At 44.2% G+C, this 285805-nt stretch overlaps 8 protein-coding genes, 1 long non-coding RNA gene and 2 other non-coding genes across 48 annotated transcripts; 6 read left to right on the top strand and 5 right to left on the bottom strand.

Annotated features, from left to right (window-relative positions):
- The first annotated feature begins 4990 nt into the window (after positions 1-4990).
- On the top strand, positions 4991-5361 carry LOC122687987 (cytochrome c oxidase subunit NDUFA4-like). Its single transcript, XM_043893753.1, has one exon. It carries the CDS (start codon positions 5084-5086, stop codon positions 5330-5332), a length of 249 nt encoding a protein of 82 aa, XP_043749688.1. The 5' UTR covers positions 4991-5083; the 3' UTR covers positions 5333-5361.
- A 7712-nt stretch (positions 5362-13073) lies between these two features.
- Positions 13074-63555, top strand: FGFR1 (fibroblast growth factor receptor 1). 10 transcript variants are annotated; one of them, XM_043893280.1, is made up of 18 exons: positions 13074-13371; positions 21862-22040; positions 46742-47008; positions 48371-48454; positions 48704-48876; positions 50569-50692; positions 51624-51814; positions 55872-56016; positions 57954-58156; positions 58978-59123; positions 59324-59445; positions 59979-60089; positions 60619-60809; positions 61413-61535; positions 61689-61759; positions 61966-62103; positions 62267-62372; positions 62530-63555. In XM_043893280.1, the coding sequence occupies exons 2-18, from the start codon at positions 21950-21952 to the stop codon at positions 62704-62706; spliced, it is 2463 nt and encodes an 820-aa protein (XP_043749215.1). In that variant the 5' UTR covers positions 13074-13371; positions 21862-21949; the 3' UTR covers positions 62707-63555. The 10 variants fall into 10 exon arrangements, with proteins under 10 accessions (XP_043749215.1, XP_043749214.1, XP_043749211.1 ...); XM_043893279.1 differs by having other exon boundaries at positions 48371-48460; XM_043893276.1 differs by lacking the exon at positions 13074-13371 and adding an exon at positions 13518-13674 and having other exon boundaries at positions 48371-48460; positions 57954-58150.
- Positions 63556-67113: 3558 nt separating this feature from the next.
- LETM2 (leucine zipper and EF-hand containing transmembrane protein 2) lies at positions 67114-83545 on the bottom strand. Of its 8 annotated transcripts, XM_043893293.1 has the most exons (12): positions 82899-83545; positions 82433-82656; positions 82121-82261; positions 81204-81284; positions 79551-80004; positions 78830-78973; positions 76120-76257; positions 75511-75711; positions 74199-74318; positions 70775-70888; positions 68672-68764; positions 67114-67683 (listed from the first exon to the last, which is right to left on the bottom strand). In XM_043893293.1, the coding sequence occupies exons 4-12, from the start codon at positions 81248-81250 to the stop codon at positions 67630-67632; spliced, it is 1365 nt and encodes a 454-aa protein (XP_043749228.1). In that variant the 5' UTR covers positions 81251-81284; positions 82121-82261; positions 82433-82656; positions 82899-83545; the 3' UTR covers positions 67114-67629. The 8 variants fall into 8 exon arrangements, with proteins under 8 accessions (XP_043749228.1, XP_043749226.1, XP_043749230.1 ...); XM_043893291.1 differs by having other exon boundaries at positions 82433-83545; XM_043893295.1 differs by lacking the exon at positions 82433-82656.
- TRNAW-CCA lies at positions 72962-73034 on the bottom strand. The gene has a single exon. It is a non-coding gene; the product is annotated as a tRNA-Trp (tRNA).
- Positions 83546-86958: 3413 nt separating the features above from the next.
- Positions 86959-186092, top strand: NSD3 (nuclear receptor binding SET domain protein 3). 6 transcript variants are annotated; one of them, XM_043893268.1, is made up of 25 exons: positions 86959-87094; positions 105883-105988; positions 122626-123347; positions 131422-131493; positions 131962-132124; positions 138144-138298; positions 140029-140544; positions 142493-142619; positions 147098-147198; positions 149335-149380; positions 152397-152527; positions 153120-153248; positions 154275-154401; positions 161239-161436; positions 162146-162319; positions 166174-166320; positions 169550-169706; positions 174356-174558; positions 175563-175675; positions 176209-176478; positions 181667-181783; positions 183301-183442; positions 184474-184580; positions 185275-185479; positions 185827-186092. In XM_043893268.1, the coding sequence occupies exons 3-25, from the start codon at positions 122670-122672 to the stop codon at positions 186066-186068; spliced, it is 4320 nt and encodes a 1439-aa protein (XP_043749203.1). In that variant the 5' UTR covers positions 86959-87094; positions 105883-105988; positions 122626-122669; the 3' UTR covers positions 186069-186092. The 6 variants fall into 6 exon arrangements, with proteins under 6 accessions (XP_043749203.1, XP_043749204.1, XP_043749206.1 ...); XM_043893269.1 differs by having other exon boundaries at positions 105883-105996; XM_043893271.1 differs by lacking the exon at positions 105883-105988 and having other exon boundaries at positions 86981-87094; positions 181667-181750.
- Positions 186078-192248, bottom strand: LOC122687710. The gene is made up of 2 exons (XR_006339229.1): positions 190580-192248; positions 186078-186367 (listed from the first exon to the last, which is right to left on the bottom strand). It is a non-coding gene; the product is annotated as an uncharacterized LOC122687710 (long non-coding RNA).
- Positions 192249-192406: 158 nt separating this feature from the next.
- PLPP5 (phospholipid phosphatase 5) lies at positions 192407-197421 on the top strand. 13 transcript variants are annotated; one of them, XM_043893302.1, is made up of 7 exons: positions 192407-192557; positions 192697-192884; positions 193159-193269; positions 193646-193709; positions 194196-194320; positions 194952-195122; positions 196424-197421. In XM_043893302.1, the coding sequence occupies exons 1-7, from the start codon at positions 192481-192483 to the stop codon at positions 196510-196512; spliced, it is 825 nt and encodes a 274-aa protein (XP_043749237.1). In that variant the 5' UTR covers positions 192407-192480; the 3' UTR covers positions 196513-197421. The 13 variants fall into 13 exon arrangements, with proteins under 13 accessions (XP_043749237.1, XP_043749248.1, XP_043749242.1 ...); XM_043893307.1 differs by having other exon boundaries at positions 192408-192557; positions 192697-192775; positions 193179-193269; positions 196260-197421; XM_043893306.1 differs by having other exon boundaries at positions 192408-192557; positions 192697-192805; positions 193179-193269; positions 194196-194290; positions 196260-197421.
- A 283-nt stretch (positions 197422-197704) lies between these two features.
- DDHD2 (DDHD domain containing 2) lies at positions 197705-227689 on the bottom strand. Of its 5 annotated transcripts, none has more exons than XM_043893287.1 (18): positions 227142-227689; positions 225695-225922; positions 224839-225026; positions 223944-224033; positions 222876-222996; positions 220239-220328; positions 219197-219332; positions 218640-218848; positions 218294-218361; positions 217541-217663; positions 216361-216456; positions 215188-215298; positions 214924-215079; positions 214570-214672; positions 214259-214429; positions 213396-213558; positions 200382-200489; positions 197705-199994 (listed from the first exon to the last, which is right to left on the bottom strand). In XM_043893287.1, exons 2-17 carry the CDS (start codon positions 225912-225914, stop codon positions 200408-200410), a joined length of 2127 nt encoding a protein of 708 aa, XP_043749222.1. In that variant the 5' UTR covers positions 225915-225922; positions 227142-227689; the 3' UTR covers positions 197705-199994; positions 200382-200407. The 5 variants fall into 5 exon arrangements, with proteins under 5 accessions (XP_043749222.1, XP_043749223.1, XP_043749221.1 ...); XM_043893288.1 differs by having other exon boundaries at positions 197705-198202; XM_043893286.1 differs by having other exon boundaries at positions 197705-199617; positions 227142-227688.
- A 5734-nt stretch (positions 227690-233423) lies between these two features.
- BAG4 (BAG cochaperone 4) lies at positions 233424-262655 on the bottom strand. The gene is made up of 5 exons (XM_043893740.1): positions 262106-262655; positions 248234-248341; positions 241833-242087; positions 241110-241364; positions 233424-240380 (listed from the first exon to the last, which is right to left on the bottom strand). The coding sequence occupies exons 1-5, from the start codon at positions 262373-262375 to the stop codon at positions 239895-239897; spliced, it is 1374 nt and encodes a 457-aa protein (XP_043749675.1). The 5' UTR covers positions 262376-262655; the 3' UTR covers positions 233424-239894.
- On the top strand, positions 253890-253995 carry LOC122688151. Its single transcript, XR_006339369.1, has one exon. It is a non-coding gene; the product is annotated as a U6 spliceosomal RNA (small nuclear RNA).
- A 68-nt stretch (positions 262656-262723) lies between the features above and the next one.
- Positions 262724-272793, top strand: LSM1 (LSM1 homolog, mRNA degradation associated). Its single transcript, XM_043893742.1, has 4 exons — positions 262724-262968; positions 267834-267902; positions 269299-269414; positions 272316-272793. The coding sequence occupies exons 1-4, from the start codon at positions 262923-262925 to the stop codon at positions 272484-272486; spliced, it is 402 nt and encodes a 133-aa protein (XP_043749677.1). The 5' UTR covers positions 262724-262922; the 3' UTR covers positions 272487-272793.
- Positions 272794-285805: the final 13012 nt, after the last annotated feature.

Raw genomic sequence — 285805 nt, 5'->3', positions numbered from 1 at the left:
GATTCTCTACCATCTGAGCCACAAGGGAAGCCCTGAAAGATAAATAATTTTTAAAAGATTTTTAAATTAAAATTAAATAGAAATGGTTATGAGAGTAAATTTAAAAATAATAATAATAATTTCATTGTAAGCATCGCCATTCCCCCTCCAAGTTAGAGTTCCCCCAAGCAGGAGCCAAACAACTTCTTTTTCTTTGCCAGGAAGAAGCATCAGAAAGGTCTCATCCAGGAGGCGTCTGCCTGCTCTCACTTCTTTCATCTGCAATGCAAGGGGCCACGTGCAGCTGGGGCTGACCCCATCCTGGGCTCAAGGGCCCATTAGGGCATCCCCTGGATGCCCTCCCTACAGCCTGGCTCAGGAGCTTGGGGCCAGTAAGAAGCCCCACCATTGGGAAGGGTCAGCCTCTGTCACTGCCGGCTTCTCTTCACCATTCACCCCTCCCCCTGCACCCCTTACTCCCACACACCCCCATAGGAACCAGAGTCGTGGAAAAATCAGCATTGATGAATGGGGATTCCGGGCTCTGTATTTTTACAAGCCATGGTCTGGAAGTGCCGAGGGGCTGCCTTAGTTTGCTAGCGGATTGATTCCCTAGAGAAGGATAATGCGATTGACAAGAGATTGAAAGGGACCTCTGAAAGAAGAAGGTCAGCAAGTTCTGTCCAGGAGGAGAGAGAAGTGAAGCAGAGGGCAGAAGCCAGAGCCAGGAACATTGTGGACACTCCATAAATCTTCAGCGTTACATCATTCATTTGAAACCTGGCTGAGAGGCGCAGAGAGAAAGAGAATCCGAGGCCAGAGAGACATGGCCAAGGACGCTATTGAGAAAAAGGATCTTGAGAATCACCAGTCTGTTTCACTAGCCTTGATTGCTCACCTTCAGCTTTTCTTAGCCTCAATCACTTCTTCTTTGATGTCAGTCGTTATGGAACCTGGGCACTGCGGGTACATTTCAGGATGAAGTGTGGAGTGGGGATGTGGGCAGATGAAGCTCACTGGTGGTGACGAGAAGAAGGAAGGGAAGGACTTCCTGGTGGTCCAGTTGGCTAAGGCCTCTGCGCTGCCAATGCAAGGGCCAGGGGTTCGATCCCTAGTTGGGGAAAACCAAGACTCCGCATGCCGTGTGGTGTGGCCAAAAAAAAAAAAGTGGGGAGTGGAGTGGGGCAAAGGACTCAGGAAGTCTCTTGCCTCTTTAGACCCAAACTGGAATCAATCTGGGTGAAGCTTTAGCATCGCCAAGTGGGGTGGCCAGCCTGATCCCCCTCCTACCACCAATGAATGGATTTTAAGCTAGAGCTTTGCCCCTTGGTGCTCCCGGTAACTCGGGTAAAGCCAGGCCACATTTAATGAGCAACTACTGCAGTGTCAGGCACCATCTGCGGGGCTTTAGATGGACTGTTTTGGCTTTTTTTTTTTTAACATCTTCGCGACCCTATTTATCCATTTTACAATTGAGGCCCAGAAAGGCTGCTAACCTTGTCAAGGTGACACACACACAAAAATATTCGTATGCCAGACCCACCAATACTTATCTTGCCCCAGGGGAATATTGGAAACTCACTGAAGCAAAAGGCTAGGAGGTCCCTCCCTGGTTTTCCTGTATTTTTGATTAAGGCTAGAGAAAGTCTCATTTAGATCCTCCAACGCACTTTAGAGTTTCAATAAAAGGCCACCTGAAGCAGAAACAGGAAAAAGAGGGCAGGAGGGGGGCCCGACCGCTCACCAGTCCTAGGACAAAGCACCTTCACCCCCGGGCAGGGGCGACATGACCTACCCTGCTGTCTGGACCAAGCCAGGTGTGCGTTCCCTGTCCCAGTGTGTTCCCAGCAATTCTCTACCTGTCATCAATACTCTGGTGGCTTTTTTTTTGTTTTACTGCCACCAGCACACGATAATCTGATCTGTAAGGGAAAAAAAGGGAGTGGAGGATCTGTAGAAACAAACATCATCAAATGTCCTGGCTCTGTTCCCGGCGCTTCAATAAAAATGCAGGAAGGAAGAAATTGCAGAGATGAGCCCCGGCGGCCAGGCTCCCTGAGTCTCCATTAAGTCATTAAGAGAGGACTTTGCAGCGTCAGAGCCAATCGCCACGATGCTGCCGCCAAGGGCGGCCCTCGCATTGGAGGGTCCAGCCCGGTGACACAGCGGGATGAGCCGTCTGAGTTGGGTACTTGTCTTCCTCACGGTTCTCTTCCTTCACCCCTACATTCCACTTTTTGCCGTAACAAACTTTCTCCCCTGTTTTCATAAGGTTTACTGCACTGAAGACCTGGGCTTGGAATCGTTCTACCCACCACAGCTCTCATTTGGGCAACTATGGACCCGAATCATACATACTCTTGGGAAGGTGGGCTGTGGGGCCAGGGGACCTGCTTCTGGGATCTTCTACAGAAGTGACAAAACACCAGAGCTAGACAAGAATTCGTGGTGAGCATTTCTACGGGCAACCAAGCCAAAGACCAAGCCATCTCTCTAATCAAAATACCACCCCTTGTTCTTCTTCTGAAAACTTTGAAAGGCAGAAGGAGATGGAATTATAAGCGGGTAAGGGTATGGAAAAAGATTAAAATGAAAAATAAACTTGAAACATACCTAGCAGAAAGCACATTTGGTTTGAAAGATTCTTTCCATTTCAATTCTCTGTGGGCCTATTCATAACAGAGATATGGTTACTTAAAATACAGTTTCTGCGCTGGCTGGTTGAGTCTCTTGAAAAATGCCTTCCATGTTTTCCCAAGCCCTCGCTTCAACTTCACCACAAAATTCCTGAACAACATCTCCAACAGGACCAGCTGAACTCAAGCAGAGTAATTCTGAAACCTAGTGACACCCCTAAGAGATGCTGACACGTAGGCTCACAGATGCCAGATTTCAGTTCTTTTTTCTCCCTGCCACCCAACTCCCTACCCCCGACACACACACACACGCACAAAATCCCAGAAGGCGGAACTGTTATGGGGAAAAAAATGACTCTGGTATTGATTGATTCAAGCAGACTAGTAACAAGTTCTCTTTAAAATACATACTCAAACTGTGACAATTCTGTTTGGTGTGGTTTAAACTTTTTTAAAAAAAAATAATTGAATCTTTAAAGCAAGAACGGTTTTAAATTCCCTTCTGTAGACATTGCTAAATCAAAAGCAGCTTCTTTTCCCCGAGGTGAAAGGCTGGCAGTGAAGGCTCTGGAGTCCGACTGTCTGGATCTGCAGAATCACTTCCTTATCTCACCACTTGTGGGTCGAGTTAGCCTTGCCAAGCCTCAGTTTTCTCATCCGTGAAATGGGAGCTAACAGTCATCCCTTTCTCATTGTTGTGAGATTTAAAAGTAATGACCTCACTTAGCAAATGTAAAAGCATTTAGCAAGGTGCCTGCCTGGCAAGCGTTCATTAACTATTAGCTCTTGGGGATGCCAAGCAAAACATTTTTTTTTTAAAGAAGGCTTAAGCAGAGAGATCAACCCTAAAGCAGCTATTTGCATTTCCTATACACTTCTTAGAAAATAAGCTCATGTGCTTAGAAACCTATGAGAGTCAAACAAGTGACTTTGGGAATAACAGTGAATTATTAGCCTTTGCCTAGCTTTGGCGAGAAACTTCCCGTAAGACTGAACACTCATCCGGACGGTTTCCTAGTAAGGTCTCAGAAGTCCACCCCAATTCACTCAGCTGGCTCCCCCCGCCTTGGACTGCTGACCGAAGTCACTCATGGGCTACAGAGCACAGCAGGAGAGGACCCTGCTTCTGATTCTGGAAGAGCCTCCCCACCCCACACCCCAGCACCCCGCACCCCAGCACCCCGCCCTGGGGCCCTGTGCTGGCTGTGGAGAGGAGAGCTGGTTTCAGGAACGACTCATGATGGGAGGGGTCTGCAGCCCTCCCTGATTCCAGTGCACTGTTAATAATCCTCTGCCGTTTCAGAAATCAACTCTCACGTTCTCCCTCTCTTCCGATCAGGAGCCACTTTGCAGAGTGGTTGGGGTTGCGGTCACTGTGAAAGAAAGAATGGGTGCGTCTGCGAAGGCCTGAGAGTGGCCACTTAAATGCTGTCCCCGTGGACGTGCTTTGGTGGGAAGTGTCTCCATGATTACTGAAGATAAAGTCATAGCACTCAATGTACCTTTGCTTTTTCCACACATGCCATCATCATATCATCATTACTTTATTATCTTGCTGATCATAAAAGTAGTACATGGTCAGGGGCAAAAGAAGGTGCCACCTCCCTTTGACAGAGGTAAGGGGAGAAGCGCATAGAAACACACACCCAGCACTCAGCCTGATCAACTGCAGAAACCACTCTATAGACAAGCTCCGCTCCCAAACGTCAAATGATAGAAAGGTATGTAAACAAACAACATAAGCGTCCTATAACCACATCGCAAAGGAACCCGCCAATAACAGTTTAGTTCACAGAACTTTGCTTTGTTTTAAATAATGACATTCAACTAAGAGGGAAAAAATATAGGCACAGGATGAAATTTTTATAGTGTCCAAAAGGGTAGTCTGAAGGGCCCCTTCCCACCCCTACACGCTAGACATTCAATTCACCTGTTGTGTGTGTGAGAGTTTCTTTCCAGGTAATCTACACTTAGATAAACACATACATATACAGGTATGTGCATATGGGCTTCCCTGGTGGCTCAGCGGTAAAGAATCTGTCTGCAATGCAGGAGACGGTGGTTTCATCCCTGGGTCAGGAAGATTCCCTGGAGGAGGGTATGGCAGCTGACTCCAGTATTCTTGTCTGGAGAATCCCATGGAGAGAGGACCCTGATGGGCTACAGTCCATGGGGTCGCAAAGAGTCGGACATGACTGAAGCAACTTAGCAAGAGGCAGGCAGGCAGGTATCTGCTTGTGTAATGGTGTGTGTGCCCCCGTTGTTTTCTTACACAGGCGATCTGTTACATATACAGTCCAAAGCTTCTTGCTCTTTCCCTTCCATATAGATCTATCATATTCCTTTTAATAAAGGCACAATTTTGGTGACTTTGGACGTCCGCTCCTCACCGGTGCGGTGAGTGCTTAATCTCAGGCCTCACGGCTTAGTTTTTCTCTCGGTTTGGGCTCGAGGCCTCTGTCGCAACCATGCTCTGCCAGATCATCGGTCAGGCCAAGAAGCATCCTAGCTTGATCCCCCTCTTCATATTTATTGGAGCAGGAGGGACTGGAGCAGCACTGTATGTCACATGCCTGGCATTGTTCAATCCCGATGTCAGTTGGGACAGAAAGAATAACCCAGAACCCTGGAACAAACTAGGTCCTAATGATCAGTACAAGTTCTACTCTGTGAACGTAGATTACAGCAAACTGAAGAAAGAAGGTTCAGACTTCTAAATATTTCACTTAAAGCTGCTTAGAATGAAGGTCTTCCAGAAGCCATCCGCACAATTTTCCACTTAACTAGGAAATATTTCCCCTCTAAATGCACGGAATCATGTTGGTGTATTGTGTTGGGGTTTACACTGATGAATAAATAGTCTGAAACTTAAAAAAATAAATAAACGTACAATTTTGCATTTATAGACCACGATTTATTTCACCAGTTGCCCTATGGATGAGTCTGTATGGTGTTTTGGAGCCACAGTGTTGCAGTGATTATCATATACATTATATAAACATATCTACATCCATGTATTATATACATACTCTTTTTATATAAACATATCTATATATTAGTATATATTATATACACCGTCTTTCTACACATATATGAGGACATCTGTATCTTGAATTCCTAAAAGAAGAATTTTTGGGTCAAAGAGTATGTGAGGTATGTACCTTTTAAACATTGATAAATATTATGACATGGTCCCCAAGGAGGCTATACCCTCAGCACTCTCACCAACAAGCATGTGGGGTGTCCGTTTTCCCACACCCTCACTGACACCTTCATCTCTCCGTCTTTTAAAATGCATGTCTATCTCTCCTAACCTAACACTGTCTATTTTTAAATTCTTTTCCTCTCTGACCCCGCTTGTCCGATATCACCAAAAGTTCTTAACAACCCAGGAGAAGTCATCTGCAACTCTGTTAGCATATCCTTGGATGGAATCCACTTCAAAGGTGTATCCCAGTCTAACCCTTCATCTTTGATCTTTGTCCCTGGGCAGAGCAGAAGCCTCAGGAACTGGGTTCTCTACTCCTGGGGAGTCCTCAGAAATGCAAATGTCCACTTTTCGGCCACTGCCACCTCTGTCACCTCTCAGTTCCCCAGCACAGAGGTTTGGATGGGCAGCTTTTACTGGGAAAGGGTTTGTAATTTGGGGTCAGAAAGAGGGGATAGTTCAGGGAGCTCTGAAGGAAAGCAGAGGACAAAAGGCCAGCTGGTTTGCCATGAGCATCCTGGAGGGGGTCTGAAACCTAGACCGGGGACCATGACTGTTAGGATTGTGGAGGTTTTATAAGCCTTGTTAGCTTCTCCATATGTGTTCTTGTTATTTTCTTCTTGTTTCACGGTTAAATCTGTAACAAAAGGGGCTGCTTATCTTGATGGGGTCAGCAAGGAAGGAGGAGATTAGTGGGAAAAAAATATATCCTTTACTGCAGATCTTGGACATAGGATCTGAGGGTGGTGGTGATTGGATAGTGCCACCACAAAGATACCTGAAAAAAGGCACCCAAAGAGGTGATCCCGGGTTAAAATGGAAGGGTAAGGGTAGCATTTATGGAGCACTTGTTCTGTGCCCAGCACTGAGTTCATCCCTCCAGAGCAAGCCAATTCAGAAGCTTTAGCATCCCGACATGCATGCACTCTCCCTCCACACACACCTTCCTCCAGCATCCCACATGGGCTTGTGAGTTTCACATGCTTTCGGCTTTCAAGATTCAGGCATTATTACCTCCCCTGAGCCACTTCCTCCCCAAATACTCAGCAGGTGCCCCTGACTCCCCGACAAGACTGTCAGCTCCCAGAGGCTCATCTCTGGGGGTGAGCTCACCCCCAATCTCGTTCATTCTTCAGACCCATTGTGCCCAGCACAGTGCCTGACACAGGCGATGTCCCCCTTGCCCCCACCCCGCCCCAGTGCTCTGGGGATAAATGTTGCACTCGGGCCAGAGAATCTGAGACCTCCCTTTCCCACTGTCAGTTGGTCGGGAGAGAGTGAAATGTTATTTACAGAAACACCAAGCCAAACAAGACCCTCCCTTCCCCGATATGCTGAAGCTGTGCTGAGAACAGCCAGGGGTCACCAAATGGCAGCCAGATGGTAACTGACTGCTGCTCCCTAACTCCAGGAGCCTGGGGCAAAAGGCTGGGCGGCCCACCTGCTCCCGGGGACCTGTGAACCTCCACCGTGGAGGGAGAAATCCAGACGGTTCCCTCTTCCCGAGGCTGCTCCCCTGCAACCAGTCCAGCCTCTGCCGGTACCACCCCCCAAGTCTGAGGAACCCCCAGAGCTGGCTAGAGCTGCTCTCCAGCCCCTCCTGCCCTGCTGGTGGTAGACTTTGCTAGCATCCCCCTCCACACTCTTCCATAAGAGGGAGGTGTCAGCTCTGCAGGGCCACGCCAGCAGAGCAAGGGTCCTCATCGCTGGCGGGAACAGCTGAGCCCTAAAATAACTAGACTCAGATGGAGCAGGAGCCCTGGGGAGGGGAGGGCCTGCCTTCTCGCGGAAGAGGTCTGAGGACACTGCAGGAGGAGAGAAGGGCTTTTCTGCAGTGTTCCCAAAGACACCCGATCGGGCTTTGGGGAGAGCTCCATTTCGCTGGGTTTCATTCAGCACCGCTCACCTCCTCCCATAGACACAGGAGGCAACAGGTCCCCAGCCGGTTATCAGGTCCTCGAGCCCGTGTGGGCCTTTGTCCCCCTCCCCACTCCCCCAGACATCTAGCTGGCAGGGCGAGGGACCTACAGATCCTCCCCGACCCTCCCAGCTCTTTGTCATCTCGGAGGGACGATTATATTTCTGTGCGGAGGGGCAAGGTGCCAGGAGTCCCCAGAGCAGGATGGAGAAGCAGAGTAGCGGTCTGACCCCCTCTCTGCCTGGAGATGCTGGGGCCGCCCTGGGGAGGCACTCCCGTCACTGGCTTGGGGCCCGATCCTCCAGTGGAGGGTCCCCCTTTCAGGAAGAGGAAGGGGAGCAGCAGCGCCCAAGGGGAGCTGGGCTGGGAGGAAAGAAGCCCCGGCCTCGCAATGACTCAGGAGCCCCGTCCAAGGTCTGTGGACGGCCTGTTCATTCATTCCTTCTCCGGGTTTCTCACCTTTCCCGTGCTGTCTTTGGCTGTTTCCCTGAGAACTCAGGGAGTGAGAACTACCAAATTGACCACTTGCTTTCGTTTTGGTTTCTTGCTAAACCTGCAGAGACGTTTCCTAACCCCAGGCTGATGCCACTCAACAACAAACAGACAAGCATCAGAACATCAAAACAACATTTGAACATTTTCTGTTGAAATCAAGGACACATTCTTCCACATCATCTGTGGGGTTCAAGATACCTGTAAAATGCTTCCAAATCAGAAGGCAAAAGGGCTGGATTAAATAAATAAATAAATAAAAACCCTGTTGGAACCTCCCCGGTGGCCCAGTGGTTAAGACTTCGCTTTCCAAAGCATCGGGTGCGGGTTCAATCCCTGGTCAGGGAGATAAGACCACATGCCTTAGGGTCAGAAAATAAATAAGACTAGAAAACTCCCTGTTTTAGAAGAATTAGAAAGAAGTGTGATCTCTTCTCTTGCAATAACAAAGTGTGAAAACAGTAGTTGGATGTTAAATGCTGGATTGTCTTGGCTTGTATTTCCTATCCAACTATATTGCCTTGTCTGGTCATCCAGGTTTGTAATCAAGTTCATCAACAATATAATGAAACACCTCCTGAGAGGAATCTGGAGCTAGATCAGATATGAGATGGGAACCAGGCCCTAAGACAGTTTGGGAGCTGGTTAGAAGAAAGAGTAAAAAAGACAACTAACAAAGTAATGTGTGTTTAGTCACTCAGTTGTGTCTGACTCTTGTGACCCCACAGATTGTAGCCTGCCAGGCTCCTCTGTCCATGGCATTCTCCAGGCAAGAATACTGGAGTGGGTTGCCATGTCCTCCTCCAGGAGATCTTCCCCACCCAGGAATTGAACCCGGGTCTCCTGCGTTGCAGGCAGACTCATTACCAAGTGAGCTACCAGTTTTGCTAAGTATCAAATCAGTGGGATATACCAGAAGGTCAGTAGGGGTCCCAGGGACTCATAGAGCCGAGATTGGCTGGGAAGGCCCCTCCTAGGGGGAGGAGTGTGAGTCTGGCCTTCTTACAGGGCTGGAATGAGCAGGACTTAAAATAAAGGTGGTGGAGGTCTCTGGTGGCACAGTGGATAATAATCAGTCTGCCAGTGCAAGGGACATGGGTTTGATCCCTGCTCTGGGAAGATTCCACACTCCATGGAGCAGCAAAGCCCATGTGCTACAACTACGAAGCCAGCATGCCTAGAGCCTGTGCTACCTAACAAGGGAAACCACAGCAATGAGAAGGCCCCACCGCACAAGGAAGAGTAGCCCCCCACTCTCCGCAACTAGAGAAAGTATGCGCAAAGCAATGAAGATCCAGGGAAGCCAAAAATAAATAAATAAAAATTTATAAAGAAAGAAAATGAAAGAGGCATAATGTATGGGTAACTTTTTTTGTTGTTGTTCAGTCGACAAGTCGTGTCCAACTCTTTGCGACCTCATGGACTGTAGCACGCCAGGCTTCCCTGTCCTTCACCATCTCCCAGAGCTTGCTCAAACTCATGTCCATTGAGTCGGTGATGCCATCCAACCATTTCATCCTCTGTTGCCCCCTTCTTCTTTTGCCCTCAATCTTTCCCAACATCAAAGTCTTTTCCAATGAGTCAGTTCTTTGCATCAGGTGCTCAAAGTATGGGAGCTTCAGCTTCAGTATCAGTCCTTCCAGTGAATAGAACCTAATCAGGAGCAAAAGGGTTGAAGGGTGGAGAGATAAGCTTGCAGGGGGGATAACTCCATAAACAATAACTGGGACGTCCCTGTGGTCCAGTGGTGAAGACTCCACCTTCCAACGCAGGACCTGCTGGTTCCATTCTGGGTTGGAGCACTATGATCCCACAATCTACTTGGTACAGAACAACACACGGTGCTAGAAAACTTGACTACCTCTATACAAAAAACACAGCAACAACTGACCATGCCTTGCACAATTTACAAAAATCAATTCAAAATGGTCCATGGACCTAAATGTAAAACTTAAGAAGAATAATTTAAAAATTGACCACTGAAGTTCATTTATTCCACAAATATGTGAGCTCTTTCTTTGTATTTAACGTTTTTTCATTCATTTGTAAATATTTATTTATTTGTCAGTCAGTCCGTAAACATGTACTGAGCTCCTACTATGTGAACAAAACTATGGTAGTCACTATTCTTTTACCTGCTGGTCCAATAAAAAACTAACTTGGAGGGATTCCTGGCAGTCCAGTGGTAAGGACCTGATGCTTTCACTTCTAGGACCTGGGTTCCGTCCCTGGTGGGGGAACTCAGGTCCTACAAGCCACACAGCACAGCCATAAAAGAAAAGAAATAACTTGGAGATACTTTCCTTAAATGTCGGGGCGGGAGGGCGTTGTCTTGTTCAGTTTTTGAGCTTCCACAACCTTGTGGGTTTCAATGAGATGAGGATGAGGGAACAGGCCCTACCAGTAACTAACACAGCAACTTTATTTATATCAAAAGTAACACTTTTGAGTGCACTGACATCCATTATTTTATTTGATTCTGGTGACAACCTTGTGAGTGGGCCCCAGCCAACTGAGGGAAAACATGTAAACAGGTCTTGATTTCTTTCAAATGCATAACTTGTCCAAAATCAAACAGTTCTTAAGTAGTGGGTCAGAAAGAAGGTATCTATCATATCTAGGGTGGCACACTTCTCACCTGCCGGTGGTCCCCTACCTGACACCGTGGGAGTGACAGAAAAATATAAACTCTTTGCTCCTTCCTGGGACAGCCTGATCTCTCAAGTCTGAGCAGGTCCAAGAATTTATATTTTTCAGAAGTTTTTGGGAGGACTGATGTCCATTTGGAGCAGGGAACCACTAGATTATACCAGCCTGCAGAAGGACCCACGGGAAAGGGCATTTTAGCCACTTTCCCTCGAGTTCCATAGAGTACTGGAGTGTGTGCTGGGTGGGCTTTGATCAATTCCCAAATCAACACCTTTCAGCTCCTCTCACTCTTTGCTTCTGAAACATTCGCTCCAGGCTGAAGACTTCCGGAGGCCGAGAATGGTGCTGCAGAACTGACAAGACGCAGCACCCCTGGACCACAAAACCTAGGCCACGTGTTTGGGAAAGTGAGATGGAAGAGAAGTGTCTGAGGAGCCAGCAAACTTCTCATAAATAAAAGCAGTTTGACTTTGCTCAGTAACTCTGTGGCAGGCCCTCATTTAATCCTCAGCTCTCTATGGAAAGTGTTATTGTTCCCCTTTTTGTTGTTCAGTGGCTAAGTCGTCTCTGACTCCTTGCGACCCTAAGCACAAGGGGCTTCCCGCTCCTTCACTATCTTCCAGAGTTAGCTCAAACTCATGTCCACTGACTCAGTGATGCCATCCAACCATCTCATCCTCTGTCACCCCTTTCTCCTCCTGCCCTCAATCTTTCCCAGCATCAGGGTCTTTTACAGTGAGTCAGCTCTTTGCCTCAGGTGGCCAAAGTATTGGAGCTTCAGCATCAGTCCTTCCAATGAATGTTTAGAGTTGGTCTCTTGGGCTCCAAAATTGCTGCAGATGGTGACTGCAGCCATGAAATCAAAAGATGCTTGCTCCTTGGAAGAAAAGTTAAGTTATGACCAACCCAGACAGCATATTAAAAAGCAGAGACATTACTTTGCCAACAAAGGCCCATCTAATCAAAGCTATGGTTTTTCCAGTAGTCATGTATGGATGTGAGAATTGGATCATAAAGGAAGCTGAGCAGGGAAGAATTGATGCTTTTGAACTGTGGTGTTGGAGAAGACTCTTGAGAGTCCCTTGGACTGCAAGGAGATCCAACCAATAATCCTAAAGGAGATCAGTCCTGAATATTCACTGGAAGGACTGATGCTGAAGCTGAAGCTCCAATACTTTGGCCACCTAATGTGAAGAACCTACTCATTTGAAAAGACCCTGATGCTGGGAAAGATTGAAGGCCGGAGGAGAAGGGGACGACAGAGGATGAGATGGTTGGATGGCATCACTGACTCGATAGACTTGAGTTTGAGCAAGCTCGGGGAGTTGATGATGGACAGGGAAGCCTGGCGTGCTGCAGTCCATGGGGTCGCAAAGAGTTCGACACGGCTGAGCGACTGAACTGAACTGACCTTTAGGATTGACTGGTTTGATCTCTTTGCCATCCCCTTTTACAGATGTGAAAACTGAGATACAGAGCAAGAATATCGTTTCCCCAAGGCACACGGTCAGAGACCAAAGTGCTACCATGTGCAACCTGAGGGCTACAGGGTCTCATCTCCACCCCTCCAACTGCTCATCCGTCCACGGCCCGAAATTCGTGCGCCCTCCTGGAAGGGCTCAGATGGACCTCAGGCCGGCACGCACGCCTGAGGAGGCCAGACAGACCGAGGCAAAGGAGCAGCGGAAAGCCAGGCGGCTCTGCCCGCTCCCCACTTCTCGGGGGCCCTCGGCTCAGAACTACAAGGCCCAGCAGGCAGCGGCAGGGGGAGGAGGAGGAGGTGGGACCAGCGCGGGGTGGGAGTGAGAGGGAGCCCTCGCGCCTTACCGGCGCATAGCGCTCGGAGCGCTCCTGCGGGCACTGGCGCGGCGGCCTCGGCTGCGGCGGCGGCGCGGCGCGGGAGCCCGAAGTCTGGTCCAGCCGCAGCGCGCGGAGGAGCCCGGGCTGTGCTCAGAGCTGGGCGGCGACGTCCGGACAGCCCCGAGACTCCGCTTAGCGCATTGCGGCGACCTCGCCTTCCCCGGCCGAGAGCGCGCGCCGCAGCTGGAAGAGCGGCGGAGCCCGAGGACTTTTCTCCTGTCCGAGGGGCGCCCCGCGGGGCGCAGGGGACCAGGGCGGCAGTCGGGCACGCCGCGGCGCCGGGGCCCCCGCCGGGCGATGGAGCCCGGGCTGCCAGAAGCCTGAGGGCCGCCGCCCGGTGCTGGAGAGGGGGGGGCCACAGGGTCTGGAGACCCCGGGCGGCGGACGGGAGCCCTCCCCCCGCCCCGCCTCCGGGGCACCAGCTTCGGCTCCATTGTTCCCGCCCGGGCTGGAGGCGCCGAGCCCCGAGCGCCACCGGGAGTCGAGCGCCGGCCGCGGGGGCTCTCGCGGCCCCGCCAGGACCCGAGCGGAGCCCGGGGGCGGCGGGCCGGAGCCAGGGACACGGGCGCCCGCCCGCCCGCACGAGCCACGGCGGACTCTCCAGAGGCGGAACCGCAGCGCCGAGTGAGGTAAGAGCCGCGGCGCCCCCGGATTCGGGGCGGGCTCGGCGTCCCGGGCGGCCCCCCGGCGCCGGAGCCTCCCGGCCGCGCGCTCTCCCCGCCGCAGCGCAGTCGGGTCCGGCGCCTCCCTCCGCTCGTTACCCGCCCCTCTCCACCCCCGGCTCCCTGCCCAGCGCCCGGCGCCCCCCTTTTGTCTCCCCTCCCTTCCCTCCGCTCGCGTCGCCTTCTGCGCCCCCTCCCCGCGCCCGTCCCGCCGCCCAACTTTTCCGCCAACTCGCGCTGGGGAGCTGGAGAGGCGGCGGCGGCTCCGCGGTGAGTCCGGGGAGGGACAGGGCCCGGGGCCGAGGCGGCGGCGGCCCTGGGTTTCCTGGGCCTGGGGAGGCGGGCGGGGGTGGGCAGCGAGGTGGTGTGTGTGTGTGTGTGTGTGTGTGAGAGAGAGAGAGAGAGAGAGAGTTGCATTCCACACCATCTCCTTTTAGTCCATCCGTGGGGAGTCTCCCCGATCCAGCAGGTAGCTTTGGGTGGAACGCTAAAAAAAAAGAAAAGAAAAAAATCCGGGGTCTTCCTAAGTCCTTTTCCATCTCCGGGAAAGTCTGGGGTCACGGCCGCGGGCTGGTGGGCGGCTGGGGGCCTGAAGGGGGAAGGAAGTGGAGGGGTCTGTTCGCTTCTCTTCCAGTCGGTTTTAAAGGGGGGTGTCGTCACCAAATGGCTGAAGCTGCTTCAGCGAAGAGCGAGAAAGGAATTCCCTTTTTCCAGAGGCGCTGATCTCCGACTCAGTCTCTGAAAGGGTCGGGAGTTTGGGGAAGGGGAGGGCGCCCAGCGGGTGAGGTTAAGCCCCATTACGGGGTCGGGGGGAGGGGATTGGTCAGTTCCTATCTGGCTCGAGGAGGTGGGGGAAGGGATGAGGGTTTAGTCCGGTGCGGTTCGCTCGGCTCGGATGCTTGTTGCTTCGCGGGCCCAGAACCCTCTGCCCCCTTCCCGCTCCCCTTTCCCGCTATGTTTGGGGTTGGAACCTTCGTTTGCAGAGGAATTTATTGACGTTGTAGATGGAATCATTTAACCCAGATCCTATGAAAGCAGTCAGATGCCTCTGGTTGGGGAGCGGGGGGCTTGAGGAGCGGTGAAACCTGCATCTCTTTTCTGGACCCAGAGGCTTTGGCCCTGTTCAAAGTTTCCGCGGTGTCTCCCCCCACCTCACCACCACCACCACTCCCGCCCCCCGCCCCCATTTTCCAGATGTAGCCGCCGCATCTGGTTCCGTTTCACGCCACCCGGGTACACCGCAGCCGCTTGAACGTCCCTGTTCCTCCCTGCCCCCTCCCCCGGATCGAAACGGGGATTCTAGAACTTGTCCTCACCACCTCGCTCTTTAAGATTTTTTCTTAAGACTCGGGGACGAAGCGCTGGGACTGGGGGAGAAAAGAAGTTACCCTGGTTGCCAGGGTACTTAGGCTGTGCTGGCGCTTTCTGGCTCGTGCGGGAAAGAGGCGTCGCCGGCGAGGGGGCCGAGGTTTAGGGGGGTGACAACATCTCATCTGATAAGTGGTGGCCTGTTTGGCCATCGGTCTGATCCAGAACTGGCCCTGACAGAAGTTTCTGGAAGCGGAGCATTGCAGTCTCCTCCCTTTTCAGTTAGAGCCGGAGCGGCGGGAGCGTCTGACCCTGTCCGGAGCCCGCCGCCGGGTGTCGGGCCGCCCGGCGGTGGCGTCACGCGTCCCCTTTCCCTGGAGCGAGCCCGGGACGCAGCGGCTTGGGCGTGGGAGGGGGGCCCGGGCTGTGGCTCCCTCGGTGTTTTTGAAGGAGTTCTTTCTTTGGGCGGCCGCTCCCGGAGGCTAACGTGGGGCGTTTTACCAAGTACGCGCCGGCCGCAGGTTTGAAAGGGGTTGGCCTGTTGAGGGTTTTTTGGTTCTGCCCTTTGAGGCAGGAAAGCGCTTTCTGGTTCCAAAGTTGCGAGAGGGTGGAGAGAGTTGGTCTCTCACCCTCTCCTCTCCAGCCTCTTTCAAATTGAAAACACTTCTCTGGTTTCCTCCTTTGGGCGGTCGTTCGGAGGCTGTAATGAAATCGCACTTTCTCTAGACATGGTAATTAAGGTGACTGTTTCCTCCGCAGATGGCGCTCTATCCTCTGCACCTCCGGCCCTGCGCTTTTTTTGGAAAACCGTCTAAATTGTAGAACCTTAGCCTTGAGACTGGGGCAGAAAGTGGCCATTCCCCATTCCCCATTCCTCTCCCCACCCACCGCCTCAACTATTGGCCCGGGCTCCCGGTTTCCTCTCTGAGGCTTGTTTAAAAGCTAAGTAGCAGGGCCCCTTGGGACGTGCCTCTGTCTGGTTAATTACCCCCCGCCCCAAGCCTGGGTCATCAGCCTTCCTTCCAGTGACCCAGGGGGAGCCCTTGGTGTTGGGGCGGGGGGGAGACCCAGCGACATTAGAGAGGATGGCCTGCCTCCCTAATGACCTGTTTACGTATATCACCCCCCCCCCCACCCCGTTGGCTGGGAAGACCTCCAGGGCTGCTCCCGTGGACCACCCCCCCCCCAACCCCGAGGAGTACAGGGTGTTTGGGGACTGGGAGGCTGCCGGGGGGCTCGGCTCCAGCCGGCGATGGTTACACACTGCAGCGGGTGACAAGCTCGTTGAAATATCTGCTGCATTTATTCTTAGTCATAGCGGAATGTCAGCTTTTTAATGAGGGTCATCCGGGTGAAGAGCCACTTGGACAGTGTGCGCGCTGCGCGCTGTCTGCTCTGACGGTGCCCGAAGAAACGCGCGTTGGGGAGGCATTTTCACGAATGGGATTTGGGCCAGAGTGGGCACTGTTTTCTTTGGCTCCCAAGTAGAGCCTTGGGTACTTCTTTTTCTTGGCTCCTGGCCATGGAGGATGTGAGAAAGTTCCGTTAGGCACCCTTAGAATAGCAAGTGAAGCCAAAAGCAGGAGAAGACACAGACAAGGAGCCTGGAAGGTGCTATGGCCCCACCCCTCCTGGGGGAGAGGATCCGAACATCTCCAGACTTAGGTCCTGTCCAGCTTTGTTCCTGTAACCTCCAGCCACCGAGACCAGGCTGGACTGCTTTGGCTTAGTTGTCTGCTTTTTGTTTGTTTGGGGAGTGCTTTTTGTTTTGGCCTGAAAAAAAAAAAAAAAGAGTCCTAAAATAAGAGATTTGCTCCTGTGAGCTTGGGACTTTAGCGGCCTCTGAACACTTTCTTCAGGCCTCCATTTTTTAATCTCTATCATCAAAATGGCCGTGGTTAAGAGCTTCCTAGGAAGGTTTCAGCCTGTTGCTGCTGGAGGAAAAGGAGCTACAGAATAAGTGATTCGAACATCTTACTCTGAAAAGGCCTCACCTCACTGGAGAGGAGTTTTAATTTCCTCTTGGGAAACAGGTCTACATTTGGCTTCCCCAGAGCTTTGTAAAAGGTCTGAGTCAACCCCCGGACTTGTTGGGAGTCCAGATGCAGAGCTTCAGAGAAGATTGTGGGGTTTCCAGAGAGAATTAAAAACCAGACCTGGGCTATTGCTTGCTCCCCCAGACCTGGGGGAATTGCTTGTCCCCCTAAGGTTGCATCTTCCTGAGACAGAAATTCCCTGCTCATCACCATTCTGCTTGCAATTGCAAGGAGCCACGTTTGGGCTCCAAGAAAACAGCCCTCACCTGGGTGAACACCTCCAAGCGTATGGTGGTCCACAAGCCATCCTGTCTTCAGTGGCAAGGCTTCCTAGATTATGGTGGGACAGTTAGAGTTTCTCTTCTTATTACTCATTTCTTACATACCTCACTTCCAAGGACATCTGGGCACTTTTTTTTACAAGGACTCAAAACTTTTAAATGAGCATTTCTGTTGGACCCACTCACATTTCGCATGCCGAGCTGTGTATGTGTTGTCGGATATCTGTGGAATATTTGCCCTGCCACTCTCCGCCGGGAGTAGGGAATGCTCACTTTGGTGAAAAGCAACCATTTCTGTTAAGAAGTCTTATTCCCATCTAAAGGGATTAAAGTTTTGGCATTACTTCCTCAAGTCTGAGGAATCGAGATGTTTAGAAAATGTCCAGGTTGGTATGCTTTGAAATCGAGTTTGGCTGGCTAACAGGGAGCGCCTGATGACTTTCTCTGGCGTTGTCAACCTCTTCTCTGCAAGCGCAGCTCTGTCACTTTCTTTCCAATCTGCCCTTCTTTGTTTCATTCATTTATTCATCCAGTTACCAAATGCAGCAGCATCCTCTGTGTAGGTGTTAGGTGCTAAGGGTATTAGCAAAGAGTAAACCAATGTAGATCCTCCTGTATAGGAGCTTGCCAACCTATGGTGGACGTTTTTGGAAATTCAGAGGAACCTCAAAAGGCCCAAGAAAGACTTGTGGAAGACGTGGCAGTTTGAGGCGGGGCTCGGAGAATGAGACAGGAATGAGAGAGCTTGGCCTGCCAAGGATAGAGGAAGGGCAAAGAAGAAGCGCTTGGCAGGCCGTGGAGGTTACCCAGGGCTGTCCCGTCCCCTACAATGTAACACAGGCCATGTGGGATCTCAGAGTTTTCTAGTGGCCACGTTTGAAAAGGGAACAGGTGAAATGCATTTTCATTAATTCACCTGGATCTCAATAATATATCTGATTTTGCCCAGTATATGTGAAACATTATCATTTCAACATGTAATCAGTATTTTAAAAAATCATTGAGAGACTGTACATTCTAGTATGTACTTTTCATTTCCAGCACATTCCGACTGGCACTGGCCACATTTCAAGGGTTCCATAGCCACGAGGGGCCACACGAAACGGGACCCCAAGGTCTAGAGTGTGGGGTTTGGAAAGACTGGAGAGGGAGAAACGGTTTTGCAAAGGCAGGAAGTTCATGTCCTCCGGTTGCCAATTACCAAAGTCCCCCGAGAGTGACTTAAAGCACAATGTTTATAGATAATTCCTTACATTTGATTAGTGTTTTCAAGAGGAGAGAGCAAGTCCTTTCACCCACGCTGTGGGTTTAAGGCTCGTCACCCCCTGTGGTGTAGGCAAGGCAACTATAATATTTCAGCTCCCTCTGACGACAAGTGGGAAAACCGAGATGTCACGTGTCCTCTCCCTGCCCCTCCTCCTTCTTTTTCCCCCTCCTCGCCCCCCCAGTGAGGACCTCTGCACCCAGAGCCAGAGCTGGGCTGCCAGTCCTAGGAGACCAGTCTGCTGGAGAGAGGCTGAAGGGGCCAAGCTGCTGTGTGCACCTGCGGGGCTACAGGTCACATCTGTCAAGCAGTGGAGGAAGGAGACTGTCCCTAAGGGACTTAAAGAATTCCTTAATTAGTAGAATGGGAAGAAGGTGAGGTAAAGGGGGAGGGGGCAGTCCCTAGGGTTCCAGACAGCGTGTGGACTAGTGGTTTGTGTCACTGTGTTTTCCGCAACGGGATGTGTACCCAATTTACCTTCTGGTTCCAGAAGGGGCTGCCTGGGGAGCTGAGTTTTCTGAACATCCTTTGTTTTACAGACGTGGGGACTCAGTGCCCAGAGAGGGAGGAACGGAAGAGACTTGCAGGGAAGCTGCCAGATTAGTTTGAAATGTGTTGATCGCAGAGCCGAAAGAGGGTGGCCAGCAGCCAGACCCCACCTGCGAGGAGGTGGGCAGGCTCTTGGAGGTTGGGGGGGGAAGGGCAGGCAGAGTGATCCAGTAGTGGTGGGACCTGCCTCCCCGCTACCTTTGAAAACCAGCTTTGTCATCTCAAGATGATACCACGCTTTCTCCTTGAATACTAAAAATTCGTTCCTGACTCTGGCCATTCCTAGGGGACTTACTTAGGTTCTTAGGCGTACCTTTCTTGGTGACTGTCCTGCATGCATTTGGTGTATCGATGTAACGAGATGTGGAAGGTGGTTTCGGCGTATTCTCTGGCCAGCATCACTTCTGTCCCTGGCTGGGGATCAGGGCTGTCCTGTGTCCTAGATGGTACACCCAGGAGCTGCTTCCAAGGGTCTTCCTCTTGAGCCAAGAAATTGAGAATCAAAGTTCCGCGTGTCGCGGAGCAGCTGAGCCCGTGAGTCGCTACCGAGCCCGCGTGCTGCAGCTACTGAAGCCTGTGCACCTAGAGCCACTGTAATGAGAAGCTCCCGTACCGCACCTAGGGAGTGGTCTCCACTCGCCGCAACTAGAGAAAGCCGGCGGGCAGCAACAGAGATCCAGCACAGCCAAATATAAAGTAAATCAATTAATAAGTTACTGGGGAAAAAAAGAAAAACCTTTCCCATTGCCAGAGTCACCTGGGATCTGTCCTTATCTACATGGTGTCTGTAAGACACGGGGAATTACCCTCTGGAGAAAATGAGCTTGCATCCGGTAGAGCCAGTTTTGATCATTCCATTTATATATATATTATATATATATATATATATATATATATATATATTTATTTGTATTTATTTATTTGGCTGTTCCAGGTCTTAGTTGCAGCATGCAGTTCTTTTTTTTTTTTTTTTTTTAATCTGTGTCGGATCTTAGCTGTGGCTCGTTGCAGCTCGAAGGCTTATTTGCTCTGCAGCATGTGGGACCCCTGACCAGGGATTGAACCTAGGTCCCTTGCATTGGAAGGCAGATTCTTAACCACTGCACCACCAGGGAAGTCCCCATGCAAATTCTTAATTGCAGCATGTGGGATCTAGTTCCCTGACCTGGGATTGAACCCAGGTCCCCTGCATTGGGAGTGTGGAGTCTTAGCCACTGGACCACCAGGGAAGTCCCTGATCATCCCCTCTGGCATCTGAAAGCCCAGGTGACGGAGACTCCATGCTCTTGCCTCCCCACTGCACCCTGGGTAAAGCACTTAACCTCTTTGAGTCTCAGTTTTCCCATTGCTTAAAGGGCAATAATAATTCCCACCCTCCCCAAAGATCATAGTGAAGAAGAGCTGAAGTTTTATAGTTTAAAATCATACCTAGTCCACACTTGGCAGGGGTTTTAGGTATTCAGTAAATACTTACTCGATTCTGTCTCGTCTAGTCCTTTTCCTAAATTCAGAAAACCAGAAATGTTTACTTCTCATTTGATTTGAAATCATTAAAACATTTCAGGAAAGCCTTGGGAGGGACGCAGGCAATGCCTGCATCTTCCGCGCTGGCAGGCACTTGAGAATGAGGCCAGGAATCCAGGGGTTTTTCTGCCAGCCGGGACTGACTCACTCACCAGGGGCCCTGTCTGGCTCCGGGGAGGCCGGGCTGAAGCACCACATGAGGACATGTTCCGGGGAAGTGGATTCTCTGAATAACTCAGGTGGTTCCCTGGAGTATTTAGGACAAAAGCCACCTGGAAGACTGAGAGGGTCACCCCCTTGCAGCCCAAATGGGGCCCAGAAGTGTTATCACTTAGGGAAGGTTGAGCAGCAAAGACCATTATCCTGAAGACCCTGGAGGACTGTTTTACACGTTGCTGCTCTGGACATGAGAAGGACTTGCTTGGTGGCTCACTCAGTAAAGAATCTGCCTGCAATGTGGGAGACCTGGGTTCGATCCCTGGGTCAGGAAGATTCCCCTGGAGGAGGAAAGGGCAACCCACTCCAGTATTCTTGCCTGGAGAATCCCATGGACCGAAGAGCCTGGCAGGCCACAGTCCATGGGGTTGCAGAGAGTCAGACACGACTGGGCGACTAACACTTTCAGACAGGAGAAGGATGAAGGGCTACAGTCCGTGCCTTTCACCGGGGTTAGCATGAGCCATCTTTGAGTCAGGCCTTGCAAGAAACCTTCTTCTTCTGCATGACCTTTCCCCACGTCTGGATCCATTACTGCTGGTCGATTGCTGTCGCCTCTCGGTCTCGGGGAGAACTGGGCTCCCCACCTCACGACTCCCCACTCGGAGGCCCTGTTTAAGTAGCTGGTGAGAGTTGTATTGTCTCCATGAGGGAAAGCTGCTGGAACCAGAGGTCCCCGTGATGGATCCAGTTTTAGAGACAAAAAGAAAGCACCCTGGAGATGGCTTATTTCAGCTTCCTCTCCGTGTAGGTTCAGAAAGGGTCAGCATCTCTCCTGGCTCTCAGTCCGGGGACTTAGTCCATGATTCCTCATCTCTCTTCACCCCCCACCGAAGGGTTGGTGTGCCCTAGAGGGAGTGAAGACTTATCCTGGGAGAGGTCATGTTCGTACCCCTGGGCCCCCTCTGGGACACTTTCCTAGGCTGTTTGCTTTCCCAGCACAATTGATCGTGGGGCTCATGCCTTGGGGAACTTGATGACAATCTTCCCAATATGGGAAACAGTCCACACTCAGTAAATAGTTGTTGGAGTGAATTAAAGCCCTCCTTGGTCTAATTAAGGCCTCTAACCTTCAATTCAGCGTTGGGGCAGGACAACAATTCCCTTCTTTGTGTCTGAAGGAGTCAGAGATTGCTTCGGGCACCTTCTGGGCAGGGTGGCCGTGTGACAGGTTTCCCTGTTGTTTTTTTTCTCCTTGCGGTGTGGGAGACCACCCCCCACCCCCGCCGCCATTCAGACCCTCCTAACCTCGGGTTTTGTTTTTTTTCCTTCTCCCCAGAGTCAGCGTGCAAAGGAGGACCAAGCCCACGGCGGAGTCTCCATGGAGGTGTGGAGCCTGGTCACCAACCTCTAACCGCAGAACTGGGATGTGGAGCCGGAAGTGCCTCCTCTTCTGGGCCGTGCTGGTCACAGCCACGCTCTGCACTGCCAGGCCGGCCCCGACCTTGCCGGAGCAAGGTAAGGCGCAGGCGGAGGGCCAGCGCGGGCACATGGCCCTCGGCAGCAGGGTGGGCCAGGCTGGACGTGATGTGCTCAGCCGGGCAGGCGCCATCCCAGGTGAAGCAAACGGCTCCTGGCCTGCAGGAGAAACGCCTGAGCTGGCTGGGGCCTGCCAGTAAACGCAGCCAGCTTCATCAGAGGTTGGGTTGTGAAGGCCGATGACATCCATCTGCCAGAGGTGACAAGCTCAGGGTGGGTTTACGCTTTTCTCCTCCTGAAAAAAGAGCTTCTGGTTGGAACCCAAGAGCCAGCTCCCTAAGCTGGATGGTGTCTAAAGTGGGGGCTGGGCAGTGCAGCGGGGTGTAAGTGACCTGTGAATTTGGATTTAGAACTTGGATGGTCTACAGAGGATATGGAGGGACGTGGGAGCTTCGTGCAGACCTCTGGCTTCTAGAAATCGTTCCCAAGACACGTCTCTTATGAGGGTTGGCCCTCATGGCCACAGGCTTGCTATTCTGTCTTTGACCATGTCTCACAGCCCTGTTGGGAGGCTGGGTAAGAGGTTTGCTTCGGATAAACTGCTGGAGGGATTTCAAAGAGATTTTGAATGGCACTGTGGGGTGAAGGTGCTGGTAGAGACCTGTAGTTTACTGGGAGTTCAGAGGGATTTTTAGTAACAGGAAAGACTTGCCCCCACTGCTGATGGCATTTTTCCGGACTTGTGAAAATACCTCATGGAGATTACAGGTACAGCACACCTGGCAGCTTTTGAAGGTCTTTGAGAACTAATATTTGGGCATTTCTGCTGCCAAGAGGTAATGTGGCTTATGACTCAGCAGCTGATGACAGAAACAGAGAAGGTTGGCAGGCAGTGGGTGAAGGGCTCAGTCGTGCGTGTGACATGGTGACTGCGTGTCAAGGGCCACCAGTCTCACTCCCAGGACCTGTGTGAGTGACAGAAGAGGAGTGAGCATATTTATCCCCTTGCAGGCTGATGGAGAAGGAGGGAGAAGGGTGAAAGGGGCTTTCTAGAAGCTGGAGCAAGCAGGTACCTGTTGCATTCCATGATAGAACTGAAGGCAGGGCCTGGACTGGAACATATTGGAGACCCTGAGTGGGGCAGGGGGGGCCATCCTACCCACAGGGAGTCCACCATCAGGTAGAGGGTGACAAGTAAAAAGGCAACTAAATTCAGGGTGGACCATGTTTAGACCACACAGCGGAGTTATAACAAAGTGCAGTGGGAATGCCAGGGACGCGGGGCAGCAGAAAGCCTCTGAGACGGTCCAGAGGGATGGGCAGGGGGTGGCAAGGAAATGAGAGGTGTTCCAGGTGGAACATTATGAGGGGGTGCTGGGGCAGGATGTATAAGACGTTCAGAGAATGACTCACCTGGTGCATAGGTGGTTGGAGGACATCATGCCTGGAAAAACTGGACTGAGTTAGCGAATGGAAGCCTTAATGCCCTGCAGAGGAAACTATACTTACATGGGGGTAGATACTGGGAGTCTTGAAAAAATCTTGAGCAGAAAGTGACATGATCCAGCTTTCAGATTTTCAAGCATTTGAGTTTGGACGGATGGGAGGAAGAAATCAGACAGACCTAGGTTCCAGTTGTGCTCTGCCACCTAATAGCAGCGTTACGTGCTTTGACAAAATGACTCAAACACACTAAGCCTTAGTTTGCTTATCTTTAAAATGGGGAGAATGACACAGGATGCAGTGAGATAATCCACATAAAGCATTTGCTGGTGAAGCACGGATTAGTTATGACTGCTGCCAGAGAGATGAGTTACTTTTTTTTTTGGCTGCATCGGGTTTTAGTTGCAGCACGTGGGCTCCTTTCTAGTTGTAGCCAGCTTAGTTCCCCCATGGCTTGTGGGATCTTAGTTCTTCCACCGGGGACTGAACCCATGTCCCCTGCATTGGAAGGTGAATTCTTAACCAGTGAACCACCAGGAAATCGCAGAGGCAAGTTACTTAAATGGTGGTTTTGATTGTCTAGCTGGAGAAAGGGCATGAACTAGGGTGAGGATTGTAAAAGAAGGAAAAACAGCAGAGATACTATAGAAATAAAACCTATAAGCTTAAGTAGGTTGGATGTCAACTCTGGGTGACTAGAGACACAGACAGAGAGAGAAAGAGAAGTCGTGTCCGACTCTTTGCGACCCCATAGACTGTAGCCCACCAGGCTCCTCCGTCCCAGGGATTTTCCAGGCGAGAGTACTGGAGTGGGTTGCTATTCCCTTCTCCAGGGGATCTTCCCAACCCAGGGATTGAACCCAGATCTCCCGCATTGCAGGCAGACACTTTACCGTCTGAGCCACAGGGAAGCCACAGATATAGACAAGGCGAGTGTAAAGGCGATGAGTCAGGATGGGAGGTTTGTGAGGAGCAGGTAGAAATTGGGGTCAGCCATAGCAACGGGCGGCCACAAGGAGCGGTGGGTGAGGTTTGAGGATATGAGTTTACGGTCAACCCCAAAGTATTTTTTTTTTCCACTTTCTCTAACAAACCCTTTTGCAGCCCGGGAATGAAGGGTAGAGAAACTGAATAGTAAGCATCTCTAGCCTGGGCTCCTGTAAACAGAAAAGGAATGTCCAAGGGTCCAAGCATAAGGAGTGGGGGGCAGGGGAAAAGAGTCCTGAAGCTTCTGGCTGCATCCAGACTGGGAGAGGAAGCTGGGGAGGGCGGAGCTGGGGAGGGGTGGCTGGAAGTCTTGGTCAGGACAAAGTCCCCGCTCCCCTGAACAGGAGGGAGCGGGTGGGAGAGGGGGCTGTTAGGAGGCGATGTGATGGTGAAGAAGGAAGGAACAGTGCCATGTTTTAAAAAAATCAGCATAACTGAGCTATCACTTACATTCTGTAAAATGCACTGATCATAAGTGTAGAGTTCGGTGTATTTTGATAAATAGAGTATTATTCCACGTAACTACCCCCTCAGTTAAAAAGACATGAAACATTTTCATCGTCTCCAAACCTTGCCTCGTGTGCCCTTTGCAGTCCACTGGACTCGGGCAACGGCGGATCTGCTAGGTGTCACTGTAGGTTAGTTTTGCCTACTCTAGAATTTCTCGTAATGGAATTGTCTGGTGAATGTGTATCCCTTCACTTGGTGGTGGCCATTTGGGTTGTTCACACTTTGGGCTGTTATTACTAAAACTGCTGTGAACGTTCGTGTATGTTATGTTCATGTACTATGGGCTTGAAGCTTTCCCTGGACTGTTCATGTTCACGTACTAGGTACTATGGGCATTACGTTTCCCCTGGACTGCCCCGGTTTTGATTTTGGCTCCATTTCTTACCAACTGTTGCCTGCCGGCTGTCCCTCTCCGCTACTCTGTCATATTTATTGGTAATGAACATCTACTCCAGAGGTCCTTGTGAATATCAGATGTTAATGTCTGCAAAGCTCCCAGAACCCTGGCTGGACATAGTCAATGAACCGTACATGGGAGCTGTGGGTACTTTTTCTGGGGAAGCACCACGTGGTAAGGGGCTTGCTTCATGGCCACGCTTGGAATGCCTTAGGATGCAGGTGTAGGAAATCCACTCGTCTTGATGGGCATCGGGTCCCTGCATGGTTGAGTCAGCCCCTCCCCATGATTATCCATCCTGAGCTTGGTGATGGCAGACCACGGCCCCCCCACTGTCTGAAACCCTAAGGGAAAAATCTTTCTCCATGCTTTGTAAACTACGAGGTATCTCATAAATGTAAAGTATTACTGTTGGTTATTGAATGACAATGCCACTCTTGTCCTCAGAAAAGACTGGACTGTATATAAAAGGTTTGCCCAAAAGTTTAAAACAAACTACCCCAAACCCTGCTCCCGCTGACTGAGAGCTTTTCCCCTTTAGAAAGGCTTTGCTGTGAGTGAATGTGGTGAGTGTGTGTGCGTGTGTGTGTGTGTGTGTCTTGAGAGCCCCTCCCCCAGTCTGCAAATGCTCCTCGGGGAGTGGGGAGGGCCTGGAGTTTCTGGCTGTCCTTGGAAAGTTGATTTAATAAGGGTTCCAGGAAAACCAGCCTCCCTCCTTCTCCCCCTCTCCTTTCCCTTCTCTGGTTTGGGATCTTAAAGAGGCTGAGCTGGTTTCAGACCAGGCTTTGTCAAGGAGTGGTAGGGGGAGACCGAAGCGGGGTCATGGACCGAGGAGTAAGAATGCCCCTTTAAAAAGATAAGCACTGGCTTGAAAGACACTTTGAGCTTGAAGAGGCTTGTTTCTGTGTATTTTTCTCTCTTTTAGAATAAGACTTGGAGAAAAGCTAGTGGACGAATCCAAAACTGCTTGCAAGACCACTTATCATGGAGCTTGGGGTGGGGGTCCTGCCCCCTTTTCAAAGCAATAACCTGGGCTAAAACCCCCAGACCCCATGGTGGAGGGTACAACATGAGACTCTCAAAATACTTGCCTACATGCTCAGAAACCTGCAACTAATAAACGATTTAATGGCTGGGGTTTTACAGCTCCTCCCACCTACCCAGATTTGAAGGAGTCTGGTGGCCGGTTGAAGGGGGAGAGGTTACCCTTAATGGAAAAGCCGCACGTTTCCATTTCTGGCTGCAAGCCCCCTGGAAGCTGGGCGCCACAAAGCGAGGCTTTGTCTATGTGTGCTGCAGAAACCTGGGCCCGTGGGGGAGGCAGCGAGTGGCGCGGGAGACATCGCCCCAGCTTCAAGTCCAGTCCCGGGCCCTGGCTGCCCCAGGCAACTCCCCAGGGGCTCCCCCAGCTCTCCTGGGCCCAAAGCAGTATGCATTTCAACCTGGCTGCAGGGGGCAGCCCCAGATCGGTACCAGAGGGCATCTCACCGCCGGCCTCCTACAGGCCGTGGCCCCACTGGCTGCAGCTGATGGGCGCAGCCAGAGGACCGGTGTCTGCTGGGCCAGTGTGTCCAGTGGCTATCCCATCCCATCCCCCATATCAGATCATTTTGCAAAAAGAACCTGTTTGCTTCGGATTCACATGGGGTGGGGGGCGTTGAAGGGAAGCTGCTTCTCCCCAGTGCCGGAAGGCGGGCGGCATTCTGTGGAGCAGAGGGTGATGTGGGGTGAGCCACTGGTGAACAAGGCTGGAGGATCTCAGGACCCGGGAATCTGCAGGGCGCCAGGCTACCCCCACTTCCCCAGACCATCTGCCCTGTCCCCCGCCCAGGAGGGGTGGCTCTTGTACCCTGAGAAGGGTGGAGTGGGCAAGTGTTCTGGAGCGGGGCTTTGCAGAGGGTGGGGGTCGAGAGAGGCTGTGAGGGAGGCGGGGAGGGCTCACGTGTCCGCCTGACCACGCCGGGCAGAGCCACCCCAGGGCCGTGCTCTTGGCTCTGGCTCCCGCATTGCTGCACCATTAGCTTCACTGATTTTCCACTCCGGCTCTGCCGGCCAGCCCCCCCCTCCGAAGCCAGGGAGGAGGAATTTCTCAGGGAAGAACAAATGGCTGTCCAGAGCCCTGGCCCGGGTGGGGGGAAGGGAGGGAGCCCATACCAAGAAGCAGGCCGGACTGCTGTCCCGCCCCGCTGGAGTCCAGGGGGGTGGGCAGGGCCCGGAGGGAGAGAGAGGGCCAGGGATGCCCCGGGGGAGGTGGGCCAGCAGGGCTCAGCCCGTGAGCGATGGCTCGTGTCTGGGGTGGTGATGGACGACCTTGGGAGAAGTGGGTTCCGGGGAGTCGTGCTCCGGGAGGGTGAGGTCCGGGGTCAGAGAGCCTGACCGCCTGACCGGCAGCTGCGCCCTGTTTTCGCAGGGCCTCGGTCCTCGGGGGCCGCTGGGGGCTCCAGCTCACCCTGTGGACGCCACCTTTGCCTCTTGCCTCCCGAAAGCCTGGCAGCGGGACAGCTGTTTCCCTGCTGACCGGGAAAGTCCAGCTGCTTCTGGCACTGCCGATCTCCCGGATTCAGCTGCCCGGGCCTCCCTGTTTGTCCTGGAGAGAAGGCGCCTCCACGCACTTCCTTTCACTCTGCCCACCCTCTCCCCCACCTGCACCCCCCAAGTGATTCAGCTGCAAGCCAACTGCTCAACCTGGGCTCTTAAGGCCGGGAGGAAGTCCCAGACTATTTCCTCTTAGGAGAAATTGCCTGGACCTTGGGCTGCTCCTGAACTTGAGGACTTGCTCCGACTCACAGCGGGTGATGGCCAAGTGCGGGGGAGGGGCAATGGCCCGATGCCCGCAGGGCGGGCTGGTCATGGCTCCTGCCCTGAACCCCCGTCCTGTTCTGGGTTCACACTGACCCTCGTTGCCCCTCTTGCCAAACGAGGTGCCCCCTGCCTTCATTTAAGGCTTTCTCTCTACAAATGGGAAAGCTCAGGATGGGGCTGTATCCAGTCAGTTCCACGCACTGAGAACCACTGGTGGGTGGAGATGGAAACTCAGTGCTTCCTTCCCGAGCCCACATGTTGTGTCATGGCCAAGCCTCCTGGGACAGGTTGTGTAAAAAAAGGAGGTGAGTGTTGGCGTGAATGCAGTTGTGTTTCCCGGGCCCTGATGTGTAGGCGTGTTGAGCCTCAAGTGGGTGAGAGGGTCAAGGAGTTCGGTGAAGACTGGACATTAGTGGTCATGAGTTTGGGCAGGGAAAGAGATTAAAAACCATCAGTGGTAAAGTTTCACATACTTGATCAACAGCGAAAGTTGAACTTAAGCCCTTATCCCTTCCTCTGTGTTCTCCAGGGTTAAAAACTAGCCTCTGGCTAACGGTCTCTTCGCCATTTGTTTACTGATTGCATTTTCTTCCTTTCTCCTTCCCTTCTCTCCATCCCTCCTTCCTTCCCACCCACCCACCTTCCTTCCTTCCCTCTCTCCCATCCATCCATCCATCTGGCCAAACAAGGCTTCCCTCTTCCTTGTTTAATACAGCATGCACATGCGTATATAACCATTGTTTATCCTGGTCCCGTAGCTGGAAATGTTCATCCCTAGCCTTTCCTGATTTCACTCTGTCATTTCTACTCTTAGCTTAAGGTGTAGCTTAAGGGTCATCTCCCTACTGAAGCCCTCCTCTGTTTCCAAATAAATCACTTTTTTTTTCTCTCCTTTTTGTGTAGCTTTCAATCTCGCACTGACTTTCCTCTGCCTTACGTTATTTAATATATGGCTGTTTCCTCCACCAGAGCAAAGTTCTGTGCAATCAGAAATGTTTTTATTGCTCTTTTAAACCAGGAATATTTGGGGGACTTCCTTGGTGGTCCAGTGGTTAAGATTTTGCCTTCCAATGCAGGGGGTGGGTGTTTGATCCCTGGTCGGGGAGCTAAGATCCTGTATGCCACGCAGCCAAAACACCAAAACATAAAACAGACTCAGTATTGTAACAGATTCAAAAAAAGACTTTAAAAATGGTACACATCAAAAAAAAAAAAAAGGAGTATTTCATTATAGAAAATTTAGAAAATATAGGCTTGTAAAGAGAAAAACTTACATGGCCACCATCCAAAAATAATCACTGTTAACAATGAATCTATTTCTTTAGTTTTTTCTACATTTATACAACATGACTTTTCAAACAGGTAATTTATACATTATATACTAGTTTGTAACATAAGCAGGTACTTATTGCCTTGCAGAGATGTTTTCATCCTGCTCAAGTAACTACAGAGAAGTATAGATGTACAAGATTTATTTATGCAGTCCTCACTATTGGGCATTTAAGTTATTTTCACTAGTTTGCACTTACGTGAATATACTTTCACAAATAAAATTTGTCCATGTATCCAAAGATTTTTAGATACATTCTAAAATCTTTTAGACACATTCTAAAAGTTGTGATTACATAGTACTGCTCCAGAAAGATGATACCAGTTAAGATCTTTAAAAATTGTAATTAATAAATACTGTTTATTACATTTTCACATTCTGCATCCTTTACATATTTTTACCTCTACACCAGTCCCATGGCCATAGGTTTTATTTCCATAATCAGATGAGGAAACTGAGGTTCAGAGAGTTAAGTTCTTTATCTAAAGTCAGGTAGTTGATGGGCCTAGAGAAGGGAATAGCAGCCCACTCCAGTCTTCTTGCATGGAGAACCCCATGGACGGAAGAGCCTGGCGGGGCTACAGTCCACAGTCTCAAAGAGTCAGACACTACTGAGCTACTAAAACACACAGCTGATGGGAGGTGAAAGTGGAATTCAGGCTCAGGTAGGTCTGACTCCAGTAAATTTTTTTCCAGTGTCTTGTACTATGTCTTGCTATCAAATTGGGTTTCTCCCCAAAATTCAGGCAGACCATCATTACAATTTAAATGTTGCTAGGTCGTTCCCTTTTATCTCACAGGAAGTAGGCGTCACCTCCCTTTCTGGGGTGACACATACATGTGCGCAATTGGGATAAGGCTGCAGATGCTTGCCTTGTGCCATTTCTTGTGGGACATTCTTCTGCTCTTGGCTGTGAGGCTGTGCATTGCTCATAGGTCTGTGAGCCATCCCAGTCAAAGTGGTTCCCTAGCCTAGAATAATCAATAGAACAAAAACAGCCTTTCCCAGTGTAGCTGAGACCTCCTACTTGGCAAAGGTCTGGGATTAGAGGTCTGAAAAATGGATGCTTTTGAACTATGGTGTTGGAGAAGACTCTTGAGAGTCCCTTGGACTGCAGGGAGATCCAACCAGTCCATCCTAAAGGAGATCAGTCCTGGGTGTTCATTGGAAGGACTGATGCTGAAGCTGAAACTCCAATACTTTGGCCACCTCATGTGAAGAGTTGACTCATTGGAAAAGACCCTGATGCTAGGAGAGACTGGGGGCAAGAGGAGAAGGGGACGGCAGAGGATGAGATGGCTGGATGGCATCACTGACTCGATGGGCATGAGTTTGAGTAAACTCCGGGAGCTGGTGATGGACAGGGAGGCCTGGCGTGCTGCGATTCATGGGGTCACAAAGAGTCTGACATGACTGAGCGACTGAACTGAACTGAACTAAAAGCGTCAGAGTCCACACCTGAGTTTTCCTTGTTGGTCACACTTGTTCTAGAATATAGTGTATTGTCTGGACACGTAAACCACCTGCATTGCTTCTAAAATGGTCCAACAATGTCTGATAGATGAAAATAAACATGGCTAGAAGGCTCAGCAGGCCTGAGCACTAGAATCCTTTTGAGGCTACAGTATTTGTGTGTGTGTGTGCTAAGTTGCTCAGTCATGTCCAGCTCTTTGCAACCCCATGGACTGTAGCCCGCCAGGCTCCTCTGTCCATGGGGATTCTCCAGGCCAGAATACTGGAGTGGGTTGCCATGCCTTCCTCCAGGGGCTCTTTCTGACTCAAGGATCGAACCCATGTCTCTTATGTCTCTTGCATTGGTATGCAGGGTTTTTTACCACCAGTACTACGTGGGAAGCCCCCACCAGTATATATACATACATGTATGTATATAGTAATATATATTTTCTATATTTAAAACATGAAGAAATGCAAAAAAAAAATCCACAAGGTGATAGGGTCTTGAAATTTTGTTTTTCTTAGTGTTTATATTTAGCAAAGTAATATTTTTAAATACATATTATAGTGCACTTGGACTAGTCACAAAATACTTAAATTGAAAGGATACTCAGCATATATATTAATTTGTAGTATTCTGTCTGAAGTGTGCCCCAAGAATAGAACACAGATTTACTGTAAGTTATTTGGTAAATATTTTCTTCCAGTTCTTTTTTTTCTTAAGGGTTCTATTTTTCATTAGTCCAAACATAGGAAATACACATCCATGTTAAGTACTTCATTTTTTTTTTAACTTTATTTGTGTATTTATTTTTGGCTGCACTGGGTCTTCCTGCTACCCTCGGGCTTTCTCTAGTTGCAGTGAGCAGGGGCTGCTCTCTAGTTGCGATGCGAGGGCTTCTCATGCCAGTGGCTTATCTTGTGCAGACACGGGCTCTAGAGCTCAAGGGCTTCAATAGTTACAGCACACGGGCTTAGTTGCTCCTTAGCGTGCAGGACCGTCCTGGACCAGGGATCGAACCCATGTCCCCTGCATTGGCAGGTGGATTCTTAACCACTACACCACCGGGGAAGCCCCTCTTTCAGTTCTGTCGGTAATTGTCTGTATGACCTTTGGGGGAAAAGCATGAAAGTCTTGGAGGCCCAGGACAAAGGGCATCCCCGCCCCAGCCTCGCCCTGGGTCAGGCCCAGCCCCAGCCAGTATCACTCTGACTTCACGTAGGAAAATACAGTAAGTGACTCATTGAAGAAGAGTCATCCAAAGACAACCTCAAATAAGGACATAAAACCCAGGTTATGAGGACATCTGAAGCCACAGGAGAAGGCTTCTTCCCTAAAGTGAAAGCACATGCTGACCACCGTTGGTGGGCAGTGATATGTATGCACACATATATCAGGAAGGCAGAGGTTTTGCTCTATTTTTTAGTCACTCCAGCACCTTAATGTCTGATACGCATTAGGCACTCAGTTAATACTTTTTGAATAAATGAATGCACGCATGAATGCGTGCATGAATGCACAGGGAAGTAACCATCCATTTTCTTTTTTAAAAAAGATACTTGCAACTGATAAGAACCTTCTGTAAAGTACAGGGAACTCTACTCAATACTCTGTAATGACCTATGCGGGAAAACAATCTAAAAAAGAGTGGATGTGTGTGAGGGGGTGTGTGTGTGTGGGGGGGTGCTCCCTGACCAGACGGTAAAGAATCTGCCTGCAATGTGGGAGACCCGGGTTCGATCCCTGGGTCGAAAAGATCCTCTAGAGAAGGGAATGGCTACCCACTCCAGTATTCTTGCCTGGAGAATCCCATGGACAGAGGAGCCTGCCCAGCTATAGTCCATGGGATCGCAAAGAGTAGGACACAACTGAGCGATTAACACTGCTACCACTACATGTGTATATATATAACTGATTCACTTTTCTGTACATCAGAAACTAACACAAGATTGTAAATCAACTATACTCCACTAGGACTTCCCTGGTGGTCCAGTGGCTAAGACTCCAAGCTCCCCTCAATGCAGGGGGCCTAGGTTCGATCCTTAGTCAAGGAACTAGATCCCACATGCTGCAAGGAAGACCAAAGATCTTGAGTACAACAACTAAGACCTGGCACAGTCAAATAAATTAATTAATACTGAAAAACAAAATCTAGGGGCCCCCCCATTTAAAAAAATCCATACTCCCAATTTTTTTTAAAAAGGAATTAGAGGGGAAAATACCAACTATTTCCAGTTTTAAAAATGGGGAGGTTAGGAATGAAATCCTGTTCAATGAAAAGGTACAGCAAATAGGTGAGAAATAGTAACTGCTACCCCATATTGAGCCCTTGATGTCACCTAATGCAGTGGTTCTCAGATTTTCCCTGCAGGGACATCACGCAGTGGACTTGTTAAAAACCCCTGCCTCAGTTCACCCCTGGAGCTCTGGAGCCTGCAACAGGGCCCCTGCCAGGTGGTTCTAACAAGTTCCCCAAAGAACGTGGGTGCTGCTGGTCTGGGGACCACACTATGAGAATCTCTGATATCTCTTGATTCTCACTCACTTCAAAAAGTCTACAAGGTAGATGTTTAGGAAACATTTAGGAAACTGACTCAGAGAGGTCAAATGAACACTCCCCAAGGTTAAACAGCTAAAATAAATGGAGGATCTGGAGTTGACTTGGGTCTGTTTAATATAGGCACCTATGACTCTAACCTCTATACTGGGAGGCGAGGAGGGTAAAGAGGGCTGAGTCTGAGTACTGGGGAGTATTGGAGGGAGGAAGACCAGGAGTAGAGAGTTGTCTTCGGGGAAGGAAACTCTTTTCCAGGAACGCCCTCCTGCTTTGCTTAGGGCTTGAAGTCAGTTATCATTGCCGTTGGAATGTCATCAGCTCTCCCATCATTGGACCTTTTGCATTCGGAAATGTCTACCCCTTGATTACCCAGCTTCAGGGTTTACTTTGGGGATTAAGGTTTGTTTCCCTTCGGTTTTAGGAATTAGCTTTTAAACCTTAAAGAGTCAGGTTCCTTGACTAACCTACTGAACGAAATTCTCCCTTTGGCATCCAGAACTTTAGTCCATGTTATTTGCTCTCTCAAGCCTCTCTTAATGCCGGAAAGGTACACTAGGAAGAAGCATTTATTTTATAATGTTAGTCTTTCACCACTACCCGCTGACTACCAGTCCATTTTTTAAATTTATTTGCCTAGCTAGTGAGCATTAAAAAGAAAAAAAAAAAGATAAATTCTTCCAGAATACCTGGGTTCCTAGCTTATTCAGTCATAGTCTCTGGGCTACCCCACACCCTCAGTTCTGAGATTTCTTCTGGAACATCTCAGGCCAGAGGGAAAAGATGAAGAGGGACATGTATTGAAGGTGCTGGTGGCCATAACTCTGTGGCCAAAATGGAATCCCTTTTTCTTTCTTTCTTTTTTTTTAAATATTGACTCTATTTTCTATGCTTTACGTTACATGCTTATGGTGCCTAGTTACTCGTGACCAACTCTTTGCCACCCCATGGACTGTAGCCCACCCAGCTCCTCTGTCCATGGGATTCTCCAGACAAGAATACTGAAGTGGGTTGTCATTTCCTTCTCCAGGGGATCTTCCCGACTGAGGGATTGAGCCCGTATCTCCTGTGTCTCCTGAACTGCAAGCAGATTCTTTACATGCTGAGCCAACCAAGGGGCGGAGGGAGGGGGGGCGGGGGTGGGAAGCTCTGTACATTACATTCTTGTGTCTTATCTGTTTCATTTTGGCCACATGCTGCTTCTTTTTTTTTAATATTGACTGTATTTTCTGTACTGTATATTGCATTCTTGTGTCTTATTTTGGCTGCATGATTTGGCATGTGGGATCTTAGTTCCCTGGCCAGAGATTGAACCTGAGCCCCGTACAGTGGAAGCACAGAGTCTTAACCAGTGGCCCACTAGGGAAGTCCCCTCCCCTCTTTTAAGGAAAAGTAACTTGCACTCTTGTCTTCCTTCACCAAAGAGGGAGCACTGTGCTGTAGGGGCCAAGGGGGCACAGTAATTGGCACTCAATTCCCAAGGCCTGGTTGAAGCTTAGAATGTTGGTTAGAGCTGCAGGGGGAGGGCAGTAGGGGGTGATGAGAGCTTGTCCAGTCGGCCTTGCTATCTCAGAGTTGAGGACACAGAGGCCGAGAGAGGGATGACTTGGCCTAGGTCACGCAGTCACCCCAGTGACTTCCACGCCGGTACTCTTTTGGCAACCACCTGGGGCTCAAGCAGAGTTTGGGACTGAGTGGTTTTGACAAGGATTTCAAAGGGGGTTCTCATTTCTTAGGACACCCGGAATGTGAATCTTGCCCACAGTAGGTGGTCTCTCCTGAGGGGCTCATTGTTCTAGATCCCCCAGCTCATCTGAGCACAGGAGTCCCCAGTGTGAACACTGACTGTCCAGGCAGCCTCTGGTCCTGGTTCTTCTACCTGCTCTGAGAGCCATTTCATCCCAGGGAGAAAAATCCCCAAACCACGCTCTTTCAGTTTCTGAAAACAGTTTTTGTTTGTTGTTGGTCAGTCATGTCCGACTCTTCTCGACCCCATGGACTGCAGCACGCCAGGCTTCCCTGTCCTTCACTATCTCCCGGGGCTTGCTCAAACTCATGTCCATCAAGTCAGTGATACAGTCCAACTGCTGCTCTCGTCTCGGTCACCCCCATCTCCTGCTGCCCTCAATCTTTCCCAGCATCAGGGTCTTTTCCAATGAGTTAGCTTTTCACATCAGGCGGGCAAAGTATTGGAGCTTCCAAACTTCTGAAAACAGTACTAAATGGTCAACTTTCGTGGTGAATGTGAAGGAGAGAGAGGATGAATGCATGGTACGTCCATGGGCCCTCTAGCCCCTCGCTTACCTCCCAGTCTGTGGAGATGCCATTAGTCCCAGATTTTTAGATTTCACAAGCCAGATCCCCACCTCCCAATATTTGGGTTGACAACTTATTTTGCCATATAAGAACATCTTAAAAAAACAAAAAAACAAAAAAAACCACTTAACATTCTCCACTACCGATAGTGTTCATTATGGTAAAATATACCTCCTATAAAATTCACCTTTCTTAAGTGTACAGTTCTGTGGCATTAAATACGTTCACATTGTTGTACAGCCATCACCACCATCCAGCTCCAGAACTTTTCACTTTCCCAGCTGACACTCCACCTGTTAAACCAGCTTTTACACACGCTTTGCTGGTGGTCCAGTGGTTAAGACTCCCGGAATCCGAGTTCCCAATGCAGCAAGCCGTAGGTTCGATTCCTGGCTGGGGAACTAAGATCCCCACACAGTTCTGCCAATAAATAAATAAAGGATGTCCATCACCTTTATTCTCAAATAAGGGGCATTTCTTTAACAAGGAAAAAAAGAAATATGTGACTTTATGAAGAGTCCCTTTCCCCACTGCAGTGATCCTCGTCCTGCAGTGGGTCCGATGACCCAGGCCCACCATCGCAGCCACAGGACTGGCCGGGGAAGGAAGGTGGCCAACCCGAAGGATACTGATAGCCCTGGTGCGTGTACTCTGAAGCACCCATCGAGGTCTGGTGGGGAGGGCAAAAGGCAGATGCTGAAGCAGCTGTGGCCTCAGCTAATTCATCAGCAACTTTAGGAAGCCACAGTGTTTTCCTAGCCAGCTGCTGGGGTTTCCTTCCCCAAACCAGAGTTGGGCGGGGGGAGGCCCTGGGAGGGGGTGGGGCGGGGGGAGGTGCCTACATTCTTTTCTTCGAGGAACCTGACCGGACTTCTAAGGTCAGAGCCCGGCGGAGTGGGAGCTGCCCGGTTACCTCTTCGCTGTCGTCCCTCCCCCACTCTTAATGATCTTTCCATTACAGAACCCAGACCAGGAAGTGCCTGACAGGTCACAGCTGCAGACACATGGTTGGGGAGGCCTGGGCTCCGGGCCAGTGGTGGGAGGGTCTGAGCTTCCCTCGGAGCAGCAGGACCCCTGCACACTCACACACACACACATACACACACACACCCCTCTTCAGCTAGTCCAGCTTTCCCTGACTACTTGGGGGGGAAGGTGTTCTGTGTTGTCACAGTTGGTGACTGATGGTACTTTGGCTTTGAGTTTAGGACGTGGGAGAAGTTCCCCACCCGAGTGTCCCGATCCCTACACAAGTGTCCTTCCCGGGCGTGTGGTTCTTTAGGGGAAGTTTTCCATGAATGAACAAGGCTCTCCAGCTTCTTTTCCCAAGATGGGACCCACTGAACATGGCTCTAGAAGCTTCCAGGGCTGTGATGAGGCACAGTCTTAATGCTGCCCCAACAATCGATTTAACAACCGATCTAGCACGTGTTGTGTTAATTGCTCAAGTGAGTGAGTGAGTGAAGTCGCTCAGTCGTGTCCGACTCTTTGCGACTCCATGGATTGTAGCCTACCAGGCTTCTCTGTCCGTGGGATTTTCCAGGCAAGAGTACCAGAGTGGGTTGCCATTCCCTTCTCCAGGGTATCTTCCTAACCCAGGGATCGAACTCCGGTCTACTGCAGTGCCCCTTCAAAATGCCAGATTCAAAAGATTTTGCAGGGGAGGGTTTAGAAGCAAGAGCATGAACTCTGCAAACCCACAAGCCTGGCTGGGCCAGCCCCCTTCATTTGTTATCTTCGCGGAGGCCGGCTCCTTCCACATACAAGTTTGCTCAGGAAATGTTAATTTACCCTAAACTGTGTCCAAGGGGGGCAGTTGTCACACAGGAGTTTCTGTCTCCACCGCCAGCTGTGTTGTTGGCTTTCTTCCCTGAATCTGCCAAGGCTGATTCCTCTGGTGCCAAGTGTGAGCCGGTGACAAACTTCTAGGAACTGGGAGCTGAGAGACCTTCCTTCCCAGTAGCTGCAGACCGACCTTTGCTCCTGACGCTTCTTCCCGCATGACTTAGGTGAGCTTGCCCAGGCCCAGGGCAGCTCTTTCTTCATGGTAAGACAGGCAGGAGGGCAGCCAAGGGTACCGGGCATCCTTTGGAGGAAGCATTTCTGCCCGAAGTGCTTCTGTAAACACTAGGGCGATAGGAAGAAGGGAGATTTCTCTTAAAAACTACTCCTGGCACATTCCTTTGTTAATCACGTAATTACAGCCCTCTCCCCAGCCTGGAAGTGTCCTCCTCCTCGTGGTGGGAGGTATGGGGGTGGGGGGGGGAAGGTGGGGAACCCAGTCCCTAGGAGGGAAGAAAATGCATCAGCTAGAATGCCAGACTCTGATGCTGGGTTACCCATCGCTGCGTCTTTGGGGAAGGTCTGCACAAAATACAGGGATTCGCCTGCCTGCCCTGCAGCTTAACCGGGGAGCCGGTTTTGGGGGGTCTTGGAGTGGGTGCCGGGTCCTGGCTGCGGCTTCGGCCAGCGCGGGCGGCTCGGCGCTAAATTACAGTGACGAGATGGGACGACACAAAAGCCCCGAGATCTTTTTTTTTTTTTTTTTTTAATAAAAACAAAACACAACTCCCGGCCCCAAGCCCCTGGGCTGCTGAATGGCAATGGCTTCCTGTCAGGATTAGCCGGGCCGCCTGGGCGTGTGTGCTCTGCCTTTCTCCTCAGGAAATACCTTTGGTAAGCCCGGGTGGGGTCCCCATGGCAACGCGATTGGGGACCCGCTGACTGAGACCATTCAGCTCCCATTGTGGCCAGGCCCCTTTGTCGGGAGCTGTATTGCTGCCCCTCTGGCCCACGCAGCAGTTTGCACCGTTTTGTCAGGCTGAATGTGGAGTTTTTACATTTTAATGGGCTCTTCTGGCAGCGGCCCATTTGCATGCAAAATGCTCCTTCTTACTTCTTTGCCTTTTTCTATTTCAAAAAAAAAAAAAAAACCCTACACTCCAAATCCCCCGGGTCGGGGGCCCAGTGAATGCGGCTGGATCAGGGTGTCAGGCCCCACTAATTGACTGGTGTCCCCGTGTCCCCTCCCTCACACATCTGTGTGCACCCTGTCTCGGGGACGCCGCACGCCCAGGGGATCACGCATCCGGAGGGCTTCCTCCCTGGACCCCCCACCCTTGCAGGATGACCGTTGTCCCCCAGGATTTTGATGAGAACCCCCTCTGGCCTGGCCTTGCCAGACTAAAGTAAGTTTTCAGTTCCATTTCAAAGCCAAAATAACGTAATAAAAACCTCGACAGAGGGCTCCCGGGGCCCCGCTGGGCTGTTCTGTCTTCCTTTTAAGTTGCTTTCAAAGCCACCCCCAGTTCCTCCCCCACCCACAATTGCCCCCTCATTTATCTCTGGGGAGTTTGTGCCAAGACTGTAAACATTCCTGGACCACCAGTTCCCCACGTTACCGAAGAGCATGGCCCTCTCTTCTAATTTTCTCAACCCAGAAACGCAGAATCCAAAGGATTTCCTAGGAATGGAGAAGCTCCAATCCTTTGGCCACCTGATGCAAAGAGCCAACTCATTGGAAAAGGCTCTGATGCTGGGAAAGATTGAGGGCAAGAGAAGGGGGAAACAGAGGATGAGATGGTTGGATGGCATCACCGACTCAGTGGACCTGAATTTGATTATACTCCAGGAGATAGTGAAGGACTGGCGATCTGCAGTCCATGGGGTCTTGAAGAGTCGGACAGGACTGAGCGACTGAACAACAAAAAGGGATTACAGCTGTGGAGAGCCGTCACACCTGGATTTGTTGGGGGGGCTAGCTATTCAAGCCCTACACCCTTCCCCTCTGGAGTGGGCATAGAGGTGATGCCACACTCACCTCCTGAGGTAGATGAGACATACTTAAGGATCAGCCCTCAGCTGATAAAGCCGTGAAAATCTGCAAGTCACATTACAAATGAGTTGTACAACAGAGCTGCAGAAATCTCCAGGGAATGAGTTTTCCCGTCTGGGGAAGTGATAGAGAGACAGGAAACAATAGTATTTTAGGAGAAAGCAAAATAAAGGGCAGTGAGGGTATTGGCTTGGCGAGGGGGCGGGAGAGGGGTGCAGGAGAGCTGGGGGGAGGCCAGGACTTGAGAGGCCCCAGGTCCTGGAGGAGGGCATGCAAACGGGGCTACCAGGGGCGTGAGGGGACAGGATACAGAGTGCCTGGGCCAGGGCTGGGACAGCCAGGATGTGTGATGGGGAGGAGGAGGAGCTGGCCCAGGGGAGCGGTGGCCAACCTCTTTGCCTGACATTCTTGATCTTTTCAGTGGATCGGGCAGGGGTCATCTGAGGTCATCAGCTCAGCTATAAGCTACACTCAAGAGGGACTTGGGGGACTTCCCTGGTGGTTCAGTGGTTAAGACTCGTGACTGTTTTGTGACTTTGGGAGAAGTCTCGAGACCTCCACTGTCTTGTGTTTAACAGAAATAAATGCAGATGAGCACAGAGGTGAATAAGTTCGCCCTGTAAAGCATCAGGTGCCGCCCCGAGATGGGGCGCTACTGTTAGCCCCGGGTCTGCCATGGTCACGGTGCCGCCCCCCCCCCCACCTCCCAATTTCCTCGTCTGCCAAATGTGCTCAGTCACACCTGCTCAACTCTAAAGCGTGGATGAGCACGGCCAGGAAAGTGCATTGTAAGTAATAAAACACCGAGTTATCAAGTAGTGGTTGTGGAGGTGAAGAAGTGAGAAGAGGAGGAGGAGGCTAAAGCAGCCCCTGCAGAGTCCCATGGGAGGAAGGTAGGTGCCATTAGGCGGGACCCAGGGGCTGACCAGAAAGGGTTTCTGTCGCCTTCCGGAGGCAAGGATTGCAAAGACAGTGCACATAGAGACGCTTCGCGCTGGTCGCTTTCAAAGGTTCTGGATGCATGTGGATTCTGAAGAGCCAGGCCACCTGGGGGCAAATCCCTGCTCAGCCACTTACTGACTAGGTGGGCTGTCTTGGACACATCCTGAACTTCCCGGGTCTCCATGTCCCCTCTGTCAAATGAGGGTGATGGTCCTCACTTCATGGGGTTGTTGTGAAGCACTTGCACTTGGCATACTATCAGCTTCTGCGTTCCCAGGGTAGAGGTAACAATGGTATCAACCTCCTATGGGCTTCCTGGGTGGCTCAGTTGGTACAGAATCTGCCTGCAATGCAGGAGACCCAACTTCGATTGCTGGGTGGGGAAGATCCCCTGGAGGAGGGAATGGCAACCCACTCCAGTATTCTCGCCTAGAGAATCCCCATGGACAGAGGAGCCTGGCGGGCTCGAGTCCATGGGGTCACAGAGTCAGGCACGACCGAGCTAACTTTTCATGGTTGCTCTGAGGATTCAGGGACACTCTGTAGTAAAAGCATTCACAGGATATGGGATGTAGATAGTAAGCCTGCTGCCGGTATTGGCCAATATTGGCGTTACTGTTTTCAGAGTTGTTTAAGGATCCCAAGATAATATATGGGGAGGCGCGTGGTCAGTCATAAAGTGCTATGCAAATAGGGTGCTGTTCCTCGCTGGGTTCATGCAAAGTTGTGGGGCTCCGGGATGGATAGCTTCCAGACCAAATTGGTTCTCATGGGACCAAGGCTGGTGAAGTGATATTTTTAAAATACATTTTCAGGTATGTTTGTCTATGTGGCATGAAAGGCCTGCATTCACAGTGACTGCAGAGGAGCGTGTTCCCTGGGACTTCTTGAGTGGTTCTGTTCTATCCACCGACCTTTAAGTTGAAATCATTCGGAGGGGGCTGTTTTCTGCTGTGTCTTCTTTTGTTCCAGGCAGGCCATATGGCCTAGTCTCATCTCCCATCCCCTTCATCCCGAGGCACTGCCTTGCTCGTAAGCACCCTATCTTTTTCTGCTTCCCACAAAGTTTCACTGCTTTCCCCTACCATCATGTTCCCTAGTGTTGCGAACATCACTATCCGCCTTGACCACCAATACTTAAGTTCTGAAACCTCGGAGCCTGTGCTGGGTCACCTGTCCTGGGCTCTCATAGTCTTCTCCCGTTACCTCGTGTTGTATGATAAAGTACTCCATACAAACCAGGTATTGTGTAAATCTTATCACCCTGGCTAGCCCAAGGCTGACCAGCTCTTTTGCTCCTTATTTTAACCCATGACATCTCTTTGCACAACAACAAGGGCTCACGGAGACACCTGCTTATACCCATTCTGGAGAAAGTCCCTGTCTTCTTAGATTTGGGGGAAACTGGGGTCTCATCTTCTAATGACCACGTTTGTGTGGATTTGAGCCTCCTTGTGGTCATTACCTTTCCTACACCATGCCCAGGGCTGGCAGAAGACTTGGAGTTTAGAATCAAGAACTTGGATCTGAACAGATGAACCCAGGACAGAGCTGCCTGCTGGATGGCAGTGGCAGATTTCTGGCCCAGTCCTGCCATGAGCCAACTGCTATATCCTGTTGGCTCGTTGGCAATTACAGAGCCCTGGTGTTTTGGAGGAAAGTAGGGAGGGAGAGGGATTCTGTAGGGCCTCGCTAACATTGATCACATTCCTAGGCTTGAGAAGTACCGCCTCTCACCACTGTTTTTCTAGCTGCTTCCTTGAGGATTACTAAAACGTGTGGGTCCCTGATCTGTTCCTAGTTCCCCTTGGAGGGTGGAGAGTTTCCATTAGAGAAGCAGATGGGACTGGTGATTGCTGTCTGAACCCCCGTCCCTCCCACTAAGAGAGTCCTGGGTCCAGCCAGCACGGCCTTCCATGGTCCACCTGCTGTCCGCACTGTCCTAGAAGCTGCCCCGGGACCAGAGTCCTCCTCAGCCCCAGATTCAGGCAGCTAAGCAGGAGCCTTCGTTCCCTCCTGTCTTCTGGAGAGATAGCCGGGGCACCCTTGATCTTCTAAGGGTGTGCAAGTCAGGTCCAACCCTAACCCTAACCTTGCTCCCGGTGACGATCGTAGTGACTCTGATGTGGGCGTGGAAGCAGGATGCACCATTTTTCTCCGGGGCACCCCAAGCACCCTGCACCCAGGGCTTGTCGGAGTGAAACTCATGCCAAGTGCTCTCAGCCTCAGTCCAGGTCCCCACAGAATACAGATACCCAATGTCCCCCAGCCTCCGTTGCCCACCTCATCTCTCAGGAAACAGGACATACAAAGTGAGTGTGTGGGTTTGCAGCTTCCCCTGCAGCCTCCCCACTCCAATTCATCAAGCGTTGGAATGTCCTTTCAAGTTGCTGCCCAATAAACTGCTTTCTCTTCTTCATCAGTCATGGCCAGCCCAATAAAGGTGTCAGCTCCTTTCTTGCTCCCTGATGCCTAACGGCACGTAGAGCCCTGGTCCATGGGTCCTGGTCAGAGAAAGGCCGTCTCAGTGGAGATGGAGCCACAGATGCAAGGGCCTTCCCAACGGGGACATAAATGGGGGACCCTGCAAAGACCGCAGGAGAATGGAGAGTAATGACTTGGTTGTTGCAGGCGGCCAGTGAGCAGGGATGCCCGCATCAGTTGCCTTACGGACGATGCTCCAAGGTCAGGGCTGCTACTCCAGGCAGTGACACAGAGGGGTAGGGCCCAGTAAGCCAGCAGGTGGTCAGTTACCTTTCCATTACCTCCTCGAAGAAAGTGGCATTTACCTGCTTTGTAAATGGAGGCTTTGACACACATCCAAGAGCACTATTAGCCATGAAAAAAATCCACCGTAAACCAAGAGCCGTAGGTTTTGGTTTAAATTGAGAAGAATGTTTTCAGTTCCTCTAAAATTTAGTCTTTGCCAGATGCTAACTTCAAGACCTACTGAATATTTTTCTGTGTTTCTGACATTGTTAGGCACTGTGGGAAAACTATAATAGACCATTCTGTTGGTCTGAGTTGCTTTCTGTTTCTTAGGCAAGACATGGATACTTTTGACAATTAGGAAAAAATACACCCAAATGTACATCAGCCAACAACTAGATTAATAAAATGTGGTATACACACACAATGGAATATTATTTGGCTACTAAAAGGAATAAAGTACATAAGACAACATGAAAAAACCTTGAAAACATACTAAAAGAAAGGAGGACACAAAAAAACTATATTGCACAAGTCCACTGATATGAACTATCTAATATAGACAGATCTATAGAGACAAAGTAGATGGGTGGTTGCCTCGGCTGGTGGAGGGGGAGGGGATAGTCAGTGACTGCTGATGGGTATGGGGTTTCTTTTGGGGGTGATGCAAATGTTCTAAAGGTACATCATGGTGATATTTGCATTCTGTGACTATACTAAAAAGTATTGAATGATACACTCTAAATGGGTGAAATTTATGATACGTGAGTTATATCTCAGTAAAGATGTTTGAAAAAGCAACAGTGCAAGATGGCATGGAATTAAATGCAAATTTGTGCTCTCCAGATGGTAACTGTTTTTACAGAAAAAGGAGGGTGGGTGTCTTGAATGGTGCACTTTGAGCAGGTAGGTAGGAGGGTTCTAGAGAGATGCCCAACAGCCTTGAGCAGAAGTCAGTTTTGTTGTGGCTGCAGAATACGGTTAGTGCAGAAAACAGCCAGACTTGGCGTGGAAGGTGGGGAGAAGACAGTCACATGGGGAGGAGGGAACAGACTGAGAGGAGCCTTGAAGGCAAAGCATGGGGTTAGAGTTCACCCTCTGCACAGCCTTCGATATTGATCAGGAGAATGAACGGGACTAGCACACTGTGGCCTGGCGCATCGGGGTGAGCTTGACCTCCAGGGACAGGGACAAGTAAGCTGGCTCTTGAGGCTTTGTATAGATCACGCAGAAGAGTTCCGTTTGCACATCCTGGCCAGGAAGAGCGGGGAGTTTCAGATCCAAGTGGAATCAGCCTGAGCTGGTCCCAGCAGAGCCGAGTCTCCCTTTGTTGCTTTCTCTTAGGGCAACACCCCTGTTCTTCCCGCTACCTATTTGTTTCTGAGACCTGTCAAAATAAGCTGTGATGCCAGAGGCTGAGAATTTGAGTTTACCGGAGTTTACTGTTTGACCAACGGCTGGTACAGATCATGAGCTGCAAAATATTTAATCAGTGAGGTCATTGCAGGAAAATGAGATTTGATCCATAGGAGCGTCTTCTGTTTCCCTAAGGGTCAAGTCTGAATGGCTTTTCTTCTGCCTCCTCTTGGCAAAACCACAAACCATTAAAAATGGAAAGAATAACTTTTTTTTCCCAAGACCCACAAAAGCTTATTTTTAATCAATGTGTGGTCTGCTCACCTTTGTGGTGTCCCTCTTGACCTGATTCACAAAAATAAATGAGTGCAGGCCTGGTGGTTTGTTTCCAAACCCTTTTAAACCAGCACCTCCTTTTTGATGACTCAGTATTTACATAGGATTTAAGACAGAGCCCTTGGGTCAAGGGGCACCCGGCCTGCAGCCATGGCCTCGGAGCCTCATCCGAGGCCCCTCCAAAAAGCTACTGTTCGTCCCTGGTGCCCGGGACACATTTCATCAGTGAGGTTTTTTAGCAGAAACCTGGTGGGGACTTCAGAAAGAATGGGTTAAAATGAGGTGGTGAAGGAGAAGCGGAGTTTGGAAGGGAAGACGACAGAGAGACAGTGCATCATTGTCAGATTATTCAGCAAGCTTTTGTTGGCAGCTCTCGTGGGCCAGGGCCCTCCTGGGTGATGGGGTAAATGTGACATGTCCCCACTCTGGCAACCTTATTGAGAAAGGGGACTTTCCTCCAGAGCGACAATTGCGAGGGGAGGGCCCCTGACCCAGACTGGGGTCAGAAAGGCCTTTGGGGCAGTTTCTAGCCAGGCTGAGAACCAGAGGGTGGGTGGAGAGCCAAGCAGAAACACCAGGGCGGCGGGGCCAGGTGCCTTTCAGAGCCTCCCGAATCCGGGACCTGAAGAGGGCTGCCGGCGAGCCTCTGGTGGCAAACCGGGGGTAAGAAAGAAAGAAGGCTGCAGAAGGCAGAGAAACCAGGCCGGTGGTGGGTGTGAGCTATCGCAGGTGTGGAGGCCGGACAGAGGGCGGAAGATGCCAGGAGCAGGCATGCAAGTCCTGAGATGGGTGTGGGGTGCCTGGGAGAAGACGGGTCCGCCCCGAAGGTGTCCTTATCCTGTGTCCAGCCTCAGGCCTTCCTGTTGGTGTGAGTTCAGCATTGCTGGTCGAGAGGGGTGGGTGTGTTGACCCCCGGACTCAGGGTGGGGTGGGGGAGCAGTGGGGGGGAGTGGGTGTGTGTGCCTGTGTGTCGGGGGAGCGCAGTGGAGAGGAGGTGGGGGGCTCGAGAGGGGGAGCCCTGCAGTGGGGCGAGGAGAAAGGAGCTTTGTGTGGAGCGGCTTTTGCTGCCAGGGCAAGTGTGGGTTTTGTGGCAGCTGCCGGCCTCCGTTCCTAATATAGTCAAAAGCTCCGAATCCTCTGGCCCAACACCTGTTAGCCGGAGGCTCCCCTGAGCTGACCTCTCCTCGGGCCGTCTCTCCCGCCTATACACCCTGTGCATCTGACTTCTTGCAGGGCTCAGAGCCCCCCCCAGTACTGATCACTTGAATCTACAGCCCCGCCCATGACACGCTGCCCCCCACATGGGGGGCTGCTGCGTTTTGGTGGGGGCTTGTTCCTGGGGAGAGGGGTGAGGCTGCCCCACCCGAAAGCGAACAGAGTGTTCCCCTGGGAAGCGGCCGCTCTTGGTAAAGAGCTGCGTGTGTGGGGAAGGGGTGCTCTTAGACGCTCAGGGGTCCCGGGGAGGGCCAGCTGCCCCCCCCCACCAAGAGATGGAGAGAAACCCACTCTGAACTGCTTAATGCTGCTGCAGCTGCTTCCTAACTTCGCCTCTGTCTTCTTTGCCCTCTGGAGGAGTTGGGGTGGACAGGAAGCGTTGGGTGCCCAGAGAGCCAGCCGTCCCCCTGACTGACCTGCCTCCCCAGCTCCGTACCCCGCCCCCGGGGATGCTGCGGCTCCGTGCGGCCGGCATAATGCCTTTGTCTTTCCCTATCCTTCCTGCCCCCTCGCTCCCTCTGCCCTCTTCCTGGTCCCTGCGGCGGCTGCAGCCCAGCCCTGGGGAGCCCCCGTGGAAGTGGAGTCCCTCCTGGTCCACCCCGGTGACCTGCTGCAGCTCCGCTGCCGGCTGCGGGACGATGTTCAGAGCATCAACTGGCTGCGGGACGGGGTGCAGCTGGCGGACAGCAACCGCACGCGCATCACCGGGGAGGAGGTGGAGGTTCGGGGCTCCGTGCCCGCCGACTCAGGCCTCTACGCCTGCGTGACCAGCAGCCCCTCCGGCAGCGACACCACCTACTTCTCCGTCAACGTCTCAGGTGGGTAGCCAAGTCCGCCCTCCGCCTCTCCCTGCCCCTGCCTCCCTCTCTGCTGGTCTCAGGGGGAGGCCGGCCTCTTCCTCTGCCGTCATCCCCCCCCCCTTCTGCTGCAGAAGCTGCCACCCACTAACATCGCTCCCGCCCGCTGCGTGGCTTAGCTCTCAGGGGGTGATTCGGGTTGCCGGCCTCGGGTCGGGTCGGAGAGCAGGGGGCTGCCTGGACCCACCTCGGGGGTGCTCGCTGACACCCCGGGGGGCAGTGAGGCACAGTGGTTTCTCTAGCACAGCCTGCCCAGGTCATTGGGGGTGCCCAAGGGCTCAGGCAGCTTACAAACTCTTGTTCCCTGGCCATTTGGACTTGGTGCTGGGCTTGGTCATCAGCGCCCCAGATTCGTGGTGAGGTCCCCGTGGGATGGGGGATGACCCAGTTGCTCCGCCGTAGTAACGGCTTGATGGGAGACACGTGTTCTTTAGCTTCCAGAGCTGTGTCAGGGCAGCCAGGGAACCCTAGAGCTCTGTGACTCTGGGGACCTGCCACTTGTAGGGTGTGACTTTTACAAAACCTTAGGACTGAACTGAGTAGAGCTGGAGTTCTCTTTACACCGCTTATACATCTCAGGCTGTGAGCCTGGCCTCCCCTCCGTCCGCCAAACATCGTCTAGAACGCCCCCCTCCCCAGCAGAGGGATGTGCCTCCTTCACTTTCCTCCAGATGCCCCCAAAACAACTAGAAAGGACTGGGGAAAGATCTGGCATGAACCCTGATGGGTGACCACATGCTCAAAGGGGTGGATACTTGTTGGGGGCAGGCGTTGGCAGCTGCCCACTGTTTTGCGGGTTCCTGTCCACTCTGGTTGAGAAGCGCAGTTCCCCGACCTCAGTGGACACGTGCTAGAAATGTTGCGACTTCACAGCATTCGGCCCAGGGCTTCAGAAATGGCTTCTGGCCACAGTGCCTCGATCTGTCTGGGTTTCCAAAGGAGGGTTTCGGTGCCCTGACTGCTGGTTCTGAGACACGGCGTGAGCCTCTGAGTGTAGGGTGGAGTTAGGTTAAAGAGAACCCCACCTGTCCTCTGTGATGGAGCTGCCCGGGGTAAAGGCTTCGGGGCAGGGAAGGGGTGCGTTGGGGTCGGCGGAGGAGGGGGACAGGTACAGGGCATGCAGTTCTTACATAAACCGTGTCTGTCCTGTGGAGGGATGGGCACTGAGGGAGGCGTGAGCCCAGGAGGCAGTGTGGGGAGCGATCACTGCGTTTGGCTGTTACTGGACTGGCCCTCGTGTTCCCGGGGTGGCTGTGGACTCGATGCAAGCTGCAGCGTCTTTTCCCGGGGAGGGACCTCAGCGCCCCCTCCCTCTTGCCCTAGATGCGCTCCCCTCGTCGGAGGACGACGATGACGACGATGACTCCTCTTCGGAGGAGAAGGAAACAGATAACACCAAACCAAACCGTATGCGTGAGACACTGTTTCCTTCCTTTCTGGCCTCCAGGCCCGGGCGTTGGGTTGGAACGGAAAGGGGGAAGCTTGGGCAAACAACTGGAGAAGGAAGGGGTGGCGGGGCACGACGCTTGGCCCGGGGGACCACCGCTCCGGGGTCCGGACCTGTGCAGGCATCGTTCACAGGTGGCGAGCAGGTGGGTGGGGCCTCCCCCGAGCCTGACCAAGCCCTGTCTGTCTCTCTCCGCTCTCCCTGGGCAGCCGTGGCTCCGTACTGGACGTCGCCAGAAAAGATGGAAAAGAAACTGCATGCGGTGCCAGCTGCCAAGACAGTGAAGTTCAAATGCCCTTCCAGTGGGACCCCGAACCCCACGCTGCGCTGGCTGAAAAACGGCAAAGAATTCAAGCCCGACCACAGGATTGGAGGCTACAAGGTACCTGGGTTTTTACTTACTCCAGAAAGCTGGAATAAGGCGAGCAAGAGATGCTGCTTAGAAAATCCTTACTTATATGCCTTTAATTGTTTTAAACAACACTCTCGAAAGTTTTCAAATACTAAAAAAGCAAATAAACTTAAATCTTTTTAGTCTTTTTTTCTACATATGTGGTTTTTACATGGTCAATCACGTTGTCTAATTTCTTGCCAGTTGTTAACGTTATGAGTCTTTTGCCATGTATTTGAAAGACAATTTTTCATGGCTTTCTAATATCCCAGTATTAATTGCCCCAATGAACTATTTTGTGATACCAGTTATTTTCCAGTTTTTCACTGCTGTAAATAATGTTATGGTGAATATCTTTGTAGTTAAGTCTATGTCAATATTTTAAAATATTCTTCTTTAGGGACAGATTGCTGGAAGTTACTAGAGCAAAGTATAAGCATTTTAAAGCTCTTGATGCATGTTACCCAAATCCTTTTTTTTTTTTCCCCTAATAAAGTTAGGTAACTTTATTCATTTGTTCACTTATTCATTTTTTACACCAACATTTCGTGGATACATGTCTTTCTAGAAAATATATTAGGCAATAGAGTTCAAAGTACAATGGGAAGACATAAAATTTTACTGTGACATTTGCTCTAATGGAAGATGATGTAATGAGTAGGGGTGTGATTTTTTATTTTATTTTATTGTGGTAACAGTTACTTTCTTAAAAGGGAAAATGAATTCACCTTCCTATAGCAGAGTATGAGAATGATAAACTGGCTATACTTTTGCCCACAAATTTGACAGGTGAGAATATCAAATTGTTCTCTGTGGGCTATTTTGCTGAGGAACAAACTTAGAATTTTCATGTGTTCATAAGTGGTTTCCATTTCTTGTTGTGGAAATTGTTCAAGTCTTTGCCCATTTATAATTCTAGGAAGAATGTCTTCATCTAACCCTCCTTTAAACCCTGTGATCATTCTCACCATTCCTGTTTCTCTCCCATCTCACCTAATCTTGCTTAAGAAAAGTAGAGGAGGGGCTTCCCTAGCGGTCCAGTGCCCAAGACTCCTTGCTCCCAAAGCCGGGGGCCTGGCTGTGTCCCTGATCAGGGAACGTGATCCCACATGCTGCAACCAAGACCCGGCGCAGCCAAAATACATAGATACTAAAAAAGAGAAGCAAAGGAAGTCAGAAAAATAAACTGTTTATAAAGTAACTCACCCAGCACTTGCTGTGTGCAGCGCTCTGTGCTCTGGGTCTTATGAGGCAGCGTCCTGCCCATACAGAGTTCCATCTAATGGGAGCACTGCACCTGTGAGGCACAGAGGGATAGGAGAACAGCAGACGGACTCTGAAACGAGATGTCAAGGGTGGACACGGCTGGACTCTTAGCAGGACGCTGCTCCGGCACAAGAGCAGTGCGGACAGGGGTGCAGGGTTGGGAAAGTTCGCAATGTATTTGGGAGGGCTCCGAAGGCACGTTTGTCCAGATTGCAGATGGCCTTGGCCGTGGCTGGCAGACTTTCCGAGTCCTCACACCCCTCTGCCTGATGCCTTCTTGCAGAGTGTGAGTGGGCTGGGATGACGGTCCCCAGCTCCCTGTGTAGCCGGGCTGCATGCTCTGATTGGAGGGTGCGTGGCTTCTGCCCACCTTTCCCTCCAGACCCACAGTGGGGCCCTTTGCATGTTTCCCCTCAGGTCCGTTATGCCACCTGGAGCATCATTATGGACTCCGTGGTGCCTTCGGATAAGGGCAACTACACCTGCATCGTGGAGAATGAATACGGCAGCATCAACCATACCTACCAGCTCGATGTCGTGGGTAAGAGGGTGGCGACAGGAGGAGGAGCTTGGTGGAAGGAGCAGGGATGCTGAGAGCACAGCCTGGCAGCCATGTTCACTTAGGGGTAGAGTCAGGATGCTGTGGCATTTATTAGCTCCGTCACCTTCCTTTTTCCCACCTCCCTTTTCTCATCCATCAGTAGAGTTGGGAGGATCAGCGGTACCACAGGTTCATTGTAAAGGGGAAAAGTGCTGTTGAGTCTCTCCTGCAGGAGGTGACTGGCATAGTGGTGGTTAATCTAGCTTAATAGTAGCTGCCACTCCATGGATGCGAGTGGTCTGCCGGGTACAGTAAGTACACCACAGGCAATTCTTCTAGCGCCCTGCAAGGTAGGCGCTGTTGTTCCCATTGTACAGAGGGGCACACTGAGGCTCAGAGAGGTCAGTCTGCACAGACTCCTGGCACTGCACAAGAACGCCGTGCCTCCTGGTGCTGTGGTGCAGCCTCTGCCTTCCAGAGGCTCTGCATCTCCTTCTCTGGCGACCTTAAGGTAAAGAGTTTCGCACCCAGCGTTCTGCCTTGGCTTTGAGGATATGGTATGCAAAGAAGCTTCTGGGGAGTTCCCTGGAGGTTCAGAGGTTAGGACTCGATACTTTCCCTGCCACAGCCCGGTTCAGTCCCTGGTTGGGGAACTAAGATCCTGCGAGCCATGCAGTGCAGCCAAAAAAAAAAAAATACAAGCTTGTGATCCAGGAGGTCCGGGGTAGGATCTGAGGGTCAGTGTTTCTAACAGGCTGGTGAAGCTGGCGCTGCAGTTCCCAGACCACACTGAACAGCGAGAGTCTGAGTGACTGTGGGTTTAGTTACGGGCAGGTAGGCTGTGCTGGTCCTTGGGATGCTCTGTCGGCATCCCGGCTAGGAGCGGCCACGGCAGGGCCTGACGACCCTCTCCTGTCCCGTGCCCCCGCAGAGCGGTCCCCTCACCGGCCCATCCTGCAGGCGGGCTTGCCGGCCAACAAGACAGTGGCCCTGGGCAGCAACGTGGAGTTCATGTGCAAGGTGTACAGCGACCCGCAACCCCACATTCAGTGGCTGAAGCACATCGAGGTGAACGGGAGTAAGATTGGGCCGGACAACCTGCCTTATGTCCAGATCTTGAAGGTAATCCTGGCTCTGGTCTCCATGGGCTGGGCTCGGGGAAGGAGGCCCATATCGCCTGGGGCCCAGGTGGCTGGGGTCCGGCTCAGTCCCCGCGATTGGGCCCCGGTCCTTCTGCTGGGTCCAGGTTCCATCTTACGTGGGGCCCCAACCACTTTCCAAAGGACCAGTGGCAGGTCATGGGTGAAGGCTTGTGGGGCGCCGAGGGCTGGGGGTGAGCACTGCTGGCTTCTGAAGAGCTTGGACGGTGACCGTGCCCAGGCTTTTGGGTCAGCTTCTCCGGGAAGGCGTTGGCACTCTGCTCTCCCACTGCCCACTACCACAGCCTTCCCAGCAAGCATCTCCCAGTCTCTGCCCTGCTTCCCAAGTCACGTCCTTTGTGGCACATGGGCTGATGCCAGGCACGGCTTAGCTTAGGTAGGGCTGGAAAAGCCGAGGCCACGGGTCAGTCCTCAGCGGTTTCAGGAGTAATGGCACTTTCTTCCTTTTTTTCCTCCCACTCCCAGACTTTGAATGTCCCTGAATGCTCCATTAATCCAGGGAAGCTAATTGCCTAATTCTCCAGTGGATCTTGCAACAGGAAGTAACCAGAAGCTGGGAACCTGCTTTCCCTCCTGGTCCCAGCCTTAGACCTCCTCCTCCCTGGCTTGGCTGTTCCAAAGATTTCCCAGCCACCACACTCCTCACCTCGGGCACTGAAACTGCGGTGTAGGAAGTGGGCCTGGGGCCTTGGACCTTGGCTGCCATCTCCATTGGCAATCTCTGCCCTCTTCCTGGAGGAGGGGGTTTAACACAAATGAAACATTTGCTTGGGGCGATGATTTTTTCCATTCAGTTTGTTTTTCAGTCACATGGATTTTTAAAGTCCACTTTTTTGTCCTGCTAATGAGGGAAAGAGGACACGTGTCACCTCAGCCCCTTGCCTTAGCTCCTGGGCCCACCTTAACACTGCACGGGAGCAAATACGGCCACATGTCTGTGTTGGCCCAACTGACGGCGTGTCGTTGGTCTGTTCCAGCATTCGGGGATAAATAGCTCGGATGCGGAGGTCCTGACCCTGTTCAATGTGACAGAGGCCCAGAGCGGGGAGTATGTGTGTAAGGTTTCCAATTATATTGGTGAAGCTAACCAGTCTGCGTGGCTCACAGTCACCAGACCTGTGGCAAAAGGTAACGGGGAGCTGGAGGGGCCCCTGTGCTGGGGGTTTGACGGAGGCCCCGAGCTGCCAGGGCAGCTGTGGGGAGGCCAGCGCCCCACTCTCCCTGTTGGCCTGCTGGGTTTCTAGTGCCCGGAGCCATGGAAAAATACCCGGCCTGGGCGGCCGACTGGTTGGTTCTGTGTTGGTGTCACCCCTCTGTGCCTCGTGTGTGTTCTTGGCTGCGTGTGGGGTGCGTCCTGGGTGATCCTGGAGACTGAGGGTCCGAGTGATGGAGAGGAGAGAGGACCAGCGTCTGCAGCGATGTGTGAGTGTGTGGGTGGGTGGGTGTGTGAGAGAGTGAGGTATGAGTGTGGGGGTGTGTGAGAGTGAGGTATGAGTGTGGGGGTGTGTGTGAGAGTGAGGTATGAGTGTGGGGGTGTGTGAGAGAGTGAGGTATGAGTGTGGGGGCGTGTGTGAGAGTGAGGTATGAGTGTGGGGGTGTGTGTGAGAGAGGTATGAGTGTGGGGGTGTGTGTGAGAGTGAGGTATGAGTGTGGGGGCGTGTGTGAGAGTGAGGTATGAGTGTGGGGGCGTGTGAGAGAGTGAGGTATGAGTGTGGGGGCGTGTGTGAGAGTGAGGTATGAGTGTGGGGGCGTGTGTGAGAGTGAGGTATGAGTGTGGGGGCGTGTGTGAGAGTGAGGTATGAGTGTGGGGGCGTGTGAGAGAGTGAGGTATGAGTGTGGGGGTGTGTGTGAGAGTGAGGTATGAGTGTGGGGGCGTGTGAGAGAGTGAGGTATGAGTGTGGGGGTGTGTGAGAGAGTGAGGTATGAGTGTGGGGGCGTGTGAGAGAGTGAGGTATGAGTGTGGGGGCGTGTGTGAGAGTGAGGTATGAGTGTGGGGGCGTGTGTGAGAGTGAGGTATGAGTGTGGGGGCGTGTGTGAGAGTGAGGTATGAGTGTGGGGGCGTGTGTGAGAGTGAGGTATGAGTGTGGGGGCGTGTGTGAGAGTGAGGTATGAGTGTGGGGGGTGTGTGTGAGAGTGAGGTATGAGTGTGGGGGTGTGTGTGAGAGAGTGAGGTATGAGTGTGGGGGTGTGTGAGAGAGTGAGGTATGAGTGTGGGGGTGTGTGTGAGAGTGAGGTATGAGTGTGGGGGTGTGTGTGAGAGTGAGGTATGAGTGTGGGGGTGTGTGTGAGAGTGAGGTATGAGTGTGGGGGTGTGTGGGTGTGGGGGTGTGTGTGGGAGGGAGGTGGGGGGGTGTGGGTGTGAGTGTGTGTGGGGGGGTGTTTGAGTGTGGATGAGTGTGGGGTGTGTGTGCGTGCAGTGGGTGTGTGTGTGGGTGACGGTGGAGGGTGGGGGTGTGAGTGTATGTGGGGGGTGTGTGTGGTGGGGGGTATGTGTGGGGGGGGTATGTGTGTGGGGTGAGAGTGTGTGTGGGTGTGTGTGTTTGTGGGGTGTGGGGGGGTATTTGTGTGGGTGTGAGTATGGGGGGTTGAGAGGGTATGGGGCGGTGTGTGGGGGGTGTGTGTGAGGATGTGTGTATGGGATGGGTGGGTATGTGTGTGGGGGGGTATTTGTGCATGTGTGTGGGGTGAGTGTGGGGGGGTATTTATGTGGGTATGTTTGTGGGGTGAGTGTGTGTGGGGATATTTGTGTGCATGTGTGTGGGATGTAGGGGAGGTATTTGTGTGGGTGTGAGAGTGTGTGAGTGTGGGGGGGTGAGTGTGGGGGGGGATGTAAGGGGGTATTTGTGTGGGTGTGTGTGGGAGGGGTGAGAGTGTGTGGGGGAGGTATTTGTGTGGGTACATGTGGGTGTGGGGGGGTGAGGGGTATTTATGTGCATGTGGGGGGGGGTGAGAGTGTGGGGGGGTATGTGTGGGATATGGGGGAGGTATTTGTGTGGGTGTGAGTGTATGGGGGTGGGTGTGTGTGGGGGTGTGTGGGGGGTGAGTGTGTATAGGGGTGTGTGAGGGTGGGGGGGTGAGTGTGTATGGGGGTGTGTGGGAGTGTGTATGTGAGGTGTATGTGTGTGGGGGGGTGAGTATGTATGGGAGTATATGTGTGGGGTGTGTATGGTGGTGTGTGTGGGGTGTGTGTGTGGTGAGTGTGTATGGGGGTGTGTGTATGGGGGTGCGTGTGTGTGTGGTGAGTGTGTGGGGGTGTGTATGGGGGTGAGTGTGTATGGGGGTGTGTGGGGGGGTGTGTATGGGGGTGAGTCTATGGGGGTAAGTGTGGGGTGTGTGTATGGTGGTGAGTGTGTATGGGGGTGTGTGTATGGGGGTGCATGTGTGTGTGGTGAGTGTGTGGGGGGGTGTGTATGGGGGTGTGTATGGGGGTGTGTGTGGGGGTGTCTATGGGGGTGAGTGTGGGGTGTGTGTGTGAGGGGGTGTGTGTGGGGGGTGAGTGTGGGGGAGTGTGTGTGTGCAGTGTGTATGGGGGTGTGTATGGGGGGGTGTGTGTGGGGTGTGTGGGGGTGAGTGTGTGTGTGCAGTGTGTATGGGGGTGTGTATGGGTGTGTGTGGGGGGGGTGTGTGGGGGGGGTGAGTGTGTGTGTGTGTGTGAGTCTGCAGCCCCCTGTCCCTCCTGTGTGTGCCCCCCCGGAAACCAACCTGCCCCGCGCCGGCCCCATTTCTCCATGCGCTCGCGCCGCATGCCGGGTCGGGCCGGGGCTGCCGCGCCTGGTGACGGGTGTAACCAGCCATCCGCGTCGCGCCGTCAGGTCTGCCGAGCTCCTCCTCAGGCTCTCACCCTCTTCCTCTAACAGGTCTCTCGCTGCCTGGTGATTTTGTCTGTCCGTTGTTGCAAAGGAGACGCTGGGGAACCTTTCTTCCTCTGGTTATTTGTTTTTCCCCTTCCTCCTCCCCCCTCCCTCTCTGAGAGGCCTCCGGTCCCGGGCTTGTCCATGTGGCTTCCTTGTCTCTTCTAGACGGCCGGAGTTAACACCACCGACAAAGAGATGGAGGTGCTGCACTTAAGGAATGTCTCCTTTGAGGACGCGGGGGAGTATACATGCTTGGCGGGTAACTCTATCGGACTCTCCCATCACTCTGCATGGCTGACCGTTCTGGAAGGTATACACTGTCCTCCTCCTCTCGATGTCCTGCCCTCGCCAGGGGCACGGGGGGAGCATGCATCGCGGGGTCGCGGGAGACACAGAGCCAGGCTCCGTACGCAGCAGGCGGCTCTGGCAAGTCATCCGGCCTCGGGGGTCGGACCTTCTCGGCTCACCCCGGAGCCTTCCTCCTGGTGCAGGATCTCAGATTGCTCTCACTTGTGGGCCTGCCTCCGTCTCTCCCCGGGGCTGGAGTGATGCATGCATGGGATCTGGATCTAACCTGCAGCCGGGCTCTCCTCCAGGGCAGGCTCCTTCCCTCCTCGGGTCCAGCAGTCTTCCTTGACTCAGCCACTCCTTTATCACCAGCCCCCTGAAGTCTCCGAGAGGCTCCCCCTGTAACTGAATATAGCTATGTGTTCTGAAGGGAGAGGCTTGCCACTTGTAAGCACCAGTGCCCTCCACCCTCCCCCTTGCTGATCTCGGTGGGAGAGGTTCCTCCAGACCCAGACAGTGGACTTGAACTGCTTTGAGCGAGTCCTTTCCCAAGCAGCACAGGGGGCTCAGTGGTGCCCATTTATGCTCTTTGGCTCCCAACGCAGCTCCTTTCCAGAGGGGGCTATGGGGGCCGGACCAGGAAGGCAGGAGCCTGCAGCCTGGGCAGGGTGGTGGGCTGGTGGCCTCGGGGCTGGAGCCAGGTGCGGCGCTACTCAGGTTCCTGCGGACTCTGGTCTCTTTCCTTGTCCCTCCCTCTCCTCCTCTGATAACGTGCGCCCCCACTGGAGGCGCAGAAGCATTTTCTGTTTTTCTCCTCGTCACTGTCTTTGTCCTGTGTTGTGCCTCCCAGTGGATCGTCTGTTTCTCCATGCTAGGGAAAGAGAAAAACAGAAACGCTTCTCCCTGTTATCAGCTCTGCCGTTCCTCATCACACCTCGGGGAGTTCTCTTTGGGCTGGTTTGGGGTCATGTCTGAGGCCTCCTGGAAGAGGTCCTCAGGGTGCTGGCCCCTGCGGCTGGCGGGGGTCTTTAATAGGGGAGGGGTGGGGGAAGGGATGTCCTGCTGGATGGGACCCTGCCCACCTCTGTGCGGGAGGGAAAGAGGCTTGAGTTGTGTGGGCTTTAGTGCAGGTGGGAGGCGGGAGAGTCTGAATAGAGAAGAGAATAAAACTACCCCCTCCCTGTCCTTCCTCAGTGTGAGGAGTTAGACCTATGAGTGGAAGTCTTAAAGAGATGTTTCCATATTTATCTTTAATAATCCAGACAACATTTGGAAGCAAAGTTCTGTCTGCAGTTTGGCTAGATGTAGATGTTTACACGTCTGATCTGATAGAGATGACGTAGGCAAAGCTGAGCAATGAAGTCAGGACATACACTGGTTTTCTTCTTTCCTCCCTGCATCATTGTCTTCGCGTTATGAGTGCCACCAGATGCCAGGCGCTGTGGCCTGCAGACATGGATGAGGTGCCACCTGGGCCCTCAGGGTACCCCTGGGCCATCAGTAATGAAAGACCGATGGATGGTTCGCTGTCCCCTGTGATAGGTGTTGACACAGTGCTCGGGCACTGTGGAGAAGGGCCGTGTGCCCATGGGAACACTGAGAGAAGCATCTAGTGCAAGTGAGTCCTCAGCTGTCTCTTGCAGGGCACCAAGTACCCATCCAGTCCAGCAGTCCCTGAGCCAGGAGGGCTCCTGAGTTCATGGGCATGGGCATTGGCTAGCAAGATACAATCCATCCCTCTGGGGATTCAAGTCAGGGTCAGGGAGCCTCACAGATCCCAGGATGTCTGCTGTGTGCTCAGTATCAGGACCCCAATCCCAGCTAGGACCTAGCTCGGTTCGTCTCTGCCCCCCAAATTCCCAGAGTTTAGGAGATGGATGTTGAGTTTCTTAGGGAGCCAGGACCCTAGTGGACCAGCCCTGCCCTGAGCCCACTAACGTCCTGTTCACACTGACCCAGCCCTGGAAGAGAGACCGGCGGTGATGACCTCGCCGCTGTACCTGGAGATCATCATCTATTGCACGGGGGCCTTCCTTATCTCCTGCATGGTGGGGTCTGTCATCATCTACAAGATGAAGAGCGGCACGAAGAAGAGTGACTTCCACAGCCAGATGGCCGTGCATAAGCTGGCCAAGAGCATCCCTCTGCGCAGACAGGTAACAGAAAGTAGACGGGGGGTTCGCACGCTCTGCCTTGCCCTGTGTGTCCTCCCTGTGGGACCTGCCAGCACTCTGTCTTCTCCATGGCCCCCATTGACTGCTTCGGACTTTGGTTTCCGGCTTCCGGGTGGCAGCAGGGGAATGTCCTAAGTGCTCGGGGTCAGGCTCCAAGCTTTTCTGGCCGATGAATCCCGTGAACCCATCTTACCTCAACCACGGTGCCCTGCTCAGCCAGCCTGGGGACTGGGAGACAACCTCACTGGGCTAAATGCCTGGTTGATATTATGAATCTGAGCTTCCCCTGAGGGCCTATTAGGGATGCAAATATGCAAAGCAGAGGAGAGGAGCTGAGCTGGGTCCCAAGATGCCCTCTCGCTCCTGTGCGCCTGCCTCCCCTCATCCCAGGAGATGGAAGAGGGTGAAGGTGTGTGAAAGGAGGAGGCAGGCTTCGCTCCAAGCCATGATAATTCTGGAAGGGACTTCAGGAGTCAGGAACCCCTCATCCATGGCAGGGTTTTCACATAAGAATGGGGACAGGAAGAGAGTTGCTCTTGCACTGATAAGTTACAGCAGAATGTCAGGCTTCATGCTCATGTGAAAGGTGAGTAATCCAAAACCCAGAAAGGCGAGTTGGTGGCAAACATAAGTTATTGTTAGAACCTCAGTCTTCCGACCTCCTGTGGCCTTTCTGCCTGTGTTAGGAGGGAGCACCAGATGCCAGGTCCACACTGCTGCCTTTAGCAACAAGTCCTGAGCGGGGAGGGGAGGGACCTGCCGCCGCTCCCCCATTCCTGCTGGAAGGGTGACCCCACGCCTCCCTGCAGGTGTCGGCCGACTCCAGCGCGTCCATGAACTCCGGGGTCCTACTGGTTCGACCCTCGCGTCTCTCCTCCAGCGGCACCCCTATGCTGGCCGGGGTCTCTGAATACGAGCTTCCCGAAGACCCTCGCTGGGAGCTGCCTCGGGACAGGTGACCACCCCCCCACCGGCTCATTATTCTAATGGGGGCAGTGCTATGGGCTCAGACCTTCAGGGGAGCATCCAGAAGTGACTGCCACCGTCTGCTCTTAGTCGGGGGAACTGGAGGCGGGGGCGGGGGGAGTGGGGGTTCCTGTCAGGTTTGAACATAAGTTACCACTCCAGCTTATCCCACTGTTTGTTTCCCTGAAGACTGGTTTTAGGCAAGCCCCTGGGAGAGGGCTGCTTTGGGCAGGTGGTGTTGGCGGAGGCCATCGGGCTGGACAAGGACAAACCCAACCGTGTGACCAAAGTGGCCGTGAAGATGCTGAAGTGTATGTGGTGCCTGTGTCCCTGCAAAAACGACCCCTTCCCTTTCCCAGCGAACTCCGGGCCTCAGGCCGTTACCTGCACCTGCTCCACAGCCTGCTTAGGTTGTCCTGGAGTTGGGGGGGCATTGCACACCCCGCCATCTCACCATGACCTCACTTTGTTCCTTGGCGTCCGTCATCAGGTGGTGACCCCAGATCCTGGTTTTTTTTTTTTTTTTGGCAACACCAGCAGCTCTCATAAGAGGGAAGGGGAGATAAATCTGGATGTGAAAAGGAGAGGGAAGGGACTTCCTGGCAGTCAAGCAGTTAACTCTCTGCACTTGCTCTGCAGAGGAGATCCCACAAGCCGTGTGGTGCCGCGTGGTGCCGCCAAAAAAAAAAAGGCCAAGGGAGGGGTCATGTAAAGAGAGAAGCAAGTCCCAGAGGAAAGGGACCCCTGGGTGTTCACCTCATCCCCCTCCCTTAAGTTTTTATCCTGTCGGCCTCCCTTCCGACGCAAACGCTTCTCCATCCCCTTCTCTGCTTTGTCCACGCAGCGGATGCAACAGAGAAAGACCTGTCGGACCTGATCTCCGAGATGGAGATGATGAAGATGATTGGAAAACACAAGAACATCATCAACCTGCTGGGGGCCTGCACGCAGGATGGTGGGCGCCCTGCCGGCAGGCTTCCACCCGTGTGGGGGAGGGGCTCAGGCGGACACTCGGGCTCCTGCCATCTGTCTGTCTGTCTGTCAGGGAGAAGATGCCTAGCTGGGGCGTCAGGGATCAGGCATCTCTCAGCCACACTGAGGGAAGTGGGTTGGGGCGAGAGGCCACTTTAGCAATAGTTGGAATGTGTTTCTCGGGGTCCAGCCCGACGCCCACAGGGGTTTATCTGAGAGTCTAGGCACCTGGATCCATGCACACTGTGTGGCCAGAACAGGTGACCTGCTGCAGCCAAGGTCAGGGCTCTGGCCCCAGCTTTGCTTGGGAATGTCCTGGACTAGGCTGAGAAGAATGACTGCCCTTGCTTTCTTCTGGGGAGTGGGATGAATTTCTGGGGTCCCCTCAAAGGGGAGGTGAGGCCTGGGGAACAGGCTCACAATGTGCCTTGGGGAGGGGGTTCCTCCAGGCGAGACTCAGCCCATGCGCCCGCCCGGCGGCCCTGACGGCCTCTCCGCGCCCATGTGCCTAGGTCCCCTGTATGTCATCGTGGAGTACGCCTCCAAAGGCAACCTCCGGGAGTACCTGCAGGCCCGGAGGCCACCGGGGCTGGAGTACTGCTACAACCCCAGCCACCACCCCGAGGAGCAGCTCTCCTCCAAGGACCTGGTATCCTGCGCCTACCAGGTGGCCCGAGGCATGGAGTATCTTGCCTCCAAGAAGGTGTGGCTCCTGACAGCTCCCCTGGGTAGCATGGGACCCTGGGGGGCGGCAGGGCGTGGGGGGGACATCAGAGCCAAGAGAGCCATGTGGCCTTGGGATTGGGCTGGACCAGTGTGAAGTTAGAACGATGATGCCTAGGCTGTAACTGGTTACGGGGAGGAGATGCGATCCTGTGTGAGAGTTAGGTGCAGCTTTGGGTGCTGGGTAGAAGCTGCTTTGTTTGAGCCCAGGCCTGTATGGATATTCTTGGCCAGGGAGACAGGGAATCCCCATGAGAGCCCATGCAAACTGGACAGAGCAGAGAGGGGTTCAGCTCACTGCCTGCAGACTGAAAGCCAGGCACCGGGAGGGGAAGATGCCTGGAGGGTTTGCTGAAGTGATTGGGCAGCCCCAGAGCTGGGGGTGTTTGGATGTCTGGCTTTGACCTACAGGAGAGGGACCCTGTAGCAGGAAACTGGATGGTTCAGAGGGCCGAGGGGTGGGGCAGGTGAGGGCCTGTGAGGGAAGTGGGCCCACCGGCGGCTGCTGACCCTCCCCTGCGCCCACCTCCACCACCCGCCCCCCCCCCCCCCACCAATCCCCCTTGCCCTCTGGGCCCCACAGTGCATCCACCGGGACCTGGCCGCCAGGAACGTCCTGGTAACGGAGGACAACGTAATGAAGATCGCAGACTTCGGTCTTGCTCGAGACATCCACCACATCGACTACTATAAAAAGACAACCAACGTAAGTGCGGGCACTGCCAGTCCTCTGCCCCAGGACTCCGAGCCGCTGGGCTGCCCCCACCCCCACTGGCTGGGTGGGCGGGTGAGCTGGGTCCAGCCCTGCGTCCACCCCTGCCTGCCCCGGGCCACCCCAGCGTCCCCGTGCTGCTTGCAGGGCCGACTGCCCGTCAAGTGGATGGCACCGGAGGCCTTGTTTGACCGGATCTACACCCACCAGAGCGACGTGTGAGTCTGAGATAAGCAGTTGCTGGGGAGAGTTTCCAGGGCGGCACAGCCCCACATCCTGTCTCAGAAAATGAACGAAACGTTGCCCCTTCACTTTGTCCCCAGAAGTTGACCCGCCCTGGTCCCCTGGGGTCGAGGACTTGGGGGGAGAGGTGGTGAAAACAGTGGGGGGGGCCTAGCTCTATGCCCACAACGCTCATCCACAGGTGGTCTTTTGGGGTACTCCTCTGGGAAATCTTCACTCTGGGCGGCTCCCCGTACCCTGGGGTCCCCGTGGAGGAGCTTTTCAAGCTGCTGAAGGAGGGACATCGTATGGACAAGCCCAGTAACTGCACCAACGAGCTGTAAGCCTGAGAAAAGATGCCTGGAGTCCTGGGCTGGGCCCTGGGGGCGGGCTGGGCTCGGGGCATAGAGGGAGGAATGGGGGCGCGCAGCCAGCTGCCCGCGGCCCCTCCGCCCTGAGCCTGTCCTCTCCCCCCCCACCCCGACCTCGCCATCCTGCCCCAGCTACATGATGATGAGAGACTGCTGGCACGCGGTCCCCTCACAGAGACCCACCTTCAAGCAGCTGGTGGAAGACCTGGACCGCATCGTCGCCTTGACCTCCAACCAGGTGAGGCGGCCTTGCCTAGACCCTGTGTCCTACCGACCCGAGTTCTCGCGTATTCATTCCAAGTTCTCGCGGGATTCATCCCGAGTTCTCGCGGAATGAATCCCGCCGCCGCGGGAAGGAGAGTGTGGGTCCTCCATCTTTTTGTCTCCTCCCTCAGGAGTACCTGGACCTGTCAATGCCCCTGGACCAATACTCCCCCAGCTTCCCCGACACCCGCAGCTCCACCTGCTCCTCCGGAGAGGATTCTGTTTTCTCTCACGAGCCCTTGCCCGAGGAACCCTGCCTGCCCCGACACCCGGCCCAGCTGGCCAACGGCGGACTCAAACGGCGCTGACTGGCCCCCACACCCCGCACCCCTCCCCGGACTCCATCCTCAGCTGTGGCCCCGCCCCTGCTCCCGCTGGACTCGCTGCCTCCCCTGTGCTCTGCTGGCCGGCCTCCTTGAGGCCCGCACCCCCGAGCTCCCCTCCTCTCCTCCTCACAGCCTGACACAGAGGAGCAGGAAGGCCGGTCCTTGCTGACGGCTACTACGTGGCCTGCCAAACGTTGGACCAAGACCCCCTCCCTGCCGCCTGGAGGGTCAGGCAGTGGGGGCCGAGCCGCCCTCGAGCGAGAGCCGACTGAGTTTTCCTGCATTGGTTTCGCTTGCTCTGCACAGCCCATGTGCCCGTGTTCTGGTGGCAGGTCCTCGGGCTACAGTGGGAGTTGGGTATGGGGGTGGTCAGCGTTCGGGCCTCCGCAGAAGGCGACCTCTGCCCCGACAGATAGTGCCAGTGGCTTATTGATTCCGGTACTAATTTGCTTTGCTGACCAAATATCTGGTACCCAAGGGTGGGGACGCAGAGGCCGGGAGCCGGCGGCGTGGCCCTGGGGCCCAGCCCCAAAGCAGGGGCTCTGTACATAGCTACGAAGAAAACACAAAGTGTATAAATCTGAGTATATATTTACATGTCTTTTTAAAAGGGTCGTTACCAGAGATTTACCCATTGGGTAAGATGCTCCTGGTGGTTGGGAGGCATCAGTTGCTATATATTAAAAACAAAGAAAAAAGAAAAAAAAAGGAAAATGTTTTTAAAAAGGTCATATATTTTTTGCTACTTTTGCTGTTTTATTTTTTTAAATTATGTTCTAAACCTATTTTCAGTTTAGGTCCCTCAATAAAATTGCTGCTGCTTCATTTTTATACGGGCTGTGTGACGCGGGAGAGGAGGTTGGCTGTGAAGGAGCGAGGCTGACGGGCTCTGGGGCTCTGTCCCGAGGTCTCTTCCCCATGGGTCCTGCTCCGAGGCTTCTGGACAGCCCGCCTTCCTCTGCTGGGCTTTGGGAAAGGCAGGGAAAGAAGGCAGGCAGCTGCGTGGTGGGCAGGTAGGGGGCACTGGGCCCAGGGTCAGGCCCCACGGCCCCCTCCACCACACGTTTCCTCGGTGGAAATGTGGAGCCCTCTGGGGTCTGAGAGTCAGACAGGGAGCTGAGGGCCCAGCTGGGAAAAGCCAGGCGTGGGGCTGAAGTGATGAAGATGCAGGCCACGTATGGTTTGACCGGGGGCAGCAGGCACTCAGACCCAGGAGGGTGCCTGCTCCTCTGTGAGGGTATGGTTCTGCCTGTGCTGCTTTGTCAGGGAGGAGCCGTCACCTAAGACCAGCTTTACATCCAGGACCCTGGCTTCCGGTTTCTTGTCTCCCAGGCTATTCTGTGTCCATCATGCCTACCCCTCCCCCTCAACACCATTCTGAATTCGAGTGATCAGACCACATGTGCTGGGGCTAGCACTTGGCCTCCTCCAGTTCTTCCCGTAGGAACTCCACCCCAGCCCTCAGGAAAAGGAAGACATTCCGTGAAAGTGTGCATTTTGGCTGCTGGGGAATTCTCTTCCTATGCCACCTGCTGGTTATCCCTTTCCCCCCACCAAGTAGGTGCTGGCTCCTTGGAACCTTAGGGCTCACTCAGGCTGTTGGTTCGCAGCCTCTGCCCCCAAAGCTTGCTCTTCGCCGGATCCCTTCTGAATATAAAAGCAAGTCCAGTTTAGTTTGTGTCGGAAGAATGGGGTTGCTCCTAAAGTTTCCTTTCTGAGCTGTTTCTTGGCCCATTTTAGTGTTGGCCCCTGTTATAAAGTTCTCTCTTCTGCTGGGTAGCTCTGAGAGTATGTGACTGTCAACATATTCTGATTTGTGTTCACGTTTAAGGAAGGCATACGCTGGTGAAGAACAGAGTCAGGAAATGAATTTTAGCTCTTAAAACCATTTGTGGGACACCTTGAAGTGGCGCCTTTCCTTGTAAAATACTGATGATAGTGTGGGCCCAGGGTCGTGTGAATGGATGGTCGCTCTTTCACAAAGGGCTTTACATGCCTTCAGTAGAGGTGGTGGGACACAGCTCACTGTTGCTGTAACAGTGATGTCCTTGCTGTTACTACTCTAATCACCCATGAATTTCCCGAGAGACTGAGCTGTCAAATCAAAGATAGTGAAATTGACCTGAGAGAAAATGAAATGGCCATTTTACTTAGATGACCAGATTGGGTCTCCTGAGGAAAGAGATCCAGTTTATCTAATGAAGATGTCATGCTGTCAAGACACTGAGTCTGTCTGGTTTCCTGAGGGTTAAAAGATGAGGGCCAGAGCATCGATCGATACCACCTTCCCGCCCTTTCTAATTGCCACAGGCCGGGGGTCACAGGTCCCCCGGCACCGCTAATGTACTATATTGATCTCAGGTAAGTAAGATTGAACCACGGCTGAAGGAAATCTATCTTCATGACAATGAAGTCGCTGTGTTTCTCGCAGCCACCACTGGGGGGAGCCAGCGGGCCAGAATCCTGGGCAAAAGGAAGGTGTCGATCAGCGTTAAAGTTCCGTTAGCCTGACCTTACCTACCGGTGTGCACTGGTTGTGACAAGGAAATCTTTAGGTTTTAACACTATAGAGCATTTACTTGATATCACCGTTGTGACCTGTAGTGACTGAAACAGAATTAGACACGGCACACGTGCAGGTCAATACGTGCCAAGCCACCAACACCTTTCTGTTGAAGCAGAATTCCCAGGGTGTGAGATGGGCCAAGTCTGACATCACCACCGAGGCTGGGCGTTAGAAAATGCCTAAAATTATACTCGGTGAGATTATTAGCAGCTGGTGCAGCCACAGTAGATGCATTTGTGGGGAAGAGCAGAGGGCAGGGCAAGGAGACAGGCTTCCACTCCCTCAGCTGTTGGGAGCCAGATGCGTGGGGACCTGAGTGTTGGGGCAAGTTCTCTCTAGGTTGGCACTTAACAGAATTTAGGGCCATTTATGCTACACTGCCTCCCAGATGTCTGTCCTGGTGCGTGGAAATGATAACGTTTGCAGCCCGCACCAACTAGAGGTTTAAGTATTTCTTGTTCGTCCGAGAGGTCGGGGGTCAATTAAGTGTGGTGTTTCAAGCTGACCATATCCATCTCTCCCCAACTGTTGTTCAGTGACCTATTGATAGCTTGAAGATTAGCTGTGTGGGAGTATTTACATCACAGCTTCGCAAGGCTACAAGTCAGGGCTCCCTCCCAACCACACCCCAGAGTTGGCTGTTAATTTTTTTTCTTTTGAAACCACGCCACACAGCATGTGGGATCTTAGATCCCAACCGGGGATTGAACCCAAGCTCCCTGGAGTGGAGGCAGAGAGTTCTAACCACCGGACCGTGTGTTAATCATTTATCAGCACACCACTAGCTCAGTCTCAGCAGTGGGCTGCACCTATAACCATCATGGGACCCACCAGTGAAGTGAGCTCTCTGAGCAACTATCAGAAGAAGGGGAAGAGAGGTGTATCGAGGGTCTCAGATGCCTATTTATGAAGCAAACATGGGTGAAGTCCAGCTGAGGTCCGAGGTGACCAAGGCCCCTTTCCCACTCTGCTCACGGGGAAAGCCAGAAAGAGCTGTAGAGCGGCCCCACAGCACCCACGAGGCACCCAGCTGCAACAGGGTTGCACAAATGAACGAGCTAATCCCTTTCTCACATGCAAACCCTTGAAATATGAACTAAGTAAAATAAACACTCATCATTTTAAAAATGGGAAAATTTACTGTGAATCACCTTCCGAGGCCAATGGCATGGAGTTCCTCAGCAGGACAGGACATGGTGAGGCTTGTCCTCTGGCGGAGGGGAGGTTTAGGGAAGGTTTTAAAGTTCATTTCCTTGCTGTCAAGTGCTGATAACATTCCTCTTTTAGATGACCCCAGACAGGTTGATTTGAGTTTTCCTTGGTACCATGGATAACCATCTAACTGCCTTCAATTCCACAGCAAGTATAGAAATCTAATTTCTGCAGCTGAAACACCTCTTCCTTTCTAAGTACTCCCCAAGGGAAGAAGGCTGGTGGTCAGCTGCATGGTGATCGATTTATTATTAAGGTTTTTCAGTATGGACAACACTGAAGATAGCCAACATAAATATCTGAACATAATACCTGTTCCTGGGTAGTATTGGGATTGTATCAGACTCTTAACAACCCCTGTGACTAACAGATAGTCTTGTTTGTGAAAGACAAACAGACCAGAAAAACACACACACCCAGCACAAACAAATGGTTCGGTCTTAAGCCCTTAATTATGTTTCCTAGCAAGATGGAGGCTAATGGAAGCCATATGTGCTGGAGGAGTGGCGGCCTCCCAGATCCCTGCAGCCTCTGCGGGCCCGAGGGGGGCCACCAAGTCTCTGATTGCCAGTCTGTTGAACTCCCCATCTTCTTCTCCAAGAAGCTTTTTCCATCCTGTCTCCAAAGGTACTTTGTTTCCAGGGCACTGTTCCTACTGATATGTGTGTGTGTGTGCGCTCAGTCTGAAAAAGTTGTACCGGCACTGAGAGCATGAGAGTGGCTGTGTGATGCTCGCAATGACTGGCTTTGACGTTTCCCTAGTTCCCACCCGGGTTACCGAGCTAGAGGAGACGAGGTGTCTTAAGGCATCAGGCTGATTCCTTCGTGCAAAAAAGTTTCCTCTCTTAAAAGAACGTGAAGTTGCTCAAAAACAATATGGCAGGTGGGCCTTACACAAGGTCCCGTGGGATGACCTAATGCTACAGAGAACACGGGCTTTGCAATTAAATAGTTTTCCAAGTAATCCGTCAGTGGTCTTAACACTGACGTCATCTGGACGGTTACAAGGCCTCAAAAGACCACCCTGAGGGCTAAATGGCTGATCTTCTATCTCAGGGACGTCCTTCAAGGATGCCACTGCTGAGGGCAGCAAGCCAGAGAGAGTGAGCGCCATCCTTCATGAGTCCTTATGCTCCATTCGAGCTAGCCTTGCTGTTCTGGGTTGTCTTTTCTGATTTTGCCTGGAGTATTGGGGCACAAAAACATAAGGACTTTAGGGACTGGTCACAGTGAGAAAGAAGACATGCAGACAAGGCCTTGGGTTAAACACTCTGGGTGCTCAGTGGCCCCCTCTTTGGTCCTCGAGAGCCAGCAGAGCCACTCCACAGCTCAACTCTCCTGTGATCCCCTACTGTTCACTGCCTCCTGCTTTCTGCTCTCACTCCCAAACGGGAAAAGTGGATAGATAAGTAATTTCTAATTTACATGCACTTCTCCTAAGATTCTTAAATTGCTTTCCTGCTAGTATTTCCTGACATCTGAAGCCTGTGTGAAATACACAACATATGGGAACTATTTCCATCTGGCGCAACAGAAAATAAGAATCTGCCTATATTGTAATTAGCTTCTAGACTTAACATGTTTAGTTCTGAACCACGATTGCATTTGTTGATATATATATTTGCTTTTGGATCACTGAATTTTTAAAAAAATGTAGTGGTTATAAGATGACTGAAGTTCAGCCTACAGTTTCCTGTTTGGAGGACACAGAGAGAGGGTGTGGTGTTTTGCAACTGTTATAATTCTAGATTCTCACTGCCCCTAAAAGCAACTTGAGGAAAAGAGTTTCCTTTTTAGAAATGTACATCTTCTTTAGCAGAAGTAATGGATTCTTTAGGTAATGAAATAGACTTTGATGGTGGTGTGAGTGATGATGTAACTGACGGCAGCTGTATCCATTCTTCATCCTTAAACATCAGAGCTGAGTTGGGTTACTGACTTAAGACACAAGGTGTACTGGAGCTACAGTCACACTGCCATGACTACCAGATCCTTGAAACAACTACTGAATGTCTGCCACAGGACTCAACAGGCAAAACCTGGAACCTAAATGCATACAGCCAGATGCCGAACTTTCTTAGATCAAGCAGTACCCAAAAATAAGTCCTTATTAAAGGACACCAATGAAATTAACTTCTTGATTTTTTCATGTAATCAAAAGTGTCTCACCTTAGTTCCCTTCAGTTGAGGTGCTAAACCGGCCGTGTTCTCTTTAGATTCAGGGGGAGTGGGTGATCCCAGGGGAATATCTGCCTTTGGAGCCTAGGGAGAGAGATATTTTATATAAATTAAGCTGTCTGCTCCTCCTGAAACTCAGAAGCACTTCTACCTTAGTACTTTTCAGCACAATTTGCTTTCCTGACTTCCTTTCTGGGTGAAATAGGCAGTATATGTCCCTGAAATAGCAACTTAGTATTATCTTTTAACTTTTAAGCACTCTAGATACAAAAGTTGCACTCTAATCAGAGTCTGATATTTAAAATCTTTTGTTATTAAGAAGCTACTTATTTGCCATTATGATCCTGTTCTCACTCTCAAAACACACACACACACACACACACACACACACACCAAAAGTTGCCATTTCTCACTTAGGCATCAGTTTCTGCCGGCATTGATACAACTTAGTCAAAACTGACATCTTTGGTGTCATTTTTGGTGGCTAGTAATAAATGATTTATTCAAATGAAAGGTGTTACTTAACAGAAGTTCCTGCAATACCTGAAGATGGAGGGAGGGAGGGAGTGGTATTTTAGAAGAGCTAGCTAACCTGTCTTCAACAATTATATTAATTACGTTTGAAAAGTAAATCACTGCTCTTTGAAAGTAATTTCTTCATGTACTTTGGAGGGAAAAGGGCTATATATATCCAAAACTATAGTATATTCAGTTTCATGTCTCTCAGTTCTCTACTGAACCTAGCATGCTACTTGTTTTTGTACATGTGAAGAACAGAAGTTTAAAAGCATGTATTAAAAACAACAACAATAACAATAAAATGCCTAGGAACCTGTCCTTTTGTCCCTAATTCCCAGGTAGTTTTTCTTAATAGTACTTCTTTTTCACCTTTTTTTTTTTTTTTTTGGTGCGGGGTGGGGGGTGCGGGTAGGGGGCCGCTGTGAAGCAAGTGGGATCTTCATTCCCTGACCAGGGATAGAACCCAGGCCCCTGCATTGGAAGGCCAGAGCCTTAACCACTGGACGACCAAGGAAGTCCAATTCCCAGGTATTTCTTAACAATTCCAGAAAGCAACATCTGGATCAAGAGTTTATAACCCTCTAGAATCATTCTGAAACTCAAATTTAGCTCTGAGACATTTCTCTACTCTAAGACTTCCGTGCTACTGAGAGCAGTCTAAGAATGACAATCAACTGGTCTGTCTCAAAGAAAGAGTATGAACTCAGGAGCCTGTTAGAACATGGTCTATGCTCCAGACTTTATCTCCTAAGTCTCCCTAGAATGCTTCTGGACCAAGCCCAAATCCAGATAGGTTTCTGAAAATCTGGAAAAGGAAAGCAAGATGGTGTTTCCTGAAGAACATCTTTCATGTTGGACTTCATGTTTTCCTTGGCTTGCCCAAGGAGTCGATAGCATAACCAAGATTCCAAATGACTGGTCCTCATTCCCGAGCATTTGGTTCCATCCACTCGGCCACAAGTGCAGCCTCTTCTCTCGTGGGCCCTCCCTTCTCACACGCGCAGCTTCCGAGTCAGACATGAAGCCACAAAGCAGGGAAGTGAGAGGTCCCTTCTGATGGACCCAGAGCAAGATGCTCTAGTGACTGGGCCAGTCCTGGGTTCTTCAGAACACCAGGAGAACAAAAGCCACTGAGTTAAAGGCAATCACAAATAATTAAGGAAATGGGCTGAAGGGAGACAAAGGAATTGTTTATTTTCTAGATTGGCCATTCACCACTTAAAAATTAATAGGAATCTGGGCAAATGAGACAGACAGGAAAGAACAGGAACCATTCCATCTCAAAGGAGAAAGAATGGTGAGGAGGACTCTAAGAAGACTAGATACTTAGAAAGAATATAGCCAGACTCCTAATAAGAAATCAAATAAGACTCCTAAACACAGTAAACAGCTCTAAAGCTACAGGTGGTTTGAGTGATTTTCATTTTTTAAAGGAATTTTTAAAAGATCTTAAAGCCACTGGGGCAAAATTCCAAAAGATAAGCCAAGAGAGAGGCCTACTCTGACTGTAAGAGGAGGCGGGTTTGTGAGCGGCCCCCGCCGTGGGGCCCGGGTTCCCACTGAGCCAGGACTCACCTCCCCACTGAGCGGTATCTCAATGGGCTTCGGCTTCACATCTATCAAGTAGAAGGTCCGGGACAGCAGCAAAAGAGAAGGCGGGACATTCTCCTTCAGGTGGAGGTCCTGCCACTGGAGAACAGGAGAGGGATGAAGCATGACAATCACAGACCATTTGATGTGACCCCTGCCCCCTGCCTCTCCTCTTCTCTGGTCTCACAGCCCCCCAGGCGCACGCTGAGTACTAAGAGCAAGGACAGGGGCATGTCTCCCGGCTGCTGCATCCCTGCTTGGGCCCTACAGCCCCTCACAGTCAGAGAGGGAGGTTCAATTAACCTCTTACACCAACTGTGGATCAAAGGAGGTATCTTCAGTATAAAGTAGATAAATGTAAAAGATTACATCAACCTCATTCATAACTAAAGAAATTAACATTAGAATGAGATATAATTTTTCAAGCTCCAAATTGGCCAAATTTTGGATAGGGGTATGTGTGTGCGTTAGTCACTCAGTCATGTGAGTCTTTCTGACCCCCATGGACTATTGCCCACCGGCTCTTCTGTCTATGGAGTTCTCCAGGCAAGAATACTGGAGTGGGTTGCCATTCCCTCCTCCAGGGGATCTTCCCCACCCAGGGATCGAACCTGGGTCTCCTGCATTGCAGGCAGATTCTTTACCTACTGAACCACCAGGGAAGACCATAGATAGATAGATAGATGCACACAAGACAGAATTCAAAAGGTAAATTACTCTATTCTCTAGCTACCCTATTTCCCTCCCTGGAAGCAACCACTGGTACCAGTTCCTGATACAATCTTACAGTGATACCCTATGCGTATACAAATATACATTTAGGGACTTCCCAGCACCAGTGTTTCCACTGCAGGAGGCGTGGGTTCCATCCCTGGTCAGGGGAACCGGGATCCCACATCCCTGAGGCATGGTCAAAACAAAACAAAACCTCAGTGGTAGCCACAACACTTGAGCCAATAAAATATTAACAACAAAACCAAATATACAATTATATGTTTATCTTTACACTAAGGGTGATATATACACACTTGTCGTTTGCTTTCTTTCACTGAAGTATCTTGGAAATTGATTTGTACCAATAGATGTAGAGCTGCCTTCTTTTTATTTATTTATTTTTTGGCCGCACCATACAGTGTGCTGGATACAGAATCCTAGTTTCCCGACCAGGGATTAAACTCACGCCCCCTTCAATGGAAGCACAGAGTCCTAACCACTGGACCGCCAGGGAGGTCCCAGAGCTGCCTTCTTTTAAATGTCTGTAAAGGATTCTATTGATGGAAATGCCATAATTTATTTGATTATTGTACTAATGAACTTTAAGCTATTTTCAGTCTTTTGCTATCATAAATAGTACTGCAATGGATAATCTTTTAGTTATGTCATTTTGCACATGTGTAAATTCCTAGAACTGAAATTTCTAGGTCCAAGTAAATGCATTTTTAAATTTTGGAAGCTGATGCCAAACCTCCATGCAGGGTTTTACCAGCACTCCATGAGTGCCCCTCTGTCCTTACACCCTCCCCAACACAGGGAGTCACCCACCTCTGACCTTTCCCAAGGTAACAAGTGCATATGGAATCTCATAGTTTTAACTTTATTTTTTCCTTTGAAGTTAAGACATTTTGTAAGTTTATCATTTTTAGCTTTTCCTTTCTATGAGATGTCAGCCATATCCTAACACAGGATTTTGGGAACAGTAATCCATAGCACTGAAGATTGTACGGTTGGCTTAGTTTTCTCACTCCCTTGAAAGGGGATTGTAAAACAACACATCCCTCCAACAAAACAATTTGACAGGATGAAGTCACTTAATACCCTACATGCAGGAAATAAATGATGTTTAAATACCCCCTAGAACATGCTCCCCTTCCAATCAGAGCAGGTCTGACATGGAAGAGGAAATCGCTACCTGATGTGGTTCAAAGCCACAACAGTGGGTCCTAGCCCTAAATAATTTGTGCACACTCCAAGCACTTTTTTTTCCCAGCCATGCCAGACCTTAGTTGCAGAATGCAGGCTCTTAGTTGAGGCATGGTGGCTCTTATCTGCGGCATGCATGATCTTTAGTTGAGGCATGCAGGCTCTTAGTTGAGGCTTGGCGGCCCTTATCCGCGGCATGCAGGCTCTTTAGTTGAGGCATGTGGGCTCTTAGTTGCAGCATGTGGGATCTAGTTCCCTGACCAGGGATTGAACCTGGGCCCCCTGCATTGGGAGCGTGGAGCCTTAACCACTGGACCACCAGGGAAGTCCTTCCAGAGCACCTTTTACAGTACTGGGAATGAGGATTGTAACAGGAGTTATTACTTTGTTTTAAAGCACTTAAAACAGTTTAAACGCTCCATTAAAATCCACTGTTTGGGAGAGAGTACGTTATCAGAGGGGAATCTGCTACAAAGCTAACACTTGACCCTGGTTTGGGGCATGAATTGGGAAAGCAGCCCCAGAAGGTGTAGGCCTTCAGGGGGGTTCACCCGGATGACAGGCCCTGTATCAGAGCTTCAGTTCGGGGCCCTCATGATACCCAGAGGAGGAGGACATTGGAGGGTAGTCCCAAGACTTCTGTCCCTTGTGTACCTAAGCCTTCTCCCAGTTACTCAATTAAACATTAAACTCTGTGCTGCCATGAAGGGATTCTGCAGATGTAATTCAAGTTTCAAGTCGGTTGACCTTAAAATATGAAGATGACCCAGGTAGGTCTTGCCTAATCACATGAGGCCCTAAATCTGGAGCTAGAGGTTGGGTGAGAAGTTCACTGCAGATGGAGAGGCTGGAGGGGCTGAGAGTGGCCTGGGGCTGGGAGCCAGTGAAGAAACAGGGCCCGCACACCCACAGCTGCAAGGAGTTGAATTCAGCCAACAAACTGCATGAGCCTGGAAGTGGAATCTCCCCCATGGCCTCCAGAAAGGAAAACAGCCTGCACTTCTGACCTGCAGGACCCAGAGCTGATCAGCGGGTGTTACTTTGAGCGGCTAGGTTTGTGGTAGTGTGTTAGCAGCCATAGACAACTATTGAACAGAACAGCGTGTTGCAGTCAAAAATAAAGCCAGCTTCTTCAGTGGCCCACGGCTCTGTTAAAGAAGGCCAATTAGGTAAGATGGCAAGGCAGAAATTGAAAAACAAGGCCTGAAAATGGGAAAGGGGGCCTCCCAGATGGTTCTAGTGGTAAAGAACCCTGCCTGCCAATGCAGGAGACATAAGAGACACGGGTTCAATCACTGGGTCAGGAAGATCCCCTGGAGGGCATGGCAACCCATTCCAGTGTGCTTGCCTGGAGAATTCTATGGACAGAGGAGCCTGGAGGGCTACAGTCCATAGGGTTGCAAAAAGTCAGACATGCCTGAAGCAACTGAGCAGACACACCAACGGGACGGGAGAAAGTTCAACGGGGCCCAGGAAAGCGGCCACTTGCCTCTGTGAGCTGCTGTCTCAGCTGCCCCTCAGTGAGACCCAGTGACAGCATCCCTCGGGCCCTGCAGGCGGCTTGGAGCTCCGACACACTCAGGGCATTCACCCCTTCCTTGGCAATTACCTGGGGGAAAAGAAAAAAAAAACCCGGAAGGAATGGCATCAGGTCCTTTGGTTCCAGTTTTGCCTAATCCTTCAATTCCCACAAGTCAGGGGAAAGGCAGAATCAGCTAGCTTTCCCACTCTGTCCCCTGCACTGCCTGCCACAAAGGCCAGGCGCTCAATAGAGCCAGGTGACCTCGAGGTGCAGTGGTGGAGGTGAAGGGAATCCTGCCAGCGGGTGTGAATAATATCAGAAATTTACAGAACTCCACCGCCTGACCCCGAGGTGTTTCTCCCTCTTGCACTGCCTTGTGCCTGGTTGTGACAGCTCCACTCCACTTCCCTTTCGTGGCGACTTTAAGACTCATTAGAAAAGCATTCCATTTGAAAAGCTTTCAATGTACCATTTGTTGCACGTCCCAGCAGTGTTCCTCCCCCACCCCCCAACCCCCTAAGAACAGCCCCAACTCCCTGGGCCTCAAAACTCCCTCAATAAATAACTTAACACAGTTTCTACTTGGTATGACCCCAAACTATGGGACTTCTGGGACCAGGATTGTTTATTCCACAGTTTTGAAAGCAACCACTGAAATCTAAATGGGGCCAATGGGATCCTGCCTTCTCAATTCTGGGAATCCTGCTCCCTCAGGCAGAATGCTTTTAAAGCGGCTGATTCAGATTCAAGAAACATTCTTTCCACTTTTTAAGGACACTAACGAGTAGTTACAGTCCAATGGTGCCCTTACTCCAGAAGATGTTGGGGTCCTGCCTTCCATCCATCCTTGGCCACCCCTTCTTACCAGGGCTGCTCACCAAGATCCAAGCGAAGGAAGCACAGGGCAAGTGTGGGGGGCGGGGGAGGGCGGGGGAGGGCGGGGGAGGGGTGGGTGTTGAGCACTGTCCTTGGCAGTGTGATCTGTTCCCTGGGATCTACTGAGTTGCTGTTCCTCCCCATGGGTCCTAACTGGTTTTGATTAGCCCCAGCTAAGACATCCAAGCTACTCACTGCTTACAAGATCTTCTCAAGAGGCCGACAGGCCACCTCGAAAGTGAGTCATCAAGGTTCTGGTTATCAGTGGTTGCTCAGACCACTCATTCTGCCAGAACCAGCCTCCGGGCAGACCTGGCAGAAGGCAGTGCACTTTGTCACAGAACCACCCTAAGACAGTCCCCAAGGCCTGGCCAACTCCCTCCAGCTGTAGCTCAGCTCTTACCTCATCATCTGCTTTTATAGACTTCAGCCTCATCAGTAGCTGGAAGCGAAGCAGATTGTTGGTTCCAAAGGACTGCAGTTCCAGCAGTTTGCAAAGGGCCACCAGCTGAGGTCGGTCGAGGTGCTCCAGGGTCAGCTGATCCTCAAAGAGTTTGGAAAATTGAACTATCTCCTTGGTGCTGGGCTTGTGGCCTGTCTGGACCTAGGCAGTGGGACACAAGGACTAATAAAAACCTGCTTCCTGCTCAAAGAATCTTCCCTGTAGACCATGTGAAAGATGCCAAAGCACTTATGGATTCTATCTTAGGTCTGGAAGTGGGCCCTGAGTTACAAAGAGGAGTTTAAAAAAAAAATCTGTCGGAAGTCAGCCTAAATCAACTGAACAATCAGGAGAATTTCAAAAGTTTGAGTTTCATTGTACTGTTTTTCTAAGTAGTTATTAACATCTTCAAAGCATTGATGGCTTTAAGATAGGTTTTCTGCAAACTCCCATAAATTTTTGAAATACTGTATTTCTGTAACTGAGATATTTGCAAATTCAGAGATCAGGAACAATCTGGAAGCTCCGTGATGACATGAAGTTGTCTGGTTTTATATAAAAGACTGACACCTGTTTGACGTAGGAGGAGAACTGGGTTGAGGCGTCCCCCAGCTGGGCCCTGTTCCTCTTTGCCATTTCTGTAATCGTTTCTTGAAGGAATTTTGCTAGTTCCAACTTTGCAGCCATTTTCTTTCTCTGTTTTTCTTCCTTCATGATGGAAGAGGAAAGTTAGAATTAATCCTTCATGATTACAACTTGGTAGATAAAGATGAGAGAAACATGATTGTGGTGTTGTTGCTTGCCATCTCTACTTCATGAATGAATATTCTTATTAGACCTAATTCAAGGAGTTTTGGGAAAACCAGAGAGAATTAAAAAGTAGCCTCGATTTGCAGCTTGTCTCCTTAATCTTACCTTTCTCACTAATGCAATCATCATAAATATTGGATGGGTTCAAAATAGTGCCCTCAGGGGAAGCCTTTGTCACTATCTCTTAACCTGGTGCAAACCATCTAGGTCATTGGTCAAGCGGACCCCTGGTCTGAGGAACCCCAGATTTTCCTTGGCCACAAACCAAACTAGGAAATTAAGCTAATGAAGTTTACAGGTTAAGAAGAAAACAAACACAATTAATTACAAGATAATGAAGTGCTATAACAGATATAAACAAAGCACTACGTAGAAGAGAATTAAATGCATACTCTTAAGACATTACGTTAACCACTAATTCTAAATCCTTGTTCACCATCAGAGATACAGTGTGGTAGTATTTTCAAAATAACCATGATCAGGTAGATACAGAGAAACAGGAATAAATGTGTTTTATATACATATATATATTACATATATATATATTCCCCCCATTAAGTTGCCCAAGAGATTCTAATGACAAGCAAATCATAGCAATCATTGGTTTGTTTTTTTTTTTAGAAATATCTTAGAAGAATCAGCCCCTAGAATCACACAATGGCAATACCATCATTAAAACCCATGCAGCCATCAGTTTCATTCACCTGTTTATTGAACATCCACCGTGTGCTAGGTGCTAGGGTAAAATGGGCAAAAGCAGGTAAGAATTCCTGCCCTCAGGAAACTTCTAGTCTAATGGGAGAGACAAACATTGTCAATTAATAATAAACCGGTAATTCCACCCCTGCTGCTGCTAAGTCGCTTCAGTCGTGCCGGACTCTGTGTGACCCCATAGACGGCAGCCCACCAGGCCCCTCCGTCCATGGGATTCCCCAGACAAGAATACTAGAGTGGGTTGCCATTTCCTTCTCCAGGTAATTCCACAAATTAATCTAAAAGTATATCAGGCAAGTACCATGAAAGAAAAGTGCATGGTGCTGGGACCTTGTGTAAGCAGAAAGCTAGGTACTCATGTTTACTCTCTTGCTCTCTCCCTCTGATCATCAAACAAAGCAAAGGAGAAAGTATTTTCTAATACTGTGGCCATGATATGTATGTGCATATGTTCAGGAAACAGGCAATGTTGAGGAAAGAGGAATACTTAGATAAATCACTACCTCATCCCCCACCTCTTTCTGCATTCACTAACACATTCCTTGGGGTCTTCCCCGGCAGGTCTGTGGTTAAGATGCTGCACTTCCACTGCAGAGGGTAAAGGTTCAATCCCTGGTCAGGGAACTAAGATCTCTCATGCCACATGGTGCAGCCAAAAACAAAACAAAACAAAAAAACCCCACCACATACACCTTCCTTGGAATCCCATGGTATTAATCCTAGACCCTGACTACTTTAAACGTAAGTAAACTAATTTCAAACCACTGCCAAGCAGTTAAATATTGCAATTTGATTCTACTCTTTAAATCTGTCTCAAACCCACCTTCAAGGTTTTGCTCCTGATGAAACTTTTATAATTCAGGTTTTGTCCTCCATCTCTCTCTCATGCTACTGTAGTAACCTTCCAGCTGATTCTCATTTGGCTCCACCCTTTTAATCCTTCCTGCCAGCAAATTGTTTTCCTAAAGTATAGCTCTAATCATGATTGATTAGATGATTTAGATTGATCTAAAATATAGATCAATTTTTTTTCTCATCCCCTGCTTTGCATTCACCTTCCATCAATCACCATAGTCAAAGTCTAAACTCCTGAGGGTGGCAGATACTTTCCAACCTAACCCCAGCACAGCATGTGAGTCTCATCTGCTCCCATGGATCCCCTGGTATTCCCTGCTCCAACTACAGAGGGCCAGTCGGTGGTCTTTGATTATGTCATATGCTTTTATACTGTTAAGGCATCTTAAACGCTAGTCCTTCTATCAAGAATGCCTTTCAAACAGTGTGGTAAAATTCTACTATTCTGTAATCTCAAGTCCATGGTCACTGCGACAGGGAAACATTTCTCAGTCTGATTTAAAAATTGCCTTCATTGTTCTTTCACAGGGCGGGATCCACGCCTTCATCCGTCTGCCTGGCAGAGTGGCCTAGATGGAGAGGATGAAGGGGCTGCCTTGGTTGGCCAGCCCTTCACCTTCACAGTGGCCATCAGAGGAGGAGGAGGACGCCCTCTGCTTGGGAGCTACTCATAGGCATGCAAGGGTCTGGTCATCTAGTCACAGTTAATTTTTGTGTGGCCCAAAAATAAATTAAAAAAAAAATAATTTAAAAAATTTTATAGGGGATATAGGAGCGGGGGTCAGGAGGTAGCTGGAGATCCTCTCTACCTTCTGCTCAATTTTTCTGTAGACCTAAAAAGAGCTCTTAAAAAGATAAAAAACTCTATTAATTCTTTTAAAAGCTTTCAAAATCCTCATACCTTTTTGGATTCACTTTCAAAAGTTGATGGCAACATCTCTGGGAAAAGTTTCAGGAACACTGGCAATAAGAATTCCATGAAGGGGACAATGATGAACACCATGAACGGAACCAGGCGGAAGAAATCAGCACAGGTTCTCAGCAGCTAAAGAATTAAAGGCATATGCAAATATCCATTATTTCCGGCCACGCCAAAAACAAAAGTCTGCCTCCGTTCTGAAAGCATTAAAAACCCAAGGCCACTATTTATAAAATGGAAAGGCCGGATTTTCCTCTATACCTTAGCTCAGAAGTAATGTTTATGGGATATCTTCAAGGAAATCTATGACAATCAAAACATATTATTGGCATCCCTGAGCTTTCATCTAAGTCAGTACTTTAATAACATGGTATCTGTTAAAATCGGTTTTTCAGATGCATATACTTAATACATTAACAGCAGTTTCTACTCCAGATGCACATATCATACTTGAAGCCTCTCAACTCCTTGGAGAAATTAGAAAACACAATTATAAGCATTCCATGGGCAACTATACACGTATTTTAAGAGCCCATCTACAGATGTACAGCAAGTCAGTTGCAGATAAGTCAGAAACTCTGGTTCTCACCGTGAATTACTATTCCTACTCTGGGATTTTTTCAGAGGGATTTTTTTAAAAGTTGGTTGACCAACAGTTCGTTTCAATTTTACATTTTCTTTCTCAAATATGACTCTTGCCTACCCTTCTTCTCTCTCGTCTGGTCAGCACCTGTCCATGCAACAGCCTCCAAACCATCCTGGCAGCAACTTTTGTGTCAATCCAAAGCAAATAGAATCCATTGTAATAATATTTCAGTTCATCCATAATTATCTGTCTATAAGATCGCTTTCCTTCCTTAATCGTCACGCCTGCTTCTTTCATGGGCTGAGGGCTTGGCACCTGAGGCTTCTTTGCTGTTTGCTCCTGCTGATGTTTACTGGGGACATCCTGCGACCAGCAAGTCGATGTGTGCAGCTCTTGGAAGATTTTGGCTCGTAAATGAAGTACTTTATTGCCTGATTGACTTGGATAGGAGTACTTTCTGCTTCCATAGTTCTTCATATAGGTTTTGTTTGAATGGGAATCTAGCAAGTGAAGAAATGCAAATGATGGGGAGTAAGAAGAACTGGTAGGCTGGACAAAATGGCTAGGGAATCTGGAATAAAGACCAACAGCCTCTGAGTCAAGCACATACTATTACAGAATGAAAGAGTAAAGAAATAAATATTTTATCTGGTAAAAATAAAACAATCATTTTTAAGCTTGCATTTTTCAAAGCTGATCATGTTCATGAATAAATGACATACAACTTTTTAGTCCAACTGAATAACAGTATGCTTTGTGGGTGAATGATACACTCTATGAGAAATATTAATAAGTTAATTCCTAAGGATAACTGTTGTGTTACAACCTAGAAACTCTGTGACTATTAATTTAAAAAGCAAACATTTTTCCATCTGGGGCTATGTCTGAAAGTTTTGTCTCTATTATCATTAAGCAGGTGGAACACTTGTATTTTCAGCTACTCTACTGATGACAGAAATATTGTTTGAATGAAACATTTCATGGTCCCTGTGGGGACTAACCAATCACATAATACTGCTTTGTCTATGCAGTGCCCAGGGACTCCTTCAAATAAGAAGGACTTACAGCTGAAATGTCCTTCACCTAAGACTCCTAAGGAATGTTGGGAATAAGAATTAGAATTAGGCTCCCCAGCCAGGGATCTCTACATTCCAATTTTGCAACAACTCACAATCTTCAGCTAAACTGACACATCAGATTGTTTGAAAATAAAAATAAGACCCAGCTAGGTAAAAGAAAGTTTCTGGCAAAGAGATTTCTTTTGGCATAGAAGTGGCTTTTTCCATTCCTTCAGACTATTTTTGCCAAGATAAAGCACTTTTTGAATGGCCAAAAGGGAAAATGTACAATGTATTTGGCACACAGTAAGGTCTCAGTGAATATTCTTTGGAATAAGTAAGTGATAACAGGCCTTACTGGGGCAGGTATAAGCCCTAGGATTGGCTTGCTTGCCAGCCATTTTACTCCTTTTTACATTTACGGGCTGCATGTAACATTCATCAGTTACAGTGGTGTCACTCTAAAGCCATTACATTTTCTATCTTACCTGTTCCACACTTTTACAAAATTACTCAGCTTGAGTTCTAAAGCATATAGAAAATCTAGGGTAAGTTTAAATACATTAAAATGCCTGCTTCCTAAAAGCCAACACAATTAAAACCAAGAAAGCTTTAATTGTGTACTGAGTCTATCCTTTTACATGTATCTTTTCCATCTAGAAAAATAAGGTTCATATAAATAGTGGAAAGAGGAGGGAATCCCAAGGCTTACCTTGTCTGGGCAATAGCTAAGACTGTTTTATAACTGTAGAAGGCCATATTTATATTTCTCTCAATGAGTCAACATAGGGACCTGGGCAGAAGGAGTAAGTAAACAATTCAGTACCTTAAAAACATATCAGTTATTCAGATACCAGGATTTAAGTGTTATAAACTACTTCAAGTGTAGAAAATTTGCATATTTTATTCAAAGCGTAAAGTCTCCCTCAAGTTCATTTCCAATTTCACTCTTCATTTACACCAATCAGGAGTAATATTTTCTTAGCCCTAGATTTGAGAATGGTACTTTTAGATCCCCACATATAGAAATGATCTCTAATACAATGATGTTCATATGATGATATGGTCTTCAAAGACATTTTGATTTCTGGTAAATAGTCATTTACTTGAATGGTTGCCAAGTGTCTAAGAAACTGATGGAGACACACTTATTTGTAGCCTAAAATTACAAGTAGACAGTAAATTTTCTGCATTTGTTTTTAATTAGGTTTTCTCCTTACTTGGCCAAGCTGCTGCCAAGCCTTTAAAGACTGAAAATACTCATCAGTGAAAATATGCAAGGTACGTACTAATAATTCAGAAGTGGAGGAAGCCTATTTTCCTATGCTAAGGATTCTCTAAAGAGCCCAAGTGAAAGTCGCTCAGTCGTGTCTCTTTGCCGTGTCTCTATACAGTCAATGAAATTCTCCAGGCCAGAATACTGGAGTGGGTAGCCTTTCCCTTCTCCAGGGGATATTCCCAACCCAGGGAATGAACCCAGGCCTCCCGCCTTGCAGGCGGATTCCTTACCAGCTGAGCCACAAGGGAAACCCAAACTGAGCTTTAAACCTTTAAATAAGCTTTGCCAAAATTTCTGACCACCCTACGGGCACTTTTCAGCCAAAGGCAGCAAGAGAATTGGTTTCTCACACTGTCAACTGTTTTCCTGCAGCTGGGAAAGGAGTTCTAGTCCCTCCTGGTCGGAAACCTCAACCATAGAGCTGACGTCTTGAACAAGAATTCAAATGATACTCCAGAACATCTGGACCCAGACCAAGCGCAAGTCGTCTCCTGTTGGAGAGGGACAGTTAATCTGCTCTGAGCAACCACTTCCCAGGAGGGCGGGGCCGAGGCCAAGGCGGGGCGGGGCCTAGGCGGGGCGGGGCGGGGCCGGCGGCGAGCCCCGCCTGCGCTTCCGCACCGCCCCTCCAGCTCTCCGGGGCCCCAGGCTCCCCGGGTTACCTTTGCCTCTGATTCTCGGTGACACGGGGGCAAAAGGCGCCCTCGGCTTCCCCAGCAGATGGCTTTTGTGCGCCTTGTGCGTTGGTGGGCTGTGTTTGCTGTGGTAGGGTCTGGTGGGGGGGATCTTTGTTTTTTTGGAAAGGGGATGGTGCAGGCAGTGGGACCACGAGCTTTGGCGGTCCGAGTTTATGGAAGGAAGGCGAGGAGCATCGGGGCGCAGGGTGCTGAAAAGAAATGAGGAAATGAAGCACAGAAGGTGCGGGGGATGGATGCTGAGCTCAAAAGTTGAGGCGCGGGTAGGGGACCGAGGTCAGGGGCTGAGGAGAGAGCGGGGTGGGGCCTGGAAGATGGGAAATCTGGGCGCCGATGGGAGGAGCAGGATACGGAGGGGAGCGGGCTCCGGAGGAAAACAGGCGGGCGCGGTCCACCGAGTAACAGCCTGAGGACTTGGCCCGCCCGCCCCTACCTCGGCCGGCTCCCGGAACGGCTGCCTCAGTCCTCCAGTGCCTTCCCAATGCCCCTCCTCCCCCGGCTCCCCCAGCTAGAAGGGCCAGAAGCCAAGTCTCTATGGCTCCACCTCTTTCCTCCGCCATCACGTCACTGTGAGTGACGACACCACCCGCCAGTCAGCTCGCAGATTCTGGGGCGCGAGGGCGTCCTTCGCGGTGGCAGCCTAGGAGGCAGCGAAGTCCGGTTCCCACCGTCGAAACGACTCGTCTACGGGGTTTTTTGTTCAAGGAGTTGTCTGTGCTGGGAGGCTCAACCCTGCCTGCCCGTCTTCTGTAGGCTGTGGATTCACATCCGTCCGCTCTCCCCCACCGCCAAAACCCTTTCTTGAAGACTAGATGGAAGAAGCTCTTACTCTACTAGTAGCGTAATATGCCTGATAGTCGCCATGGTAACCATCTGGGAGTCACCAATTACATCACTTTGATGTCTCCCCTTCCACCTTCCAACTCCGCAACTGCGGGCGGGGAAAAATAGCAGGGAGAGGGAATGGCAGAAAGGGCGGGAATGGTGAGGAAAACATTCCTCTCCTATCTCTAGGGTCAAAAACTAGAATATTGTGAAATCTGCATATGGAAATATGAACTCCACTAAAGAAAACTGCTTTATTAATTCTCCTAGCAGACGTTGTTTATGTTCAATAGTGTAGAAATCTCAGTATTTAAAATGTATATTATAGTAGTTGTGCGGTTACATTAGCACTGCAGGTTTGGGGGCACTTCAGTTCCTAGGTTGGGGAACTGAGTCATTTTTGGAAAGTGAAAGACGTAAAAATGTTTTCTCTCCCCAGTTATCTCTACCCATCCATTTTATCTGACTCTAGAAGGAAAACACAATTTTGGTGGCTCTCCTTTGACTAACACCAGACAGGAAGGAATCGCTTTCACACGAAGGCTTCTCTTAACATGTGACTGACCACAAACTTTATTCATCTGGGCTGCGCATTTGTAAGAATAAAAGCTGATGGGTATAAAATTTAATTCTTTTTTAAAAAAAAAATGAAGGCAGCTTTTAATCCACAAAGCTTTTTTTTTTAAGCTAATAACCAAATAGATCAACTATGTTAAATGGGCAAAACTTTTCGGTGTGGCCACTAGAGGGCCCATTGTGCATGTCTGATAGCCAACTTTCCACATAAAGGCTTCCCTTCATGGTCTCTTGTTTTCTAGAATTAAAATCTATAAAGCTTTGGTTTCTGTACCTTTCTTTCCCTGAAAATTCCCAATGGTAAATTTTGAACTCTAAAAGGCTAGGTAGGTACACTTTTCACATTAATTTCATAAATTAATCACTGCATTATCATGCACATGTACTTTTCTGGAAAAGATCATAAAAGATGCAAAAATATTCCTCTCAGTTCCCTGGGAGACATTTTATACCGGGAAATTATTCTTATTCATGCATTGTATTCATTTACAACCAGGCACAGTGAAAATCATTAAGTATTCATAAACCAGACGAGCTATTCCAAAGCCAGTATTTGAAAGATGAGCTAGACTTTCTACCATGGCCATATGTCAGCAATTCCATTTTAAAAAGGGAAGGGTTAAGAATCTTCCTTATTGAAATCCATTGGTTCAAAGCAGTGTCTGCCTTCTGTTACCAGACCTGGTGGGTTTTTTGTTTGTTTGTTTGTTTTTACTTTCAGGATAAGTTATTTATCATGTAATGAGCTTCTTAATATAATCTTCAGAAGAGAAAAACAATTTTTTTTCTCCCTAACCTTGGCCCTGAGAATTGTAAATTGCTTTCTTAATGAGCTATTTGCTCACTTTCTATGAAGAAGAGAAAGCATGTTCTGAACCTCATGTTAGATGCTAAAAATAGAAATTATTATTTTTAATAGTTATTTCTCTAAATATGGCTCCAGACCAAATATTATTGACAATATATATCTTATTCAGGAAAAGACTGTGCATTTACTTCACATAAATTTAAACTCTTGATAGCACAGCTTTAGAAGCAGATTAAAATAAAATCCCTGGGAATAATTTTCCACATTCTCCTCAAGGGGACAATCCCAGTGTCAGGCCAAGGAAACGGCATATCAACAAAGCAAGAAAGATACAGGAAGATGGAAAAGAAGATGGAGGTAGAAAGGATCTTAGGAAAGAAAAAGAAAAAAAGACCAATTTAACCTCTCTTTCCAGGAGGTAGAATCAAACATTTGAAATAAGTTCACAAAACCCCTTTGGAGATTTGTGTTCTAAAAAGACATTTAAAACAAAGAAAAATGTGCTTTTATTGATTCCTTTAACTTCTGGTATCACAAGCATAGCAACCGCACAAGTATAGGTGTATAAATAGTTAAGGATAGTAATGGAGATCCTAATTCTGAATATCGTAATTTAGAATTATTAACAGGGTGGTTCTTTTTAAAAACGAATCCACAATTAGTAACCATGAAAATCATTGTTATGTAGGACTTTTTAAATTTCCTGTTTAAGTGGTATTTACAGATAAAGATAGCAGGAATTGCCCGTAACAGTACCAAATAGGTCCCGCACTGTAACGTCGGTGGAGAGTCTAACGTCTGGTGGGTGATATGACTTCATGATTCTCGGAACCGAGTATTGGTTTCCTCATCTCGCTGCCTGTGTTTCCTTTGTACATTCACGTCTGCGCTGCCGCGTCCTAAGTCATTATCCCCAGGCCCCAGGAAATATCACCAAACCGTCACACTCCTGCAAGACTCGTTTACCGTGTCACGCACCTGAGACCTTCTATTGTTTCACATAAGTTTCCTAGGATGGGGGAGTGGGTGGGTGGATATAGGGTAACAGAGAATCTCGATTCCCGCTTCCTCCCTCTCCTTCCAGCGTGCGTGAGCTTGGACGAGTACCAACGCCCCCATCCCTCGAAGCGGAGGTGTGGCCGGCGAGCAGGCGAGGGCACGGCACGTGATGGGCGGGGAGCCCTCGGGGTCGGGGTGCGGGCTGCGCCGCCTTTCCCCCCGTTACCCACAAGCCTCCGGGCCCGCGGGGCGAGCAGGAAGCGGGCATGCGGGGGCCCGAGGCCTGCCCGGGAGGCGTCTGAGCAGAACTGCCGTCCGGGCCTGGCCCCCAACGGGCTCCGGTCTGAGACAGCCGGGTGGAACGCGGAGCTCTTCTTTGACAGTCGGGAGCCAGTCAGGGAGGCACAGACATCTCTGTCCCCTTCCCCGCCCCTCCGCCCCCGCTCATCTTTATCAGCCGGGCGCCCGTCTGCAGGGGGATTTCTAAGGTCTGGGGACGGCCTCGCGGTGTCACCCCGGAGTCCCGCCGTCGGGTGACTGACAGACGCTGTTATTTCCTCAAGCATCAAGGAACACGCACGAGCACACTTTGGCCTCACAGGCCCAACCTCCACCCCGTCCTCTAGTTTTGTTTTGTTTTTCACTCGGCCTTCGCATCGCGCCTTCCTGTCTCTCCGCCCGGATCGCCTGCGGTCTCACTTCTCGTCTAGACTCCGCCGGGCGGCTCGCGTTTCTGGCTCCCCCCACCCCCACCCCCGCCCCTCCTCTCCACAGGCTGACGAGCCTCTTCCTCCTTTCGGCCCTTGGCGCCCCCAGCCCCGGACTGCATTTCCCGGCAGGAGCCGCGGCCAGCGGCCAATCAGCGGCTGAGGATTTGGCGGCGGCGGCGGCGGCGGCGCCCGGAGAGTCGGAGTAGGGGGGGCTTTGTGCGCGGCGGCGGCGGCGGCGGGAGCGGGCGGCGGCAGCGGGCGGCCAGGACGGAGGCGGAGGCCGAGGCCAAGGGGGACTGTCCACATTGATCGCCCGCGGAGAGGCGCGCGAGGCCGCGTCGAGCACCGAGGACCCTGCTGCCCCGGCCCGGCCGCCAGCCACGGGCACGTCTGTGGGAGCTGCAGCTGCGCGGCGACCCCCATCCCTCCGGCTCCGCCGCCCACCCTCCCGCCCACAGCCTTCCTCCTCTCGCTGCGCGGTCGGCCCCGGCCCGGCCCGGCCGTGGCCCCCTCCTCGGTGCCGGCCGGCCATGGCAGAGGCGTCCGGCGCGGGGGAAATCTAGCCCGGGGATTTCATGAGGCCTAGCTTGGTTCCGCCTCCTCCCGCCGTGGCCCCGGCGGCTGCCCGCGCCCCAGCCCCACTCCGGGCCTCCGTGTCTCTCCTGTGATCCTACTGACACGGCCGGGGGGTTAGAATGGAACAAACTGAAGGTAAAGTGAATGCGCGTGTGTATGTGTGTGTGAGAGAAAGAGTGTGTGAGGGTGTGTGTGTGTGTTGGAAGGGAGGACTGTGGAGGGGACGACGAGGAAGGGGCGACCTAGGAATGGGACCCGGGTCGGGAGAAAGACCTTAGCAGGAATGGGAGGACCACTGGGTGGCCCGGAGGGGCTCGAGGCGGGTGTGGAAGGATGGGGCAGGGTGGGGGTGTGGAGGGGATTGGGAGGTGGGGCTGGGGAGGTAGCGACTGGGATGAGGGATGGAGTGGCGCTGAGCTGGGAATTGGGAGTAGAGGTGGGATGGGGGCGGGGATAAGGATGGAACGGGGGAGGGGGCAGGGAGCGAGGAGAAGAGTTGGGTTCGGAGATGGGAGACCTGGGCGGACTGTGAAATAGGCAGGTTTGGGGGTGGAGTGTGTGAACTAGAGGAGAGTCTGGGGGAAGGAGAAGGAATGTGATGGAGAGACAAGGCCCCAAGGGCACTCTGAGGGAATGGAAGTGGAGGAAAAGGTGGATTAGGAAAAAGGGATAAGAAGTGATTGAGACAGGATGCAATTGGAAGATAGGAAATAGACTCAGGAAACCGGGAGACCCAGGATTGGGCTCGGGAAGGAAATGAAGTGAATGTTGACAAGGGGTGAGAACTACGGGCCAAGCGTCAGAGTGGAAGGAAAAGAAGGGGCAGGGGGGTTGCTGGAGTGTTAGGAAGGGAAAGCCTTTGTTCCTATATTTGTTATTCTGTGCGTTTTCTTTCAAGGCTCGAGAATGGAGAAGCTAGTGGTTATGGTGTTGTGAAATGGAGAGGTGTGGGTTTTACTGCTTTGAGGGAGGAGGAGGTGTGTTCCTGTAATGGTAGCAAGACAGGGAGAGCCATGGCCATAATTTGATGGTTTTGGTGAGGGAGTGAAGACTATTCAGATTTAAAGGGGGCAGGGGCAGCCATGTTTGCTGCCAGGCACTGCAGTGTAAATAAATTCCTTCTTGTCTCCGACATCAGTAGGAATCTGGAAGGGGCCAGTTCCGATTTTTAACCCCCCTTCTTTCTATTCATGAACTCTTCCCATGCATCTTGGGGTCATATAAAATTATTCATAACCACCAAAGGAGGTAGTAATGTTTTCCATCTTGTGTGTTTCGCTGCTTTCTCCCACCTCTCTTTTCCCTCTTCCTTCTGGTTGCGAACACGGCATGCTAATGAGCTGCAGTGTAAAATTTAACCCTTTTAATAAAGTTAAAAGTATATTTAATACTGGGTGAAGGAATCATAACTAGTCTCTCTATTTCAAGCATGATCATGAAAAGTCTTTTGAATATTGCAAATGCATTTGTTTCAGAAGCTTCGGAGGCAGTCAACGTGTTTTTTGCAATTCTTTGAGTAAACAAGGAAATTGCCTGGGTTGTTTTACTTGGTCTTGTGCTCTTGGCAAAGCACTGTGTGGGGGAGAAGAGTGGATTGGAAGGTCTCCTGTGGTAGAGTATCTACTTTCCATAGTTTGAGTGTTGGAAAATTAGAAATGTGTGTATTTTTTAATGGTTTTTCTGATAGCTCTTGCTTATAGAGGATGGGTGTGTTAAATGTTTTCTTTTTTAAAATAAACCCTCCTCCATCCCTTCCCTTTGCTTTCATACAGTTGCTCAATACAATCTCCAAATGTCAGTTCAGCACAGTGCAGTGATCTGTGAAGTAGGCATGCAGATCTCAGAGCATCATTCAGGTGCCAGGTTTTTTTGGTGGAAACTTCAGATCACACTCTCCAGGAAAGCAACAGTAACTCTCTAATGTATTCAAATGTATCTACTTGTGTGATTTGAAAATAGTTACTATTTTAACGGTTTAAATACTAACAAATTTAGATAAACTAAGTGGAGCCTGTTTTCTTTTCCTACTGAAAAGGATTAAATGTGTGAGTGACCTTTTGTTTTTGCTGTATTATTGTAATTGGGGGAATCCAAACTTTAATCCATCATATTGATATTGAAATTGTTCTCTAATACCGAGTAAGGCCTGTTAAAATTTTAATATGATGGACTCAAACCAGTTGTTCTACATTTTCATTTAATCTTAGTGCATTATCCTTTCAAGTTGTTAAATAGAATTTTAAGATATATTCTTGTTCTTTTGGAAAAATTAAATATAATATTATTAGAGTGTTACTCTGGGAGAGCACTTTCAGAAGAGGGGTTAGATTTACAGCTTGGAGTGTTTTTGATTTGATAATATTCAGCCTGAATTTTTAAAGAATCTTATGAGAAAAAGCTACTCTCAAAAAAACCATTCAGTATGCTTTTTTGGGGGAATTTCTTTATATGGTGGTTTCATTTTTATATCTCCCGCTTGATTGACATGTTATTTGTAGTTAATTTGTAAATGAACTAACAGTGCCATACATTTTTAGGAAAATGAGAGATTGTTGTATATTAAAATAAGAAAAGATTCTTGGAAGCTTGCATTACTTAAGAAAAAGTACTCCTATAAATTCAGCCTTTTGTAAAGATTCAGAATTTTGTAAAGAGAAAGGTGCCCTGCCCAGCTGCCCTGAGGATTCTGCTTCCTTGGCCAGGGAGCCATATAATGAGGAAGGCTACTCTGGATAGATGATTCTTAATTAAAATCCAGACTTTGCTCTCATTACCATGTCCATCATTAGCTCACTTGCAGCCTGTGATAGCTTTTTTTTTTTTAACTTTAAGTTATTAGATATGTCATTTCTTAGATTGATCAGATTGAATGAGTTTTGGGTAAAGGAAATTGGTTGACTTGAGGTTGGTCATGCTTGAATGACTTGTCAAAGTCCTCAGTCAATTGTCTGATTCTAAGTATCCAGAAACTGGGTATTCAGTTTCTGGAGTTCATAATAGTAACACTAGGAATAGCTGCTGATAGTTGTTGTCCTGTAAACATGTGCTAGGCGGATTGACTTTTGTGGATGATTTCCTTTTATACTTCCAACAGTTGTGTGGGGTTAGTACTATTAACTCCTTTTTTACAGGTGGAGAAATTGAGCTAAATAACTTAATAACACACAGATGGTAAAGAACAAAGCCAGTATATGAACCTAGGTTCTTTTCTAATTATAAAACCCGAATCAGAAGACCTTTACTTTTACTCTTTAGAAAATTCATAAAAATAATACATGTTAAGTATTTAAATTTTTTCAAATATTAAAAAAGATTGAGAGACTTTTTTAAAGTTAGCACTCCATTCTCCACAATAGCCATTTTGAGGTTTCTTGTGTGTCCTCCTAGAAAATTCCTGTACATATGTATACACATTTGTCTTAAAATACATAAAATTGGATCACACTGTTCGCATTTTGCTTTTTTTGTTTTAATAGTCTACCTGGGACATCCTTGTAAACCAGCACACATGGACCTACAGCTTTCTTTTTGTTTTTCTAAAGGGTCATATAGTATTCCATTGTTTGGAATGGAATGTTAAGTTGTTAACAAGTTTTTGCTGTTATAAGTAGTATAGCAGATCCTGAATTAAGTCCCTGACAGCCTCTTTATATAGAAGAGATATAGTCCAACTACTTTATTTTACAAGAGAAATTACAGAGACCAAAAAGTTAAGTCCAAGGCTTTGGTAACAAACCTGTTACCTTTATCCCAGGGGTCCCCAATCTCAGAGATCTTATTCCTGATGACTGAGGTGGAGCTGAAGTAGTAATAATAGAAATAAAGTGCACAATAAATGTAATGCTCTTGAATCATCCTGAAACCATCCCCTCCACCCTGGTCTCTAGAAAAAATTATCTTTCATGAAACGGGTCCCTGGTGCCAGAAAGGTTGGGGACCACTGCTTTATACCACATCACGTTACTTCATTGTGAATGTACTTGTGCTTTCTGTCAAAGTTCAAGGTGAGGGGGAATACCCAAGGTTAGGCATGGTTAGTATAGTGAGCGCAAGGGGCTTAACTTGCAGTGAGGTCAAGGCTCTTCTTTTTTTCCGTACTTTGTTCACCATGCCGTACATATAACATACACACAAAATATTTTTACATGCATAAGTGAGTCTTGCCCAGGTATCTTGAATTTTGTGTTTTGAGTAATCAAGTGGTTTTGGCAGAATTTTTCCTGTTTTAATTAAATTATCAATGAAATTTTAAAAAAGAAAAGAGGTCCAGCTTGGTCCTGGAAAAGAATTTGGAAAGAAGACTGAGACAGTAGTAAGTTTGTTAAATGAACTAAAAGCACCTAATTGAAGACAAGTTTTTTTTTTTTTAAAAATCATAGGCACCATTGATTATTTTAAATTATTTTTTACTATAAGAAGAAAATTCATAACCTTGGATACTCATTCACTGAGTTCTTTTAGAACAAAAAATCTGTTTTAAACACTTAAAAAATTAAAATCATTAGAGCTTTAGAAAGGTTTAGAATTTGATGTCTATCCATAAAATCTGTGTTTGATGCAATGCTGTTTTTAGTTTTACTTCAAAAAAAAAGTCTATTATATGTTGAAGGAGGCAGCTGATTTATTCATATGTTAATAAACACCGTGTCCAGCACTTGAGTTTTTAAATGAATGGTGAGTTTTACTTCTGCAGGCTAATCTTTTAATAAATAAAATACAGGTAAATTTAAGCAATTGATTATATTATGACTACCTAACACTTTTTAAAATACGCAGAGGGTTTTTGTTTTGTTTTTATTGTTGACCTTAGTAAGGACTTAATAAGTATTTTTAAACACTTTTGTGTTACATTGTGCTCATGCAGGGTAACATGACAATAAGGGAAAAGGCACATTTAAAATTTTGTGATTTAGAGAATGTTCAATTTTTACTAAATGAATGTGTGTCGGTACTTCTAAGGCATATCTGCCTGTTAACAGATTTTGAATTTGAAAAGCTCTTTGATAAATGGTTCTTGGCTTATTTTTAAATTTTATCGATAGATGTGAATCTGTGTTATCACTGAGTGATCTACAATGAGAGCTCTTTCTACTAGGTTCCCTTTTTCATCTAGGTTTAGAATTATATTGAAAGGAAAGTGAGTAGGAAAATGAAAAAAAAATTTACTTTCATATAGTTTCCATTTTAACGATGCATGAATATGAATATTACGGTCTAATGATCCTTTGCTTTTACATGACACCTTCTGAGATATTTGATAGAATTGTTGTTGTTTAGTCACTCAGTTGTGTCCCACTCTTTTTTGACCCCAGCGACTGTAGCCTGCCAGACTCCTCTGCCCAAGGGATTCTCCAGGCAAGAACACTGGAGTGGGTTGCCATTTCCTCATCCAGGAGATCTTCTTGACCCAAGGGTCAAACCTGCATCTCCACAGTCTCCTGCATTGCAGGTGGATTCTTTACCTCTGAGCCACTGGGGAAGCCTGTTTGATAGAATTCCAGCACAATAACATGTGTGTGTGAAGTTGGAAAGCCCAAGGATTATTTAACTCAATTTAAATAAGTAGATATTTTAAATTAAAAAAATATGTTGCTTCCTCAGATTTTGTGGGTGAAACAAAATTTAGTTTATCAAATTGATTTGCGATAACGAAGATTAGGAAGTCTCATGTGGAGGCTTGCCTACTGGCATTTTGGCCTTAGGCAAGATGGTATTGTGTCTGGTGAGTCTTGTGTTACTGTGGAGTCATAAGAAAGCTATACATAAAAAACAAACAATACCTTAAAAGCCCTCTTTAAAGACTTTTTAAGTTGTAAAATGTGACATATATATATAAAAAAGCATAAAACCTAAATGCACAGTATAAACAAATAATTAGACAGTGGACATCATGGAGTCATCTCCCAGGTAATAAGTCCTTTAAGAAAAGCTGCAAAGACAGCGTCATCGGTTTAAGTGATACTGCTGTAGTGGTAGTTGGTCTTGAGGGATAATGATGTGCTGAAAACTAAGCGGAAAAATGAATAACCAAGAGGGGAGGGGTCAGCACTCAGTAAAAACTGAATCACCAGTTTTTGTTGTTATCAAAAGTGTTACCTAGACAATTAAAAAAAAAAGTTTCCTAACATTTGGTGTAGTCATTTAGTGATTTGAAATATTGGTGCTTTACTAATGAATGTGGAAAAAAATAATTCTGAATCCTACAACAATGATGCTGTGTTACACAAAGTTGTTTCTTCAGAGTTCGTCTCTGTTACACTTTTTGGTCAGATTCAGTGACTACTGGTTTTAGATTTATGTGCAAACACTAAACAATGGCTTTTGCTTCGAAAATGTCAGATTTGCCTATATCAATAATCTCCTAACTTATGTATCTTATTTACAAAAACTAGTTTGACTCTTGCTTTCACATTAATGTAACCATGAGGAGGCAATCAGCAGTGGCAGTCTATGTTGACTCTTCATCCGTGGTGCATCTTGAGTTTTACCCTCACTGCATCTTGGCTAGGTGAACCAAATTTCTTTCTTAACTGGAGAAACCTATTTTAATATGCTCCCCTTGATTTCTAGACCATTTTCTTACAGATATGGAAAGGTTAATGTTGGCTTTTGGGTTTTTTTTTTTTTTTTTTTAAGATATTTACTTATTTGGCTGCACCAGGTCTTAGTTGCATCATGTAGGATCTAGTTCCCTGACCAGGGATCGAACCTGGCCTCCTGCATTGGGAGTGCAGAGTCTTACCCACTGGACCGGGACGTCTCTGGAGGATTTTGGTAGCAGAAAAAAGTTGAATTTTTTTCCTCTCTGACTACCTGATGAACACAGTCTATTTGAGTAAAATTCTCCAACGTGGACTTTGTGAAGGACATTTTTATAAATGACAAAAGACATCTGCATACATAAATTGAAGCCTTTTTCTGGCTTTTGTAATTTTGTTACTTTAGGCCCTCTGTGTTTCTCATGATCTCTTCAGGATCCAAATACATCAGAATATGGTATTTCATGTTTGATTGTGGTAAGAAGCTTTTTGTTATCTTTTACCTAGAATCCCAAAAGAATGTTGTTCTTTTTTATGTTGGGTGAACATTAAATACATGCCTAGCTAATTTTTCCTCCTACAAGAATGAGAAAAGTTTATTTTAAATCTTGAAATGAGCATATATGTTGAGCTTTCCTAGATACGGAAACAAACATAATTTGATATGATAGTTTTTAAACCTAAATTAGGTAATTTGGCTTTGTGTTTTAAGTAGGGTTAATATGCTTTTGGTCATCTCATGTTTTCTATGTTATCACCTGTACATGTACGCCTTGATCATTATAATTTGTTTTATTGTGTGATGGAATTAGGGTATTGAGGTTAAGGCATTAATTAATTACACCTTCATGCCTATAGGTCTAAACAGGTAGCACCCCAAAGAAATGCTGATAGCCCTAATAGTTTTTAATTTTTAATGAAAAATTGTCCTTTCCAAAGTGGCTGCTAGTTTAAAAACATTTATTATGTTTAAATTATGTAAGTCTTGTTTATTATAGAGAAATTGAAAACTGCAGTAAGATATAAAGAAGATTATAATCCCCTGAAATCTTACCAACTGGAAATAGCTGTAGTTAACATTTTCTTCTGTATCCTTCCAGTGTCTTTCCTATGCATATATTTTTTTAACAAATTGTAACAGTGCACAATATTATTTTATAAGCTGCTTTATTGTGAAATGAATTTTCTTGAGAATGTGATTTTTTTAATTTGATATGTAATTTCATTGTGTGTGTGTGGCATATCTGTTTATCATTATTCTATTGATGGTATCTTAGGCAGTTTGCAGTTTTTAGATATTGTAATTTGATGAACATTCTTACATATTAAAAAATTGTATGACTGTAATGATTTCATTACAATAAATGTAGAATTAAAGTTTTTCTAAATAACATTTTTTGTTGAAAAATAATTCACATACTATACAATTCAGCCATTTAAAATGTACAGTGTAATGGTTTTTAGTATATTCACAGAATTGTTCACCTGTCACCACAGTCGATTTTAGAACATTTCCAGCAAAGTTTGAACAAATTTAAACTCCCAGCAATACCATACAGGCTTTGTTTTTTAAAAATTGCATTTATTTGTGGCTTTTAAAAGCATAGTATAAGTATACAAGGACACAACAGCTTGTATGGTAGTTTTTTCCTTTATAATTCCTAGAATTTATTTTTGAAAATTTTTATTTCCAGCTTTATTAAAATATAACTGATGCATACCTTGTATCTGTGTATGGAGTGAGTTAAAACTCACCTATGAAACCAAGATGCTCATATTCTTATGTTAAGAAAACATGACATAAAGTATGTGGTAGATTTTTTAAATTATAAAATGATCTTTCTGTTCAGTCAAGATGCCTTTAATGAGACGTGTTGTATATGGTTTAAAAATACCTTTCTTTTCATTCAGATTTTATTTAGAAACAGCCTTTTTAAGAAACTGTGTATGGAAAGTATGCTCTACCTATATAATCGACTGAGGCAAACTTATCATCATATGAAAAGTATGGCTTTGATTTTATTGAGAGACTTGCTTTGCTCTGACTGACCTTCACCCTGAAAGTTGTTCTGTTTGCTTTGAGCCATTTAACAAAACATCCTTTTTTTTTTTTTTTAGACTCAGTGGGCAGTGGAATATAGGGCCAGAGTCAAGGAGAACTCAGTTCTCCCCACCGTGCCTCTTAGCACTGGGGCTGAGTGTTTCCTTACCTCTAAAGTGGGGAGATAACTACTTTTTGAAATTATAGGGATCCAAACTAGAAGTGCTAGAGCATACCTAGAACTAGACCCGGCACGTAGCTGATAATAAATGTTTTTTTTTAATATAAGAAAAATAACATGCAAAATGAACTGATCTTTAGTCAGATGTTTCATGGATGAAGATGTGAACTTAGTTGGCCTAAATGTACTTCCATAGATGTTGAAGGTTGAATGGTAATTAGTGCTTGAGCCAATCTTTGCATGGGCTATATGGGTGTTTCTCAGTTAGTAAAGAGAATTCATGCTGGTGCAAGTATAAACATGAAGTTAACTTTCCAGTCAAAATTTTCTTGCACTGTTGTAGCTTGATGGCTATAGCTTCACCAACGCTTTGTGTTCTGATGAAGCAAATAAGTGACAATGTAAAATTTGAATATATGGTATAAAGTCCCTTATATTTTCTTCATTTTTGTTTTAAAGGTGAAATGTTGAATGCAACTGAACCTAAAATACTAAAGCAATGAACCAAATGAAAAAAACAGTGGTCTTTATAGGAAAGATAAACTTAGTACATTATCATTTTAGATGTTATGATAAATTGCTTAGTACTTTAAAAACTACATATCATTTCTGTGATACATTGCCTTGCTATGGTAAAAGAAAGTAAAATTTGAACAATCTCAAACCAATTTACTATAATTAAAAATTTTGCCAGGGAAAGAGGAAGGAAACTATGTGGATGAACTTGTTAGTTTACTAGACTTCATAGTAGGTGGAACAAGATGACGGATGTAAGTCACATAGTTTGTCATAATTTTCACTGTGAGCTAGTCTCCTTGACGTAAGGGATTGGAAAATAATTTAATGTGAATTTTCTTTCAGTGGTTGCCATATCTGTTGTTGCCCAATGTGGTCAAGAACAAAGGGAGGATGGCGAGGTTAAACCAAATAGATAAGGGAAATTGGGTGTTTTGTATTGGTGCAAGGAAGTTCAATAGTAATGTGGTTTAGTCAGGAAAAAATAAGAACTATAAAGCAACCTAAAATGTTGTGTAACTTAATGGAATAGTAACTTAATAGTCAAGTGAAAATTGTATGACTGTATTTAGTGACAGGGCTCCTGGTTAAATGAAATTATAGAGTGAGGTTTTGGGGTTTTTTTTGTTTTTGTATTTCTTTTTGTTTGTTTGTTTTTGTATTTCATTCACTAATTGTGTTTAATTTCACATAGGTCACTCCCTTATGCAGGATATTTTAATGTCCTTGACCATCATCTTTCTCTTAACATATTTTTAGTGGAAAATTATTAAGTAAAAATTCTAGAATATATTTGAGGTGATGACACTAAACAGATTACAGAGTAGTTATGTTTATAACAATAATGTTTTAAAAATAGTGTTGCTGCATGGGACTCTGCCCAGTGTTCTGTGGCAGCTTGGGTGGAACAGGAGCTTGGGAGAGAGTGGATATATGTATGTGTATGGCTGAGTCCCTTCACACTTCACCTGAAACTGTCACAGCATTGTTTGTTAATCGGCTAACCCTACTACAAAATCAAAAGTTTAAAAAAAAATAGTGTTGCTCTATTACTAGTGGTATACACTCAGAAAAATTAAAATTGATAAAAAGTGCCACTTCTGTAACACACTTTGAATTTTGTAGAAAGAAATATGGTGATCATGCTTTACCCTTAAAATCTTATTTTTATAAATAGGTATTGATTGTGAATTCAATGTAATAGTTCGTTATTGCAAATAATTAACACCTTTAAATAATGTCAATCGGGTAGGTAAGACAATAAAGTTAATTTTTAAAATCACATATGTTCTTGTCAGCATGCATATCCAAACCGTACATTTATGTGTTGGTGACTGGGAGGAATCATAGTTTGTTTTCCCCTTGTTTGGGGTCATTTCGGGTGGTCTGGATCACCTCATTTAACCTTTACTATGGGCTGTAAACAGAAGTCCTAATATGTTGTATGTCTTCAGAATTCATGAAGCCAAGCCAGAGAGGTAGAATCACAATGAAAACTGAAGGCTCACGACTTCAAGGCCAAAGTCAGAGCACATTTTCCCTTGTCCCTGATTTATCTTACCTTATTCTGGCATGCAGGTCTGACTGCTCAATTTCCTTGTATGTGATTTCTGTCTAGCTTTACAGTATTGTTCACCAATTTCTTGAAAAAAAATGTATTCTCATCCTTATTTTTATAAGCTTTTTTTAGGATGTTTGTGTTTGGGTCAAATTTGAGAAATTATTTACATCCGCACTGACCAATAGAGTTTTCTGCAGAGATGGTATACACTATCTCTGGCTGTCCAGTATAGTAGCCACTCACCACTGTGGATTTTGAGCACTTGAAATGTGGCTAGTGTACTTGAGAACTAAATTTTAAATTTTATTTAACTTTACCTTGTTTTAAAATTAATCACACATGAATAGCACAGATTTAGATATTCTTGAAGGGAAGGAATTGAGTAGAAGTGGACATTTTCACATTTTTTGCCCTTGTGGTTATGGTATATTGTGTTTTTGTGGGGTTGGGATTTTAAAATCTCATTTTTTCAAATGCTCATTATTTTAGATAGTAAATAAATCCATTCACAGGAAACAGCTGTTATTTGATTATTATTTTAAACCATACAAATTTTAAATATTTAAAAATTTTAAGTAAAACAATTTAAAATATAAAAGTATTTTAGAAAACTTTTGATTGTTGCAGTTATAAACAGACTGTGTACAACTGATCAACAAAATGGTTTTGTTTCAGTAATTTTTTGGTGTCATGGTTAAATAATTTTGAAATCTTAAACTTCTTATATTACGTGGAATAAGTGACTATAAACTGTTATTTAAATCTTTTTACTATAGCCTCGGAAGCCTTTGAGACAAAGAGAACTTGAAAGAAAATAAAAGATATGGCTGGTAATCACTTCTTCACATGTCTTCCTCCAGTCTTTCTATATGACTAATTCCTGGTTTGGATTCTACTAATCCTTTTGATAACAATCCAGGAGTTACTGTATCCTGCAGTCACTGTATCCAGTTTTATAGTATTGATAGCCTATCATCATCTGACGTTTTCATGCTTCTTTAAGCTCCATGAGACCAGGATCATATTTCCTTTGATTTCCCAGGACCTAGAACAGGGCCTGGTACATAGTTGATGTTCAGTAATGAACCATGTCACAAACAAAAGGACAAAAAGACTTTGTGCGGAATTAGATATATTAATATATCTGGAAGAAGCCACTTAGAGCCTGGGACTAGGCAGGGTGAGGCTCAGCTTTTGATTCTGTTGGTGGTGTTGGCGTGAGCAATTTATGGGATTCGTTTAGAATGATTTTGTATAGAAGCATTTCTCTGGGAACTCTTATTTTAAAAACAAACTTTTGTCTAGGCATACACATATGTACTAAATAAATCGTCTCCACACAAAACATCATACAATTGACAAAATGGAAAAACAAGTGAGAAAATATTTCCATGGTCGGTTTTTGAGTATTCAGCCTTATTTCCTAACCTCTTAGAGATTAAGGGATTTACTCGAAGTCACTTGTTTGCCGATGGTCGGAACAGAGAGAGCTGCCAAACTCTGGTTTTCCAGTGTGGTGTTTTGACTTACCATCTTTGAATGGACATCACTGTGCAGCAGACATGGGTACTTTACCTGATAAAAGCACTGTTTGATAGTGGTTTGAGTTATCTGTGGGTAGTCAGAGATCAAATGTCTCTTCCAGTAAATTGGGTGATTTAAGTTCTGATCTTTAAATGCCAGCATGGTAAGTGTGAAAAGGATGCTCTTTTTACTAATCTGTTCCTTACATAGGCTTAAATAGTTAATGTTTTGAAATGTGAATGAAAGTGTTTTTATTTAGGCAACATATACATTATTCACCTTTACCAAATAAACTTCCAGTGAGAGATTGTTCATTAGACAAAATGTTGGCCTGGTAGAGTTCTTTTGGATGGCTGCGAGGGGGCTTTTCTTTATTAACTGTGGCTATTACATGTTGAACAGACTTTTAAAAAATGGCTCTTACCGTAGTGCTGTCTTTACTACTGCACGTTTTCCCCATACCCATCACATAATCTTGTGAAATCAACCACAAATTCCAGTGTGGCCTGGAGATTTTGGTTGTCTCAAATGGAAAGAGACTGTATTTTAGTACTGAAAGGATCCATAGCATTATCATGTCATGCATGATGATGGCTTTACTGCCTGTTTGTTGTTTGTGTCACGTCTCTGACCAGCACGAAAGTGAAATCCAGAGCATAGACAACAGCAGTGATTGTGGCAACAAAATGGGAAGACATCCTTTCCTTCCCTTCTGCATTGTGAAAGGTGGCAGCAACACCTTCTTAGCAATTAAAATCTAATGGCTTCTCCTGGCTGTCTAGGGGCAGGTTGTAGGTCACATTACCATCTTTGTATCCACAGACAGGACTGTTCATGTTGTGGTGGGCTAAAACCTTTGCCAGTGACATTTCTGTTTCGTGTTCCCCAAATCTTAGGTTAAGGAATCTACGGGAATTTTGCTCCTCCCTGCATATTTTGTAGTTCAGTTCAGTTCAGTTCATTCGCTCAGTCGTGTCCGATTCTTTGTGACACCATGAATCGCAGCACGCCAGGCCTCCCTGTCCATCACCAGCTCCCGGAGTTTACTCAGACTCATGCCCATCGAGTTGGTGATGCCATTCAGCCATCTCATCCTGTGTCGTCCCCTTCTCCTCCTGCCCCCAATCCCTCCCAGTATCAAGGTCTTTTCCAGTGAGTCAACTCTTCACATGAGGTGGCCAGAGTACTGGAGTTTCAGCTTCAGCATCAGTCCTTCCAATGAACACCCAGGACTGATCTCCTTTAGGATGGACTGGTTGGATCTCCTTGCAGTCCAAGGGACTCTCAAGAGTCTTCTCCAACACCATAGTTCAAAAGCATCAATTTTTCGGCACTCAGCTTTCTTCACAGCCCAACTCTTACATCCATACATGACCACTGGAAAAACCATAGCCTTGACCAGACAGACGGACATTTGTTGGCAAAGTAATGTCTCTGCTTTTTAATATGCTATCCAGGTTGGTCATAACTCTCCTTCCAAGGAGTAAGCGTCTTTTAATTTCATGGCTGCAGTCACCATCTGCAGTGATTTTGGAGCCCCAAAAAATGTCTGACACTGTTTCCACTGTCTCCCCATCTATTTCCCATGAAGTGATGGGACCAGATGCCATGATCTTAGTTTTCTGAATGTTAGGCTTTAGGCCAACTTTTTCACTCTCCTCTTTCACTTTCATCAAGAGGCTTTTTAGTTCCTCTTCACTTTCTGCCGTAAGGGTGGTGTCATCTGCATATCTGAGGTTATTGATATTTTTCCTGGCAGTCTTGATTCCAGCTAGTGCTTCTTCCAGCCCAGCGTTTCTCATGATGTACTCTGCATATAAGTTAAATAAGCAGGGTGACAATATACAGCTTTGATGTACTCCTTTTCCTATTTGGAACCAGTCTGTTGTTCCATGTCCATTTCTAACTGTTGCTTCCTGACCTGCATACAGGTTTTTCAGGAGGCAGGTCAGGTGGTCTGGTATTCCCGTCTCTTTCAGAATTTTCCACAGTTTATTGTGATCCACACAGTCGAAGGCTTTCGCGTAGTCAATAAAGCAGAAATAGATGTTTTTCTGTATATTTTGTAGTAGAGCTAAAAGACAAAGGGAGTGTTTAGAAATGCTGTCAGAGAAGACACTGCATTAGTTTCCTCTTGACTCACTAACAAATGTTGTCACACTTAGTGGCTTAAACACAACAAAATTTGAAGCAGTATACATTTATTGTCTTACCGTTTTGGGTGTTGGAAGGCCTCCGTGGGTCTCATGGGGCTAAGATCAAGGTATGAGCAGGACTGCGTTCCTCCTGGAGGTTCTTGAGGAGACTCTGTCCCTGCCTTTTCCGCGTTCTAGAGGCGCCTGCGTTCCCTGGCCCATGGTCCCCTTCCTCTTATTTTCCATGCCAGAGCAGAGCATCTTCAAACATCTCTCTGACTCCTCTCCATCCCCTTTTCACTTGTAAGGATCCTAGGCACTACCCTGGGCCCATGTGAATAGAACAGTCCAGAATAATCTCTCCATTGTTAAATCCTTGACTTCATCACAACTGCAGAGTCCCTTTTGCCACATCAGGTAGCATGTTCGCAGGTGCTGGGGTTTAGGATGTGGGTGTTTGGTTGGGGAGTCCTTATTCTCTCCATCACAGCTTCTATGCAAGTTGAAGATGCGGCCTTTGTTAATTGTAGGGATGTTTCCTGAAGCAGTAATGGTTGTCTTTCTGAATCACATCTGTCACAGAGGTGACAGAAAAGTGGTTCCATGGTTAGTGACAGGATAGCATGTGGTAAAGGGTGCAGGGCCTGAGGCAAGACTATCTGCTTTGACTCCTGGCTCTGCCCTCATTTCATGTGTGACCTTGGGCCGGCCCCCTAGCCTGTTCGTCCTTCAGTTTCCTCATCTATAAAATGGAGACACCGCACAAAACTTTGCAGGAGTTTTCTAAAGATTAAATGAAAATACTTGTAAAACACTTGGAACATCACAGTGTAAGTGCTCAATAAATTACTTTACTTGAAACATTTTAAAGTATTTTTGTTGACATTTCAGAGAGATTCTTAATATATTACAGATTAAAATCTGGGTCTATTCTGAGTTGTTGCAGGTTTCTTTGTTAAACCTTTTGAATACTCATGAATATGCCATATTCAGGAAAACATCTGTGTATTAGTCATTGAAAAATAGGATACAAGCTGAAGAAATAAGAGCATTTTCTTGATTAATAATTAATGAATTGTATTTCCTAAAGAGACATGCTCTTTTTTTTTTTTTTAAGATTTTTAAATCTTTTATTGTTTGTACGTGGTGGGTCATCATTGCTGCACGCGGGCTTTCTTTAGTTGAATCTAGTGGGGGCTACTCTTCCTTCTGGTGTGCGGGCTTCTCATTGCGGTGGGTTCTCTTGTTGCTGAGCATGGGCTCTAGGCACACAGGCTTCAGTAGCTGTGGTGTGTGGGCTCAGTTGCTCCTCAGCACGTGAGATCTTCCCAGACCAGGGATTGAACAGGCGTCCCCTGCGTTGCAAGGCAGACTCTTAACCACTGGACCACCAGGGAAGCCCTTTATTTGTTCTTTGTAGACTCAACAGAGAAGCAAAAGACAAAACAAAAGAGAACAGCCTCCAGTAAGCATTTCCATTTTGGTGAACATCCTTTTAGGGCAGTGGTTCTCAACCCAAGGGTAATTTTGCCCTCCAAAGGACATTTGGCAATGTTTAGAGACATTTTTTTTTTTAAATTATTACCGGCAGGTGGACTACAGGCATCTAGTGGGTAGAGGCCAGAATGCTGATTAATATCTTGAATACACATGACAGCCTTCCTCAAATGTCAGCAGTGCCGACGCTGAAAACCCTTGCTTCAGAGTGTGAACTTGATAAGTTGTGTTGCTTTCCTAGTCTGATTCTGTCATATGTTGAATTTTGGGCCACTTTTTAAAATACTTGGCTGCACCAGTTCTTAGTTGTGACCCATGGAATCTTTAGTTGTGTCATTAGGATCTAGTTCCTTGACCAGGGATGGAGTGGGGGCGCCCTCCATTGGGGGCGTGGAGTCTTAAACCACCGGCGCACCAGAGAAGTCCCAGATCACTTCCTTCTTGATCAGTGGGTTATGTCAAGTCCAGATGCTAAAGACCAAATTTGATTTGGTAACTCATATTTGGCTCTTGGGAAATGTCGGTAATTTTAGAGGTTAATATAACATGCACATTTGATGAGGTACACATTGGAATTATCTGCATAATTTTAGATTATGAAGTTGAAGTCCTACTATGGCAAATACTAATGCTGTGATTTGGGATTGTACTCCCCCCCCACCCCCCGCCGGTTTTTTTAGTTTGAGGCCGCACTCTGCGGCCTGTGGGATGTTAGCTCCCCAACCAGGGATCAAACCCACACACCTGCACTGGAAGGTAAAGTCTTAAACACTGGACTGCTGGGAAGTCCCTGGGGTTGTACTTTTGACTGTAGTTTGATAGCCAAATTGTACTTAATTCTGTCTTCATTACCTGGTTGGAAATGAACATTCAATAAGATAGAGGTACTAATTTCCTCTTGTCTCTTCTGCCTTTCCTGTATTCATTTAGCAGCCTTGTTCATTCCCTAACTGTCTAGGGGATAGAGTTAACAGCAGTGAGCAAAACATAGAAGTACCCAGTCCCTCTGGTAGAAGTGAAGTATCAGTTTTGCCTTGTTTGTTGGTTGGTTTTTCCATGACCAAAGAAGGCATGGCTCCCCTTTGCTTTGGAAATTAAACATAAATATGAACTTTAGAAATCAGAACACATTTGGCAATTCTCTGAATGCTGAAGTTAACTCAAAGACGCCTCTAATACAGGTTGGCATTCTAATAGAAAGTGATTTTGTGTTTAGTCCAGGTTTTGTATTAGCCTATAAATGATCAAAAAAAGGGCAAACCTGGTGGCTCAGTTAGTAAAGAATCTGCCTGCAATGCAGGAGACCCTGGTTTGATCCCTCGGTAGGGAATAGGGAAGATCCCCTGGAGAAGGAAATGGCAAGCCACTCCCGTACTCCCTTGCCTGGAGAATTCCATGAACAGAGGAATCGGGCAAACTACAGTCCATGGGATCGCAAATACAGGACTGTGCAACTTAGCTTTCACTTTTTTCACTTTTATTAGTTTCAGATTCTTCTTATCATGAGTTATCCGCAACAGTGATAATGTTGTGATAGTTTCTCTTAATCCATTAGTAGTGGTTGCAGTTTTTATACTCTGAACACAAGACAAAGCTTCATTGTTTAACTATTCTTTTGGAAAATATGAATGTTAATATGTTAATAGTTTATATATGCCTGTAGAATTATCAGATTCATGCTAGCAAGCTTCATATAAATACAGTTATATAAATATTCAGTTTCCTTGGGGGGGGGAATCTCCTGTCAACCAGTGACTCTTTTGTATGCTGTGTTTATACTCTGAATTTCCAGAACTTAATAAAGTATCTTCCACAATAAGTTAATTCTCATGAAAAGATTACTTGATAAAATATAGTAAGAGTACATGCTAAACTTTTGATAAAGCTTAAAAATAGGGGGAAATTTTATTTTGTTTTATTTCCTCTTAGTCCTGATTACCTGCTTTACATTTGGTTTTATGTTGGCCATATAAATCAAGGTGCAGATACTTGCCTGCTTTATTCATGATGCTTTTAGGAAGGACAAAGCAAAACTGTACAGTCAGTTCTAAATGTATGCTGCTGAAAAGGAGCCTGTGGCATTTCAGTAACACTAGTCACCTAACGGTTGTTAGCTCATATTAACATACATCATTCATCCAAGCCTGTGGCCCCTTGCTGTAGCATTCCCTTGTGTTTGTGATTGACCTGTTTATTGACTATGTGCTCACCACTTGACGTCAGTTTCAGAAATGGAATAGTCCCATTCCTCATTGTAAACTTCCAGTCTTGCCATATTCTCTGGCATTGAAGTTGTTTTATTTCCCTGAATTATGTAGTGTGCTTTCATCAAATCCTCGTAATTTGGTTTTGCAGCATATCAAGAAATATATGTATATAATCGAGATCATTTAGAAGGTGTGAAACTTAAGAAGCCAAGGAAGCTGTTAACCGTTTTAGGTGATGTAGGTTAATGTAACTCCCCTCCCTTCCACAGTTTAGGACTGTTTGTTTCCTATACCTGGAAATGAGGTCCCCTGAATCCTCTCTGTCCTGCATTCCCCCACTTCTCACCCTCGATGCTTTCCTTTGGCATCCAGGGCACTTGTCCCTTTGAGTCCACAGAGACTCTTGTTTTGCTCATCTTTTATCTCTAGTACTTAGGACCAAACATAAGACAGGCCCTCAATATGAAATGAATAAGTGCATTTAATGGAGCCTCATCTCCAGCACTTTCCCTTCATTGCTTTTTTTTCTCTCTCCAGTAGTAATGAAACCGTGCGATTCCAGAAACCACGTCTGAATTTTCATCTCTACAGCTTTAGTGTTTAGTGTGTTGACCGGTACCTAGTAGGTGCTCAGTAAACAACATGTTTTATTAGAGGAACCTCTGCGGATTGGGGTGGGAACAACCTGTTGGCTCTAACTTTTGGTCTCCCTCCCATTGTAGCAGCAGCAGAATGGGAAGGCAGGAGAAGCTGGAATGAACCTCGGCCCAACATTGTCTCAGCCTACAGAGGGCAATTAGCAGACAGCATCTGGTATCCAGAATGGATGTAATCAAGTATTTACTCTTATTTCTTACACTGATGTTTTGAGATTATGTTCACTTGTATACATACCCTTCCTATAGCTCAAGATATCTCTCTCTGGTGTATTAGTGATGGGTGAGGGGTGGTCTGGGAAAGCTGCTTGGGGCATTTAAACACATCCGAACAGAATCTTAAAAGCTGAGCGATCAATGAGAGAGGAAATGAGAGAATGGTGGACGCCAAGGTCGGAAAACGGAAGCAGGAGGAGAGAAGGCTGGACAACTCGGCAGGGGCCAAATCTAGAAAAGGCATTTTGCTTTCTGGAGTTTATGTTGAGATGTGGAGAGCCATGGGAAGTTATTCCATTATTTTTGGGGGGGGGGGCGGTTTAAGTACTGTAAATGCTAGAGAGAATAGATTGGGAGTGGACAACTTTGGAAGCGGAAGAACGGCTTGAAGTTACTACTCGAATTCAGATGAGAAATGACAAGGCACAGCCAGTGAGCATAGCCAGAACCGAGCAGCTCTGGCAGAAGCTGGAGGGTGGAACCCAGTTCTGCTTTGTGCACTGCGTTTATCTCCCCTGGTCTGGAGAATTGTCTTCTCACTCATTTGTGTTATCTTTTGACGTACAGTTTAAAAAAAAAATATTGTTGATTTTATTCATCACTGTTTTGTACTCTTTATGTAATGTTTGAGAAGTCCCTCCCCACCTTAAGTTCATAATAATTGACTTCCATTTTATGTTTTTATTTTTCCTTAGAAGTTTTTAAAGTTTGACTTTTTATATCTGGTCTTTATTTCACCAGGAGGTGGTATATTACATGGTGAGGGTGTAATTATTTTCGTATGTGGATAAACAGTTGTCTGGTACCGTTCTTTGAATCTCTTATCCTTTCTTCACTCATCTGCCATAACTCTTCTGTTCCATGCCAAATTCCTGTATAAGCTTAGGTCTTTGTCTCGGGTCATAGTCTGTTTCATTGTCTGTCTCTTTGCCAGTACCTCACCTTTTAATCACTGTAGGTTACTACATGTAGAGCTTTATATTTCGAGTACATTGTATATGTGTGTACAAACCAGTAAAACTTTGTATGGATATTGTGGACTTTATTGTTGAGAAATACATGCAAATACTTTCTTGATTTCTTTTAAAGCATTCATTTGAGATATATATATATATATGATTTACCTTTTTAAAGTGTACAATTCTGTGGGTTTTATTATATTCACAAACTTGTGCTGATTCCAGAATGTATTTTTCATCACCTGAAAGGAGATCCCATACCCACTAGCAGTTAGCCTCTGTTGTTTCCTCCTCTTACCCCCCATAACCATTACTCTGCTTTCTGTCTCTGTGGATTGACCTATTCTGGACATTTCACACAAATGGAACAATACACTATGTAGCCTTCTGTGACAGTATTCACTTATTTAAATTGAGTCAAATTGACAGATTAGCAGGGCATTCTGTAGGAATATTACTGTGTCTTTTAAGAAAGTAGGACAATAATACTGTATCTTAGTGGGGAGCAAGAAGAGAAAACCTTACCAGTATTTATTTCTGTTTCATTTTTATTGTTTAAGCATCAGATTTTATTTCTTCATTTATTGAAGAGAGTGGCCAGTCTTATGCTTTTGCTTAGTTGCTTGATGAATAAATGTCATGTAACAGATCCTGTTCTAAAAGAGTATTTTTGATACATCTTGAGTTTATGAGATATGGATGGAGTGAGACTTTTGATTTGGGTAGATGTTGGTAATTGTATAAAAATGATGTGATTCCTTTTGTATCTTGGTGGATAGATGAGTAAAATCATGTGACAGTATACAGGGAATATATTCTCTCCTGAATTGTTTATTTTTTAAAGCAAGCAGATTTTCCAGTTTAACCCAGAAATTAGTCACCAGCTTAGAGTTCTTTTTAGAAGGCTACCTCGGAAAGTACCTTTAAGTCATGTACCCAGATAAGGTTTACTAATAAAGAACATTTATTTAACATACTAAAATACTATGAGCCTTGGTATCATTTGGAGAACTGATGTTTTATTAGTATAATTGCTGAAATATAGTTCAGAAAATAAAATATTTTCCCCTTAATCATAACATGAAACTTTAACTTTTTTTTTGGGTTGCACCACTTGGCTTGCAGGATCTTAATTCCCCGACCAAGGATTGAACCCAAGTCCCCCACAGTGAAAGCAGAGTCCTAACCACTGGACCACCAGGGGATTCCCGCACTTTTTTTTTTTTTTTTGCTTTAAACTTTCAAACAGTTAGCCTCAACTAGAATGGTTGAGAGGTAAACCTCTTTAAATGATTCAAAAGTTTGACCAGCACTCTTTTCAAACCTCAAGATTTTGACATCTTCAAATTTTCATTCCAAAGTCATAAGGAAATTAAAAGTACCTGTAGAGTTAATATCTTTATGTAGCAGCCTCCAAGTTCAAGCCTTTGTATATGAATTTAACAAACTGAGAGAAAATGCCCAATTTGTCAAAAATAATTTGCTTTTATATCACTATATTACAGATATGGATAGACCCCTGTAACTACCAACTGTGTAACTCTTGGATGCTTTTAGAAGTGCTTTATTTTCTTTGTGAATAAATGTTAAATCTTGTAAACTGATACAGTTTTAGTTCCCTCAAAAGATAAGATAATTTAAAAACAAATGGAACACCACTTCAGTTTATTAACTTTGTATTTCCTTGACAGTGGCATGGTCCAGTCCATAGTGTCACAAAGAGTTGGACTTGACTTAGCGACTGAGCAAACAAAAAAATTTCCTTGATTAAAAATTTTCAAGCAGGACACACTTTATTGAAGGATTGACATTGAGTTGTGTAGTCACTGTACCAAATTCAGTTAGTGCTTTTTGTCTATAGCATAGCCGGATAGCCAGATTAGATGGTATCAATTCTAGCTACTTTTAGTGATTAAAAGGTAAATATTATTGCTCATTTCCTTTCTGGTACTAAAGAGGCATGATCAAGTTCTTAGAACCAAATGGCTGATATTTTTTTTCTATAACTTTCACCCCCAGTTTTTTGTGTGTGCAGTGAAGTAAAAATGTCAAAAGGCTTGTGAAAGAAGAATATTAATTTTTAACATAATTTGCATGTTGTTCATACTTAGTAGCAGTTTATGTTTCCTGATTTTTAAAGGTGTGTGTTTGGGCTCTTTAAAAATATTTCTCTTATTTCCAAAAAGAATGAATGACTCACAGATTTAAAACAGAAAATTATAACAAAATAATATACCTCTGTTCTTTTTTTTTAACAATACACCCTTGTCATTACATTACTGACAATTAAACAATTTTTAAATTATGAAAGCCAAAATGGGTAATACAGAATTTATAGCTTATAGTCAAAGGATCACTCTGATCATAGAAGTGATTAAAATATGAGTAGAACATATAAGCAAAAAGAATGGAGTCTCCTAGCATTTAGGGGATTTTAGCATTCTTCCTATATAGATTCTGCATGTTTTTTCAAGTTTTTACTTTATAGAGGACCTGGTTTTACCTTTGCAGACCTCTGTGCTAAAAATAATGGACCCTTTTTAAAAAAAATAAAATTAACTCCTGTTACCATTTTCTTCTTGGTGTAGATTTGGGGAAAAAACAGTAAAATGAAAATCTCCCTTGATGCTGTCATCAAGAAATCTTCATATTCTGTCATTAAATATGAGTCTCAGTTGACATTTTCTGGAGGGGTAATGCTTGTATGTATTCAACTGATTTCAAATACAGGATCTGACTTTTAAATGTTAGTGATCATTCAGTTAGAAATCAGTATATGAATATATTTGCTAGCTTTGTCTTGTTACACCTCAAAGTGTATATAGTTAAATTTAATATCAATTTTTTTGCTTTAAAGCATAAATGACCTCTAAATTTTGAACATTATGTATTGTTTTCATAGTGGTTTGCTGCAGAAATCATCAAACAGTAAAAATGCCAGGTTTTCAAGAACCAGCATAGCTGGTTCACTTCTGTAGACTGTCTGTGTGCACTGTTACTATAGAAACACATGCAGACTGTGGATTTATCATAAACCTTGAAAAATATTTCTTGTGCAGTTCACATAAAGAAACATCTGGATCCCTTGTTTATGCTGGAGTAAAGGGAGGCCACCCTCTTCTGTGTTGTGGGAATCACGTTATATTCTACTGTTTTTCTTTAGCTGTAAAAATTGTAATGTTGATATATCAAGTACACTGTGTATTTTAGTAAGATTAATTTTAACAACTGGAATAGGTTTCAAAAATAAGGATTCATGTTCATGCTAATTCAGTTAACTGTGACTTTGACAGTTTGAGCTAGAGAGCTTCCACATTCTGAATTTCATATCTACAGTATTAACACTAGGGTTTTATTTCTGTTTTTTGCATGGTTCCAAAGAGTTTATCAGATTACTTAAAATGTTGGCATTAGTGTATTTGCATATATACATAAAACAATTATGTAGAATCTTCAGGTCACTGGGGTGCTGATGTGGTACACACGTGAGCCGGGCAGGAGCTCAAGTGAGACCAGGCCTGGAGGCACAGGACTTTGAAAAACTGGATGTCAGAGAGGAGTCGGATGAAGAGGAAAGGGTCACTTCAGGAGTTTGGCTTAACCCCACTCCTCAGATCTCCACCTCCAGCTCCTTTCCCATCCTTGGGAGAAGGGGCCCCATTTTCAGACTGTATCCCCATGACATACCCACTCCCTAACATCTTGATGTGGTGAACACTCTCCAGAATCCTCTGAACCAGGTCCTTGTAAATATATTTGTATCAGAGAAAACAAGGCACTTCGGGAACATTACAGCTCATTCTCCTGCACATACATCATTCTAGGCAGAAAGTAAAAATTGGTTAACACTGGGGTATTAAATAGATCTGCTTATAAAGGAGTTTTTGATATCTTTCAGTCTTTTGTTGGGTTAGTAGACTCTCCTTGGAAATGCATTTGACTTCATGTCAGTCTCTCAGGGCTTCAAGCCTTGCAGGGAAGCATAGTCCAGAACTAAGGAGAATCTCGGTAGTGGCTTGGAGAGTGGTCCTCAGTCAGATTTTGCCAAGGATATTCCTGAGGAGACCCCAGTTGCCTTTATATTATCTTGCATTCTTCATAGAAAGATCCTCAACTACTCTTTGAAGCAGTTCCTTTATACGTAATAGCTCCCTTAAGTTCATAAAGTTTAGTTTCAAAGATTCACTGAAACCCCTCCTCTGGCCTTTGATTTGGGTTCTAGGAGCATACGGATGAATAAAAGTACTTCCTGCTCTTAAGAAAATCACACAGACAGACAGTTTCATGATGAATTCTAAGAGGTATTATTTATCTTAGGAAACAGGGGAAAGTTACTCAGACTAGCATGGAACTTAAGTGAGTACTTCTAGGAAATGACTTTCGGAGTTCAAAAGATGGTTAAATAAGTCAAGCAAAAAAAAAAGAAAAGTAAAAGAGCATATTGGGCTTCCTGGGTGGTGCTCGTGGTAAAGAACCCACCTGCTGATGCAGGTTAGGTGTAAGAGATGCCTGTTTGATCCCTGGGTCAGGAAGATCCCCTGGAGAGGGGCATGGCAACCCACTCCAGTATTCTTGCCTGGAGAGTCCCATGGGCAGAGGAGCCAGGTGGGCTACAGTCCATGGGGTCACAGAGAGTGGGACGTGACTGAAGTGACTCAGCACAGCAGGCGTAGGAGACGATATTAGTAAAGGCACAGTGGTGTGAAACCCCAGCGTGTCCAGTGATTCCGAGTAAGCGGACATACCAGTGCACAGAAGTGACTTGAGGCTGGAGATGGGGGTGGAGGCCTTGCTTGGAGGGCCGGTGTGCTCCGCTGGCCAAACTACTGTGGCTTTTTCTAGAAATCTTTGACGGCTTTTAAACAGGAAAGTGATGTGGTTAGATTTACGAATTAAGTAACCTAGGAATGTATTGAAGGGGTAATTGGGTCTGAAGACAAAAAATAGTTATTTATATGACACCTTTAGAGCTACTTCTGATTCCAAAAAGCCTGAATAATGATGTCAATATGAGGAATTTTAACCTATAATACGAAGTTTTTTTTTTTTCTTGTGGAGAAGAAACTGATGTTAAACACAGGAAAATAAGTACATACAGCACAGTGTGTTAATTCTGTAAAGTAGAATCCAACAATATGTAGTCTACAAAAGGAAATTGTTCACATTAGGATAAGAATTTGTTATAGTGACTTAGACTTTACATTTAACATGTCATGAATACTTGAGTAGCTCAGCTGTTCATCTGAAACATCATATGCTTTTTTTTTTTAGACTTTGTATCTGAGATTGACTTAAGTAAACTTTTCTGTTATCACTGTTCTCCTGAATAAGCTGGAGAATGAATGGCCTAAAGCTTTAGTTGATAATTTTCAACTGTTTTCCTTTAAAAATGTCTCAGGAGCTTCCCTGATGGCTCAGTGGTAAAGAATCCTTCTGCCACGGGTTTGATCCCTGGTCCGGGAAGATCCCACATGCCTCGGAGCAACTAAGCCCATGTGCTACAGCTACCAAGCCTGTGCTCTAGAGCCTGGGAACCACAATTATTTAGCCCACATATCACAACTACTGAAGCCTGTGCGCCTAGAGCTTGCATACCATGACTAGAGAAAAGACCGTGCATCAACGAAGACCCAGAACAGCCATAAATAAAATTACAAAAAAAAGTTTGTGAACAGCCTCAACAAAAATTAGGCAAAAGTATTCATTCATTGATTTCATCTTTTTTTTTTTCATTCACTGATGTCTTTCATCTTAAAAACAAGTGTGAAAACATTGGTCAGAGGAAGAATTTGTCCTAAATTGTTAGCCTGTGGTGGTTTCATTTACTTGGAACTACATATTACAATGGGCCAAACACTAGTCCATTACGTCTCCCACCAAATTGTTAGCTCTGGGCAGTGGAGCTAACGCTCAGGACGTGTGCATTATGATTTCAGTAAGTAATTCAGTAAATACTTACTTCAGCAAGTAATTCAGTAAAGTGAATGTTTGTGTTGCTGTTTACTTGACATACTTAGGGCCTGTGGGCTATGCATTTACTTGTCAAGAGCCAGTCTGACTGTGGGGCAGAGGGCCTCTCTGTGGATTCTCCATTTACAGGATGTCTGGCTGAGGAAGTCGCTTAATCACACTGGCCTTCATTTTCACTTGTGAAATGGGGGTAGTAATAGTGTTCCCTCAAAGACATGTTTTGGGGAGTGAAATAATGACACAAATGTGAAGTATTTAAGATAGTATTGATGTGTAGTTAAGTCCTCAAATGCTAGTCATTATTACTATTACTTTAGTAATACAAAACAGTTTAAAATGTACATCTTTATCAGGGATTTGTTAATGACAAAGGTGTGAGAGTTTTTGATGACTCCTATGGAGTAGTTTAAAAATGCGTGGGTGAAAAACACCTAACCTCCAATCCTGCCCGTCTCTCCTGGACTGAAGGCCCCCTTGCCTACGTGAGCACTGTTCTCAGATGTCTGTTGTAACTGTCGTGACACACAATGTAATTCTTAGTCACCTTCTGTTTAATGTTGTTTACACTGTTTACTGTTTTATGAGTCTTGACCATAGTATCCTATCTTGTCTTATATACTAGAGAAACTGTAAATGCCTTTGGGTCAGAGATCAGGTTTTTCATAAGTTCTGTGTGCCCAGCAGTGTGCTGAATGATATTACGGTAACAGCCAACAGATACTGAACTCTAACTCTGGGCATTGTCCAAAGTACTGCTCGTGGATTCTCTTAATTCCTATAGCAGCACTGTTGTTGTTTAGTCACTAAGTTGTGTCCAACTCTGTGCGAACCCACGGACTGCAGCCCACCAGGCTCCTCTGTCCATGGAATTCTCCAGGCAAGAATACTGGAGTGGATTGCTGTGCCCTCCTCTGGGGGATCTTCCCAGCCCAGGGATCAAACCTGCATCTCTGCCTCCTTATTCTCTATATCAGTTAGCGTGTCTGCTGTTTGAAGGCTGGCCACCAGACTCCAGTATGTATAAAAATCACTATATAAAGAATTTTATAGTCCTAAAATATCTTTTTTTTTTTTAGTGATCAAAATTGCTTTCTTGATTGCATTATTGTGTTATTTGGAGGTGCAAGATGAGAAAGTGTGGCTCTATTCATGCTTAGACTTCCTAGAAAACATGACACAGTGAGCCGTTGGGCTGAGTTGGTCAGAATATGCTGTCAAGATTTAATGCATGCTGTTCTGCCTTAACAGAGAAGACAATGGCAGCCCACTCCAGTGTTCTTGCCTGGAGAATCCCAGGGACGGTGGACCTGGTGGGCTGCCGTCTACGGGGTCGCACAGAGTCTGACACGACTCAAGGAATGCAGTAGCAGTTCTGCCTTAAGAAGCAGTTGCTTTTTCTTTGTAATATTTTTTCCAGTCCCTTAGCTAAGTTATTTATTTTTATTTTTTTCCCCAACATTTCACTTTTCAAATTTTCAAAATTTTCAAATCTTTAGGAAAATTAAAAGACTATTATAGTTAACACCTGGATTATTTGTTAACATTTTTTGCCTTCTTTGTTTTACTCTAGATATATGTACTGTTTAAATGTTAAGCCATTTGAAAGTTGTGTATCCCAGGACACTTTAAATATTTAAGCATAGCTCTTTTAAGAATAAGGACATTCTCTTACATTAACAGAATAGTGTTATCATACCCTTGAAAATTAATAGCACCATTGTTTAACAGCTAGTTCACATTTTATTTATTTCTGAAATATTATTATATTTATTTCTTTGGCTGTGCCGGGTCCTAGTTGCTGCAGGCAGAAGCTGCAGTTGCAGCGTGTGGGATCTAGCTCTCTGCCCAGGGATAGAACCCGGGCCCCCTTGCTTCGGGAGAGTGGAGTCTTGGTCTTGAGGGAAGCCCCTAGTTTGCATTTTAAGTTCTCATTTTCTCCAAAACATTGTTTTTACCTCTCTGTGTGTGCTTGTGTTTACATCTAGGATTTAATCAAAGTTCACGCATTGTACTGGTCTCTTAAAATAAAGAGCGGTCTTTCCACCTTTTATTTGTAACTTTCACTTTTTGAAGAGCCGGGGCCAGTTTTCTGAGAGAAGGTCCCACACTTTGGGTTCGTCTGATTGCTTCCTTATTTTGAGGCTTGGTGTAAGCACTGGGAAGAGGACTTGGGGGATGGTGATGGGTGCATGAATCACACGAGGCCCAGGAGGCCAGCTGGCCCGCCTCTGGTAAAACCGTGCCTACTCCCTCGTGTGAAGTACTCTGTCCTGTACACAGTTCTGTTTGCAATTAGTAAGCCACCTATGGAGTGATAAATATTGAAACCGTCATTTCACTTGTCCCATTTTTGCTCAAAAACCCTTAGTGGGTCTCTCCCCATTTCCTAGAATGTAAGAGTATAAGTATATTTTTTATGAGATATGTACTTTGCAGATACCTTTCTCTCTGCCTGTAATTCACTTTTTTCCCTTTTACCTGTGTCTTTTGAAGAGCAAGAGTTTTTAATTTTGAAGTCCATTTTATCCATCTTTTTCTTTCGTAGTTCATGATATTTGCATCCTGTAGAAGAAATCCTCACCTAACACAGTCGAATATTTTCTCCCATGTTTTTATTCTAGAAGCTTTTATGGTTTGACTTCAGTACCAGGTTTACGAAGTAACTTTAATTATTTTTTTGTATAAAGTAAAGTAAGGGTGAGGTTTGCTTTTTCCATACAGCTATCCAGTCGTATTTTTTTCCAGCCTTGTGTGTTGAAAATACCATCCTTTTTCCTTGAATTTGTTGTTGTTGTTCAGTCACTATGTTTTGTCCAACTCTCTTGAGACCCCATGGACTGTAATCCTCCAGGCCCTTTGTCCACGAAATTCTCCAGGCAAAAATACTGGAGTGGGTTGCCATTTCCTTCTCCAGGGGATCTTCCTGACCCAGGGATCCAACCCATGTCTTCTGCATTGGCAGGCGGATTCTTTACCACTGAGCCACCAGGGAAGTCCTTTTCCTCAAATTACTTGACACCTTTGTGGAAGTTTAGTTGACCATGTAACTATGGGTGTCAATGTTTTGTTTGTTTTTTTACAATAAGCATAACTCATTTTTTAACCAAACCAGGGATTAGTGGGTGAATAGAGTTACATTATAGGCAAATATCCCCAGAAATCCTGCAGGTCAGTGGAGGTATACTAGTTTTAAGCCCTTTGAGGTCAGGGATGCTTTTAATCATTTATTAATTGAGCAGTATTGAATATCTAGCCTTGAATAAGATATCCATAGTCCCTATGCTTATAGAGAATGCAGTGGATTGAGGGAGAGAGACCATAAAAAGGCAAAAGCATATTTGTATAAGGCATGTTATTCTAAGTGCTTTTATAAAGGACACAAAGCAGCCTCCGTGAGGAGAGGGCGCTGAGGACTGCAGAAGTCTTCTCTGAGCGATACTGAGTGTTCAGGTGGTTGGAGCAACACAGGTGAAAATTCCAGTGACAGAAGTGAAGTGGGCACGTTTGAGGAGCTGGTAAGAAGCCCCTGTGGCCGGAGTGCGTTACTTCTGTGGCGAGTGTTGGTAGATGACTTTGGTAGTTTACAAACTGAGGCCTGAGCACGTAGGCGTGATGCTGAGCCCGGAGTTTACTTGAGTGCCACTGGGAAGGCATTGAAGGTTTTGTTGCTTATTTTTGCTTATTTCAGTAAATCATGTCATTACTATCTAGATGAATAAATCAAACATAACCAGTGGCTCAGAAACCTCCCTGTGGCCACCTTCCAGTGTCTACAGCACCATTTTCAAGAAAGCAGCTACTATCCTGACAGCCGTTCCCATAGAATTAGGCCTAACTTCATCCTGTTTCTGACCCCTGTGTAAATGAAATCACACTGTGTACTGTGTAGGTGGAATCGCCGTGTCTGACCACTTTTGTTGAAAATGACGTTTGTGAGAGTCCTCTCTGTTGTTTGTTTTTCCTGCTGGATTTTGAGGGGTGGTCGCACGATTGGATTCATTTTTTTAAAGGTGATGGGCCATTCACTGGGGACGTGGGTTGTGTGGAGATCGGGGAGACAGTTGTGCAAGAGCCTCGGTGAGGAACCAGAGGTGGAGTGAGATAGACCAGCGTGAGTCAGATGCCTGGGGAGTAAGGCTCTGGGAATTTATGGATCGGCTGGACAAGAGTAGGAGTGAGGGAAAGGGGTGTGTCATGATTCCCAGGCTTCTGGCTTTGGCAGCTGGTAGGCGGAGGTTTCATTTTCTTCTCAGGGGAAGGAGTAGGGGAAGGACACATTTAAGTAAAATAGAAACTGAGAGTTCACTATTAGACATTTTAAGGCGCTTGTTGTGAGATATGAGTGAAGCTGTCCGACAGGCACTTGGGTTGTGTGTCTGGAGCATATTGGGTTAAAGTGGGAAGTTTGGGTAGTTCAAAGATTATGAGGCAGCTGCCATGTAGAGCATCCCATGCTTGGTCGCTAAGTCGTGTTTGGCTCTTTGTGACCCATGGGCTGTAGCCCCCAGGCTCCTCTGTTCAGGGGATTTCCCAGCAAGGATACTGGAGCGGGTTGCCCTTTCCTCCTCCAGGGGATCTTCCCGACCCAGAGATGGAACTCGTGTCTCCTGCACCAGCAGGCGGGTTCTTTACCACTGCACCACCTGACATTACTTGGTACTGTACTGGAGTTAAAAGATACAAATGTCACCATTTTATTCAACTTCTGTTGGCCATGTGACTAAGGCCAAATCACATGTTCTTTCTGAGCCCCATCCCTTCTCACGTCTAAGATGGGGATAATACTTTGCTTCATAGGATTAAATAAAGTATATTAGGCCACAGTTTATAGGTATCTGGCTCAGTGGATGCTCAGAAAAGGTCATTCATGCCCTTGCAATTTGGGCTGGTTAAGAAAAAAATAAGGTTGTGGACCATCATGAAAGGCACAGAAGAGACTTGGTGTGGTGTGAAGTTCAGAATGTCAATATGGGAACAGACTCAGTGCAGGTTGGCTTTAGAAGCATCCCCTGGCTGCTGTGCAGGAAGAAACTCGAGGTGAGAAATACCTAGAAAATCAGTTGTTGTAGCTCAGGATCAGGTGCTGACGAGGGCCTGGCCTGACATGGATATAGAAATCAGAGAACAAATCAGGGACTTCCCTGGTGGCTCAGCGGTAGGGAATCTGCCTGCCAATACAGGAGCTACGGATTTGATCCCTGGGCTGGGACGATTGCACACGCCCCAGAGCAGCTAAGCCCATGCACCACAACTGCTGAGTCTGTGCTCTAGAGCCCAGGAGCAGTGACTACTGAAGGCCACGCACCCTAGAGCCCATGCCCTACAACAGGAGAAGCCACTGCAATGAGAAGCACACACGTGGCTGCTAGGGAGTAGCCTCCACTCTCTGCAGCTAGGAAAAAATGCCTGAGTAGCAGTGAAGACCCAGCACAGCCAAAAATAAATAAACAAAATTACTTTTTTTTAAAGGAAAAGAACAAATCAGAGTTCAAAGGAATAGGTACTAGACTTGTCCAATGTTTAGTTTTATGGCTTTGCTGAGAAGGAAGAATCAATCACCCTCATATGAACCTGAGGCTGCTGGCTTGGTAGCTGGAAAAACAGTGGAAGCAGCGAGCAGTACAGGGTAGTCTGGAAGCAAAGCTGAGTTAGGAAAGGACAGTCTGCTCAGCTTTGAACATATGACTCTCAAGATGATTTTGTGTTGTCTCTGGATGGTTGGATAGTCTCTGGCGTGGGATCTTGTGGAAAAGAACACAGGATTAGAAAGCTAAGAGATTGATTCTTTTTCAAGCTTACTCGCTAATTAGCTTTGTAGTCTTGGGAAATTCAGCAAATATTGAATGTAGTTATCTGAAAAATGAAGCCAACACCTGCCCTGTCAGCTTTACAGGATTGTTTTGCCGATCAAATAAAGTATGTGAAAGCACTGTGTAATTGCAAACTCTTATACGTGCCTGTGTGCTAAGACACTTTAGTGGTATCCAGCTCTTTGTGATCCTTTGGACTGTAGACCATGAGGCTCCTCTATCCATGTGATTCTCCAGGCAAGAATACTTGGGTGGGTTGCCATTTCCTTCTCCATGGGATCTTCTCAACCAAAGGACTGAACCCATGTTTCTTATGTCTCCTGCATTGGCAGGTGGGTTCTTTACCACTAGCGCCACCTGGGAAGCCTGATAACTTTTATACTGTAATTATAATATGGTAATGTTACTTCTTTTCTTAGTTCAAACTAAAATATTTGGTTATAGGGCTAGAGAAGAAAAGAGAAGGGGGAAATGCTGGACTTGTGAGAAGTTTGTGTTTGGAACTAAGTCAGAAGTATCAGAAATCTGAGTTGGTCGCTCAGTCACGTTGGACTCTCTCCGACCCCATGGACTGCAGCACACCAGGTTTCTCCATCCTCTGCCATCTCCCAGAGCTTGCTCAGACTTACATCCATTGAGTTGGTGATGCCATCCAACCATCTCGTCCTCTGTTGTCCCCTTTTCCTCCTGCCTTCAGGGTCTAGCATCAGAGTCTCTTATAATGAGTTGGCTCATCATATCAGGTGGCCACAGTATTGGAACTTCAGCTTCAGTATCAGTCCTTCCAGTGAATATTCAGGATTGATTTCCTTTAGGATTGACTGGTTTGATCTCCTTGCAGTCCCTGAGTGCATGTGCCTGAAAACTACTATAGACCATGAGACATAATCTGGAAACTGATCTTGTGTATGACAGTTACAAGAACCAAAAGCAGAGATTGCATCATGTCAAATGCTGGTATTTAACTTGCTTTCAAGTTGGAAGTTTGGAGAACTGTTGAATTCTACCTGTATATTTGCCCCATGTGTATTTATAGAATTTAGAACATACTTTCTTGTGTCTGTGAGCTACATATTTTTGTCAAGTGTCAGATTAGGGTAAGGTTCAATTCTTAAGCTATATATATATATATATATATATATAAAGAAATGATTTCTAACCTTTATGAGCATTATATGATATGCTGGTATGAGCAGTATGATATGCTGGTTAGGAACATAAACTCTGAGACCAAACTGCCTGTTGGGAGCATTAAATGGAGTCCTGTTTGTAGAGCTCTTAGAATGGCTCCTGACACACACTAAACTGTCTTTTAAGTGTTAGTGGTGGTTATTATGAAATGGTTAGTTGTTGTTTTAGCAGTGACCAAGGAATAAAGAATAGAGTTGACCAAAAGGTTCATATGGGTTTTTCCATACGATGTAATGGAAAACCCCAAACGAACTTTTGGGCCAACCCAATGCCTGAACAAAAGAAACAAGTCCTCTCAGAACTTAGCACCTGAGGAAAGTGTTAGTGGCATAATGGCAAAAATCTTGGGCTTCAGAGTCAGAGATGCCTACATGCAAATCCTGATTCAGCCTCCTTGGCGTTGGGGTTTAAGCAAGCCCCCCTAAAAACTCCTCTGCAGCTCACTTTCTTTATCTGTGAGCCAGGAGTCGCTCCACCTTGAAGAGTCGTTTTGAGGATTGAGTGAGATGTGTGAAAAGTGCTTGGCCCAGAGTCGATGCTAAGGAAGTGGGAGTGCCCTCTCACATCCTGTGGCTGCCCCCTCCCCGCACCTCACCCCAGTATAGAGCAGTAAAGTCAGTTCGATTTTTTGTAAGCTTTCATTTTCATTCCTTTGCAAGTTAAGAACTGCTAACTTTCTTTCCACTTGCAACCTTCAGAATAAACAGCTGTTTAATTGGATACACCTTGGAAAATGTTGTCAGCTTTTATTTCCTTCTTCCCTTCACTGTTTTGGCTTACTTGCTTTATCGTTTTTCTACTAGAACCACGATGATGGACATTACCAGTAAATCACGGAATTGAACTGGTCTGTAGTCTCCGAATCCACTTCCCTGCCTTCTGCTATCTACAGTTAGCTCATCAGACTTGACACAGTAGTGAAATCCTCTCAGCCCTAGAGCTTTTTAGAAGAGATGTTTACAGGATTTTCAAAATTGTATCTGGCAGTCCATGAATCCCCTCTCTCAGGATGTGGACCTGTCAAACCTGTGCCAGAGCAGAGTGGTCTCAGAGCATTTGCTAACAGCTGCTCACCCAAACTGTAACATTGTCACACGGTGTGGGCAGTTGAGACACTTTCTAGAGAAGGCGCAGTGACTGTCGGAGTAGAGCAGTGACCTGGCCAACAGCGTGCATTGGTGTCAGCTGGCGCGTGGCCTTAAAGTCCTCATGCTTTACATACGGGATCTAGAAGGGTGGTGCCGATGAACCCATTTGCAGGGCAGCAGTGGAGATGCAGACACAGGGCACAGATTTGTGGGCACGGGGGGTAGGGGGACAAGGAGAGGGTAAGACGAATGGAGACAGTAGTGTGGAAGTATATCCACTACCATATACAAAATAGAGAGTGGGAATTTCCCGTATGACTCACGGAGCTCAGCCTGGGGCTCTGTGACAACCTAGAGGGCTGGGATGGGGCGGGAGGTGGGAGGGTGATACGTGTAGATACATACACATGTCTGTGGCCGAATCAAGTTGATGTAGGACAGAAACTAACACAATATTGTAAAGCAGTTATCCTTCAATTAAAAATAAATAACAAATATATGTAGAACTGGAAAAAAAAATACTCATGCCCTAGGCCTCACCCCAGATTTATTGAATCAGGGTCATCAGTATATAGATCTTGACATGTGCCTTTTGTAAAAGTGAAGATGATTCTACTATCTATATCACTGATTAAGAACAACTAGATACTGGTGAGAGCATAGGAACTAGTTGTCCCCTCACACTATTGTTATGAGTATAAATTGATATGGTATAGCCTATAATAAACTACTCTATAGAACAGTTTTACAGTATCATTGGAATTTCAAATCTGTCCTAGAGAAATACATATATGCATAAAGAAACAGTTTCAAGAAGGTTTTCTGTAAGCCCATTTATAATATCCAAGAGTTGTGAGCAACTCAGTGGTTGTCATGGTTAAATATGGTAGATTCCGCAGTTGTTTACAGTGTGACCACAGCCACTTAGAGAGTGAAGGATGTATGAGAATGATCTGTACATGGCTGATGTAGAAAGATAGCTAGGATATAAGTTGAATAAGAAAGTCACAGATAAAACTATTTTAAACATTTTGTGTGTAAATATATAGAAAGATCTAGAAGAATCCCCACGGAAGTATTTACAGTGGTTACCCATGACTTATTCGGCCTTTTAAATTTTTTATTTAAAATATTTGCAATAAGATTTTGTTATTTTTGTAGTAACAGAACTACTGGACAAAACATGAATGATCCAAGGAAAACTCCCATGGAACTTAATTTGTATGTGTCAAGACACTGCTGATTTTGCAATTACCAGTTTTAACTGAGACTTATAATCTCTAACTTGGGAAACAAAGGAATGTCAAAACTATTTTGCATGTTTGCGAAGAGGACAAAATTTTTGTTTCTCAAGTTATTATGACAGTCATTGAGTTTCAAACAGATAAGCATTTACGATAAAAAGTGTTTGTTCTGTGTCAGAATCACATTGGCTGCTTGTTTTAAAAACAGTGTGCAAATCTGGATATGAAAATGGGCTTAAGAATATTTTACTTTAATCCTTTGCTATTGGTTAGCCATCTAGCCTTTGAGGTTATTAACTAACACTTTTTGATCTCTCTTTTAAAACTTTAGGCCCGATGAGAGAAAGGGAAAGTTAAGGATGCTGGAGCAGAACAATGGATTTCTCTTTCTCTTTCATGCAAGGGATCATGGGAAACACAATTCAGCAACCACCTCAACTCATTGACTCCGCCAACATCCGCCAGGAGGATGCCTTTGATAACAACAGTGACATTGTTGAAGATGGTGGCCAGACACCATATGAAGCTACCTTGCAGCAAGGCTTTCAGTACCCACCCACAACAGAAGATCTCCCTCCACTCACGAATGGCTACCCACCGTCCATCAGCATGTACGAACCTCAAACCAAATACCAGCCGTATAACCAGTATCCCAACGGGTCTGCCAACGGCTTTGGTGCAGTTAGAAACTTTAGCCCCACTGACTATTACCATTCAGAAATTCCAAACACACGACCCCATGAAGTTCTGGAAAAGCCTTCTCCTCCACAGCCACCACCACCTCCACCTTCGGTACCACAGACTGTGATTCCAAAGAAGACTGGCTCACCTGAAATTAAACTAAAAATAACCAAAACTATCCAGAATGGCAGGGAATTGTTCGAGTCTTCCCTTTGTGGAGACCTTTTAAATGAAGTCCAGGCAAGTGAGTACACAAAGTCAAAGCATGAAAGCAGAAAAGAAAAGAGGAAAAAGAGCAACAAGCATGACTCATGTAGATCTGAAGAGCGCAAGTCACACAAAATCCCCAAATTAGAACCAGAAGAACAAAATGTAAGTTGAAACATCTTTTTGAAAATTTTTGTAATATTTTCACATTTACTGGAAGTCCAAGAGATCTTTTTTCCAATTTTTATCTCTTCAAATGTAAATATTTCTGATAATTTCTTTCTTCTGATCTCTGGCAAGGAGCTTGGGTTATGATGACAGGTGGTAAGTAAATATTTGTTGAGTAATTGAATGGACATCATCAAAGAGATATTTTAAAAACACGTGACACTAAAAGTCTTGCCTCCCGTGTGTCTTTGTTTAGCAGTCTCACTTAATCTTGCTTGTAATAAACTGGCTTCTGAAGATGAAGAGGAAAGTCAGCGAGAATATGGTTAATGAAATTGGTTTTCCATTGTTCCAGAACTTCAGCTTTGTTTTTGGTCTGGTTGCACCGGGTCTTCCTGGCTGCTTGTGGACTTACTCTAGTTGTGGCAAGCAGGGGCTACTCTTTGCTGCAGTGGGCGGGCTCCCCATTGTGGTGGCTTCTCTTGTTGCAGAGCGCAAGGTCTGAGGCACTGGGGCTCAGTAGTTGCAGCCCCTGGCTCTGGAGTACGGGTTCAGTAGCTGTGGCGCGTGGGCTCAGCTGTTCCTCAGCATATGGGATCTTCCCTAACCAGGGATGGAACCCGTGTCTCCTGCATCGGCAAGCAGATTCTTATCCACTGTGCCACCAAGGAAGCGCCTGGACCAACGTTTGCCAGGAGAGCTTAGATTTACACACATCACTAGTGTGTTTGCTGCAAAAGAACCTGAGGTAAACAAAGGAATTCTTTATTAAAATCAGAGTTAGTATTCATACATACTCATTAAAACTTCAGGTAGCATTTTGTAAAAGTCATCCTTTGGTGTTAACTTAAGATGCATGCTATTAATTTTTTTTTTTTAACATCTCTGAGGTTTCACTATTAATTTCCTTAATAACAAGAGGTATGTAACAAATCAATTCTAGCTTGAAAGAATAGTTTTTCATTAATATTCTAATATATAGTATGACTTGAAGATGTCCCCAGACATAGATTTGGGAAGAAATGAATGCTTTTCTATCTGGTATGCAAGTTAATTTGTTATCTTCTATTCAAAGAAATGTTTACATCTTACCAACTCATCTTTTCCTTAGTAGCTGAGTTCTACTTCTTTATGCAGATCAACATCGTTCACTGAGTAAAGGTCACACTTGTTCTAGGCTCTCAGAAGTCTCAGTGTGATAAGTCAATATATTTTTCTCATTTTCTATTGTTTTTTTCTTATTCAATTTTTTCTTGTTTTTTCTTATTTTTTTTTTAAGTTTTTCTTCTTGTTTTTTCTTATTCAACTTAACAAATATCCACTGAGTACCTAATGTCTGCTAGACACTTTTCTAAGATTTGAAAGTTGGTCAGCAAGTGAAAAGTAAAGATGCCTACTTTCAGGGCGCTAACATTGTAGTAAGAGGAGCCAGAAAACACACACACACACACGTGTGTGCGTGTGTGCATGTTAACATGTCTAGGTTCAGATAGTGGTAAGTGCTCTGAAGCAAATAAAACTGAGTGATGAGATAAAGAGAACTTGTGGATGCCAGCAGTTCTGCCATCTTAGTTCTGTAGCTGTAAAATGACTCTGAAGCGAAGTGGTTTCTGAAATGCCTTTAAATTTCTTAAGTCATTTATTAAATGTACTCCCCCTCCCCGCGCAGATCTTAGCTCATGTAGTATCTTACACTGCTTATTAAGTGAATGAATCAGTGAAAGGAGAGAAGTTAACTTTTTCCCCTCCAAACACATCCACTGTAGCATTTCTTTCATGGACCTGCAGTGAAAAGACATGCGAAGCTCCAGTGACCCTTGGGAATCACGAAAATGCATAAAACTTGAGGTTCTAAGAACCATTTTGGTGACCCGACTTTCTTTTGCTCTAAAGACTCTAGCAAATAGGAGAGTATCCAATTTTACTTACTAGGCTAGACTTCTTGCCTCATTGATAAAAATATTAAAATGTATAGCTTAAAATATATCTCACAATAGAAATAGGGCTGGAAGCAGTTAGAGGCAAGAGAAGATAGCCTGTTCATTTTTCATATCCACTCTTTGCTTTGTTGGAATCTAGGAAACAGTTCAGTACAATGATATGTCTAGTAGTCACTTTTCAGTGAGACTTTAAAGCCAATTCTGTCTTTGTTGGTTGTCTGCTATGTCTGGCCGTTTATGTCGCTTAAACCTTGAGTTAACAGTTATATCCAGGAATCAGAATGGTTAGATGTAATTTAAGAGTTTTAGTTCATTTTCTTTTTTTTAGTTAATCATGTAGGGGCATAATATAATATTTCGTTATTTAGGATCTTACAGTCTCTTGGGGTAAAGGAATGTCAGTTTGATTGAAGATATAGATTTGGTAAGTGGCGTTGATTGCCTTAAATGTTACCAAGAACATTGCCTGAAAGTTGAGCTTTGGGGGAAAATCTAGGGTTGTTGGTTTTTTTTCCCTTGTTTTTCTCCCCCCACCACCCACATTTTCTTTCAAAGAAATGTAGTGAAGAGCTAAGCTCTTGTCAGTTGAATTTGATTTAATCAGACTTTCATCACACACATGGGACAGGTCTAAGCTTATGGGAAGGTGCCATAAAAGTGACCCTGTGCTCTGACAGAGGAACGTTGAAGCTGGTGTCCCAGGACCCCGCTTGTTGTTAGGGCTGTGCCTCTGCTAAGCTGTGCAGACAGGGATGTGCACACATCAGCCTGTTTTTTTTGTAACCATGTATGGTTTTATAGGGGTTTCCTTAACTTGTGAACAACGTTCCTTTTGCTTCCTTGAGGACGGTTGAGTTAAGTGTTTTAACTTTTGATATCCTTGTGCCTCCTGGCTGTCACTGGAGGTCCATACCCTTGGCGTCCAGCATTATAGAGGGCTCGGAACGGAAAGAGGAGCCCAAGGAAGTGTCTGCAGACACCACTGGATAGCTCCCCTCCCCCGGACGCCTGAGGAAGCCCAGTGAGAGCTGGTACCTGGAATGACTCCTCAAGCTGGGTTTATTGATAACTATATCTAGATGTCCAGATGTATATTTCTTCCTTAAAAGCTCACTCATAGGTTCTTTTTTGAGACAGACAAAGCAAACAAAGTCTCATCTAAAAATAAAACAAGATTTCACTCACTCCTGTTTTCTTTCCTTTTTTCTTAGTATTCGATCTACGAGTATTTCCTCCCAATTCTGAGCTATCTGGCCTTCTAGAGAGCGGCTGTTCTGTGGAACAACCTAAGTATATCTTTCCAACAATGAAAATGTGTGTCCAAACATCTCAGCAGCAGGAGACCTGCGATCACTGCTGAAATTGTATATTTTGTAAAGCTGCTTTAGCTGCTTTCTCTCCCCCCAAATTAGAAACATGTGGAAATGTTTCTGCACTTCTTCCTGCTTGGCAGGTGTAATGCCTCAGGCATGTGAGCGTAGGCTCTGTTTAAACACTGGTCTTCCACCAGCCCTCGGTGGGCTTATCCACTAAGGCCAGGCCCGTTAACTCTCAGCTTGCCGTTTTCACGTATAAAAAGCCAGACAGCTTCTTTGGCCCCATTAGCACTAAGTTAGAGGTTATATCTCATTCTCCAGCCTCAAGAGTGTTAGGTCTTAAAATTCTTAGAAACTGTTTATATGCATTACGAACTCACAGGTTATTCAGAAAGTAAAAGAAAAAATGCATGAGCAGTTTACTGGCTTTACATTTTTCTTTCCACCTTCAATGATGACATAAGGTTTTGGTTCCTGTAGACAATACGATTTTACTTAATGTTTGAAAACTCTTAACGATTTGGAACTCTGCCAGATTTGATGTGTGTTATTCATCCTGATAAATCTCTTTCTTGGATTTTGATAAAAATGCTAGATACTGTGTGTGTGTGTGTGTGTGTGTGTGTGTGTGGTTGGAACTGCGTGGCTTGCGGGATCTTAGTTCCCTGACCGGGGACTGAACCCGGGTGTTGGCAGTGAAAGCCCCGAGTCCTAATCACTGCACCACCAGGGAATTCCCCCAGTTTTTTTGAAAGGAATATTTAGGGCAATAAAATTTTATTTTAGCTGCTGTTAGCATATTTTTTTCTACCAGATTAAGAAATTTCCAGTGATTCTTTACTGGAAAAAAAAGGTCTTTCCACGTGAAAGCAGCTAAAAATGTAAAGAGATTGTATACCCATAAAAATCATTCGTTTAAAATTAAGATGACTTTAAAGCTGTGAAGAGTTTGCTCGCTGTCGTCTTCCTCTCGGATGCTTTCTCTTCCTCAAGCAGCACTGTTGGCGCCCGGGAGGCATCTTCAGTCCCTGTTTGGTTTTAGTCTCTTCTAAGCTCATCTGTCCTTGAACAGTCGAAGGAAAGTGGATTTTATTCCGAGCAATATTTTATGTCGGCAGTTTCTGACTCCTTATTTTTCTTGACTCCTAAGCATTTGACTGCCATTGACCATTTCATCTTAAAAACCCCCTTCTTAAGAGATGTTTGTATGATATGTCGTCTCTCTTTACCTTTCTTTTGAGCTCACGTCTTAGATCTCCAAATGCCTACTAGGTATTTCTATTTTGTTCACATATTAGCACATTTTGCAATGTATATTCACATTCTATTATTGCAGCACCTTTATTTGACTTTTTTTTCTTCTTCTATTTTTATAGTTTGAAAGCTTAGAATAAATCTTCTTAGCCTTCTTTTTCTTCCTTGCCATTTTTTTCCTTTTAAAATGACTGTATTTAAAAAAAAAAAACAAAAAAACTTAGTTCTTTGAAAGTGATTTTAACTTTTTTTCAAGCCAGCCTGAAGGCAAGGCAGGCTTCCCTGATAGCTCAGTTGGTAGATTCCACCTGCAATGCAGGAGACCCTGGGTTGGGAAAATCCCCTGGAGCAGGGAAAGGCTACCCACTCCAGTATTCTGACCTGGAGAATTCCATGGACTGTATAGACCATGGGGTCACAAAGAGTTGGACACGACTGGGCGACTTTCATTTGAAGGAAAGGCGAACAACCTGGAACCACCTAGGAAAATCAGGAAGGGATAAGACATTTGAATAATATAAAGGTTTTGAAGGAATCCTGTCTTTAACCCAGAAAGGGAGAAATGTTTATGAGCTTCAGACCAGCTCTTACAATAATAGGATTCCATCATTTGGCAGAGATGAGTCACTCCTTATCTGTCTGGCCTTAGAGCTAAAGGCCCTCGAAAATGCTCTGACATCCCCAAGACTGAAGGCAGGGAGGAGGAGGACTTGCTTTCCCAGCTGCACATGCTTGCCTAGGTGGCCCTGTCCTCCTGCTGTAGCTTGAGAATTGAGAAGCTGAGGTCAAGGCTTACTCTATATCTTTGGACAGAAATGAAGCTGCCTATGCAAATGTGGACAGTATTTTTAAACTGCCTCGTCACGCCAGTGACTGGGGGTGGGAGGGGGGGCAATTCTCACTTGAACATAGGTTTCTCTCTCCTTGCTCAGTGAGTGAGTCCTATCGGATTAGCCAGTCATAGCGTCGCCACAGCCAATCGGGCAGAGTTCACGTAGTGCCACGAAGAGCCGCCACCGCCTTCTTGCACGCAGGCTTCTCCCAGTATTTTCAGTAGCCTCCTGATTAAACATCCCGCCTCCCCTCTCACTCCTTTCCAAGATATTCTCCGCACAACAGCTAACACGATCGTTTTAAAACAGAAATTGGCACATGTTACTTCTCCCCCTAATCCTCCTCTGAGGCTTTCATCGCACTTGAGATAATACCCTTGAACATGGCTCACAAGGCCCTGGTGAGGCCGCCTCCTCCCCTCCCATCTTGTAACCTCTCTCCTTTTTGAGGCAGTTGTGGCCGCCATAAGGGCTCTTTTGAAGTTCCTACCTTTGTTTAACCTCGGAGACTTCACACATGCTGCTATTCTCTGGAATGTTCTTTCCCCCACTTTTTTTACTGGACTACAACTCCTCTTCTTTTGGTTCAGATTATCCTTTCTCAGAGAGGCGTTTCCTGATATCTGCATGCCCACACGCTGTTATTTCTCTTCATACATTGTATGAGTGTATGTTTGTGTTGAATTCCCAGATGGCTCAGCGGGTGAAGAATCTGCCTGCAATGCAGGAGACACAGAAGATGAGGGTTCAATCCCTGGGTTGGGAAGATTCGCTGGAGAAGGGAATGGCAACCCACTCCAGTATTCTTGCCTGGAGAATCCTATGGACAGAGCAGCCTGGTTAGCTACAGTCCATGGGGTTGTAAAGAGTGAGACATGATTGAGTGACTAACCCCGCTTCATGTTTGTCTGTCTGTCTGTCCTACCCACCTGTGAGCTCTTTGAGGTCGGGCGTCACATCTGTATGTTTCACCACTGCACACCAACTTCTAGAACAGGCCAGGAACTCTGTGGGCACAGTCCAGTGAACGACCGACACGTGGGGATTGGCATATGAGTCACGCTTATCATTTCCTAACAATTTTCACAGTTTCTTTTACTTAATAAAGCTTTGTTTTTATAGCAATGTCTTAAATGTCTTGAATTAATTGAATGGAGAATTTTAAGTAACCTAGTAGCTATAGTTTTTAAGTGAAATTAGACCTAAGTTAATGGTGTCTTAGACCTCTTTTTTTAAGTCATCTAAATTAAATTCTGTTCTTTGACAAGAAAAGTTTTTGAACATTTTAAATTACAAAAGCAATTGCTTTTTATAGAAGACGCATTATACAGGTATCTATCTTTCCTCATCATTTCCTAATCTCCTTCCTCAAACATAACTACTCTTATCAATTTATTGTACAATGTATCAAATATTTTTCAAGGCGTGTCCAGCCTATTTTTAAAAATAATTTTTTATTTTTATTTTTTTGACTGCACTGGGTCTTGGTTGCTCATGGGCTTTCTCCAGTTGCAGTGTGACGGCTTCTCTTGTTGCAGAGCAGAGGCTCTAGGCTCCCGGGCTTAGCTCCTCCGCATCATGTGGAGTTTTCCTGGACCAGGGATCAAACCCGTGCCCCCTGGACTTGGCAGTCGGATTCGTACCACTGGACCACCAGGGAAGTCCCTACAGGTTGTTTTTAAATAACAAGTGGGAAGATGTTGATAGGTGTGGGTTACTGACTTGAGATCACGTTGCAGTCACCATCCCTGTGCTTAGACTTTCTCACTTTGTTTATTTCTATAGAACAGGTTCCTAAAATACAATTGCTAAACTGAAGAGTTTGAGTTTTGATCCCAAATTGCCTCCTCAAAGGTGTGTAGAAATCAACTTTTAAATAACGTATTTGTGGGTTTTATGACTAGAAAAGTAATGTGATGTTTATTATAGGCAATTTGACAAATATAGAAAAGCACATCCAAAAAATCATGTCGTCCATCTTCTGGTGGTATCCTACTCTTTTTTTTACTGTACACATAAGAATTATTTTTCCAGGATTGGAATCACATCATACAAACTGCTTTGCAGTTTGTTGTTTCCAGATAACATTATATTGTTATTTTTCTGTGTCACTTAAAAATTCGTACCAGATTCTACTAACTAGTTGTATTACAGTTTATTTAGTTAACTCTGTACTTTTGGACTTGCAGACTAATTCTAATATTTGCTCTTGTAAAATGTCACCGATGGGATGTCTTTGTATGTATGTATGTGTGTGTGTGTGTGTGTGTGTGTGTGTATATGTATGTATCAGTGCTTTTTCAGTATACATTTTTAGAAATGGATTTGCTGGGTCAGAGTCTGAAAATTTAAGGCTTTTCATACATATTGCTAAATTGTTCTCTAGAAGAATTCCAAGTTACTTCTTACGAGCAATCTCAGAGGGCCCATTTTTCTGTACTCTGATAGGTTAAAAAAATGAGAATCAACAGATTAAGAAATTAAGTTTTAAAAAAAATAAAAAAAAAAAAGAAATTAAGTTTTTGGAGAGCTAGCGTGAGCAGTAGGAGCGTTGGCTGTGGTGTAGAGCGGACACGGGATGTCAAGACACGGTGTCCTGTGCTGTGGACGTTGCACTCCTCGCGTTACCAGTTAATGTGTGTCCTTGATTTCCTTTGCTGTTTCGCTTTGTTTGTTTGATGTGTGTCACTGTTCTTTGGTTTGCTGCCATTTTATTCTTTTCACTTAGAGACCAAATGAGAGGGTTGACCCTGTATCAGAAAAGCCAAGAGAAGACCCAGTGCTGAAAGAGGAGCCCCCGGTGAGTGGCTTAGTGAATACTGTCTAACCAAACGTGGTGTGAGAAGTTGGGTGCAAAGTGATTAAATGAGAACACACTTAGCACCTATTATTACTTCAGGAATTATACTGAAATAAATCGTGGAGCTGGTTAAAGAGATAGATTTTTTTCTTTTTTCTTTTTTTTGGGGGGGGAATTACTTTCCTTTTAAAATCTATGACCAATTTTTCATACTTGTGAATTTTTGAGATCCCTTATCAATAATTTGGCAATAGAAACCATCCATTCTATTTTTAATATTTGGGGTGGTGCTTATTAATTATTTTCCTCCTCTCTTCTTTCCTTTTGCTAGATATGGATAGCAGGCATCAGACAAAAGTATGAGTGAAGATAAATTTTCCATGGTTAGCATGTTTGATGTATTTTGTACATTTTTCTGTTTAAAAGTTTTTTTCTACTGACGAAGTCTTTTATGCACTGTTCCTACAGGTTCAGCCGATGTTACCCTCTGTTCCAACAGCAGAGGCGTCCGCCGGTGTGAAATTCCAGGTCGGCGATCTTGTTTGGTCTAAGGTGGGAACCTATCCTTGGTGGCCTTGTATGGTGTCCAGTGACCCCCAACTTGAGGTGCACACCAAAATTAACACAAGAGGTAAGAAGAGGCATGAATGGGTATTAAGTAAAAATGGGTATTGGGGCAAAAAACTGACTCTTAAGTGTTACGAATGTTAGAGTACATCCATGATAATATAATCTGACACCACAGAAATACATATGTGTGTGTGCACACTCGTGCTTAGTCATGTCCAACTCTTTGCAACCTCACAGACTGTAGCCCACCAGGCTCCTCTGTCTGTGGGATTCTCCAGGCAAGAATACTGGAGTGGGTTGCCATTTCCTCCTCCAGGGGATCTTCCCGATCCAGGGATAGAACCTGCATCAATGTCAGTTTTTGATGAACAGTGTAATAACAACAGTTATCTTAACTGGCAGAGAGGCTCTACAGCTGACATAGTCCTTGTTTTCCCTTGAAACATCCTATGTTTGTTTTATAATTTCTTTCACACTTCTTTTTTAAAAACAAACCTACCTTAATCTGACTGTCCTCTTGTATGAATTCCAAAAGAAAGCAGACCTGTAAGTAATGAGACATCTTACGTGAGCTTAAAGACATTTGGGCCAAGCTTTCTTTGAACATTTTTATTTCATCTTTGACACCTGTGGGTACTAATTTTTTACTCAAAGAGGTGCTTTTCATCCTGATAAATTTTGCAAGATGCTTTTCTCCTCCTTAACTCCCATTTTATTTTGGGGAGTTTTATTTATTTTTAATTAAAAAGTTTCTTTGCACTCCATTTTCGAATCTGTAAATTTACTGAGACATTCCTAAATATTCAATGTGATACATAAGTATACTTTGAATGGCATAAAATCCTACCTTAGGAATGTTAAAAATGTTAAGAAGATGTTTGACCAAAATCTGTAGGGTAGATTCCTAGGAATGGACTTGCTTATTAGTAGCCAAAGGAAGATTGGAGTTTGGAATTTATTTCTGGATATTTGCTTTGTGGAATACTTGTCAAGTCCCTTATTGCCTGTGACAACTTTGCACCTATTTTTTTTTCCTCTCATTTTAAACTTCCTATATTGGTGCCTGTTCACTATTATGAGGAGAAAAAAGGTCCGACAAGTCAGATTTGTGATGAGATCTGCCATATTTGCAACTCTTATGCTACCCAGCAAGGGATCCAACCAGATGCAGAAGACAATCATCTTGTCATTATAGTGTACTGAATAACGGTTGGGGAGACTGGAAGCACCAATGGGGCAGAAGTTTTTAAAAAAGCAACATCACCTACTGTATAGCACAGGGAACTCCGCTCAATGTTACGTGGCAGCCTGGATGGGAGGAGAGTTTGGGGGAGAATGGATACATAGATATGTAGGGCTGAGTCCCTTTGCTGTGCTCCTGAAACTATCACAGCATTGTTAATCAGCTATACCCCAATACAAAATTATAAATTTTTTTAAAAAGTATATTGTTGAATGTCCACTTTTGTGCAAGGCACACTGTTAAACAATTCTTTTGTAGGACTTCCCTGGCTGTCCAGTGGTTGAGACTCTACACTTCCAATGCAAGGAGTGCAGGTTTGATCCCTGGTCAGGGAACTAAGAGCCCACATGCTGTGTGGCATGGCCAAAAAAAGAAACACATACACACACACACAAGAAACAACTCCCTTGTACGTGTTCTCAAGCAGCGCTCATGGCATCAACAGTGTGAAGCAGGGCCTAATGTCATCTCGCTTCAGATCTGTAAATAGAGTCTCAAAGAAATCTTCCTCCATCACCTTCACTCTTAACCACTAGTGTGAAAAAAGGGGAGAACATAACTGAACCCCCTGCTCATGAGTTACAGAGGCCGAGGAAGGCAGTCCCAATTCCTTCGTTTATGAAGTAAGAGTGGTGGACTGCTGGTCTCTGAAGTGCCTTGCACTTTTACTAATCCATGAGTCTTAAATGAGAGAAGACAGGGCAAGGACTTCTCAAGAGGGACAAGCCTTCTCAGGTGAAGTAGTATGTGTCTGGGCCTCCAGAGCACTCTGAGATCCTGCATGACGTGGGAGCTGTGGTTCCTCAGTTCTCTCCCCTTAGGAAACCATCCTTTGGGGATTATATAAAGAATTTTGTTTCTGGGATACAAAGGAAAGTACAATTTATGCCTCATCTTGTATTTCAAAGGAAGTATTTGCATTCATTTTATGAATTAATCTGGTCTGGTCCTCAGTACTTTAGTGCTAGAAAAACTGAGTTTTGTTTGTACTGTTGAGGAAATCGAAATCTGAGAATTTAGGTTTGAAAAATGTGCCTTCTGATAATATCTTCAATTTTCTCTTTTCTGCAGTAGTTTTTGAAGTAATAGCCTTCCTGAGATATGTTTTACGTGCCATAAAATTCACCCTTTTAGAGTGTGCAATCTGGTGATGTTTAGCACATTTACAGAGTTATGCCGCCATCACCACGATCTGATGGGCTTCCCTTGCGGCTCAGTTGGTAAAGAATCCGCCTGCAATGCAGGAGACCCCGGTTCAACTCCTGGGTCCAGAAGATCCACTGGCGAGAGGGATAGGCTACCTACTCCAGTATTCTTGGGTTTCCCTGGTAGCTCAGACAGTAAAGCATCTGCCTGCAATGTGGGAGACCTGGATTCGATCTCTGGGAAGGGAAGATCCCCTGGAGGAAAGCATGGCAACCCACTCCAGTATTCTGGCCTGGAGAATTCCATGGACTATTCCATGGGGTCGCAAAGAATTGGAAGTGACTGAGTGACTTTCACTTTCACCACAATCTAATCTTGAAACTTTTTTCATCAACCCAAAAAAGAAATCCCGTATCTATTAGCAGTCACTCCTCATCCCCCACTTCCACCCCCCAGCCCTAAGCAACCACTAACTACTTTTCATCTCTGTAGATTTGCCTTTTCTGGACATTTCATATAAATCAAGTCATACAATATGAGGTCTTTTGGGTCTGGTTTCTTTCACTTAGCACCATGGTTAGAAGTTCATCTGTGTTGTCTCTTTTTATTGCAAGATAATATTTCATTGCATGCCTGTGCAATGCAGTTTTAAATGAAGTAGCTTTTTGACAGTTTTTCTGAAAACCAGAAACACAATATAAAACTTGATTTTGTTGATTACACTCTACACATGATGCCTGAGAAGCATTTTGTGTGGCTTATTATCTAAACTGCTTTGTAAAATTAACCTTGAATTTTATACAGTAATCTTTGGTTTCCATATTGTTTTTAGTCAGTATTGCTATTAGTCAGATTCTTAGCATTGGAAAACATAGTTAACGGTTTTCACACATTAAGAGAGAATTCTTTGAAAAGCACATTGAAAGATGTTTGGATCACATACCTATTTTAAGTTGTATTTTATCGTTTAGGTCTTTCTCATTTTAAGTTTAAAAGTTAAAACTGAAATGCTTTTTCTGTTTATGACAATACATTTGGTCAGAAGCCAGAGGCGCCCAGTCTCATCCTCCAGATATGGAACTTCATTCTATATGACAAACTCTAGGTTTATCCAATATGATAAAATTAACTATTAGAGAAATGAAAGGCCTCCCCTTTCCAAAAATATATATAAATAGTACAGGATCCCTGGGGACTTCCCAGGCAGCACTAGTCCTAAAGAACCCTGCCTGCCAGTGCAGGAGACATAGAGATGCAGATTTGATTCCTGGGTTGGGAAGATCTCCTGGAGGAGGGCATGGCAACCCACTCCACTGTTCTTGCCTGGAGAATCCCGTGGACAGTGGAGCCTTCAGGCTACAGTCCATAGGGTCACAGAGAGTCAGACATGCCTGAAGCCACTTAGCACACATGCACACACAGGATCCCTGATTGTGAGCCTATATATCTTGCAGTGTCAAATTATCATAGTTTCTAGAGGCTCACTCTTAGCGTCTCTGTTTTGTAGCACACTTGTCCTGGGAACCACAGTCTCAGAGTAGCACCACTGGAGAGCTATGGTTCTCAGATGTTTTGGTCCCAAAACCCCTTTTACTCTTCAAATATGAGGACTCTAAACACTTTAGCTTTATATAGGTTATATCTATCACTGTTTATGTTAATTTAAAAGTTAGAGCCGAGAAAAATTTAAGATATTTACCAATTAGAAAAAAATCTACTCTCTGTTATATGCAAAAAAAGTTCATGTTTTATGAAAAATATTTTCTCAAGCAAAAAAATTGAGAATGATATTTTTACATTTTTGCCAATTGCTTAACTGAAAACACTAGATTCTTTTTATCTGCTTCTACATTCAGCCTATTATGGTTTGTTGCTTTGAAGAAAAGGAAGATAATCTGGCTTCACACAGATGTGTAGTCAGAAAAGGGAAGTGTTTTAATAGCCTTTTTAGATAATTGTGGACCTATTTCTTTGATATTACACCCAAACTCAGCAAGAAGTATATTAGTTGCAATATGGAATCTGAAATCCTGTCAATAAACTTTTTGTACTTCATTACATTAAAATCTGTTGGTTCTGTCTTATACTTTGAGTGGATCTTTTTGCCTTTTATGACTTAGTAACATCATTTATTAGCCATTTAAAACATATTTTATGCCTATCTTCCAAATGTTGACACATTCCTTTATAGATGGTCTTAAAAAATCACATTCTTTAAGTCACCACTTATTTCATCAGAAAATTCTTTGATTACTGAGAAGTTGGAAAATTCCTAGGGACAGATACTAGTTTTCCAATATTCCAATTTTTTTGAAAGATCAAATTTTATTATTGGCAACAAACACTATCAGTTGTTTTTCTTGAAGTGAAAAACTTGTTTGTTCATTTTTGAGAAAATATCTGCCACACTCTCAAATTCCAATAACCTAGTTTTCCTCACAGTCATTCTTTCAAGTAAAAATGGTGTTCTGTGAAGAGGTGGCCAGGTCACCGTGGGGTTCAATCACAGAAGTTTTCCCCCCTTGACAGCTGTCATAGTGGAGGCACACAGATGTGATTTACACCCTCCTGTGTCCTCACACAGGATGTGAGAGAGACACATGTTCCAGGGTCGAGATGAGGTGGTTGTTCAGTCCCTCAGTCGTGTCCGACTGTTTGCGACCCCACAGGCTGCAGCACACCAGGCTTCCCTGTCCTTCACTATCACAAACTCAAAGGGTTGAGATGTAGTAAAATTAATCATTTTTACAGCTTCATCAAGGGCATTAAGTAAAACTGGCCTTTTTTTTTTTTAAACTGCCAGCGTGTGACTGTGAAGGATACAACACCAGTGTAATTTGGAGTCACTCGCTGCCTTTTTTTGTGCTGAGATAACCAGCAGTCTGACCCAGCATTGCTCTTGCCGTGTTGACTGCACATGTCAACATCTCAAAAAAGACATCTTTTTCATTATAATGACGAAGGTTTTGACCTCAATGGGAGCCTGAGGATCTCTGCAGCCTCTCCTCTTCTCCTGGGTCTGTGCGCCACGCTTTTCAGTTCAGTTCAGTTCAGTCGCTCAGTCGTGTCTGACTCTTTGCGACCCCATGGACTGCAGCACACCAGGCCTCCCTGTCCATCACCAACTTCCAGAGCTTGCTCAAACTCATGTCCATCCAGTCAGTGATGCCATCCAACCATCTCATTCTCTGTCATCCCCTTTTCCTCCTGCCTTCAGTCTTTCCCAGCATCAAGGTCTTTTCCAAGGAGTCAGTTCTTCGTATCAGGTAGCTAAGTGTTGGAGTTTCAGCCACACTTTTATGTCAAGAGAAAAGCAGTTTGATCAGCTCTTAGCTTTTAAAAGTCCAAGAAAATATGCCTTTTTTGAAGGAAAAATTATTCACTTATACCCAGATTTGTCTGTAAAAAGGTTTGAGGCCTGTGAAAATTGTGTAACCAAGGTAACAAATCTGATAATGAGCAGAATATTTGTAATATTTTTTTCTTCTTAAAACTCACTGTACTAATTTTAATTGTTTGAGGTGATTTTTATAGTAGCTATTAGTTGTGTCATTGGTAGATCTTTGGATGATCCAAAAATTACAAGTTTTAATAAGAGTAAACCAGGGAACCCAGCTTAGGTTCACATTTTTGGCAAAATATATGTGGCTGCTTATGCTGTGAAATGGCTAACGAGAATTTTTGCTTGCAGGTGCCCGGGAGTATCACGTCCAGTTTTTTAGCAACCAGCCAGAGAGGGCGTGGGTTCATGAGAAGCGGGTCCGAGAGTATAAAGGCCACAAACAGTATGAGGAACTACTGGCTGAAGCGACCAGACAAGCCAGCAATCACTCTGAAAAGCAGAAGGTAACTGATGACATAGAAGCATGGTCAACTGAATGTGGATTTTAAAGGACTTAATAATTTAATAGAGCTTTTCGTACTTGAATTCAGGCAATTAGAATGATTTATTTTAGTCCTCTAAGTTCAATTTTAATAATTTATTATCACTGTGTCATATTCTACATATCACATAAACAACATCGCAGTCCTCTCAAAAACTTTTTCTGCTTAATACAGTTTTGGCTTCTATTTTGATTTGAATTCAAATGTATAAAGTCTAATAGATGCTAGTGAAATGTGACTATTGTCAGAGATTTCTATTCTTTTCATTTAATTTCGGCATCCTGCCCTAATAATTCCCCTTTGTGCTTGTTTAGCAAAACTGTTCTATGAAAGTAAAGTTTTAAAAATATTTAGTACTTACACTGAGACAGGCACTTTTTAAGCATTTTATTTATGTGTTAATCCATTTAATCTTCATTACAATGTCAGTGAGGTGTAGATACTATTATTCCTATTTCTATGGATGAAGAGATTAAGGCACAGAAAGTTTGAGTAGTTGCTTCAGCCAAGGTCACATTAGTGATGGAACCAAAGATGATGTGGTGGTGGATGTATTAAAATTTGGACCTGTACTCTTGATAGTATGTCTGGTCGAGATTTTTTAACTCAACTAATTTAGTGTGGGCCTCTGTTGATTCAGAAACGTGTTCTGTTTTCACAGTAAGCTAAATATTATTTCAGAGGATTTTGATGACTTTTATCAAGCATTCTGTAACATGTTACAAATTTAAATGTCAGTGTTTGACACATACTATACTGTCTGATGGTTCCATTAGCTAATTTCTGGCTCCCTCAGTCTAAGCTCCCTGGCTAATTCCTACTTGCTTTGGTCATTCACACACCTTTACTCAAAATTTTCTTATCTGTCTTGCCAATCCAGCCGTCTGATCAGGACTGTGGAAACTGTAATTCAGGTTTATTTTTCCCCTCATTACGTTCCTGTCTTCTCGTGTCTTGTCGACTGTCACGTGCTCCTCCGGGCTCTTCTTTCTCTGCACCCTGTTTGCATCCTGGCACAAGCCGGCCGCATAGCTCTAAACACTGGTTCTCTGCCCCTTCCTTAGCTCTGCTGTGGTCTGTGCAGCACCCCTGAGCTTGAGGGTGACGTTTTTAATGTTTGTGTTTCCTAGGCCACTGAAAGCAATCATTTCTGTCACCTTCCTTCTCTCCGCCATCATCATTGCTAGCTTTTTATGACTGTGATGTGAAGAGGACAACTCCTTGGAGGGACTCGTCCAGCAGAGTGGGCGACAGGGAAGGGTTTACCATCAGAGAGAGTGGACCTGCGTGTCCTCGGTAGTAGCACGGATCCATCAGAATTACAGGCTCAGAACATTTCCTTTATTTGCCTGAAGACCCTGAAGGTGTGTATGCACACCTGGAAAGACTATAAGACCACATGGGAAATACGCATGGGTTTCAATGTCCCTGTTGGAATAAAGTGTTAGTCGCTCGGTCGTGTCTGACTTTTTGCGACTCCATGGACTGTAGCCCACCAGGATCCTAGGTCCATGGGATTCTCCAGGCGAGAATACTGGAGTGGGTTGTCATGCCCTCCTTCAGGGGACCTTCCCGACCTAGGGATCAAACTTGGGTCCCCTGCATTGCAGGCCGATTCTTTACCAACTCCGCCACAGGGAAGCCCAGTTGGAATAAAGCATCTTCCTTACTGCCTGCACCTTTCTTTCCAGATTCGGAAACCGCGGCCTCAGAGAGAACGGGCCCAGTGGGACATCGGCATTGCCCACGCAGAGAAGGCGCTGACCATGACCCGGGAGGAGAGGAGAGAACAGTATACTTTCATCTATATCGATAAACAGCCCGAGGAGACTTTATCCCAAGCAAAAAAGAACGTTGCCTCCAAAGCCGAAGTGAAAAAGCCCCGAAGACCGAGGTCCGTGCTCAATGCACAGCCAGAACAGACCAACGCCGGCGAGGCAGCCTCCTCGCCCTCAGGTACTGAAATGCGGAGACACAGCCAGCGGCGGCACACTGGTGTGGACGAGGACGACCCCCCTCCCGTGAAAGTGGCCTGGAAAACGGCGGCAGCGAGGAAATCCCTACCAGCGTCCATCACCATGCACAAAGGGAGCCTGGACTTGCAGAAGTGTAACATGTCTCCCGTGGTGAAAATTGAACAAGTGTTTGCTCTGCAGAATGCTACAGGAGATGGGAAATTTATCGATCAGTTTGTTTATTCGACGAAGGTATCTCCTTTTCTCATGGGTTTTCTAGGGGAACCCAGGTGTCTAGTAAGTAGTCAGTGTTGGCATTTAAAAAAAAAAACAACCCAGATAACACAAGATCATCATCTAAATACCCTTTGTATTCACCGCACTTGAAATGTACAGTCAGTTTACTATGTTTAAGATGGGGGCAAAAAGGACAGAGGCAAAAAGGCTTTGTTTTCCTTCTTTTTCCCCCCTCTTTTGTAATATCCCCATCTGTACTAGATTAATCTTGAGCTGTGCAGCCAAAATTGAGCTCAGCTCCCTAAAATCATGGGAAAAAAACTGGGCACTTTGCCCGTTTCTAGTTTGTGTGGTTAGGTTTTTTTTTTTTTTTTTTAAGTTGCAAAGTATGCTTCTGATTAAATCATCTCTGTCATTTATCTGAATTAACCATTGTAATCATTGTACCCCCTGATCCGTTTGGTGGCACCAGCAATTTTGTTTGGCTCATGTTGGCTTGGGGTGCTCATGCATTTTAGGGACACACCAGAGCTGTGTGTGTCCTGTCACAATGAACCGTGGTGATAGCTTGGGTAAGGGCATGAATGCAGCCTCTTCAGACAGAATGCCTTCCTCAGCCAGCCCTGGGCCTCCAGTCAGGGTGCTTACAGTTTAAGGCTTTAAAACTTTTATAACATTTGTCATTTTTAATATACCTCTTCACTACCCTCCCAGCCCGCCCCACAACTGTGGGCTTGTGTATTCAATTTAGTGGCTCCTCATGGTTGTAAGGGCTTCCCTCGTGGCTCAGTGGTAATGAACTGCCTGCCAATGCAGGAGATGCATGTTTGATCCCTGGGTCAAGAAGATCCCCGGGAGAAGGAAATGGCAACCCACTCCAGTATTCTTGCCTGGAAAATCCCATGGACAGAGGAGTGTGGTGGGCTACAGTCCATGGGGTTGCAAAAGAGTCGGACACAACTTAGCAACTGAGCACACACGCGTGGATGTGTACAAGTTTTGAAGAATTCTGTGGTTATTTCTTAACAGTGTCACATGCTCATTAAAATAATTAAATATAGGGACGCCTCATCAGTGATATATTTTCCCAAGGTGTAAATGTCCTCTGTTAACCTGTTTCTGCCTACAGAGTCAACTAATTTCACTAAGGCAAAGCTCCTTGGAAAAACTTAATTTATAGTCCCTGTTTGGTTCTGTGAACAGCTTTGACTAGCAAATAAATCCTTTGCGTGCTTTTTGAATGTGAATTGGCTTCATTCTTGGAGCTGGTTTTTATCTGCTTTGGGATGCACAAGTCAAACTTGGTCACCCCCCTCCAAAGAGTGCTATTTAAATGAAATTTGAGGTAAAACTGACCTTTTAAAAATGAAGGCTTTAAAAATACATATACTATATTTATAAATCACTCTTTTATTTCACTGCATTAAAAAAATACCTAAAATGAGAACAGAACTGAAATTAGCAACTTCTGTCTGCCCCAAGTTGTTTATTGGGTGCACATTTTGGTCATACTTCTGTAATCTAAGGAGAGTCTTGTCTTTCAAAGACACATTGGCATTTTTATCCATGTAGTAGGGTACTTTACCACATTAAAATGGCTACAGTTCTCTTACTGTGATGTGGGTAAAGGAAGAGACCATTCAGACTAGAAAATGTTTTGGTTTTGACAGAAAAATAGGTGGTACAGGGTTTTGTTTTGTTTTGTTTTTTTAGTGATATTCATCATCTGGGATTAACAAATAGGTTTTTTTTCCCCCGAATAATCTCATCATACATTTTAGAATACAGCCTGATGACTTAATAAAATTGCTCTGATAATGGCTAGGATAATAAAGTAACTGCAATCAAAAACCATATAAAATCCAAGCACATTATGATGGTCTTAAGCCATCTTTATAAGCCAATGATGCCATTTGTCTGGTAATCACCTGTTTGTTTTTTTTTAATTTGCCTTATTTTGAAGGGAATTGGTAACAAAACAGAAATAAGTGTCAGGGGACAAGACAGACTTATAATTTCTACACCAAACCAGAGGAATGAAAAGGCAACTCAGAATATGTCGTCTCCTGAAGCAACAACTGGTTCTGCAGGTGGGTATGAGTATAGAGTACACAGACCCATTTGAGGTCTTGGTTCTGCTGGACTATCACATGGCAACTGTGTTCCTAGGAAACCTTCATTATCAGAATCAAGTTATATTTTTAAAAAATCAAATTATAAAGGCAGTTATTTCAATAGGAGAGAATGGCTTAGGGACCAAGGAGCTTGATTGATAGTAACAATGATAGTTATTTTTCCTATAGGAATTTAAATAATAGGATTCTATGATGAAAAGAGTATAGTTATAAAATCTATACATATCTGACTTAGATGCATCATTTGATGATCTCTGCATGAAAATAATGGCTTTAACTTTTCCAGCACTATTAACACACACTTATTATTTCCTCCTTTATCCCCGTGGAACACAAATTGGTGGATGCCCATGCTTTTTCCATTTCCCTTAGGTGTGCTAGATGTCGGTAGCTGAGGGTCTCGGGCCTAACTCTCTTATTAGAATCTTCTCTGATTAACAGATAGCTTGAATTGAAAACCAAGATACATTAGTGTTACTCAAAGAAGAAATGCCTGTATTTAGTAAGATTGTGCCTTTGGAATAGGCAAAGGCTGACTTGTAGCTTAAATTGAGTGTCTGGTTGGTTTGGTTTATATAACAGTATTACTGCTGCATACAGCTGTCAAGAAAAGAGTTAGATATCAACTAACTTGATCATTTGAAATCAAGGAGAAATCATTGAAATCATAGAAGAAAGGAGTATGTTTCACTTTGTTCTTTTTTCTTTTTTTTAATTTTGCTAAAGTATAGTTGCTTTAAAACAGTGTTGTGTTATTTTTTACTATATAGCAGAGTGAACCAGCTATACATATACGTATATCCTCTCCCTTTTGGACTTCCTCCCCTGTTCTTTTGAAATTTTTTTGGAATCGTAAGAAGTGACCAAATAATTGTCCAGAAGGATTAAAGTCTTGAGACCCGAGGTAGTAATCTTAGCTCAATAATAACTCAGGCAAACCTGTAATTGAGGGGCACTAAGAGATAAATATTTTTGTAAGGAAAGTTTTGAGTTAAAATTCTTCTTCTTACAAAAGTTAAATAAAAGCAAACATTATTCAGGAAAGAACTTGGGCTATTCTTCTTTTTAAAAAAAGTGACAAGCCTGCGGGATGGGGTGAAGTGGTGGCGTATACAGGGTGGGGCAGAGTCAATAAGAAGCCTTCATACAGCAACGAGTTGGGAGAGGAGGCTGCATTCAAGGAGAGAGTAGCCAAGTCCAGAACCAGACTTGCAACCTGTGTCGTTTCAGAATCCTGTACAAAAAATGAAATTACAATGTTGAAGCAATGAATAATGGACTTAGAAGATCCTGCATTCATTAGCCATAGTTGAACGTTTTTGTTACCTTCTTAAATGCCACAAGACGGTTGGCCTCAGCACTTTGTGGTTAGGTCCAGGTTTTGTCATCTTTACACTAAACGGGTGGTAATTTGTCTGAATGTCAGCGTGATACTTACACTAGGAGGATCATTAAACATCTGTTTTCTCCAAACTGGGGAGAAAGTAAATTCTGCATAGAATATTAGATTGATCTTCAATATTAAACTTTGACTTTTAATGGAGCTTGGTGTTTTCTTCCCCTCAGCTGCTGAACATTTTATCTTCATGTTGTCATTTGCATTTAAGTTCTGCTGTGAATTTTCTTCTTTCCTTTTTTTATTTTTTTAAGCTGTGGAAGGTTGTAATTCTTTTTTTTTTTTTAATTTATTTATTGTTGGCTGTGCTGGGGCTTCGATGCTGCGCAGCTTTTCACTAGTTGCAGAGAGCGGGGGCTATTCTCTACTTGCGGCGCGCAGGCTTCCTGTTGCAGTGGCTTCTCTTGTTGCGGGCCCGGGCTCTAGGGCACGTGGACTCAGTAGCTGCGGCTCCCAGGCCCTAGAGCACAGGCTCAGTAGTTGTGGCACATGGGCTTACTTGCCCCGAAACATGTGGGATCTTCCTGGATCGGGGATCAAACCCGTGTCTCCTGCACTGGCAGGTGGATTCTCTACCACTGAGCCATCAGGGAAGTCCAGTCATTATTCTTTATATCGAGAAAAAGTTCAGTTTCTTCCTCAGGCAGACATATGTAATTAGATCGTAAATGACTTTCGTGACCTTACTTTAGAGGTGGGCGGTCTAAAGCTTTGACCTTGGTTTCAATTTGGTTGCCACCTATAGCTGATAAGCATATTTTGTCTCCTTAAATGACCATTTTGCTGCTTGTGAAAATAGCTTCTGTGGTTGAAAAGTCAGAAAAGAAACCTGGTCTCCCTTCAGAAACCTATTGCATCATCATCATCATCATCTCAGTTCGTGTTAACTACTCATGGAGAATTCTCAGGCTTTTTCTTAGTTAATTTAGGCGCTGCATAGACTGTGGCACTGCTGCTTTTCTGTGGTTTGAGGACTCGTATTTGCATTTATACAAGATCTCTGTGCTATTTTCCAAATCCAGAGATGCTCACTTCTTATCCCTTAGAACATAAGCAGAATACTCTTTCATTGTTTAGGGTTTTTTTTCCATTGTTGGGGTTTTGTTGGGTTTTTTTTTTTTGGCTGTGCCACATGTCATGCATGATCTTAGCTCCCTGACCAGGGATCCAACCCATGTCCCCTGCAGGGGAAGCATGGAGTCCTAGCCGCTGGACCACCAGGGAATTCCCATTTTTAGTATTTTTATTTTATCTAAATTTTATTTATTTATTTTTATTTTTGGCTGAGCTGGGTCTTCATTGCTGCACGTGGCTTTCTCTAGTTGTCGTGAGCGGGGGCCCCTCTGTAGTTACAGTGTGTGGACTTCTCATTGCAGCGGCTTCTCTTGTGGAGCATGGGCTCCAGGCATGCAGGCTTCCGTAGTTTTGCAGCTCGCGGGGTCTAGAGCACGGGCTCAGTAGTTGTGGCACACGGGCTTAGTTGCTTAGCAGCATATGGGATCTTCCCTGAACCAAAGGATCAAACCAGTGTCCCCATGCATTGCAAAGCAGATCCTTAACCACTGGGCCACCAGAGAAGTCCAGTGTTGTTTTTAAACATAGAGTTTATATGTTCTTTGGGTAGCTTTCAGAATAATTTGAAGGAGTCACCACATTGCCTTATCTTTACAAGATAATAGATCAAATATCATTTGCCCTTGATGGAACAATTATATGTTGTCATCCTCAAAACAAGTAAAGATTTTTGTTTGTTTGTTTGTCTTATGCAGTTCTAGTTTCATTTTCCTCTTTCCTGGTAGGTACTTGAATATTGACAACTAACCTGAAATACAGGTCTCTGGAATACTCAGGTGTCTGTGAGGGTGGGATGGATGCCTGTTGTTTTAGTGAACGTTTCCATCAGTGTGTAGGGAAGAGTAAAGGACACCTTCATTGTGTGACTTCTGTGCTAGAAATTAATTAAGCACAGCTCAGAAACAACACGTTATCGTCAAACTGCCTGCTCCTGCCCCTGAAAAAGGAACGAGATCCTTCTTTGTTTGGGCTTTGAACAAAGGTGAGGAGAGCTGTTTCCCCATAGACAAGACTAAGGAAACCAGGAAGTATACAGGTGAACACTTTATGGAGGTAGCTTCTGCAAGGTGATTATCATCTAGGGAGGACTATTCAGGTGGTCCAAGCGCTGAGAAGATAGAGAACAGCTGTGCTGAAAGGGTTCTTCCTGCTTTGGGTCACAGAGTGAACCATTCTGGGGTCCATTCCTGACTTAGTATTTTCTCACACTGTGGCCTTAAATGTCAGTTTTATCCTTTCCAAAATGGGGTCGCAGAGTTGGATACGACTGAGCAACTGAACTGAAATGATGTGAGTTTTATTGCAAAGACTCTTACTGTTTAAAAACCTTGTTAGCCATTTAATATTAACAGACTTGAAAATATTTTCAATTAGTTTTCCATGACTAATTATTTCTAAAGGATACTAGCCCCTTGATAGTCAAATTAATGATTCATTGTTCACATTTTTGTGTTTTTCCTCCTTTTTTCTCTTTGGTTGTTAATAATATAACAATAGTACAACCAGCAGCCAGCCCTGTTAAGCATTTTAAAGGTAGAATTAATTTATTTGTTAATGCAAAATACATAATACTGAATAAATTTTGAACCATTACTTCCTAATGTCAACTGAGAAGACAGTCGTTTTTATACATTCCCGCCATTCCTTCATCTCTTCACTTATTATTACCTACGTGTGTTTATCATCTGTTTTAGTTTGACTATATAATTTTTTAAAACCTAATCCCTCTTTATTTGTATAGTTCAGGGTCTTTCATGAATCCTAGTTTCAACTTACCAGCCTTTACAATTTAATCTACAATTTTTTGTGTACTCCCAAGTGTTTTAATAGTTTTTAATGATTTGTAATTACAAGACCAAAAGTAATGGATGAGAAAAGCAGGGAATTTGGTCAGATCTTAATTATTTAAATGTCAAGGCATTCTCGAATGAGTTTTTATTTGCTTGTTTAAATTATCTTTTAGGCTCAGTAGAAAAGAAGCAGCAGAGAAGATCAATTAGAACTCGTTCTGAATCAGAGAAATCCACTGAGGTTGTGCCAAAGAAGAAGATCAAAAAGGAGCAGGTTGGCTTCCTACCTGTAGAGAGTTAGAACCTTGTATTTGTCAATGTTGTGGCTTATATTGGTACCTTAAAAGGAGAGACCTCCCCAACACTGGATTTCCCTTCTGGACTACGTCATGCTTCTGCCCTGATGAATTCCAGTACCCAGTTCTAAGACAGCATCCCTGTGATTCTGCTTCAAGCATTTTCACAGAACACAGTCAGGCTTCAGGAGATGGGAAACCACTGGTCCAAGACTTTTAAAAATTCCTCTTGTTTATTTTGAATTTTCTGTTATGAGCAAAATGATTTCATGTTTTCATGATTTTTATTTGGAACCATCTCTGAGTTCTGCCCCCCCCTTTTTTTTTTTAATTTTTGACCTAAGCTGCTAATATGTGTTAATTTTATTTTTTAAACGAATCAAATTAATTTAACTGTAAGAGTTTTATTTAAGAAACATAACCATAGATGATCTGGTTTTTCTGCTGGTATCACAGATTTTTTTGGAATGTTGTTTTCCCAGTAGAATGGCACTCACCTGTTATTGGGTTATCAGATACACACTGTTTTAAGTTAAAAAAGGGAGGGGCATGTTGACTGAAGGGTATTCAACCAGTGTAATCAAAGTAGTAATAGGCATACTAAGTTACATTTTCAAAGAAGGTTTTAGAAACCATTACTCCTTTAACTTAAGCTCACAGTCAGAATTTTTCTTCATTGTTTGAAGTAAAAAGATACCAATTTTTACAGACCGGACAGCTGCTATTAAACAAAAAGAATTGTGAATAGTATTAGTTCCAATAAGCTTTCTATTTTTAAAATCCCTCAAATACATTTAGAAGAATGTAGAGTTTTCTACTTAAATGATTTCTTTCAGAATTTTAAACTTCCAAACTTGAGGTGATTTTGTGGGTGCGTCATGGTATCAGCAAGCATGTAAAACAATTTTCTCAGAAATAGTTTAACACAAATTTAAATAGTATACTAATTTGATGTTCTTTTATCATCATTAGCTTTCATACTTAGGAAATTATATTCCAATAAATCTTTCTAAGTTCTTGCAGGTCTGCAGTATTCCTTACCAAAATGAGGTTGAGAATTGGCCAGCTGGTTCCCCAGTTCAGTCTGTGACCAGCCAAACTAAAATTAATAAGGAGAATGAGTACCAAAAAATGGGACAGATTGTTAATGCCACTGTGTTTAGTTAGTAGCAGAACAATACCAGTGATTATTTAGAAGATTTTATATTTGTATCACCAATTGTATCTTGTAAAAGCTCTTCTGTTGTATGCTTTTTTCTACCTGTTGTAAAAAATAAAAAATAAAATAAAATTTTAAAAAAGCTTAGAATAATCCTTAAATATTTACAGACTGTGTTGCAACATGCATATTTCACCACATCTCAAAGAAAACTAAAATTCAGTTTGTGACTTAAGCAGGAACTCCTCCAAAGAGCATCCTTCCTTCAATTCCAACGGTTCAGCCCTCCAGTTACCATGCGTTTTACATATCCATTGGCAGAGTAACTTCTGATCTCTCTGTCCTAATGTAGGATCAAGACACTGTTCATAAGACACTCAAGGAAGCGCTTTTGCAATATCGCAAACTTAAGTTTGTACTAGCAGCAAAAGTATTGAGCTTCCAGCTGCATGGAGCCCCATAGCACTCTCTACAGAGAGGGTCCTGATCCCCAGCAACTTAGATGTCAGTGCAGGCGCGGAGGGTCTTTAAAGTGGTGTGAGTTGCATTAACCTGAGTATCATAGTAAGTAAAAAATTTACCCTAAACATCTTTGGGGCGGGCGGAGTTTACAGCAACCCTGGGGCTGCTTGTGCAAACAACCCCTCTCCTGCCTCCCAGATGCGGAGAAAAGCGTCTGGGTTGTCTTCAGGCACCGAGGAAGCAGTGGGAGAGGGCTGCCTAAGCGCACGTGGCTGAGTGTTGTCCCTTGGCGCCCAGCACAGGCAGCTCAGACTGAAACCCTCCTTGACCCTGAGACAGCTTTACCCAGAGAACGGGACCACGTCCAGATTTCAGATGCATTCGTTGCTCATCGTTACTTAGATTGATGGCCATATTATTTTTTCCCCCTCTGTTAATTTGGCAGAAGAAAAAAAAATTCCCCACTCATGCTATATTTTTCTGCCCAAAACAGGTTGAAACAGTTCCTCAGGCTACAGTGAAGACTGGATTACAAAAAGGTGAGTTGTTTATAATGTTGCTCTGCATTTTCCTCAATTAAAACCAATTTTAAAGACTTCTTCGTACTTCATGTATTTTTGTGTGTCTCTGTAAATCATTGTTGTCGCTCTTCAGTCGATGATTCGTGTGAAGCTGAAGCATTCCCCTGTGTCTGTGTGTGTGTGCGTGCGCGCGCGCCTGCCTGCGTGTGTGTCTCTTAGAGTTGATCTTACTCTGTGCCTCCATGTGAAAAGTCTTATTCGTTTTGGTAAATTGGAGAACACCACGTAGGCTTAATACCTGTTTCCAACTTTTCTCCTTAAGATTCTGGGGTTTCACTGGTTTATAAACTAGGGATGTGACGAATCCACTTTTTTTGGTATTCGACCGAATACCGAATAGTAGCTCTGTCAATAGTTGGCAAACCTGGACTATGACAAATCAGACGAGACCACCTGATTGAAAAAAAAAAAAAAATCTTGCCACGTTTATTTTTACAGTGCTGTAAAATCTTTTTTTTTGTAAATTAAAATGATTCATAGCCTACTTATGGCCATTATTTGCTGATCTTATGCAGAATCTATTTGAGATATGCACAAAGTTTAAGAAACCTTAAACTTAAGTCTGTACTTTCTGTGTGCAATTTGACTGCAGTACAAACTCCATAGCATTGATTCGTGCGTTTTTGGTGAGATCAGACTGTATTTAATGCCTGTAGTTTACTCTGGGCAAATTGCATAATTAAAAAAAAAAAAACACCAGCCTCTCTGCATTCTCGGGGAGAAGTCTGCAGCGATGGTCTCCGTGGAGATCCTCAGCAGAACTGAACAGCCTCTCGGAGGGAACACTGCTTGGCGGAGCTCCAAGAAAAGACATCGCGATCGCTGCGAGATTAGGAGGCCTGATTGCGTTGTGTTTCCACCATTCCACAGGGTCGGCGGACCGGGGCGTGCAGGGCTCTGTCAGATTCAGTGACAGCTCCGTCTCCGCAGCGATTGAGGAAACTGTGGACTGAGATTCCTGTACAATTTCATCCCAGAAACTCCAGACTTGTAGTCTCCATGCAAGATTTCTTTGTCGGCGGCTCGATAAAACAGTTTCTTTGTTTTCGATTTTGATTTTGCCAATCATCACTATTGGCGTTTTCCTGCCTGGTTTCTTCTTCAAGACTCTGAACAATTGCTTTAACATTCAGATGATTTTTTTTTTCTTTTGGTCTGAGCTGGATGGGTACAGCTTAAATCATGGGTCCAGCCTAAAAAAACCATCGTTTAACTTACACTGATCAATTTCAACATGGACTGTTTTTGGGGGTTTTTTTGTTTTTTGTTTTTTTCGGTTTTGCGTTTTTAAATAAAGCATCATTAATGCACATCGCAGGGTTTTGCCAAACAGCCCAAACTGTATACATTACAATCATTAAAAGCTCTTATTTTTTTTAACATTAGTGCCGTTATCATGGAGAACAGCGTGGTGGCTGCCTGTGGGCAGTCTGTCCTTTTTCTAGCATTTTCAGAAACTCATCGGAAATGGCGGTACCTGTGTTTCCCTCCGAAAGCCTCTCAGTACAGCACTCCTGTTCCTCTGTTAAAACTCCTTGTTAATCCAGTGATCTTTTAGGCCAAGGAAATATGTTGTGGTGGTGTTCTGAGTCCATACACCAACAATGAAGGAGATAGATTTGTGTACTTGTGTTTTTTTTTTTTTAATCAGCGTTATCACGGGCAGGCACCCTCACTTTATAGATGTAAGGAAACCCTCAGTTGAAAACCTTGTAGGACGGGATGTGATGACGAGGTTCCGGTTAACCTGAGCAGTCTTACGAGGCCCACATCTTCCACCACAGACCGTGGCCACACACCAAGTACTGCTCCCTGCCCAGCCTTTGTGGATCTTCACGGCCCTCGGGAGACCTGTTCCTCCTGGGTCTCTTCGGGACTGCACACCTCCACCATAGCTGGCTGGGCTGATCTAAGATGTCTGTCTGTTGTATGGAAATTCTGGGGGAAAAAAAAATTCCCAAACACAAACTGTGGGTTGAAATATTAAGCGTCTCCTTGGTTCCTTTGGTATCCACCGTGGCTGATCCACACGTTCCATCGTGGCTGTTTCTGTATAGCCTATACTGCATTAGCCTGAGAGATTGTTGCTTTGTAACTTTTTGCACTATTGTTTTGGCCGGATTTGTATTACACACAGTTTTAAAAAAAAAAAAAAAATTCCACACTACTCTCTGCCTTTTTTTTTTTTTTTTTCCTTCATACTTATTCCTTCCCGCACCAATTCCACACAGAGGCCTCTCATCCAGCTGTTCGTGATTCGGCTGCGCTTGAACATTGATTGTCTGTTTACAGCCCTCAGCACTGTGTCGCCTAGATGGCATGACGTATGTCGCGGTGCTGCAGCACTTGTAATGGTCACAGTACCTGCCCTTCACCGAGGAAGTCTCAGACGAACATTTGTGAACATCCAGGATTTATCTGGGGGAGGGGGGGCAATAATCATCTGAAATGCAAAATTCGGGGGAAAATGGCACTATCCGTGTACGAATCGAATACAAATCAAAGATTTGTCACATCCCTAATAAAAAACAAGAAGGAGGTGTCTCTGCAACCGTATTTGTAAGCTGCACAGTGTGTTGGGTTTTATGTCTTCCTTCCCCCGCCCCGCCCCCCCAAATTGAACGGCTATTTGCATTGCTCCACATCGATCCGCTGTCCTGCAGTTCTCACCGAATTGGTGTTTAGGTCGGAACTTGGGCTCTGTGCTCGAAAATAGCTTTAGTGCAGGAGCTCGGAATTAAATGTTTTCAGAGAGCGGAAGCGGTTGTAAATTACATCACTCACCATCAGGAAGGTCAGAAGCTTACGAAGTTTTGACTCCTGACTTCAGTGTTACAAAGAGAGCTATGCTTTTTTTTTTTTTTTCTCACACTACAGATGAGTTTGGGGAAAGAAAATACTCTCCCACAAGAAAAAATTAAAACAACAAATGTTAAGCACTATTTTAGGATTAATTTCAGTGTGTTGTATTAAGGTGCCAGCGAGATTTCAGATTCCTGTAAACCTCTAAAGAAAAGGAGCCGCGCCTCAACCGACGTAGAAATGGCTGGTTCCACATACAGAGACACGTCTGACTCCGATTCCAGAGGGCTGAGTGACCTGCAGGTAAGTATGTCCCAGAGCCTGGACGCAGTGAGGTCTTGCTTTGCCAAACAAGTAACCAAGTAATGCTTTGCCTGGCTCTTTTTTTTTTTTTTTTGGCCAGAATGGGGAATTGGGGAAAAAAAAATAACTGGTAGTAAAGGAAACATTTTGGTTATTTTGTAACTTAGGAGTCTCTTAACTTTGCTGATAGGCCTCAAACCTCGGGATCTAAGGCCTGATGATCTGAGGTGGAGCTGATGTAGTAATAATAGAAATCAAACGCACAACAAATGTAATGCACTTGATCATCCTGAAGCCACCCCCTACACCCCCAGTCTGTGGAAAAGTTGTCTTCCATGAAACCAGTCCCTGGTGCCAAGAAGGTTGGGGGCTGTGGTTTTACAGACCAGAAGCGAAGTTTGTTGTTGTTGTTGTTGTTGTTTTCATTTTAACAGTTTCTCTCGAAACACCACACATCTGGTATCCAGGGGTTTAGAAAGAAAGAAGAGATTGTGGGAAGGTTTATTTGAGCAAGGCTTACTAGGATTTTCACAGCACCTAATTTTGAGGAGATTTTTGTTTTTCTTAAAAGCCTGTTCTGTTTTCCATGCAGGCAGGCTTTGGAAAGCAAGTCGACAGCCCTTCAGCTGCTGCAGAGGCAGACGTTTCTGATGTGCAGTCCGTGGATTCAAGTCTGTCACGAAGAGGCACTGGAATGAGCAAGAAGGACACTGTGTGTCAGGTAGGCAAGGGACCTGTCCTGCAGCTTGAAACAATGACCCTGACGTCCTGCCAGTAAAATGCTTCCGTCCTGTCAGAGAGGGTAGTATATTTCTTCTTCTTCTTCTTTTTTTTTTTTTTAATTGTATTCCTTTATTTGGCTGCACTGGGTCTTCCTTGCAATATGTGGGATCTAGTTCCCTAATCAGGGATCGAACCCAGACCCCCTGCATGGGGAGCAAGGAGTCTTAGCCCCTGGACCACCAGGGAAGTCCCAGAGAGGGTAGTATCTTTCTGAATTGCAGTGTGACTTTAAAGCTACAGACCTCAAAGCCACTTCTGACTCTTTTCTTCCCTTTCGGAGTTGGAATACTTAATATTCACATGAAACTGTGGGTCCTCACTGGGATGTTGTTGTTTAGTTGCTGAGTCGTGTCTGACTCTTTCGCCACCTCGTAGGCTGTAGCCCACCAGGCTCCCCTGTCCATGGAATTCTCCAGGCAAGAATACTGGAGTGGGTTGCCATTTCCTTCTCCAGGGGTCTTCCCAACCCGGGGGTCAAACTGGAGTTTTCCTTCATTGGCAAGTGGATTCTTTACCACTGAGCCACCTTGGAAGCCCCCTTCACTGTGATACTGTCTTATTAATTGGAAGTAAAGGACAGATGGCTGCCTTCAAAAACATTCTCTTAAATTTAAGTTGCTATAACCATTTTTAAGGTTTATTTACCCTTTTTGAAAAATACTGCTTTGCACTGTGAAGCAAAGTTGAAGTCTGCAGATTCCAAAAAAGGAATCATCAAAGATCAAGTGTAACTTTTAAAGTTTGTACATATTGGGTGCAGGGAAGAGTTTTCTAGTTCAGTGGTTCTCAAAGTGAGGGCCAAGGACCAGGCACACTGTCAGGATACTTACTGGAAATTCTCAGGCCCAACCCAGACCCACTAATCAGAAACCGTGGACCCAGCAAGCTTGTCTTCACAGGCCCTCTAGTGGTCCTGATGCCTGGGACAGTTTGAGAACCGCTGGGTTTTTTTGCCTTGTTACAGATCTGTGAAAGCTCTGGCGACTCTCTGATTCCCTGTGAGGGAGAGTGCTGCAAACACTTCCACCTGGAGTGCCTGGGCTTGTCATCACCCCCCGATGGAAAGTTCATCTGTGTTGAGTGTAAAACTGGTGAGCATCCCTATTCTGGTAGATACGGGGCGGCGGGTGGGGGTATGGAGAGCCTCTGTCTCCTCTGACGGTGCACTCCCTTACGCATTTATGGAGCTCGAATCTCCTCTTCCATAGCTGTTCCAGTGATTAAGATTATTCAGTGATTAGGCTTCCTAAGACCAAAAAGAAAAAAAACAAACCAGTTAGCCATATTATTGTCAGATTTCTTTCTTGACCATCAGTTCAGTTCAGTTCACTCGCTCAGTTGTGTCCGACTCTTTGCAACCCCATGAATCGCAGCACGCCAGGCCTCCCTGTCCATCACCAACTCCCGGAGTGTACTCAAACTCATGTCCATCAAGTCAGTGATGCCATCCAGCCATCTCATCCTCTGTCATCCCCTTCTCCTCCTGCCCCCAATCCCTCCCAGCATCAAGGTCTTTCCCAATGAGTCAACTCTTCACATGAGGTGGCCAAAGTACTGGAGTTTCAGCTTCAACATCAGTCCTTCCAATGAACACCCAGGACTGATCTCATTTAGGATGCACTGGTTGGATCTCCTTGCAGTCCAAGGGACTCTCAAGAGTCTTCTCCAACACCACAGTTCAAAAGCATCAATTCTTCAGCGCTCAGCTTTCTTCATAGTCCAACTCTCACATCCATACATGACCACTGGAAACACCATAGCCTTGACTAGACAGACCCTTGTTGGCAAAGTAATGTCTCTGCTTTTTAATATGCTATCCAGGTTGGTCATAACTTTCCTTCCAAGGAGTAAGCATCTTTTAATTTCATGGCTGCAGTCACCATCTGCAGTGATTTTGGAGCCCCCCCAAAATAGTCTTAACACTTTCCCCATCTATTTCCCATGAAGTGATAGAACCAGATGCCATGATCTTAGTTTTGTGAATGTTGAGCTTTAAGCCAACTTTTTCACTCTCCTCTTTCACTTTCATCAAGAGGCTTTTTAGTTCCTCTTCACTTTCTGCCATAAGGGTGGTGTCATCTGCATATCTGAGGTTATTGATATCCTTGACCGTAGAACCTATCAGATCATTGAGATGCATTTGTGTTTTGTCTAAAGAGCTGTAGAAAGTTTGTAGAGTGAGTTATTTTTCAGCTGGGTTTGTGATTTTTGTGCTCAATAGGTTGGTTTAAAATCCCTTGGCTTTCATACACCAGAATATGTGTCCATCACAAACTGTAACCATGGGCAGCTGTATTTTTAGTGGAAAGATGGAGGAGCTGGAAATTGGTTTGGTGGGGAGTCACCATTTATTTCTTATACCCCGTATGTAGACTTCCACCAGTCAAAATAATGTATAGAGAAAGAAATATGTAAGTTTTTATTTCTTCCGTGTCATAGCCTCGATTCTAGGTAAAGTCATGGAAAGCAGGATGTTACCAATAATGTAAATGAGAAATCACCTGGTTGTGAGATGGCCTGGTAGTGCTTCTAGGAACCTGTTTGTATGTTCTTGTGGGTTTTATTTCAGTTTTGCTGGGAGGAACTAGGAGCCAGTTGGATGTCAAGTATTTATGATATGCTGACTTTACCTTTGATACTTTATTATTTTCCTACTCTTTTCCTCCCTTTATTTGGATTCTCATAGATATTTATTTTACACTTTTTTACTTGTATGCCTCCAAAAATCTTTTGTATATTCCAAATTCCATTAGAACAGTATTTTTGTTTTTAACCAAACACTTTGTAAATGCCAGCTGCTCTTAATACTCAGCATTTTATCTTCTTATCTTGTTTGATCCTCATTACATTATAAGATTACTACTATTATTATGTCCATTTTGCAAAGTGTGAAACTGAGGTTTAGAGTATTTGGTTCCCAGCCTTGCCCAGAGTCCCAGAGACGTACATGATGAAGTGGGGTTTGGGCCCAGGAGGCAGAGCTTGACCCCAGAGTCCTTGCTCTTTCCCGTTGCCTTCTGCCACCTTGACCCAGTAGATGGGGATCATGTATCATGTACCCTGACCATACCTACACACCCTCACTTATATACACAGGCAAAAACTAAGCTACAGAAGCTGTTTTAAAGAAATAACTTATATTTTTCCCTATGTAAGGTATCATTTTGTTGATCACATTTAGACTCTGCAGAAAAACTTTCGGACAGTTTGCCAGCTGACAGCCTCAGAGTCAGATTACCTACACATTGTTTTATTTGGCCTTCAGAATGAGTTCTGAACATGTAAACACGGAGCAAGCACGTACTCTTGGTTCCCTACGTTCCCTACCATGGCCTTTTTCTGAAACCCTGTAACACAGTCAGATGTGCCTGGCCCAATTAAGCTTTCAAATTTTCAGCCTGTAGTTTAAATTACTGATGGGACGGACCATGTATCTTTTAAAACACTCTTAGGGCTTCTCTTCTAACTCTAGACTCCAGCAGAAATCTGCCAACAAATGTTAGATGTAATCTAATTTGGTACACATCTACTAGAAAATTTAAGGAAATTTGCTTTAAAAACAATTTGAGTCGAATAAAGTTAGAGGACTCATACTTCCTGATTTCAGAATTTACTATAAAGCTACAGTAATTAAAATAGTGTGGTACTAGCATAAAGACATAAACCAATGAAATAGATTAGGGAGCCCAGAAATAAACTCACATATATGGTCAAATGATTTTTTAACAAGGGTGCAAACACTGGTCAATAGTGTTTTCAGTAAAGGGTGCTGGGAAAATTGGGTCCACATTTGTAAGAATGAACTTGGACCTTTACCGTATACCATATATATAAAAATTAATTCAAAATGATCAAAGACCGGAACATAAGAGCTGAAACTATAAAACTCATAGGTGAAAACACCAAAAATAAATAAATAAATAAATAATCCAATTCAAAATTGAGCAAAGGACTTGAATAGACATTTCTCCAAAGAAATAACACAAATAGCCAGTAAGACATGAGAAAATGTTGATTCTCGTTACAAACATCATTAATAATCCAGGAAATGCAAGAGTAACTTGTTAAAATTGCTTTTGATACATTTTTTATCACATGAAAATCAGTTGGATACCAATGTGGTACACTGCCAACATATTAGCAATGTAAACTCAGATTCTTTAAGGTCATTTAGGAGGTTTTTTGTTTGTTTATCAAAAGATAAACACGTTACATGTAAAAAGTATCACAGGATACATGCCTGATAAGTTCTTATACTTCCATTGTATTGTTTAAGACAAATGTGACTTTCGGATAGAAAACACTTTCATTGACCCTTTTGAATAAAATGTGTAATAAGAATACTTTCTTATTCTAAAGGAAGACCATGTCCTAGTGGGACTTCCCTGGTAGCTTAGTTGGTAAAGAATCCACCTGCAATGCAGGAGACCCAGTTTGATTCCTGGGTCAGGAAGATCCCCCAGAGAAGGGATAGGATACCCACTCCAATATTCTTGGGCTTCCCTTGTAGCTCAGCTGGTAAAGAATCTGCCTGCAAAGCGGGAGACCTGGGTTCGTTTCCTGAGTTGGGAAGATCCCCTGGAGAAGGGAAAGGCTACCCCCTCCAGTATTCTGGCCTGGAGAATTCCATGGACTGTATAGTCCATGGGGTTGCAAAGAGCTGGACACGACTGAGCAACTTTCCCATGACCTAGTGAGAAGGGAGAGCAGTGGAATCATCCCTGTGCTAGAGCCCTAAGCCTGAGTCTTACAGAGGTTTATAGCTCAGCCCTGTTAGTGTGGCGGCACCGCTTGTTACAACACTTCTTGTTTATATTAGACTTACTTTGATCATTATGAAAGCCTGTTTCATTTTTACATGGAGCAGTTTATGCATTAGGTAAAGCCAAACCTTTTAAACTTTAAACTAATTTTCTTTTAATTTTTTAAATTTCTAAAAGTTATTTTAAAAACAATAGTATTTCTTTCTCATCTACCCATGTGTTAAAATATAATTTGAAATTATATATATGCAATGGGACAACAGCAACCAAAAAAAACCTGCTGTTCTTTATTTCTGGAACAAAAACAATTTTTTAAAAAATTTGAACATCACAGTTTGTAAGGACTAATTTTGAAGAATTTTTATAAATCACCCAATTTAACACTGCTGTATTTTATTTCTGCAACAAAGCCAGTTAAAAACAATAACAAATATTTGAACATCACAGTTGTAAGTACTGATTTTAAAAGATCTTTATGACTTAGTCAAATTGTAATGGTTAGCTACTTCCAAAACCACATCTAACTTTCTGTAAAAAATCAAAACAAAAAACGATTTCTTGTACATTTTTTTCCTTTGGAATTTTTATAGCATCATAAGAAAAATGGGCAAAAGACTTGAACACTTCCCAAAAGATGAATCCAAATAAATAGCCACTTATGTCACACAGACACAAAATGAAAACGCCAATCCTGATTTTAAAAGGCAGATAATGACAGCTTTCGGTTATTTGCAGTTACAAACAGTACTTCAGTCAACATCCTTTTACATGTACAAGTCTTCTCTAATGCAGACAGCACGTAGAATGTCCAGGCCACAGAAAGTGGATGTCTCCTTTCAGAAGGGATACTGCTCTGCACCCTTCTGAGCTAGTTCTTTCCAGCGCAACTCCTGCCAGCAATGTGTGAGCGCCTGTTTCACCACACCCTGATCAACAGCCAGTACTGGCAAACTCTTCACATTTTGTTCCTATTTGATGACTTTTTCGAATGTTACTTGTGGTTTTAATTAGCATTTATCTAATTACTAGTAAAGTTGAGCATTTTGACATATGTTTATTGGCCGTTTGTCTTTTTGGCTTTCTGAGAATTGCCTGTTCATACCCTTGGCCAACTTTTATATTAGGCCATTTCTATATTGATTTATAGTTCTTTATAGTGGTTCAGTTGCTAAGTCACGTCAGACTCTTGTGACCCCATGGACCGTAGCCCACTAGGCTCCTCTGTCCATGGGATTTCCCAGGCACGAATACTGGAGTGGTGTGCCATTTCCTTCTCCATGGAATCTTCCTGATGGAAGGGTCAAACCCCATGTCTCCTGCATTGCAGGTGAATTCTTTACTGCTGAGCCACCAGGGAAGCCCATAAGTCTTGTGATCTTTGCTTATGTATGTTACATATATTTTCCCCATGATTCTCCTTTATTTTGTATTGATTGATTGATTGGCTAATGCATGCATGCTAAGTTGCTTCAGTTGTGTCAGACTCTTTGTGACCCTGTGGACTGAGCCCTCCAGGCTCTCTGTCCATGGGATTCTCCAGGCAAGAGTACTGGAATGGGTTGCCATTTCCTCCTCCAGGGGATCTTCCCCACCTGGGAATCAAACCAGAGTCTCTTATGTCTCCTGCATTGGCAGGCAGGTTCCTTACCACTAGTGCCATCTGAGAAGCCCAATTGATTGGTTAAAGCATAATTGATTTGTATTAGTTTCAGGTGTAAACCATAATGATTCAATATTTTCATAGAATATACTTCTTTTAAAGTTATTATATATATTATATATATATATAAAGTTATTAAATATATTATATTTCCTGTGCTGTACAATATATCCTTGCATCTTACCTATTATATATATTATATACATAGTAGTTTGTACCTTTTAATCACCTACCCTTATCTTGCCCCTTTTCACCATACCTCTTCCCACTGGTAACCATTAGTTTGTTCTCTTTCTGTGAGACTGTGTTATATTCATTCATTTGATTTTTAGATTCTACATATAAGTGATAATATCACATATGAACTCTTTATGTAACAAAACATAATCCTTTGTCATCCTGTTGCACTTATTTTTCTACATGTGTTTATTTTTCACTTGTTCCCGTTTTTTTGTTGTCGTTGTTGTTTCTTCCCCATTCTCATTGTTTCTGTCTCAAAATGTTTGGCAGATTGACCAGTGGAGCCATCTGAGCTTCATAGTTTCTGTATTGGTTTCTAATTGTGGTTTCAGTTTCCTAAATAGTTTATAGAACTGTCATATTTTCTATTTATTTTTGTGCCAGTGTTAATAAGTTCTGTTTTTTTAGGAATCTATTCATCTAAATTTTCAAATTTATGCAAAAAGGTAGTGACATCCTCTTATTTGTTTAAACATTTGTAGGATTTGTAGTGATGCATCATTTTGCATTTCTGATATTCTTAATATTGCTGCTTTTTCTCCATTTTTTTATTAGTTACTTGCTGCCAGGGATATCAGTTCTTTTTCAGAGAACCGAGTTTCAGTTTTGTTAGTTCTCCCCAATACATATTGACTTCACCCCCTGCTCGCAGAGTGCATTCACTGGCGCAGAATTCTGGCTTGGTAACAGTTTTCTTTCAGCCCTTAGTGACAGCATCCCCTGGCTTCCAGCTTTCTCTTTCTATCAGCTTTCAGTCTTGTTTCTCTGAAGGTGGTTTTAATATTTTCTCTTTGTCCTTGATTTTCTGCAGTTTTAATAAGACATCTAGCTATAACTTTATGTTTTTATTAGGATTATGAGTTTTCATTTTATGTCTGATCTACAAATGGAAATTGTGATTATCTGATGACATCTGTGTTTTCACTGGTTATTTCTTTATTCTCAGTTGGAAAGACCTTGCCACTCTCACGTGTTGAAAAATTCTACTCTAGGTTTTCTATGGACTCTATTTTAGTGTAAAGTGAGAAGTGGGGATCTAAATTGCTTTTAGTGCTATATCTTCAAATGGATGATCAATTATTGTGGAAAATCAATTATTCTAGCAAGTTTTATTGTCATATTTTAACTATTTTCACCTTTTTGTATTTTAAAATCATATACATAGTAGTAGAATCTGTGGGGGGAGGAGTTAGCTCTCTGATATCAGTAGCTGCTTCTATTTAATCCAGATTTTATTTAAACTGTGTTCCTCACCAATTTTGCAGGCCAGCACCCGTGTTTTTCATGTAAAGTGTCTGGTACGGATGTGAAGCGTTGCTCTGTCAGCACTTGTGGGAAATTTTACCATGAAGCCTGTGTCCGCAAATTCCCCACTGCCATCTTTGAATCAAAAGGCTTCCGCTGTCCCCAGCACTGCTGTTCTGCCTGCTCTATGGAGAAAGATATCCACAAAGCAAGTAAAGGTAAAACAAAGCTAAGGAAGTGGATGATGTTTGAGGTGGTTGTAAATGCAATGGTAAACAGTAAGCACATTATTACAAAGAACATTGGGCATCCTCCCTTTGTTTATCTATAGCTATTGGAGCTGGGCCACAGTAGATAGTAAAGTAAGTGGTAAATAGATAGTAAAATAAAATAAGTAAAATAAGATAGTAAAAAACACAGTCGTATCTGACTCTCTGTGACCCCATGGACTGTAGCCACCAGGCTCCTCTGTCCATGGGATTATCCTGGCAAGAATACTAGAGTGGGTTGCCATTTCCTTCTCCAGGGGATCTTCCTGACCCAGGGATCAAACCCGTGTCTCCTGCATTGGCAGGAGGGTTCTTGACCACTGAACCACCAGGAGAGCCCTAAGATAAGTGGATACTAGGTTCTAATTCAGACCATGAGAAGAGAATTCCATATGTTCAAAATTACCCCTGGAATTTCCTTCAACAGATGCCATATTGGCAATCACCATTTCTCCAGCACTGGAGCAGACACAATTTTTTTGAGTGACTCTAGATGGGCACTACATTTAGGGACCATACAGCATAGGAATGGCAGAGCCAAACCAGTGAGGAGATTTTCGTTCTATTATAACCAGCATCACACTGGGTCCCCAAAGATGTCCCTTTGTGTCAGCAGATGCCTTGTGACCCAGGTTCCTCCCTGACCGTCTTCCAATAGGTCGCATGGTGAGATGTCTGCGGTGCCCAGTCGCCTACCACTCCGTAGATGCTTGCATTGCCGCCGGCAGCACCCTCGTGTCTTCCTGCGTTCTCATCTGCAGTAATCATTCCACACGGAGCAGTAGCTCTTCCTCTGCTGTAAATGTAGGCTTTTGTTTCGTTTGCGCCAGAGGTGAGTCTCAGTCCTTTCTCTTCGGGTCTTTTTGGGTTCGTTGGTGTATTTCCCCGTTAAAATCGAGTTCCAGGAGTACCCCTAAGAGAGATGAACACTTCCAGCAACCAGTCCCTTTTGTTACATTAGATACTCAGACTGTTAGAATATTAATTCTTCCATAAATTAAGGTAAATTCTGCTTAATTTCTTAGTAACTTAGAATTAAAGACGAGTACTCACTGTTCCTGTTTGGAGCATCAAAAGATTACAGTTGACCCTTGAACCACATGGGTTTGAATTACCCGCATCCACTTGGGTGCACTGTTTTCTCAGTGTGTGCTCCAGTACTTCGATCCAACGCTGGTGGAATCTGCAGATGGGGGAGAGAGACGACTGTAAAGTTACAAAGGATTCTGGCTGCGTGGGGGGTCAGCACCCCTCACCCCCACAGTGTTTAAGGGTCAACTCTCTTCACTTCTCCAAACAATTCTTCTGTTTGAAGTAGAATCTTCTCATGTCATATTATTTAATCCAGAGTTTTCAATTAATTTAGATTTCACTTGCCAGGCAAGAAGGGCACATTTATTTTTCAATTATTTATGTTGTGTTTTATCATGTTTTGGTCTGGCTTCGAGGGAGGCCTGATGGGATACAGCCAAGGCAACATATGGGGTGTATTAGTGAAGAGCCTGCAGTGTAGGCTTTCTTACTTGCCAGCTGTTAATATTTAAGTCTGCCAGGAGATTGATCAATTAAAACCAATATTGTGTCCCTGAGGGTGTCAGTGAACTTGAGTTCCTGATAAATCTAAAGTAGAATTTCTTTAGTTGAATATGATACGGAGTATTCAACTTTACAGAGTGTCTCAGCTGTATTATAAGAAAAACAATTTTTAGTGTAATGTTTAGTGTAATCTAAAGTGTAAGCATTTTAGAAATCAACTAATATCCCCAAACACAGTTTGTTGGGGGTTTTTTTTGTCATAAATGCCGAGTTTTCTAAACTTCCCTTAGTGTGAAATTCTTGAAAGGACTCTATGACATGTCAGGCCTGTTAGATTATGCTTAGCCCATATTGAAAAAGAAGTTTGGGATCTTGTTTTCTTTTTTTAAGGAATTTTCCATTTCTGCTGTACAGCCAAGTGAATCAGCTCTATATTCACGTATATCCTAACCCTTTGTTTGGATTTCCTCCCCATTTAGGTCACCACAGAGCATTGAGCAGAGTTCCCTGTGCCATACAGGGGGTTCTCATTAGTTACCTACTTTATCCATAGTGGTTGTGTTTGGTTTGGTTTTGTTTTAGGAGACAGTTCTTTCAATTTGGTGAAAGTACTATAAAATATTTTTAATAGAATTTAGCTAATATGATAGATCTTGAGTTGTTTTACTTTTGCAACTCTCATTAAAAAAAAAAAAGACCAGAGGAGGTGGACAGTAAAGGATTAAGGAACTGGTAGTCCTTTTTGTAGCAGCCAGCTGAGTCCGTGTACACACTGCTTTGAGTTGGCCCGTTGGGCAAGCATGTGGGGCGGCCGCCGTCAGAGAGCAGTGCTGGGTAGAGCAGTGAGGGCAGCTGTCTTCTGCCCTGAAGGCTGGATGGCACAGGGAGGAGAAGGTTGGACGTGTCTCATGCCACGTTGCATTAGCCAAAGAAAATGTCAGCATGTGCCTTGTCCACCTCCCCATTCCTAAGCAAGGAATGATAGGGTAAAAATACTGAACTAACAACTGAACGACTAGCTTTAGAGACTTTCAAATAGATGAGTGTCAGTGATAACATAAAGTCTCTGTTGCTTTGTAAATATTACTTTTACTCACCTTCACTTGGAGTGATGGAGGGAGGGAGGGTGTGTGTGTGTGTGTGTGTGTGTAACTGAGCCAACATTTTATTAATAAATATCAAGTTTAAAACTATTGTGTTGGCTTACTCGGGAGTACATTCTGAATCAAGTACCATCAGTAAGTATAGCAACCAATATTTTCTTTTGCTCTACTCTATTTCATTCAATAATTGGGTGACCTTTAAAGCAGGTATTTTTTTATTTAAGTAAGGTAGAAAATGACCCCTTGTCACGGAACATAGTTTTAGAGCAAATTCTAACCATTTTAAGTTTAACTTTCATGCCTTGATTAAAAGCTTGAGATAATGGAAACTCCATGTTTTGACAACAGGATCACATTTGGATTTTATCAATTTGGCAGTTATTCTGCAAGATCTGCTATACTGAAATGCCTTTTTAAGAACAAGATTATTTAATTCCCAAATACTCTAACTGCAGCTTTGCACAGTAAACAGAAACTCATTTTCTTTTCCAGCATTTTACAGAAAATTATTCTAAATAGATCAGATGCTAGGATTTGAGAAGGGCTTAAAACTTCTCCAGAAGTAAATAATATGTGTTCCTTTATCAGTATTTCTAGAGGGTCTCCTTTTTAAAGGGGATCTAATTGTAATAAACCCACACTTATTAAAAGGGATACTTCAGTCCTTTATGTTTTGGTATTAGGAAACTTAGCTTGTGTTGCAGTTGTTTCTCCCTCTGCACAGAGGATTTTTGTCTTAGTTCTTGGTTGTTTAAAATCATTAAGCTAATTCTTAAAGCCTGAAATATCTGGAAATATTTTTGGAAATGCTTCAGTGTTTAGAGGAACAACCCTCTTCCCCTGCCCCTCATGGTGTCATAGGTGCCATTTCAGTGCAGTAGAGATTCTTCAGCATTCCCTTTCATCTGGAGGGTGCTGTAAAATAAAAGTTACTTAACATTCTAAGTTGTTCTTCCCTATTTAAAAGCCACTGTACCACTTTTCTCTATTAAATGTATGAAATTCATTAAACATTATATAACCTTTATTCAAAGATTCTTCTGTATTATCAGTTAGCAATTTCAAGTTCCATTCACATGAGAGATATTTCCTGAATCTGTCTCAGTGTCAAGCAGCACCAAATGAAGATAACATCCACCAAAAATAATAAATGGTCACCCTTTAGAAACAAAACTTCTGCTCAGAAAGATCTCTATGAAGCTGCTGTCCTGATTCGTACTGTAAAGTCTTAGACTGTTATAAACTGACCGCTAACCACAAACAGAAAGTTTCCCTGGTCTTGCAGGTCCCTCGGCTACAGGATGGGCTTAGCTCGGGGCAGGAAGAGGAGGGAGGGAGGGGAGGTGTGTGCTACAGGTGGATTAGAGCAGATGGTATTTTCCTCCAATAGGACAGCTGTATTAGTGGATTGAAAGGACATTTTTATAAACGCTTAAGTTGGTTATTATCCAAGCAGGACAAAATTTTAGAGATTTGCAGTGCCTCAGTGAAGTTCAGCAACTTACGGCTTCTTTAAAATCATGTATCATATTGATAAGAGGAAACCTTCATTGTCTGGCTGAGAAAGCTGGAATTTGAGGGTATCTAAAGATCTCAGCAGAGAGGAGAGGCCCAGTTCTGCCATTCAGTGCTGCTTGATGCACTGAAGACCAGGGTCTCTACTGTGTCATGTAGCCAGGTCTTATTTCCACTGTTAAGTCATGTGTCATTTTGTTCTTTGGGTTGTCATCATAGTCCTTCTAAACATTGAGGAACATAGCTCTGTTTTCCAGAGTGGGTTTTCAAAACGACATCAAACACAGTTTAATCCTCAAATTAAATTCAAGTTGTTTTTTTCTGGGTGTGTATCGTGTAGAGATAAGGCTTTGAGTTGCCTAAACTCCCTTTACTAACTGGAGAAAGCCTTTTCTGTCAGATCTTTCTTTTTCTTCATATTCTTTTTCCCCCACCTTGAAGCACAGCTACATAGTAGGTGTTGGTTTATTTTTCCTCATGGAATCATGGGTAGTTTCATTGCAGCTCACATCTTTCTGTTTGTCTCGTATAGGGCTGATAGTGCAGGACCATTCAGACCCCATGTTCAGTTCCTATGCCTATAAGTCCCACTACCTACTGAATGAATCAAATCGTGCAGAGTTGATGAAATTACCTATGATTCCTTCTTCGTCAGCTTCCAAAAAGAAATGTGAGAAAGGTAATAATCAAAATAGTTTATCTCTTACTTTTATTTTTGCATTTCCTATTTTTTTCTCTTTAAATGAAGGGGGAAAATGTATGCCTGTCAAGCACCATCTGTTGCTTTCAGTAAATTCTACCTTGGTGGCTGTGACTGTCTTCATATGGCTGCAAAATTATTAAAAAGGGCTTAAAATAATTCCGCTATTACAAATTTTTACTTACATTTCTTGAATAAATTTTCGCACATTCCATATATCTGTAGTTATTAAAATTGAGAGACTAGGATTCTGCTTAATATAGAAATGTATTCTGAGACCTCTTTCTCTTTTGCCTGAACTACCATTCATGTTAGAATAGAAGAGACAGGATGTAATTTGTTACTAACTTCCAACTAAATAACAAGATAGGTTATTAAACAGAGGAGAACAAAAATAACTGACACTTAAAATTTTGATTCTGGAATACAGTCTGTCATTTTGTTTCTTAAATGTTTGCTATGAAAACTAATTGCCCTTCTCTCAGGAGACATTGGTGGGCAGCTGGGAGAATGCACAAATACTGGAGCTTGAAAGGCAGCCCAGCGGAACTGAAGAATAGCTTATGGATAATTTATCCACAGAGAACCAAGAGCTAAATGTATATATTTATATTCTCCCAGTTAATTTAATCTATGGAAGAAAAATCTTATGTTTTGCCTTACAGAGCCTACATGTAATACAGGGGGAAAAAGTAGTTTAACAATAATGTATTATTGGGGGAGTTATTATTCTAGAGGGTAACATAAATAGCCTAGAAGGTGAAGGCCTTTTCCTGTATACATTTCCAGTATGATTTGGGGCCAGGCTCAGAATCTTTAAAGAAAACTTAATTCATTTTTTTTTTCTTTCTTTGTGTTGCCTGCTGCTGATGTATGTTTGCTGTTTGTCAGACATCTGAAGTAGCGACCTATGACTAAAGGAAAGTATAACTAAGCAAGATGGTTAGAACCCATGGGAAAGGAGGTTGAGAGACTATTGACTTTTTTGTCTGTTTTCCATTGAAGTCACAGTATGGCATCTTACTGGTGATACCACCTGTTTCCAAAACAAAGATGGACATGGGTCTGACTGATTCCATAGTGCAGTAAAATTAGACTACCCAAGGCATTTTAGGAAATGCCTGATTTCCCTGCTGGCGCCTTTATAAAATTAGACAAATTCAATTGTTGCTTACTTTGTGTTCAGTACTCAGTATTGGCCTTGACATGAATTGAAATTATTTTGAGCCCTCTGTTTGCTTAGCTTGAACCGTTACCTTTCTTCTCTCGCACCCTAAAGCAGTTTTCTTGCATAGCACCAAGGTGGATTGTTCATATTTTTATTTTTCTATTTCCCTGTGTATTTTTGTCAAAAAATCGTGATGATTTTCACTGATGATCCAGGGTCTGTATTTCCTCTGAAATAAGACTTAAAATTCAGGACTATTCCATAATGTTAAAAAAATGGCCAGCCTGACTTTTCCACATCAACCCAAATAATCACATGTCCTCAAAGCTATTTGCAAAGACCTCTCTCCCTACTGGTCGTTTCTTTCTGATGGAAAAATGAATTATTTCATTTTACTTGAAACTTACAGAAGAATTCCCTACCTAGGCTGAGACCACTCAGGCAGCTAATCTCTAGGTTGGAGAATTGGAACAATTAATCCACATTGAGATCTGCAGACAAAGGGGAAAATCCAAATGATGGAAGTAAAAGCTTTTAAGCAGAGGAAATATAGTAATTTAATTCATCACTGATTGTACATGGATTTTCTTTTTGTTTTTATGTTAATTAGTTAGAAGTTTGAAAGTCTACAGGAAGACAAGATTTTCTGGAAAATTGATAGCAAACGCTCAAAAGGTTGGAGCATATAATTTGATAAAGTTATATAGTGGGCTCTTAACCTTTTGCTTACAAGACTTTAAATCTCAGTACACTCATGGGTTATAGACTTGGTTTTCCAATGGAAAGATGATTTTTTTTTTTACAGTAAATGTCTTTATTGTATTTCATCTTCAGTGATTAACATTCTTCTCTGTCACTTGTTGAAATACCTAATCTCCCCTCAAATTTCTTTAATTTTTTGCATTTAAAAATAATATTGTTTCATTTGCTGCACCTGTTTTCGTCTTAATACAGAAATCATTTTGTGTTTTTAAAAGGAGAGGATTTTGCTAGGCTACTTAAAGAGATCTCCTTATATGTGATACTTGATTCTATCTGATACTTATTTCATGCTATAAAGCAGTGGTTCTCAATATGATGTCAGAAAATATTACAAACAAAATTTTGAACTATGTTTAATATTTCAGAAAGTCTAACAGAATCAGCCATTTGTGCAAAATACAGTTGGATGAGTTTCTCTGTATTTGGCTATGACTTTAACAATTTAATATGATAAGACTAGTTTTGTTACTGGGATGTGAAGCTCCAATTGGCTGTTCGATATTTCCGTAGTTAATTAAAACATAAAAAATAATTGTGGCTTTTAAATGTTTTTTTTTGTTTTGGTGGGTTTTTTTGGTTGATAAAATATTTGAAAACATGAGTCCATGCGAAAGGGAAAGGGGATCCTTGGTGATGAAAAAGTTGCAAACCACTGCTATATAGCCTGTTTGACTTTTTTTGTCTTTCCTGAAAAGGTAATGATAACGTAATCACAAATTCAAGATCCTTTTGCTTTTTTGTATTCTTACAAGTGAAGAAAAAAGTAGTGGTCAGCCTATTGGCTATTTTCATTCTCGCTAATATTGTTATAAAGGGATTTAGTTTTCTGTGCCACTGGATTAAAATACAAAGATGACCATTGTTTACTTTTTTAACTCTCAAGGAGAAAAAAAGAGTACATATTTTTCTGAAAATCTGTTCTCACATCTACTCAAGTCTAAAGATTTTATGTATCTATTTGTCATATGTTAAAGAGTCTTAACCCTCAGATAAATCAATGCCTCAGTAGTCCTCATTTCAGAGGGGTGAAGAGTCATATTTTTCCTACTCACAGTTCCTCACACGCTCTGAGTTTCTGGCCACTGAAGCCCTCTCTAGGAAGGACTGAAGTAGCTAAATCTGTTTATTGTCTTGTATTTTAATCCATCACTATAATATAACTCAATCCCTTTGTTAATTTCTCTCAATCTGAATCACATTTAATGCACTGAAAAGATAACTTTCTTGTCTCTCTCTTTCCTCCCTTCTTAGTTATTAAGACTGTTTGTTTGTTTCAAGGTGGGCGACTGCTCTGCTGCGAGTCGTGTCCAGCCTCCTTCCACCCGGAGTGCCTGAGCATAGAGACGCCCGAAGGCTGCTGGAACTGCAATGATTGCAAGGCTGGCAAGAAGCTGCATTACAAGCAGATTGTTTGGGCCAAACTGGGAAATTACAGGCAAGTGTTTCCAAGGACAAAGAGGAAGTATTCAATCACTGTTGAGTAGTTCATAGTCTGTACAAGCTTGGCCAGGAAACAGGTACAACACAGCACAGCCACTTCCTCAGAAAAAGAAAGAAAAGAAACATTTTTAGTCTGGGTTTTTAGAAGACTGGGAAGGTTAGTGGTTGTTAGATTGCCCACCCCCTTTTTTTTTGTTGTTGATTGACTTTTGTTTTTAAGTTCTGAAAGTTATTTTATCCTAATGAACTATGGTACTAATAGGATTTGGAATAAAAGGTTTCATATGGATAGTGGGGAAGAATTTTTTTTTTGTAATCTAATTAGATTTATGTTCATTTCTGGTTTCTAATGAAGTTAACAGTTTATATTCTGGCCAAAATAACTCTTTCTGCCCCTAAATCTGTTTTATTATAGTTCTAGCTAGACGCTCTAAACTAGCTGCAAAGAGGGAGCTTTTTAGAATTTAGAGAGAGAGGTTATTTCATTAGGAGCCTTTAGTTCTTAAGGGAATGAAGCAAGAAGTATGCATGGTTGCCATCATTTTATTAAATCTTTCTCCTCTTAAGAAACTTACTTTTAACAAATCTTCACACCAAAGGATACTGATATGTTTTTTAAATTTTACATTCTACATTTTGAGGTGTATATTATTTTACCAAGAAAATGGATACTATTCAAAAGAACACAGTAAAGTTCTGCTTTTCAATTAGAATCATAAATATGTTTCTATAGAATTTCAAACATGCTGTAATTTTTTTAAACAAGGGTTCTGTCATTTTCTCTGTTTTAAATATGCTGCTTGCTTACCTATTTAACAAACTTCATTTTTAGCTGAGATAAGGGGCATTGAGAAGCTCCCCTCCAACCAATTTTTTTAACAGATGACAGGAAACTTCCATGTTCTTTTTTTTTTTAAAAATGGACAGTTTGAATATATAAATAATTTTACACTTTACAGCAAAAGATATAAAGTTTTAAAAGGCAAATATCAAACCAGGTGAACTCTTCTACTCTCAGTAAGAAAAGAAAAATACCTTCCTGAAGGAAAAAGGAACAGAGAAAGAGCCAGTTTGCAGAAGAAGAGCAAATAGAAAATAAACATGTGAAAAGTGCCCTGCCTCACTAAAAATGTACATGAAAAAAACAAAGTTTATTTTCAGTTAACAGACTGGCAGAGATATAAGAGTACTAACTCTGTAGCTCAGGGGGGCCTGGAGAGACAAGGGCTGCTGTACAAGAGAGGCGTCATGTGACGGAACTGACTGTGCACCCTGGACCCAGCACTTCCCCTTCAGGGAACGTATCTAAGGGAAGACATGGACAAACGGGCAAAAGTGTCCTCATAGGGATGTTCATTGCAGTATTATTTCTAAGTGCAAAATTTTGAGGAATCCAGATGGTCAGTCAGTAGGGGATTTGTCAAATCCATATTGCAGGATGCCTGGAAGACAGAAGAAGGGTGGCCACAGTGTACAGTTAACTTCAGAAAGTATGTTAAATAGTACATAGATTATCTCTCTGTATACTTATACAACTTGTAAAAATTGGAGATCTAGACATAATATGTTTGTATTATTACCTGGAAAAAACATCTAACATTAATAATCTGGGGCATGAGATTATAAGGAGGAAGCGTGTTCAGCTTTTCTGTTGCACATTTCTGCATTGTTTTAACTTTTAAAAGAAACTACACTTTTTTGTGTATAAAACTACATTTAATAATTTTAAAGGTATGTCCTTAATTAAAGTGTAGTTACACTGTTGTGCTAATTTCTGCTGTTACAGCAGACTGACTCAGTCACATACATACATACATTCCTTTTTATATTCTTTTATGGTTTATCACAGGAGATTGGATATAGTTTCCTGTGCTCTACAGAAGGACCTTGTTGTTTATCCATTCTCTATGTAATAGTTTGCATCTATTAACCCCAGACTCCCAGTTCTTCCCTCTCCCTCCATCCCCCTTGGCAACCTCAAGTCTGTCCTCTCTGTGAGTCTATTTCTGTTTTGTAGATAAGTTCATTTGTGCCATATTTTAGATTCCACATGGAAGTGATACCGTATGTAGTGGTCTTTCTCTCTGACTTACTTCACTTAGTATGATAATCTCTAGATGCATCCATGTTGCTGCAGGTGGCCTTTTTCGTTCTTGTTTATGGCTGAGTAGTGTTCCATTGTATAGATGTACCATATCTTTTTCATTCACTCATCTGTCAGTGAACATTTAGATTGTTTCCATGTCTTGGCTATTGTAAATACTGCTGCTATGAACACAGGGGTGCACGTGTCTTCTTGAATCATGGTTTTGTCCAAGTATGTGTCCAGCAGTGGGATTGCTGGGTCACATGGTAGTTCTGTTTTTAGTGTTCTGAGCACCCTCCATACTGTTCTCCATGGTGACCATACCAACTTACATTCCCAGCAACAGTGTAGGAGGGTTCCCTTTGCCTCACACCCCCACCAGCATTTGCTATTTGTAGACTTCTTAATGATGGTGATTCTGACTGGCACACAGTGCTTTTATAATTTAAAATATATATATATTTTCCAGGAGGGGATAGGTACAGGTTTGACGAATAATAAGATATTCCCGGATAAGAAATATCAGAAGTAGTATAAGAAGGCTTTGTTGTCATTTGCTCACTGAGTTGTCTCTGACTCTTTTGCAACACTATGCACTGCAGCCCTCCAGGCCCCTCTGTTCATGGGATTTCCCAGGCAAGAATACTGGAGTGGGTTGCCATGCCCTCCTCCTCCAGGGGACCTTCCCAACCCAGGGTCGTCTCCCGCATCAACCCCTCATCTCCTGCATTGACAGGCTGATTCTTTACCACTGAGCCACCAGGGAAGCCCCAAGGTCTTCAGATAAATTTCAGAATGTTTCCTTTTTAAAACTTTCTTTTGCCTTTTAAGAAAATGTAATTGACATTATGTTAGTTTCAGGTATACAATATGATGACTCGACATTTGTATACATTGCAAAACAGTCACCACAGTAAATCTAGTTAACATCCATCACCATATATAGTTACAGTTTTTTTTCTTGTGGTGAGAACTTTTTTGTGTGTGTTGAAGGAAAGCAAACCATTTATGGCAGGGAGCCAGACTAGGAGTTCAGGACAGGTAGCACCCAAAAAAGCTGAACTTTGATGAGAATGGCCAAGATTTATTCTCTTAGCAACTTTCAAATACAATACAGTATCATTAACTATAGTCACCATGCTGTCCATTATATATTTCCCTTTTTAAAAAACTTTATGAATATGAAAATATATTTGACTTAATTTTAACACTTAAATTTTAATCACATGACATTTAAAGAGGCCCAAAGCAGAGGTCCCGTTCACAGGCCAGTGACATTTTATCTGCCTGATTTTATATACATGGACTAATTCCTAATGTATTTTTTCCAATCAGACCTCTCTGGGCCCCATGGAACTGTTTCTTTTCAATAACTAGCTATTCTGATGTGAGGCTTCCTGGGGGAGACGTGGGCCTGGAACACGGCTGGCAGAAATCACACCCCCGTCTGTCTGAGCCAGTGTGTGTGGTTACCACATGCACCCCACACGTGGCCTTAACACGAAGCAGAAATACAACCACTGCCCAGCCTGCTTTGAGGGGAACCAAGTACTGCTTACACAGAATAGTGTTGTTTTTAACAATTTGAACACTGGCTTCTACCCACATTTTAATTAACCCATAGGTGAACATGGGGTGCTTTTAGGTGAAGCATGTTCATCGTTTATCTTCCCAATAATGTCATTCATTGTTCATTAAATAAATGGTTTTATTAGGCATGTATAAAATGGGACTGAAAAAAATTAAGTTTGTGTGCATCTACTGTTGGTATCAACGATCTTATGTACTACAGGGGCTTCACCCTCCAGTTCCTGACTTGCCCAGTTGCAGGAAATCTTCCAGTGCACCTCATGGGTGGTTCCCCCAGTGATCACTGTGGACCAGTCATCACATGAAGCATGATTTTTTCAGGCCTGTCCCAAATCCCACGTCTATTATGATCTAGGATGAATTAGATTCTGAAGTACACACTGATAAAAGCCTAGTACATTTGACCAGAATGTATTTTATCCTGGTTGATTAGAGAGTCAGAAAATGTCCGTTTGAATGGGAGCAGGCCTTCTTTACTACAGCATCAGGTTATCCTCAAATGATTCCCTTGACTGCCAGGAATAAACTTCTGTAGCTTGAAAAACAATCTTGGAATTAAGAATGTCACATTTGGAGAAAAATGTGACTTTTCCAGGACTGAAATCTGGTTTGGAATATTTTATTGGCCAATTCTAATTCTTAAGTTGTATTGTAGTTTCACTGTTAACCTTATTAGTATGCTTTATTCTTATGATATATGTACTTTTATAAATATCAAATATTAATATTTAAGGAAGAAATCAGATTGGGTGTTTAGGGCCTAGTTTGTTCAGTCTGTGTTCACCATTTCATTCATTAATTCGTTCATCAGTATGTTGTTAAATATACTGATTTAACAGGATTAAAGATAAGCGAGGTGTTCTGTGTCCTTCGACTTGCAATGAAAATTACAAAGTACAAAACCAATGTTTTTTGGCTCCCGCCGGCCATGTAAAGCTTAGTGTGACTCTCCATCCTCCCGCTTTCAGATGGTGGCCGGCTGAGATCTGCAATCCCCGGTCTGTGCCGCTCAACATCCAGGGCCTCAAGCACGACCTGGGCGACTTCCCCGTGTTCTTCTTCGGCTCTCACGACTACTACTGGGTCCACCAGGGCAGAGTGTTCCCTTACGTTGAAGGAGACAAAAGCTTTGCTGATGGACAGACCAGTATTAACAAGACCTTCAAAAAAGGTACATCGGATGACGTTCACCGTGACTCAGAACCGACACCCCTGTGTTGATCTCTCCGCACTTCTCACTTGCAGAGGACATGTTTCTGGTGTTAGGGAGTTTTCACCAGGTGTTATGACCTGGGGTCCATAGTATCCCGTCATCTTAGAACCACCTCACAATCCAGTCGTTTAGAAAAACTCGTTCAGTGTAGTAGACTGTGCTGTGTGTGTGAAAGAAGTTTCCTCAGTGATCTTACTACAGACGTAGAGATTTTTCTGGAAACGCAGAGTCTCCTTAATTAAGTGAAGCACCTTTACCATAGAAGAGTAGTAAACACTTCCCGTGAAGAGCCTTACAGCTGTTTCTGTGTAAAATTTTTTGTTGTCTATTTTTTTTTAACTTCTTTTGCTGTGTATTGAGGTATATCTGGTCAACAAACAATGTTGTGATGGTTTCAGGTGATTCATATCCATGTATCCATCTCCCTCAAATTCCCCTCCCATCCGGGCTGCCACATAACCTTGAGCAGAGTTCCCTGAGCTACACAGTAGGTCCCGGTTGGTTATCCATTTTAAAAATGGCTGTATGTTCATGTCCATCCCACACTCCCGAACTGTCTCCCCACCCCCTGGCAGCCATTAATTCGTCTCTAAGTCTTACCATCTGTTTTTGCAACAAGTTGACAGCAAGTTGAGCTTTCTGGGGAGGAGTGAAGTGAGTTTAAATCTGGTACAAGGTGAAAAGCTGCTCTCCGGTTCCCGTGGAAACCCCTGACCACTGAAGGGGGACCTCTCTTCCCAGGTGGCAGCTTGCGCAGAGCAGTGCTCAGCTGTAACGTGTCATATCCCATCTCAGTGTCGCTCTTTCCTGGTGGTAAATGCTTCCTTCCAGGACATAATTTTAAACAGAAAACCTCAGATCCCATTCAGTGCATGGGGACGGCAGGGTAAAAACAACTCTCCTCGTGGTTTTTGTTTATTTGGTTTGGGGTGTTTATATGCTTTGTCTGGTCTTATTGGCAGCATTGGAAGAAGCTGCAAAACGTTTCCAAGAATTAAAAGCACAAAGAGAAAGTAAAGAAGCACTGGAGATTGAAAAAAACTCAAGAAAACCCCCTCCATACAAACACATCAAAGTGAGTCTTCACCCACGAAAACGCTGGTATTGGACAGACAAGGTGAAGCTGCTCTCTTAGTAGTTAGAAGGCCCCGACTGACTTGTAAAACCTTTATGCTGATTACGGCTCAGTCTGTGCAGAACAACCTGACAGCTTCTGCCGGAGCATCCACTGGGAGCCGAGGCTGTTGCCCCGGGAGGGTGGGGGCTTTGATGAGCTTGCTCCTCAGCCTGTCCAGTAACCAACAAGAATGTAGGGATTTAGCCCCCTTTTTTCCAGAGAGCCAGAGCTGTTTTCAACTTTATGAAATCGTCATCAACTGGTAGGAGGGGAAAAACAGAGGATAAATGAGGGCTCACATCAGGTTTTGGTATTTTTGTCAGCTTAGGAGAGGCAGCTGTTAATCTCAGCTTACTCAACTTGGGAAATCTTGACCAGGATAAAGAGCCTTTCTCGGGGTGACCCCACGGGCAGTGGCGGGGCCAGGCGGGCCTGGGTGTCTCCGGCGTCCTGTTCAGATTCCTCCCTCCCGCTTGTGGTTTTGTTGCCAGGCCAACAAAGTGATAGGAAAGGTGCAGATCCAGGTGGCGGACCTGTCGGAGATCCCCCGCTGCAACTGCAAGCCGGCCGACGAGAACCCGTGCGGCCTGGAGTCCGAGTGCCTGAACCGGATGCTGCAGTACGAGTGTCATCCGCAGGTGTGCCCGGCGGGCGAGCGCTGCCAGAACCAGTGCTTCACCAAGAGGCTCTACCCGGACGCCGAGGTCATCCGGACCGAGCGCAGGGGCTGGGGCCTCAGGACCAAGAGGAGCATCAAGAAGGTAGCGCGGGGCGGGCGGCGCTGGGGCGGCCTGGGCCGTGCCTCGGAGTGGCAGTGAGGGCTCGGGACACAGGGACCCGTCCTGCCGTTCTGGAGCTTCTCAGGTTGAGAGTTTGGTACTTCTGGAGCAAGTAAGAAATGGTTAGAAGAGCAGGCGGTAAAGAATCTGCCTGCAGTGCGACCCGGGTTTGGTCCCTGGGTCGGGAAGATCCCCTGGGGACCGCAGTGGCTACCCACTCCAGTACTCCCGCCTGGAGAATCCCGTGGACAGAGGAGCCTGGCACGCTGCAGTCCGTGGGGTCACAAAGACTCAGACACGACTGAGTGACTTTCACTTTTCCTGTGATCAGTCAAAAGGAAGAGAAGGGACATTGGTCATGCTAACTGAAATATTTTTTACTTGTTAAACAAACTAGATTTAACATAGGTAAAAGGAAAAATAGTAAAGTTAAGACCATACTGGACAGAAACTAGCAACCCCAGGATTTTGCTCCAACATCGTAATTATCCATGAAGCCCCGGTCAAGGCACTTAACCCAGGGGTCTCCAACCTCTGGGATCTAATGCCTGATGATCTGAGGTGGAACTGATGTAATAATAATAGACATAAAGTGCACAATGAAATGTAATGCCCTTAAATCATCCCCCCTCTCCCCCATCCATGGAAAAATTGTCTTCCACGAAACCAGTCCCTGGTCCCATAAAGGATGAGGACTGCTGACTTAACCTCTCTGAGTCTCAGTTCCTTCATCTCTAAAATGGACATAATAAGCCCTGCCCGACATGTGTAAGAGATGTGGATAGTCTCAAATTAGATCGTATATACAGAGCAACTAGAAAAAGTTGAGATCTTTAATACTTATAAATTATCTTCATTCTTATACTTTGAGGTAATTCTTCAAAGCAGTCTGTTTAACACAGGAAGTGCATGCCCATTGTGGAAAACATTTTAATCCAAATAACTCAATAATTGAAAATCACCAATAAATCCTACTATTCAAACAGTGGCTCTTAACCTTTAGAGACCCTGAGAATCTTCCAGGGTCCTTGTTAAAATGAGTGTCAACTGAAATATTGGTGACAGGCCTAAATAATCTGTTTTTTAAAAATTTCATCTTCTCCACCTACCCCCACCCCCACCCCCACCATCACCTGCTGATGTATAGAACTTGGAGCCATATTCTCTAAGAGAAGATGGGCCTAGTGGGAATTTAAAATTACTCCTGGCATTTTTCTGCCTTTAAAAAAAAATCACCTTTATAATGAAAGGCTATATAACACAGAACAGAAACTCAATACAAAAAAGATAATAAAGAGTGAAATTCCTCAATTCCTGTCCTGCTTACCAGAGAAGACCATTGTTCATAAGTTGGTGTGTAGCCTTTTAGAACTTTTCTGTGCAGTTAATACACACAAACGGAGAGAGGGCAATAAAAGGAGACCATGCGAGTCCAGGTGGTGTGGCCTAACCGGGGTGGTTGAGCAGGAAAGAAGTGGTTGGACTTCTGACATTTCGGAGGCAGTGCCTGCAGGATTCGCCAGGGCCTTGGGTGTGTGGATTGGGTTGCTTGATCAAAGGCTGTCTGCATTTAAAGTGTCATCATATAGGGACTTCCCCGGTGGTCAGTGATTAAGAATCCAGCTTGCAATACAGGGGACACGGGTTCGATCCCTGGTCTGGGAATTAGGATTCCGCATGCTGCTGAGCCCACTGCCACAGCTAGAGTCCGTGCACCACAAACAGAGATCCCACATGACGCAACGAAGGTTGCCATGCCACAGCTAAGACCCGACGCGGTCAAATACGCATTTTTTTAAATGTCACCATATAATGCAAACATTTTGATACCATTTTAATGCCCTGCATGTCACTTGCAGGTTTTAACTTATGGTTTCAGGGGAGTTTGTGGAGCCATCCTGAAATCTACCCAATTTAATACAGTGTTGACACCTTCTAATAATAGTTACATTTATTCTAAACCATGTTCTAAGTTACTAAATTAATGATATAATCAAAAGAGAAGAAAATACCAGTCAGGATTACTCTGCCCTTTAGCACCTGAGGAATTGCTGGTGGAAGGCAGTTGGTCATTTACAAAAGAGCTGAACTTACATAGTCTCTTAACAGCATAGTCAAGAAGACTGTAGCAATGTGGAGAAGGCTTGTTGGGTACACTCAGAGACAGGAGCCCAGTGGGAGACTGAATGTACACCATCATCAGTCCCCTTCTTTTCACACATAACAGATTCCTAAAAACGTGTGCCAGAGTTAAACAAGGGACTTCCTGTTATGAAGTGATTTCTTTCTTAGAAATTTAAAACATGTGTGCGTGCTAAGTCACTTCAGTCGTATCCAGCTGTTTGCGATCCTATGGACTATAGCCCACCAGGCTACTCTGTCCATGGGATTCTCCAGGCACCAACACAGGAGTGGGTTGCCATGCCCTCCTCCTCCGGGGATCTTCCCAACCCAGGGATCTAACCCACATCTCCCCCGGCTCCTGCATTGCAGGCAGATTCTTTACCACCGAGCCACTAGGAAAGCCCTAAAAAAAATTATATTAAATACTAAATTAAACTGTCTTTTTGCTGTTGCCTTTAAGGATAGATTTCTAGCAATTAAAATTTTATTTATTTATTTATTTATTTATTTTTGGCCATGCCTCATGGCATGGGAGATTTTAGTTCCCCGACCAGGGATTGAACCTGCGCCTCCTGCATTGGTAACATGGAGTCCTAACCACTGGACCGCCAGAGAAGTTCCAGATTTCTACCTTTTTAAAAGTTCTTTATTTTGTTATTTTTAACCACACTTGAATTCACAGTTAATGGTTTTAAGTCCAGTAAGCAACTCTTTGAGGCTAAAGATTTGTCACTTTTTAGATGCCTAAAATATTTCTTTTACAAAATAACTAGACACATTTATTCACAACCATATCGAGTTGACAAGACTTAACACGCCTCGTTTGATATCAGCACTTTGTCTTTTCAGTATTCGCCAGTTTTCATAGAATAGTAAATAGAAACCATAACACATGGTTTCAGACCTTTAAAAGCCACAGAAACCTTTCTTCAAATGAAACCTTGACTTGAATCTCAAGTGTATCAGACAAGTAAGGTGGAGCTGATTTGGTCTGAATTCCCCTCTATTCGGTCTTCAGTAAGGAAAACTCGCCATAAACTAAAGTGACGCTAGGTGGCAGTGCAGCCAAGATGGCGATGAGATCTGCCTGGGCGGGCAGTGACCGGGGACAAGGGCAAGATGTTTTCAGCAGCCGAGGTCCAAGTCCGAACCGCGTGAAGGGAAAGCCATTCAGGGCCTGCCGCGCACAGCACGCGCCTTGCAGAGCTGTCTTGTCACGGCGTCGCAGGCAGAGGGCAGGCGCGGCTCCCTGTCGGAGCCCGTCCCACCGGTCACAGTAGGGATGGGAGCCCCCAGAAGCGCGCTTGTGTGGTAGCCAGGCCCAGCCGAGACGAGCTGCAGCTGCTTGAAGCAGACGGGCCCTTGCCCACGTCCCCAGTGGCCAGCTGGCCAGCCGCCCAGGCTCACCCACCATCATCTCCCTTCTCTCGTACCAAAGTCACAGTCTTGTCTTTTTATCGGTGGGAAAAGGCCAAGTATCCATACATAAGGGCGTTGGCTTATGCTCTTAATGACTCAGAATCAGAAAAGACACTACAGCGCATCTCTGTAGATGACTGATGCTCTCAGTTCTGGGATGCTGAGCGGTGAGCCTGGCTGCTGAGAACTCGGGTTGGGGACTGGGGGAGGAACACAGGTCTGGTAAAAACAATAGCAAATACATATTAATTTACTCCCTGAAGACATTTCTCTGCCTTGGAAATGTATTTTTAACACCAAGAAATCCTATAGTTAATGCTGTTGCCCTAGATTGAATCAGCCAAGTCTTCGAGGTGAAAGGGTGATTCATGATTATGCATTTATAAACATGAGAGGTTGAATGTATGGTATTTACACTTATTTTAAAAGGGGGCTTATTACTACACACCTGTTAGAACAGCAGAATGAAAAACAGTGACAATCCCATGGGCTTCTCTAGTAGCTCAGCTGGTAAAGAATCTACCTGCAATGCAGCAGACCCCGGTTTGATCCCTGGGTGGGGAAGATCCCCTGGAGAAGGCAATAGCAACCCATTCCAGTATTCTTTCCTGGAGAATCCCATGGACAGAGGAGCCTGGTCGGCTACAGTCCACGGGGTCACAAAGAGTCAGACACAACTGAGCGCACACATACCACATGCTGACGCGGATGTGGGGAAGCCAGCTCTCCCATACATGGGGAGTGTGTGGTGGGAACTCAAAATGAGCCAGCCACTCTGGGAAATAGTTCGGCAGTTTTCTAAAAAATTAAACATATGCTCACCATATGACCCAGCATTTATCCCAGAGAAATGAAAACCTTTGTCTACACAAAAACTTTATCAAAATGTTCACAGCAGCTTTATTTGGTAACAAAAGCTTTGTTACTCAGCAGTAATGAAACAATAAACTATTGATACCCGCAACAGCTTGGCTAGATCTCAAGGGAATTAAGCTAAGTTTTTCTTTAAAAAGCCAATCTCTAAAGGTTACATATTGTGATTCCATTTATAGAGCACCCTCAAAATGATAAAACTATAGGGTTGGGAAAGGTCCTACTGTTTAGCCCAGGGAACTGTATTCAGTATCCTGTGATAAACCATAATGGAGAAGGATATAAAAAAGAGAGCCTGTGTGTGTGTATGACTGAGTCAGGCTGCTGCACGTCAGAAGTTAACACAGTGCTGTAAGTCAGCTACACTTCCATAAAATATAACTAAGAAAAAAACCATAGAGTTGGAGAACTAATGAGGGACGGAGGATGGGCGTGGTTATGAAGGAGCGGTTGGGGCATCTGTGTTGACAGGGAAGATCGTATATTGATTGTGGTGGTGGCTCCCTGACTCCCCACCTGGTAGAACTCCACAGAAACGCACGCATGTACACATAACAACACATATGCACACAAATGAGTGCATGTGAAATTGTCAAAATCTCGTCCCAGTGTCAATTTTCTGGTCTTATTTTGTATCGTTCTATTTCCAGGAAGGTTTTGGGTAAATTCTCTTGAGTTACACATGTGGTGTTTTGGAATGCTTTCTAATACAATACACTAATTGGTCCTCTTCATGTTGCATGCTCCTCTCCAGGGTGAATTTGTGAATGAATATGTTGGCGAATTAATTGATGAGGAAGAATGCAGATTGCGAATCAAGCGAGCCCACGAGAACAGTGTAACTAATTTTTATATGTTAACTGTTACCAAGGTAAAATTGCTTTTTTTTTTTGGTAAGAACAAAGGATTTTTTTTGGTTTAGTCCCATAGTCTTAGGTTGAATTCAGTTTCCTTCCTCTAATTCGGTTTCGTTTCAAGCAAAACATAATGGTCTGCAGGAGCCAGTATGCTTCCCGCTGTAATATGCTCATTATACCAGAATACAAACCTGAGGGATTGCCGCAGGTCACGTGACACGGCACCGTGCGTGAGAGGGTGACCAGCAACACGGTTAACACACCTGGATTTGAGCCCCAGCTCTTAGTCACTGGAAGACCTGGTCCTCAGTTTGCTTATCACCAAGGGAGAGAGTCACCTCTGTGATTCTAAGTTACAAACCACCAGGAGAGTTCTGCTTCAGCAAAAAAAATCCTAACTGTAAATCATTCTGTATATTTAGACTTTTTTTTTTTTAATGAGTCAGGAAAAAGGAATAGAGTCAAAAGAGACAGTAAAGCTTCTGATTTAATACATGCAACTGTGAATGTTACTTGAAGCACATCACTGCAAAACCTATTTTATTGAATTTCTCCAACAGTCCTCTGATTTATAGGTGACGAGAAACTAGGTCCAGCCATGAGAAATAATGTGTTGAATATCTTGTTACCGCTTAACGAAGAACCTGGACTAGTACCTGTGTTTCCTGTGTTCCAGGCTCTAAAACTGAATCAGAATAGTATTAAAAGAACTAGAAATCATTGAAGAGTATTAGTTTAACTGTTATGTCACTGAACGTTTTACCACTTTCACGAACAGATAATTTAGAAACATAAAATGCCATTTATTCATGGCTGCCGACCGCCCCCTTATCTCCCAGCCCCACTGCCGGTGACCCCTCCGGCCCTCCGGACAACACTGGGGGGCTCCGCCCTCCAGAGCCTTTCTGGATTATCAGAGTGTAAATTCAGGGAGCCAAAATGTTGGGCTTCTTAAGATACCTTGAACTTTTATATAAGTAAATGTAAACGACAAAGATTATATTCCAGACTCTAGCGTTTCCATCAACCAAATCTCCAAGTCTTCGTGCAGAGAAGTGTCTCACTTCTCCTCCCTCTCTCTTTGTGGCCTAAGTTCTCATCAATCAGTGCCCCCAGACCCCAGCCCCACTTCTCGCTCAGAGCAGGGGGAGAGGGCTGGCAGCAAACCACCATCATCCCCGTCTCAATTAGCGTCCCAGCAGAGCGCGCTCTGCTCAGAAAATACCTTTCCTTCAGCCCCACGGCCAGCTGACCTTCTAAGTGGCGTTATCTGCGGTCTGTTTCTAGAAACAAACTTTAAAAGAACCCAGACTTCACGTTGTCTTACTTCCTCTGACCTGGTCTCCACGTAGAGAAGAGGACTCAGTCACTCGCCCCAGGAGCACATCTGTGAAGCTGTAGGTGGTCAGGCCTCGCCTGGCGGCACCCGGTGCTGCCCTGTGGCTCTTGCCTGAGTTGGGGGTTTCTCCGACACGCTGATGCTCAGTTTTATGTCAAAGGAGCTCTCTCTTCCTTTCTTTTCTTTCTGAAGGACCGTATCATTGATGCTGGCCCGAAGGGAAATTATTCTCGCTTTATGAACCACAGTTGTAATCCGAACTGTGAAACCCAAAAGTGGACCGTGAATGGAGATGTTCGCGTTGGGCTTTTTGCTCTTTGTGACATTCCTGCAGGTAAAAGGAACTTAACTTGCTCCCTCCCCCAGGACACTCTTTAAGTTTTGACGCTCACGTATTTATTCAAATAAGATAAAGAGCTGTGTTTAGAATTATCTGCCATTAGGAAGTAAAACTCTATATCCTGCAAAAGGGAGATTAGTAGAAGTAAATTCGTCCTCCAAATGATTGCTGTCTGTGTAATGTAAGCAGATGTTTAAACTTTTGTTTTCTTTTTCTTTTTTAATTTAAAGTAATGAGCCTGCGTTAACATCAGCTGGTTTCCTGGCCTGTTTGTGGGAGCTTTCTTGTTTTGTTTTTTAGTTCGAAAGAGCATTCTGTTACAAATTAGACATAAAAAGCTTTTTGAAGCAGAGTCATTGCTTTTATTTTTCCTTACCCATCCACCATCATAACAGCAGAACTTAATTTCCCCTTTGTTAGAAAAATGGGTGGGAAGGGAAATGCCGTAACTGAAAGGGATTTAAACTGTGTTTCTAGCGCTCACTGGATTGCTGAGGCCCAGCCAAAGGAAGCTTTGGACCTCCTAGTTTGAATCCCTGGGTCTTCGGTTTGTATAGTAAACCTGCATTTTGAACTCTTTTTCTGATCCTAATGTAAGATTAGCTACTTACACATTAGCTGCTGAACATGGTATGGTTGTGACAATTCCACAGTCATATTGTTCACTTGTACACTAGGTGTGAATTTGTTTTAGAAAAAGAGGCCCGAACTAGAGCCCATTTTTCTTGAGCACAGATTTCAGATTCTCAGTCTCTTTCATGGTGTTTGACCGCTTCAGTGGAAAGGCTATGATGGCCTTTGTTGTTTCTTTTTGCGTTAATCTTTGGCGGGTGGGGATGTTTTCCTCTAGTTTTGTTTGTTTGTTTGTTTTCCTTTCCCCATCACTGCCTTCAGTGTGGAACAAGGAAGAGGGAAGGGTCTTCACGTCAGAATTCTGTCTCTTTTTTCAGTGTGAGGCTGTGTCTTTGATGGCTTCTCTCTTCCCCGGGACTTGAGTATGAACGGTTCTCTCTCTTGTGGCCTAGGGATGGAGCTAACATTTAATTACAACCTGGACTGTCTGGGCAACGGCAGGACGGAGTGCCACTGCGGGGCAGACAACTGCAGCGGCTTCCTGGGCGTGCGGCCCAAGGTCAGTGGTGGGGAGGGCGCTGTTGGAGAACCGTCTCAGGAAGAGTGGGCCAGATGGTTTAGTGTGTGGTCCATCGGTTGTGTCTACCTGGAGTTGAGACGCCAAGTCCCCACTGGAGTATATCTCAGTAAGAACTGTCAGGTTCTGAACATGTTTGTATTTCTGATTGAATTGGAAGTTAGCAGACTCCTTTTCAAGAACATTAAAAAAAAAATTCACCATACCCTAAAACCCATGCAATTACTCACTTTAAATTGGTGGGTTTTATGGTTTGTGAATGATATCTCAGTGTTTTTGCAATTTTGAAAAAAAAGCACCTATTCAAAAGTCAATGAAAATGAAGCATTGTTTTTGAAATAGAACAGTGTTCTTTTTCTTTTTAATTTGGCTGCACCAGCTCTTTGTTGCAGCACATGGGCTCTTTTAGTTAAAACATGTGGAATCTAGTCCCCTGACCAGGGATCGAACCCAGGCCCCCTACATTAGGAGCACAGAGCCTCATCCACTGGACCACCAGGGAAGTCCCAATGAAGCCTTGTTTTTCTTTCATTTCTGTTACGGGACAAGCCCTTCTGGAGTTTTAGCTAACTGGACAACAGATGGATTTACGTGAACCTGAGGTCGTAGGATTTTCCTTTTCCGTAAAGCTTCATGCGCTGTGATCGTTAAATCCATGATCCCTCTTTCCCGCCAGTCGGCATGTGCCTCCACAGCTGAAGAAAAGGCCAAAAATGCTAAGTTAAAGCCGAAGCGACGAAAAATCAGAACCGAGCCCAAGCAGCTGCACGAGGACGTCTGTTTCCAGTGTGGGGACGGCGGGGAGCTGGTCATGTGCGACAGGAAGGACTGCCCCAAGGCCTACCACCTGCTCTGCCTTAACCTGCCGCAGCCGCCCTACGGTGAGCACCCCCGCCCACCGCGGTCCAGCCCCCGTGGGCCGTGCCATGGGAAGCGGAGGGGACAACGGCCAGAGCAAGCACCTCCCAGTGCGCGGGGGGGATGCCCATGGACGCAGGGCTGGGGTCTTGTGTTCCCCGAGGTGGGCAGCTGGCCCCTGTGGTGTGGAACTGGGGGCAGAGCTCACAGCCACCCTGCCGGGACCATGCAGACCTCTCGTGGGCCAAGGCCCGGAGCTGTGGTCAGCCGGACGCAGCCTCCAGCCAGAGCGGCAGGTGGGAGGTGGCGTGTCTGGTGGGTGATGGACCTGGGCACTCACTGAGCTCCGTCCTTCTTCCCGCCTCCCCAGGAAAGTGGGAGTGCCCCTGGCACCAGTGTGATGAGTGCAGCGCTGTGGCCGTCGCCTTCTGCGAGTTCTGCCCCCGGTCCTTCTGTAAAGATCACGAGAAGGGGGCGCTGGTGCCCTCTGCCCTGGAAGGCCGGCTCTGCTGCTCGGAGCACGACCCTGCGTCCCCCGTGTCCCCCGAGTACTGGAGCAAGATCAAGTGTAAACTGGAATCACAGGATCACGGAGAAGAAGTCAAAGAGTAAACGGGCGGGGAAAATGTCCTTCTTTTTATTTAAAGGGAAAAAAAGGAGAAGAAAAAAGTAGAGGACGCATCAGTGCAAGAAGAGACCGCTGCGATGCAGGCAGCCTTGGCCAGCAGCGCCGCCTCGCGAAAGCAGGAGCAGGGAGCCGGTCCGCAGGCCGAAGCCGGTCATGGGCTCTGCTGTTTTCAGTTCTGTCGGTTTGGGAATTCCTTTGTGGAGGGTTAGATTCACTTGGTCTTTTCTTGCCCTTTTACTGTGCTCCAGAGCCTTTGCAGCTGGGAAAAAAAGAGCTGTCTTCGCTTTTTAAAATAAGAACAGAGAGAAAAGAAAGTTTTTTGTTAATGAGATAAATTTAAAGTCTAGGATGTGTTCCTTGGGTGTACAAAAAAAAAGTAGCCCTCATTCCTTTATTTATTTTCATTTTTTAAGATTCTGAGACGCATAGTTCAGATAGTCTGATCAGTGTATGTGTATACATGTGTGTTTTAAGTAGGAATTGCAGAAAGCCCTCTAGAGAAGGGTCTGGCGGTGTCACAGGCCCCTCTCCCGGGCGCGAGGGCGGCTGGCTTTGCTTTCCCTTCCAGGTGTCTCTCATGGTCTTAGAGATGGCTCTGTGGGAGGACTGCACCTGGCCTCCTGAAAACAAAAGCCCTCAGCGGATATTACATCTATGGTCTCACACTCGGCGGGCTTTCTGATGTGACTTTACCTAGAAAGGTATGTGATGTGGTTGCTGGTTTTTCCTTCTGGAGGAAACTGGAAGCGGATGGTCTCACCGAGTCTGAAATGTTCTCCGATGATAATGGGTGTTTTGGTGAAGTGCATTTATGTGGTATGTGAATGCAGGGTTCGAATGGACATTCCTGTTATCCTGGGGCACTGGTAAAGGCAGCTAAAGGCAGGTGAAGGGCACGGACCAAAAGTCGGGTCAGAGGAGCACCCTTGTCTGTCCAGTGTGCTGTGGACCCTGGTCTGACTTGGAGAGAATGTTGGGCGTTTTATTTTCCGTCTCCCAGTCAAACAACCCCTTTATCAACTGACCACTCAGTTTCTTGATGGAAACTACACAAATGAATTTGAATTCGTGTGATTTGAGTAGCTCTTTCTGTTTAACTCTGCATTTGAGGGCAAAAGGGGTCGGGGCATTCCCCAAGTGACCTGTAAATTATCCAGTCCTTAGACTTGCCCCCACCGGGGAAGGGAGGCACTTGTACAGGGTAGGTAAGGCCACATAAACGCACTTCATCGCAGGAAGCACTTAGGGAGAGCTCCCGAGAAAGCAGTATTGGCAAGAATAGACGCTCGTGAAGCGGACTGTCTGCCCACACAACGCCCTTGCTTGTAACGCTTAGGAATATGTCTACTCCAGGATTCCCTGTGTGGATCCATTAGTCCTGTCAGACCTTGTTGTAACACTGTACTAAGTAGAAGTCTAGGGTTAGCTTGAATGAACGTTAATTTTCTCTGTGAATTTTGACTGCTTACAATTGCCTGTACCTGGCAGCATTTATTTTCCCCCCCGAAGTGCCCAGTGACCTTACAAAAAGGCTCCACAACATCCCTTCAGTTGTGCTGTGTGTCCCCTTTTTTCTTATCAATTTAGAGCTCTTCTCTAGAAAAAAGAAAAAAAAAAATCTGTTTCGTGCCTCTTTTTTTTTTGTATGTATATGTGCAATTATACTGGATTTTTTTTGTTTAAAAAAACAAAAACAAAACAAAAAACAAACACTACAGTTCCTTTACTTAAGCTCCTAAACTGCCATTTGCGTGATTCCAGCAAATAATTTTGAGGTAACTTATTGAGCCTCCAGTAATTCTATTGATTAGATACGGTCTCAAAAGAAAGAGCAAGATAGAAGATGCTACATGTGTTACCAAATGCGACTGCCGCCAGTCACATGAATTACAGCTCACCAAAACACTAAACTTTGCTCTTGAGCAACTATAGAGTTTGATGTCCTTTTAAAAAAAAATAACTTAAGAAAATCTATGTTTTATCATACTAAAACTTTATTTTATATATGTATATGATAAACATTTGCTTTTCTAAACTTACTAACATGAAGGATTTCCTTTAATATTTGAACTGTAACTCGCGTTGAATCAGTATCCAACATGAAATCTTCTTGCTTTGTTTTGGACTTAGTGCTATTTAATATCTGACTTTTATATGGTAAGCCAGGGTATATCCTGTATACTACAAATACCTTAGGTTTAAGTATTTTTATGCAGCTTCTGCATTGTGTCACATTTTGTTTGTGTATCTGTAACAGAGCTCCGCTGAGAGTTTTCTGATTTGGGGTGGGGGACAACAGGGTGGGCAGGTGGGGCGGGAGGGGGTGGCTAGCGGGACTGTTCTGCCATTTCAGAAATCAGGGTGGAAAGCAAAATTGCTGACTGCAGCTCTGGAGTCCCTGTCCGGGAATGTCCTCTAACAGTCTCAGAAGTGGTTTTAGTCCTGCCAGGGCCAAGGAGCTCTACTCACTCCTGCTGGCGTCACAGGTTCCCGTATTTTAAAGGTGCAGGCTGTGGAGGCAGCGAAAGAGTGAGGCGTGCTTTCTGTGTGAAGTATCCACCCATGCAGTGTGCTTGCTTACAGTTCGCCATGAAATGCTGCCACAGACACGCTGCTTACTCGCAGCCGGAAGTTGTTATTTGATTTGCTAACTGTGAAATCTAGGTGTAGTCAGACCGCAAATGGCTGGTTTTTAATTCTTATCTGAAAATGAAGTAACATCAAGCAGCATGGGATAACGGTGGTAATTTTTTTGAACCTTATGTTGGTTCAGAGAAAAAGTGAATGTTAATGTTTTTGATAATCGGCAGAACGCTTCAGAAACTGGGTCTGTAACAACTAGAGGTGAGATTCCAAACCTTCCAGGCCTTGGTGGGAGTCGGGAGCTGCCTGTCGCTTTTGGGGGGGCGGGGGGTAGGGGGGCTGCATTCCTGGAAGACGGAAGCAGCTGGAGGAAGTGAGTCACTTCTTGACTGTCTAATCAGGGCTACAGTTAGGAGTGAGGTGGGTTTTATTTTCATTTCTCTTTTTAACAAGTTCCCACCCTATCCTAATTCTCAAAAAAGCTCTGGCCTAAGCTATAAAATAGGCTGACTTTTAGAATCATTGAAACTTGGAGATTTCTATGTGTTCAAGTCAGGAACACATCTAAAGACTAAAAAAATAAAATAGGGAAGAGGGAAGGCTGCTCCCTGCTGCCATTTCCACGGAGTATTAGGAAGCAGGTCTGGGAAGAATGCTGTGACGCCCACAACCTCGAGATAATCAGGTCAAGGACCCTCAGACAGGGCGGCTGTCAGACAACTTTCTTTCCTGATCGTGAAGCAGAGTTTCCTTACTTCATAGTAGCTTGTTTCGTGGTGTGTTCAGGCAGGGTCCAGCCCAGATCTGCAGTTTGGAAGGAAGCAGGCGGGCCAGCTGTGTGGAGCACAGGCTCTGGACTCCCAGGGATTTGTTGCTTGTCTCTCATTTCATTTTAAAACAGAAAGCTCTTCTTTAGCATTCACCTTAAAGTTAAGATGCTGCCGCACACCATGTCCCATTAGGATGAGAAAATTCGTCTCCGTGGCGTGCTGACAGCTTGGGAAGCGCACACCAGTTGTTCTTCTGCAGAAGGGACAGCATGAAGGGACAGGGGAAGTTGCTCGATTGACGAGCAGTGCAAATTAGACTTGAATTACTTCTTAAAAAGCTGGTGTGTCTAGATCCCTCGGGTCGGAGCTGCAGCTGCAGTGATCACGTGAAGTGATCACTCGGAACAACTTCCTTCGGCCTCAAGCCACCTAGACTTGGGCTTCCCTGATAGCTCAGCTGGTGAAGAATCCACCTCCAGTGTAGGAGACCCTGGTCTGATTCCTGGGTTGGGAAGATCCCCTGGAGAAGGGATAGGCTACCTACCCACTCCAGTATTCTTGGGCTTCCCTGGTGGCTTAGCTGGTAAAGAATCCGCCTGCAATGGGGGAGACCTGGTTTCGATCCCTGGGTTGGGAAGATCCCCTGGAGAAGGGAAAGGCTACCCACTCCAGTATTCTGGCCTGGAGAATTCCATGGACTGTATAGTCCATGGGGTCACAAAGAGTTGGACACGACTGGGCGACTTTCGCCTTCTTTCTTTCACCTAGACTTGGTCTCTGGTTATTTGTAAACAAAGAGAGTGGAACTTACTTCCATTTCCAGATAGGCTCGGGAATAGACTTAATTAGATAGCTTTGCCATGTACTGACATATATGAAAGAGTTGGAAATTTGTATATACTGAAATCTACCAATGTTTATCTGGGGTGGGGTACTGGGAGAAATGGGGTTACAGTGGGGTGAGGGAGGGGAATTATAATGTTTACCACAGGTACGAAGTAGTCACTTTAACATTGAGACCTCTGCCTCATTGAATTCAGGTTTTTTAAGTACTTGAAACTCCTCAGATTCTCCTTGTTTTACAGTTATTTTTAAATTTATGAAGTAGAAAGCATTGTTTTGTACACTGTTTTGTCTCTTACCCTCTTGAACTTGAGTTAGAGGTGAAGTTCTGCACATGGGAGCGTCCACAGTAGGTCTCTCAGATTCAGTGCATGTAGTCAGGGAAGAGACTCCTGCATGAAATACCAGCAGCATTTTCATGAGTATTTCCTATGTATGTTCTTTACTTTGTTATTTTGTCAACCCTATCCCCACGCACCTCTTCTTTCCTTTTAATAGATGCCTGTGTAGGGGGGGAAAAAAAAACTTTGCACTTACGTTACACCCCTGAAATGCCGGGTGTGACCTGTGTGTTTCAAACCCATTTCCGTTCTTTCTGCAGTCAGTCCATGGCTTAAGTGACAAGTTCAGGTGCATGTGGCACGTTTGTACGAAGGGAGAGGAGGTAGAGAAATACCCGTCCTTCAGGAGCATCTCAAAGTCATTAGCATGTAAGAGAAAGGGAGAAGAGGAATAGTTGCCAAAGTCCTTTATTCCAGTCCTTTGTCTTCTTGCATGACATCACTGCATCTGCTAATTGGCAAGAAAGCACCCTCGGGTTCCCCTTCCCCAGCCGCCAGACTTCTGATGTGTGCACACTGCCGTCAGTATCCATCAGATGACCTAGATGAGGGGTGTATATGGTGTAACTCTTGTCAGTTTAGAAGCAGACTGGATGAAATGTCCTTTTCCTTAACTGTCACTAACATTGCTCATTATCTCATTCGTGCTGTCACATGCCCTCCATGTTAAACAAGAAAATCATATCGCCACTGATAACTAAGATGCTAAATGATGATTGCAACTGGCTAATAATAAGGTTCTTTTTATATATAAGGGTGTGTGCATAATTGGAATTGACATGAGAAATCCATTTGTATCCACTTGTGATATTGCACAACAACCACAGATACCTACAGATTTTGTTTTCATTTCCTCGTGATCTTTATCTATGATAATGACCTTTGTAGATTGGTTATTTCTGTACTTTGTTTATCTGTAATAAACTTTGTAGATCCTGTGAAATGTTATTTTGCCTAAATCACTTGAGACTTGAGTCTTTAATAACAAAGCATCAATATTCACTAAAAGTCAATCTCTTTTATTAGAGTTTCTGTGATTTGGCTAGAAGCTCCTGATACTAAGGATTAGTGTTCATTTTCCCTGGGGGGTGATCCACTAGGGCATTACTGAATAATGACTTGATGTTGCCACATAGACTTCAAGATATATGATATTTTGGGGATTTTGTTGATTGGCCCATGTTTTATTGCATAGTGTGAAACGTTTAAAGCTTGGTTAACCTGTATATAGATAGGTTATTGTTGACTAGTTACAGTGTATTAGGATTGCTTGTAATATTTAAGCTTCTTACTACTGTGTGTGCTGGTAGGAACATATAATTTTTGTACATTCTATTTACTGAGATGTTACCTTTTTTATTTTACAAATACTTTGGGATTCAATTTTTTTTTTTTTTTTTGCTTCCGTGAGGATTAATTTGGAAAGATTTTTAATGACATTCCACTGATTTCAGATTTTGCTTGAGATTGACTTCAATAAATTGTCCTGTGTGTTCCAAAATTAAATGTATGGACTTGTTCATTGCCACAACTTCTTGCTACAACTCAGTGACCAACAGGCCAACCTGGGCGGGAGGGGACCAGTGCAGGGTTGGCCGGTGGGCCCTGCAGCCCAGGTCTAGCGGAGCCGCGGAAAACGGCAAGGGACCTGGCAACGCAGCAACAGGAAACGCGCACTTTGCGCGCTTCCCGGGAGCAAAGGCCGAGTGAGTACGAACCATCGGGGCGGCGTGGGGAGGGGGGGGGGGGACACGACTCCTCCCTCCGCCCCGCCCATCTCCCGCGCGGCGCCCCGCCCATCTCCCGCGCGGCGCCCCGCCCCCGGCGCCGCCACGTCAGCCTTGAGCGCTCACCGGGCGATGGGCAAGGGGAAGGTGGCCGTCGCAGCCCTCGCGGCCGAGGTGGGCGTGCGGCTCGCGCTGTTCGCGGCCTTCCTGTAAGGACTTAAGCTCTGCCCCCTTCCCCGACCCCGGGCCTGGTCCCTCAGCCCCCCACCCTCCTTTCCGAGACCCGGCAGGGTTCCGCGCGAGCTTGCCGGAAGCCGCCGACGCTCCGCTCCTTTGTGTCCCCTTCAGAGTGACGGAGCTGCTGCCGCCCTTCCAGAGGCTCATCCAGCCCGAGGAGATGTGGCTTTACCGGAATCCGTACGTGGAGGCAGAGTATCTCCCCACCAAGCCGATGTTTGTGCGTGGAGGACCAGCCTGCCTTCTGACCGCGCTTTCAGGGCGTGGGCGGTCATCCCGGCTCCGCGGCGACGTTTATGGGAAGTTCCGTGCTAGACGGGGCTTCGCGTCGCCGTGCTTCTCGGCGGGGTTGAGCGGATGTCCCTCCGCTTTGGCTGGGGAGACACGTGCTGGGTGCAGTGCGCAGGGCGGCCGGGGGAGCTCGGGGCCCAGGGGGCGGCAGGCGGACCCTGGACGCCGCCCCTGCAGGGGAGCAGTTCAGGTCTGGTGTGTGACTTCTGCTGTCACTCCGCCCCTCTTGCTGTCGGAGGTCTTGTGTTTTCAAGCTGGTTCTGTTCTCTTTCGTGTGCTCAGCTCCGCTGTGTCCCGTGCAGGTCATCGCCTTCCTCTCCCCGCTGGCTCCCGTCCTCTTGGCCAGGTGTCTCAAGAAGGCGGATGCAGCCGACAGCCGGCAGGCCTGCCTGGGTAAGAGTGCCCCCCGCCCTCTGCCGTCGGGTCCCCCCCATGGAGCTGGTGGCCTCAGTGTGTGGAGGCCACGTGCTGCGAACCCCTGAGGTGACTCTGTCTCCCCTCTACCCCGCTTTCTACCTGTGAGCTGTGGGTCACCTCCCGGGTACACCTGTGGGCACAGGACTGTGTGCACGTGCGGGCGTCCTCAGGCTAGGCCGGACGTCCTCCCTGTGGCACCGCAGTGGCCACCAAGGCCCGCGTTCCTTTTATGCTCCAGTCTGCCTGGAGGCCGACCACTCTGCTGTCCCACGAGACAGTGTCCCCTGTGGCTGTGCTGAACGAGTCAGGGACCTCTGCAGACCCGCCGACAGTGAGTTTCTTTGCTTTGCAGCGGCCAGCCTGGCCCTGGCCCTGAATGGCGTCTTCACCAACACGATCAAACTGATAGTGGGGAGGTGAGTGCCCGAGCTGCCGTCAGCCCTCCCCCGTCAGGAGAGGGGGGTCACGCAGCCCCCGCCGCACCTTCCCGAGCCTCCTCTCTTAACGCTTCCTCCCTTCCCTCTGCCTCGGTCCCCCTCTGACTCTCCGGCTCTTTTCTGCTCAGAACAGCACATTTCCCAGTGCCGCAGAGTGTGTCCTCCAGAGCACCCTGAGGAAGCTGCAGCATGGCTGACTCTCTCCCCTAACAAGTAATTATGTGCTGCAGCAGCCTTTTTTTCTTCTTCTGATTTAAATACTAACCTTGGAAAAATAAGCCAAACGAAAAAAGAAAAGAAAAATAAGGCTTTTCTCTTAGTGGTGACTATCCAGTCCAGTTTCACTGTTTTGCCTGGGATGCTATTTGATTGACAGTTAACAGGTTAATCAATGTCTAACACAACAGAAGAACAATTTCTGGAGTTGTGAATGATCCACGTTCAGACCTGGCGTATTTCTTCCAGGCCACGCCCAGACTTCTTCTACCGCTGCTTCCCTGATGGGCAAGCCCGTGGAGACTTGGTGTGCACGGGAGACAAGGCCGTGGTGAACGAGGGCCGTAAGAGCTTCCCCAGTGGCCACTCTTCCTGTATGAATACCATGTGAACTCTACATCTGTGTTTGGTTTTTTTTAATCATTGAAAACCCAAGGGAACTTGTGAGGATGGGAACATCTCACACACTCTTGTTCTTGTATCTAGAAATCAGAGAGCCCCCCTTCTTTAATAACAAGCTTGAACCTCAAGTATTAAACATTTAAGGACAGAGGAAGTAGTTTCCCTTCATGAAATTTGAACATTATTACTGTATTATCTGCCTAAATCCTGCAGTCTCGTGCTAGTCATAAAAATATTAACCAACCTTTATGGAAGAGTTACTATCTAGTCAGGTACTTCCAAAAGCATTTTAGATTCGTGTCTCCTTTGACAGCATATTAGCCCAATGAGATGGGTTCTTTTTATGATTCCCATTTATATATGAGGAAACAGAGGCAATGGGAAGTGAAGTCCCATCGCTAGGATTCCAGAAACTCTTTTCCGGGTAAATGTCACTCACTTTGGGACATAATCCTTCATTTTCCCTTGTTTTCTCCTCCCTCATAACTGACAGTCGCGATCAGTGATCTACACCAGAAGCTACAAAAAGGGCTAAGAACATGTTCATAACCCTGTCTTCTTTTCCTTTAAAAGACATATACTGAGAGGTTTTCCCTCTTCTAGTTGCATTTGCCGGCCTGGGCTTCGCATCCTTCTATCTGGCGGGGAAGTTACACTGCTTCACACCACGAGGCCGAGGAAAATCTTGGAGATTCTGTTCCTTTCTGTCACCCCTACTCTTGGCAGCTGTGATTGCACTGTCCCGCACCTGTGACTACAAGCATCACTGGCAGGGTAAGTGAGGCGTCCGGGCTATAGACCCGCCACGGTTCTCCCATCATTTGTCCCCCACACGTGGCCTGGGACACACCCCCAGGTATCTGCTGAGTGAACAGACAAGTGCGTGGAGGATGGTCTGGATCTGAACTGAGAGTGTGGCTTATTGCTACATGGAAGATGGGAAAGCACACTGTTCCTTTTTTTTTTTTTTTTTCACTGTTATCTTTTATTTTTTTTTATTTTTTATTTTTTAAAGTCTTTATTGAATTTTATACAGTATTGTTTCAGTTTTATGTTTTGATTTTTTGGCTGTAAGGCATGTGGGATCTTACCTCCCTGACCAGGGATCAAACCCACAACCTCTGAGTTGCAAGGCAAAGTTTTAACCACTGGACTGCCAGGGAAGTCCCCACTGTTATCTTTTAAACAGATTACCAGAGAGGGACATCCTAATTTTCCCATTACTTTAAAGCATCATAAGTTCAGAAAAAACTCTTAAGAAATTTTTTACAACCAACCTCAAAGTTCAGTTTACTATCTTAAAAATCAACTTCACTGTCAAGGTTTTTGTTCAGTAATGGAAGTAAAATTTAAAAAACATAAAATTGTAATTAAACCAAAGAAATTTAAGTTGAATGATATAGTAAAACATCCAAATTACAGAGTATCTGCAGAGAAAGCCCAAGATTTAAAAAAAAAAAAAAAAAAAAACACAAACAAAAAAGCTGCCAGTATTAGCTAGAGGCCCTTAGGAGCTGTTCTGAAGGATAAACTAAATTTTTGCGAAGAGAGGCAACTCCTAGAGAGTTTATTCCTTCCTCTAGAACCCTTTGAATGGTGATGAGGGGTTTTTCATAGTATTCAATGAACCTGTTATTCTTCCAAACTAAAATAACTCAATGTAGTGAACTCAGAAAATGTCTTGTCACACTTATTTAACTAAAGATGTGTTTTGATTTGGTGTTTAAGGAACAGCTTGATAATGCATTACAATAGTGCCGCTATATGATAAAACTAAGAAAATCCCCCAAAACCGTAACCCTGGAATGTAGGGGTTTTGCAGGCTAAACGAGTGGCCTTGGAGGGTCAAGCTCCCTCCACCGGCAAGCACGACCTGTGAGTGAGGGAAGGCCGTCTCCTGTCTTCACTCAGACGTCCTGGCTGGGTCCGCCATCGGCCTGGCGTCTGCGTACAGCTGCTACAGGCAGCACTACCCCCCGCTGACGGACGCCGAGTGCCACAGGCCGCTGCCCCTCAGCCCTGCTCTTCCCGCCGCGCAGAAGCAGCCCCGCAACCCGCAGCCCTTCTGTGTTTAGACACTGGAGCCGCCTCCCTGGAGAACAGGCCCATCGGCCCTCCTCTCCCCCAACGCCCAGGACAAGAATGTCTGACCTTCACCTCCTGAGACACAGGTGAGGACAGAAGCCCACAGGCTGGTGCGGTTTTGCCCCGGTGCGCAGGGATTTATCGAGAGGGGTTGAAGTCCTTCTGCACTAGTGTTCGCCACGCATGGTCCCCCAACAGCGTACGAGTCTGGTCCACCGGACTGGTATCCCAAGGTCCAGTGTTTTCACATGTAACTTCAGTACGGTTCTTAGAAGGATTTTGTCACAAAGAACCATTTACATTAGCCTCACTTTATCCTAGACACTAGCATTGATTACCAGAACTTAATTTCCACTTTCCATAGCTCAGAATCTTAAAATCCAGGCCATGAGCTATTAAATTATTTTACTTCAGTTTACTTTCTCTGGTGGGACAATTCCACGCCTGAAATAGGAAAATGTCCAATTCTGACTAATTTACCACTGTTATGCTTATCCAAGTCCAGCTAAATAGTGCTGTCCCTTCTGAATTCTGTGAATATAAGTCATTTGATAATTTGTTGAATTACTGAGTAAACACAGTAAACAAGAAAACGGTCAGGAGCGTCGCTTCAGTACCAACAGAGGATGCCGGTCCCGGCCCCACCGGTGCTGAACCGAGCTCACGAGCCGCCCTGCCTGCAGTCACGGCTGCAGACCTGTGCGAACGCACCCACCCTGCCATGTGGCTGAGGCAGGAGAGGGTGCTCAGAGACTTAGCTGGAGGACAGACCAGCGGGTCCTGTGCTGTCCCCAGTGGGCCGTGAGGAACAGTTACGGGACGTCGTCAGAACTGATGCACAGGACCTGAAACTACCCTTCTCTGTATGCTGATCATACTTTAATATGACCTTGTTTTTTGTTTCTTTCTGTAACATTTTCAGTGCACCTTTTTCCTTATGTAAATGAAATATGCAAATAAAATAGTGAATGTGGGCTTTGCACTTAAAGTTCCATTTGAGAACTGAAACATTTCAAGTTAAACACTGGATTCCCCATCTGACATAAGTGACTCAACTGTCTCCAGCAGTGGCTGATGTTAATAATACCAAAGAGCTCTCAATATTTACCTTATAATCACCGTAGTTTAACAGTCAAGGGAAAAGAACCCGAATGTCAGTTCTTTGCCCAGTACTTTTTTAAAATTTGTTTTAGTAACACAGAGGGGAGGAGAAAATGGTTATTGTACTGATTCTCTTTGGTCTTTGATGGATGAGCCAGGTAGAAGTAGGCAACTGGTCAAATCGGTTTTATTTCAGTATTTACTAAAGTTTTAAATATAATCACATAAAAAACAAACATTTCAAAAAGTGCAAAATATTAGAAAGCTAATCAGTGCTATTAATCTTTCCATGCAAACAATCTCTCTTGCTGAGATAAGCAATACCAATTCTGCAGCTGGAAATATGTATAAAATGATACTCTACCATAGTTTAAAAATAGGCTTGGTCAAGAGATTGCACATGCTACAACTGAAGTTGTGCAAAAGATAAACAGCTGAGTAAGGAGTTTAAGCCCAGCTCAGCGCCCGGTGTGACGCATCCATGATGCCAACACAGGGGGCACAGGGCATAAAGCTCTTCTCCAGTCACCTGCCCTTCACCACCAGGAAGGAAACACTTCTTAGTACAAACAGTGGTTTATCTAACAATCCGGGGTGATGCTGTTCATCTTTGGTTACAGGGACTCACTCTTGCTTGTCCTTTGGCTTTCTCTTACAATTTACTTACTCTGTTAATAGGAAGAGTAAATTTAAATTTGAGGACAACAACTTGATGAAAGCTCCCCCTTTACATTGAATGCTACTTAATTCTCAGTAACCCTTATTTCGGTCTCGGAGTTTATGTAGTAAAGAAAGCATTTCATAGAGCTGAAACGTCTTAGTGGCTTGGTCAGCATTAGTCTGTAAGCAGATGGACACGGAGAGGCCAGGCTCTCAGCAGTACCCCAGCCTTATCTCTAGCGTGATGGTAACATTCCCTCTGCTGTCACAGAGATGGCCTATGTGAACGTTAAACGCCGGGGGTCTGCGTTCACCCACCTCACCTGCACACTCTGACACTGCCTCTGCAGCAGCTGTTCCTAGCCCCACAGAGCCAGGATCCCCCTGGGCGGACCCACCCCTCCCCCGGCACTGCCTGTGCCGAGGCCTGTCCATTTGCTCCCTGCTCTGCGGGGACTCAGAGCGACAGCGTCTGTTTGAAGAGAACAGTCTTCAACACTCCCTTCACACAAGTTGATGTGGCAGATGGCTTTCACAAGTTGTTCCACCATGAACACACCACTAGAAGTTTTTATTCATCACTTCATAAGCAGTCAAAGCTGTGTAGCTGCAGGTTTTTCAGCGTTTATAACTTTAAACTTAAGAACTAACAAATAACTAGGTTGGACTTCATCTGGAGTCTCCCAGTTTGAAGTATGATACGATATAAAAGGGCAGGTCTAGGATATATAATATCTTTATAAAGATGTACCTGATGGAAACTAAACTGTCCACTTTAGACTCTTAGAGCAGCTCAAATAGCTGTAAAAACAATGAACAGCCTCTGTGAGTCCTAGCAATAAATCTTGTCAGTCAACTATAGAAAGTAAACAGTATTTATAATTTTAGTCTTTCTTCATACAGTATGTGTGGAAAACAGAAGTTGGCGGGCAAGAATCTGACTGCCCACCAGTCTGCCTCCTCCACTTAGATTTGGCCTTCAAACGCAGAGAACACCCATGACCATAAGCAGACCCAGAATGGCTTCTGAGTCTCAGGAACCCACTACCAGATTAGAATATTCTCTAAAGATAAACAATAACCTCCTAGAAAAATTTACACCCAACCCAAAACAAACTCAAGGCAAGGTTTATACCATCTCAAGTAATAAGCAATAGAGTGTGGTACATAAATACCATCAGAGAATTAAAGATGCAGACTGCCCGCAGCCATCAAGAAAGAATGGCGAATGTTTCTGTGAAGCCAGTGGTAAAAAGTGACAGGGTCTTCCCTTTGCTTTTCCACTTGCTTCCAGAGAGGAAGATTATCTTCCAGAGACCCTAGTGGTGAGCAAGTAGCAGGCAACATGCAGGGAACGACACAGCTGAGAGGAAAACGCAGGAACAGAGGCGGGTTTTCTGGGGAAGGATCCCTCAGTGTCCATCTAGGGGAGAAAGTGGAAGGGAGGTCATCACGCTGACGGCAACCAGAGAGAACGCCCGAGTCTGACACACAAGCTTTCTGACTGTTAATACATATATACAGGGCTGAGTACTGTAAATCCTAGGCTGGGCTGTCTATGCTGAAAGCTGAAACTGCTGTAACTGCAAGGAGCTCAAACCAGTCCATCCTAAAGAACATCAACCCTGCACATTCACTGGAAAGGCTGATGCTGAAGCTCCCATACTTCGATGCTGGGAAAGATTGAAATCAAAAGAAGGAGGCAGCAGAGGATGAGTTGGTTAGATGGCATCACTGACTCAATGGACATGAATCTGAGCAAACTCCAGGAGAGAGTAGAGGACAGAGGAGGCTGGTGTGCTGCAGAACATGGAGTCACAAAGAGTTGGACACAACTTAGTGACTGATCAACAACAGCAATGTAAATCCCAGAATGGACTGTATGTACTTAAAGCTGTAAATGTTGTCATGGTAACTCTTAGATGGTCAGAACCATGAAGATTCTGAGTTTAGATCCTAAAAATGACAAGTGTTTTTGGACCAAGTTGCTAGCAAAACACATGCTAACCTTTCTCTAAATGGCCTCCAGTGCTTTTTCCCATGAATTTTAACCAGAGTCCCTCTAAAAATGAGTAATAACCTAGATCTTGGTGACAAGCAACAAAAAGTACATTTCCAAGCAGCTTTTGAGGCTCCACATGTTAATATGTAGGAACAATGCTACATACATGACATTTAAAAACTTACATTAAGCAGCCTTAGGTGGTTCATTTTTACTGTAAAGGCTGATCAAGGAAGATACCCTGGGTTTGGTAGATTTCTTTGAGAACCAGCAATACTGTATCTTCAGACTCCCTGGAGAGAGAAAAGATTATGTTGTAAAAAGAAACTAACATTTGTACTAGGTGTTTTACATATACTATCTAACAATCTACACAACCATCTTACAAATTCATTTTTTTTACTGTTTAAAAAAAAAAACTGGCTTAGAAGTGGTATATCTAACAGTGGCTTGGAAGGTAACCTAGCAAAGAAGTTGTTTGTTAGGTTACCTTCTAACAAAGAAGTCTAGCATTGTGTTCTGTAATATAAAAAAGCCAGTAGTAAATTACCAAGCCCTCCCTCCACAGAACTCATTCTTGGGACAACATAGAAGAGTCATCCAATTCATCACTTTAATTTTTAAAAATTGAGTCACCTTTTTAAAAGAAAAGCCAATACAATCATGTGGATAAAGATCAAAGATACAAAGGATATAATAATGAAGTCTCCTTCCCACTGTTTCTAAACCACTAGTTCCCACCTTCTGACAACTGGTGTTATCAATTTCTTATGTATCTTCCCAATATTACTCAGTGTGTGTACAAGCAATTACTTATATCTCATTCATAAAGATATATGACTATAAAAATAACATTCATGGATTGCCTTACAGGTATCTGGCTCAAACACTTTTTTAGATCTGAGGTTTAACATTTTTTGAGTCATAGACCTATTTGAGAATCTAATGAAACCTATGGATTTCTCCCTGAAAAGACATCATACACATATACTGTATACCCAAAATTGTAAGTAGAATTTCACTAGACTCATGGACTTTTTCTGTCCCCTACAAGCTCTGCACGTGGACTGCAGGTTAAGAAATTCCTCCTATCCCAATGAGAGGAGATTAGCTAAATCAGATATTAAAATGGTGTGATCCTGGTGCATAAATAAATGAGTCAATAGAAAAGAACAGAAAGTTCAAAAGTAAGACTTAAAAACCCACAGAAATTTAATACAATGAAGTTAGAATCTCAAATCTATTAACAGTGTTTTCCAGATGGAGAGCCATCTGGAAAATGATTTGAATCAATTCACATCTTCTTACAAGGATAAATTTGAAGAGAAGCAAAGATTTACATGTAAAAATGAAACCCTAAAATATCAGAATAAACTGGTAAGGAATTCTCTGGGAAACAAGGAAAATCTAAGCATGACACAAATTCCAGAAGCCAAAAAAGAAAAAATAAATTTGACTACATAAAAATCAAAGTTTATACTTAGCAAGAAACCAATGTACACAATGTTAAACTGGGAAAAAGGCATTTACAACTCATATCACAGATTTTATCAATTAAAAAAAAAACAATTCAATATGAAACAGAATAAAGAGTATAGATAATTCCCCAAAAAGAAAATTAAAATGGTCCTCGAGTATATGTCAAGATGATCAACCTTGTAACGGAGAGGGCAATAATTACAGCGTGCATGATACGTACACTAAAAGCCACAAAACATTTCTGAGAGAAACTAAAGATGACAATACACTGAGAGATACCACGTTTGTGGGTCAGAAGACTCAGCATTATTAAGGTATCAGTTCTCCCCCACGCCCAAATTGATCCAAAGATAAAATGCAATCACAATCAAAATCCCTAAAAAGCTTTTTGGTTGAAATTAACAAGTTCATTCTAAACTACATATGGAAATGCAAAGGACCTACAATACCTCAAATAACTACTAATAGGCACAACAAAGATGAAGGGCTTATAATACCTAATTTCAAGCCTTACTATAAAGCTACAGTAATCAGGACAGGGTTTTATTGATGTAAAGACTGACAAACAGATCAACAGAACAAAACAGGGCCAAGGCAATTCAACAGTTTCTCCGTCTGAATAAACTTTTCAACAAATGTTGCTAGAATAAAAGCCACAGGCAAAACAATGAACCTCAATCCTTTCCTCACACTATATTTAAAAATTAACCAAAAAAAAAAAAAATTAACCAAAGTGGATCACAGACCTAAATGTAAAAGCTAAAATGACACAACTTCTAAAACTAAAGAGAAATAAGATTTGATGTTGGATTTGGGCTTCCCTGATAGCTCAGCTGGTAAAGAATCCACCTGCAATGCAGGAGACTCCGGTTTGATTGCTGGGTCAGGAGGATCCCCTGGAGAAGGAGAGGCTACCCACTCCAGTATTCTTGGGCTTCCCTGGTGGCTCAGATGGTAAAGAATCCACCTGCAATGGGGGAGACCTGGGTTTGATCCCTGGGTTGGGAAGATCCCCTGGAGAAGGGAAAGGCTACCCACTCCAGTATTCTGGCCTGGAGAATTCCATGGACTGTATAGTCCATGGGGTTGCAAAGAGTCGAACACGACTGAGTGACTTTCACTTGGCAAAGATTTCTTATCTATGTCAGAAAAGCACAAACATCAATAAATTGGACTTCATCAAAATACATTTTTGCTTTTCAAAACATACTTGTTGGACAAATGAAAAATCACATCCTGAGAAAGAAAAAGTATCTGAAAAGGATTTGTAAATATAGGAAAATCTTGAAACTTAATAATGAAATAATCCAATTTTTTAAAACAGGCAAAAGATTTTAACAGACAATTCACCAAAGATGATGCATGGATGGCAAGGCGGGATCGATCAAGGTGGCAGAGTAAGAAGACATGGAACTCACTCCTTGCCAACAAACAGATCAAAATTACATCTATATATGGAATAAATCTCATTGGAAACTGGCAGAAAAACTCCTGTACAACCAAGGCTGTGAGAGAGATCCACATGTAATTGGGTAGGAAAGGAAGAAAAGCGATCAGGTCAGCACCTGTGCCCCTGAGAGGGGACTGAAGAGGGAGAATACTGGGGCAGAGACCCATCCCGGGGAGTGAACGGTGAGAGCCTCAAGGGATGCTGCAGGCCTGGGGTCGTAACCCGGGGAGATGAACCGCCCCTGCTGATGGGAGGGCAGGTGGAACTAGCAGGAGGGCTGTGGGAAGGAGGGAGGGAGGGAGTGTGTGTGTGTGTGTGTGTGTGTGCTGGCTTGTGCACGCCCGCGAGGAGAGCAGGGCAGAGGGGCGGTTGGACAAGTGCTCTAGTGGCTGCCAGGCCCCCCGCCTGGGCGCGCACCTCCCTCCGCTCCCCGTCCTCCAGCAGGACGACGCGGCACTGCACAGTGTCCAGGGGCGCCCCGGGCCCAGGGCGGAGCGTGGGTGTTGGCAGCAGTCATGGTTGGCACTTACTCACGTGGCGTGTCAGAAGGAGCCTAGAACTCTGACGGCAGCCTCTACCCCACAGCTCCCACAGGACATACACGGAGACTCCACACCGGCCCCAGGGACCCTGCAGGGCGGCCCTGTGACAAGACAGCTGGTGGAGGCTGGGCATGGTGATGGGCTGTGAGGGGCAAGGGGGACATGTGCGTGAGGCTGCGTGTGAGCAGAGCAAGGGAACAAGTGCAGCTCCCGTGGGCAGACAGCTCAGACCTCTGCCTGCAGAGGGTCCACATGGGCGCCACTGTGGTCAGTACTTCCCGGCTCTGGGGCAAGGCTTCCAACGCAGGGAGGGGGAGGACACACACCCACAGGGAACAGAGCCAGCCCGCCTGACCCTTGCCTCCAGCAACTTGGATCAGATCCTGTCCCAGCAGGGTGCCGGCCACTGGGCAGGGGCGAGGTCTGCCTCACACCCAGCTCCAGCCCCACCCCCTGCTGAGGGGATCCAGCTCTCCCAGTGGAGACACTGGGCACATGCAGTCTGTATAAGGATGCTCCCACATCAGAACACCCCTTTATCACAAGAGGTAAATGTTTCACCTAAATTCACAGTGACAGAGAAAGTTAAGCAAAATAAAAATGCAGAGGAACTGCTCTCAACTGGAACAAGAGAAAAAAACACTGAAAAAACAAATAATGAAACAGAAATAAACAATTAGCAGGTAAAGAATTCAGAACATTGTTAATAAAAATGTTAATTGAATTTAGGGAAAAGAATACTTGAACATAGAATTTTAAAAAGGAACTAGAAAATATTTTAAAAGACCCAATCTGAAGAGAATTCAATAGCTGCCCCCAAAAAAGAAAAAGAAACACACTAAAAGGAATGAATAGCAGACTAAGTGATACAAAAGAACACATATATGATCTGAAAGACAGAAAAATGTAAATCATCCAAACAGAACAGCAAAAGGAAAAACAGATTTTTAAAAATGAAATCAGTATAAGAAATCTCTTAAATAATATTAACCAACATTCACATTATAGGAGAAGACAGAAGAGAGGAGGGTATCAAAAATGCAGCTGAGGTAATTACAGCTGAAAACTCTCCAAACCTGAAGGAAATAAGATATCCAGGAACAGGAAGCACAGAGGGCCCCAAACAAGTTGAACTGAAGGAAACCCACACCAAGAGATAACATAATTAAAATGGCAAAAGGTAGAGAGAGGCTTCTAAAGGCAGCAAGAAAAAAAAGAAAACAGAATCCCCACCCATAAGACTATCAGCTGATTTCTTTGCAGAAACCACGCAGACCAGAAGGGAGTGGCATGATCTGCAACCTAGAGTACTCTGCCCAGCAAGATTACCATTTAAAACTGAAAGAGAGACAAAGAACTTCTCAGACAAGCAAAACCTGAAACATTTCATCAATACTAAACCTACTCTAAAAGAAATGTTAATGGGTTTTCTCTAAGTGGAAAAGAAGAAAGAACCTACAGAGAAGAAATACAGAGTAAGGACTGAGGACCAAGCACTTAACTGAGCAGTATGGAGTTTAAAAGACAAAAAAAAGCTGTGAAAGCAGCTGTAACTACAATAGACAGTTACGGGATAAACATGAAACAGGAAGATATAAAATATGACATCAAAATATGCAGGAGGGGAGTAGAAATGTAGAATGTTCAGAATGTGTTTGAACTTATATGACTGCCAGTTTAAAACAAGAAGATACAGGTCAACATATATGAACCCCACGGTAATCACAAATTAAAAAAAGAACACAACAAATACACAAAAACTGAAAAGAAAGGAATATAAGCATACTGCTAAATAAAATCATTAAACCACAAAGTGTTAGTCGCTCAGGCATATCCAACTCTGCGACCCCATGCACTGTAGCCCGCCAGGCTCCTCTGTCCATGGGATTCTCCAGGCAAGTACTGGAGTGGGCTGCCATTCCCTTCTCCAGGGGATCTTCTGGACCCAAGAACTGAACCCGGGTCTCTGACACTGCAGGCAGATTCTTTACCATTTGAGTCACCAAGAAGCTCCCTAAACCACAAAGGAAGAAACAAGAAGAACAGAGAAGAATCACAAAACAACGGGAGAACATGTAGTAACATGGCAGTAAGTACATGTCTACATCAGTAACTGTTTTAAATGCCAATGGGCTAAATATTCCTATCAGACAAACCAGACTTTACAACAAAGGGTATGACAGAAGACAAAGAAGGGCATTCTATAGTGATAAAGGGATCATTACAAGAACAAGCCATAACATTTAACATATATGCATCCAAGACAGGAGCACCTCAACATGTAAAGGGAGAAACTGACAATAACACAGTAATAGCAGGGGGCTTTAACATCCCACTTTTATCAATGGACAGATCATCCAGACAGGAAATCTGTAAGGCAACAATGGCCTTAAATGACACATTATAGACGATTTGAATATATTAGACATTATGTCCAAAAATAGCAGAATACAGACTTTTTTTTCCCAGACTTTTACAGTGCACATGAAATGCTCTCCAGAACAGATCACATGTTAAGAGGATAAAAATTATACCAAGCATTTTTTCCAACCACAATAGCATGAAACTAGAAGTCAATTACAGAAAGAAAAATGGGAAAAGAACTCACACATGGAGATTAAATGATATGCTACTAAAAAAAACAATGGGTCAATACAGAAATCAAAAAGGAAACCAGAAAATACCTTGAGACAAATAAAAATGGAAATATGACTCTCCAAAAATCTATGGGATGCAGAAAAAACAGATCTAAGAGAGAAGTTTATAGTGATACAGGCCTTCCTTATCTGGTGGCTCAGACGGTAAAAGTGTCTGCCTACGATGTGGGAGACCCGGGTTTGATCCCTGGGCCAGGAAGATCCTCTGGAGAAGGAAGTGGCAACCCACTCCAGTACTCCTGCCTGGAAAATCCCGTGGACGGAGGAGCCTGGTAGTCTACAATCCATGGGGTCGCAAAGAGTCGGAGACAACTGAGCAACTAAACTTTTACTTTTCACTTATTTCCTTGAGAAATAAGAATAATCTCAAACCTACCACCTAAAGGAATTAGAAAAAGAAAACAATCCAAAGTCAGCAGAAGCAAGGGAATAATAAAGATCAGAGAGAGAAGAAATAAAACATATCTTAAAGAAAAAAAACAATAGGGCTTCCCTGGTGGCTCAGTGGTGAAGAATTCACCCGCCAATGCAGGAGACACGGATTCCATCCCTGGTCTACTGCGACTGTACTCTAAGAGCCCTGAAACTGCAAATACTGCATCCAGGTGCTGCAACTACTGCAGCCTGCGTGCCCTTAAGCCCATGCTCCACAATGAGCAGCCACCGCAATGAGAAGCCCATGCACTGCAACAAAGACTAGGCCCCGCTTGCCACAACTCGAGAAAAGCTGGTGCAGCCAGGAGGAGCCAAGATGGCGGAGGAGTAGGACGGGGAGACCACTATCTCGCCTACAAATTCATCAAAAGAATAACTGAACGCAGAGCAAACTTCACAAAACAACTTCTGATCGCTAGCTGAGGTCATCAGGCACCCAGAAAAGCAGCCCATTGTCTTCGAAAGGAGGTAGGACAAAATATAAAAGATAAAAAGTGAGACAAAAGAGCTAAGGACGGAGACCCGTCCCGGGAAGGGAGTCTTAGGCGGCATTGCTTGGGGTAGGGTCCGGGCCTGAGTGCCCTGAGGACAATCGGAGGGAGCTTCTGTGAGGTGCCAACTTGAACTGTGGGAGAGCAAAAGAGAGAGAGAAAATTAACCGGCCCGAACACACTGCCGGCCGTTCGCAGAACAAAGGGACCGAGAAAGTCCAGAGAAGAGCTCGCAGGCTGCCTACCGGCCCAGCCCCGCCGGAGGCAGGAGGCAGGGGGGAGGGGAAGGTCGCGGCGAGACACAGGGCGCAGGCACCCGACCGGCGCGGGCGAGGACTGGGGCTGGGGACGCAGAGGGCAGAAGGCGCACGCACCCGACTGGCGCCAGAGGAAACTGAGACTGGGTCCGCGGAAGGGAGTGGGCGCGCCACACCTGGGGAGAGTGCGCCCATCAAGCCCCTGGCTGCCTGGACCGCTCTGACGGGGAAGGCACAGAGGGCAGGCGCAGCTTTTCGCTCCGCGCTTTTGTGGAACACCCGAGGGCTGGAACCTCGCGCAGCGCGGGGCGCGCTCCATATAGAGCAGCCGGGAGCCTGAGCAGCGCAGACGGAGAAAGCAGTGTCAGCCCCTCCCGGCAGAGCGACGGAACTAGCTACCTAAATAAGAGTCCACCTCCGCCCGCCTGTGTCAGGGCGGAAATGAGGGTCTGAAGAGACCGGCAAACAGAAGCCAAATCAACAAAGGGAACCGCTTCAGAAGGGACCTTGCAACAGATTAAAATCCCTGTAGAAAACACCGACTACACCGGAAGGGGCCTGTAGATATTGAGAAGTGTAAGCTGGAACGAGGAGCTATCTGAAACTGACCCGAACCCACACTGACCGCAACAGCTCCAGAGAAATTCCTAGAGATATATATATATATATATATTTTTTTTAAGTAAGAAAAAAAAATTTTTTTATTTTTTTATTTTTTCTTTTTTATTTTTTCTCTTTTATTTTCCTTTAAAATTCCCTATTACTCCCCCATTACTCCTTAACTTTCATTTTCATAGATTTTTATGATTTTTTTAATTAGGGAAAAAATTTTTTTTTCTTTTTCTTCTTTCCTTTTTCTCTTCTATTTTATATTTTTCTTTTTCTCTTATTTCTTTTAAAGTTCTCTAGTACTCCTCTACTACTCCTTAATTTTCATTTTCAATACACTATAACCTTACAAAAAAAAAAAAAGAAGAGAAGCCCTATTTTTAAACCGAAATTCAGTTCCCATTTTTATGCAGGAGTGTGTTGATTATTCTCTCCCAATCTTGACTCTCTGTTTTCTACCTCAGAACACCTCTATTTCCTCCTTTCCCCTTCTCTTCCCAATCCAATTCTGTGAATCTCTGTAGGTGTCTGGGCTACGGAGAACACTCTGGGAACAGACAACTGTGTAGATCTGTCTCTCTCCTCTTGAGTCCCCCTTTTTCTCCTCCTGCTCATCTCTATCTCCCTCCTCCCTCTCCTCTTCTTCATATAACTCTGTGGACCTCTCTGGGTATCCCTAACGGGGGAGAATCTTTTCGCCATTAACCTAGAAGTTTTATTATCAGTGCTGTATAGTTGGAGAGGTCCTGAGACTACAGGAAGAATAAAACTGAAATCCAGAGGCAGGAGACTTAAGCCCAAAACCTGAGAACACCAGAAAACTCCTGACTACATGGAACTTTAAGTAATAAGTGACAGTCCAAAAGCCTCCATACCTACACTGAAACCAACCACCACCCAAGAGCCAATAAGTTTTAGAGCAAGACATACCACGCAAATTCTCCAGCAACGCAGGAACATAGCCCTGAACATCAACATACAGGCTGCCCAAGGTCACACCTAACACACAGACCCATCTCAAAACTCATTACTGGGCACTCCATTGCTCTCCAAAGAGAAGAAATCAAGTTCCACGCACCAGAACACTGACGCAAGCTTCCCTAACCAGGAAACCTTGACAAGCCAATCGTCTAACCCCACCCACTGGGTAAATCCTCCACAATAAAAAGGAACCACAGACCTCCAGAATACAGAAAGCCCACTCCAGACACAGCAATCTAAACAAGATGAAAAGGCAAAGAAATACCCAACAGGTAAAGGAACATGAAAAATGCCCACCAAGTCAAACAAAAGAGGAGGAGATAGGGAATCTACCTGAAAAAGAATTTAGAATAATGATAATAAAAATGATCCAAAATCTTGAAAACAAAATGGAGTTACAGATAAATAGCCTGGAGACAAAGATTGAAAAGATGCAAGAAATGTTTAATAAAGACCTAGAAGAAATAAAGAGTCAATTAAAAATGAATAATGCAATGAATGAGATCAAAAACACTTTGGAGGGAACCAAGAGTAGAATAACGGAGGCAGAAGATAGGATAAGTGAGGTAGAGAAAAGCTGGTGTAGTAATGAAGACCCAGCACAGCCATAAATAATAGATACAAAATTTTAAAAAACAACAGAAAATATCAATGAAAACAAGAGTTAGTTTCTTGAAAAGATAATCAAAAACTGATAACCAGGCTCGCCAAGAAGAGAATCCAAAATAATCAAAATAAGAAATGCAAGAGGAGAAATACAACTGATACCACAGAGATAGAAAAACATAAGAGGATACTATCAATGGTCATATTCCAACAAATTGGACAACCTAGAAGAAACGGACAAATTTCTAAAAAAAACATAAAAATTGGCAAGACTGAAATCAATAAGAAGCAGACCATCTGAATAAACCAAACACTAGTAGTGAAATTGTATTTGAATTTAAAAAACTCGCAGGAGGCTTCCCTGGTGGCTCAGTGGCGAAGAATCTGCCTGCCAATGCAGGAGACACAGGTTCGATCCCTGGTCCGAGAGGATCCCACATGCCGCGGAGCAACTGCGCCCATGCACCACAACTCCTGAGCCCGTCCTCTAGAGCCCAGGAGCCGCAACTGCTGAAGCCGCGCAGCCTAGAGCCCATGCTTCGCAACAAGAGAAGCCACCGCAATGAGGAGCCCCCACGCTCTGCAACTAGAGAAAAGCCTGCGCAGCCACAGAGACCCAGAACAGCCAAAAATAATAAGTACAAATTATAAAAAAAACCTCCCAGGAAACAAAAGTCCAGGACCAGCTTCCCGGGGGGGTTCTAGCAAATTACAAAGATTTAACACTCATCCTTTTTAAACTATTCCAAAAAATTGAAGAGGAAGAAACTCCCAAATGCATTCTGTGAGGCCATCATATCCTGATACCCAAATCAGACCAATACACTACAAAAAAGGAAAACTACTTATCAATGTCTTTGCTGACTACAGATGCAAAACTCAATAAAATATTGTAACAAACAACTCAAAAAAATAAAGATCATACACAATGATCAAGTGGGATTTATCCCAGGGATACAAAGATGCTTCAGTATTCACAATTCAATCAGTGTGACATACCACATCAACAAAAGGAAGGACAAAAATTATATGATCATCTTAATAGATACAGAAATAGCATTTAATGAAATTAAATATACATTGACAAAAATTCTCCAAGTTGGTATAAAGAGAACATAACATAATAAAGATTGCCTATGACAAACCCACAGCTATCGTCATACACAACAATGAAAAGCTGAAAGCCTTTCCTCCAAATTCAGGAACAAGACAAAGATGTCCACTCTTGCTTCTTCAATGTAACATAAACAGTACTGGAAGTCCAAGCCACAACAATCAGAGGAAGGGAAGGGAGGAAGGAAGAAAAAGCACCCATGTTGGAAGGGAGGAAGTAAAACTGGCACTATTTACAGACGATGTGATACTTTACATAGAAAACCCTAAAGCCTCCACCAAAAAGCTATTAGAACAAATGAATTCAGTAAACTTGCAGGATACAAGATTAATATACAGAAATCTAATGCTTTTTATATGATATTAATGAACTATCAAAAAAAAAATCCCATTTAAAATTACATCAAAAAGAATAAAATGCCCTAGGAATAAACTTAACCAAGGAAATGAAAGCCTATACTCCGAGAATTATAAAACGCTGAGGAAGGAAACTAAAGATGATATAAAGAAGTGAAAAGATATTTTGTGCTCTTGGATCAGAAAAATTAATATTATTAAAATGACCACACTACCCAAAGCAATCTACAGACTTAATGTAATCCCTACTGAAATACCCATGACATTTTGCACAGAACTAGCACAAATGAATCTAAAATTTATACAGAATCACAAAAGGCCCTATATTGTCAAAGTTATCCTCCCAGACTTCGGACTATACTACAAAGCTACAGTTGTCAAAATATATTAGTACTGGCACAAAAACAGACACACAGAACAATGGACCAGAATATGGAGCCCAGAAATAAACCCACACACCCAGAGTCAACTAATCTACAACAAAGGAGGCAAGAATATACAATGAAGAAAAGACGATTTCTTTGATAAGTGGTGCTGGGAAAACTGGACAGCAACATGTAAAAGAATGACATAAAATCTCTGCACACCATATACAAAAATAAACTCATAACAGATTAAACATCTAAATACAAGAGTGGAAACCACAAACCTCCTAGAAGAGAAAACGGACAGAACACTCTTTGATATAAATCATAGCAAAATATTTTGGGTTTGTCTTTCAAAGCAAAAATAAGCAAATGGAACCTAATTAATCCATAAAAGCTTTTTGCCAGCAAAGGAAACCATAGACAAGATGAAACCAAAAGCTACTGAATGGGAGAAAATATCTGCAAATGATATGAGCAATAACAGGTTAATATTCAAAACATATAAACAGCTCATAAAGCTCAATATAAAAAAAGTCCCCAAATAACCCAATCAAAAAATCGGCAGAAGACTGAAGAGACATTTTTCCAAGGGAGACATACAAATGGATAACAGGCACATGAAAAGGTGGTCAATATCACCATTCCCCAGGGAAATTCAATTCAAAACCAAAATGAAACATTACCTCACACCTGTCAGAATGGCTGTCATCAAAAAGAACACAAATAATAAATGCTGGCAAGGATGTGGAAAAAAGGGAACTCTTATCTACTGCTGGTGGGAATGTAAACTGGTGCAGCCACTGTGGAACACAGTATAGAGGCTCCTCAAAAAAATAAAAATACAACTATCATATGATCTGGCAACTCCACTCCTTGGCATATACCCAGGAAAAACAAAAACACTAACTTGAAAAGATATATGCACCCCAGTGTTCACAGCCACACTATTCACAATAACTAAGATATGGAAGCTACCTAAGCATCCATCAACAGACAAATAAATAAAGATGTGGTACATATTTACAATGGAATAATACACAGCCATTAAAAAAGAACAGAATTCTGCCATTTGCAGCAACATGGTGGACCTAAAAAATATTATGCTTAGTGAAATAAGTCTTTGACAGATGTAGAAAAAGCATCATAGGCCGATGTTCATTTGGAATTAGAATGATTGCTTGTTCAGATAATTATTAATACAAAATAGCACAATCGTGTCATTTGAAGTTCCAACCAAGGAAGACAAATGGATAATGGGCACATGAAAAGTGCTCAACATCGCTAATCCTCACAGAAATTCAATTCAAAACTACAATGAAATATCACCTCACACCTGTGACCTCACACCAGGCTGTCATTAAAAAAATTATAATAAATGTTGTTAAAAATAAACACAAATAACAAATATTTGGTCTTAATAAACAAAGAAGGCTGAGTGCCGAAGAATTAATGCTTTTGAACTGTGCTATTGGAAAAGACTCTTGAGAGTCCCCTCAGAGACTGCACTGAGATCAAACCAGTCAATCCTAAAGGAAATCAGTCCTGAATATTTTCTGGCAGGACTGATGCCGAAGCTGAAGCTCCAATACTTTGGCCACCTGATGCGAAGAACTGACATTGGAAAAGACCCTGATGCTGGGAAAGACTGAAATAGGAAGAGAAGAGGACGACAGAGGATGAGATGGTTGGATGGCATCACCGACACGATGGACTTGAGTTTGAGCGAGCTCCAGGAGTTGGTGATGGACAGGGAGGCCTGGCGTGCTGCAGTCCACGGGGTTGCAAAGAGTCGGACATGACTAAGCAACTGAACTGAAGACCAAGAAAACCCCCAGAACAAAAAGGAACACTTACCAGTAGCACAAATGGCTTTGTAAAGCAAATAAATATTCATTAAAACTTTCAATGGGCTTCTCCTGAAGCACGTAGTCAATGCGCTGGCCTCCATTCAGCATTCCCACATGGATGGGGGGGGCTTCCTCTTTCACTGGCACAGGGTTCTCTTCTGTGTTAACATCTGGATATGAAGGAACCATGGTCAGAACATAGAAGCTTCCAGCCCTCCAAGGCTGTCCTTACCTCCCCCTCACACTCCAGCCTCAGCAGAGGACGAGCTACTCTGCTCTGAAAGCTCTCTCATCTCTCATCTCCTCTCCATGCCCTTAAAGCTTGTTCTCAAGCCACACTGATTTTATCCAATCCCCTTTCTTTCCTATACCTTTGACAGCTAATTCCATTTACCTTTGGTTTACAAAATAAATGCAAGCAGGGTTAGATCTCCTTGGGCAGTTGAAAATTAAAGCAAAAGAATGCAGTATTAACTGTGAAATCAAGAGAAGTGTCCTAGCTAGTGCCCAGCCAGGAAAACGAAACTGACCCATGAATACACAGCCCCGGTAAGGCAAGGCTCTTCAGTGTGGGCTCTTAGCGTCGCTGCCACACTGCCCGAGCGGGGAGTGCTTTAAAGCCTAGCTACTAGATGCTCAGCTTCTCTTAACATTTTCCCTCACAGATAATGTGTTTCCACAATTTGTGGCTATTTGATGACAGAAAGAAACCAGCAGAGCTGAAGGCCCAGTAGGACTCATAGTATAGTGTTGGCTCTAAACAATAACAAGGGGAAAGTTAAGAAGACCCAGGGAGAATAAGAACCAGACACCAGGGAGTCCCTCTTATCTGGCCTGGTGCAGGAAACCACTGTGTACAGTGTCACTGACCACTAGGCTTCTCTGAATTTGATTCAGGTTCTGCTTCTGTTTCTTCTGCAGTTTCTGAAGCTTGTAAGGCGGGGTATGGAGCTCTGGTGAAAGACTTCCAGGCCATCCGCAGCGAACCTAGCAAGTTATTCTTAAGGTCCATGCTCATCCTGGTCAAGCCCTCTCTCAGTTCTGAAACACACGTGAAAAAGAACACTACACGGTTTACAGAGGTAAAAGGGCTCAACACAGCCAAGCAAAGTGAATGAGGTCCAGTCAGCCTGCACTGATCAGAAGGTCTAAAATTATCAGGTTCTGGACTCAAGACATACCTAAGTGCATCCGCTTCCTGCCTTTATGATGTGGGATCAGCATTGGCTCAAATTCCATTCCCGGGACCACCATTGGTTCAATCCTATAGGCCACAGGATCAAACTACATGCGGAAAACAATAGTTACATATACCTCTGCTGATCATAATGATGGTCTCAGGAATATGAAACATTATAAGCTCATTTATCTTTAAATATAGTAGTTCTGCCCTCTTCAATTCCCCATACTATCATATTATAAATTTTCTCATTACTACAAAATAGAAAAAGTAAATCAACACAAAGAATATCATATGCTCTTTACCAATAAGCCCTAATATTCAAGTGAAATCACAAGAGCTATCCCATGCTTACAGGGTGATAAATATTGAAGAAACCTTTGCATGTTGGAAATCTGTAGTTGGGGTCAATTCTTTTTAGTCCCCGGACAGTAAGGAACATTCCAATGGGAGATCCAAAGGCAAAGAATATTTCTGGTTTATAGATGAGCCGGGGGTATTTTACAGGCACCTGGATGAAGGAAATGAAAGCATCTCTTATTGATAATAAAAGTTACATCTGTTCCTACAATACCAATAGCAAACAATAAAATGACCAAAGAGAATGAGTACTGTTTACCTGCCCAATGCCGACGTCCAGACCATTAGTACTACTGTAGAACTCTGACTCTTTGGGGATATTAGACATATTTGCCCCTGCAGGTGATTGCGGGGTTGGTCTATTAACACCCTAAAGAATAAAAAATAGTTCTGTGGAGCTGCTAAGTAGTAAAAATATCCAAAGGATTATATAGTTTTCTACTGGTTTAAAAGGAGGCTTGGGAAAGTTTTGAAACAACAGTCAACAATTTTCAGAAGAATCTCTCAGAAAACAAAGCTAAAGAAAACCAAAGCTGCCTTAAATTATGAATTGATATCCCTACATGCTCTGAAATGATGAAAGCGTACAAAGCCTTCTGGGTGCTACCTCCTGGTAGCACCAAGTTACTAGCCTCTGGGTAGTAACTGCAACTTTGGGCAACCATCATGAGAGCAAATGAAAGCAGAGCACTATGGGATATTGGGGGCTACTGAAGAGTTCAATGAAGTGCTATGCCTTTCTAATCAAAGCAAACAGTATGTCTCTATCAGCCTCAAATCAGAACCAAGCAACCTGCTAAATGGTTGAAAGATAATCAACTAGGCTATGGAAAGGAATTCAGTGGCCAAAACTACTCAGTGCACAAGTACTGTTACAACATGGTTATAGCTTGAATACATTATGCTAAGTGAAAGAAGCCAGTCACAAAAGGCCACATATCGTATAACTCCATTTATATGAAGTATCCAGAATAAGAAAATACACAGAGACAGAAAACAGATCAGTGGTTCACAGGAGGGAGGAATGGGGAGTGACTGCTATTGAATATCATGTTTCTTTCTATCGTGATGGAATGTTCCGGAATTCAATAGTGGTAATGGTTATTCAACTCTGAATATACCAAGACCCACTGAACTGTATATTTTAAAAGGGTGAATTTTATGGTATGTGATGTGCAATATATTTCAATAAACTAGTTATAATGCAAACCAAAAAAGGAAAAAAACTGAATGGTAGTAGTCCAGGGGAGATAAGACTTCTGACACTGATAATATTTTTAAAGATATTAATAAAGAAAATGTATTTAATTTATAAAAAAGAGAGCCAAAAGTAAATTTTAAAACTGCTTAGCTCCCTATACACCTCACAAAGCACAAGGGTACAAGGAAGTCAACACACTGTTTAATCCCATAAGCTATATTAAGCACATACCATCGAATTTTTTCTGGTCCTAAAGTAGTTTAATATCTTCTTTCTTGGTCCTAAGGGAATTCCCATTTCCTGAAGGTCTTTGTCTGTACATAAAGTCTAAGCATAAAAAATCAAACACTGTTTTTATTTCTAGGCAAAATAAAAGCAATTAAATGTCCTGTTCTCTGATAGGAATAGGCCTAAGCACTCTGCTGTTCTTGGCTTTACATGACTAGGAGTCCCCAGTGGTAAAGCATCATTAATAACTTTATCTTCTTAATAAAGAGCTTAAAAAAGGAATATAAAATATCAATACTGGAGTTATCAATGCTGTAGTAATACAGATACTATTGCAAAAAAAAAAAAAAAACCTACAGAGGTGAGTATCTAACTTCATGACAGAAAAACCCTCCACGGTTTCCACGCTCCTCAGATGATCCATTCTCGAAAAAGGTTATGTTCCTGCTTGCACATATCAGCAGTGAGGACATAAAGCAAACACAGAGCACAAAACAGACCAACAATCCAGGGGTCAGCTAAAGGGCTGCTCCTGACGAGGGAAGTCTTCCTTCGCCTCCCAGGTTAGATCAGCTCATCCCACTGAACACTCCTAAACTGTGCACTTCCCCTACTTACAACTTAGCACAGTTGTAATTTATTATGTGTTTGGCTACCCGTGTCTTTTCCACTAAGCTATAAGCACCATGAGGTTTGAACTGTATCTGCCTTATTAGCACTCTATGTCATACTTGGTACAGCTGCCTGATCATAGTAGGTATTTACTAAATACCTGTTAAATGAACAAATGTGTCACAAACCTGGAAAAAAAAAAAGGCACAACCGAGGTGGCAAAAAAATAAGCAAATACCCACAAGTAGAGCTCTGGAAAGTGTAACAGAAAATAAGAGCTGGAAGAGTCAGTGGCCTTTACACCTGCTCTCATGTTTTCAGAGCTGTGCTGGGTTTCAGTCTTTGCTCTATTCCTATTATCAACGTGGCTCCTCTGAACTTTGAACTCCCACAAAGAAAAGATCACTTTATATGATGGAAAAAAAAATAATGCTAAAGAGCATTACTAATGATAAAGTATGTATGACTAAAATGCTTCTAAAGGGCAGGCTCTTAGCCAGCAGTATGATGAAAATAAGTAATAAAAATACTGAAAATGGAACAGAGTACAGTTTTAAAAGATTATTTTTACCAGAGCTTCCTTATCTATTTTCTCCTTCTCAAAAATACTAAAGAACTCAGACAGTTGAAGTTTCTTCAAATCTTCCTCCAGTGTTGGTGTATCTCCTTGATCCATGAAAATACTTGGCAAATCCTAAAAATTAAATTGTAAAACTTATATTGTCTAAATTCATTTAGATTTTTTTTATTAATACTACTTTGCAATAAAGAAAAGCACTATGTAAGATAGCCACATAGTATCTTAACTTTGAAATATAAACTAAAATGTGATTGATCTTTAAGTTTTTGCAGTCAATTGAAACTTTATATGTTTTTAAATAAATGAATCTGTGACTGAATGACTATTAATGTATTCTTCATCATTATTAACAAAACTTTCCCTGAGCTCTTAGTAGTGTTTAAGGACAGCTTTCAAGCAGAATTTCTATAAACTATATCAATTTACATTCAATTCATTCATTTCCTCATATGCAAATTGCATTTCAACTCAATGATTCTATAACTCTAATAACAGATCAGTAGTGCATATTTATAATGAAAATAAGATAACCATTAATTATTTTAGAATGTGGCACATTTATAGAAGCATATTACTATCTTGCTTCTATCATCCAAGAATAACAGAGATAATTACAAATCTGTTAAAATTAAAATAAATGTAAATTTAATATTATGGTATGAGACTAAGGGGGAAAAAAGTCTAAAATCTAAAAATCCCTACTAAGAAATAGTACAAGAAAACCTATCTGAACATCTAAATTACCTTTTCACTGTCAGTATCTCCCAAAGAATCTTTCTGATTTGTTAGGATATCAAACAATATAAGCGAACCTGTAAGTAAAACAGAAGAGGGGACAATTTTGAAGCATTAGCATTGAACAGCTGTCTTTTACACAAAAAAGGAATAAGCCAACTACCCAAGTAGCAAAATCTACTAAGTAGGGAGCCTTTCTTTCCAATCCACCATCACCCTTCCAACCCCTTCCATATTTCATCACAGACCAGTTCTAGACCTCTGAATCTGATACTGATAAGACACTGTACTTCAAAATATTTAAAAGGTATCCATAAAATGTGATAGTCCTCTCCAGTCATAGAGAATTCATTACCTAAACTATGACCAGCAATGGATACACTCCCTTTGAAATTAGGGTTCCTCTGCAGAAAAAGTATATAAATTCGATTCATTTCAGAAGCGACTGTGTCCACAATAGTCTGACAGTAGGTGGGGCTGTTGTAGAAGAAGACATCCAGAATCGTGTCGTTGGTAAAGTGTCTGAGGCGGTTAATGCTAGGCAGGGTTATTCGCTGCAGATCTCTGAAAAAAGGAAAGATGCTTTAAGCAGAAAACTTAAATACATTCCATAACCTCCTTTATGCTAAAGAAATAGTAAAGCTGCAATAGTAAACACTAATGAGCCACTAAAACATATTGGAAGAAGATACACACCATTCCCTACTCCTGACCCAAGCTGGTAAAACAAAGGGATTGTTCGGCACTTAATAATATAACTCTAAGAAAATGACAGAGAAGTACAAAAAGTTTTTTGTTGAACAGAATTTTATATACACTCTCAGCTAACAGCAGACATGTTCCTAAGCATATTAATGACCAGAAAACATTACAATCACAGGTAACAACTCAAAGGTGTAAAGTACTACTCACACATCTACACCAGTGGAATGCAAGGGACTATGCCAGTTGACTGGGAGAAATTCTACCCTCCCAATCTGCTGATTTTCTTGGGCTTTCTTAAAATGCGTCTGTAGCAGGTTCAAAGAAACACTGCGAAAATCATTAACTAGAAAAGAAAATTAACTAATGCATTAACAGTGAAGCAATCAATTCACAGAATTAGGATGTAACAGATCATACGATTATACCACACTCATCTACATTTGCTTAGAGCACATACTGACTAGAGTCAAAACTAGAGTTATATTTAAGAAAAATTAATAGTGCATATAGGAAAAGACATTCCTTTCATATAGAACTGCTTTTACTATACGAAACATTTTCATTAAAAAACACACACACACACACACACTAACTTCAAAACTTCTGTGTCAGATGAACTGTTTCAATTTTTTAAAAGAATCACCTGATTATGTCAGTTGGCCTTGCACTCAATCATTCATTCATTATTCAATATTTTAGAAAAACCACTGATGTTCAGAATTCATATTACATTGATCTTAACCTTCTAGAAAGTTTATGCTTAGAAGCATTAGTATTAGGATAAGACTCCCAAATTGGGACAATTAGACTATGAATACTACTTTTCAAAATCAAGTTAATGACTTAAATATTCCAATTAGAGTATCATGAGGTTTATCACATTTTAAGTTTAAAAAATGTAAGTTTCAGTTATTCATTTAAACTAGATTAATTTTATGGTCACATATTTATGGTTCCCTTTAAATTTGGAATAGTTACAAACAGGACAGTCACATCATAAAACAATTTTATCAGACTTGAAGGCTTATTCATTCAAGAACTATTAGTTAAGAGTATAAACCTATTAGCCTAAGGAAGTTACTAGCACTTTAGGTCTAAGCTGGGAGGCTTTACTACCGTGCCACCTGTCTTCAGCTCTCCAAATCTTATTATGCAGCTAAGAGGACAGCCTAAGACAACACTATCTCGGCTCAGAGGAGCACTAACAGTCCCTTTACGTGATCTAACCTGACACGCTTTGCAAACCTACCACACTGTACAATGCTTCGAAAGCGGAGATCACAAGCAGGTCCGATCCCATGGACTACAAAAACCAAGTGATCTATTTGTAAAGGTTCCCCTACAAGTGAAATTATAAAGAAAAGTTATTCAGTATAACTAGTCATGTATTCTAAAATCAAACATTCACAATAAGTAGGTAATAGAAATGGGTAAGTTAAAATATGAGCAGATTTTTTTTTAAAGACACAAATTTTCCTATATTTCACTACTTAGTAAAAATATTGCGACTTTACTTTGTTTATAATTTATCTCAAAAGTGTTTCTAATTTATCTTAAAATATTTGGTTGGTGCAAAAGTAATTGTGGTTTTTGCACTGTTGAACTTTTTGCCATTTGATATTGGAAAACATTTTTAATAAATGTGATTATGTTATAGATCCAACATTTAAATGTGTTTTAATACACATTTCTCACCTTGTTTCTTTGCTCAGTATTATTACTTGCTGTTTATTTTATATTTATTTTAGACTATGAAAATGATGTTAGACAAAAAGCAAATTCGAGTGATTTTCTTAAATAAGGTCAAAATGGGTTGTAAAGCAGCGGAGATAACTTGCAACATCAACAATACATTTGGCCTAGGAACTGCTAACGAACGTGCAGTGCAGCAGTGATTGAAGAAGTTTTGCAAAGGAGATGAGAGCCTTGAAGATGAGAAGCATACTGGCCAGGCACTGGAAGTTGATAACGACCAACTGAGAGCCATCATCAAAGCTGATCCTCTTACAACTAACAAGAAGTTGCGGAAGAACTCAACATCAACCTTCTACAGTTGTTCAGCATTTGAAGCAAATTAAAAAGGTGAAAAAGCTCGCTTAGTGGGTGCCTTATGAGCTGACTGAAAATTTTAAAATTTTCGTTTTGAAGTGTCATCTTCTCTTATTCTGTGCAACAACAATGAATCATTTCTGGATCAGATTGTGATGTGGGACAAAAAGTAGATTTTATACAACAACCAGCGACAGCCAGCTCAGGGGCTGAACCAAGAAGCTCCAAAGCATTTCCCAAAGCTAAACGTGCACTCAAAAAAAGTCATCATCACTGGTGGTTTGCTGGCAGTCTGATCCACTACAGCTTTCTGAATCCCAGCGAAACCATTACATCTGAGATTTGCTCAGCAAATCAATGAGATGCACTAAGAACTGCAATGCCTGAAGCTGGCACTGGTCAACAGAAAGGGCCCAATTCTTCTGCACGACAACACCCAACCCCACGTTGCACAAACAACACTTCAAAAGTTGAACTAATTGGGTTACACAGTTTTGCTTCATCTGCCATATTCACCCAACCTCTTGCCAACTGACTACTACTTCTTCAAGCATCTTGACAACTTTTTGCAGGGAAAACACTTTCACAATCGGCATGAGAGAGAAAATGCTTTCCAAGAGTTTGTAGAATCTAGAAGCATGGATTTTTATGCTACAGGAATAAAACTTATTTCTTGTTGGCAAAAATGTGTTGATTGTAATGGTTCCTATTTTGATTAATAAAAATACATTTGAGCCTAGCTATAATGTTTAAATTCATGGTCCAAAACTACAATTAAGTTTGCACTAACCCAGTATGTCGGTGAAAAAATTTTTCAGGATTTTTAAACTTTTTACTTTGAAATAACGGCAATCTTACAGAAAACTTGAAAGAATAGTACTGAAAATCTCTTTTTCACAGATTCCATACTTTTAACATTATGTGTGTGTGTGTTCACACACATTTATTTTTAGAACCATTTAGGAGTAGGCTGCATACATCATCAGACTACACACATCACATCTCTTTAAACCTTTAATATTTTGTGTATTTCCTGAAAATACTCTCTTGTATAGCCACAGGGCAGTTACCAAATTCAGACAATTTGACAACAGAATACTTAAAAGGAATTTTATAATCCAGTTAAATATATTACAAAACCAAACATAAACGCCCCTAGCTAGAGACCAATGGATAACCATCAGGGTCCTACTGAAAAATAGTTTTCCCTGGTTGAAAAACTTCAAGGACAGAGTTGCTGCTGCTAAGTCACTTCAGTCGTGTCTGACTCTGTGCAACCCCATAGACGGCAGCCCACCAGGCTCCCCCATCCCTGGGATTCCCCAGGCAAGAACACTGGAATGGGTTGCCATTTCCTTCTCCAATGCGTGAAAGTTAAAAGTGAAAGTGAAGTTGCTCAGTCGTGTCCAACTCTTAGCGACCCCATGGACTGCAGCCTACCAAGCTCCTCCATCCATGGGATTTTCCAGGCAAGAGCACTGGAGTGGGGTGCCATTGCCTTCCCCGCAAGGACAGAGTTACCAGGAATAAACAAGCAAGCAGGAAGAAACACATTTCTTAGAATTAGGACTAAGTTCATTTGTACTTAGTGACTTCCTGATCAGTACTGCCCAAATTTTATCCATCCCACCATATATACTTAGCAACTTCAAAAGAGATTTTTATACTATTAAGATTCTCACTAGATGAAGTAATGCTAATCTTAACTTAAAATAAGCCCATTGGATTAAAGACCATTTTTAAGCCTCAAGGTAATAAAAGTCATAGGAAAAGGCCACAGTTTAAGTCATAAACAAGTATATCAGAAGATAAGAAAAAAATGAATGATTAACATTACCACAGTGAATGTCAACAGAGATGTTCTCAACCCCCCTCTTCACTGTTCGAGGTCGACCTTGCTCGGCAGGTGCTGAACCCCATTCATCGGACCCTGCAACTGGCTGGTAATGCACCATAAGCTTAAATAAAAAAGATCAGAGCAATAAAGATATTTATTCCACATTAAATACATCTTAATACATAATGAGGGGTGGGGACAAATCTTCCAAAACATAAAGTGTGAAAAAGTCACTTAGTTGTGCCCTACTCTGCCATCCCATGGGCTGTAGCCTGCCAGGCTCCTCTGTCCATAAGAATTCACCAGGCAAGAATAATGGAATGCATTGTCATTTCCTTCTCCAGGGGAATCTTCCCACCCCAAGGATCAAACCTGGGTCTCCTGTATTGCAGGCAGATTCTTCACTGTCTGAGCCACAAACACTGTCAAATCTCAACTGGAGTTTTGTTATGTAACTCCTACAGCTTGAAATGAGAATCCTGAAAAAACATTAGGCTAATGTTGTACACTTTAAATATCTCACTATTTTATTTGTCAACTATACCTCAATAAAGATAAAAAACAAAAGGAAAAAGAAAATGTATCAGGTTAACATATCTTTCCACAACATCCTACACGTGAAAGATACGCCCACCTAATATGTCAGTAATCTTCTTACTCTACAATAACATAGTTTTCCCTAAGGAAATTCTCCTTGTAAGAGTTGAATGATGGAGAAGGAAATGGCAACCCACTCCAGTATTCTTGCCTGGAAAAGTCCATGGACAGAGGAGCCTGGCGGGCTGCAGTCCATGGGGTTACATGACTGAGCATGTGTGCACGAGGGTGGAGGGAGATGGGCTGGTAGCAATAAAGTGGGAGAACTTAAAAAAAAGGAGTTGAATGAGCAAATAACGGTAGTGGCTACAGTTTTAAGTTTCATAATTGTGAATGCAATATAAAAATTTCCAAAGGTTATCCTATGTAGAATCGCTAGAAAAAAGAAACCACTAAGAATTAATTGCATTCTCTTTAGTAACTAAATTAATCTTAATCCTAACATTAAAGAAGGGTCTTAATTTGCTTTACCTTTGGATTGTGTAATATAATAATTTCTCTGTTGGGAGACTCCAATTTCTTTTTCCATTCATCCAAAGTTACAGCAAGCATGTAAGTTTCCTTAAAACAAAACATATTTCATTAGATTTCTTTAATGGTTTTTCTATTAAAACTGAACCTCTCTACAAGAATACTGCTAGATAAACAATTACAGTAATATCTTCCTCCAATTTATCAAATTTATTTTAACTCTCTTTAAATGACAACAGATACTAGTATAGAATAAAACAAAAAACAATCACCAAAAAAATAATCATTCTGCTTCTATCATCTAGACTGGAAAAAACAGCTATACACATTTTGATATATTTCTTTCAATGATATTAATGCATGTATATTATCCATAAAATTAGGATATTACATATAAAGTTCCTTCTCTTGATTTATCAAACTTATTTTAAAATTATTTTAAAATTACAATAGGTAACAGTATAGAACAAAGAAAAAAATCAGTTCTAATCCCATCATCTAGTCTAGAAATAATCATTGTTCACATTTTGATATATTTCTTTCAACAATATTAATGTCCTACTCTGATTTAAAGCAAATTTCAGAATAGTTTCAGAGCAAGAAAAATAAAAAGCAAAAATGAACAACTCTGTGGTCATAGTTTAAATACTAACAATGATCACCATTAGAGAAAAAAAATTTTAAAGACATAACAGTTTCTATAGTATTTTAAAATCTGAAAACTTCTTTATCCCGAAACTGACTTGCAAAAAGAAACGCCATAAACTGTGCTGCAGATAGAACCAAGCTCTCTCTATAAATTCACAAAATAAGTCACAAAGAGGAAGAAAAGACTATTAAATAAGAGAAGAAAAAAATGAAGAAAATGAGTAAAAAAAAGAGGTCAAAGGAATACCTCTAGAACTTGGCTGAAGCTCTCTGAGTACGGAATATACTTATTATCTTTGTCTCCCTTGTAAAACCAGGTACATCGTCTCACTTCTGAAGCCAGTTCATCCCAGTAAACAGCATACCGCATCCTCTCCCCCAAATGAACATCATATCTACCCCCATCAGTGGGAACAATTCTATTATAATCTTTTCCTATTGAGGATTGGAAAGGGGAAAAGAAGCACATAGTATAGCAAAATAAAATACAACTGCCGCTCCCCCAAAAAACTGAGTTATACTCTAAATAATGTTATAAAACATATGAATGATCCCTTTCTTCTTGTCTAAACCATCAAACCATTCTTGGCTTTAATGAAACATGAAAAAAATAATACCCAAATACTATTTTGCTCTTTTTCTGAGAAGAGATTATAGTATCGCTTTAAAGAACAAAAAACTGTAAATAAGAAAGCTTTTCCGAATTTTTTGCTTAAGGGGTCAAAAGGTAAATTAATGACCTCATGATGACAGAGTACTAACCAGCATCATTCTTATTTCGTAAAGTAAGAAAAACAAGTGAAAAATTAAAGGATTCATTCTTTTGCAATGTGACACTACCACCCATCACTCTTTATAAACAAAAACTGAAACATAAGAAACATTATTGGATAACTATGCAGAAATTACAATAGGCACTGTTTTCAAAATACAGACCAAATTCTTGAATACTATAAACTCACTGGACAGTAATGCAGAACTTCGATATTAAAATGCTACAAGAGATAACTAGAAACAGCACTCACTATAATGACTATCATATTACAGTTTTAGAGGAATGACAGTAAGTCCTCGCCTGTTACAAGTCATCACTTTCACCCTACCAGAGCTATATGCCTCCTCCAGCTGCTGCGAATCCTGAGAGTTGAAAGGAATCCATGTCTCCTTAGAATCTATTATCTTACAATAAAACCAATGAGGAGAAACTGGTTCATACAAACTGCCAGCATCCATGTCTACGAGCTCAAAGGAACTACATGAATTTGGTGATGGAGATGGGTCTGACTGGGACGACTGTTCCTGCTGTGACTCCACTGAGGACATTTCGTTCTCTAAAAGACAAAAGAAAACTCTCAGAGAAAAAAATTTCCTTCTATTAACAGTATAATTGTTCATACACACACACACACACACACAAACAGGGTTATTTTTAGAAGGAATTTCTGGGGGAAAAAAAAAAAACGAAGGCGGCCACACAATTTAAAATAGAAATAACATAAATTAACAGCTTTTTGTTTGGTTGGTTTTTGGGTTTTTTTAGGGGAGGGAAGGAGGCTTTAAACAAAATGCTTCTTATAGTTAGACCAACTGATCTCCCAATCCTCTCAGAAAACTATGGTTTTAATTAAACAAAACTGGAATCATGAGAAACGCATGGTCAAAATCTTGACTGCAAAAAAAGAAAACATCACTTTACGCCAATGTCCAATTTAAATCTAGTGCCAAAGCCAAAACCATTTACTCCAACTGTTTTTATTAACACCTGCTTTTAGACTCCAGGCTACGGCAATTACAACATTGAAAATAAAACTATTCACTTAAGATAACAGTCACTTCTTATCAGTCCTTGCAGGGTGCTGAAGCACGCACGATGGTACAAATTTCTGAAAACGCGAACCCTCGCTTGGGGCCACTGCGCGCACGCGCGCGCGCCCACACGCATGGTCCAGGTCTCAAGAGGAAAAAAGTAGCAAGTGACCTCAAAAGCCTCCTTCCCCCAAGACTGACTGACCTGTGTGTTTCCCCTTCACCGCCCGGCAGAGACTAACCAACGCTGCAGACAGACCACAAAAGGGAAAGCCAGGCTCCTGCGAGGGGAGCGGGCGAGACCATCTCGGTACTCAGTGCAGCTGGACAGCGAACACCCGGCCTCCCTCCGAGCCGCCGCTCCCCGGCTTCCGCCACTTTTAAGCTTTTTTCCCCCCAAGCGCGAATTTACCTCCACCACCTCACCTGTCCCCTCTCCCCAGGACGCCGGGCCTCCTGCAACCCAGGTTTGAAACCTCAGGGCTCACGGACGCCTCTCCCCGTCCCGCCTCTGGCCCCGCAAAGAGCAGCGGGACGCGGGTGGAAACACGGTGACTTTCCGGCGCCGTCGATACCAAGCGGGCCCAGGCCGGGTCTGGTCCTCCCGGGCCCTCCCTTCCCTGCCTCCGGGCATCGCGCCCCTCTCCGTCCCTGGCATCTCCATCCCGCAGGGCCTCCCAGCCGCCCCTCGGGTTGGGGGCCCGGGGCCCGGCCACCGCCCCCGGCGCGCCGCCGCGGACTCACCTGGCTGCCTCACAGCCTCTCGCGCTCTGATGCCCTCGCTCAGGGGGACAAGACATGTCCCCGCGGAAGCCTGCCCCGCCAGCCGGGGCGGGGCGGGGCGGAGCTTGCGGGCCCGCGGGGTTCGCGCCAACACCGTTCTCCACCGCGCTCCCAGCGGGCGAGCGGCCAGCTGGCCGGGCCGCCGAGAGCAGAGCGCTGAGGTGACGCGAAGCTCGCCGCAGAGCGACGGCCGGGGCTTGGAGACCCGCAGGAGAGCTGGCGGGAAGTGTCGCGAGAGGTCGAGGGAATCGCGCGAGATGTTATCCTCGGAACCGGCTGGAAGTCGGAGCGCGGGACCAGGGGTTGTTGCGTGCGGCGTGCCCTCCGCTCCGAAGCCACCCTCGGCGCGAGAGGTCTTTGGAAGGATGGGACGCGGCCTGAGACGTTACGAGTGGCGAGCCTGTCAAGTCTCGGTGAAAGCAAAGTTCTTCGAGCAAGGATAAACCAGCCCAGCCTCTTCACTTCATAGAGAGGAAGACCGACGTCCTGGCCCCAGTGGTAGAGTGGCTGACCTGCTAATGGCCAGGATGGTGCGAGGACGCTGGCATGCCACCCTCTGCTGAAAAGTAGGGCAGGGAGCTGGCAGCAGCTGCGGCTACCCAGACCTTCGCTTCTGGGTGCTGAGAACACATACCATTGGCATTTGCAAGGGGAAAAAGGTCTCTGGGGCTTTGCCCTTCTCCCTGGCGTTTATTAGGATTTCGAGGCTGCCGAAAAGATATATTTAAAAGATGTCGAGGTGAGCTTGGCAGGATTCAGAAGCCGCAAGGGAGGTTGGAGGTGATATTTCTGTCCAAAAAAGATGACATAACTGAGGTCAAGAGTTTAAATGAATTTCCTAAGTAGTAGAGCTGCCCATTTCTCCTGAGTATTTAGTTTTCTGCCAGACCTCAATTCCTTTAGGCGTACAATACTTTTCTGTTTCCTAACTAAATTATAGGGTAAGGGTTCCGGGGATGTTTGTCAGTTTTATTTCTTCAGAAGCTGAGAAAAGGGAAACTAAAACAATTTTTGTAACATTAATTCTCTTATGGTTTAAGCCACACATAATTATCCACAAGTTTACTTTTACTTTCTCATCAAATTTATAACACCTGAATAGCTTCAGTTCTCTCTCTGCAGAGGATGAAGAAAACCAGTTACTAGGATGCTGTTAGATGACTAATGTAACTAATTACAGTAGCTAGCTTTTACTGAGCTCTTACCATGTTCTAGGTACAGTTGTAAGCATTTTACAAGTATAACCCCATTTAATTCTCACAGCAACAGGGTGTTGTAGTCTATCCCTATTTGCAGAGGTAGTAACATGCTACCAGCAAGTGATGGAGCCAATACTAAAAACACACGCTCTGTCTTCTGAGCCTGCACCTAAGTAACTTAACCTAAAATCACAGTTAAAGTGATAGAATTGGAACTTGAATTCTAAGATCCTCTTTCTCCAAATCCCTGACGCAGCCTCCATACCAGGTTTCTGTTTTAGGGAGAGGCTCTCAGTGCCGCTTATACTGTAACTATTGAGGACCCTGTAGACAGAGTCTATCATGATTTAGTGTACTAGATGTTACGGCTGAGAAATGTAAACAATTTATTTGAAAATAAGAATCCATTTCATGTATTTTTGTGGGAAAATATTTTCCAGATTTTTTTTAATCAGAGAAAAGAATATTGCTTTCATTTTTGTAAATTTCTTTAATGTCTGGCTTAATAGAAAGCCATAGGATTCTTGTATTTGCCTCTAGAGTCCATGGAATTCTCCAGGCCAGAATACTGGAGTGGACAGCCTTTCCCTTCTCCAGGGGATCTTCCCAACCCAGGTATCAAACCCAGGTCTCCCGTTGTGGGTGGATTCTTTACCAGCTGAGCCACAAGGGAAGCCCAATACTGGAGTGGGTAGCCTATCCCTTCTCCAGGGGATCTTCCTGGCCCAGGAATCAAACCGGGGTCTCCTGCATCGCAGGCGGATTCTCTACCAACTGACCTATCAGGGAAGCCCTATTCAGATGAATATGTTTATTCAATTCACAATTCCTAGCTCATAGCTCTCCAAACCCTTGGACTTTCCTGAGCTATAAAAGCAGTGGGATAATATTTGAGCTGTAGTCCTCAGGTCCTAAAAACAGCTCAGGGAAAGTGACTGAGACAGAAAGTAGGGGAGCTGCTTCTCTGGAGAATCAACCATGTGATTGGAAGGTGGGAACTTTCAGTCCCAACGCCCAGCCTCTGGGGGAGGGCAGAGGGGCTGAAGGTTGAAATCAGTGGCCAATGGCCAATGACTTGGTCATGCCTTTGCAATGAAGCCTCACTAAAAATCCAGAGGTCAGGGTTCAAAGAGCTTCCAGGTTGGAGAACACCTGTGAAGATTAAGGGAGAGCCATGCACCTGGAGATGGCATGGAAGCCCCGCCCCCTTCCACCAGGCCATGCACTATATATCATACCCTATATATAAACTGGAAATCTAGTAAGTAAATGGGTTTTCCTGGGATTTGTGAGCCGTCCTGGCAAGTTAATTGAAGCTGAGGGGCAAGTCATGGGAACCTCTTGATTTACAGCCAGTCCGTCAGAAGCACAGGTAACCACCTGGGTGTGTGACTGGCACCTGGAGTGGAGGATGGTCCTGTGGGGCTGAACCCTTTACCTGTGGAATGGGATTCTGTACCCGGTAGACAGTGTCACAAGTGACTTCAATTCTTGGACACCCTGCTGGGGTTCAAGAATTGCTTGTTGGTGTGGGGAGGCCTCCACACACACAGTGAAATTGGGTCTGCAAACCCTTTTTCACCAGCGTACTTCAGCCCGCAGAACTGTTTCATGCATCCTAACCATTTTGTCACATAGAATGTCAAAAAGGTGTGGACTCAAGGGTTAGAGTTAATAAAATTAGTAACTTACTCTTCATGAAGCATATTTTTAAGTGAAACTGGCTTTTTTTTTTAGCAAATGCATGACAGTGGACAATACAATGATCGATAGCACAATTTGTTTCCAATGCCTTAATTCCTGGTAAGGCACCAGCAATTTTACCCACCACTGATTTTCCATCAAGAGTGCAAATGGCAGCAACACAGCAAAAAAAAAAAAAAAAAAAAACAAATCATATCCTGGTACTATTAGGAAAAGTTTTCATCCTGTGACCCTTAAAGGGATCTCTAAGACTCCCAGCCATCTCGGACCACCCTTTGAGAACTATACAACAATTAAATGTGCCTAACCTGGAGCTTGGAATAACAATACCTACCCTGAAGGAGTTCACAGTCTCAATAGGAGAGACAAGCAGGTAAACAAATACATCTTACCCAGTGCTGTTAACAAGAGACCAGATACACCAGTAGTTACAAAAGAGGGAGTTATCAAATGTCCAGGCATACCTCCAAAAGTTCTCATTCAGTAGGTCTTCAGTGGGATTCAGGAATCTGCATTTTAAGCAAGCCCTCTAGGTGATTTGGAAGCAGATAGCATGAGATCCACACCTTGAGAAACACTGCCTTAAGAAGTATAAATTGTAAGTTTCCCACTTCTTTCCAGAATAAGTCATATTTCAATATTAAAAAGGTATTGTGTGGAGTGCCTATCAAGGCACTAAGTGCTCTGAGGACAGGCTGTGCCTGGAGAGGTTCTCAATCCCTGGTGGACACCTAGGCATCAGAAGTTGAGACAACTCCACAGATGTCTCTGATCCACTGACTCTAAGATAACAAGTCCGGGGCCTTGGGCTGAGACAGTGATTCTCAAACTGATGATCAGAAAGTGAAAGTGAAGTCGCTCAGTCGTGTCCGACTCTTTGCGACCCCATGGACAGTAGCCTGCACCAAGCTCCTCCGTCCATGGGATTTTCTAGATAAGAATACTGGAGTGGGTTGCCATTTCCTTCTCCAGGGAATCTTCCCGACCCAGGGAGCAAACCCAGGTCTCCCGCATTGTAGACTGACACTTTACTGTCTGAGCCATCAGAAGAGTGTGCTAAAAAGATTCTTTACATTTCAGATCCATACCCTAGATAATCAGAGGGTCATGACTCTACATTTTAATTAAGAACATACAGGCTGCTGCTGTGAGGCAAGTACCATGTACTGACTTTGTTTATAAAAGAAGGTTAGAACAAGAGGAACCACAAAGACATCAGAGTGATGTTCTTTTCCAGCCCAAAATTGGCGATTTTTCTAAGTTCATAAACCATTCCTAAGAATGCATTTTATTACTTTATACCCAAAATGGAATACTTTTGCCCCCAACTTAAGTAATCTTAGCTTTTAGTTTTTTCACTTTGAGGAAAGTGACTTGTACTTTTCCTTGTGTTGTATCTTATTTCAGTGAAGACTGTTTTGAGCTGATAACCTCAATTGAAACTGTGCAGCAAGGCGTCTCTCCTCAGGCCCCCGGAGGTTTCCATCAGACCAAGGTTTCCTCTTGGCTAGGGTTGTCAGAGAGAGCATATGCAAATGTACCAAGTGCAAAAGTAAAACAAAAACACTTCCAGGAAACAATCAGAGAACTCTTCTGGAAGAATAACGAGTTCTCAGAGACTTGATACCAAAAGTCCTTAAAAGGAAAAACTGGTAACTAGGACTTCATCAAAATCAAAAACTTTTGCTCTGTGAAAAACTGTTAGCGGGATGAAAAGACAAGCCACAGATTGGGATAAAATATTGCAAACCACCAATCCAACAGAAAACCAGTATCTAGAAAACACAAGTCTCAAAACTCACAGTGAAAAGACAATCAATGGAACCCAAATTTGGTTTCAATGCCATTCTTCAGGAACACGGAGCAGGAATAATTGCTTCTAGGACTAAACAGGAATATACAAGATGAGCCTGGAGAACCATGTAGTGCCGGAAAGGAGGGCTCAAAAAAAAAAAGCCCCACACAACGATGGGGGTATGTATGTATGTCAAAAAGACACAACTGAGAGAGCGTCCAATGGCCAAAAGTAAGGAAGGCAGCAGTAGATCATAATACAAAGTACAAAATAAGTAAATATGGGCCCATTCAGATATAAAGAAATACATAAATGGGAGAGAATGAACAAATATACCTTGCAGGGAGATTCTAAGAATTAACCAATAAATACTCTGAATGAGCTGGAGGATAACTCCCCACCCCCACATGTAGAACCACATGCAGGGACTATCTTCCAAAGAATACAGTTTGGGGGGGCGGGGAGTGGGGCAGAAAGACTGTAGTGGAGAAACCTGACAAGCTCTACCTGAACCAGGCAATGACAGTTAACATCAACAGGATAGGCTCCGTTGATAGTATAGCCATTTGATGTCTGATGAGAAAGGGCACTTACCTCTGTGGTCTTCCTCCCCAAAACACAAGCCCCAGTGTGATCAGGAGAAAAACATCAGACAAAATAAATCCCAGTTGAGGGGCATTCTATGAAACATCAGACCTGCACTCCCCAAGATTACAGAGGTCAAAAAAAAAAAAAGATTACAGAGGTCATCAAAACCGAGGAAAGTCACAGGAGTTCCCTGGTGGGCTGGTGGTCAGGACTCTATGCTATCCACCCAAACCCGGATTCAATCCCTGGTCAAAGAACAGATTTCACAAGCCTCACAGGGAGGCCAAGACAAAACAAGGGAACTCTGAGAAGCTGTCATGGCCGAGAGGCTCCTAAGGAAATATGATGACTCAGTGTAACACGGTATCCTCGGTGGGCTCCTGGAAGAGGAGAACAGTGTTAGGTAAAAGCAAAGAAAATCTGGATAGAGTATAGACTTTAGTCAATAAGAATGTATCAGTACTGATCCGTTAGTTGTAACAAATATGCAACACTAATTTAACATCTTAATAATGGGTGTAGGGTATGTGGGATCTCTATATATCATAATTCCTCTTTAAATCTATTCTAAAATAAGAAGTTTATTAAAATAAATAGTTAGAAAATGGGCAAAAGACACACAGGGACATTTTTACAGAAGAGGATATACAACTGGCAGATAAGCACAAGAAGAGGTCGAACATCATTAACCATTAAGGAAATGCAAGTTAAAACACAGTGAGATTATCACTGCACGCTGATCAGAACGGTCAAAATAAAACAGCGACACCACCAAATGCTGGCAAGGATACAGAGAAACTCCCACACTGCTGGTGGGAATGCAAACAGTACAACTTCACTTTTAGGAAAGTCTAGTAGTCTCCTAAAAAATTAAACATGCACATATTGTATGACCCAGAATTGTGCTCTTGGGCATTTATCCCAAAGAAATGAAAACCATGTCCACACAAAAACCTGTGCATGAATGTACATAGCAGCTTTATTCATAACAGCCCCAAACGGAAACCACCCAGATGTCCTTCCACAGGTGAATGGTTGAACAAAGGTACACCATATCACAGACTGCTAATCAGCAATAAAAAAGAACTACAGATACAGGAAACAACTTAGATGAATGTCAAGAGAATTCTGCTGAGTGGGCAAAAAAAACAATTTCTAATGATCACATATGATACAATTCTATTTCTATAACATTCTCAAAATGACAAAATTCAGAAATGGAGAACAAGTTTGTGATTGCCACGGATATAGTGTGGAGGGAAAGGAGAAGCAGGTGTGGCTGTGAAAGGTCAACAGGAGGAACGGCGGTGGCGACGGGACTGTTCTGCATCTTGTTCCATATCAATGTCCACATCCTGGTGGTGACGTGGCAGTGAAGTTTTGTGAGATGTTACCACTGGAAGAAACTGGGTAAGGGGCACAGGAAAGCTCTGCATTACTTCAGAAAACCGTCTGTGAATTAACAAATTATCTCAAAATAAAAACTTTAATTAAAAAGATACAATACAGGGCCATCCCCTGGAAGTCCAGTGGTCAGGACTCCACACTTGCATTGCTGAGGGCTGAGCTTCAATCCCTGGGTGGGGACTAAGATTCCCACAAGCTGCTCAGCACAGCCAAAAAATAAAGAAACAAAGAATACAATACAGTTGGCACTCCTATCCATGGGTTCCACATTCACAGATTCAGCCAACCATGAGTAGACAATATTTGGAAAGAAAGAAAAAAAATTCAGTCAAGTTCCAAAAAGCAAACACTTGAATTTGCCACACATCCAGCAACTATTTACACAGCATTTACATTGTATTTACAACTATTTACATAGCATTTACACTGTACTAAGTATTATAGCTAATCTAAAGGTGATTTGAAGTATATGGGAGGATAAACATAGGTTTTATGCAAATACTACACCATTTTTATATAAGAGACTTGAGCATCCATGGTTTTTGTACTGGAACCAATCCCCCACCCATACTGAGGGATGAGACTGTATCCCTAGTTATTTTGGATTTCAGAAAAAAAATTACTTTTAGTATCATTATGTCCCATGCAATATGTGGAACACACTGATACTAAAAGATGAGGTGTTGTTTATCTGAAATTCAAATGTAACTGACAGTCCTATATTTTATCTGGCAACACTACCCTTGGCATTCTACCAGGATAAGGTGTATATTGCAAAATAAAAGAACATTTTAAAGTTGCCTAGAGCAAATGTGCTCTGATCTCAGAAACCCCTAAATCCTCCCTTCTCAGTAGCTGGTGTCTCACATTTTGTACTGTAAGCTAACTGCCCTCCACTCTTAATGAGAAGAGCCACATAGAGTGTAAAACCCTCCTCTCTTCACAGAGGAGTAAAAATTATCCAAACAGTCCTCCCTTCTCAATTTCCATTTAAAACAGATATTCTTTCCAAGAAAGAGTATGAAAAAATAATTAAACAGAATAGTCACGAAGCATTTTCTAAAAGCATTTTTGAGTCTCCAGTAGAACAACAATGGTCTCCAGTATAAAAATACAACCAAGAAATAAAAGACATCTGAAAAAAAACTTTAACATGAAAAAGGTGGCAATCTAAATAGAAAGGGAAAAGCAATTTGTAGGTAATTCACTATTCAGGATGAAACAAATATCAAGAAATTATCATTAATGTTCTCAGAGATACAAGGTGCTACACCCACAAACAACAGCAGAATCACATAGAGAACAAAAAATTCCTAGAAACTAAAAATATGGTAGATGGAAATGTAAAATTCAGTGGTGAGTTGGAAGATAAAGGTGAGTAAATCTCCCACAAAGACAGCAAAAAGGCAGAAAATTAAAGTGAACAGACAAGTCAATCAAAGAATCAGGCTAAGAGATTCATAACAGAAACAGCAAGAATTTTAAAAAGAGGTAACAGAAATGAGGGTAGCAGACGGGTAAGAGAAACAAAAAACCCGAGAAAATGTTATAGGACTTAAGGGCAGGTGTCTCCAGAATGAAGTATGCCCAGGAAGACGGACAAAAACAGACCCACACCAATGTTATACTGTTAGGAAATTTCAGAACAGAGGGGACAAAAATAGCCTACAAGCTTCCAAAAAGAAAAACCAAGTTTTAAACAAAGGATCATGAAAACACATTTTCAAATATGCAAGATATTAAAAAAAATTACTTTCTATGCACCTTTTTCAGAAAGCTACTGGAGAACAGACTCGACCAAAATGAGGGAACACATCAAGAAAGAGAAACACACAGACTGTAGGAAAAAAAGAATCCAACAGAAAAGGTGGAGAGAATCCCCAGGATGAACAGAAGACACCAGAATGTAAGTATGCACCAGGAACATAACCGTTCTCCCATCAGAGGGCCCCCAGCACAGCTTCTTCAGGAGCCTGAAACTGACCAAATATGTCTGAGCATCTTAAGAGAAGATTTAGACAAGTGATGGAGGGTTTGAGGTCAAATCAGTCATAAGTACATCAGCAAACCAAGTAAGGCGAAGGATTCATTCCAGGGATATTCATTCATTTGCAATTCCAGGAGTTGTTCAGGAAAAGTAACCAGTTTACTACATGAATAAGCTCTGGTCAGCATTACATAGTATAATAATGAACAACAGAACTACCATTTAAGTGGATGGAGAAACTGGTGGGAGGAGGGCTGCGATTGTGTATATGGTGGAGGCAGAGAGACCTGACCATCATCTTCTACAATAGAAAATAAGTAGAAACAGCCTAAAATTGACAAATCAAGAGGGAGAAATACAACTGTGTTATTAAAAATACTGGGACTTCCCTGGTGGTCCAGTGGTAGGACCACGCTTTCCACCGCTGGAGGCCACAGAGTCACCGTTCCCTGGTCTGGGAACTAACATCCCACAAGCTACACAGTGCAGCCAAATTTTTTTTTTTTTAATTTATTTTCAAATTTTTTTAAAAAGTTAAAAAAACATGGAGAGAATTTTTTTTAAGAACTCAATTTAAAGTGGTTACTTTTGTAGAAGGAAAAGTGAGAGTGTGACAGAAGAGAGCTCCTTTTCATAAACTTCAAATTGCTAGCTTCTATAGAATTATTTGAGTCTTTAAACACATAACTTTTTTAAAAAGAAAAAAAGATGAAAAGCTCCAGTCATCAAATATCCGTCCCCCAGAAAACTTTAATGCCAATTTAATCTATATTCTTCAACTTAAAAATCTTCCTACCTCTAATGGTATTACATTAACTAGCTAAAAATCAGCTTTAAAAGCCCTATTTTTCAAAGTATTTGGAAGAATTCCCCACCAAGAACGCAGAGACTAGCCCACGCCACTGATACTTCGTCAGGACTTACTTGTGTAAATGTTTATACTGACGTTTGTATTTGGAACAATAGTGGTTATTATAAAAAAGAGATAGTTGTGTTTAACATGCCAGATCTGGGTAAATTCAAGATTTTCACAAAAATTATCCCCAAAGTAATATTAAACTTAGACACTTTTTTAAAAAGTCCAGATTTGAAATATCAAAAACATTTTTAATTCAGTCTGGAGTGAATACTAAGTCAAGAACTGAATCAAATCCACACACACAAAAAAATGAACACTAATTTTCCTTAAGTTCACTGTATTTTCTGGAAGAGGTTGCTAATTTAGTTTTCCTTTCCTTGACACTGGCATTTAGAATCATTTTTAAATGGTTTACATCTTTAAGTTCTAAGTCTGTACTTATCCTGAATGTCTTATTATAATTAAAACTATAAATCCAGAAGCAATAGCCCTCCCTTAAGAAGGAATCCAATTAATAAATGTAGAAGGACTTCAAGAAACAAAGTCACACTGGAACCCCACAGTAGTAATCGACACAAGCAAGATCTGCCAATGGATTAAAAAATGAGTGGGCTGAAGTTTAAGCAGAAATGGGACATTTGCATAGCTCACGTTATCTCCAGCAAACATTCAGTCACTACAAGGAAAAACACAGTACGTTTACAGTAGCGAATCCTAGACACCACCTTAGGTAGTGGCTAAGATTAATAACACCAGAAATACATTACCGCATCAGGGGTCAAGGATAGAGTCACAGATCAGAGGACACTATGACGACATGACAACTAAATTCGAGGCAGGATCCTGGATTGGATCCTGAAACAGAGAAAGGGCATTAGTGAAAAGACTAAGAAAATCTCTACTTTCCAAAACTCTCTACTTTAGTTAATAGTATTGTATCATGGCTAATTTCTTAATGACGAATGTTTTACAGTTATGTAAGATGTTAATATAAAGGGATCATTAGTGAAGAGTATGCAGAAACTGCTGTTTTTACAACTCTTCAGGAGGTCTAAAATTATCTAAAAAATTTTTTTAAATAACTGTTAAAAAACATATACACATATGTATGTGTATATAAATAAATCAAGACTTCAGGGAAACTGGTATTGTGAGCACTCAGTTAAAAAATAGTGTTCTTGCCTGTATCAGTCACTGTCTCACTGGTTTATGAGCTTTAAGGTTCTCCCCCTTCTAATATTTGTTTCAACTTTTAAATTTTCATAAAAAAGCCTTTAACATTCCTATATTAGGCCAAAAATAAAAATCCTTGAATAAAATTGGCACCATATTATCTCATAAAATCACTCATACCAACCTAAGACCCAGTCACTATTTTTACTCTAATTCTTCTCATCATATGTTTATATTGGTTTTTGCTTTTTTTAAATAAGGAGAGAAAATGGCTGAAAGATTTGTTTTCTTATTAATAGGCCTGGCAGTCAAAAAGGGGGAAAAAAACACATTATCACTTGGATATCTTACTAAGAAACGGCAGTTTTTCCAATAACACACTATATACTGGAACTCACTTCAGATGTAAAAAGTAAGTACCTAAGTCTCTTCTACATGACAGCTTAGAGCTACCCAAGCAAAGGGCTTTCCTGGTGGCTCAGGAGTAAAGAATCCTCCTGCCAATGCAGGAGATATGGGTTTGATCCCAGAGACGAGAAGATCCCCTGGAGAAGAAAACGGCAACCCACTCCAGTATTCTTGCCTGGAGAATCCCATGGACAGAGGAGCCTGGCAGGCTACAGTGCATGGATTTGCAAAGGAGTCGGACACGACTGAGTGACTAAACAACCACCACCCAAGCAAATCCAGCTAAGACCCTTTCAGTATCCCTTCCTTAACTCTGGCTCTGAAGTGACTGTTATTAGTGGTGGTAAACATCTTTTTTATAAAACAGGCAATACTGTCTACACAATTTATTCTAGGGAAACAAAGCTAACCATCACATCTGCCTTTAAAAGAACATAATTTCCCGCTGTGGCTGATTCAGCCCCAGAGCATGAATCCCCTTTTACCCTCTGCATATCTTACTGTACACTGAGCAGATAAGCTGAGCTGCAGTCTGCTCACAGGGACCCTGATGGTGAAGCTGCAGATAAGATGAGCTGAAGTCTGCTCATAGGGACCCTGACAGTGAAGCTACTATTTTAGATGGAGAACAGCATTCCCAAATGGTTGTGCTTATTACTTTTGCAGTGACTATTCCTACTTGCCATGGCATTTTTCATCATCACATTGCTCCGTATGGAAGCGGCTATAGTAAAAAGACAATGAAGGGGGGAAAAGAGGAAATTTTAAAGTGAAGCTTCATTCAAATACAATGAAGAAAGCAAAAAAGAATATGCCTACATTTTCATTCCTATGGGCATGCCATTTCCAAATTAACCTTCTGACAGTAACAAGAAAAATAGAAGTGGTAAAACTCTAACCTGATAATCTATACAAAAAAAGGAGACAATCTACCTCAGAAACTCACTGCACAGTGCAATATATTCAAGTGGTGAAAGGGTACAAATTTATCCAGAACTGCCATACTATCTGGCTGTCAGTACAGTCTCTTGAGTAATTATATTAAACATATTACTACAAAATATACCAAGAAATAGAGAATCATACTATATTTGTGAACTGCAAATAACAAAACAAAACAGAGGTCCAAGGAGGCTAAAGTCCAAGCTGTAATTTACACACAGAGTGTATGGTGAAAGCAGTTACAATGTACAAAAATGTGACAAGTAATCCAGATGTTTAAAAAAACAGAGCCTGTCCAAAGAACATCCAGTCTTATCCTGTAGGTTTCTGAGGAGCCTGTTACATAAGGTGAATTCCCCTCCTGCTGATAAGAAGCAGCTTGCCCACGACACCCATATATTTCTTACCGGGCGAGTCTACTTGGCAATACCGATATCCCGAGAGCTCCCTATTACATTCACTGGTCTGAAAACAACTCATAACCCAACTGTTCTTCCAAGTCCTTTACCAGTTTTTCAAGTTTTCTATTAAAGGAAAGTTGGAATGTATTGCTTCTTGTCGTCAACAGGCATTTCAAAAAGAAGGTAATTAACCAAAATCAACAGTTCTTTGGTCGAGTTAGTAACAGGCTCCCCTTTTGTTCTAAATCCCTTCATAATCCCTTTTTTTCCAATTTTTCCAGTATGGCCTGGATTTTACAAACCGCCTCTTTCCTGGCCTGCCGGACGGAGTCCTGGCCCCCAGTTTCAACTGAATCCAGTTCCAGAAGTTCCTTGGTTAGCATCTCTTCCAGAAGCCAGTAGGCTTTGTCTGTCTTTTTTCCTACGAACTCTTCTACTTCTTGCTCAAGATACTGGACCTTCTCCAGCACGTGTATGATTTTTTTAATGCTTGGGGGAGTCCCTTCATCTGAAGATAAACACTCTTCAGCAAGATGATTACCCTGGTCTTGAGTGCTGGGATGTTCGTGGGTGGCATTACCATACAGATGAGGCTCAGCACTATACTGGACCTGGGAATCCAAAAGCTCTGAACTGTCATCGTTCACTGATCCCGAGGACTCGTACTGATGGACACTGCAAGGGAAGTTGTGCTGGCTCATGCCTTGATCTGGTTGGCTGTAGGTGTAGGAGGAGTCCTTGGAGTGGGAGAGCAGAGAGGGGAGAAAAGCTGTTTTAATGGGCATCCATCAGCATCAGATTTGTTAGCCCCCATCTTCCACCTGACCAGGAAGGTACATGAAAAGATTCCCCACCAATAAAACTGGACAGCCCTCTTTAATTATTTGAGGAAAATACAGCTCTGAAAAGATAAAAGGCAGAGAATTCCTGAGTATACAGGCTGGAATCTACCCTGAGTAGGTCATCATCATGAACACCTCATAATCTATCTTTATCACCTCACAATCTGATCAGTGACTTAATAAATGGGAATTAGATAGTCCGTTCCCCTTCAGAGAGAAAACCTGAAGACAAATCTTAAAAAGGAACCTGGCCACAAGCAAATGATGTTTAAGTGTACAGTTTAATAAAACCATGCTATTTCACATTGGTTTTGTCTTCTGTCTGGAGACAGAGGTAACAAATCTAATATTTGATTTTAACATTCAGATAGTATTACAACTAATAAGAAAATGAGCACTTTCCTCTCTTTTAAAAAAAAAGAAATGAACCTAAAACTGCTCTAAAATATAAAGTCTATTTTTAAAAAGGTGGGGGGGAACTGGGTTACATAAAGTTGTAGGTGGTGGCCACCAGGTTTTTGAAACTAGTCCCCCTACTTAACACAGGCCGATGAAGAGAAACCCCATATTGTGCTCTCTCAATTACCCCAACATTAAAAGAACAAGGTTTAGCAGGTCTCCTACCTTAGGCTGTGGGGGTGGCGGTGAAGCAGGTGGCTGAGGAGAGCCACTGCTAGGCCATGAGGAAGTGCCCTCGTTCATGTAGAGACCCCCTGGTGGCCCTGAGGGCGCAGCTGAAGGCCAGGGGTACCGGGCTCCCATTCCATAAGCAGCTGGAGGCGCCCATGAGTCCTCCTGGGGTCGAACAGTCGGTCCTGGTTGTGGAACACTACGATTACCATCACCATAAGGGTAATGGGGCACGCTCATTCCAGGGTTCTGGGTTGAGAGGAAGGAAATACGCTGGTCATTGCTAAAAAAACACTTAAGTAATGAAAATATTCCAGTGTAAACAGATCCTGAGATGCCTCCTCTCCACTTAACAGAGTATACTTCAACTGCTACAGGGTTAAACTGGAGTATTTCTAAACAGTTGGAATAACTTCTCCAAGCCTACAAAAGCTTGGTTCTAAAGATACCAGGGGCAGGTTTGTTGACTGTCAAGCTCAGAAAGAATAGGGCCTAAACTTTAACAGCTGAAGCACAGCGTAAGTCTGTCCCTCAGATACCAGAAATGAATGCTATCAGGAAATACAAATGAAGACATCCTAGAACTCCCCGGGAAGTGAACAGAGATTCCTAAAATATTTAAAAATATAAACCTAACCTCTTGAAGTGAACAGAGAAATAAACTTGGTACCATTCATTAATAGTTAAAAACTAAAAAGACGACAGAAGAGTGCTCACCTGTGAAGCAGGATATCCTGGAACCTGCCCCCTAAGAGGGGGTGCTTCAGTCTGGCAGTCCTGCTGGGGGTACATCCAACGGGAGACTGGGGCTGGGCTGTTGCCAGGTGAACGATAAGTGCTTGGAACCTCTGTGGAGTAATTGGTCTGAGCATACCCAGGTGTGTAATAGGCCCCAGGGTATGAGGCAGTATTTGTCCCCGGGCCAGTGGGGTATGGTGGGCCATATCCCCCATTTGTGTAAGAATTCAAACTCTGGAAAAAGCAAAGTTGGGAGAAAAAAGATGAATGAGTACAAGAGCTGAAATGCCCTCATTTTGAGAACTTTGGGAAGAAAGGAGATGAGTAATGAAAATATCAACTACCTAAGCAACCCTTGAGAGGTGTTCTTATATTATAATCGTATACATATATTAAACTCAGATTATCACTTTAGAGCCCGTGTCCTAACAATGGGAAGGTCTATTGTGATGAAAAATGAAGTAATGGCCTGAGAGCTGTGCTATTAACCATTTTCATAAGGACACCTGGCAGCCACACCTAACAGGAGGGAGCCTGTTCTGGGAAACCTGGCAGAATGGCTAAAGAAAGAAGAAAGGACCCTGATACAACAAATAGAAAAAAGACCACAGAGAGACTGAGCCCTGCCACAGGCTTTGTGTTTACTCTACTTTTTCAAGCAGGAAAATGGAAATCATGAACTTATTCTGCAGGGTTATTGTAAAAATTAAATGAGATGACATATATAAAATGCTCAGTACAGTGTCTGGCACATAGTATGCTCAATAACTGATAATTTTTATAACACCATTGTTGTCAGTATAATTGTGGCAAGGCCAGGAGATGAACCCGATCTGACTCCAAGCCTGTGTTTTTTGTACTGTCTCACTCTGATTCCCAAATTACAGTGGACAAATTCCTCATATACTGCTTCCTAGTTTTACATCACCTATCCAGACTACTGTTGATACCTAAAATCCTCAGTTTAGTAATCCAAATAAGATTAAGGCTAAACTTTAAATGATTACCTTCAGGTTTTCCATTAATTTCTACTCTACCTTGTTAAGATGGTAAAAATGAAATCAACTTTTCCTGGACTCATCCTTCTAAAACTAGACAGTCTTTCCCATTTTAGGTAGGAGAATAAGAAAAGAATCTTGTGATAATAAAAGACTTATTCACACTGAGGAAACCAGATCTGAAAGAGACATGTGCACCCCAATGTTCATCGCAGCACTGTTTATAATAGCCAAGACATGGAAGCAACCTAGATGCCCATCAGCAGATGAATGGATAAGGAAGCTGTGGTACATATACACCATGGAATATTACTCAGCCGTTAAAAAGAATTCATTTGAATCAGTTCTAATGAGATGGATGAAACTGGAGCCCATTATACAAAGTGAAGTAAGCCAGAAAGATAAAGAACATTACAGCATACTAACACATATATATGGAGTTTAGAAAGATGGTAACGATAACCCTATATGCAAAACAGAAAAAGAGACACAGAAGTACAGAACAGACTTTTGAACTCTGTGGGAGAAGGTGAGGGTGGGATATTTCGAAAGAACAGCATGTATACTATCTATGGTGAAACAGATCACCAGCCCAGGCGGGATGCATGAGACAAGTGCTCGGGCCTGGTGCACTGGGAAGACCCAGAGGAATCGGGTGGAGAGGGAGGTGGGAGGGGGGACTGGGATGGGGAATACGTGTAAATCTATGGCTGATTCATATCAATGTATGACAAAACCCACTGGAAAAAAATAAATAAATAAATAAAGGAGAAATTGAAAAAAAAAAATACTACTAAAAAAAAAAAAACAGACTTATTTTGGTGATCATTTGATAATGTATACAAATATCGAATCATTATGTTATACATCTGAAATGAATGCTAAGTGTCAATTATACCCCAATTAAAAGAGTAGAAACAAAACAAAACAAAAAAAAAGAGTAGAAACCTGATACCTTCTATAGTTGTTAATAACTTAAGAAAATGAAATTTAAATCTGATTCCAAATCTACCACATCAAAAAGAGGGACAGGGACTTCCCTGGTGGTCCCGTGGTTAAGCCTTGCATTTCCAACTCAGGGGGCATGGATTCGATCCTTGGTGGAGGAACTAAGGCCCTCCATGCTGCAGGGCACGCGCACCCCCCCACCAAGAAATAAAGTCCCTTATACAACATACGCAGCTTAAGATGATTAAAAAAAGAATGTGACTTTTTGTACTGTTTTTCAACTTCTAGAAATCCTTCCTAAGGAAATGATTCAACCAGAGAAAATGTTATAAGCATGGATTTGTTCATCAGAGCATGAGTCACCATCACGCAGTATCGAAAACAACCTAAGCGTCCAGTATTGATGGAATGATTAAGTCAATTATAGGCTATTCATTGAAGGAATCTTATTCTGTCTTAAAATTCACTGTAGAACTGACCAGACATCTATTGACATTAAAGAATTATTTTTAGTGTTTTTTAAGTTTTAATAATGGCATTGTGGTAATGTTTTAAAAATGTTCCTGTATATTAAAGATACATACTTAAGTATTTACAAGAGAAATAATGTGATGTCTAGAATTTTCTTCAAAGTACATTAAGAACATGGATGAAACATGAGGGCCATGTATTAATGATACTTTCTGAAGCTGAGTAAGGGGTCTAGGGAGATCACTGTGCTATCGCATTACTTTGGATTATGTTTGAAAATTTCCTCACTATTAAAAAGGAAAAAAAAAAGAATTCTTGTCATTTCACCCTGTAACAAGTACATATGATAACCAAAAAGTAATGTTAAAAAGCATATGTAAAATAAGTTTAAAACTGGGTAGATCCAATAGGGAGAAGACTGAAAACAAATTTGCCAAAGTACGGACACGCTCTGGTGACAGGGCTGGCGGCTCTTCTCTCTTTTATCTCCCAGGTGTTTAGTAATAGAGTTGCGTTATTTTTATAGAAAAAAATTATCCTATTAGAAATGTCACATCCAAAAAAGAAAAAAAGAAAGGTCACAAAATCCCAAGTATGTCTAGTGGGCTGCACAGAACATAGCTACTTCCATCTAGTCCAATTTTTTCATAAAGGGAAACTTGTATCTAAAGACAGCAAGCTGGGATTTGAAACCTGTCAGCTGATATGGCAACAGATAAAATCTGAAACTGATTCACTATAAGGCAAAGTAAGCAAAATCTTTGACAGTCATTGAATTTCTGTAGAAGTCTCATTCTGGATTCCAGAAGAAATCAAGAGACCGGAGCTTTTAAAACTCAAAACATGTTCCAAGTGCTGCTTTTGTTCTAGAGGTAAATGTAAATATGACTCAGCATTTGAAAGTCAAAATACTGTCACACCATATGGTGTCTCACTGCAAGCTGGAGATTATCCAGGAGGAAATACTTCTTCCAAAAGTTGATTTTACAATTGATGGACTGCTTATAGATGTAGAATCCAAAGGGGAGAAAAGTGGCCAGGTCTCTTACCCAGAAAGTGATACACTGTTAATGGATTCCCTTCCCATTTGGTATATATGACTATCAAACAGCAAACAGACCCAATCCAAGTGGGAAAAATTACTTTTCCGTTAGCAACACCACGATTCCTCCTGTAGTGCTTATCTTGAAAAACATGGAAAGCTTCACCACAAAAGGACTCCGAGCCTTCACAATTATCAGCAGTCAACACTAACTTGAGTTTCTGCTGACACTCGCTTTTGGAACTGCCCAGTCTATCATCCTCAACTGGTCACTTCCTCATGCAGCATCTCTACTTACAGAACTGGTCCAATTTTTGTCTCACAGGAGCTCCAAACCATGATACTTAATAAGTTGTATTTGACAACCCAGTTCTCCTTTAAATTAAATGAAAAGGTATTACAGGTTCTGACCAAAGTCCTTTTGTATCCTGATTTCTCAATTTAGAACATTATAAGAGGACTTCCGTTGTCTTTCTTTGAGCATTTCTGTTCCTAGGCACTCGGTGCTCTGTGGTGAAATCTTCCAGAAGTCAGGAGAATTATCTTCATCATCAGAAAATCAATGTGAAAACATCCGTCTTTCATCCTTTAGATATGTTTCGGGAAAGCAGCTTTAGAAAAACAAGTCGCATTTGTGACCAATGAGAGGACTTTAAACAAACAACAGAAAAAAAACAACCACAGGGACTTCCTTGCTGGCCCAGTGGTTAAGACTCTGCTTTGGCACAGAGTTTGATCCCCAGTCAGGCAAGCAAACCAAAGACCCCCACCACAATCATTACTAGAAAACCTGTGTGTTTATCATACTTTTCCCAAGTACCCTCTGGGTCAATAGATCAGAGCTACAACATGCATGATTACAACAACCAGAGTCAGAAGAACATGTATTAGCCTTGCAATCGTTACAGACCATGACTAAGCATGAGCTAATGATCACAGTTCAGAGATGTTTCAGCGTTTTTAAATCTTCTGAAGAGTAGGTTGGCAGCAAAGAAAATAAAGGAGTTCTTGGCTCTCTAATCACTGTGAAAAGTAATTTGGCTATATTAAATAAAGATGTACATACCCAAACCCACCAATTCCACACACTAGGGAAATGCTTATCTTGTATGTTGTACAATAGAAAAGGGAAAAACAATGTTGAGTTAAAAAAAGCAAGGTGCAAGGGAATGCTAGGATGAAACCACTTACATCAAGTTTAAAAACTTGATATGTTTTTAAAATGTTAAATTGCACTATAAAAATGCATATACAAGTAGTAAAAGCATAAAAACACATATGAGATATAAATATAAGTTCAGCTCCAATCCCTGATTGGGGAACCAAGATCCTGCACGCCATGTGCCATCATACACAATAACTTTTTTTAAGTGGGCAGAAGATCTGAACAGACATTTTCCCAAAGAAGACATACAAGACAGCCAGCAGGTACATGAAAAGGTGCTCAACATCCCTCATCATCGGGAAAATGCAGATCAAAGTCACAGTGACACGCCACCTCACACCTATGAGAACGGCTGTTCTCAAAAAGACAAGAAGTACTGGTGAGGATGCTGAGAAAAGGAAAGCCTTGTGTACTGTTGATGGGAAGGTAAACCGGTACAGCCACTACGGAAAACAGCATGTAGGCGCCTCAGAAAACTAAAATCAGAACTACCGTATGATCCAATAATTCCATTTCTGGGACTATGTTCAAAGGGAACAAAAACACCAACTTAAAAAGTACCGCATGTTCACTGCAGCATTATTTAAATAGCCAAAACACAGAAACACCCTAAATGTCCAGCAGTGGAAGAATGAATGAAGAAAAAGTGAGACAGATATACCCACACACAATGGAGTATTATTCAAGCAAAAAACCAAGGAAATCTTGCCATTGGGACAACATGGATGGACCTTGAAGGCATTAAGTTAAATGTGATACACAAATACTGCATGATCTCATTTATATGTAAAACCTAAAAAACAAACAAACAAAAAAGGCCAACTCATAGACACAGACAACAGACTGGTGTTTCCAGAAGTGGAGCAGCGGGTTGCTGGTCAAAAGGTACAAACTTCCAGTTATAAAGTAAATAAACCACAGAACGCAACGTGTACTCTAGTAACTATAGTTAGATATTGCATTGTACATTTAAAAACTGACTGAGAGAGTTTATCTCAAAAGTTTTCATCACAGAGGCTTTCCTGGTGGCTCAGTGGTAAAGAATCTGCCTGCCCCTGCAGGGGACATGGTTTGATCCCTGGCCCGGGAAGATCCCACATGCCACAGAGCAACTAAGCTGGTTCACAACTACAGAGCCGGTGCTCTAGAGCCCAGAAACTGCAACTACTGAAGCCCTCGCACCCTAGAGCTTGTACATCGCAACAGAAACCACTGCAATGGGAAGCCCACGTGCCACACCCAACTAGAGACCAGCCCCCGCCCTCCGCAATTAGAGAAAGCCTGCATAGCAAGGAAGACCCACTGGAGCCAAAAATAATACATTAAAAACTTTTTTCATCACAAGAAAACAAAAATTTGTAACTATGTATGGTGACAGATGTTAACTAGACTTATGTGGTGATCATTTTGGAAAGCATATAAATGCTGAATCTTTACATTATATACCTGAAACTAATATAACGTTATATGTCAATCATAGCTCCATAAAATAACACATTTTTAGAAATAGGTACATTTTGCGTTTGTTGTTTCCAGGCCCTGAGAAATAATCTATCATATGTCAAGCCACCTCTGCCTTACGTAGTATCTGCCTAGATATCTCCCTATCTCTGAGTTAAAAACATTAAAATGATTAAGATAGACTCCATTACATAACAAAACCCCACACATCTTTACTATAAAATTTCCACAGGTTCTGAAAATAAATCAGATCATTAAGAGAAAATTCAGAAAGTCTATCAATTTCAGATCATACCTGGCTTTGCATTTCCGGTCTTACAGGGTATGTACTTGGGTAAGGAGCCCGAGGTCGGGCAGTAGAATTCCAATAGCTAGTATTGTAACTAGGATATGGTGGCTGCTCCTAAGGGAAAAAAGGAAAGTAAATTCACTTTTACTTACTTTTCCTTACATCATTCTGAAAAGCTGATATAGAAGCAGTTGTAAGCATGGAAGAAGTCAAGAGACAAAAAGCAATGAGACCCCATTCTAAAATCACTGGTTATTAAAACTGATGCAGATACATGGTGAACTGTGTGTCTGAGAACAAAGCAGTTATTAACTGTTCTTGTGTATTATGCCACTTATATACAATAACAAATGATATACCTACTATGTCCAGACAATTAACCAAAACCAGAGACATTCAGTTCCTTTATCCCTCTCCAATCCCTAACCCATCACTACTAATTTAATGAGTGCAGCCCAATTACAGTTGTTTGCCATTGTTAAGAGTAGCATTTACTTATCTCAATAGCTTTGCAACTTCAAGTTAACATTTTACTATTAAGTGAAAAGTGAAGTCGCTCAGTCGTGTCCGACTCTGCGACCCCATTGACCAGGCTCCGCCGTCCATGGGATTCTCCAGACAAGAGTACTGGAGTGGGTTGTCATTTCCTTCTCCAGGGGATCTTCCCAACCCAGGGATTGAACCCAGGTCTCCTGCATTGTAGGCAGACACTTTTACAGTCTGAGCCACCTGGGAAGTCTTTTACTATTAAACTTTACTTCAAATGCAAATGTCTTCAATACTCTACTTCTTTGCCTGCCACACCCCTAGCTTTTTACATTCTTCCACTTTCTGCTAGGCTAAGCTTTCTCCTGGTGAAAGTGAAAGTAAGTGAAGTCGCTCAGTCGTGTCCGACTCTTTGCAACCCCATGGACTGTAGCCTGCCAGGCTCTTCTGTCCATGGGATTCTCCAGGCAATAGTACTGGAGTGGGTTGCCATTTCCTTCTCCAGGGGATCTTCCCAACCCAGGGATCAAACCCGGGCCTCCCGCATTGTAGTATCAGGAAATTAGGTAGAATAATTACCACTACAAGGAGAAAATCTAGCTATGACATTAATTTCTACAGCTTTCACTCCAATCATTTGCAATAAGCCAAAATACTCTGATAAGAAACAAGATCAACTCAAAACTTCTCAGGCTATTTTAATATATGCACTTTTTATCCCATAAATTGAGCTATTTTGCTTTGAGCTTTATAGTTTAATTTTAAGCTTAAATAGGATCTTCAAATCTTCAAATATGGTTTCACAAAGAAATTCACTGGCAGTTGTAGTCACTGAGAATTTAATTATCACCATCTGAGCTTAACTGCACTACTTACCAGTTTCATAACACTTTGTTTTCAAAGCATGCAGTTATTCCACATGACATTATACAAGCTGGGCAAGTAGCATCTCTTTTACATAATAAAGCAACTAGAGCAATATAGAAACAAGCAAACTTCACATTCTAACAACCAGATTTCTCAATCAGGCAAATTCTCCTGATTAATGACTCCCCTTCCTTCCCCCCAGTAAAGTGGCATTTGACTAATTAACTGTTTCTCTCTACCAAGAATTTGAATCTTAATTAAAAAGAGGTGAAAACACTAGAGTTGAAGCTGACTCACCCCAGCAATGGTGAACCGACACCTAAATCCCCAGAACTTCCTTGGTTTCTGTCCCTTCCTACTGATTCTCCAAAGCCCCCACACATTTTTACTGCCTCTCCACCTTCCCTCTCCTCACTCCTTCCTTACTCAGCTTTCCAACACCTTCATCCCTTACCACTCTCCCTCAGAGGTACTCACCCTGCAAAAACCAATTACCCACTGACTTCCCATCTGTACCTCACCAAAGTATTAGTGGAGAGAAACACAAGCTCTCTGGATTCACACAAGCAGACCCTCAGCATGGCCTAACAACCACACCACCCTTCCTGGGGATGTTCATCCCACTCTGCACAACAGCTAATATTTCACCTTCTTGTCCTCTCAGATCTCCAGCATCCTCTTATGATGACACCCCTCACTCATCAACTGGTAACTTTATCTCATCTTTCACAAAAAAAAAAAAAGCAGCAATCACACAGAAACTGTCTTCCTACTTTCTAAAGTTACCAATCTGTCCCTGTCTTCTCAGAACGTGTGCATGAACTGTCTTTGGCCCTATTAAAAGGCCAAATCCCTCCTCAGCTCTGGACCACATAACTTCTTACCATCTACAGAACTTTCACGAATCATCTATTTCTCCTAGTAGGGCGGATTGCCTCTCTTAAAATACCAACTTGCCCTCATGACTACCCTAAACAAATATTAAAACCTATTTTTAAACTACTATAATTAACAGTGTGACAAGTGATTGGGTGTCTAATGAACAATAACTTGATTAACAATAACCTGATAGTTGCTGAAGATGAGTGATGGATATCTGAGAATTTTACTACACTAGTTTCTCTACTTTTACACAATGAATGTGTCACAAGTTTCCATAACAAAAAGTTAAAAAACAAAGCTATGGGGCAGAAGGTAGACTTCCCTTAAATACATCTTGTTTTGTACATTTGACTTTAGAATAATTATGAACATTTTACATAATTATGAAAGATAATGAAGTATTTTTAAATCCCTGAAAGGAAGCAAAATAAAATAAACACTAAATATTGAATTGATAAGACACTTCACAGGAGGAAATTCTTTCAACTGAGTATAAAGCACAGTAATCTGACCAACATTACAACTGAGGTAAATAGTCTGCAGACTCCCCCAAATGAATTTTTCAGTAAGCATATTAATAATTACCAACATTGTTGGTACTGCTAATGAATGATTACACTGGTGTGATTGGAAATCAGTATTTTCATAATGGGAGGTGAGGTATACAAGAATAATGAAATCAAGAGGTTTCCCAGGCGGCTCCGTGGTAAAACATCCACTCGCAGTGCAAGAGACGCAGGAGACGCGGGTTCAGTCCCTGGGTTTGGAAAGATCTCCTGGAGGAGGAAATGGCATCCCACTCCAGTATTCTTTTCTGAAAAGTCCCATGGACAGAGAAGTCTGGCAGGCTACAGGCCATGGGGTCACAAACAATCAGACACGACTGAGCGACAGCGCACACACGTTTCACTCCTTTATTTCAACAAATGTGTCTGAGGACCCACGATTAACCAAGCACTGCACTGTTTGGAGGAACGTGGAGGCCCCCCCAGAGTTTACACTCCTCAGAGGAGGGAGATAAGCCATAGCCAAACAATCAACAGAAAGAATAATGAATTAAAAACCCCACAGTGCTGGAATTCCCTGGCAGCCCTCACTTCCACTGCAGGGTGCACAGGTTCCATCCCTGGCTGGGGAACAAAGATCCTGCAAGCCACCCAACAGGACTAAACAAAAAAAGTACAGTCCTTAAATTTATGTGAAAATTTAAAATTCAAACTGTATTTTATCTTTAAAAAAAACCCTAACAAATTGATAGTCACACATATACAAAAAAATTAATTCAAGTAACTCTTGAACAATCTTCTGAAGGATATCGTTAATGGTATACCTTCTAAAGGTAAAAGAAATGCAAAGAAATGCTGTCATTTGAACCCAGCCTGGGATCTGAAGATGAGCCCCTGCCGCAACCTCACAGAACGTGAGCAGCAAATAGTCACTGCTGTAAGCTACAACTCGGAGTTGTTTTTTACTACAGGAAAAATCAACTGATAACTAAACATCAAGTTGGTAACATAACCATACAGAAAAAAGAATTATTTCTAATGACTTTTAAATCATATTACTTTGACTGTACATTCTCAGTGGAATATATTCCAAGGACCAGATGAATGGTAAAGAAACCTCAACTGCATCCATTAGTTATCTCTTAGTCAAAATACTGGTATTACTACTTGCGCTAACAGCTTCAATGAGACATAATTTACTACCATACAATCTGCTCATTTAAACTGTGCAAGTCAATGGTTTTTAGTATATCCAGATATACGAAAGCAATATATGTGATCATCACCACAATCAATTGCAGAACATTTCAAACCTCAAAAGAAACTGTTTCCATCAGCTACACCCTCCTATCTGCCATTCTATAGCCCTGCACCACCACTAATCTATCTCTATAGATATGCCTACCCTGGACACTTCATATAAATGGTAGCATGTATCATATAATATGTGATTTGTGGTATAAATTCTGACTGGCTTCTTCCACTTATGACTCAGGAAATTACAAGGGTTTCCAAGAGACCTATGCCAAAAACCTGGGCTAGAGATCAATATATATGTATTTTTGTTCTATTATCTCACACAGCATAGAGTTGAACCTTTTTTTTCAATCCAGTCCGACAATCCCTGTCTTTGATTGGATTGTTTAATCTATTCACAGTTGGTGCTATTATGGATATAGTTGGATTTACATCTGCCATTTTACTTTCTGTTTTCTATATCTCATATTTGGTTTTGTTCCTCTGTTCTTCCTTTACTGCTTTTGCATCGAGTATTTTCTAATGCAGCTTTTTAATTTCTTTACTGAATATATATAAATATTTGTGGAGCTGTTAAACTCCACAAATTTTCAGCTTATTTCTCTACTATTTCAACAAGACCCTGGGATGTGAATTGTTCCACAAACTGATCCAATCACATCTGGGTTCCTTGGAAGGGACACCTCCCAAAGTCAGTGTCTTGAGATGTGTTCTGACTCTGAGGGCTCCTCCCAGCTATCTCCTTCCCCAGTTCTCTCCAGCTAACTAGCTGGCCTACCGTTTAGTCTTTATCTGCAGTGAATCTACCGATCTCCTCCCAACTGCCTTTCACAGCAACCTCAAAGTTTCTGAGAACATCCTCAGGCTTCAGCTTAGCCATATTCTGATGCAAATAAAGTCAGTTCCTTTGGGAAAACATTAGGAACTACTGGTTTTACATCTTCCGCCTCCAGAGAAAAATGTCTGAGGCACATTCTGCAGTTGGGTTGGGGACAAGGGTGTGCTTCTGTGAGAGACACCCCTGCAGTAAGAGCTGAGCACCTGGAAGCGGGAAGACAGGAGCCTCAGGCCTTCCCAGCGTGCCTCCAAACCAGGGAAAGGGCGATCAGAGCCCCGCTGCCCTTCAAGGTAAAGCCCCCATTCCACAGGGAGGGTCAGGGTGGGGGTAGAAACACCACTACTGACCACACTTGCCCGGAATGTGGCCTCTGCAACAGTAGCTGGGGGCGAGATGAGCAATGCTGACGTGCTGTTCTCCCAGGATGGCTGGGACCTGGGGAGCCAGCAGCTTTGTTTTATTTGCCCTCCCGTCGGGAATGGAGTTTCTGTATCACCGAGCTGGGGTGGAAGAGGTGGAGGATCCCACAGAATCTCACTACTCTTACTGAGTTTGGGTACATTTTCTATCATAAATGTTTCTTCGTTTGCTAAATTCCCTGAAACGATTTCCAGAGACTTTAATATGGTTGTTTTTTAAAAATATTTTTCACCAGTTTATTGGAGGACTGGGCCCACAAGAGCTGCTCACACTGTCATGCCCGAGCTGGAACCTGGCATTATTTTAAAGTTATTTTATGTTATTGCAGGATTGAATTAATACAAGTATTTGTAATTACCTTAATATTGTTAGAAACCAAGATTTCCATATAAAATTAATAAATACAGTGCTCACTTAAGCAGCACATATACAAAAATTGGAACGATAACAGAGATTTAGTATGGCCCCTGCACAGGGATGACACGCAAATTCGTGAAGCATTCCATATTTTTTGATAACACTGTATTGTAAATGATTGAAACTAGCGAACTAGCTAAGAGAATAGAACTTAAGTATTCTCATTAAAAAAAAGATAAATATGTGAGGTGCGATGGATGTGTTAATTCTTGATAGTGAGAATCCTTTCCCAACACATACATATAGCAAATTATCATATTGTATGCTTTGAATATATTACAATTTCATGTGTTAGTTGTACCTCAATAAAGCTGAAAATTTTTTTTAAAGTAATAAACACAATCTAAGAAGAAAAATAATCTGACATTAAATTTAAATTAACACAAATATGAACTCATTTATTTTTGTTTTAAAATACTTCGTCACAACATTGAAAATCAACTATACGTCAATAAAAAAATCTTTTTAAATGCTCATTTTGTATAACTCTGTTCATTTAAAAGGTCTAGAAGCAATGACAACACAATAGCAATCAGTACACCTCACACCAAATGTAACTTCTGTACCAGTGATCTTAAAAACTACTGGCCCTCAGCAAGGAGATCAAACCAGTCAATCTTAAAGAAAATCAACCCTGAATTTTCATTGGAATTTTCATTGGATACTGAAGCTGAAGCTCCAATCCTTTGGCCACCTGACACAAGGAGCCGACTCACTGGAAAAGACTCTGACACTGGGAAAGACTGAAACAAAAGGAGAAGGGGGCGACAGAGGACCAGACGGGTGGATGGCACCACCGACACAATGAACGTTAATTTGAGCAAACTCCGGGAGATGGTGCAGGACAGGGAAGCCTGGCGCGCAACAGTCAATGGGGTCACAATGAGTCAGATACGAGTGAGTGAACGACAACTGGCCCTCAGTTCCAAACCCAGCATTCTGTAGCTGGCTCTGAGATGCAGGATCAGGAGTCTGCAAACACTTCTCTTTATCACTTGTTTACTATGTGATTCTGCCAATAGGGGGCACCAGGTTAGAGGAGGGAGAATGGGCTTGATCCTTCCTGTTTGCTTGCTTGCCTCCTGTTTCTGCCAGTGCCAGCCCAGCAAAGCCCGTCAACCTGCAGGCAGTGTTGGCCAGCAGCCATCTCCAGGCTCCTCTGGTTTCCTGAGAACTCCCTCGCAAGTACCAATACCAGGGCCTCCTTGGTTCCAGCGACAAAGGTCATTCTTCCAAGTTTCCAGGTTCTATTAATTCCACAATCTCTCCCTCTTTATTCCCCAGTCCCAAGAACTGAGGTTGTTCCCTGCCATAACTATCTTCTGAGTTACTTCCATATTCTCTTTTTACCTTTACAGATCTTTAACACCCATTTAACTAATTTCCTAAATCAAATTCTCTCTTATAAAGGAACTAGTGTAGGTTCTATTTTCCTATCCAGATCTTGACACACATAGCTTCTAAATAAAATTCTCTAATTAAAATAAAACAAAAATCAAGGCTTCTTAATGGAATGGCTGAGTATGACATCTGGGACAAGCTATATAATAAGCCTAGCATATCTTGTACCAGAAATCAAAGAAGCTGTCAAAAAATCATTGGGTCATGTCAAAAGAACTCTGAAGCCAAGAAGAGGGGAGGGGACTCCCATTGCCTTAATATAAGATCATTTAAGCAATAAAAAGAATGACTGCAACTGACTGAAACACATTTGAAACACTGAACATATATGTGTAGACATACCTACATGTTATGAGCTCATAAAAATATTTTTAAAAATAAGAACATAGTTCTCTTTCTGTAATTTTAATGGGGTTTAGAGATGAATAAACAGTTAATCTTTCATTTTATCCTCAGAGTCCTTTTTTTTAAACAGGTGGATAAATATTTATACCTTGATTGTGATAGTGGTTACATAATCATATGCATTTGTCAAAATTCACAGAACTATACCTTAAAAATGGTAACATTTATAATATGTAAATACATCACAATTTTTATATGAAAAAAGAATGTCAATGAAGCAGTAAAAATTATTTGTATTGTCTTTTTTTTTTTTTTGTATTAAGTCTTAATTAAGAAGATTGCCTTTGCTTTTTTTTCCCCCTTTTGGACAAAATGGAACAAGTCTAAAAATATTTCCAATAACAAAGAAAGTCTGCAGCTCAACACCTTCCTGCTGCTGCTGCTAAGTCACTTCAGTCGTGTCCGACTCTTCGAGAACCCATGGACTGCAGCCTACCAGGCTCCTCCGTCCATGGGATTTTCCAGGCAAGAGTACTGGAGTGGGATGCCATTGCCTTCTCTGCAACACCTTCCTAACATGACACTAATTCTATGAAATAGCATTTGGTTTCACAGGAAGCTGGCTGAAGCTGTTCTATAAATCAAGTTGCCAATTTTATTATGTGCCCAAGTCTTTCCAAACTTTTTATGTGCTGTCTGAAACTAGCCAAGGTAATGCTAAAAGATGATATAAACTAAACAAGTATGATAAAAGGTTTTTTCAAGTGAGAATATCATGAATTAAAGTTCTTGTGATGAAGGATATTTTATTAAAATTATGCAAGAACATAATGCAAGTTTACTTTCTTCTCTTTTGAAAAGAAATACCTAAATCTCAGGTGAAGGCTGAAGTCAACTCCTTTCATATTTATCTAGAAATACGTAGAACTATTTAGTAGAACTATCTAGTCCCATAAGAAGATAACTATTTCTTATGATATACGGTTAACTTTACAAAATGACTTGCCACCATGACTCCAAAAAAATATCCCCAGCCCAGACAAATCAAACAGCAGAGGGATCTGAGTAGTGCTGCTTCTACCTACGATCCATTTACAAATTTGTTATATTTTTTCACAAGAATTAGACAAAAATTATTAGAAAATTCCCAGGTGGCTTCCCAGGTGTCTGGGTGGTCGAGCATCCTCCTGCCAACACAGGAGCTGCAGAAGCCATGGGTTGGATCCTTGGGTCAGGAAGATCCCCTGGAGGAGGAAACGGCAACTCACTCGGGTATTCCTGCTGGAATAATCCCATGGACAGAGGAGCCTGACGGGCTGCATGCAGTCCATAGAGTTGCAAAGTGTTGGACATGACTGAGCACACACACACACATTAGAAAAATACATTATAAATTATTTTTATAGCAATCTGTTCCAAAAATCACTAAAAAGCACTTCCTGCTCCTGTATTGGCCCGTCATCACAAATCTCAGCTTTACTGTCACGTGGGTCTCTGCCGTGCTTCCCTACACAGCCTTCCTTTTCCCTAGCACCTGCTTCAAATACTCACCATATCAAGTTCTCAGCTATCCCATCCCACTTCCTTGACCCTCAGATAGCCTCCTGCTTCATCAACCATGAGCTGAAACTCCTGCAAAGCCCTCCCCTCCCAACAGCTTCATTTCCCCTTCTCTAGCTCTGAGGAGGTTTCTCGGGTCTTCCTCACTTCTTACTCCACCTCTCCCCAAGACACACTCCACCCTTCTGTTAGTATCTTTTTTCACAATCTACTAGCTTTCTCTCTCCTCTGTTGACAAACATTCTCAAGCCACTGAATCCTAAAAATGCTTCCCTCAACCCTGGTTCCCAGTCAAGTGGTCATTTTCTCATTTACTAACAGTTTATACTAGTTGTCTTCCCAAATCCCTCAATCATTACTTTAATACTATTTTAAAGTCCCACCACTAAAATCAACACTACTTTAACTGCCAATCCAAATGCTTCTCTTCAGTTCTCATATCACTAACCTGCAAAGTAGCAGTGGTCTATATTACATGACATCCTGCTTTTCCTCCTTTCATTGTCTTCTGGGTTTTCTCTCTCTGCCACCCTCCTAGATCTCAAAGCTCTCCCCTGGCAGCATAACCCAATCAGGTAATTCACCCATGCTTCCATGTAGTGACTCTCCAATCACTGTCTCCATCCCCTGACTCCCTGCTGAGTCCCACATCTATTGCTTTGTTCCCACAGACAACAACTCCTCAATGCCACAGACTGTAAAACTGGGTATCGGAAAACAAAAACAAAATCTCAGGCATCTCATTCATCAGTCTCATACACTGCATCCAGAGCTTGGTAACCACCATCACAAACTGGCTTCCAGCAGAAATGAAATAAAGGTGAGACTTCCCTCGTTGTCCAGTGGTTAAGAATCCACCTTGTAATTCAGGCGAAGGAGGTTCCATCCCTGGCTGTGGAATTAAGATCTCACATCCACACCGCAACAAACAATCCCACACGATGCAACAAAGATCCCACATGCCCCAACTAAGACCTGATGCAGCCAAACAAATCAACATCGTTTTTTGAAAAGAAATGATCCCTAGTTCTTTGGTACAAAACTAAACCACATCTTCCCATAAAAATCTATTCTTCCTTGTTAATCCTAGGAAATACTAAAAATTCAGAATCCTTCTGTTTCTCCTGCAATCCTCACTTCCAGTTGATACACACCTTTGAAAATGTCTTTTCAATCTATGTAACTCATTATAAAACACAACCAAAAAATAAGATAGATAGACGTGATAAATGTAATAAACGCTACTAAAATCTAGGTAGTGAGTATGTGGGTCTTCACATACAATTACAACTTTTCTATGTTTGAAAATATTTATAATAAAATGTTGAGGAAAAAACCTATCTACACTCAGACTGTTCAAACACATGCCGTTTTCTTTTCTGACCTAATTTGGGAGCCTAACCTGAGCTGTCTCCCCAAACCCTCCCATTGTAACCATCCTGCAAGATGACTCCCAATGACCCCTGCCTTCTGTATGCACATCTGAGTGAAGATGCCTCCCACACTGTACCGGGGTCAGTCTCCGTGACTAGTAATGTATGGCGTAAGTGAAGGTGTATCACTACCAAGATGAGGTTATAAGAGGCTGCGGCTTCCAGCTTCCGTCTATCTCGGCACTCTCTCATATGACTTGTTCTTGGGGAACATGTGAATCACCCAGTTGTTGTTCAGTCACTCAGCCATGTCCAACTCTTCGCAACCCCGTGACTGCAGCACACCAGGCTTCTCTGTCCTTCACTATCTCCTGGAGCTTGCTCTAACTCATGTCCATTGATGATACCATCCAACCATCTCATCCTCTGTCACCCCCTTCTCTCTTGCCCTTAAATTTCCCCAGCATCACGGTCTTTTCCAATGAGTTGGCTCTTCGCATCAGGTGGCCAAAGCATTGGAGTGTCAGCTCAGCATCAGTCCTTCCAGTGAATATTCAGGACTGATTTCCTTTAGGATTGACTGGTTTGATCTCCTTGCTGTCCAAGGGACTCTCAAGAGTCTTTTCCAGCACTTCAGTTCGAAAGCATCAATTCTTCGGTGCTCAGCCTTCTTTTTGGTTCAGCTCTCACTTCTGTACATGACTACTTGAAAAACCACAGCTTTGACTAGACAAACCTGTCGGCAAAGTGATGTCTTGTTAAAAGCTTTGGGCAGGGCCTGAGATACAGCATTTCCAACAAGCTCCTAGGTGATGTATGTGCTGCAAGCTTAGGAATCAAACTACAGCGCTGCAAGTCTAGCTAACAAAGTAAAAAAAGAAAAGAAAACAGTAAGAGGTTCTCCATTTTTCTCCTGCCATATTTAAGTACATTAATATAGAGTCAAGCCTTTGTAATGGTTCAGAGCAACCTCATCTCAACGCGTTCAATTCCATTGTGCAACGCTTCTCAAACATGATATGCATATGCTTCACCTGAGGATCTTATTAATCTGCAGCAGCAGTAAGTATGGAGGAAGAAAGAGTCTGCACTTCTAACAGCCCCCTAGCAAAGCTGAAGCTTCTGGTCCATGGCCCACAGTTTTAGAGTACAGTTGTAAAGGGTTCCTATACCTTTTTTAAGTCTGACATGTTTGGCTATATAAAAATGCAAAACATATGTCAAAAACCACAAAAAAGTCAAAAGACAAGCCACAGATTTAGAAAAAACATTTGCAGTATGTAGGACATCACGTTTATTTTTTGTATGAGTTTCCTACTGCTACCTAAGAAATTATCATCCGATACTTTTTGAGTTTCAGAAATATCTGCCTGAAAGACTCTTGAAATGATTGACAAATGCCCATCACACATTCCAGCTTTATCCTCCACCCCTCCAGCACCATCACCCACCTGCGTGCACACCTGTTCTCCACCTTAACCTCCAACTCCCTGCACGACACTGAGATCTTAACTTCCCTAACCTTAAAAAAAAAAAAAAAGTCACAAAGTCATGTCCAACCCTTTTGTGACCCCACCGACTGTAGCCTGCTAGGCTCTTCTGTCCATGGGACTTCCCAGGCAAGAACACTGGAGTGGGTTGCCATTTCCTTCTCCAGGGGACTTTCCCAACCCAGGGATCGAATTCTTTACTGCTGAGGCACCTAGGAAGTCCTCTCTAACCCTAACCAAAAACAAAAACAAAACATATTTTTGTTTTGATACCACAGCAAGTCCAGGCAGAGTCTTCAGCTCAGCAGGCCTCCCCTCTATCCCTTCAAGTGAGCCTCAGTCTAGTTTGCCTACTTACAGACCAAGTATTTCATCACGCTACTCCGTCATGGGACCAAAATCCCACAGCTCCTTATTCCAGATTTAGACAGAGAAATTATGGACCGTTCTTAACAATTAACCTCTCACTACATGTTTTTTCTCATACAATTTTTTTAAAGATATAACATACCATAAAACTCACCCTTTTAAAGTGTACAATTCATGGTTTTAATATACTCAGACCTGTGCAGCTATCGTCATTAAATCCAGAATATTTTCATCATCCCCAAAGGGAACTCCATACCCTTTATCTATCTTCCTCAATGTCCCCAGGTCCACAGCCCCTGGAAACAAATTTTTCTACAGATTTCTATATCCTGGATTTTTCCAAAAAATGGATTCATACAATATTTGGTCTTTGCGTCTTCATCCATGTAGCATATGTTCAAAGTTCATCCATTTACAGCATGTCTCAGTACTTCATTACTTTCTACGGCTAAACAATTTCATTGCATAAATACCCTGTGCTGTGCTGTGCTTGGTCGTTCGTTCAGTGCTGTCTGACTCTTTGCGATCCTATGGGCTGTAACCCCGCCAGGCTCCTCTGTCCATGGGGATTCTCCAAGCAAGAATACTGGAGTGGGTTGCCATTCCCTCCAGGGGTACAAATATACTATTTTTATCAATTCTTCAGTTGATGAGCATTTGGGATATTTCCCTTTTTTGGCTATTATAAATAACGTTGCTATGAACATGTGTGTACAGGTTCTTATTTGGACATGTTTTCAGTTCTCTTGGGTATATATCTAGCAGCAGGCTTGCTAACAGTACACTTAACGTTTTTACGAACTGCCAAACCGTTTTCCAAAACACTGAACCATTTTACATTTCCACCAGCAATGTCTGGGAATTTCATTATTAAATTTCAACCAATGAGAATGTTATAATTCCTGAAGACAAGAAGAGGTGTGCCCTCACCATAGAACCGTAATCCTCTACGAAGAATATTGCATTAACAAAACAGAAGTATATTTCCGGCACGACGACACAAAATAAAATGTCAGAGGTCTGAATACATTGAGCAAGTGAGTTAACCTTTCACGGCCAGTAGTTCTTCCATCGTAAAACGGGGACGCTGTGATGACATCTACGTCGCAGTCACCGTTAAGATTATATACAACCCACGGATAGGTGCTTTCCAACACTAATGATGATCGGTGATTCAATGCCGGGCAATGCTTTAGGGGCAAAGGGCTAAATGCCCAGGTCCCTCCCTTTCCTTCGCGTTCCTTCCCAGCGGGAGGGGGCTGCGGCCACCTCCCTCCTCGGAGAGAGCCGGCCCCCACGAACCACGCAGGATAAATTGTTAGGATTGGAAAAGCAAAGCCAGGTCAGTCCAGCCCAACCTCGTCCCCCAGATGAGAGATTCACAGCTTTCTACTCAGCTTAGCAGGTTCAGCGCAGATTTTTTTTTTTTCTGGTAAGAAAACATTTATTACGGCTGAAGCACAACAGGAGGGGTAGAGAAAACACAAGCATATACCCCCACCCACGATCCTAGTCTCTTGTCTCTCCAAAGCCGTAATAGGAAAACGCACGAAACCCAATTCATTACGAACTCTTGGGAGCTGTATCAATCCCAATGGCCCTCACCCCCAAAGACTCCCCTATCGGACCCCCCACCCCACCCCGGGGACCGGTGGCGCAAAGCTCACCTGGTGGCCTCCGCCAGCACGACCCGGCTCTGACCAGGCGCCTCCAGACGCGTAGTAGCCATCACCTCCTCCGCCTTCCCCCGGCCAGGTGGTCTCCGCCGGGCCGCCCCCGCGCCCCCGCCAGGAAATGGGAGGCTGGGGAGGCTCGGGGCGCGGGGGGTAGATGGGCGGAGGCGGGTGCACCGGCACATCTCCACTCCCAGGCCCGTAGTAGCGGCCATAAGACGGGCCGTCACTGGGGCCGTAGCCCGAGCGCCTCAAGGCCGACATGGGCTCTGCCGCCCCCAGGAGCTTCCCGCCCCCCTGTCCCCCACGGCCGGCCCACTGCGCAGGCGCCGGCGGGGGAGCGCGAATGGACCGCAGGGAAAGGGGGTCGGCCTGCAACAGCCAATCCTAGGCCGGATCCCGCCCCCCTCCGCTTCCGCGTCCTGAGAGGCCGAGGGCGGTGTCCGTGACTCTGGGGTCTAGGAAGCAGGAGAACAAGCGTTCCTAAAAGGGAGAACACACCTCCGCACTGTCGGTGCAGTCTAGACTCCTCTTCCCCGTTAGGGATATGGAAAAGGTATCGCGGGGCGGGGGTAACCACATGAACGGTCCCACCTCTTCCTGAGGGCGGGCACGTGATGCCGGAAGTGGGTGGGGCGACATGGCGGCGTTTCCTGCAGGCCCCGGCTACTGAAAGCCGGGGCGGCGGCGTTGGTCCGGGTCCGGGTTCCTGTCCCGGTCCCGCAAAGGCGGCGACCGCGGTAAGGAGGAAGGAGGTGTGGGACGCGCTGGCCCACCGCCGCTATACACTGCAGCTCTGTCTCTACTCAAAATGAACTATATGCCCGGCACCGCCAGCCTCATTGAGGACATCGACAGTGAGTAGTTCATCTCCTCAGAGTGGAGTCTGGGGTGAGACCCTTCCTCCCAGGAGGGTGCCTCTTAAGGAGGAAGCTGATAGAATGAGCCCGGGCCAGGGGCGGTTTGTTTTTAGTGCAGTTCTGGACGTTCGGCGTTGGCATCCTCCGGAGGATGCCTGAGTCACGGGACACACCGTTTGCCACTTCTCGCCTACTCCCTGTACCCCGCCTCTCGCAGCTTCCACCGGTCCCCTGGGCAAGCTGTAGAATTCATTTCTGCTTTTCAGGGATGCAGCTGCTGAAGCTCATATGTGAAGGTTACCGTTTCCCCGGTCCATTGTCTCTCACCTGTGGTATTTCGAAATATCAGGTGATTACTGGGTGGATGAATGAGAATTCTTAGAGAAAGGATTCTTGCAGAAACGAAAATAGTAATACAACAGCTGCTGCTGCTGGTGCTAAGTCGCTTCAGTCGTGGCCGACTCTGTGCGACCCCAAAGACGGCAGCCCACGAGGCTCCCCCGTCCTTGGGATTCTCCAGGCAAGAACACTGGAGTGGGTTGCCATTTCCTTCTCCAGTGCATGAAAGTGAAAAGTGAAAGTGAAGTCGCTCAGTCCTGTCCGACTCTTAGCGACCCTATGGACCGCACTACCAGGCTCCTCCATCCATGGGATTTTCCAGGCAAGACTACTGGAGTGGGGTGCCATTGACTTCTCCGAATACATCAGTTAGACTTAATTAGCACTAAACTTAGGGTTTATACTGTGTGGCCGTTTGCAGTCTTTTACCGTTTGGGAGTATTTAGCTTTTCAGACTAGGTAGTGACTTTTCCAGAAAGACTGAGTCACTTCAAACTTACTTTTTTTCTTCCTTTAGTTTTCTTTTGCTGTTAAGGCCTCCCTTATCCCAGTCACTACCCTGAAGAAGAGCTCGGTTGTATCTCGTTTTTCCAAACTCTCATCTGTGAGTTACACCTAAAACAACTTTTAGGTGTAACTTTTTTAAAGTTGTGCCAATTGTGTGATCTGTCTCATTAACTTGTAATTGCTGCGAAACAGTTACACACAGTTCCAAACAAGTTGAGCAATCTGCAGTTACTGTGTATGTAAAGAGTGAATTTGTGATGAAATCCTCTTGCTATCGTCTGAAATCACTTTTTAGATCCAAATTAGTGATTTTGCTACTGAAGGGAATGTAGTGTAGCTTGGATCAAATTTATGTGTGGATAACCACTGTACAGGCCTGTCTGTAACGTGTAATGAAATCTTTAATTCTAGTTGTCTGAGGATGGTGCCCTCACCTCTCTTGTTATGTATCTGAGTTATTTGAGATCCCTAGCACATCCTGCCATTCTACTAAAAATAATTGTTTTTCTCAAGTCTCTAACCTTTTTTTTGCAGATTCCAAGCCCCTCCTTTACTGAGTGGTTTCAAATCATTTCATATGCAGCCTTCACTGCAACACACACACACACAGTTTCATCTTCTTTCCTCAGTCTTTCTGTATTTTCACCCATCCTCTCATCTCAGTTGGAAGTATTCCTCCCTTTCAGTCTGTGTCTTATTTCGCTTTCCTTCCAGCTACTTCTGGAATCCATTAATAGCCTTTTTCTCTCATATCTCTTGCTCCCCCTCATGTATGTTCTTGTCTGTCATATTTTTTTTTTCAGTTATATTTCACCATCAAATTCCCATTCCTTTTTTCACATCTGTACCCCCAAACCTCTTAAATCATCTCCCATTTTAACTCTTATTTCCTGGCTACCTGGAGTAGACCACCTCTATCACCCTGCAATCAGATTTTTTTGTCAACACACTACTGAAACTGCAATCTTAAAAGACATCTGTCTAATGCATTCTTTCCTCTTTTTGGCACACTGATACCATTATCATATGATTCTTCATTTTCTTGATTTCTGCAACACTGGTACTTGATTTTCTTATCTCTGCAACAGTTATTGTTTCCTAAAATAGATGGACTCCTAGGTTCCATCTTTGAACACAGCTTTATTTAAATCTCTAGAAGAATTCCTGGACTTTAATAATGATATCACCTCTTTGTGGACATACTGAAAATTGCTCTGATCCAGACTTCTTTGGCCTTCCAGTCTTAACATCTCCAGTTGCAGCTGACGTTTCTGCACAGGTGTCTTGATACTACTTGAAAATCACAACAACAAAACACCTTCCACGGGATCTTGCTTCTTTCACTCCTAACTTTTGGTACATGGTCCTCCCTGACAGGATGACTCAAAATTCTTGCATCATCTTTAACCCATCTCTTCAGCTTCCCACTCTCTTACACACATATCCACATATACAAACGCACTTGGTTGACCAATTCCATCCCTTATAACTGCAGTGTCTTGATCCTCTCATCCTTTCCCTTCTCATCTCTGCCCTGGTTCAGGTCTCTTCTTCATGTCTTGGACTCTGGTCATAGCCTCAAAACCATTCTCTCTTTTCTGCCAGTTGAATCTTCAGAGTTGTCTTGTTCCCCATGAAGTCACATCCAAACTCAGCCTGCTCCCAGTACTTTTCTGACTTCATCTCCTATTCCCTTCACACCCTCAACTTTTAGCCACACATTTGGATACACAGCTCCCTTTTCTTCTGCCTAAATTACAGATTTCCCTCCTCTTCCCAGACCCTGTTACTCTTCCCAGTCCCTGTCACTCTTCCCATGGCCAAAAATTATCTACCTTTTAAGGTCCATTGGAGAAGGCAATGGCAACCCACTCCAGTACTCTTGCCTGGAAAATCCCATGGACAGAGGAGTCTGGTAAGCTACAGTCCATGGGGTGGCCAAGAGTTGGACACGACTGAGCAACTTCACTTTCACTTTTTTTTTTCCCATTTATTAGTTGGAGGCTAATTACTTTACAATATTGTAGTGGTTTTTGTCATACATTGACATGAATCAGCCATGGATTTACATGTATTCCCCATCCCAATCCCCCCTCCCACCTTCCTCTCCACTCGATTCCTCTGGGTCTTGCCAGTGCACCAGGCCCGAGCACTTGTCTCATGCATCCAGCCTCGGCTGGTGATCTGTTTCACCCTAGATAATATATATGTTTCGATGCTGTTCTCTCGAAACATCCCACCCTCGCCTTCTCCCACAGAGTCCAAAATTCTGTTCTGTACATCTGTGTTTCTTTTTCTGTTTTGCATATAGGGTTATCATTACCATCTTTCTAAATTCCATATACATGCGTTAGTATACTGTATTGGTCTTTATCTTTCTGGCTTACTTCACTCTGTATGATGGGCTCCAGTTTCATCCATCTCACTTTCACTTTAAGGTCCAACTCAGATACCTCCAGCTAGATACAGTTTCTCTCACTCTCATGTAATTAAGATTCGCCCTCTTGTGGTACTTAATTATAGCCAAAAAAAAGCCTATAAATTCCTTCAGGAAAGACTCACTGTCTTATTGCACTGTTCTGCATCTTGTTGTTGCTCAGTCACTCAGTGCTGACCAACTCATTACAACCCCATGGACTATAACACGCCAGGCTTCCCTGTCTTTCACTGTCTCCCAGAGTTTGCTCAAACTCATGTCCATTGTGTTGATAATGCCATCCAACCATCTCATCCTCTCTTGCCCCCTTCTCCTCTTGCCCTCAGTCTTTCCCAGCGTCAGGGTCTTTTCCATTGAGTCGGCTCTTTGCATCAGGTGGCCAAAGTATCAGAGCTTCAGCATCAGTCCTTCCAATGAATATTCAGGGTTGATTTCCTTTAGGATTGACTGGTTTGATGTCCTTGCTGCCAAAGGGACTCTTCAGAGTCTTGCATCAGTTCTTTGGTGCTCAGCGTTCTTTATGGTCCAAGTTCTGCATTGTAGAAAGTACTTTATGCATGGCATTAAAGACGAATAAGTGATTTTTTGCTAGCTATTCTAGTGACTGGCTTACTGTCATTCTTCAGTGTCGGCTCAGAGTCACCTCTTCAGAGAGGTTTTCCCTAGCCACCTTCTCTTTTTTTTTTTTCTTCCCCTATGTTTATTTATTTACTTGGCTACACCAGGTCTTAGTTGCAGCACATGGTATCTTTAGTCGCAGCATGCACACTCTTAGTTGTGGCATATGAGATCTTGTTCCTGGGCCCCCTACATTGGGAGTGCGGAGTCTTAGCCACTGGACTACCCGGGAAGTCCCCACCACCCTCTCTTCTATAGCTTCTTCCCCTCCCTTTCTCATATTATTCTGCTATCTTGTTTTTATTCTGCTAGACTAATCACCATAGGTCATTTTTAAAAGTGTGTTTGCTTTTCTCCACCAGGCTTATAAGTTCATGAGGCTGGTGACTCTGAGTCTTATTCTCTACTATATGTCTAGGCCCCAGAATAGCACATAGCTCTCAATACATTCTGTTGAATTTTGCTCTGGTTTTATTATCAGCATCCTCATTTCACATGTCTTTGCTAACTGTTTTTACTTAAAACCGTCTCTGATTCCAGAGTGTGAAATAGAGACTCTCTGTCTAAGTTGAGGGGAAAATAATTTTGGAAAATTAAGATCATAAAGACCATCTAGATTAAATGTCCAAATTGGCAGGTATAGAAACTGACGTGATGCTGACAGGGTTTAACTGGCAAGCACCAGCACCTCGAGCCAGTCCGTTGAGCCCTCTGATTGCGTGCCCAGACCTTCCCCGCTCTGCTGCCCCTCTTAGATTCTTTTCACCAGCCATCTTCTCATCTAAACTAATCCCCAGCTCCTGTGGTCGTCCCTCTAGTTTCTCAGTGAACTCTGCCTTAAATGCTCTGTAAGAGGAAGTGGTCAAGCTTAATCTTCTATTAACTCTGTTTTTGTTTCCCTGTAAACGTTTGGGCTGAAGCTAACAGTTCGTTTTTTAAAGATCTCTTTTCCTCTCCCCAGAAAAGCACTTGGTCCTGCTTCGAGATGGAAGGACACTTATAGGCTTTTTGAGAAGCATTGATCAATTTGGTATGTATTACTCATGGACTTATCATAAGTCCATGATGATAAGAGCCATGATGGCTCTATCCATCCCATAATCTGGATGATAAGAGCTGCCCACTGTATTTTTGTGCTGTTTCGTATTGAAGTTTATTTATCTGCAACATTTTTCATGTACCTGGCAGGATGAATACTGTTTTAAGTCACTACATCATTGTTTTCTAAATTACAGTTAGGTGGTTTGAAAGCTTGTGTTTACAAGCTTATGTTTTTATTTCTAAAACTGGTTTTCACTACTAGAACATGTGATTACAGTGTTTTGGACTATTTTTTATTTTCCCCATTAGAGGGAGCCAGATGATAGAAATACACTCAGTCCACTGAAAAGGCTGCTCATTTGTACATTGGCTTGGGTGCGACTACTCTTCAAAGCAGTTCCTGCCCTGAAGGTAATCCCTCCCTGTCCAATGAGAAGTGGGTCAGAGGCCTTTCCTGAAGCTTTTTAGGGACCCCCCACATTAAGCTCAGGATTTTATACTTTGGGATACATCAGACTCAAGGTCTTAATCTTGATTCTGTCTCTTGTGTTTTCTAAAGAGACCTTATATTTGCTCCTGTCTTGAGGAACTTCCAGTTCATGTCAACATTTGCTGGACATTAGCTAGGTCAGTGGCTTTGGGCCTAAGGAAGAACAACATAATTGAAATATTTATAAGAATCACAGATGATAGTACTGTTTCTTGAAAGACGACAACAGTACCAACTGAAAGAAGAAAAGCAATTATTCTGCACAGGTTGTGGTTCTAAACTTTAAGTCAAATTCATCAGACTACATGAGGGGAAAGTAATGAATACTAAGGTTACTCTCAGATTACCGAATTATAGTCATCTGACAAAGGGGAAAAAAACAGATTACTGTTGTATCATAATCCATGAATACCTACATTGGATTGAATGAATCATCCGTACCGAAACAAAGTTAAATCTTTGGTAAATCATCACACATACATACCTGCACAAAGTAGAAAAAAATGTTTCCTTCTAAAAGAAAAAAAGATTATTTCTGCAGTTCTTTGGACTTTAGAGTTTTCCAAGTGCCCTATCATATTTTCTTATAGTCATGTTGATATCATCAATTAACTCATAAGGAATTTAATTTTCTTCATTTATTTCCACCATCCTTCTTGTATTAGTGCAACATAATCCCAAGTACTCTATTTGCAGTTGTTTAAAAATCTCCAAGTGGTGTGTCTGAATGAAATAGGACGAGATGGTTTGAAATTTTAGCCTTTTCCAGAATTAGAAAGTTTGAAAACCATGTTCAGCTAGTCGTTTGTACTCAGGGTAACTGACTGAGTTGTGGGCCTTTACCTGTAGAGTAATTTGCACTAAATGTCTTTGTTTCTTCCCGGTACACTTGTAGCTAACCTAGTGCTGCATCAGACTGTGGAGCGCATTCACGTGGGCAAGAAATATGGTGATATTCCTCGAGGGATTTTTGTGGTCAGAGGAGAAAATGTGGTCCTGCTAGGAGAAATAGTAAGTGAAAACTGTTAAGCTGCTATGGCTGTTGATAATCATGCCAGTTAGGTTTCTTTTTGTCCTTTCAAGAAGGAAAAAATGTTTTCCGCCTTGACCCAGCTTCTCACAGGACACCACCAAATTAGCTTAAGAAAGGGATGTTATAAAAGGAGAGCTCCAAAGAAGAGTCAACTTTGTTTCAGTGCCTCCTGGCATATTAAAGATTTTGATCCCGTTAACAGTAAAATATCATTGATTTTTACCTGGTATCATAAAGAATACTGTCCTACATGGGAGTTTCTTGGCAGTCCAATGGTTAGGACTCCATACTCTCACCCGCAGAGGCCAGGGTTCAATCCCTGGTCAGGGAACTAAGATCCCAGGAGCTGAGTGGTGTAGCCATTATATATATAAAACACTGTCCCACACAAATGTGTTCATTAGTAGATTATTCTCATATCTTTAATAGCAGAAAATTGAAGCCTGATACCTAGCGAGAGAAGAATAGTCCAATGAAATATGGCTTACTAACACTGGAATAGTTTGTAGTCATTTAAACAGTTGGTTACACATGGTCTTTCATGACATAAAGGTAATTGGGTTTGGGGGAAAGGCACGTGGCATGTACAGTATGATATCTGTGTTTTTAAAGGGGGCAGGGGGAAAGAGTGACTGTAGAAGAAGCCTTTCTTAATTTTCTCAGAATGGACTCAACCTCACTTGGCTTCTTAGCTCCCAGGCAAGGAGGAGGTTCCTATTATCTGTCAGGAAAGCCAGCTGGCAAGTGAAAAGTTAAATCCTCTCAAGTGGTGTTTCTGTAGGTGTGAGTGTGTGTGTGTGAACCATTAGAAAACTACTCCTCCAAAATATATATTAGAACTACTCAGACATTTTTAAAGAAGATAAAACTTGATTTCACAGTTTACATGAAACATTTACTTTAAAAGCGCTTTATTTAATATCTTTGACTTGATCCGGGTGCTTCTGATTATTGCGTTTTCCAGGAAAATCAAACCTTGATTTTATCTTTAAAGTTTTCAGTACCATTTCCCAATCCCTAGCCACATGTTAAGTCAGGTTTACAGAAGTCTTTGGAGAGAAGCGGCTTGGTCTGTAGCTGTTTTTTGTGTGTGTGGTTGATGTAAAGCACCATGGTATGTATCCTGGGATGTGGGGGTCAGGATCGTTGTCTGACTGTACATTCAGAGGGACTGGCCAATCTGGATGGTAGGATGGTGGGTGATTATTTTTTCTTTCTTTTTTACTTTTCTGAATGTAACTTTTAGAGAGGAAATGTATTACTTTGCTATCAGGGGAAAGATTCAAGTCACAATACCACACACACTGCTTCAATTGAAGAGAAGAAAACAGCACAGATAGGCTTTCTGTGCCAGTTACCTTGGCATAGACACAGCCCTGTGTAGATGTATGTGAAGGGAAGAATTTGTGTTTATTCTTGAAGTGTCATTGTTTCCTGGGAGCCCTTTCGTGGAGAAGAGTACTCTCTTTTTTGTATGTTAACGGTTCAGATTCTGCAGAATTTTTTATAGTGGTATTACTAAAGAAATATGGTTCAGGACTGCTTCCACAGTTCTGTGAATCGATGGTCTGTTTGAAGACGTTGTGTACCAATTCTAGGAAAACTCAAAACTGGAAACCACTTGCATTCTGTAGACAGACTTGTTTGTGAAGTCCCTGGCTTCTACCTCAAGGATAATGAGACACACAGCCTTAAGTAATAAGCTGATTGTTGGGTAACAGCATTGTCATAACCACACGAATAGCTCAGCGCATAACATTGGAAAGTCCAGGAGGTAGGACACGGAGCCAAGAACATTGTCTTCCCTTCTGCTGCCCATGGGCTGTGAGGGAAGATCACACTTGATAATATATATTTTGCTGGATGCAGCTAAGTTTTGAGGGCAGGGCTTGCTTATGGAATTTATGTGGCTTTCGCTCTAACCTCTCTGGGAGAGTCCTCCATCTGCCGTGTCACCGCTGTGGCTTCCGAGGCCTTGGCCACCTCTTCAGATTAGCATCCAGCGGTAGGCTGGAACGCCTGGAGAGGTGGCGTTTGTGTTGTGTTCCCAGATTTTGTAAGTAAAAGTCAGAGGAGGATGAGAAATGTGAGTACCCTGTCCATAGAGGCTTTCCATGTTACAGAAACACCAAGTGATACCTAGATAAACTTCTTAAGAAGAAGAAACAGTCGGTTGATAGATAATTTTATAGCAAAATTCTGCATTATCAAGTTGGTTATCAGATGTTTAAGGTGTTCACAAATAAATATATTAGCATGTTTTACCATATTAAGTGGGAAATGTAGCCAATATTTGGGAAGAATGTTGGGGCCAAAATGATTTACTAACCCAACTGGTTTGCTGAGGTTTTCTCCGGAAGACTAGTTGTCATGGGGGAGAAAGAAGTCCTGTGTTAACAGAGGGCCCATTGATGGCCTTTGGCTTGGAGGCTGGGGGTCAGGGGTGCTACTTTGAACCAATGTTTTTACTTCTTAGCAAAAAAAAAGAACAGCCACAGAAGTTAGGCTGACTTGGACCGTGTGTAAGTACAAAATTTATTCTAAGCTACCTTGACCTCAGCGACTTCTCTCTTGGATTCCCTGGGGCTGGGGAAGTAGCTGTAAGAAAAGTAGTTCTTAACTGACGTAGGCTTGACTTTGAACAGACTGAAGCCTTGTTACGCACACCGACACTGATTCCTGTAAATCACACCCGTGTGCTCTGTGGGGTGTCGCCAGCCCTTTCTTCGTACAAGGTTACCTGTGCACAGGTGTCTGTGCCCTGGCACGAGCAGGGAAGGTAACTCAAGCCCGATACAGGAATCCGTTTGCCTTTAGATCCATGATGTTTTCTGTTCTTGGTCATGAGGTGAAGTTTTCCAAACCCGCTTGTTTTGTAGGACTTAGAAAAGGAGAGTGACACACCTCTCCAGCAAGTGTCTATTGAAGAAATCTTAGAAGAGCAGAGGGCGGAACAGCAGGCCAAGCTGGAAGCGGAGAAGCTGAAAGTGCAGGCCCTGAAGGACCGAGGCCTGTCCATCCCTCGGGCAGATACTCTCGATGAGTATTAAGTCTTCTGCTCAGAGACTGCCGCTCTCGGGGAGCGGGGCTGTCACCTCACACATGTGATGAGAGACTAGAGCTTCGAAAAGTCATTTTTGACTTCGTTCACAGATGCAACATGAAGAAATCATGTCTTGTGTTTTGTTTTTTTCGTTTTAATTACAAAATCATCGTTTAAAGAAACAGTGGCATGGACTCCTCTGACTCATCACTGTGGAGCCAGCAGCTACGACTTTACATTGCTCTTCTCACCCCAAATGAGTGGCTACAGGGGACAGTCTTCATTTACTTGTAAATAAAACTTGAATCTCAAAATTGCAGTGTTATTTCCCAAGTTTGAGTTGCCTTCAGTGACTGGGCATCATTTAACTTCTCTCAGAGGTATAAGCAGTCCACACACACACACATTGAATTTCCCTTCTGTCACAATTCCAGTCTGCTCTGGTTTTAATTCATTTATTTGGCTCTGCCAGGTCTTCGTTGCTGCATGTGGGACCTGTGGCATATGAACTCTTAGTTGTGGCATGCAGGATCTAGTTCCCTGACCAGGGATGGAACTGGGGCCCCTGCATTATGAGTGGCGTCTCAGCCACTGGACCACCAGGGAAGTCACTTTCGAAGGAGGATTTTCATACTGAATATCCTACAGGTCCTCCCTTATCACCTTGTCTTTTTTTTTTTCCCCCAATAACAAAAAATGTTCAGGCTCCAGGAGGGCTCTTTCAGTGAGGTTTCACAGTTCTTGGTTACAACAGAAGCCGGTGTTTGAGAAGCAGGCGTGGTAGCAGCCGCGTCACCAGCTGTGTTCCCATAAGACCCACGTGACAGCTTCTCTAAATGCTGTTAATTTCATGAGGTTTTTCTGGTCATTTGGCTTGAGTCTTGAGCGTCTTATGCTATTATCAAAAAGAAGCACAGATAAAACAGTGTTTAAGTGACTGATAGATCTAGGTTCTTCTCCACCCACACATCTTGGCTGCCAACCCCCGGTGATGCCACCTTTCCGGTGTGATGTTGATCTCGTAAGAAGCTGTGCTTTCCAGGAGTCAGTGTTGGCTACTGGACAGTGTGAACTTGGAATTGGGAGACAAACGGGTTAAAACCCAGACTCTCTTCTCTCTGGCACTTGGGTTCAAGCAAGTCAGTCTTCCTCCTTGACTCTGTTTTAACTGTAAAATTATTCCAGATACTTATAGTCTGTTGAGCAGAGACATCTTTTGCAGAGAGGATACTTATATCCAATTCCTATCTTTGAGTTACTTTATAGTATTCAATATACTTCACATTTTATGACCTTGGGGGTTTGCAATGGTTTGAGTTCAGTGGTTTGCAGATAAACCATTTGACCTTAGCTGTTCATCACTGGCTTGGTTCCAAAGGAGGTAATACGAGAAAAGTTGCACTTAACGATTTCTTTTGTGTGTTTCACCTCTAACCTTACCGCTGAATAGCCTTAATTTCTTATTCCCACATTAAGGGGAAAAACCCATCACCAACTGTGGAAGATGTGGTTAACTTTCACTACAAGATTTTGAGAGCAGAATTTGTTGTTTTTGAGCACCAACCTTTCAGAATATCGAACACCTTCAAGAGATTCAAGTTCAATGTAATCATCTTTTGTCTTTTTGACCTCACTCAGACAATCCCACATGCAATCATAAGACTTACGATTTATTCTGTTCAGGAGAAGACAGTTTCCATAGTAGGTCAGGGATTTTCAAGCCATGGCTGGGTTCCAGTCATCACGTACGATAAGCTCCTGCCCTTTAGAGCGTTGTCGCACAGGCTAGAGCTGAAGGATGGAACAAGACAAGGCTCCCTGCTCCCTCCCCTTCATCTCCCTGCCCCTCCGTGCAGGGATCGCCCTCAGCTCTGCCCAGTCCAGGCTTTTCGCAGATACTGAAACTATCTGAAATTATCCATCTTCATTCTGATGTAACAGTGCAGCAGCCTCTCCCTCTCTCCCAGCTCTTCTTCTCCCCCTTCCTTGGCTCTTGACCTTTCATTGCATGCTGTCAGCTAAATTTAAACCACAATATTTGTTCTCCTCCCCCGCTCAGCTAAAGTCCCAGCAGGCCCTGGGTACTCAGCAGAGCCAGATACCCTCATACCATCCGCCGTGAAGGATGCCACGTCAGTGTGGGCTGCAGAGGTGCCAGATGTGATGGCTGGACAGTGGCCTCAGTTTTGCTCACAGGAGTATGAGCGACAGATCAGGCTGGGAGAGACAGTAAGAGCAGGTGGAGCAAGCCCTGGATGGGGCCAGAATTTCCCATTCTCTTGTTTATAACATACTTGCCTCAGACAGCTACAAGAAAATCCTTCCCTGAAGACCCATTTTAAATAGCAACACCGCCCCCAACTATATTCTTTGCAGCTTTGTTTTTCACCAGAACAATTATTGTAATCCAACATAAATTTCACTCCCCCGACAAGAATGTAAATCCTTAAAGCGGGATTTTTGTCATATTTACTCCTGTGATCGCACACATGGAATGATGTCAGGCATATTCACTCCTGTGATCGTACATGGAGAATGATGTCAGGCACATATCAAGTCTCAGTACATATCTGTGGAGTTGAAGGAAGGAAGGATGGATGGATGGATGGATGGATGGATTGGGATGTGGTGAATTCAGGCTAGTTACTAAGATACTTCAGAGAACAGTCAGAGACCTCAAAGGACAAGGACAGCAGGACTCACCCAGCAACCAGGAGTGAATTAATTAGCGGGAATCCTTACACTGAATATGGAGATGGTTTCTTACTGCCTCCACTGGAGACTACGGCCCTCCAGGAGTGAAGAGTTGGAAATGATTGGTGTGAAAATACCTGAAGAGCATCCCAGGGAAATGGGGCCGGGGTGGGGGAGGGCTTGTCAGGGTTGCTGGAAGCAACAGGTACTCTTTCTTCTGTCTGTTTCCCGCCCACCTACAGTGCTGCACCCCCACCTCGCATATTACCCCCTGATGAAGTGAAAGTCGCTCAGTCACGTCTGACTCTTTGTGACCCCGTGGACTATACAGTCCGTGGAATTCTTCAGGCAAGAATACTGGAGTGGGTAGCCTTTCCCTTCTCCAGGGGATCTTCCCAACCCAGGGATAGAACCCAGGTCTCCCACATTGGAGGTGGATTCTTAACCAGCTGAGCCACAAGGGAAGCCCATATTACCCTTTTGGGATCCCCCAAATGAGGAAAGCAGGAGACAGCTTTAAGTGTGCTTGCTGTTCCCAACCAAGCAAGTTTTGTATCTAGCTAATATACCCAAGATCTTCTAACCTGAAAGAATTAGGAAACCAACCATAGAAAGGGGCACATTTCTGTCTGTACCAAAGGCCTGGATCGGTCCACCCTGCCTGGCACTCTACCTGTCGACTCTGGCTCTGCCAGGCCTATGTGGGAGCAGAGAATAAAATCAAGCCCTTTTCTTCTCACTTCACTGCTTTGCCTCTCTTTTCCCTGCTTCTCAGCCTCCTAGTTTTTATCTATTCTTGTTTTTTTTGAAAAAAGGAGTAGAAAAAGATTTCTGTAACTCCATTCTAGCCACTCGGCTAGACCCTGGGCTACAAAAAGCCCTCAAATGCTCCGGAAACACGAGGAATTGAGTGGTGTCAGGGCACCAGCCCACCAGCGGTTAGGACAGCAAGAAGAGAGGGCCCAGTGCTGGCCACATCCCAGGTCAGAAACCCCGACTGGGAATTCATCTCGAAGACCCAGTTTTACTGACGAATAAGTTTGCATACAGTAACTTCACTCTTTCTAGTATACAATTCCGTGAGTTTTAACTACTGCATATAGTTAACACAACCATGACCTCTGCCCCTTTGAATGTACCTTTTCCCGGCCTTCCCCAGACCCTGGCAAACCACTGGTCTGTTTTCTGTCCCCGTAGTTTGTATTGACAACTAATTCAAAATTTTCTAAAAATGGTGTGTAGGCCAAATAAAATATCTGGAAGGTTAAACTCAGCCCACCTGCCTTCAGGTGACTCCTGGTTCAGGCTATTGCCAAAGACAGCTTTAACTGCAGGCCCTGCCAAGCGTCCCCGGCACACCTGCTGGGGACAGGAAGACAAAGACAAGAGAACCAGTGCAAGGGGATAACCCAGCGCACTGCTTATCACCCTGAGATCCATCAGGTGTAAGCAGGAAATACGGGCCCCACTTTTCAGAGAGAGACGGATTTGCAAGTTTTGTAAAGAGCACACAGCCGTAAGAATTAGTGCCATTCATGACTACACAGATAGACCCAGCGATTATTATCAGAGTGAAGTGAGGCACAAAGACAAATACCACGTGATGTCACTCATTCGTGGAATCTAAAATATGGCACAAATGAACTTATCTACAAAAGAGAAACAGACTCACAGAACAGATCTGCGGTTCCCGAGGGGGTGGGGAGGGGAGGGATGACAGAGATTGGCAGATACAGACTATCAGATACAGAATGGATGGACAGCCAGGCCCTGCTGTGCAGTCCAGGGAACTGTGTCCACTGCCCTGCGATAAGCCATAATGGAAAAGAATGCGATCGCAAAGACTCGGGCACGACTGGGCAACTGAGCAACAGCAACATGTGTATAATTGATTCACTTTGCTGGACAGCAGAAACTAACATTGTAAATCTTCACTTCTGAGAAAAAGGTGAAGAGCAGACTGTGCATCCTGGTTTCTTCACTTCGGAACTCTTGAGCTTGATCCAGCGGCCCCTCCAGTGCCTCTGTTTCTTGTCTATTAAACAGGGATCCCGGGGGTTCCCTGGTAGTCCAGTGGTGAGAACTCGGCGCTTTCACTCCTGTAAGCCATGCACACACATGGTAAATAAATAAATAAGACAAGTATCCCAACAGTGCCAACTAGTTTGGCTGGTCGTTGTAAGGACTGAGTCTATGTGTGAATAGCTTAGGACAGAGGTCCACCACCCCCGGGGTCATGGTCAAGTACCCACCCTTGGCCTGTTAGAAACCAGAGCACGCAGCAGGAGGTGAGCGGTGGCCAAGTCAGAGAAGCTTCATCTGTATTTCCGGCCGCTGCCGTTCCCCATCGCTTGCATTAATGACCACCTGAGCCCAGCCTCCTATCAGATCAGCAGCAGCGTGATAAACGTAATATGCGTGAATCAAAAAGGCCTGGTTTGTGGAAAAACTGTCTTCCATGAAACGGGTCCCTGGTGTCAGAAATGCTGGGGACCACTGGCTTAGAGCAGCCCCCGGCCCAGGACTTCCATACCAACCATTATCATCTACTGAGTCCCCAGCACTGAGCCAGCCTCGGGCGGGGTGGAGGCGGGGGACGCCACATCCTCGGTGAACTTAGTCCTAGTCTCCTTTATACAAGTAAGAATTACACAATAGCAAGCAACTCAGACTGAGGAAGGAAGTGCTGGACTACATCAAGTGGTGTCTGCAGGGAGGTGAGCCAAAATGACCTCAACCCCACGAGTTAAATTTGCCTTAACTTTCTGCTTCTCTTGCACAATGGCCCCTTTGGAGGAAAACATGCCCTGTGAATAAGCTTGTCTCCTATGAACAGTATGGACGAGCTGGAAGAAAATCAGTATTTATCAAGAATCTCCAGAGTGGCAGGCTCCTATCTTTTAATTATCTATCACTTTCCTGGTGGATCAAGACAGTAAAGAATCTGTCTGCAATGCAGGAGACCCGGGTTCAATCCCTGGATCAGGAAGATCCCCTGGCGAAGGGAATGGCAACCCACTCCGGTATTCTTGCCTGGAGAATTCCATGGACGGAGAGTCTGACAGGCTACAGTCCATGGGGTTGAAGCCACAACACAATTATCTAGCACCGTGCTAAGTGCTGGGGAGTCCAAAATTTGAAAAGGATCCAAGTCCTTTTGAAATTTCCAGGTCCTAATGGAGTTTACAGACATGGACAGAAGGGGGGACCCACAGGTGTGGGGTAGAGGGACGCTGGGAAGTCTCTGTTTCTCCCTCTCAATTTCTCTGGGAACCTAAAACTGCACTTAAGAAAGTCTTTAAAAAACATGGGTGGGGAGAATGGGTTATTGGCACTGTGATAAACGTTTGTCAAGGGGGCCCAAAGGTATTGGATTCTAATTAAAGAGAAGAGTGAGGGGATGCCCAGTGCTGTGAGCTGGCCCGAACGTGGGGGTACCTCGGGAGGGTGCTGGGCTGGAGGAGAAGTGGGGAGCAGGGGGCGGGGGGTGGGAGTCCAGAGTGCCTAGACACTGGCTGAGATGTATCGTTACCTGATTTAAGCCTCATAACTGCCACGAGAGGATTACACAAAGAAAAAGAAAATATACTCTGATTTTACAGATAAGGAAATTCAGATTGAAGAAGCAGGGGCTCCCAGGCATAAAGTAAGTGCTGGGAGGGGGTTGGGAAGTCTGTCTGTCCGTCCTGCAGCACATAGCTTTCCCACATACCCAAGGTGATCTCAGTGTTCACCTCCTTGGGGCCAGGCCCAGACAAGCCCAAGGTCCCCCTCTTCAACTCTTGGCCTCTGTCTCCTGGGAACCTGCAGAGGAATTGTCCCAGGCCCACCAGCTGGCTCTGACCTCCACCTGTGTCTCAGTCTTCATTTCCTGCCGCGCTCTACAAACACGGCCCAGCTGAGCACCCTCAGATTTCCTGCCCCCCGCCCCGACCCCAGCTCTCTACCTGGAACACCTGCGCCCCCACCCCAGCCCCTCTCACACCTGGCTGACTCCTTCCTGACCTGACTCTCCACACTCAGTTCAAATGTGACTCCCCCCAGGAGCACCCCTCCTCCTCCGTCCTCCTGCTCCCCACATGGGGCCACACCGTTCATCTTCCCCTAAAACTGGAGAGCTTCATGGTGGACACTCAGTGAAAGAAAGAAAGAAAGTGACATCACTGAGTCGTGTCCGATTCTTTGCGACCCCAAGGACTGTAGCCTACCGGCTGCCTCCATCCATGGGATTTTCCAGGCAAGAGCACTGGAGTGGGTTGCCATTTCCTCCTCCAGGAATTCTTCCCGACCCAGGGATTGAATGTGGGTCTCCCGCATTGTAGGGAGATGATTTGCGTCTGGGCCACCAGGGAAGTTCACTTGGCACTCAGCAGAGGACTCTTGAGGGGGTGAGCGAGCCCGCAGGCCACCCTCCCCGCCAGGGGCCTCCCCATCCAGCCTGGGCCTTATCCCTTCCTTCCTGGCCTATGGCACCCTCCCCCCACCCCCACTGGTCTCCTCCAGTGGTGGAGTGGGGGGCTCTGCCCTCATCCGCAAGCAAAGCCAGAAATGACTTCCAGAACCACAGAGAATTCCCAGACCTCTCTCCCCATTCTACTGCTCGGAGGGACTGTGAGAGTTAACCAGGCACGTTGCCTGGCAAGGCTAACGAAGAGAGCCTTGGCCCCGGGGAGGTCACCAGCACACCCCCCACACGCACACCGCACCCCAGAGTCTACGGCAGCCTCTGACATCAGCAGCAGCTGGGGCCCCCACCCTGCAGTCTCCCCCCGCCACCGCCTCCCCGTCACAGCGGCCGTAACTCTCCCCGAGACAGCCACGGGGAGACCTTGGGCATTATCTGCCCGATCTGTCCTGTAATAACCCAGACACACATGTGCACGAGGGTGCACGTGGGCGAGGAAGGAGAAGCGGCCTGGGGCGGCTGGCCTGCTCCCTTTCCCCGGGGCCCTCTGACCCCTCTCTGCACCCAGCTCAGGCTGAAGATAAACAAGAGGCTCCCTCAGGTGACTGTGATTCCACGTGGGCAGGAAACAAGGCCTTCAGGCAGGTTTCCGAAGTCAAGGCATCCCTGGGGACCGCAGCTGCTCGTCTGCAGACAAGGGGATGCAGCCTCAGAGCCGGGAGGGCGGGGGGACTAGGCCCACCGAAGAGACAGCAAACACGCACTTGCAGTCACACACGTCAGGACCCACACGGGCCCTCTAAGTGCGATGGACGGTAGGGAACAAGCCAGCTCCGGGAGGTTGGGTGGTCTCACAGACCGGCTTCGGGGGCCCCTGGAGGATGGGCCAGGGGCTCTGGGCAGCCACTGCTCAGAGCGGAGCCCACAAAAGGGGCTTCTCAGGGATGCTGGCCCCTTCCCAGTGCATCAGCAGGACTTGAAGAGGCTGTGTGAGACTCGCCTGCGCTGTGTGGGCACCAGGCACCTGGCCTGGCTCTGGGCAGGCCCTGTCGCTTTCATCCTTTCTGGAGTGAGAGGACGCATGGGTTGTTAGCAGCCTCCCACTGCTCCCCTGTTTCTCAGGCCTTGCCTCCACCTCCGGGCAGTGGTGACACAGAACCCTCTCACCAAGAGGGCAGGCCCATGTTGTTCAGTCGCTCAGTCCTGTCCGACTCTTTGCAGCCTCACGGACTGCAGCACGCCTTGCTCCCCTATCGTCCACTAAGAGTTTGCTTAAACTCAAGTCCATTGAGTCGGTGATACCATCCAACCATCTCATCCTCTGTCGTCCCCTTCTCTTCCTGCCTTCAATCTTTCCCAGCACCAGGGTCTTTGCAGATGAGTTAGTTCTTCGCATCAGGTGGCCATAGTATTGGAGTTTCAGCTTCAGGATCAGTCCTTCCAATGAATATTCAGGACTGATTTCCCTTAGGATTGACTGGTTTGATCTCCTTGCAGTCCAAGGGACTCTCAAGAGTCTTCTCCAACACCACAGTTCAAAAGCATCAATTCTTCAGTGCTTAGCCTTTTTTATGGTCCAACTCTCACAACCATACATGACTACTGGAAAAACCATAGCTTTGACTATATGGATCTTTGTCTGCAAAGTGGTATCTCTGCTTTTTAATAAACTGTCTAGGTTTCTCATAGATTTCTTTCCAAGGAGTAAGCATCTTTTAATTTCATGGCTGTAGTCACCATCCACAGTAATTTTGAAGGCCAATGCTAATGTGATTCTCTCAACCTCCAACATTCTTGCCAAATGAATTTGGCTGAAAAGCAACCTCAAGGTCAACCTTAAAGGGAAAAGATACCCTGAGAGACCAGCAAGCAGGCTGAGATGAGATCGCCCTCACTGGGCCTGGGTCATAGGGACTACAGGGGAGAGGCTGGGCTGTCTCATGGGTCCCTGGTTCAGAGCTCAGGGCCCCCAAACTGCAAAGACTGGGGCTGAGCACCCCAATACCCTGTCACTCTGTCTTTTTAAACTTTCAGCTCATGCCAGGCCCTATGGAAAAGCCTGGTCCGCCTAGGTTATTCAGGAAAGCGTTAGGAAGGCAGGGGGCCCAGCCCAGGCCCCCTCTCTTGGTGTCTCTGGCCGGCTCTCCCCTTTGGTCTGTGAGCTTCGGGACTCAGTCCTGCTCCAGAACTAACCCCTGAGAAGGGAACTGACTCTGCGCAGGGTTTGGGTAAAGGTTGTTGGTATAAATGGATGAATCAATAATGGAACAGCTGAGGGCTTGCTTCCCTGGTGGTCCAATGGTTAAGAACTGGCCTGCCAATATAGAGGACGCAGGTTTGATCCCTGGTCCAGGAAGGTTCCACATGACATGGAGCAACTAAGCCCTTGAGCTCAACTACTGAAACCCACATACCTAGAGCCCGTGCTCTGCAACAAGAGAAACCGCCGCAATGAGAAGCCTGCACACGGCAACTAGAGAGTAGCCCCCACTCACAGAAACTAGATCAAGACTGAAGACCCAGAATAGCCAAAAATTAAATAAATTTTAAAAAAAATACCCTGGAGAAGGAAATGGCAACCCACTCCAGTATCCTTGCCTAGGAAATCTCATGGACAGAGGAGCCTGGCAGGCGCCAGTCCATGAGGTCGAAAAGAGTCAGACACGACTTAGCGACTAAACAACAACTAATGAGAGGTGTAAGAATAGCTTCCCTGGTGGCTCAGATGGTACAGAGTCTGCCTGCAGTGTGGGAGACCCGGGTTCAATTCCTGGGTGGGGAGATCCCCTGGAGAAGGACATGGCAAACCACTCCAGTAATCTTGCCTGGAAAATCCCATGGGCGGAGGAGCCTGGTGGTCTACAGCCCATGGGGTCCCAAAGAGTCAGACACGACTGAGCGACTTCACTTTCACTTTCAAGAACAAATGACAGAAATGAACAAAGACAATTAAAAAAAAAAATTGAACAGCTGAACACACAGAGTGTCTGGGGGCTGCAGGAGGAGCCCTGTAAAGATGGACTAAATGTCAGCGGGCTACAGTTGTCCCAGACCTGCTGCCAACCAGCTGTGGGACCTTGACTGGGTCATTTCCACTGCCATTTGGAACACACAACACGACAGCTGTGACTTTCAGCTTTATTTGGAGATTTACCAGGGCTGTATACCAGGAACCTGGCCCTTCCACTCCAAGGAGCTGCTCTGAAGCCTCATGAATGGGTCCGTAGGCGAGTGAGGTGAATGGGTACATGCAAGCAACCACACATCTCGGTAGAAGGTTACTGCCGGTCACAAGGAGCCGGTATCTCCTCTAACGATTTTAGTGCCTTCTAAATAAGGAAAGATGCAAGAATCCGGATTCAAGCTGCCTCACTGTCAACTCTACCCTGGAGCCCTCTTAGGGGTTACTGTAGGACAGTGAATGTAGAAGTTATGACTTCATCCTTGTATCAATAGAACTGGGAAACCTCAAAGTTGGACAGAGGTCAAAGAATTTCACTTAGAATTTGGTTTGGGGAAGTCCATCAAAAATATCAAAAAAGGTTCAAAAGCACTTGGTCAAATAGGATCACAGGTCACTGTAAAACTACACTTATTTAACCAAAATGACAATAAAAAATTTCAAAGGCAAATACAGATAATTACAACAGATTACTTAAAAGGTAAAGAAACATTACAGTCTGTTATGGGAAGCAGATCAATATTCTAAGAAAACTTTGTCCTCTTACAGAGACAGAAAACCAAATTCAGGTTTTACATCACCTTACCTTTGTTTTTTTTCATTGCATTAATGTTCATTGAGAGCCTACTCTGTGTAGGCTGTCTTCTGGGTCTAGGCAGAGTAGTAAACGAAGTCCCTGCTGCTTGAGTGTCACACGTGCCAGGATGAAACTTGTGTTTGAACCTGCCCAAGTTAAGTATGATCACGTTCACATGGAGAAAACTCAACCTCTTTGAGCCTCAGTCTTCTTTTCTATACAACTGAGTTATCCTGATTCCCTTGTGGTTTGGTTAGGAGTAAGCCAGATAATGCAACGGAATCACTTAATGAGCTATAAAATCTAATGCCAATTTTAGTTACTCCTCCCAACTAGTAAGTGACAGGATGTATGATTTTTTTAAATCTTTTTTTTGAATCTTGGGTTTTTTAATATAAATTCTTTCTTTTTAATTGAATACATATATATATTTCAACTCTGTATATATATTCTTCAGATTCTTTTCCATTATAGGTTATTAAAAGATATTGAGTATAGTTCCCTGTGCTATATAGTAAGTCCTTCTTATTTATCTATTTTATATACAGTAGTGTGCATCTGGTAATCCCAAACTAATTTATCCCTTCCCCCACCTTACCTTTAATATTAAAATTTGTGTACTCATGAATTTATTTTTTAAAGTTATTTAATTATTTAATGTATGTATTTATTTAAAATTGTTCTAATCTTAGCCAGTCCTGATCACAAACAAAACTTTCTTTTCTTTTTTTCCCTAGGATTTCTTTCCTACAAACTTTATGTAACTTTCTTTTTTCACCTCCAGATTTTTGTCCTATGCTTTTCCCTTTCTCTCTCTTTTCTTTAGGACAAAATTACTCTTTCTTACCTTAACTACATGCATTTCCAGTCCTTAGGCTTTTTTTCCCTTGCATACAAAAATGTTTTCCTATTTAACTTCTAGTGGTTTTAATTACATATTTTAATTAGCATTTTCAACTCTTAAAAAATCCTTTCTAGTGAAAATAAGAAGTAAGCAATTATAAATTGTCTTTTATATTAGTATTCTGTAGATTGGCCAACTAATATATACTATTTATAATGTCTAAAAACATGTGCTTTCTTATAGAAAATGTCTCAATTTGACACCAAGCATAGTTACTAATAGTCCTAAATATCTTTAATGTGTCTGTAAAAGGAAGCCTATGTTCAGTAATTAATGTTTTAGTAACTTAAACACAGATCTTCAATAGACCTCCATCATTTAATTTAATTTAGCAAAACTGGACAGTTTGAAGTTACCAAATATCTGGGGAAACAATTTTTAAGTGGTCATTCTTAAAGTATAATAATTTCTAAAGATTTTACCTAAAAACTCTTATTTACATTTAATTCACTTATAAAAATTTATCATACCAAGTTATTTTTCTTTCTGATAAATTTTTATAACAGAAATAATAAGATCTTATTTGACTTCTGGTAAACCTAAGTACAATAAAAGCATTGTATTTAATGTTGATGACCCTAAAGACATATCTGTATTCATTAAGCCAACAAACTCAAGCTAACTTTAATAACAAACATTAATTTAATACTGAATAATTCCCAGAATATGTGAACCTGAAATTAATTTGGGTTAGTTTCTAAGAATTTATATAAGCATTAATTTCCTGTGTAAGCCAATTAAATAGAGCTCATTTCCAAATTAATTTCTGTGATACCACCCAAAGGTAGAGACATCATATTTAAAATGATATCTATATATAACAAGTAGAGACATATCTATATCATATCTATAAGGGACAAACATATAGACAGGCACAATCAGATCTCATAGCTTCATTTTATTTATTTATTTTTTCATAGCTTCATTTTAAAATTTAGTCATAAATCAGATTTTACAACATGAAACTCAACAGCTTACAAATAGCAGTTTGAATAAGTTAAGCTTTCTAGCTTGAATTTTTAAAAAAGACTTCTTTTCTGTCTCTCTTTTTTTTTCCTCTCAGTCTCAGGAATTAGGTCTGGTAGAATATTTTGTAAATAGTTTGGCAGAATATTTACAGCTCAAAGGCACAAAGAAGGTAAAGCAAATTCTTCCTAGAACTTGTTCCTTTAAGGTCAGAATTCTGAAGATGCTTTGTGAAGCCAACTTTCTCTAACTGTATACACAAAAGAGTTTTGGAATGTCAAAAAGAGCCCCCACCTTGCTAAAGCAATCCTAAGAATGAAGAATAAAGTTAGAGGGATGGGAGGGGAGTTTGGGGGAGGATGGGTATGTATATATGTATGGCTGAATTCCTTTGTTGTTCACCTGAAACTATTACAACCTTGTTAATTGGCTATACCCCAATACAAAGTGAAAAGTTTAAAAAAAAAGCTGGAGGTATGGTCATCCCTGACTTCAAATCGTACTACAAAGCTGCAGTAACCAATATGGCACCGGCACAAAAACAGACACATAGATCAACGGAACAGACTAGAGAGCCCAGAAATAAACCCACACAGTTA

The sequence above is a fragment of the Cervus elaphus genome, chromosome 32, assembly GCF_910594005.1.
Source record: "Cervus elaphus chromosome 32, mCerEla1.1, whole genome shotgun sequence".
Taxonomy (NCBI): domain Eukaryota; kingdom Metazoa; phylum Chordata; class Mammalia; order Artiodactyla; family Cervidae; genus Cervus; species Cervus elaphus.
This window is presented reverse-complemented; position numbering and strand designations above follow the sequence as displayed.

Coding starts and splice junctions, on each gene's coding strand:
- LOC122687987 (XM_043893753.1), top strand. CDS start 5,084: ATGCTCTGCCAGATCATCGGTCAGGCCAAGAAGCATCCTAGCTTGATC.
- FGFR1 (XM_043893279.1), top strand. CDS start 21,950: ATGTGGAGCCGGAAGTGCCTCCTCTTCTGGGCCGTGCTGGTCACAGCC. Junction 48,461..48,703: donor CACCAAACCAAACCGTATGC/GTGAGACACTGT, acceptor CTCCCTGGGCAG/CCGTGGCTCCGTACTGGACG. Junction 61,536..61,688: donor ACTATAAAAAGACAACCAAC/GTAAGTGCGGGC, acceptor TGCTGCTTGCAG/GGCCGACTGCCCGTCAAGTG.
- LETM2 (XM_043893291.1), bottom strand. CDS start 81,250: ATGGCCTTCTACAGTTATAAAACAGTCTTAGCTATTGCCCAGACAAG. Junction 70,889..74,198: donor TGAGACAGCAGCTCACAGAG/GCAAGTGGCCGC, acceptor CCTGTTCTCCAG/TGGCAGGACCTCCACCTGAA. Junction 67,684..68,671: donor CTCAACTGAAGGGAACTAAG/GTGAGACACTTT, acceptor CCAATACTCCAG/GCAAAATCAGAAAAGACAAC.
- NSD3 (XM_043893268.1), top strand. CDS start 122,670: ATGGATTTCTCTTTCTCTTTCATGCAAGGGATCATGGGAAACACAATT. Junction 161,437..162,145: donor TATCCACAAAGCAAGTAAAG/GTAAAACAAAGC, acceptor GTCTTCCAATAG/GTCGCATGGTGAGATGTCTG. Junction 185,480..185,826: donor CCTGCCGCAGCCGCCCTACG/GTGAGCACCCCC, acceptor CCGCCTCCCCAG/GAAAGTGGGAGTGCCCCTGG.
- PLPP5 (XM_043893300.1), top strand. CDS start 192,481: ATGGGCAAGGGGAAGGTGGCCGTCGCAGCCCTCGCGGCCGAGGTGGGC. Junction 192,885..193,158: donor GCTCCGCGGCGACGTTTATG/GGAAGTTCCGTG, acceptor TCGTGTGCTCAG/CTCCGCTGTGTCCCGTGCAG. Junction 195,123..196,259: donor CTACAAGCATCACTGGCAGG/GTAAGTGAGGCG, acceptor GTCTTCACTCAG/ACGTCCTGGCTGGGTCCGCC.
- DDHD2 (XM_043893287.1), bottom strand. CDS start 225,914: ATGTCCTCAGTGGAGTCACAGCAGGAACAGTCGTCCCAGTCAGACCCA. Junction 220,329..222,875: donor CTCTGTTGACATTCACTGTG/GTAATGTTAATC, acceptor TTTCACTTGTAG/GGGAACCTTTACAAATAGAT. Junction 215,299..216,360: donor GGACCAGAAAAAATTCGATG/GTATGTGCTTAA, acceptor TTTATTCTTTAG/GGTGTTAATAGACCAACCCC.
- BAG4 (XM_043893740.1), bottom strand. CDS start 262,375: ATGTCGGCCTTGAGGCGCTCGGGCTACGGCCCCAGTGACGGCCCGTCT. Junction 248,342..262,105: donor GTGCTGGCGGAGGCCACCAG/GTGAGCTTTGCG, acceptor TTTTTCCCTTAG/GAGCAGCCACCATATCCTAG. Junction 242,088..248,233: donor GACCGGAAATGCAAAGCCAG/GTATGATCTGAA, acceptor TGCTTTTTCCAG/AGTTTGAATTCTTACACAAA.
- LSM1 (XM_043893742.1), top strand. CDS start 262,923: ATGAACTATATGCCCGGCACCGCCAGCCTCATTGAGGACATCGACA. Junction 267,903..269,298: donor GAGAAGCATTGATCAATTTG/GTATGTATTACT, acceptor GTACACTTGTAG/CTAACCTAGTGCTGCATCAG. Junction 269,415..272,315: donor TGGTCCTGCTAGGAGAAATA/GTAAGTGAAAAC, acceptor CTTGTTTTGTAG/GACTTAGAAAAGGAGAGTGA.